The 270,482-nt window shown below is 33.1% G+C and overlaps 15 protein-coding genes across 17 annotated transcripts; 9 read left to right on the forward strand and 6 right to left on the reverse strand.

The window, feature by feature from the left end:
* Positions 1–2,830: 2,830 nt before the first annotated feature.
* Positions 2,831–13,101, forward strand: LOC132759364 (heat shock 70 kDa protein 12A-like). The gene is made up of 5 exons (XM_060751128.1): positions 2,831–2,893; positions 4,232–4,562; positions 8,446–8,664; positions 10,684–10,837; positions 11,507–13,101. Exons 1-5 carry the CDS (start codon positions 2,862–2,864, stop codon positions 12,553–12,555), a joined length of 1,785 nt encoding a protein of 594 aa, XP_060607111.1. The 5' UTR covers positions 2,831–2,861; the 3' UTR covers positions 12,556–13,101.
* Positions 13,102–14,944: 1,843 nt separating this feature from the next.
* On the forward strand, positions 14,945–26,473 carry LOC132759366 (heat shock 70 kDa protein 12B-like). 2 transcript variants are annotated; one of them, XM_060751129.1, is made up of 6 exons: positions 14,945–15,181; positions 22,011–22,057; positions 23,014–23,363; positions 24,257–24,475; positions 25,294–25,447; positions 26,191–26,473. In XM_060751129.1, the coding sequence occupies exons 3-6, from the start codon at positions 23,202–23,204 to the stop codon at positions 26,205–26,207; spliced, it is 552 nt and encodes a 183-aa protein (XP_060607112.1). In that variant the 5' UTR covers positions 14,945–15,181; positions 22,011–22,057; positions 23,014–23,201; the 3' UTR covers positions 26,208–26,473. The 2 variants fall into 2 exon arrangements, with proteins under 2 accessions (XP_060607112.1, XP_060607113.1); XM_060751130.1 differs by lacking the exon at positions 14,945–15,181 and adding an exon at positions 18,999–19,108.
* Positions 26,474–26,536: 63 nt separating this feature from the next.
* Positions 26,537–27,220, forward strand: LOC132759358 (heat shock 70 kDa protein 12A-like). Its single transcript, XM_060751122.1, has one exon. It carries the CDS (start codon positions 26,537–26,539, stop codon positions 27,218–27,220), a length of 684 nt encoding a protein of 227 aa, XP_060607105.1.
* A 15,925-nt stretch (positions 27,221–43,145) lies between these two features.
* LOC132759359 (microfibril-associated glycoprotein 4-like) lies at positions 43,146–48,731 on the reverse strand. Its single transcript, XM_060751123.1, has 7 exons — positions 48,585–48,731; positions 48,158–48,245; positions 47,446–47,625; positions 46,124–46,263; positions 45,394–45,490; positions 44,620–44,787; positions 43,146–43,426 (listed from the first exon to the last, which is right to left on the reverse strand). Exons 1-7 carry the CDS (start codon positions 48,729–48,731, stop codon positions 43,146–43,148), a joined length of 1,101 nt encoding a protein of 366 aa, XP_060607106.1.
* Positions 48,732–62,689: 13,958 nt separating this feature from the next.
* LOC132759367 (deleted in malignant brain tumors 1 protein-like) lies at positions 62,690–79,898 on the forward strand. Its single transcript, XM_060751131.1, has 20 exons — positions 62,690–62,829; positions 64,131–64,287; positions 65,290–65,459; positions 66,753–66,885; positions 67,056–67,201; positions 68,071–68,218; positions 69,206–69,363; positions 69,983–70,139; positions 70,734–70,894; positions 71,202–71,249; positions 72,651–72,801; positions 73,016–73,182; positions 73,819–73,881; positions 75,138–75,285; positions 75,800–75,972; positions 76,468–76,524; positions 77,623–77,825; positions 78,161–78,296; positions 78,767–79,034; positions 79,299–79,898. Exons 1-20 carry the CDS (start codon positions 62,766–62,768, stop codon positions 79,783–79,785), a joined length of 3,195 nt encoding a protein of 1,064 aa, XP_060607114.1. The 5' UTR covers positions 62,690–62,765; the 3' UTR covers positions 79,786–79,898.
* A 3,585-nt stretch (positions 79,899–83,483) lies between these two features.
* On the forward strand, positions 83,484–87,352 carry LOC132759360 (MAM and LDL-receptor class A domain-containing protein 1-like). Its single transcript, XM_060751124.1, has 5 exons — positions 83,484–83,635; positions 85,571–85,618; positions 86,156–86,287; positions 86,644–86,921; positions 87,302–87,352. Exons 1-5 carry the CDS (start codon positions 83,569–83,571, stop codon positions 87,350–87,352), a joined length of 576 nt encoding a protein of 191 aa, XP_060607107.1. The 5' UTR covers positions 83,484–83,568.
* Positions 87,353–92,324: 4,972 nt separating this feature from the next.
* LOC132759370 (CUB and zona pellucida-like domain-containing protein 1) lies at positions 92,325–158,335 on the forward strand. The gene is made up of 6 exons (XM_060751135.1): positions 92,325–92,515; positions 154,681–154,794; positions 155,694–155,896; positions 156,413–156,548; positions 156,760–157,021; positions 157,860–158,335. The coding sequence occupies exons 2-6, from the start codon at positions 154,701–154,703 to the stop codon at positions 158,119–158,121; spliced, it is 957 nt and encodes a 318-aa protein (XP_060607118.1). The 5' UTR covers positions 92,325–92,515; positions 154,681–154,700; the 3' UTR covers positions 158,122–158,335.
* Positions 123,323–140,939, forward strand: LOC132759368 (deleted in malignant brain tumors 1 protein-like). Its single transcript, XM_060751133.1, has 19 exons — positions 123,323–123,480; positions 126,555–126,711; positions 127,362–127,531; positions 127,949–128,093; positions 128,285–128,427; positions 129,303–129,450; positions 130,393–130,550; positions 131,061–131,211; positions 131,681–131,841; positions 132,176–132,223; positions 134,125–134,275; positions 134,494–134,660; positions 136,423–136,485; positions 137,211–137,358; positions 137,745–137,921; positions 138,421–138,477; positions 139,583–139,785; positions 140,146–140,281; positions 140,899–140,939. Exons 1-15 carry the CDS (start codon positions 123,417–123,419, stop codon positions 137,803–137,805), a joined length of 1,935 nt encoding a protein of 644 aa, XP_060607116.1. The 5' UTR covers positions 123,323–123,416; the 3' UTR covers positions 137,806–137,921; positions 138,421–138,477; positions 139,583–139,785; positions 140,146–140,281; positions 140,899–140,939.
* On the reverse strand, positions 158,191–172,690 carry LOC132759369 (large neutral amino acids transporter small subunit 1-like). The gene is made up of 10 exons (XM_060751134.1): positions 171,111–172,690; positions 166,464–166,589; positions 165,075–165,174; positions 164,015–164,059; positions 162,951–163,074; positions 162,114–162,217; positions 161,439–161,535; positions 160,733–160,882; positions 159,959–160,136; positions 158,191–159,566 (listed from the first exon to the last, which is right to left on the reverse strand). Exons 1-10 carry the CDS (start codon positions 171,691–171,693, stop codon positions 159,496–159,498), a joined length of 1,578 nt encoding a protein of 525 aa, XP_060607117.1. The 5' UTR covers positions 171,694–172,690; the 3' UTR covers positions 158,191–159,495.
* A 4,141-nt stretch (positions 172,691–176,831) lies between these two features.
* On the reverse strand, positions 176,832–203,632 carry LOC132759371 (large neutral amino acids transporter small subunit 1-like). Of its 2 annotated transcripts, XR_009629701.1 has the most exons (12): positions 203,509–203,632; positions 199,428–199,952; positions 193,985–194,110; positions 193,238–193,337; positions 192,407–192,451; positions 190,760–190,883; positions 189,876–189,979; positions 186,332–186,428; positions 185,806–185,955; positions 184,498–184,675; positions 177,385–183,864; positions 176,832–177,053 (listed from the first exon to the last, which is right to left on the reverse strand). XR_009629701.1 is itself a non-coding variant. In XM_060751136.1 (11 exons), the coding sequence occupies exons 2-11, from the start codon at positions 199,912–199,914 to the stop codon at positions 183,788–183,790; spliced, it is 1,488 nt and encodes a 495-aa protein (XP_060607119.1). In that variant the 5' UTR covers positions 199,915–199,952; positions 203,509–203,632; the 3' UTR covers positions 176,832–183,787. The 2 variants fall into 2 exon arrangements, 1 of the variants encoding a protein (XP_060607119.1); XM_060751136.1 differs by having other exon boundaries at positions 176,832–183,864.
* A 9,258-nt stretch (positions 203,633–212,890) lies between these two features.
* LOC132759373 (peptidyl-prolyl cis-trans isomerase FKBP4-like) lies at positions 212,891–217,908 on the reverse strand. Its single transcript, XM_060751138.1, has 2 exons — positions 217,787–217,908; positions 212,891–214,794 (listed from the first exon to the last, which is right to left on the reverse strand). Exon 2 carries the CDS (start codon positions 214,780–214,782, stop codon positions 213,994–213,996), a length of 789 nt encoding a protein of 262 aa, XP_060607121.1. The 5' UTR covers positions 214,783–214,794; positions 217,787–217,908; the 3' UTR covers positions 212,891–213,993.
* LOC132759372 (golgin subfamily A member 1-like) lies at positions 217,856–239,922 on the forward strand. Its single transcript, XM_060751137.1, has 21 exons — positions 217,856–217,977; positions 220,886–221,032; positions 221,996–222,063; positions 222,600–222,690; positions 222,901–222,975; positions 224,586–224,683; positions 225,198–225,326; positions 225,848–225,963; positions 226,321–226,432; positions 228,379–228,474; positions 229,121–229,249; positions 229,619–229,714; positions 230,189–230,284; positions 230,930–231,025; positions 231,804–231,956; positions 232,632–232,727; positions 233,432–233,624; positions 234,255–234,415; positions 235,210–235,320; positions 235,848–236,375; positions 237,315–239,922. Exons 2-21 carry the CDS (start codon positions 220,912–220,914, stop codon positions 237,477–237,479), a joined length of 2,730 nt encoding a protein of 909 aa, XP_060607120.1. The 5' UTR covers positions 217,856–217,977; positions 220,886–220,911; the 3' UTR covers positions 237,480–239,922.
* A 7,029-nt stretch (positions 239,923–246,951) lies between these two features.
* Positions 246,952–251,383, reverse strand: LOC132759380 (beta-1,3-galactosyl-O-glycosyl-glycoprotein beta-1,6-N-acetylglucosaminyltransferase-like). The gene is made up of 3 exons (XM_060751144.1): positions 249,189–251,383; positions 248,118–248,350; positions 246,952–247,490 (listed from the first exon to the last, which is right to left on the reverse strand). The coding sequence occupies exons 1-3, from the start codon at positions 250,811–250,813 to the stop codon at positions 247,168–247,170; spliced, it is 2,181 nt and encodes a 726-aa protein (XP_060607127.1). The 5' UTR covers positions 250,814–251,383; the 3' UTR covers positions 246,952–247,167.
* Positions 251,384–253,769: 2,386 nt separating this feature from the next.
* On the reverse strand, positions 253,770–258,451 carry LOC132759376 (actin-related protein 2/3 complex subunit 5-A-like). Its single transcript, XM_060751140.1, has 4 exons — positions 258,227–258,451; positions 256,636–256,707; positions 255,563–255,739; positions 253,770–254,917 (listed from the first exon to the last, which is right to left on the reverse strand). The coding sequence occupies exons 1-4, from the start codon at positions 258,362–258,364 to the stop codon at positions 254,855–254,857; spliced, it is 450 nt and encodes a 149-aa protein (XP_060607123.1). The 5' UTR covers positions 258,365–258,451; the 3' UTR covers positions 253,770–254,854.
* A 124-nt stretch (positions 258,452–258,575) lies between these two features.
* LOC132759377 (large ribosomal subunit protein uL29-like) lies at positions 258,576–267,210 on the forward strand. The gene is made up of 4 exons (XM_060751141.1): positions 258,576–258,641; positions 260,732–260,812; positions 261,178–261,239; positions 266,951–267,210. The coding sequence occupies exons 1-4, from the start codon at positions 258,639–258,641 to the stop codon at positions 267,180–267,182; spliced, it is 378 nt and encodes a 125-aa protein (XP_060607124.1). The 5' UTR covers positions 258,576–258,638; the 3' UTR covers positions 267,183–267,210.
* The last annotated feature ends 3,272 nt before the right edge of the window (positions 267,211–270,482 follow it).

Consider the following 270,482-nt stretch of genomic DNA (forward strand, 5'->3'; position numbering starts at 1 on the left):
CTTACCTCACATCCAACAAGTACATCAACACCTCCATCCAGAAGGGAGGAGTGCCTGGGTTCTCAGGTTGTGTAGAGCACACAAGCGCTATTTCACAGCTCATAAGAGAGGCAAAGGCAGGGAAGAAGAACCTCACAGTAGTTTGGCTTGATCTAGCTAACGCATATGGTTCCATCCCACACCAGCTGATCTACACAGCCCTCCGACACTACCATGTCCCAAACCATGTGCAGAAAATCATCACCAGCTACTTGGATGGCATCAAACTCCGGTTCTCTTTTGGTGACCAGCTGACAAAGTGGCAGAAGTTGGAGAAAGGTATTGTAACCGGATGTACAGTTTCCGTGGTACTCTTCATTATGGGAATGAATCTACTCATCAACGCTGCTCTAAGAGAGACTCGTGGACCAAAGACAGATTCAGGGATTTACTTGCCATCCAGTCGAGGTTTCATGGATGACCTCACTCTCACCACAACCACCCATGTACAGGCGAGATGGATGTTAACAGCCCTGACAGATGTCGCTTCATGGGCTAGAATAAAATTCAAGGCCGCAACGTCCAGATCTCTCATTATCAAGAATGGCAAAACCACAGATAGGTTCATTCTCAGAGTACAGAATGAGGATATCCCATCTATCACTAAGAGTCCAATCAAGTGCCTAGGGAAGTGGTTTGATGCAAGCTTGCAAGATGGTGACAATGTCAAGAAGCTAGAAAACCAGGTGGAAGACGGGCTTAAGAAAATTGATAAAAGCAATCTCCCTGGGAAGTTCAAAGCCTGGTTAGACCAGCATGCCTTACTTCCAAGGCTAATCTGGCCTATGGTGCTGTATGAGATACCAAGCTCAAAAATTGAAGACTTAGAGAGGGTTACAAGCAGACACCTCCGCAAGTGGTTAGGAATACCACCCAGTTTCTCCGGTGTAGGACTGTATTGAAAGAGCAATCAGCTTCAACTCCCATTTTCTTCACTGGTAGAGGAATTCAAGACAGCGAAGACAAGATTGGTGCTCACCCTCAGAGATTCCCCAGATGAGCAAATCCGGGAAGCAGGGATTGTAACCCGTACAGGCAGGAAGTGGTCAGCATCAGAGACCGTTAACCAGGCTGAAAGCTCACTTAAGCTCAAGGACATTGTGGGGATGACCGCTGTGGGACGACAGGGAATTGGTGCTACCAAGACACCCCTGTGGAACCAGGCAGACAAGAAGGAGAGACGTGCCATGATTCAGTCAGAAGTCAGGGGGCAGAAGAAAGTGCAATACAGGCTAGAGCAGTAGAGATGGGAGCACAGGGAGCATGGACTACATGGAACACCATAGACAGGAAGCTGACTTGGGAAGACATATGGAAGTATGAACCATTACGGTTATCCTTTCTTATCAGGTCAGTTCATGACCTCTTACCCTCCCCAGCTAATCTCCACCGATGGGGACTTACAACGGATCCAGCCTGTGACCTGTGCGATCGTCCTGGCACTCTGGAGCATGTCCTTTCTTTCTGTTCCACTGCACTAACACAAGAAAGGTACAGATGGCGTCATGACAACGTCCTTAGGGAGGTGGCTGACTGGCTTGAAGGTGAAAGGAAAAAGATACGCAGGAGTAACCCCAAGCTTTGTCACATCAACTTTGTAAAACCGGGTGAAACTGGCAAGACACAGTCGCCACACCAACCATCAATTCTAGATGACGCAACAGGTTGGAACATGGAGGTGGATCTTGGTAAAAAGCTTGTTTTCCCAAGTATTGTCCAGACCAACTTAAGACCAGATATTATACTGTGGTCGGAAAAAGGAAAGAAACTCATCATGACCGAGTTAACAGTACCTTGGGAGACAAGATGTGAAGAGGCCTACGAGAGGAAAAAAGCAAAGTATACAGAGCTACTCAACCAATGTAGACAGAGAGGCTGGCATACATGGCTGTTTCCTTGAAGTAGGTGTGCGACGGTTCTGTTCGCAATCTGTGTGCCGACTGATGACAGCAATAGGAACTACTGGGAGGGATAGACGTAGGACAATCCAGAGACTGAGCCAAGCTGCCGAACGCGCGTCTAGCTGACTGTGGCTGAGGCGAAAGGAGAAGAGCTGGAAGCAATCGACCTCCACACCGTAAGACGGTGGGCCCACTCGCCAGCAGATATACATGGATAAGGGCCGAAATATCAATGACGGCGAGCACCATGCTGATGATGGAGGTCGATCAGCAATCTAGAAGCGCCACATACAGGAGATCTACAGAAGATCTACATTAGGTGCGTTCCAGATTGTATCTTACTCATCATCATTTGTGCATGATTATATAGTGAAACGTTTCATGAATTTGCACTGACGCCTTAACTATATTTGTACATGATTATATAGTGTCAATTCATGAATTTGTGCATGATTATAATATTATATTAACGATAAAAAAATTTGTACGGATGATGTTTCTGTTTGCATATGATCTAATAACGATGTATCTTTTTGTATAAATTATTTTATATAATATCATTTCATGAATTTGTGCATGAGTATATAGTAACGATTCATGATTTTGTACTGACGATTTTCTATTTGTACAGAATTACCTACAATAAACTACATTATATATGGTATTTGTACATAATGTAACGTTTCATGAATCTTATCTATATAGAGTATTGATTCACACTATGCAGTTCAATACAATACGCGATAAACATTACACAAATTGAATGTTTGTTAGAGTAGAAACTATGTATAAAATACGTGTTAGCAGATATATGTTTTCTAAATTTAACGAACTCTTTTTTTATACTATATACATGTTTTATTAAATAGTCTTGCGACGATACTTACAAATTAATGACTATTTCAGTGACCCTTAGAAGAAATGGACAGAAAGTTCATAAGAAGCATTAAAAGGTATTTATTTTTTTTCTGTTGGTCATTTAACTTATGCTCATTGTTTGCAATCTCGGTTCATATATCATCAAAACTATGGAAACTATAAAAGTGTACATGGTACACCTAGCTAGAATGATCTTGAAATTTCCAACGACAGATATACTCTTTTTCAAAAAAAGAGACAACATTATCATATTTGTTTGTTTGTTTGTTTCATTTTACGCCTTTTTCCAAAGTATTTCAGCCATATAGGCGGGTAGTTTCCTAACCATCATTCCTGGAGAGTTACATCAGTACTAGACTACCTTCCTCCGCGCTAAACTACCAAAGCATCTCCCGGGGATCGAACCCACGCCAGAGAGGTAACTGGATTAGAAGTCATCGACTCTAACCCCTCGACCACGGAGGCGGTTCATGGTAACAACTATTTAAACGCTTCCAACATATGAGGCAATTATCCTGTCAGATTTCATATCAAACTCTCCTTTTACCCCTAAAAATATCATTTTGGGTGTTTCATAAACATACTGCTATCAAGTATATATTTGTTTCCCAACGCACACGAAGCTTTTGTAAAGCTAGAATATAAACTGTCGCCAAAAGTTAATTCCCCTGAGGACACGAATCTAAGCATAAATTTAAAAAAATCTGTAAAATTCAAAATTGTGCTTTTATCAGTACTTTAAGTATTTTGTTTCTTGAAGGAAGTCGTCATAACGCTTTAAAGGGGTATTCACGTTCATGTATTTAATTATTATTACCCTTCCAGATTTTTTCCGCCTTTTTGATTGGATATTGATCACCCGAAAGAAATTGATATAACCGAGCCAGACGGGTAATATACACACTAAATTTCCCCGTTGGGTACCCAACGTTGTAAACGACATGCGCTGAGGTGATGCGCGTACGGTTCGATTTTACGCAGTGTAAATTCCGATTTACAAGCACTTTTTAACTGTCAAATGATAAATATTTACCAAAGTAGAGTAATGATACAAATTCCCATCAGTATTGAAAACAAATATGACCTTGTGAAAGCTTGATATAAATTACAAAAAAGTGCTTTCAATAGACTACTCCTTTTCTCTTGTTTACATTCGTTAGGTACGGGAAAAATACGTCATGTATTTATGTGACGTCATGTTGTGATGAAGAGGTACCCTAAAGGGAATCTTATTTCGACGTTTTATTTGAAACAGCAATGATTTTTTTTAAAAATCGTCTAAACTCGGCAGGGGAAGGGTAATAAAATTATTATTTTGGTTTTGGAGTGATATATGTGGATATATATCACTCCAAAACCAACATAACATATATTGTTACTTTGTGGTGTGATTTTTTTTCTTCTTAATTTAGCGCTGGGAGGACAGATGGAAGGCAGTCACGTGGTAGCGAAGAAGTTACAACAAATGGTGGAATTGTTGTTGCAGCTATTGACTTTGGAACAACCAACTCTGGTTACGCGTTTTCGTTTAAACATGAATTCGGAACTGACCCTCTGAGAATTCATGTCGCTCAAGGTCAAATGAATGCGAAGCAGCCAACATGCTTATTGTTGACACCAAAAAAGGCTTTAGATTCTTTCGGCCATGAGGCAAAGGCAAAATATCTAGCACTTTCTAACGAAGGCAAGCACGAAAAATGGTATTTCTTCTGGGAATTCAAAATGACTCTCCATCAACATAAGGTATCTCGAAACATTTAACATTTAAAGTGAATAGGTCTACGATAAAATATATATAATAACAGTAATAATTATGTTCAGAGTATTAATACTATTTAGTATCACACGTGAAAACAAACCATGATTATAAATGGGTGTGTTGGTACGAGCTAAATGCACGATCCGATATGATATATAAATATATATAGCAGATGGAGTAAAATATTATTATTCATCAAAATAATGTTCATACTAAATCACTGAAAAATGTTGATTTCTAGAAATATACCATGAAACTACATGTATCTAATTGATACTTTACTGTTGTTGTCAATATTTGAACTGCTTTTGGAAAATGTGCCTATTGTAGACCAATCCACTTTAAAACATTTGAGCCGTGTCACGACAAAACCAACATAATGGGTTTGCGATCAGCATGGATCCGGTCCAGCCTGCGCATCCGCGCAGTCTGACCAGGATCCTTGCTGTTCGCTATCAGTTTCCCTACTTGTAATAGGGTTGGTAAGCGAACAGCATGGATCCTGATCAGACTGCGCGGATGCGCTGGATAGTCAGGATCCATGCTGGTCGCAAACGCACTATGTTGGTTTTGTCGTGAAGCGGCTCAAATGTAGTACATTAACTGCCATATAGAATATTTAATCACTACAGCTACAACAGAAGCAGAAACAAATTTACCCAAGCAATTACGTTCACAAATGGGTTCAAATGGGGAGTTATTTTTGTCATCTAGGCATATGCATATACACTAACATATGTCACTTAAGTTTACATACATGCTATTTTTTTTTAATTTAAAACAATGCAAATCAAGTCTTATTGTAAGTTTTGAACACAGGAACATTACAGTTATAGAGTAAAATTGGCCCCAGGTACGTCTTTTTGCCATATTTTGGATACGAGTTGGTAGACAAGGTGGTAGAGCCATGTAGGAGCACATTTGTCTCGGAACACATTTGTCTCACGAAGTGTGACCGATGTGTTCGTAAACATTCTTATTTACGACAAATTGGAAATGAGACAGATGTGTTCGACACACAATAGAAAGCACATTTGTCTCACATTTTTCCATAAAATTCTTAAAAGGTAATAATTATGCCCGTCCGTTTACCGGCAACCAGCCATTGTGCTGTGTTTTCTGTATTTATAAAACCGTTTTTAGGTCACTTCCGGTCAGTCAAAAACTTCCTGTCTCAGCATAGGAGTCATAATTATATTAAATTAAAGAATATCCCTGTTCGGCATGTCACGATGAAAATTTCTACAAGTGCAGCATCCAGAACCTAAACACATATGCAGCAAGTCTATTGTTATCGTTATCAATTGTGATACGTTTATTTTCAATGCTTAAAGTTTTATAAATGATTTATGGCACTAGAAATATTCTTAGCAAAAACAAGGTAGTGTCTACGGTGGCATAAAAGGGACATACAATTTTCTTATTTATTACGGGCGCACACGATAGCTTTTACTTGGCCACGCGATACTATTATGTGCGCACGCGATAGCTATGACGTGCGCACGCAGATATGTATTCCGCATTTGGACACTGACCGGGATCCTCGCAAAGTTCGATGAATGGTTCGATGCCCCGTGTATATGTCGAACCTACAGCGGTTAGGGACAAGTATTTTTTTCTTAATCAATCGGCCACGGAGGCCCTTAAATGATCTATGGAAGAAAATAAGAAGACCATTACACACGTATTTTGTTTTCATCAGAAATATATGTATGTAAAAATCGTCATTTGCTTTCAGATCCGCCATTGAAAAAGCACTTACAACATGTATGAGTTCCTAAAATAATCTGGGTAATGCCATAATTATGGATTATCGGACCACTCAGAATCGTGCGAGACGCGACATTCCGATGAGACACGAAGCGATGCACGATATTGTAACACGAGATCTCGCAATGTCGAAGTATCCCGTACCACGAGATTTCAGAAATGAATAAATTTTTACTTCTTTAGATAGAGCAAGTATGAATTTATTAATATTCAAATTATGATTTCTGAGGAAGTTAGATGCTTGTAATCTAATGAAAATCGCGATAAATGTGAAATAATGCGTCATAAAAGTAGCAAAATGTAAACAAAGTAGTATTTTGACTTCAATACAAAATTCTCAATCACTTCAACTGTACAAACTGCAAAAAAGCAGCAGATGAAAAATGATTTAGGTAATTAGCCAATGAGTAACTTTTTGGAGCTATAAAAGTATACCAAAAATACAAAACTTTTAAGGAATACAAATAAAAGCATTTCTCAGGCATAATGGGCCTTTAAATGATTTTATGTAGACTATAAAGGGAATACTACTTAGCGGTATATGACCTGTCGCGTCGACGAACGAGATGCGAAGCGAGACGCGAGATTTCGGCGAGATGCAAAACGAGTCACGATATTGTATCATTCAATATCAACCGATTACGGTGTTCCGTTTGGACATAAGTAACATTTTTGACTCCCTGAACAGCTATGCGCAATGGTACAAAGGTGAAATTGAGATGGTACGATGATTAAAACACGATGACACGATGGTGAAATCACGATGATGCGATGACACGATAGAGAAAATAATATCTCGTTTTCATCATCATACCATCGCAGTTATATCGTACTATCGTATTTTCGCCATCGTAACATCGTCTTTCACCATAGTATCATCACATTTTCATCATCGAACCTTCGTTGTTTCACCATCGTACAATCGTTGTTTCACCATCGTACAATCGTTGTTTCACCATCGCACCATCGCGTTTTCATCAACGTAACATCGTGCCACCGCGCTGTCACCATTGTACCATCGTGAACGGGATTACGTTTGTTTCAGTGTATACGCCTTCAGGTTCAGCCAATCAATTACTTAAATTAGAGATACTATGATTAATAGTTCACTTTAGGTTTTCATAAAGACAGCATAAGCAAACCTATTGATGATTACACTTGACATAAGGTAAAAACGGTGAACCTCGATTCTAAAAAAAATTTCTGCCGTGGGAATAATGTGACAAATAATTCATAAAAAATGACATGAGACAAATGTGCTTTCTTGTCCCTTAAAAACACATGAGACAAATGTGCTTTCTTGTCCCTTAAAAAACTTGATCGGAGCACATTTGTCACACAAATGAGTTTTTTGGGGTAGACATTTGAGGTCCCATTTGTCTCATGTGGGACAAATGCGACCGCATTGGTCTTACGTAAGACAAATGTGCTCCGAGACAAATGTGCTCCTACAGAGCCATCTTACTTCTATAAACGATCACTTCGTAACAGTGACTTTTTTGTCGATTTTTGTATGTCACAACATCACTGTAAAGGTAATATGGCGAATTTCCTGCTTTCCTGGTTAAGAAAGACCTCTGGTGCTCCTCTGTGTTTTATTCCATGCACGGACGGGCATCCTTGCAGGGATTCAAACCATAGCGGCAAGGGGCAAGTGTTTTTTAATTGTATTAAAGTGACATTATGCTCTTTTTACATCATTTCATAAGATTGGCTATTATAATGATGACTAACCAATAACTGATAATAAAAAATGTTTATGGTTCAATATAAAAACTTCCTAAATTATGAAAAAACTGCCCCACTCTTTATAGGAATCGAGCGTTTCCACGATATTTATAGAAATTTCTGTTGGTCTCGTGCATTATTGATTTTTTTTTCAAATTAAAATAAAGAATTGGACACAATTATGTCAAAGCGTCAAGTTACTTTTATTTTTATCTGTTCACGGACCATTTACACTTAGATAGGCATAATGTCACTTTACATGATCCTAACAAAAATCGAACTCTAAGCAGATACGTCGAAAATGAAATAAAAATGGGACTTAAACTACACGACCACTATTTACAATATGTAAAAACCAATACATTTTAGGAAATACATGGTAACTATAAGCTGACTGCCGAAAATGGGCTTAAAATGGACGCACTGACAGTTTTCAGTTTATCCATAAAGTATCTGAAGGACCATTTGCTGGGAATGCTAAAGGGTAGCTTTTCGGGAGTAGAAGAGAAAGATATCACGTGGGTCATTACCGTTCCCGCCATTTGGAACGATTCTGCAAAAAAGTTTATGCGAAAAGCTGCTGAAAAGGTGATAGTGTTTAGTAATGATAAGCAATAATATCTATCTTACATGCGGTGGCACAGAGGTGACATGAGTGTGTGTTTTAGTTAATCTCGTGTGCACGAGATACTTGCGCACGAGTTACTAAGTCGTGCGCACGAGATAATTAAGTGATGATAAAGTAGTGTGCACGAGTTACTATGACGTTGCCTCCAGTTACTCAGTGGTGCGCACGAGAAACTTTAGTCGTGCGCACGATTTACTATGTAGTGCGAACGAGATAATTAAGTCGTGCGCACAAGATAATTAATCAATCAGATTATCCTTTATATATGATTTATTATCTTAGAAAATTCTTGGTTTAAGTTTTACATGTATTAATCTTTGAAACTACTGAAGGTATTCACTTAACCTTTAGAACCATTTTAGGAGGTCACTTTCCTAATTTTGACCAGGTTATTGTCCTTTGTGGAGACCATCGTGTTATAGGGTTGATCAGTATGTACGTACTAACGTTCTGTGAATCTTGCTAATACGATAACCTGAGAAGGAATAAGCCATGGTTTATTTTATTTGGTAGGGATATTGCCCATGGCCAGTAGATTTAATTATCGCGTTTGTACCACATAGTTACTCGTGCCCACGACTTAGTTATCTCGTGCCTACGACTTGGTAAGTCGTGCGCACGACATAGTATCTTGTGCGCAAAAGCAAATCATCTCGTGTGAACGACTTAGGAACTCCTTCGCACGACACAGTATCTCGTGCGCACCACATAATTATCTCGTGCGCATCAATTAATAACTCGTGGCCACGACATAGTAACTCGTGCGCACGACATAGTATCTCGTGCGCACCACTTAATTATCTGGTGCGCACCACTAAGTAACTCGTGGCCACGATACAGTATCCCGTGCGCATCACTTTATTATTTCGTGAGCGCGACTTAGTACCTCGTGGCCAAAACATAGTATCTCGTGCGCACGAGATAAATAAAAACGCACAAATGTCACCTCTGCGCCACCGTATTTACAATATGAATAAGAAATGTTTTTTCTAATTTACATCTCATCGTAAAATGATTAACATAAAAGAAAATCTATGCACTTGTATTTGTGTGAATGAAAGAAAATATTCCCCCTTTGAAACATTTCATTTTTTAAGGAGAATTCCATATTTAAATATGTGTATTATAGTTTTAAATAAATATATATTTATTAGTTATAGAGATTTCTGACAGGTTATACAGCCATATATAAACGATTGTTTGTAAATATAAAGTAGAGAAAATTAAAATCCCCAAAGAAAGTCCAAACGGCAAAATTGAAAATGTTGCAGGCTCGGTTGATTGGGCCTGTTCATAGTGGAAACTATTGTCTACTCCCGCTAGCACCGGCTTAAGCAGAATTCAACATTTAAACATGAAAATGGTGATTTTTTTTTAATTTAGAAACATTTGCAGATGTGTTCATATGGCGGTTATTGGGAACGTTCAATGTGACACTTTCATGCCATTCCATGAAAAGCGGCGTATGGTCCCACATTTGCACTAAACGAGAAAACAATGGGCGAAACTAAACAAAATTGACTTTTGAAAGGGGATCAGATGTTAAAAAGCCTGCATATCACAAATGAGGCGCCAAAAGACAAATTTAAAAGCCAGGCAACATATCCTAAGGGTAATTCAACAATGTTCCATAAGGAATATTGGAACCACCCAACTAGAAAAGGCCAAATAGTAAGAACACAGACAGCCATAGACACAACAAAAATGTCGTGCGCCGTTATATTACAAACAACCGTATATATATGGCATATAAGATGTCAGGGCTTTTACAATGAATTTATAAGACTCTAAACTTCGATCCTTTTTTAGAGAAAGAGAAAAAGAGAAAAAAAGAGATGTCTTTCAAAAATTGGCTGCAGTCGTGCATAAAACTATAATTATAGAAGTCACGATTGTCCAATGAAAAGCAACATTACAAACGTGAAGGTTTGTAATACTTCATATATGTCTTTTCATTGTTTTTTTTGTTATACCAATAGGCTGGTATTGAGAAGAGTTGTATTGAGATAGCTCTGGAACCGGAAGCTGCGTCGATCTACTGTCGTCAACTTCCGATAACACGTGATCCCCAAACAGAAACAGGCATGACAAAGTTTCCAGCAGGAACACGCTATCTTATTCTGGACTGTGGAGGTCAATATCGATTGTTTATTTGTTGTTGTTGTTGTTGTTGTTGTTGTTATTCTTTGTTTATTATTATTATTATTATAATTATTATTGTAATCATTTTTATATGTACGGTATTGTATTGTATTGTATATGTATTGTAATAATATTATTATTATAATTATTATTATTATTATTATTAATATTAATATTATTTTTATTATTATTATTATTATTATTATTGTCAAATATAACAGCAACAGCAATGTGTTTCTTATAGTTTACATTTAATAACAGGCACACTCTTTGATATATCTATTTTGAAAAACAACCATATGAATTTGAAAAGAACACTAAAACACAGAGTATGATATCTATTTAGTATAATTCGCCAAATATAGCTGCATACCTTTTAGAAAAAGCAAATTTCATAAGGTTACACAGTAGTATATTATAGTTACGTGAAATGACCCAAAACTCGCTCTAGACATTATTATTTCAAACTTATATTTTGGCAGATATAGATGAAAGTATCAATAGCAATCATATGACTTTGTCTGGCATTGTATGTGTGATAGTTGTAATAGACAAAAGGTATATTACTCTTGGTATCTGATAAAAATGTAATATAATGATATTAAAACAATTCAAGGGATATAGCATAATATCAGTAAATGTTTGTTGGTTCTGTTCAAGGTGGTACAGTTGATGTGACAGTACACGAAGTACTTGAAGGCAACAGTTTGAAGGAACTTCACAGTGCAACTGGCGGAAATTGGGGAGGAACAGTTGTGAACAAAGCCTTTGTTAGCTTTGTATCTCATCTTGTAGGACCTGTAGTTTTCCAAGAATTCTCCAGTAAATTCAAGTCTGACTATCTGGAAATGCTCGACGAATTTGAGAACAAGAAAAAAATGACCAAACCTGATTCCATGGAAACCGTCACGATAAGGATTCCAATCCAGTTACAGGATATGTTTTATAAGTCTGCAAACACATCGTTGAATGACCAAGCGTTAAAAACAAAGTACAAAAGTAAAATTAAGATCGTTGGGGATAAGATAAGAATTGATGCTGCAGTGTTTAAATCGTTCTTCGACGGTGCTGTTGCAGATATAATTGCACATGTTCGAGATTTAGTTGATTCTCTTCCACGACCGGTAAAGGCCATCTTAATGGTTGGTGGATTTTCAGAGTCCCCAGTTCTTCAGAGGGCTGTTAAAGATGCCTTCCAGAGAAAAGTTGATGTGATTACACCGGTTGACGCAAGTCTCTGTATTATGAAAGGCGCTGTTTTGTTTGGCCACCAACCTTCTAAAATCACAGAAAGAATATGTCGCTTTACTTACGGCGTAGCAATGGTGGTACCCTTTGTAAATGGAAAACATCCCGAAAGTAAAAAGATAACGGTAGATGGGCAGAATCTGTGTAATGATGTCTTCGATAAGCATGTCCAGGCTGGACAAACCGTTGTCACTGGTGAGACCCAGAAGACATGCACATATTTTCCATTGTCTGAAAAAGATCAAGTCTATGCAGTTGTGGTATTTAAGTCAACAAAACCAGATCCCATGTTTGTTGATGAGCCTGGATGCGAGTGTGTTGGATTTTACATGGTGGAGAGAGAATCTGGTAGAAGAAATGACTCTGTCGATGTTCGGATCAGTTTTGGCAGTTCAGATATCGTTGTTGAAACAATTAAACGTGACGGAAGTGTACATAAAGCTGACTTCAGTATGGATTAAATTATGTTTATAAATTGAACATGTTTGTATGTATCATTGTATGTGCGTGCGCGTGCGTGCTTTTGTGCATGTTTGCGCATGCATTCGTGTATGTATGTATGTGATCTTTACTATTACTTGTAATGGCTTAACAATGTTTATCTAAAGGTCACTGACCTCACTTCGAAAATTCTACAGTGTAATGATTTTTTCTGTTTGCAATTTTCTGTGCCCTATCATTTGTCTCAAAGTATGAAAGATCAAATACATTAGTGTTCTTGACTGAAAATGCATATCAAGTAAAAGCAATTAAATTCGCTTTGGGCTGAAAATAATTATCAAAAATGACACATCTTGTTTAACTGAAAATGACAACCAAATGAAAAGGATCAAATATGTTTTTGTATGAAAAGTGAGTATCACGAGTCCAAAGATCGAATGCGTTTTTGTCTAAAAATCACGTGTATACAATCATGATGTTATTTTGGATTAAAGTTGCTGTTACTAGTTGTCATGCTTAAAGGATTCGACTGACTATGTGTTTGTCAAGTGTTAAGGATAATATGTGCTTTTATTTGAAAGTTATGATCACACCAAAAGATCATATATGTGCTTTTATCTGATATTTAACGATTTTATGTACTTTTATCTGAAAGCTGTAGTGACTAATTTAGGATAAATGAACTATTTATACATTGTAACATATTAAGGGTAAAATGTACCTTTTGTTGTTGTCGGGTTAAACACGTCGCACCAACACAGTAGAGGTTATATGGCTATTTTCCAGCTGTTTTTTGTGGTAGAGGAAAACCTCTACTGCCCTATGTGCATTATTTCAGGCTGGAGCGGGCACCAGAGTAGAAGCGCTGGGTAGCTTTCTCACATGAAAGAATCCAAAGTCCCCGTAGGGGTGTATGTTTACCTTCATTGTTGTAAAATATCAAATATAATTTGTCGAAAATTTACTGTCACACAGAAATGGCCAATTTCCCCTTTTGATTGATATCTTAACAGTTGCCTATGGAATATTATTCATACAAAAATTGTATTATTCTTTCTGATAAATGTGTCATGTTATATCACAAGTCTTTTGGTAGCACTCCACACTAAATTTCAAGTTTCTGCCGTCAATGTCCTACAAGCAATATGTCTGATAAATCTGATCCCAAACTACACAACCTGGAAAAAGAAAACACATTTTGTTAAGAACATATATGTCCTACCATTGCAAATCTGTAATGAAATCATCCCATATGCAACAGTCAGGCAGTTAAAAGAATTCCAATTCATTCCGTAAAAGCCAAAAATCTATAGTGGTCCGAGACCCAAAATAACATTTTTCGTCCCTTCGGCAAAAAATACCTGCAAATATACGGTCTACAAAAACTCTGTCACTACTTTAGCAACTCCCTATGCATGCAAAATATCACAAAGAAATAGGTGCTTGGCCTTGTAGATTTTTTGCTATTGCTGAAAGTTTGTACCCCCCTGTAAAATTACTTGTTTTCACCGAGCATGCTGTTTAAAAGCAATGTTTACAAACAATGGCGACCTTGACATCAATAATTATCAGCATGTGATTTCTAACCATGTTTTCGAATTTGCCAATGATCATATTACATGTCACAAAAACAAATTTCATACTGAAAATGCATTTTAAAGACAACCAGTCATTTAAATCCACAATAGTCACTATATCAATGAAATCCTCCCTGGCCATTCGAAGCTGCGGCTTCATTTAGTGTGGTGTGCTGCCTTTGCGTTTTATAAGAAATGTTCTCTTTGTGACTGCTAAATGCCTGTTGGTTGTTTGCTAATGCCTTATGTATCAAAGTACATGTATTTGTATAAACACATTCACGTTAATGTAAGTTTTTTTTTTTTTTTTTTTTTTTTTTTTTTTTTTTATTCAAAAATCAATCGTCAAGTGATAAATTTCATTTCGGCAATGATTACTTCTTTACATTGAAATTTCTTTTTGTAAAATAGAAATAGTGCCTGTCATTTAGTCTTACCTTAAGTTAACGCTGCAGAATTTATCTTGTTTCGTCTTCATATAGTTGTTGAACAATAACTCACAAAGACTGGTCCCCATGTTGTGTAACACACGATTTACGTAAGTTTAAACGTAAGCGTAAAGTTTCGAAAAAACTTACGAAAAATTTACGAAATGTTAGTAAAACGGGCCCAGCATGTGAAAGTGTAATTAGGTTAATTGCAGGGAAATAAGTATTTTGAGTTAATATTTTACCGGGGTATCATAACTGCGATCCTGTGTGTCTGGATAATGTCGTTGGCTTCATTTTGTGAACGTCGCCTTGTACTGTTTCTTATATTTCATCTTTTCGATGTACATTGCATATTATATATATTTCATTAAAAGCTTCTTTTTTTCTTCTTTTTTTTTACCTCTTCTAGTTCTCTTATGACTTGTTTTTCTTTCACGCTCCTTTCACCTGAACAATTTGATTTAAATGTCAAGTCAAAACACTGTCAATGTTGATCGAATATGTAATATGATCAGTGTGATTTCCTATAAATTGAAAATTTTTAATCGTTAAATAACTTCCCCTTTCTGTTTGCAAAATTTTAAGGCTAAAATCATAGAGCAGGAGGTCGTTCTTATTCTAGAGTTTAAAATTTTAATGTAAGTGTTTAACTTAATGTTTTGTTTGTTAAATTATATTGCATGTAAAATCTTAAAATTTAAATAGATTTTTGCTATACTTAAACTTTTTTCAGATTTTACATTTTCAGATTTTTGATCAGGCACTTGTTCTTGAGCAAAAAGCAAAACAAGAACATATATTAAGCTCATTTGGGACAGGTCAAAACACTGAGGGGAAATATTTGCCAGGGTATTACCAGAAATACTGTATATCGCTATTGTATACATATCAAGGTTTTTGGTAGATCACCTTACATGTATTTTTTGTTGTTATTTGATATGGGTTGCCTTCGGTCCCGGCAAAATTTAAATTATACTTTATTATATGTGTCCGTGTGTGCAAGTCTGTTTCTTTTTTTTTTTCTTCTTTTTCTGAGGGTGGGGGATTGGAAGCATTTATTGTTTGTATTATTAAATTTGTATTACATAAATAGGAAACTATCGTGTATACTCATTACGCTAAATTCAAGCCTGTCAGCAGGTTTCGTTTATGGTCATCTTGAAAAAAACGTTTTGAACACAACTAATGATTTATAGTACTTTCATGCTGATATTTGTGTAAAGAATTTACTTATGATATATACATATGCGTATAGCTTTCAGATTAGTAATATATACTGTATTAGTAATATATATTGTTTACTAACTCATAATGTATAAAAAATTTGGATAATTCTGAAGAGTAGTTATTTCAGTGAGAAAATCGAGTTTACATTGAGCAATCTGGAAGCATTTTTCATCATTATCAGTATGCGCCAGGGTATTTTGTGACAAAAGAAAATAAGGTTTAAACCATTTATGAAATGAAACAAGTTATATTTAGAACATAAACTCATTGTGTCATACATTTTCTTAAAGTGGTTAAATCACAAAATCGTTACAATATGCCCTATGGAATGACATGACAAAACTGTTTACTCTATCAGTTGGACAGCGCACTCGAGTATCATTAATAAGTATTGATAGTTAAACAAGACTAGCTCTTTGGTTAAACATGTGTTAAATGATAAAGAAAAAAAGACAGTTATTAATCTCGAACATTGTCAAAAATAGTAATTTCATTTGTAATCCATGCCAGAGCTATGGGTCTTGAAAATGAATTGAGTAAAAATTCCAAATATACGAATCACGTTTCTTCAAGTAAATACAATTGGTAGATTATTTGAAAGATTAATGATACAAGTAAAACTAAAAATCTACATTTTTCTTAATTCTCAAAAGCCTGCCAAAATCATTGTCGGAGTTAGGGGCCGTGTGAAAAGTGACAGTCAATTATGATCCCAAAGACATGTAATAAGTAATTACCTCCAGTAAGTTGACGTTTCTGCAGAACTTGAACTAAGTATCAATTAAGTTTAAAAAGACAATTCAAATCATAATTAAGGGCCTTGTTTGGTGGCTTCTAATTATGGCCTTTAAGACGTCCATTAAAATTCGACTGATTGCCTTCAGTATGCTTGAAGGAGACTTTATATTGTAGTTCAAAAGGGGCCATAATTCTGTCATTTACTTGTCAGTAATGCCATGGACAGTTATCCCCATTATGATATCAAAAAACTGTGTGAAGAAACAGTCGAATATCATTAGTGGATCATAAGATATATTGTCATACAAGACATTGTACGTAAAATTTGACCAAAGTGCTGGCCGAGAAAGAAAGATATAACACATTGACAAGTATGGTGAATAGACAATACACATAATATAGATCGAAAACAGCAGCAACAACAATTAAGAAAACAAATACTTTCACCATTACTACCATTTTCATCAAAATTACTATTTTACTAACGCCATCACTTAAATAACCATTACAAAATACTTTTTTATACTTTAATATGAATAAGCTGTAGAATACATAACTATCTTATTCTTGTACATGTACTAACTTTTGACAAAGATATGTTTTTTTTTATAAAACTGTATTTCCTCGGACAAAAGAAATAATGAGACAGACAGACATACATACAAGTTAAATGCAATTTGACCAATATGGCAATGTACTATGCCTTCAACGGCTTCAGTGAGGGATGTCACACTTTTATTATTATCTCTCCTGCAGAAATTTTGCAATTTTCATGTAATTATGCTGTTTTTAATGCTTCCGAGGGATAACTTTTTTCCAGATATTCATTTCGTTCCCATAAAACTAACTAATTTAGTAACCCAACTTGTAATACTTGTTACAAATATGATATAGGTGTAAAACAGCACTTTTTACTCCATTTTGCATACTGAAATTGACCTGTTACGAATGTGATACTTTTGACCATTGACCATACCATTGACTTTTCATAACAACCCCTGACCAATATTGCAACCATTGGATTTCTATAACAACTATTGACTTCAATAGTAACCATTGACTTCAATATTAACCATTGACTCCTATAGAAACAATTGATTTATCATACCATACAGTGTTTAAGAAAATAGCAGTAACTGTATTTAAAAGTTTAATACAAATATGTAATACAGTAAATAACAAAGATTGTGGTACTACGTGATAATGACAAAATGCATTGCATGCCCGTTTTTAAAATAAAAAAATACATGATTGTCAAATAACATTGTACTATTGAGCTAAATAACAATGAAACTATTTTAACATTTGCAAATAAGATTGAACATTGAAAAACAGATTTGACGATCAATCATTTTCATTATTGCCAACAAGCAAGTAATTTCACCCGAGAACAAATTGAATTTCTTTTACTGATTGACTTCATGGTTCGTGGGCAGAAAAAGCGACATGACAATAATTGTTTTTTTTAAGACGGAATTAGTGTTGTGTAATAAATTCGTTTGTAAGGAAGATTTTATCTATAATTAAAAGAGAGAATAATTAAGAATAAAATGTATAAGGCATCTGGTCGTAATTATAGTAAAGCCTGATTCATAAATTAATTATTTTCTAGTATTTTATAATTGTTTAAAGCGGCCTTTAGTTTGTATTTTTCTGTTGGATAAACAATTTTGTGCTGTTTCAAACTAAGTATTTCAGTAATTCTATCTTGAAAAAGTGCATCATATCATTGTTAAAACAGTGTCTCGAGAGCTATTTATGATGCGTCAGTAAACTTCGTTTCTAAAATTAGAATATCGGGAAACTAATTGTCCACTTTATTGTACTTTATCTTAGAGAACAGGCCTTAATGTTCATGTATTTTATTGTCGGCAAATTTCTTTTTCCACCTTTTTCTTAAATCTAACTGTTATGTGAAACAATGTATCTAAAAATAACATATTTAATATTTAGGCTTTAGATGCTTGGTAAAGTAAAGATCATATGCAAAACTGGCTCCTAAACATACAAAAGAAAATAAATAGGGTTTTTTTTCGTGTTTTTACGACCTTGTATCCTTTTCTGAAGTTTTGTTGGTCTTTTCTGAGCCCACAATTAATGGCGGCCAAATATAATCTTTCCGTCCGAATGATCAGTATGGGTTGCGAACAAAGCAATTCTAACCTTACAAAATCACTTTTGCATATACATAAATGAACAAGAATGTCAATAGCGTGGGTAATGGTCATGTCAGTTGTTCGGTCCCTTGCTGGGTATCAATCATTGTGGTCCTGTATGACTTCATCATATCGTTGGCTGCTTTCTATTAACGTGAAATTGTAGGTACTTTTATATTCTATTTTTTATTTTTTACCACTATACTTTCTCTTTCTCTTATATCCTGTTTTTCATTCACGTTTCGCATGAACAATGTTATTTAATGTAAACGGTTAACGTTGATCAATTATGTAATATGATCAGTGTGATTTCCTATAAATTGAAAATTCGGAATCGATAAATAACTTCCTCTTTCTGTTTGCAAAATTTTAAAGGCTAAAATTGTCTATCCTTACATAAAGAGCAAGCAGTCAGTCGTTCTGATTTGAGAGTTAAATATAGATGTAAGTATTTTACTTACTTAAGGTTTTGTGTTATATTTGTTATAGGAATAAGACAATCTTCTCAAAATTCATAAAGATCAGGCACATGTTTTTAAAATAATATTAAACATGAAGGAAAACAACAACATGTATTTAGCACATCTAGGACAAGTTAAAAACAATGGTGTGGAATAATTGCTAGGGTATTATTGTTGGCAATATTAACCTGAGACTGTTCCGTTTTCGGAAGCTTTTAATGCTCCCGGGCATATTGAAATTGAACCATCCGTCTGTCCGCCCGTCTGTTTGTCCATCCATTATTTCGTCTGTCCGTACATTGTTAACCTCAAACGTCCTGGAGGAATATCAGAAGTTCTACCTACACCAATGGCTTCATAATTTACACACTTACTAATCAACACAAAGTACATGATCTGGGCAAGTTACATAACAACGGATATCCTTGTACAAAGTTATTGCCCTTTTCAGCACTTAGGAAGAATTGGTTAACCTAAAGCGGCAAGTTGGATACATCTTAAGTTCTATCTATACTAATGGCTTCATAATTACCACACTTACTTTCCAATACAAAGTACACGGTATTGCCAAGTTATAAAACTGTGTCATCCATTTTTCCTAGTTATTTCCCTTTTATCGCTTTGAAAATAGGGCCTTTTATGGTTAATCTTTTCCGGCAAGTTGAATTTATCTTAAATTTCTCCTAATTACTTCATTTATTTAATGATATCTTTCATATTTGGTAGGTTGATACTTTAAATGGTCCTCTAATTTCTTATGGAGTAAGGGGTCTCTAGGGTCAAGGTCAAAGTCACTGGTGTAAATAAAATTTTAAAATTTTTTGCTCATATAGCTATTATTTTTAAGTTGATGTCATTCATGTTAAATACAAACTGCTAAGGGAGGTTCTTTTCCTTTGGGGTTAGTTAGGGGTCATTTGCAAGGTCAAGGTCACCAATCTAAAAATATATTTATACACTTTTACGGGTGTTTTAACCTTATTCAATTGACAGATGCCTCTTTTATTTGGTAGAATTAAAAAAAATCTTGGGATGGAGTTAAAGGTCAAGTGGGTCATGGTCAACAGTGCTAAAAACAAATTTTTACACTTTTGCTCATACAGCCTTTATTTATTGACATATGTTTTCATATTTGGTAGGAAGCATGGTATTCTTATTTTGATTAAGGTAGGGATCATTGGGTCAAGGTTATCATTGCAAAAATAGATTTTTTTTACACTTTTGCCCATACAGCCTTTATTTATTAACAGAAGTATTACATTTATGGTAAGAAGATAACTTACATGATTTTTTCCTTTCGATTGAAGTAAAGTAGGGTTGAGTGGGTCAAGGTCAAGGATGCCAAAAAGATATTTCTACTTATTTGCTTATACGGCCCTTTTTATATTTGGTTGGATGATAACTTGCATGACATTCTTCCTTTGGACTGAGTTAGAGGTCTAACGGGTTCAGGTCATCAGTGCTTATTTTTTTTTCTCTTTTGCTCATAAAGCCTTTATAAATGGACATATGTTATTCTTCCTTTCAATTGGGTCAGTGGGCCAAGGTCAAGGAGGTCAATAAAAGATTTCTACACATTTGCTGAAACAACTTTTATTTTTTGACTGATATTGTTTATATTTGAAAGGATTATAACTTGCAGTTTTGGATTGAGTTAGGAGCAATTTGGGTCAAGGTCACCAAAGCTAAAAATAGATAGCATTTATTTATAGACTGAAGTTTTTCATATTTGAAAGAAACATATTTTTGATGGTCACTGGGAGTCACAAAGTCACAAAGTCAATGTCACCTGTGACAACAATAGATTTTTATACTTTTTATACAGCCTTTTTTTACTTATGTCTCATATTTACAAGGAGCATACCTTAGGTGGTACTTTAAGTTCGGATGGAGTTTAGTGTCGCTACATATATTTGATAAAGTTGAATATTTTTCAACTTCATCACAAGTCATAGCAATGACTTGCCAACTTATAGTATTCACAATTAACAAACGCCATGACACTGTCAAGTTATATAACTGTGTTTAAAATTTGTTGGCAATTTTCCGTTCTGAAGTAAGTCAATGGGTAACTATTTGAAATATTGTGACTGACAAGAATCTTAGCCGTGGGCATTTGTGTTTAACAACAGGTTCTTGTTTTCGTTAGCTGTCGTAATTTATTTATTTCCCACTAATTTTTAATGATAGTTATGTTCTTGATACTTTTATGTGCATAATTAACTATATTTTTAAACCATATGCAGCATTATGGGAGAAGTAATTTGATTATTTCCTGGTGTTATTCATTTATCTATTAATTTTTTATTTATTTCTGACGGCATACTTAAAGCATTTATTGTACATATATTACTGATCGCGAAACATAAACACGGAATTAGGATGGAAGTAATGATTCATGAATTTGTTATGACGATGTTTCTATTCGCACATGTTTATTTAGTATCTATCTATTAATTTGTACATGGTTATGCAGTAACGATTCATAAATTTTTACAAACGATGTTTCTATTCGTACTCGTACATTATTGTGTAATATCTATTCATAAATATGTACATGATTTTAATAGTTACGAGTCATGAATTTGTACTGACAATGTTTTTATTTCTACAGAATTACCCACAATAACCTACATTTTATGGTATTTGTACATAAATACACATACTGTACAATACAAAACAATACAATGCAATAAAATACATTATAAATGATCTTTTCAATATTTGGCACGTTTTCAGTTCAAATGTAAGGCTTATATGAATTTCCCCACGAGATTATGAACATAAAACAATGTCATTATGCAAAAAGCACGGCCTTTATGAGAAAACTGATATGATACTTACAAATTACTTACGAATTACAATGAGTAAAATAATTATTTCAGTTCCTCTCAGCAGAAATGGACAGAAAGTTTAAAAGAAGAATTGAAAGGTATTTGTTTTTTGTGTTAGCCATTTAGTTTATGCAAAATTGTTTGCAAATCTCGGTTCATATATTATCAAGGCGATCGCTTGTATGATATTGTATAGATCTTCAGCGCCCCAAAAGTCTAAGATACGAAAACATGAAACAGCAGAAATCAGCATCATAAGGTACAGCTAGTTTTAAGTGATCTTGAAATTCTATTTTCCAACGATAAATATAGTTTATTTCTATCATAATAACAGTTATTTACATACTTTATAGAACTCATGAATTGTTTGATGATGTAGTATAAAACAGGGGGCGGGAGAGAGTTTAGCACGTAGGTTGTTTTAGCTCTTTAAGTGTTTTTGGGTTACTGCGCATGCGTGAAGCGGGAGATAACGAGAGAAATGTGTTCATTGTAGTACGTAGGGTGCCCAGTGGTCAAAATGTCATATTGTCCATTGGGAAAAAACTGACAGTTCAAAGAGTTCCATTTTTAACATGTAGGAAACTTTCTGGGTCCATTCTCTGGGCTTTGTGAGTTTCAGAACTGTCAGGCATTTTTGTGACAATGGACATTATGACATTTTGCCTTCTGTACACCTTCCCCTGTCAAATGAACACATTCTTCTCGTTATCTCCCCTTTCGCGTATGCACAGTAGCCCAAAACACATAAGAAGCAAACAAAAACTTTCTACGTTGTTAATTCTCACTCCACCCCACACCCACCTCGTTTTATACTACTTCCATATGAGAAAGTTATCCTGTCAGTTTTCAAAACAAACATTTTTCATAAAAAACATGTTGTTGTATAAGTTATATTTATTGCCAACCCTTACAAATTCTTTGTACAATTAGAATATAAACTGTCGCCATTGATTAATTTTCTTGAGGACATGATTATTCAAGTAATATCTACTTAAAACTACGAACATTTTCAAAATTCTGCTTTCATTAATAAGTATTATTTTTCTTGAAGGAAGGGGTATTCTGATACGAGCGCTAGATCCGATCATGGAAAGGACTCACTTGCTAACGAGGAAGTAACAACAAAAAGTGGAATTGTTGTCGCAGCTATTGACTTTGGAACAACCAACTCTAGTTACGTTTTCGTTTAAGCATGATTTCCTTACAAATCCTCTGAAAATTCATGTTGCTCAAGGCCAAATGAATGCGAAGCAGCCAACATGCTTATTGTTGACACCAGAAAAGGCTTTCCACTCGTTTGGCTATGAGGCAAAGTCAAAATATTTGGCACTATCTAACGAAGACAAGCACGGAAATTGGTTTTTCTTCTGGGAATTCAAAATGACTCTTCACCAACATAAGGTATCTCGTAACATTTAACATTTAAAGTGAATTTGTCTATGATGGAAGATATACAATACGAGAAATAATAACGTTAATAGTATTTAGTATCATGCGTGAAACCACGAAAGATTTATTTCTGGATATTGTTTGGAAGTGCTACACGCATGATCCGATATGGTTTATAAATTTATATAGCAGATAGATAATAAATGTCTTGAACGAATTATCATCATTGATCATAATAATGTTCATAATAAATCACTTAAAAACTTTTATCAACATTTAAATTTCCTGAAATATGTCATGAAACCACATTATCTAAATGATATATTACTAATGTTAACAATATTTGAACTACTTTTGGAAAATGTGCCCATTGTAGACTAAAAGCCGCTTTTTAAATATTTCTTTCTTTCGTCCGATGCGGAATTGTCACAGTATAAAAAAGGGTACGCTGAAGACCTAAAGCTAGCAAGGGACAAGTTATTTAAGTTAGTTAAATATTTTTAGGATTGGCTATTATTATGGTGACTGGCCAATAAATGATAACGAAAAATGTTCATGATTCAATATACAAACTTCCTAAATTATAAAAAAAAGGCCACCCGTTTCTTTTTAAGAATTTAGCGTTGCCGATACTTTCAGAATGAGTTTTATAGTACTTTCCGTTGGTACCGTGCACCATTGATTAATTTTATTGTAAAATATTAAATTGAACTCTATGTTGGCAAAATGTCAAGTCATTTTTGTTTTAACCTATTCACTGACCATTTAAACTTGGAAGGCCATAATGTCACTTTAAATGAGCTTGACAGAATTTGCACTCTAAGCGGAAAGGACCAAAATAAGGGGCTTAAACAACACAATAACTGATGTACTAGTTTGATAATGTTAAAATCAATACATTTTAGGAAATTCAAGGTAACTATGAGCTGACTGCAGAAAATGGGCAGAAAATGGACGCACTGACAGTTTTCAGTTTATCAATAGAGTATCTGAAGAACCACTTACTGGGAATGCTAAATTGTAGCTCTTTGGGAGTAGAGGAGCATGATATCACGTGGGTCATTACCGTTCCTGCCATTTGGAACGATTCTGCAAAAAAGTTTATGCGAAAAGCTGCTGAGAAGGTGATACTGTTTAGTAAAAATGATAATCAATAATGGTTGTTTTACAATATAAACTGGAAATGTGTGTATAATTTACATATTGTCGTTAAGTGATCAACTAAAAAAATCTATGCACTTGAAGTGTGGGTGAATCAAATTAATATATATTTCCACTTAGAAACATCTCATTTCTGAAAAAAAAATCAATATTTTAATATATCTATTCTAGTTTTGGATATTGTATACAGAGCTGTATGGTATTAATTAGCCTGGGATTCAGGCGTTGATAGTTTTTGCTTATTTATAACATTTTTTATTCATAACATATGCGCTATTCCGTATTCGTTCGTCGTCTTGATAGTATGTCGATTTGCCAAACAGAAACATAACAAAAAATCGACAGACTGGAACCCAGGCTAGGTATTAATGTATGATGTATTTCATTTGCGTTCATTTCAATCTGGACAAATATAAGTTAACATTACAGTTAAAAGCTTGACCAACCGACATTGCATATATGTATCGAAGAATATAGTTTTAAATATTTCATAAGTTTTAAAGATTTTTGACATGCTATATGGCCCTTTATAAACGACTGTTTGTAAATATAATCCCTAGCCATTATTAACCGCTATTGCAAATCACCGTTTATATACGGCTATATAACCTGTTAAGAATCTTCATTACAAATTTATAATACTGCAAACTTTATGTATAGAGAAATAATAAAATAATTTCATAAATCGACTGCAGTCGTGTACATAAATTTTATAAACGTCACGAATATCGAGAAAAAAACGAATGTATAGTATAATATGTCTTTTTTTTTTTAACAATAGGCTAGGATTGCGAAGAGTAGTATTGAGATAGCTCTAGAACCGGAAGCTGCGTCGATCTACTGTCGTCAACTTCCGATAACACGTGACCCCCAAACAGAAACAGGCATGACAAAGTTTCCAGCTGGAACACGCTATCTTATTCTGGTCTGTGGAGGTTAATATCGACACTCATTGCGATTGTGTATTTGTTGTTGTTTTTTTTACTTGGGGGCAATTGTTGTTGTTTACTGTTATGGCTGCTGCTGCTGCTGTTGTTGTTGTTGTTGTTAGATGGTTGTATATTATTATTATTATTATTATTATTATTATTATTATTATTATTATTACAATTATTATTATTATTAAAGAATACAGAGATTAGATTGTAAGTTAATTTGCGTCATTTAAATGGTGTCATTTCCATACGGCTTTTTATTAATGAATTGCGTTCTTATAATGGCGTAATTTTGCCGTTATGAATGAAGTTGTAAATTCATACACTACTATGAGTAAAAAGTGCTTAACAAAAATATTAGTTTCCGTAATTTCTATCCGAAATATGATTTATAAGCTTTCTGCGAGACAAAGAATAAAACACCGGATGCCGTAACAGACCGGAATATCTAGCTCTCGGGTTACTGTTTAGCAGAAACTCGAAAGAGCCTCATTAATCCGTAAACAGTTACCCTCGTGATGATATTCCGGTTTGTACCAGCAGCAGGTGTATGATCCTTATAAGCTACCATATGACTTTGTCTGACATCATTCAATTATCGGACATAGACTTCGTTATCATAGCATCGCACTTGTTCATGAAAACATTATATACGTGTTATTAGTAGTAGACGAGACTTATATAATGATATCAAAACAATCTAAGGGTTATAATGTCAGTAAATATTAATGGTCTTGTTCAAGGTGGTACAGTTGATTAGACAGTACACGAAGTACTTGAAGGCAACAGTTTGAAGGAACTTCACAGTGCAACTGGTGGAAATTGGGGAGGAACAGCTGTTAACAAAGCCTTTGTTAGCTTTGTTTCCAATCTTGTAGGACCTGAAGTTTTCGAAGAATTTTCCAGTACCCACAAGGCTGACTATATGGAAATGCTCGACGAATTTGAGAACAAGAAAAAAATGACCAAACCTGATTCTTTGGAAACTGTCACGATAAGGATGCCAATCCAGTTACAGGATATGTTTCAAAAAGTCTTAAAGTGTTAAACACAGAGTACGAAAGTAAAATAAAGATCGTTAGGGATAAGATGAGAATTGAAGCTGAAGTGTTTAAATCATTCTTCAACGTTGCTGTTACAGATATTATTACACATGTTCGGGATTTAATTAATTCTCTCCAAAGACCGGTAGAGGCCATCTTAATGGTTGGTGGATTTTCAGAGTCCCCAATTCTTCAGAGGGCCGTTAAAGATGCCTTCCAGAGAGAAGTTGATGTGATTACACCAGTTGACACAAGTCTCTGTATTATGAAAGGCGCCGTCTTGTTTGGCCACCAACCTTCTAAAATCACAGAAAGAATATCTCGCTTTACTTACGGAGTTGCAATGACGGTACCTTTTGTAAAGGGACAACATCCCGAAAGAAAGAAGATAAAGATAGAAATGCAGGAGATGTGTGATGATGTCTTCGACAAGCATGTTCAGGTTGGACAAACCGTTGTCACTGGTGAGACTCAGATTACACGCACATACTTTCCATCCTCTGAAAAAGACCAGGGCTATTCAATCGTATTATATAAGTCGACAAATCCAGATCCCATGTTTGTTGATGAGCCTGGATGCGAGTTTGTTGGGCTTTATTTTGTGGAGCGAGACTCTGATAGAAGAAATGACTCTATCGATGTTCGGCTCATTTTTGGTAGTTCAGATATCGTTGTTGAAACAACTAAATGTGACGGAAGTGTACATAAAATGGAGTTCAGAATGGATTAAACTAAACGGATTTTGGATTTTGACTAAAATAATATGTTTGTATGTATTATTCTGGGTGCGTGTTTGCAGAAAAGTTTACATTCGCTATGGGCTGAAAGTGAATATCAAAAAGGAAAAATCTTCATTTACTGAAAATGACAACCGAGTGAAAAGGATCAAATATGCTTTTGGATTAAAATTGAGTTTCACGAGTCAAAGGTCGGATGCGCTTTTGTCATGAAATGGTTATCACGTGTATATAATTTTAATGTTGTTTTGGATTAAAGTTGTTGTTACTTTAAAACAGAATCTGTTAGTAGCTGTCATGCTTACAATTGACTGGTTGTGTGTTTGTCAAGTGTAAAGGATAATATGTGCTTTTACTTGAAAGTTATGATCACATCAAAAGAACATATGTGCTTTAATCTTATCTTTTATGAAAGCGGTTGTGACTAATATAGGAAGCATGTACAATTTAAGTGGAGGTAGTTGTAACATAAGTTTTGTTATTGTTGTTACTGGTTTTAATTTGGACCAACACAGTCGAGGTCTTATAGGAATTTCAACCTTAGGAATACCTCAGATGCCCCTCCGTGAAAAATTATTTCAGGCACGAGCGGTCATCTTAGTAGAACCACCGACATAACGTAAGCTAGCTGGATAGGTTTATGAAATGTAAAAATCTAAAGTCACTGGTAGGGGGGGAGCCTACGGTGGTTAGGGAGCAAGTGGTTTGAAGTTAACGACCTCAACCACTCGGCTTCGGAAAATCCTGATTAAAATGTATGTTTATATTCATTGTTATAAAAATCAAAGGTGATATGTCGAAAAATTACTTTCCTACAGAAATCGCCAATTTTTTCTTTTTGATAAATAGCTTAGCTGTTATTCATATAAAATTGTATTATATCTTTCATTGTTTAATGTATCATGCTAAATAACATTTTTGCGTTATTAGAAAAAATTATCTTTGTAAATGCTTAATACTTGTTGAATTGTGTCTTATGTATCATCATTAAAAGTAATGCAGCTTGTTTACTGCTTTGGGTTCTTTTACAAGAATAATTAATTTATAAGAAAACAAATTTGTTCTTTGTTTTTTATGGTTTTTTTATTATTTTTTATTTATTTATTTATTTATTTATTTATTTTCCTAAAGTGTAAAGTGATGAATTTCATTTTGGCAATGATCTTTCTTCACGTTTGAAATTTTTTATATAAATAAAATTAACTGCCTGTCATTTAGTCTTTTCTTAACCCTTTCACTGCCATAGGGACGGCTTAAGCCGTCCCTGATATTTTCGGCGTATTTGCCATATGGACGGCTTTAGCCGTTTCTATAATAATAATAGTAATAATAATAAATTAATAATAATAATAATAAAAATAATAATAAATATAAAGAAAATTATACCGTCGACAATTATTATTATTATACTAACAGATTTGGAAACATATACGGAATATTATGTTGTAGTAGCTTTCTGAGGCTTTGTATTTTTCTACGAGCAGCGGTGGAAAATTGATATCTCGCGAGACCAAAGGTCGAGCGAGATATCAATTTTCCAACGTTGCGAGTAGAAAAATACATAGTCTCAGAAAGCTACTATAACATAATTTTCCTTTTATTATATTCCTTTTCGTTTTATTCAGAAAATGAAATGTAGTTGTCAAGAAATAAATTCATGACTGACGGATGAATACGTAATTCTTGCAAACCGGCCACGCCTTTAATAATTTTGGTTCCCGTTTTCAAATGCAACGTTATACAAAGCTAAGATCGGAACCAACGTCAAAAATAGTCCGGCACTTCCATATATGGTACCGTATTTGTCACTAACATAATACGGAAATTTCTATCCGTTGAAGCGTATTTGCGCTTCAATATTTGCGTGTATTTTAGGGAGAAAATTTATAGGTATATAATAAATATAATTATTATAATACAAATAACAAATAATTATAATTATATTAAATAATAATATAGTAATTTCTTAGAAAATCCTCTGGCAAATAGGTGAACAATAAAACAATAACCCTCTGGCAGCGAAAGGGTTAAATCAACACTACAGAATAGGGTTTGATCTTCATATAGTTGAACGATTACTCACAAAGTTCATATTTTAACGTATTTTTGCCAGGGAAACACTCTTTCTGCTCATTTAAAACAGTCTACATTAAAGTGACATTATGCTCATTTTATCATTGTCAAGTTGAGCCGTATTGACTGTATATTTCAAAAGATTGACTGTTATAATGGTACTTGGCCAAATATTGATATTTCGAAAATATTTAGGATAGAATACAAATTTGCGTAAAATATAAAAAGACTGCCCCACTCTTTTTATAAATTTAATGTAACAAGTACATTCTGATATATATTTAATATAATTTCCTTTGGCCACATGAGTTAACCACAATTCACGTGAATTGGATTATAAAATTGAAAGGAATTGTAGCAGATTGTAAACTTATTTTTACTACTTACTGTTTATTTGCTATATAACCTTGGATGGGCAGAATGTCAGTTAAACGTAAGAAAACAAGTTGTAAGCAAGTGGTGAATAACCTGTTTGTATATTGATGTTGAAACTCGGACTCAGCAATACAAAGGTTAAATATTTCATATATAATTGGTTTTTTAACGTAACTATAGTAATTATTTAAAATAGCAACCATGTTTTACTAAGTGTTAAGAATGTCCTTTGTCTTTAGATCTTTGGATTTTAGTAAACTACGCAGATACTCAGATTGTCAATGAAAAATGTTTATTTTATTTCATGTGTCAAACGGACTCGATAAATAATGACTTTTTTAATATAGATTTTAATCTTAATAATGAAAAGTATATAATGGCCCGTACAGCAACTTCAATAATTCATCATTGTTTTCTGTCACAACATACACAAATTATTTCATTCTAAGACAATAGGAATGTCCAAATTAAGTTTAATGCAACAGAAAAAATACAGGGCACTTTTCATATCCATGTGCTTAAAGATGTCCGTGAAGTACGCGGGCTAACGGACTAGCAGTCTAGTGGGCTAACAGTGTGAACTGAGCGGGATAGCAGTCTAGCGGGCTAACAGTGTGAACTGGGCGGGCTAGCAGTCTAGCGGAATAACAGTGTGAACTGATCGGACTAACAGTCTAGTGGGTTAACAGTGTGAACTGGGCGGGCTAGCAGTCTAGCGGGCTAGCAATATGAACTGGGCGGACTGGCAGTCTAGCGGACTAACAGTGTGACCTGAACGGGCTGGCGGGCCAGCGGGATAAACTCTAAAACTTAACTGATGATTAAACAAGAAAACGTTATGATACATTTCCTAGCAGTTGGAAGTGGGCGGGCTAACAGTGTAGCGGGATAGCAGTGTGAAATGGGCAGGCTGGCGGGCCAGCGGGCTAAACTTTAAAACTTAATTGAATGAACATGACAACCTCATGATACATTCCTAGTGGTGTGTTAATTGAATCCACATTAAAACTTCATGATACATTTTCTAGCAGTGTGAAGAGGGCATGCTGACAGTGAAGCGGGCTAGCAGAGTGAACTGGGCGGGCTGGCGTGTGTGTGTGTGTATTTGCGTTTATTTATACTCGCCACCGGTTGCCCATACGGGCGAGTCCTCCGGAAAAGTATTAGTAATTTTATTTTTTTGGAGGATAGTGCAATTACAGATACAGAGAGATGCCCCAATTTCAGAAGCTTCTCCTGGTTCTTTAGCGTGCCAATCGTTTAAGCACCCATACACGGGACCTCGATTTAAAGTCTCATCCGAAAGACTGATTAGTAATTTTAATTGGCCAGCCCGGGAATTGAACCCACAATGTCGAGATTACAAGTCCCGCACTCTAACCGATTAAGCTATGCGGGCTGGCTTAGCGGACTGGCGGGCCAGCGGGATAAACTTTAAAACTTAACTGATTAAACATGAAAACGTTATGATACATTACCTGGCAATGTGAAGTAGGCGGGCTAACAGTGTAGCGAGCTACCAGTGTGAACTGGGCAGGCCAGCGGGCCAGCGGACTAAACTCTAAAACTTAACTGATTGATCATGAAAACGTTATGATACATTAACTGGCAGTGTGAAGTGGGCGGGCTAACAGTGTAGCGGGCTAGCAGTGTGAACTGGGCAGGCTGGCAGGGCAGCGGGATAAACTTTAATACTTAATTGAATCAACATTAAAACATCATGATACATTTTCTAGCAGTGTGAAGTGGGCGGGCTAACAGTGTTGCGGGCTAGCAGTGTTTAGTGGGCGGGCTGGCGGGCCAGCGGGCTAAACTTTAAAATTTAACTGATTGAAAATGAAAACGTTATGATACATTACCTGGCGGTGTGAAGTGGGCGGGCTAACAGTGTAGCGGGCTAGCAATGTGAACTGGGCGGGCTGTCGGGCCAGCGGGATAAACCCTAAAACTTTACTGATTGAACATTAAAACGTAATGATACATTACCTGACAGTGTGGCGTGGGCGGGCTTACAGTGTAGAGGGCTAGCGGTACAAATTCAGCGTGCTAGCAGTCTTGTGGTCTAAATTTTTTACTTAATTATTTTAACACTTAATTATTTTAACAATCAAATGTAGAACCTCATGTAGTGAAGCAGAAGATGCACCAGAGGTACATACATAGCTGTATATACCGTACAATGACAGAAGCTTGTCTATAAATATTAGGACATCTAGGAATCTAGCGATTTATTTAGGAGCGGATCTGTGGTCAGGCGGTTAATACATATATATAATCCAGGAGTCTTAAGTTCGATCCACCGCTCCTCCCTAACATTACCAACAGTCTTTCGGATGGGACTTTAAAGCGAGATCCCGTGTATCGGTGCTTTACACCTGACACATAAAAGATCCAGGTATGCTTATGAAATGGGCCATCTTCTGTACTTCCTGCACATGCATACAATATTTTCATTCAAGGAATATAAATCTATATGCATGGCAAATTTGAACAAGTTATCTTGATTTGACTGTGTTATTGATTTTTTGTTTTAAATATGTTGTTTTTTTCTCGAAAATCTAAAAACATTTTAAGGCCCACACCTAAGAACAACAAAGAAATACGACAGCATCAAACGCTAAATTACTGTCAGTAACATATAAATTGACAATGTGTGGCAATGTTTGGTCGGACTTTCAAAGAGAAAATTTATTCAACAATTGTCATTCATTTTTATATTTTTGAAAATTATCTAACGTTTTATCATGTATTGATTTTTATGTTTGTTCATTCGTTTGAACTAATGTATTATGCACATCCACGATACATAAACTTTGTTGGCTGGTGTAAGTATTCAGAAATATTTTTATGTTGCATGTTGTCGGTAAGAATGCATAAGCTTGTGAAAAATTTCGAAATTTTCAAAAGTTTTAGGAGCCAAAAATACTGTTCCTTGACATTACTTAATATTTTTTGAAAAATAACTTTTGCATAATATTTGAGATCGTTATAAGTATAGGTTTTTGTTATTTTTTTTACTTTTATGGAACTTACTGCAAGCCACGCGAAGCAGAGCAATAAGTTCTATCAAATTGAAAATATACTACGATAACAAACTTGAATTTTTTCGTACGCTTTTAATACTATTACATGTATATTCATGCAATTGATCACGTACGCATTCTCCTCTTGTATTTTCTTGTCAACGCTAGTATTGAAAAATGAAAATCAGAATTTTGATCATAGGGAAGCAACTGTTGCCATCGGCGCAGAAACTTTTTTTATAAAAAGGCGCGAAACTCTTATGCTTGATATTTTATTTTTAACCCTTAAAGTGCTGATTTTTTCAGGCTTTTGCGACAAATAAGGACACATATCAATAGGCGCCAACAAACGCAGGTTGATCAGGGTCCACAATTTTCGGTGCCTGGACACTAGAATCATACTCAGTGGTTGGGCAGTAAACAGTGTAGATTCTTGGCAGACGGCGCGATTGCACACCGACTGATGCAGATCTACGATGTTCGCAAAGGCTGAGTATACTCGGTCAAAGAACTTAAATTAAGTGTTAATGTCCGTAGTTTGTTTCAGTCTGTCGGGATTAGGAGTTTTAAAAATGTCTAGATTTTGCTAATAAAACAGAAGATGCCAGTTCCATAATCATCCCTTGTTGATTGAGACCATGGTTTTAAGTTTCATACGGAATATTTGACAGGAGTGACCCCAGAAAAATCTTGGCCCCTGGACTGAGAGTCCAGTATATTAACCAGTTAGCCACAATGTGGCTCGAGTACAAATGTTTTGGTTTTAAACCTTTTGTAAATCCATGATTGTGCCTGTTTCTTTGTCATGATGAAAAGAACGCTGCCTTCAGTTAATGAATAATGAACCCGTCAGCCCTACCAGTCCACACTTCTAAGAAATGTATCATGAGGTTTTCATGTTACTTTATACAATAAAGTATAAAGATTTAGCCCGCTGACCTGCCACGTCCAGTTCTCACTGCTAGCCCGCTACACTGTTAGCCTGCCCACTTCACACTGCCAGGTAATGTATCATGACGTTTTTATGTTCAATCAGTTAAGTTTTATAGTTTAGCCCGCTGACCCGCCAACCCGCCCATTTCACACTTCTATCCCGCTACACTGTTAGCCCGCCCACTTCTTACTGCCTAGGAAATGTATCATGAGGTTTTAATGTTGATTCAATTGAGTATTAAAGTTTAGCCCGCTGGTCCGCCAGCCCGCCCACTTCACACTGTTAGCCCGCTATACTGTTAGCCCGCCCACTTCACACTGCCAGGTAATGTATCATAACGTTTTCATGTTGAATCAATTAAGTTTGAGAATTTAGCCCGCTGTCCCGCAAGCCCGCTCAGTTTACACTGCTAGCCCGCTCACTTCACACTGCCTGGTAATGTATCATGACGTTTTCATGTTCAATCAGTTAAGTTTTATAGTTTAGCCCGCTGACCCGCCACCTCGCCCATTTCACACTACTTGCCCGCTACACTGTTAGCCCGCCCACTTCTTACTGATAGGAAATGTATCATGAGGTTTTAATGTTGATTCAATTAAGTATTAAAGTTTAGCCCGCTGGCCCGCCAGGCCGCCCACTTCACACTGTTAGCCCCGTTACACTGTTAGCCTGCCCACTTCACACTGCCAGGTAATGTATCATTACGTTTTCATGTTGAATCAATTAAGTTTGAGAGTTTAGCCCGCTGTCCCGCCAGCCCGCCCAGTTCACACTGCTAGCCCGCTACACTGTCAGCCCGCCCACTTCACACTCTTAGTTAATGTATCATGAGGTTTTAATGTTGATTCAATTAAGTATTAAAGTTTAGCCGATGGCCCGCCAGCCCGCCCTTTTCACACTGCTATCCCGCTACACTGTTAGCCCGCCCACTTCACACTGCTAGGAAATGTATCATGAGGTTATAACGTTGATTCAATTAAGTTCTAAAGTTTAATCCCCCGCCCTGTTCCGCCAGCCCGCTCAGTTCACACTGATAGGAAATGTATCATGAGGTTTTAATGTTGATTCAATAAAGTATGAAAGTTTAGCCCGCTGGCCCGCTGGCCCGCTAGCCCGCCCATTTCACACTGCTATCCCGCTACAGTGTTAGCCCGCCCACTTTACACTGCCAGGAAATGTATCGTAACGTTTTCATAATCAGTTAAGGAAATGTATCATGAGGTTTTAATGTGGATTCAATTTAGTATTAAAGTTTATCCCGCTTGCCCGCCAGCCCGCTCAGTTCACACTGCTAACCCGCTACACTGTTAGCCCGCCCACTTCACACTGCTAGGAAATGTATCATAACGTTTCATGTTTAATCAGTTAAGTTTAAGAGTTTATCCCGCTGGCCCGCCAGTCTGCCCAGTTCACACTTCTAGACCGCTAGACTGCTAGCCCGCCCAGTTCACACTGTAATCCCGCTTGACTGTTAGCCCGCTCAGTTCACACTGCTAGCCCGCTTGACTGTTATCCCGCCAAGTTCACACTAATAGCCCACTAGACTGCTAGCCCGCTCAGTTAACACTGTTAGCCCGCTTGACTGCTAGCCCGTTAGCCCGCGTACTTCACGTCCATCAAAATGCGTAGGTATTTCTCCAACGTTACATACATAAAGCTGGAAGGTTTTCCTCTCAAAATAACTACTTTATCCGGTTTAAATTTACAGGGGAGAATAAACCATATCCACCTTTAACTACTTCTAAGTATTGTTATCTCTCTTTTCAAGCAAACGCTTTTTGAAAGTCAAAGAACATGATTATTTCATTCAGTTTTAATAATGTTCCGCTAAACAAATCATTCTCCTACATAACAATTAAATACTACTAAATAAGGCAACACGGTATATGCATGCAATAACGTCTTGTGTTCCTATTATTACTTTTTTACACAATTTGTTAATAGGCACATTATGTCTTGAAAAGATTCGATAGGGCAACCATTAGTTGTAAAACGTTTATGTAATTGTTTTAGAGCATTTTTACTGCTCATCACATGAAGAATGAGTTTGAAAGTGAAAAATTTGTTATAAGAAAAAAAAAGAGAAAAAAATGTTTTGACTTCATAAAAATAGTATTTTAAATAATTGAAAAAAAAGAAAAGAAGGGGAAAAAAGGAGTTTAGATTTTGGTAATGGAAAAATTTTGGGAAAAATTTAAGGACAGAAAACAGTTATTAAAATGAAAATAAAAGGATTCCTGAGAAATAATGTGCCTTTAATTAAGTGCATTGCTATTTATTTATGTATATAGAAAGATGTGAAAATTATATTTATATAATTGAAATCAATTGAAAACGTGATGCATTCTTATTTTATTATGAATTTTATCAAGTTTATTTTTTTTGTAATTAGTTGACTGTATTTTTCTTATTTGTTAATTTATAATTTAGTAATTTAAGGGAAAGCAAACAATACAAATTGTTGCTATTATTATTGCTACAGTTAGCTCCCTTATGTTTTTACAACATTACCAATTAATAAGAACTTGGTGTCCTTTTTCGAGTCTATACGAAAATTCAGAATGATCTTCATTCAAAAGTGTACTGTTATGTTGGATTCAATTGGTTATAAAAGGCAGATTTTCTCTTCGAACTATAATTTGACAATGAGATGTTGGTATCAGTTTTTAACTCAGAATTTATTAATATTACTCACATTTTTATATACTTTATCTCATTTATGAAAGCATTTCAAAACTATTCAAAGATACCAACCGCTAAGCTTCAGTAAGTCATAAGTGCACAAATCAGATGCTATTTTAACAAAAATCGTGTTTCTCGTGAGGGTTTCGCTATGCATAATTGTCAGGTAAATGTACTTGTTTTAAATTCTGTTTCAAGTCATTGATATAATAAGGGCAAAGGTAAGATAATCATTTTGTAATATGTATACATAAAAATAATAATAATGATTATAATAATAATGATAAATAAAATATTGAGGCTGACACGTGTAGACAAAATTGTACTTAGACATTAAACAGTTCTCTAATCCAAAAAAATGAATACTTTATTTGTATACATATTAATGATTAATTTCATGGTAAAAAGATGATCAGGCTATTTCTAAGAAAGAATATACGATTATTTGCAAAGGAAAGTAAGTGACAGGCTTCTATGAATAAACACTTGTACGTATGAGATAAAGTGTCTAATAACTCTGTTTTTTTATGTTGGCGTTTTATAGACAGCTGATTTTGAATATGCTTGGAAATTCATTCATGTTCGGAATTTTCTTCCGGTGTATTCTTAATTAGCATCATTCCTTCTTCATAAGAACGATAAGACTGCATGTACGCACACAGTCTATTGCAAGCAAATCATGCGAGTACTGGTATACATAATCCAAATTGTAAAATAAATAGCTGGAACAATTTTGAAGGAAAAACGGCCTTATACTTATCAAACTATATCCTCACTGAAAGTAATTTTTTGGACAAGAAAGATGCAGAAGTTGACTTTGATTCGATATGCACCAATTATATAAGCGTCGTTTATATCCCATGATACAATATTGTTAAACATAACATATGCCGGATTGTGCAAAAGAACATGGCAACAAGAAAAATATAAATAAACATGCGCAGTAGCCCTCGAAACTGCAATCTTGAGATTACCGCCAACACCGTTTAACTAAATCTATAGCAAACTGTTGTGAACATGTTACACAATTTAAACACTATTCTGGACTACCAATGTTTTCATTGACCATGATTAGTAACTTATAAAAATATGTATAACGTCTATTATACGATGCATTTTATTCCCGGGGCAAACAACACAAAAACTAAAATGCCAAGTTATATTATACAGTGAAGACAAAAATCTATAATAATTCATTGTATGTAACCATTTCAAACAATTATTAGATAAAAATATAATAAAACTGTAACACATTTTCCAACTGTAACCTGTATTCATGTCCAGATGTCCAGTGGCATGTGGGGCAAGATTCTTCAGGAAGGACTTAATTGATGAAGCGTCATATTCGAAAAAAACACCGAATTCTAGAGGCTACTTTTTTCGAGCAAGAAGTAATAAATGAGATTTTTGTAAATTCGGGTGACGTCAGACCATTTATACTTAATCAACGCCTTCGACTTTCCAATAAAAGGAAACATACAGCGGAAAAAGCAGAGGCAGGCACTATAGTAACTTCAAGGACCGATTGCAAGGACGAGATTATTCGATTCCTAAACGATGGAACCACGACAAGAAAATATTTTAAAGAAACAAAATGCATCTTCTCAGTGGACATAAACAATAGGAAATAAGAAAATAAAATCAACTAGGACAACATTTTTGAAGTAAATGTTATCTTATTAAATTCTGAATATTTGTTTTTAAAAAAAAATGTTTTTAAATGTATTACATTGCTTGGTTTAAAAAGTTTAAAATCATATAATATTTGTAAACTTTGTTACAAGGACGACGGAATGTGGCAGAATTTGATTATTTCTAAAACCATTATGTTTATTTTTTATTCTTTAAAGTTTTAAACAAAAATTCTGTTTACAGTAAAGAAATGCAGATCCACTTTAATACATTACTTGTCAGTGTAAAATTGGTCCTCTTTTTTGTTTTTGGTCATTTCAAGGATAAAATTAAATGTTAAGCCTACTTGTTTTTTCTTATTTATTGATAATTCATTCTTAAGTAATTGATTAATTTGAAACTACCCCTATTTTTAATATATTCTAGCATGAGATTTGTGTAAGTTCATTTTTAGACAGATTATATAAGGAATATTATTTTACCATTCTATTTGCTTGTATTCACGGACAATAAGGTAACTTTTACATGGCAATGGGCTAAGTCACTGTCATATAAATTTAAGAGATTTGTTGTCTTATTACCAAGATTCTAAGTATTACATAAAATAAAATTACATTTTCTTTGGTATATATATGACACAATAATTTCTTAGTAAAACTCCTTGCAAATAAAACATGATTGAACTTGACTAATGAGGTGTTTATTAATGTAGCTTGTATAAAAGCTAAAACAGTATTTATATAGAAGTATTGGACCATGTAAAACGGTTACCATATCGCAGTCTTAATTAGATTGTTTGATATTTTAAGAGAATATCACTGTCTTTATTCGATTGTTTCATATCTTAAACTGATATTACGTCCAAATAAGATTGTTTGATATCTGAAGATGATACCACAGTCTTAGTTCAATTGTTTGATATCTTAAAATAATTTCACAGTCTTGATTACAGCGTTTGATAGTTTAAGAAAAAAGCACAGTCTTAGTTAAATCTTAAGCTGATATTACGTCTAAATAAAATCGTTTGAGATCTGAAGATGAAACCACAGTCTTAGTTAAATTGTTTGATATCTTAAGCTGATATTACGTCTAAATAAAATCGTTTGATATTTGAAGATGATATCACAGTCTAAGTTTAATTGTTTGTATGATATCTGAATATGATTTCACAACTCTGCTTAGAGCGTTCAGTATTTATGATAATATCACAGACTTAAAGACATCAGTAGCAAACTGTATAATATATAAACAAGTTCCAAATATGCTAAGGCATTCCTATCCCACCGCTATATAATTGCTTAACCTAGACTTTTTATTTGCCGAAGACTGAAAAAAGAACTATATGTATAATTGTTTTATCAAGTAGTTCATTCTCGTTTGTAGTTTCAAAAGCTAACAAATGGTCAAGAATAACTTGTAGGGCTTATTATAATTCTCTAACTGGTAAATAGACGCTATTTAAAGAAAAAGGAACGTTTTCATTTTTCAAATGATATTGGCCCAATACTGTTTGCCGAGTTACGTAGCATACACTACTGATAATCTGTTTGAATATATACATGTATAAAGGTGAGAATATGTAAAATAATTAATTTGCCAGTTGAAGGCTGCTATCTCTGGGAGAAATGAATGAAGGTTGAATTTTCAGTGGTTAACTAAAATCCGGGTATCTCATTGTCCATTATAAGATAAGTAAAATAATGTAGAAGAGTTATTTTATGATAACATGGAACGTAAACAAATAAACACATACATACAAAAATAAAGCAAAAAAAATCCGCTTACTTTGTGCAGACGAAAAAGGTGCTACATACTGTAAATTATCATTTACCACGTCAAAATTAGTTAATGTGAAATTGCAATGCCAAGTTTGACAATAACGTTTGGCAATACGTTACGACGTAAACACAGTCAATACGTTTTCAACAGTTTTATTTTCTAGGAGTCATAGATAATGTTTATTGGTTCCCACACACAAATCATGCTAAGTAAGTATATTTTTCTAGATGTTTAATGAAGAAGCATACAATATACACTTGATTTACAGTTTTTAAACAGTAACTGTTGTACACCATGAACATTTGTCAAAACATTTGATATAGAACCATACAAAATACAATTGTTTTACAATGTACACATACTAACCATAGACTTTGAAAGTATATATTTTTCTATGCATATAATACAGAATCATATATTGAGATGCAATTGTTTTACATTTTTCACACACCATTTATTCGACATGAAAGTATATATGTGTCTAGGCATTCAATGTAGAAGCATAAAATATAGTTGCAATTGTTTTACGGTTTGTTTTAAACAATATTTATACATGATGAACAATGAAAGTTTATAAATATCAGCACATTTGATGTAAAACCATGCATAACACAATTATTCAACATGAAAGTATTATATTTGTCAGCACATATGATGTAGAAACATTTATACAAGAGCTGTCGGTAGGACAGCAACGCTCGACTATTATAAGTGCTTGATAGCAAAAGAGCCTTGATAATGAAAAATATTCTAAGTTCACAAAATAGCTAATGTTTTACAAATCCATGTTATAGGCCTTGGAGACAGTCCTATTATGCTCACAAAGAAGTGTATAAAATTTCGATTTATTTCAAAGCAAGATGTCAATTGAATATGAAAATATCTGAGGTAATACGCAAACTTAATGTAAATTCTTAATTGCAAAAGGGAATAATTATGTCAAAATGCTTGATATAGTTACCTCCTCCTGTCTACAGCTTTGGGCCATGATGGTGAACAGGTGTAATAAGTTTCAAAGCCATATGGTAATGGACTTTGAAAATATTTGAGGTATTACAAAAACTTTAACGTAAGTGGTTACGCCGACGCCGAAACCGACACCGACGCCGACGCTCGGGTGACTACAATATCTCTACTTATTTTTATCAAATAGTCGTGCTAATAGTAAAATTGTTATTCATTTTTTACAGAACAACCATTCACTTTGAAAGAATAAACATGTATTGATATATGCAATTAACGTAGAACCATACAATATACAATTGTTTTTGCCATTTTCACATACCAATCATATACAATGAATTATATATATATGATATAAACGATATAACCATACAAAATTCAATATAAATATTTGAAAACATGCAACAAGATCAGTGTAATGGACTGATGCATAATAATGCATAATATCAAAACTGCTTGTATCACTGATTGGACAACTATTTGTCAAATGTCTTATGTCAAATGGATAAACTTATATTTCTGCATTTCAGGTCTCCCTCAAAGTGATAAGACGCTTTGATCTGATATTCAGTGGTTATTGCTGCCGATATCCGGTCATATTCCCTATTGACTATAGTATATCATTTTCCTAATCCACAGGAAAGAAATCCCACTTGAAAGTTACAAAATAAAAGATATTTAATACGAAATTTTTAAATTTTTAAAAATAAGGGGTTCTTCAATGTTACGGCGCTTAAATGTTTAAAAATACCACCATAGACAGTAATTGCTTTTATTTATTTAAACAATCCAGAAGTCATGCATTTTTTCCCAATTTTTAACAAAACATCGAAGAAGTTCCCAATTCTATGTGTATGGGTCATGCTCCCAAAAATCCTGGGAAAAACGCTGAATATTATGCCCTACCACTACCCTTGAATAACTAATTGTAATTGAAATTGACTTTAATTATTTTCTTTATAATTTTTTCGGGTGGGGATGGGTTGTAACAGGGACTGAAGGGAGGAAGGGGGGGGGCAGTAACGGATACTATCAGATCCAAGCGTCTTATCCTTGTGGTTTCTCTACTTAACATTTAGTCTATCTTCGACACTATTTTAATGGACTGTATGCTAAGAAACTGCATGTAAAACTGTTTTGACCTAGCACCTTTTTGGTCTGGCCCCTTGTTCACAAACAAAAGATCGGACAGGATATTATGATCATGATTTTATTTTCAACTTTTTTATGAAACTAAAACTGATCGTACGTATTATGCTAGAATTAAATGGTACATATTCGAAATGGAAATAGTTGTTTATTTGCAAAGACACCAACCTATTTTGGGATAAAATCAACAAATAACAAAACAAATACAAAAATGATCGGACCAAAAAGAGGATCAATTTTAGGATCAAAATATGCATCAACTGTAAAATGCCCGTATATTGTAAAAATAACAATAAATTTATTTTAAAAATCATGAACATGCTATTTCAAGTCCAGTTTTATCAAGTTAATATTGAATATTTAATCTATGAGGATAAATAATGGAAAATATCTGAGTTTTTAATTTGATCCTGATCTTGATCCTGATTCTTAAATCTTTGTGAACACGGTCTGATGATCAGTTAATTTATATCCCCTATAGAAGCGAACACAATATCACGTTGTTAGAACATTATAAAGAATACAATTGCTACACATGCAGTTTAGATACTTGGCGCATTGGTTATATTTTGCGCTATTAATAATTAACATCATCGGTTAATTAGGATGACAACGTTAACACTATAAGAATTTATTGATTTCAATATTTAGACATTTATATATATTATTGTTTTTTATTTGGTTGTTTATTTGTTGTTGTTGCTTTTTTTTCTTCTTTTTTGTGGCTTTTTTAAATTTCTTCACACGTACAGTAGCTTTATTTATTGATAAAACACATTAATTGTAGGAAATACAAGGAAAATTGTGTCGAATATAAAAGATGATAATGCCTTCAGCTTTTCTTTGACAACTATTTTGATTATAAAAAATGCTAACAAAACAAAAAATACATTTAAACAAACACAAAAAGTTGGATTAAAAAAAGAAGTTTTTTTTTCATTTTGTTTTGTAACGTAATTACCTGCTGAACAAGGATTAAATATTGTCTGATGAGGATAATATTTCAACTGATTATATGATGTAACATAGATATATTCGGTGACGTGATTTAATGTTGAAACGTGATAATATGCTGTCACGTGATAATATGCTGTCAGTGGTAATATTCTATCAGTGATACTAAGTCACCAATCTGGTAACTGAAAATAATTGAAAATGTAAATGTTCTACAGCATACGTCAATCATACAATAAAACTTTTATTAAACCATGTCTGATACAAAAATAAAACTGATAATTATAAAAATGTTCTTTTGAGTACGATCATTCAATTCTCTGAATTTATGAAATCTTCTTTTGATTACTTATCTTATTTTCTTCTTATCATCATTGATGACGATCTCAATGACAAATATCTATCAAACCCATAATGGAAGTGTCCACAATAATTTATGTAGGCACCGGAAAATTCACATTCCATGCCTGGCGTCCCATAGTATCCATTTAGATTGACACAACTATCATAGCTATCCCACCAGGCTCCATGACTTATCTCGGCCCAGTTCTCGTAATCATAATCACGACGATCAAGATAAAGATCGTAAGTTGAAAATGGATTATGATTTTCACAAGCTAATCCATATTCTTCATCTAGGAATAAAAAAGACACATTTAATTAGTTCTAGCACTATCGTTGTGACACTACGTCCAGGTAGTTTGCATGTTGACCAAATTTCATGAACATCAAGTTACTATCCCCACAATCATTCCAAACACCTCACATTCGGTTCATCACGGATATTATACAATTATAAAAATACGTATTTACATTATGACAAAGCATGTCCAATATCAGGTCAGTAGAACCACAAGTATTTGCCATTGAGTTTGTTGGTTTTCTAAACTGGTCAGTGGGAAGTTTTGCTGCATCAGAAACCAAGTTAATTAGTCATCAACTGAATGTAGAGAAAACCCCACAAACACATCGATAGAGAGCTCCGCAAGGATGTCATGGGGGGAAGCCAAGGCTTAGGCCATGGACCGTTGCATAAAGCACGATTGGGTGCATGTCACAACTACATTAGAAGTATCATAATATAATGTTTAAACAAACACTCAAATACTATCTCTATACTGGCAATATATCAAACTTTGATATTTATATCAGGCAAAATATAGCAACATTAAAATGTCAGACATGAATTTGTTCTACTATAAATAAAACAGGAATTGCCAATCTGTTTATTATAATTTTCTTCAGTTATTGTAATATGTCATTTCTTTTTTAAAAAACATGTATAATTAAAAAACGGTAAGCCAAAGAAACGAACAGATAAAAAAAGAATAATGGTTTCGAAACATTATAAATTATTGTAACCTGACGAAATGGGTGATAAATGTGAAATTATTTGTCATACACGTAGACACAAAATGTAAACGAGAAATATTCTGACTTCAATACAAAATTATAAACCACTATCTTTATAGTATTAATTGCCAAAACCAGCAGATAAACAGATGGTTCAGGTGATCAGCAAACGACTCGTGTTTTGGAAACAAAAAATAAAAGCTTTTGAGAAGCAAAAATAAAAACATTTTTGATGTATAAATTATCTTCAAAAACCTACGTAATATCGCAACAAATCAAACATTGAGTCAAATAGGCGTGAGAGATTCTGTTTACTAGACTAGTCTAAGATTTTGTATGAAAATTTGAATTTGTTTTTGCTTCATACTGTAACTGCTGTCAACCGCTTAGTATTTATTGGTTTAAAAGCTGTTTATAAATAGTAAATGAACAGAATATAATAGAATAGAAGGCAAAAACTGTCAACATAAATTACCTAACACTCCAAAACCTATGCATGACCCAATGTTTAGTGTATAATTTTTTCCTTCTGTTAACATAAAATCTGGACAAGTTTCATGTCCTGTTCTATTCTCACTACTTGTCATATCAAGACGAATCTTTGTAGAACCTTGTTCAGCTAGTTCTTTTATATACTTTAATCCTGCGAAAATATATCAAATGCAAATATAAAATATAGAAATTTACAAAGATATTCAGTCTTCAACATTTCATTTTACAAATTACAAACCTTAACAATCATAATAAGATTGCGTTTTATCTATAGACATTTAAACCTTCGTGGTTGCTTTATGAATTAAACTTCATCAACTTCAATGTTTATCAATACACTTTAACAACTAAAATATGTTTATCAATACACTTAAACAACTAAAATATGTTTATCAATACACTTCAACTACTTATGTTTTAAATTATCAATACACGTCAACAAATTAACATGTGTTCTTGTGTGTTATCTATACACTTCAAGAACTTAATATGTTTATCAAATGAATACACTTCAAAAACTTATGTTTATCAAAATACTTCAACGACATATGTTTATCAATATACTTCAACAACTTAATATGTTTATCAAAACACTTCAACAACTTATATAAGCAATGCATTACGGTCAGCAAGAAATTTTCTAAGTGTATTAGTTAATTGTACTATTTGTTTACTTTAAGCGAAATATTTATTCTATCGTAACGAAACCTATCTTCATGTTACGCCTGCAATAAAGGAATAACATATTTTTTCATACCTAGCCACAACTCTCCATCAACGTTCCCAAAACCATTCTCATACTCTGTCAAGTTGCGATAAAAGTCCACTGACCCATCCATTCGCCTGTGAAATATCTAGAAGAAACGCAAACATGCTCAAGCGCTTACGAATTATGTTTATAATTAGTACTTAAAATTACACTAAGTGTGTGTCTGTTTAACGTCAGTTTTATATAGCTACTGTTAAGGTTATATTTCATTTTAAATGGAAAGATGGACATAAGTCCTTTCTCTTTAATTTGCTGTGAGGAACAGACCGTCTGTCCTTCTAATCATTTATCTGCCCTATTACAATTGACTCATTGATTTCAATACGTGGTTGTACACTTATTACATGCTTTTATTTATATACTGGAACCATTTTTCACAGTGAAATGATAAAATATAAATTACCAAGCAGCCAGGCTATAATTAAATGCGGATGAAAGGAATTCATCTATGTTAACTAGTGTGGAAATATCCTTATTTATACGAGTATTAATTAAAACCAACAAATATACTCTGTGGAATTTTACAGCGAAAAAATGTCTGAAAATCGGAATAAAATGCAATTTGATATTGACGTCTATTTGGCACTATTTGACTGTTTATTCGTACTGAACAACAAAAAAAACACGATTATGGGTTAAATGAATGTTACCATGTGAGTATGTGAATCAGGCAAAAACAGTTTGCTTATCAAACATTGGAATAAAAGAATCTACATACCGTCCAACCTCCGCCGTCGGTTTCCATGTCACAATTCACAGTCAGAATTTTCCCAGATGTCCAAAGTTCTATCTCATATTGTCCACTTTTCGCTTCAGGAAACTTATCAAGGACTTTTTTACAATCACTTGGTAGATCTACTAGGCAAAGATCAAAACAGTATTTGTAACAAGAATGAATGATTCATGCATTAGCAAGTGTTTTCACAATAAATTACATAAATTGTGTAAATAAAAACACCAAAAGTGACATTTATCTATTATATACTTTTGTCATAATGTTTATACATACCTAAGATCTTTTATATGACGTAATAATATATGAAGTAAAGTCGTAATAATATACGTATAAAATGTCTTTATGACGTAATAAGACAGTTCTTGTAACATCGATCGCAGCACAAATATGAATAGAGGTAATGTAACAGTGAAATAGTTCTTATTTTCTATGACAAGTATTGCGACATTGCCATTTTTTCTAAAGCCATGTTCCTTTCCACTGTATAAAACTTTTTAGTAGCTAAATGTCTAATGCATGATGCAAAATTGCTTCCAAACTTTACATGATAGTTATAAAAAATGAAGGTAGGATAATGGAGTGGATCTAGGCAAAATCAGAAATTTTATTTAAAATTGAAGCAATGGAGATGTAATTAAAGATTTCCTTAAACTCACCTCTGAATAGATTCATCTGTCATCAAAGACTATCATTTCATTTCGAAACGATAATAAAAATAGAAATCTAATGTCAGTAGAAATTATGCTTAAATAGGCTAAAAAAGGGAAGACAGTTAACATCTAATATTGTTAGATCTATTTTATTTTTTATAAAAGATCTAATTATAATATTTTAAAGAATAATATACCATTTGTAAGATCCTGTATTAATTCTAAAGTAATCATAGTGGCAATGTACCTGCCGGTTTTTCCTTCAAATATTCGGGAAAAAACAAAATCAAAAGCTTGATTAAACAAAAAATTAAGAAAGACATAAAAAATACGATTTTCAATTTATTTCAAAGTATATATTTTAACTATCTTTGCATATAGTTTAAAGTGCCCCAGCTCATTTATGTAAGAAATTCAAATGTTATGTTTTTAGGCTTTTAAACCTCAGTAGAGTCCCTTTAACTGTCTAAAAGACATCATCCAATATATCCTCTATTTTTGCTATTTATATATAAGAACATTAAGATAATAAAATATTAATTTATTTGCATAAGCATTTTAAGTGCAAAAGTAAATGTTTTGAAAGACGATCCCGCAAGTATGACAACTTTTATTCTGTCAAGAAATGAACAGCAATTTATTTAAATACGTTACATTTTATCTCTTTCGTACACGTGGCAGGCTGCCATTGTCCCGAAGCCTCACATTTCACCTCTTGTTGACTAGGAACATATCCATTGTCACATTTTACTTGAGCTACGTCGAGGAACTTATTTTCGCCAGGCGTGTTAATCTGTATTTTACCTTTTTCAATTTTCTGATCAAAAGCACAGGCTGAAAATAATAATAATATCCTATGCTATATCTATGTGAACATATGGTTTCTTTCAGGCAAAAGTGTCAATTGTAAAATGCGTTTTATTTTTTATTATTTTGTCTTTGCTTCGTTTGTTAATCTTATTTGTTATTTGTTATACTGAAAAGCGTTGCAATGCTTTGCCAAGAAAAGCAAAACAATACGAGTTTTGCTTAATTACTGAGTATTATTGTTAATTATCATTTGTATGTCTTTCTGTTTTAAGTGTTCCAGTTGATCTCAATAACAAATTCAATTTTTATGGGTTTTTTTAGACTTTTTGGACATCAGTGAAGTTCCTTCAATTCGCAAACATATCAGTAGGGCGGATTTAAGAAGTATCCTCTATCTTCTATATAGCATCCTTTTGCAAAAAGCTTCAAGGACTATACTTTTAAAGACATGGCATCTATCAAACAAAAATGATTGCTGTAAATATTTTTTGAAAAATAATACAACATTTAACTTAATTACAAATACAAAAATGTAAAAATAAAAGTTTATACGTACTTATGTCGTTGCAAACATGTGAAGCACCATTTTGGTAACACCTTTGGTTCGCTTTACACGGCCTAGAGCCACAACTTCCAACCATTCTCTATAAATACAAGGAAAATATAAGAAACATTCATTAAAAGTTTTGTTGAATTACAAGAACTATTAAAATGTGTATTTCTGAATGCGACACGATTAGGTAAGCTCTACCTATAAGATTTTATATTATTGACAATGAGTGAAAAAAAACTTCTGAGATGATCTTTCGAAACATTATTATTTGCACAATAAAATGTAAGTCATGAAAATATCATTCACGTTACAATATGAAAAAAAACATATGTTACTATAAACTTCAAATGTAAGAAAGGCATAAAGATTGTTTCATTTCCGTTTCAAAAAGTTGTGCATATCGTATCAATTAATAAATTGAGATACTTACGCTAGGCCATTCGCTGATATCAGAGAATATAGCGCCTAGCTTTGTTACAAACTCAAATGGATGAACGGACGACCGGTCAACATCGTTTAATTTACACACGTGCTCGTTTCTGTCAAAGTCGATAGATTTACAGACGGACAAAGCCATACAGGTTCGCGCACAATCGTGATGGTTTTTATCATTTACTTCTAGCACAGAATGACCGATCAAGGCTGTGTTGATATTTTTTTCGTGTTTATTTCAAAAGAACTACATTTGTTTGAGTAAACTGTTCCGAATAAGACAGCATTGACTATTATAATTCCAGCAGTCAGAGCCATTGTATTAAAATTAAAATAATATTTGTTATTAGCCAACAGATATATAAAAATGAAACGGCGACCGTATCTAAAAACACAGAAAAGTCACGTCTCTATGGTATGTTAAATGTGCGCTATATATACGATTAAGACAGCTTCGCATAAAATGTATAAGACACGCCCTTGTTATTGATCATTGGTGAATTGTCCAATCTAATACTAGTCCTTTATTATGCATCAAATACTTAACAACTAAGTTTGGTTTTGTTTTCAAATCCAGAACTGTTGCAAACAAACCTATTTTGATGTATTGATATTTGGCTGTAAATCAAAGCTAAAGATCGGTGTAACGAAGTAGCATGACTGATTGACACCCATATGATTATGACAGACGGTCATTATTTTTCAAACAATGTTGACTTCTCGCTCATTATATTATAAGTAACATTCTTAAATATTATGACCTCTCCACACGAAGAATGACCCCCATGGTAGCCAGTATGTACAAGAACGATATGCCAATTTAGATATGTTTTGGATGAAACATATTTATTTCAGCTCGATTGCTAACAAATACTTGCAGTTTATATTAATTACTTTCGAGTCCGCTTCCTGAAACCAACAAGTTCTGGTGTCATATGAAGAAACATAGGCGTGACCCAATTAGGGCTCGTACCCATGATCTCTAGGTTGAGAGTAGACACCTTTACCACTAGACCAGCAATACCCTCTATTTGTTTTAAAAAATGAATCGGCGATAATAGCTTAAAATTTATCAAATCGTAAATGTAATTTTGAAAAGGAACCAAAATGATACAAGAAACCAGAAAACATACGAAAGACTGGTGGGAACATTTCAAGTTCATGAATCACCTTCAGTTGTTAAATATCAACATACTCTTAATCCTTTATTAAAACATTATTAAACGCATGTTTGACATTTCTCAACAATGACAAAAATATGGATTTCTGAAGTATGATGTGCTTTTTAAACAGAAAGATATACTGAAGATAAAAAAGAAATATACCTAGAAAAAATGAAAATCGGATTTTTATGCCAGTCCAGTTTGAGTAAAAAGCTTTTTTGGATCATTCTTACCTTACGTCAATAAGAATACTTATTCAGGAATGTAGTTCTTTCCAACTATAGAAAATGGAGAAAAACAGAAAAACTTTATGACGGAGCATTTTTTAATTGGTCAACATAACGAAAGAAAACACAACTATTGTTGATCACTCATTAGGTTCCGTAAACCTTACAATATAACACAACAATTGAAAATTACTTTTAACACAATTTTCGCAGTCGAGTAACCCATTTCATTTATAGAGCCTTTGCAAAGTATCATAAAATTGCTTTAAAGCACATTATGCCTGTTTTTAATAATTAAAAATGTAAAACATATGTTAAATAATGATTAAATGGATTTAAAGTATTTTTTATGTTAAACAAACGAGAAAAGTACCACTGAATGTGCACTATTAGAAAAAATGTCTCGTAATAGAAGAAAAATGTTAACAAAGAATTTTTTTACCATCATACAAAAATATTTATTCCCTTTTATTCAACCAATTGCTAACGGAGGATGAAAAGCAAAAGACGTTTCATATATATGGCAAATGAGTATTTTTGGAAGCCGTTAGAAAAAAACATAAAATAAAAGAATTTGGGAAATAAAACTGAAAGTATTTCTTCTTTCAAGAATAATTCAGTAACTCATTTATCTCCCCATGAACACTTTCAAATAGTATCACATTCAGTTATAAGTGATCATGCCTGTTCGTCTGTCTTTCTGTCCGTCCGTCTGCCGGCAATAAGCTTTCACTGATCAAATTTCTGGTGAGAGTTCAATAAAACTTTACAGGAGTGATCAGTGCCATATCTAGTTGTGCATATCGTACGTTCTGCTTCGCTGTCCAAAATGGCCACCAGAGCTATAAATAGAAAAATCACAGATCAAACTGTTGACAGGATTTTGCCGAAACTTCACAGAAATGATCAGTACCATCCTTAGTTGTGCAGATCGCAAATTCCCTCCGATATGCACAAATGGTCATATGATCTAAATTTCCTGTTGTCAAATTACACATGTGGTTTCGACCAAACTTCGCAGGAATGATCAGTGCTATGCCTGTCTTTGGGAGACATATGTTTTTGTAACAAAAATCCTTCAAGTTTAAAAATATAATAATCATATACATGTTCATATTCTGTCTTAATTCAATGTACATATCACATGAATATTAAATAAATACAATCCACAGGATTAACAATTTGTACGAGTATCACACTTGAAGCAAGTGGAAAATGACGTTGCTTTGGGTAAAATCAATTCGGCTTTTTTAAATTTTGTTTTTCGATCTATGAGCTGTTTAGCTCGAAAATTAATTCAATCTCCAAATTCGGGTTTTAAAAATTTTAAATTTCATTCTACGACCTGGCTTGAAATTGAACTCTAACTTTTGGTAAATTTTAAATTTTAATCATCGATCTAGCTCGAAATTCCGTTCCAGTTCGAAATTCTGGTTTTGATTATTTTGAATTTTGATCTTCGAGCTGGCTCAAAATTCAACTCCAGCTCGAAATTCGGCTTTTTCAAATTTCATTTTCGATCTCCGTGCTGACTCGAATTTCAAATCCACCTCGAGATTCGTGTTTTAAAAATTTTGAATTTTGATCTTCGAGCTGGATTGAAAATCCTCTCCAGCTCGAAATTCATCTATGATTTACTTTAAATTTCGATCTTCTAGCTAGTTTGAAGTTCAAAGACCTGATAAACAACTCATTGCTATTCATAGCAATTAGTTATCTTTAATAATAAATTGTATATGGATTTTATATAACAATTTTCCACATATAATTGCATTTGAGGTGGAGAACCGTTATCGCTGAATTCCTAAAGCACGGTCCCATTTGTTACACAAAGACTATTATTCATTGATTATTCATTTTGTTGATTGCTTAATTACGTGCCTTTTAAGCATTGCCTTTTCCAAAATATAAATTATTAATATATAAATAAAACTGTTAAACATTTTGACTGTCATACTTTTAATTGGTGTTTTGATAGCCTATGAAATAAAATTAATAAGAAAATTGTTGGGAATCGTTCGTGTATTTATTATTCAAGTGTCTACATAAACAACAACATGTATTTAGGCCCAGGTAATAGCTACAAATTTGTTGTTAATGCGTATTCCTAATTGCTCATAAACGATTACTGATTGGTAAATGATATTAACAGTCTAAAATGGGATATTTTTAATAAGCATTGGAAAGCATTTTTAATCTTAATTAATTAATTAATTAATTAATATACACTACATTTTTCCAAAATTAAAATCTTTATCAATATTAAACAATGATTTCACGAACTTGAAACATTTATTATCCCAATTACTAACATATCTTTTAAACCATTTTATTTTTAAAGAATGAACATAGCTACCAATATCTACTATGTAAAGACTACCTTCTTTTTTATGTTTTAATGACTACAGATTGTTTAATTTTTGCCTAACCTTCCAATATAAAATCATAAAAATAAATCATTAAGTGTTTTTAAAAAGCAGTAGATTCTATTTGGTGTAGGTAGGCTTGAAAAACAATCAGTAAATAAAAGAAGCAATATTGACTTAACAATAGTTACTTTCCCAAGTGGAATTAAACATTTTTTTCCAATGACTAATACTAATCTTTACTTTCTGCAGCTTTTCATCAAAATTTAGATCAATGCGTTTTTTTCTAAATTAACATCAAAAGTTAATCCTAACAGTTTAAACTGTGCCTAACAGTTTAAACTGTGCTTCACCCCATGTTAGTTTCAACTTTGTCTTAATTGGTCTAGTACTATATTTCATTTGCAAGGAAGCCGGAGTAGTCAACATGGTAAGGGGAGTTTTTGGAAGTTTGTATCAAGGATGCTCTATATTTGCTCGATACAGCGGCATGTAATGTACTGCTATTGCACTTATTGTTTTAGCTGCATTACATTGTATTTTCTTTAGAAAAAGTCCCACATCGTTCCTATTCATCTTCACAAATTGATGATATTTTGTTTAATGGCAACCGTCTGTATTCTCGGATTGTTGAAAACATTGGACACGTCATGCAGATTGCCAGATGAAATAAATTTTCAGGGAACAAATTTTCAGGTCCAATACATGCGAAATATGTATTACGGGAGAATAAATTCACAAGCAAATGTTGAGCTGGGACATGTATATTTTATTGATGCAATATCGCAAACTAGCTTTCTGACACCATTTCATATTTTAACAGTTAATGATTTGACTGTTGCAGTATACATATCATCTTCTACTAATCAGTACAGTATTTTTGAGTCCCATTCGAGAAACAATATTTGTAAAACAATATTTGTTTGCCTTCTGAAAATTGTACAGCTGTACTTTTGCAATTTGAAGGGATTAATGGGTTAGCAGATTATATATTGTAGCATTATTCAGGGTTTTTTTATATGAATTAACACCACTTTTTATAACTATCCAAAGTGTTCAAAGTCAAAGATGTGAAAGTGAAAATTCAACTAATCGGGTATCATTTCTAAAAAATATGCCAAATGAAAAAAAAATTAGCTTACAGTAATTTATCAGAATAGAATAATTATGAAACATTTTCTTTGAAGCTGAACCATTGTTATGCATCACAAAATAAAGAAAAGAAAAAGTAAAAAAAGGAAAAATGTTAAACAAGTTGAAGTCATGTATAATGTTAATGACATATCATGCAGTTTGCCTTCTGCACTTAACACACAAAATGAATCCTTATGTATTGATATGACTAGTGTTGGGAATGTATGTGAGGTGGAAAATTCAGGCAACATATTATTTCAGAATTATTCACTACAGACAAATCATGTGAAAGCTTATGAAGACTTTTTACATTTAAGACCTTTTTTTATTGTGATGCGTTGTCATAGATTCTTATTTAAAAATCAGGTCTATAAAAATTAAGAAGAGTACCAATGTGACTTTACAACTACATTACAATTGCCATGTGATGCTAGTGCAATATGTTATTTGGCTATCAATAAAGATAAAGTACCAAGTACAGCATACATGAAAAACTTGATACATCCTGGCAAAACACCTGACTAAGTGCCAGGTTTGTCTAGTCTGGAAAAGACATTAATTGCAAAACCAACAAAAATTTCGAGCTTTTTCGTCAAATAGCATGAAATTTTCACCATGTGAAATCTGTTTGCTTGTTGTTGTTGTTTGTTTGTTTGTTTGTTTGTTTGTTTGTTTGTTTGTTTGTTCGTACAAAATAATTTTTAAACATTAGAAAAGTTATTATTATTGTAATAGGTAGGGCAAATTCATTTTAGAAGAACAATAAAGTTATATTTCATTAAAGTCACAAATGACTATTTTAAGCTTTGATTCCTATAATAATAACAATATTAGCAGCAAAGTCAAGCTTGTTTTCTAAAAGTTATGTTATGTTATTTTACACGGGATGATTTTTCTTTGAATATTTCTCATCTAGGACAGCTACAGAAGAGGCATTATATCAGTCAGGCGTTTCATACAAGTTAAAACCTTAGTAATGAACTAACAAACATTTAATTAACTCAAATATATGATGAACTAACTGCAATTAAAAGGACATACAAAAAGTACATTCTTGAATTATTGATGCCTTAATGAACCATAATTGACATTTAACGTTATCATGCGCAGTAGAACAAACGTGAGAAGGAGCCGCAACAAATGCCCGAGTGATAGATGAACCGTCGAAAACTGAGTCTGCGCATGCGCTGGGACAATATGTAACGAAATGCGTTTTCTGATATAACTAACGCGGACTTCTATACGTTTAAACATGTCGATCATGGGCAACATGGCGTCAACTAATATCCTTTTCGTATTTGCCCTGGGCATTTGGGTTTGCCTACTTTACTCTGTTGAATTCTTGAATTCGTCTATTTCAGGTGAGAAATTGGGCGGGTGAACTTGCCCTGAGGACGACACTGTTTTCGGTGTACTTAGTGTACTAAGCAGTTTTCAATGCACTCTTCAGTGTTCGCGTTATGGCACATGCGTTGTTGTATTCTACAAACCCTCGGAAAAGAAATGAGTTGAATGTATGACGTCATCAAAGGAAGATATTGTGACGGAAGATAGGTATATTGGCTATGTCTTAGGTAAATGTAACATTTAATATCAACTAAAGAAATACGCATTTATTGGGGCCACCATTGCATTTTTGCGGTTTAAGCATTGTATCCCGAGTCACGCATACTAGTATTAAAAACATGAAACAACTGCGCGTTGTCGAGTGAATCGTTTTGTAAATGCATGTTTTCTTCTCGTTAATATATATCAGCTTGCGATACTTTTACATAAGTATAGAGGGTTGCACCTTTTTCTGCAGAAGCACGATAACGCATTTAAAGCCTGAGATCTTATGGGGATGACTTAACTTAGTCCTTAGAGTCTGGAGATGTTTATGAACAACATTAGCACTATTTTTAAATGAACAGGGCTGGGATTCAGAGCTACGTCGCATTACAACTGCGAGACAAACGCCGCCATTTTTGAATGAAAAATGTATACTTTTGTTTCTAACACTTTTTGTTTGTAATGATTGAAAGCCAGACATAAACATTGAAACGCTCCACAGTTTTTTCGCTTCATTTGGTCTATGTTGCTAGCAGAACTATTTGGTAGAACAAAAAATAATAGCGAACTTGCAACTCGATGCATTTTGCTTTATCCGTCGTTTTTTCTTACAAATCAATAATATACTCGTTTCAGAGTTTATCATAACTTTCAAATCATAATTTTGCAACATATACTAAAATAGCTCTCAAAAGAGATGCTTATTTTTGATGAAAATAATGATTTATACGAAGCACTTGTATTTTTTTTAAATCTTTTCAGTAGCGATTGTTTTGGCAATATAAGTTTAATTTACCAATTTTACGGAATGATAACTGCGCTTGATAAATACAAGAGCATTTGCAGTTTATGAATGATCTTGTTGCTGTGAAATATTTAGAATACGTTGTTTCATTTGAAATATAATATTTTTTTCTTTGAAAGTTTACTTTACTGAAGCTACTTTTTAGATATACATGAACAGGCTAGATAATTTAGTATATTATCTTCAGAAATTAAACAGAGGCTTTATTTCACAGAATGATCTGCATCTGGTCGGTTTTTGTATACATTGCTTGTAATGTATACAAAGTTATATCTGCTTTTCCACAACATGCACTTCCGGATAAAACCTCGATAAAAGTAGTTTCTCATTTTACAGTATTGTATCATTAAGAATAACTCATCATTAAAATGATGTTTGCATAGTTGTAAAAAGGTTTTGAAAGTTCGAAACTATGCATTTTCAGTTTAAAAAAATCTAAACATAAAAGGAAAACATATGAAAACTAAAAGTTCATTGATTAAAGCATTGTGTATACCTACGCATCAAACTAATGCGCGTGCAAGGATGAATGAATTGCGAATAGACATCGTAAATATAGAAAAGTTGTCACACTCTGTAAATTTGCAAGCATCCAAAATAGATATTAAATTAAGTAAGTTGACCTTATTCACATTTGCATATTTTTTTATTTTCAAACTGTTTTACAAAATGAGCTAGCATATATAATATATACAAGCTCATTATGTATATGGAGCTCCGTAACAGAAATAAAGGTGCGTATCAAGGCTTTGATTGTATCTGATGTAAATCAGTATGACTTTAATACATTTAATTTATGAACAAAAATTTTTTATCAGCTAATATCAATTTATGTATTTCAGATAACAATAAAAGTAAAAATAAGAGATCTACATTTTTGCTTGATTGTTGAACAGCAAAATACCAGTCTACATATGGTGAACATTTTCGGATCATTCCTGTATTTAAATATTGTTTTCAAATTCTGAATAGTGTTGTTAAAATAATACTGATTGTATGATATAAAAATTTCCAGAGAATTATACTAGTCTGCATATATGCAGACCGTCACTTCCAATTCTATTCTTATTAACAAATTAATATTGAAATGTCTCAAAATGTAAGGGACTCGAACACCTAGCTGACCATTAGATTACTGTTCTTCCGAGTGATATACCCGGTTGGTTACACATGATAATCTCCCCTAAATAGTGAACAGATCTATAAAATTGTAACATATACTTCTCCGCTACATTAAAATTCGTCTTCATGGTTACATTGCAATTTGAATTAAACTCTTGGCTACATTCAGCCACAGAAAAATGTGCAGGCTGACCAGGACTTGAACCCAGGATCATGACCCTCAGACTTTTGACTAAGACTTAAGATTGATATAAAAGATATATTTTCATGTTTATATACAGTATCATATTTTCTGTTAATATAATTAATTATCTATGAGATTGTGTCATGTTGTATAATATTATATGTGTTGTGTAGCAAGAAACGTCATTTTTACGTTACCAAATAAAATATTTTGAATCTTGAATCTATAAACAGTTATGTTAAAATACCACAATTAAAGGTTTTGTTTATTTTTTTATAAAATGCTACAGGGCCAATTAGAAGGTAGTGGCGATAATTTTGGGTCAAAAATAAATCAAATGTTCAAACGATCTCATTTTCAAGGGATTCTTTTGAAATGATTTGCTTTTAAAACTGCATCATTATCAATGAATGTTTCTTTGATTTCTATGCCCTTTCATGTCATATTTTACATAGATTTATGACATGCCAGCTAGATAGCTCAGTCAGTACATGTACATACATGTATAATATTCTGAGGATCCCAGGTTTGATTCTGGTCAAACGATATATTTTTATTATCTTGTGATATTTGGCGCAAAATGTTACACTCATGAAATGTATTGTGGCAAAATTCCAATATGGTAGGGATGTCACAGTATAAACTGTTTAATAATAAGGGACGAAGATGTGTAATTAAGAAACCTTATATGTCAGTAAATAGAGTTGTGGAATGGTATTCAAGGCAAACCAGGTTGGAGCTTCATGTCAATTTTGTTAGTGCTGAGGTATGGTACATTTATTCTTAGGTTATCTGGTTAGAATCTTAGTCAAGGTGCATTTGTTTCTCACCCTAGTTGTGATATTAAGAAATATTTCCTGCATATATTCATGATTTATAATGTTTTAAGTTAATATTGTTAAATATTAAATTAATTAGTGTCTATAATGTGACTTTATTTTCAAAAAGACATTGTAAAAGTACAACTTCTTAATTTTCCAATTTCAATTAAACTTGGTAGGATTGTTCCATGGGTGAAGGGTTTCCAAAGTTGTTCAAAGAATACCACAAGGCCTAGATCATAGATATTTTGCATAAGGCATTATCTGGTAGACCTTCACCAAAAGTGTTCACATTTTACCCATGGGATCAAAATTGGTCCCGCCTAGGTTTTTCTTATATGTATGTAGTATAAACTTGAAAATTTTCGCTTCTGAATTGACAATGGCTAGAGGTTTTACATTTATCATGAAACATTGTATAGCGAAACTCTACCAAGATTGTTCAATTTATAGCCCTAGAGTCAAAATTAGCATCTCGCCCCTGGGGTCATTTATATAGGTTTTCGTTATATGTATATACATGTAGTAAAATCTTTTTAAAAACTATACTTGTCTGAAGATTTAAGGCTAAGAGCTTAGGTACTTGATATATAATATCACCTTAAGGTCCTCTACCAAAGTTGTTAAAAAGTTGCCTAAAGTAAATTGGCGCCATGGTGTCATATGTTTTCCTTATATACATATATAGTAAAAACTTAAAAACCCTCTCCTCTTAATATACAAAGGCTACACGTTAGATATTTGGCATGAAACCTTCACTTGTGTAGTAGACCTCTACCAAGATTGTTCAAATTATAGCACTGGGGTCTAAATTGGCTCCGCCACGGGGTCATAGGTTTTCCTTATATGTATATAGTAGAAACTATGGCGTGCATTTTTTTCAAGTGTGTGTGTTTGGCATGTAAACGGAAATGTTTACGTAACGTTTAATCTTGTTCGATGATTCAATTCCACATTTTCATAGACAACAAGTCTGCATGTTGGTAATAGAAAATAGCACTGAAGACACAATTTTACTATTTCAATATTGTATAATGCAGATAATAAACAGGTGTTTCGCAAACTGATTTCTGTTTTGCTCTTCAGTTTTGCAAACCATAAAGTCTAGCATCTTGCTGGGCAAAACACAGTCCCAAGTCTGTAGGAACGAAACCTCCTCATTGTCCCATTAATAATTTGAAAAGAAATAAGCCTAGGTTCGTGTAACTTCTGAGGGACATTGACCGTAGCCAGGAGATGACCATTATTGTTTTCAGGTCAGTATAATAATTAGCAGATAATTCTATTACATTCTATAATTCTGTATGTTCAATAACCATTAAATGACTGTGCGAAACACTTACCTACTCTGCAAAATAATATTGTAGCTTAACCATTTATAATATAATTCTTGAAATTGAAAATTAATTTTAGAGAGGAATAATATTTCATTTCAAATACCGAATTTAAGTTTAAATAATAAGCTCATCTGTTCCCACCGATTATTAAGAAAATGAATACAATAAAATCAGCGCAGTAACAGACACAAGAACATGTACTTTTATAGACTGATTGAAACCGCAATTTTTATCCAAAAAAAAAACATCCAAGTAATTACCAAATCATTTTTAGGACGAAGTCCGTCTGTTATCAGTTTGACTTCCTGTAAAATAAACAGGGAAGGACTGAATGTGAAAATACTTTTCATTGGTCAGTTAAGAATTACAAACTGAAATCTGTGAATTTCATTGCTCATTTTTAAAATAATTGTTAAGAATAGTTCTTACCCTTGTAAGATACAATTTTAAGGATATCTCTAAAATGATGTCAGGAATAGGTTTTGTCACTATAAAATAAAATGTAAATGAGAGTTCTAAAATATTTTTGTATTTTTGTATAGAAACGAGGATAGTTCTTAACGTTTTGGTTAATTTATAAATAATTTATTACAAAATTTAAAAGTCAAACCTAAAACAAGTTAAAGGGATATCTTAAATACAAGTTGTCCTTCTTTGAAAAATCATCAATATCAATTTGCTATAATTTAATTTCAATGTTTACAAAATGGGTATTTTCTTAGCTACAAGAAATAATAATTTTGTAATTGCTATGCAGGCATTGCTAACATTTCTTTTTTATATTGGAAACTTAGAAAAAGCATAATTTTGCATGTTAACCAGGTTTACTTCGACAGAGTATCTTTTAAAAGATACTTCTTGTTTTGTATTGCAGCCACATTACCCTTCTAAAAACTGAATATCCAATAATATAACGAGCAGCAAAATTGTTTTCATTCAAGTTAAAAATAACTCACCCTCACTATGTCTAGCACTTGGAACAAAGACTGAATGCACTTAATTAGTATTTTCACTTAAATGCCAGTTCTGAACGTCTTTATTAAAGTCCATACCAGATGGTGAATTCTTCCCAGTTTTTTTTCCACCATGACTGAGCACTTTGGCTTTTGCCCACCTAGGATTACCAGGCAATTGGAATTTTATTTTGTCACCAACATTTTTGGAATACTCTTCTTTGGTCGTATTTATGTGATGTCTTTCTTCAACTATCAAATTGTTCAACTGGGACAATGTTAACATTATCTTGTTGTTGTCTCACACCTTCATCTACCAGCAGGTCTATGTCCTCATCTGATTTCTGGGATGTTTGTCTATCATCTAGTTCTGCCAGCAAATCTCGCGTATTTTCGTCATCAATAAGACTGTCATATTGCTTCTCACTTTCATTTTGTGATTTTTAATAATTTCCGCTTGACCCTCTAATCCACATCTTATCAAACGACAAGGATGCACTCTGACATATACACCTCAATGTCGAATAAAGACAATTTGTCATCCTGACCTATGACTGTGTCCTATATCCTGTGGACCTATATGCTGGCCCCTGCCATTTGTTGTCATCATCACGCTTGTAGTACACCCGGTCTCCATGCTGATAGCATTCTCCAGATGCCCTGATTTTGTACCTCCGTGCCTTTCAGATTCTTTCAGAAGATTTGGTTTGAATTAATGCACGCCTTCCTGAGTGAAGTGCATTTAAATGTTCAGCAAACTTTCGACTTATGGTAGTCTAAAGAGCTGGTGGCTTGTTTGTAAGAACTGCAGAAAAATTTGGATTAGCACCAAACACAAGTCGATACGCTGGTGTAGTTTGCCTCTTCTGTAGAGATATATGCAGACTCCACTTTGATTCCTGAGACACTTTCCATCTCACGACCCCACGCAACTCGTTGCCCAGAAAACTTTTGAGATAAGTAGACATCTGTTTGAAAATGTCATAAACACCAGTTGGCATAGTTTACACCTGTCAACACAAGTTGTCTTTCCTTCATTTCTAACTCAGAGCACCCAAGAAGTTTGAACGCTAATACAGACTGAGGCAGTTCCATGTGAAATTTCTTAGTCTTATTTTAATGTTTCTCCAAATCAGTCACATTAATTTCCATTGATGACACTTTACGTTGTCGAAAACGATCAAATTCATGGTGTACTTCATACGCTTTACTTGGTTCATCATTTTAGAATAGTTTGTCAATGAACGCAGTAAGTTTGACTACACCATCAACACATCAACTGTCAGTTCACTTAACTCTTTGTCCCTGATAGAATTCTGTCCTTCTTCGGGCAATGATAACGCTATACCTATTCCCCTCTTTTTAGCTTCGAGGACAGTCAGCACTTCCCATGCTTTCACTTCATCAACCCATCGACTGTAAAGTTTATTCACTGTGAAAACTGGTCAGGAACTTTGTAACTAACGCTATTCTTATACACTGATTTCAATACACTGGACTCTACGCTAATAATGTTAGTTACCGCATACTTCAACACACTACACTTGTCATTACATATATCACTGTCACATTAGTCACTGGATGGATGAATACAGGATATTCATAGATATACTCTGTTGCCATATAAAACTGAATAACACTTAGAGTTCACTACACTTTATTGAAGACTCCAGCACCTATGGAATACATATAACAAAACATTAAACAAAGGTTATAACAGTGATACAATACTTAACAAAAAACCTGTTTGTATACTGATGTAAAAATTCTGCATTGTCGGAATCAACATAGAAAAAGGTTAAATATTTTTATATATAATTGTAAATTTACAGTAATTAAAGTCATGTTTTAGTCTAACAGTAAACTAACTGCTACGAATGTCCTTTCAATTTGATTTTTAGATTTTTGGATTTCAGAAAACTATTCAGATACTCAAAAAGTCAGTAAAAAATTTTCATCAACAGCATAGTTTTCAAAATTTTATGTGTCAAACGGACACGATAAAACTATTGATTTTTTTTATAATTTTAGATTGATTTAATAAAGATTTTAATATAGATATAAATGAAAAGTATATCGTTAAGAGTATATGAGAGCCAGTATAGCCACATCAATAATTCATCATTTTTTTTATGTCACAACATACACAAATCAGTTCATTTTACTACAATAGGAATGTCCCAATAAAGTTTTATGCTATCATCTTAGAAAAGAACAAGGCACTTTTTATATCCATGTGCTTAAAGCTGAATCGTCGCTAAATTGAACAGTAAAGTAAATAAATGATTGCGAGTATATTTGTTACATGTATATGTATATATATATACACATATATATGTAGGAAATGTGGTGTATGTAAATTATGTATAGATTTAATCTTAAAATGATAAACACTCCGGTTATCATGTATTACATACATGACTCAAATTTATTATCGAGATTACAGCAACGTTTTATCTTATTTCCGTTTTGTCAAAAAGGGGGAGGATGCAACGCACGTAGTTCTCCTATAAAAAATGAAGTATACAATCGTTCTGGTTGGCGTCATTGGTGTTTGTTACATATCATTTTGTTCTGCAGGTAAGTAAATTTTATGTTTTCTAAATTGAACAATGTTTTTTGTTTTTTTTTCAATGTGAACATTATCAGTGACACCGAACCATTAAGTATTTGTCACTGTATAGCTATAGACCCAAATCTCGCAAAGTTTCTCCAAATATATTATCAATAATCGGAAAAGAAACTTTGTATTAAACATTCTTCAGTATATATAACTTCACTAATTATCATTGATTATCAATATTTCTGTAGTATGTACTACCACTCTTAATCATACTTTCATACTTCAAAATGATGTTTTACGAGACAGTGAACTGTTAGTGGTTGATTGTAAACACATATCTAGATCAAATCCTTTTTTCTAGACATTATGCAAAGGATTTATCCTAGCATTTAATGGCATTATATTCATTTCATCTTAAAGACATTTATCAGGATTGATTTGTGAATTGGCTTTATATTTGTTAAAGGTCATTTCTATATCTCTATTATTCGTAAGGAAAAAAGTAGACAGTTCTTGTTTCTGTGGCGGAAGTATTTTGCATATGATGATTTTGTGGCACCAATATAATTTTGTGAGTTATACGAATACAATAAAGTTTCATGTAAATCGTCTTGTAATTACAAGACAGAACACATTTAGAGTTATGAAATTTTGTTCTTGATTTAAAGGGAATTACCAATCAAAACAGACACTTGTGAGCGCTGTTCTTGATAATGTGCTACAAGTGGCAACAGGGCTGAAATTGATAGTCTCATCCGAATCATGATCTCATAAAACAATGTACCTCATACAAAATTATATAAGATTAAATTATATGTTGTACAAGCTGCTATAAGAACATTATTATAAAATCATTCCAAACACTTACTCTAATTGATTGAACTGGACACAATATGTTCCATTTCTGGTGGAATGCGTGTATCAATTTGGCATTGATTTTGTACCAGGTGAAATATAAGATGTAACACGCCTTAATTAAATAGCATCCTAAATATGTTCAAATGAGATAAGATAATGGCCTTAAAAGGTATTGTTTAAACGTTCAAATATTTGTCTAAAGAATGTATTGAATATATTTGGCCTTTCCTTCAGGTGCACAAAAATGCATTTCATACTGAGATATTTTGCTGTGTTACTGATACTTGTGAAATTTGTTGTGGATTGGGTGGTTAAATAACATGTTTTTAAGTAGATGATGTGGCCACTGAACGAGCAGGACATAGCACTGGCAGCACATAGTTTTGAATGCAATTTTGCCTTCCCTTTTTAACTTGTATAACATAATATTATTATATTTTAATGTCATCAATGTTTACAGTGACCCCTGTAAGGTTAGTTGATGGCCCGCATCGTCACGCCGGGAGACTAGAGGTGTACTATAAAGGTGAATGGGGAAGTGTATGTGGTTCTGGCTTTGACCAAGATGACGCAGACGTCGTTTGTGGAATGATTCGGAACACAACAATAAGACTATTGTAAGAACAGATTTATTTTCTTTTTTAAAAGCGGTTGAAGTATTAATAATCGCGTGTGCCTTTCCAGTACATTTGTTGTCTAATCAGTGCCCTTCGTAACTGTTCTCGTCGCAACACGGTTGATATGTAATGAATAAGTTCCACATTATATCATGTTTTGACGTACAGGACTAACATTTATTTAGTTTATTACTTATACCTAGCTTCATGTTATTATGTGTATGTATGTTAGCTGTTCAAATACCGCCTCCGTGGTCGAGGGGTTAGAGTCTATGACTTCTAATTCAGGTACCTCTCTGGCGTGGGTTCGATCCCCGGGAGATGCTTTGGTAGTTTAGCGCGGAGGAAGGTAGTATAGTACTGGTGTAACTCTCCAGGAACGATGGTTAGGAAACAACCCGCCTATATGACTGAAATACTGTTGGAAAAAGGCGTAAAATAAACAAACAAACAAACAAGCTGTTCAAATATAGAGTTTTTTAGAGTATATATTTGAAACCATAAGTTACAAACATTTGATATATTTAGGGTTATTACGCAGTTTCGCATTTGTCATGTTAAAGGAATATTCTTGATGGCTCGGCTTATTTGATACATTTAGCACGTTTAAGTATGTTTGTTTGTTTGTTTGTTTGGTTGGGTTTCACGTCACACCGACACCGTATATGTCATGTGGCGACGTTCTAGCTTTACTAGTGGAGGAGGCCCTCATGTTTCCTTCCTACATTATTTCAGGCACGAACGGGCACCTGAGTAGAATCACCGACGTTCCGTAAGCTAGCTGGATACCTTCCTCACATGAAAGAATCCAAAGTCCCTGTCGGTATTCGAAACCACAGCGGTGAGGGGCGAGTGGTCATATAAGTTTGTAATGAGTAATTGAATAAGTTATTCATGTTATATTTACGTGTAACCGAAAACCGAAACTTTCAAAGAAATACAATCAATAATACTTTTTAAAATAATTGTTGGAACCAAAGTAATTATTTTTATCATTTTCAGCTACGCTATATGGCATGGCAATAATTACTACGGACGGAGTCAAGGACCTCTCATTATCACACACCTCCAATGTAACGGTACAGAAAATGACATATTTTTCTGCAAGTCTGAAAAATGGAAAAGTGGTCAATCTTGTAATTATAATTATCAAAATGTCGGTGTAAGCTGCAGTAAGTAATCACTTATTTATCTAATTTCTATTCATTAATATTAAATTGATGGTAATTGTTTTACCTTCATTGTTCCAATATCCGAACAAAAGTACAGTTAAGAAACAATGATACATCTAAATACATGTCATTAGTCGGGCCTTTTGAATCTTGCCTTAAAATATCAAAATATATTATTTGTAAAAGTAGTGCATTTTTCAAACGCTCTTATTTGTATAACTCCGACTATTGTTTAAAGATATTAGGGGGCTAGATGAAAATGATAAAAAAAAACTGTTGCAGAGGATATTTGTGAGAAATAAAGATTTTCATTCGTTCATTGTATGAATAAAATTAGAATTAAACAATTTTTGCACACAAAAAACAAACAAAAAACAAAATAGAGAGAAAAAAGAGAAATAATTCGTCAAAAACTGCCGACTACCGAACCCCTGAAGCGTTGATAAATTGTTGTAAACAAATAATCAAGAATGAGGACATTAATAGTTTGAAAGTTAACTTACTTACAATTTGGAATTTGTTTAAAAAGTCCCTATTAGCATTTGAATTAAGTAATAAGAAATACATTGCATAAGAAGTACCGGAATGAATATGATATTAACTTTAACTTTATAGGAAGAGCTGTTGCTAATATCATTATTACTAGCGCGACCAATTTCAAGTATATTTTGTGAATATTTGTTTTTTTTGTTTTTATTTGTTAAATTAATAAAATGTGATTTTAAATGTTTTGTTTTGTAAATGGTATCAAATAAAAGGCTACATTCTTCCCCCAACCCCAACCTCGACACCACCACCTCCCCCGGCGTCATAGCCGCACACAAACCATATGTCAATAAAACAATTAGTAAGATATATGAGTGAATTGTTGTTATAAAAAGATATATTAGCAAAGCATTCAAATTTTATATGACATTGGACTAGCATATCAACTGCAAATGTTCCTTCTGTACTAAAAAATCAATGTAAAATATTCAAAACCAAGCGATGAAAGAACAACAACTTGACAGAAAATCGTCTTTAAAATGAAAAGGTTAGTTATTGTTTGAGGATGTTTAAAAATTAAATCTGATTTACTACTTTGTTTCTGACCTTTCAAACCTTTGTTCTTATATTTCAATTAACTTTTTGACAGGTTCGGCAATTGGTTATGCTTACTTTAGTGTTGAGCGTTCATTATCGATGCCAATAGTGACCTCATGATTATGTTTCATTTTATAATAGCTTCATTGTATCAATGCTAATGTAACAAAAAATCCCTTACATTTCTTTACAATGTATGATTTTTTTCAGGCACATCAGTATTCCTAGATAATAGGGGGCTTGTTCAAATATTTTATAACGGCAGATGGGAATATGTTTGTAATAACAACTTTGATACTAATGAAGCAGACGTTATCTGTAGAACATTGGGATTAAGTTCCAGGTATATAATGAGAACAAAACATGCATTAGCCTCATTCGTTATCATATGAAAAATGACTTTTTATTAAATATACATTCGAATTATTTATAATCTTCGAAAGACGGCTTTATGTTCTGTTCTGTCTGATATGAAATACAGATTTTGTTTTCTTTTTATTCTGGATGTTTCAGAAACGCTTCATATGACAGACACAGATACCAAATAAGAGTCCCCAGTTTAATAGTTAACTGCGGGGGAGAAGAAGAAGATCTCAGTCAGTGTAACATATATGAAGGTTACTGCAGTACATATTATCACGTCCAGGTGGAATGCGGTGGTAATATAACTTTTGTAATCCATATTTGATTTGGTTGTACTGTTGATTGATATTGCACGCTTCGAATTGTCAGGAATAAAGACATACCTCTAATTTCGAAACACCTGATCAATAAAGTACATCATAATAGTAGTAAAGTAATATCTATTTCAATTTCTATATACTTGTTTAAAAAATAAGCAATGAAAGTTTGTGAACTATGTTTAACTTGTAAATATTTATGCCTTAATTTTCTTTACGTTATCTGATGGGATGTATTCAAGTCTGACATCATCTGAAGAGTCAATGTTCATTGTTCATCAACTTCTACAACTATTGTCAATAGGGTTATAATTTGAACTGTGTGGTAGGGTGGCAAGTCCAGGTGATATTTTGTTATAAAGCGTGTGTATCTGTGTTTTTGTATTTTATCATTTTTGCATTTATTGTTAAGTGCAACATTCATGTGATTCCCTACCGAACCGCGTGACGCTTTTTCTTCTCAACTAGGTCTACTGTGTTTGATATAAGTACCGTCAAGCCTACAATGTAGATAGACTGATATAAACAACATTCAGAAAACAAACACTAAAGTACATTATAAAAGAAAATAGTTTATTAAAACATATTTCAAAAGTGTTTAAAGTGATGACCGCCAAATGAATACATCTGCGAATGTTTCAGAATTCAAAATGTTAACTAGTTCGTGTTGAATTCTAATAAAGCCGGTGCTATGGGGCGCGGACGGTAGCTTGCAATTACCTCTTCTGTCACTGAACAGGCTCAAACCGAACCTGCAAAATTTCAATTTTGTCGTGTTGGGCTTTCTTTAGCGATTCTGTCTTTATCTTAACACAAAGGTGGTTTAGCTCAAGATGAATTGTTTTCAGATACAGACATTCGGTTTATCAATGGACCGAATTCACAGCATGGTCAACTTCAAGTGGACTATCATAGAATATGGACGGATATTTGTTACGACGGATTCGGTCCAAATGAAGCTCGTGTTGCCTGTAAAATGATTAATGGTACAGATGTGTAAGTTGATGATTTAAAGCATAATTTAACTTGCCAAATTAACAAATCTTGTTTTAAAAAAAATATTTGACTGTTGAAATAAAAAATAATAAGACTTTGACATTAAATTGCTTCTTACCATTTTATTGCAATCTGATTTATACACAAAATCATGCCAAAGCATAGAAGATAATGAAAAAAGAAGAGAATGACAAAGAACAACTTATCAAGGTCTGTCCGGATAGTATTAACAATCAGATTTATAGTGGAAAAAGCCGTGGAGAAAGAGCCTGTGTACTATTGGATTTGGATGTTCACATTTTGTGATAAGCTGAACAAACCTGTTAATGACTGTACTCGTACATGCATATATGTAATAGAAAGAGCATCGAAATACGAGCAACGATTTGTACGATGGAGCGATGTCCCCGAGTATTAATCAGATTGCGGAGTGTTTTGATGTTCTTTCTCTTTTGTATCATAGTCAAACATAAAAACACGTTCCCTGTTGTCACAATATAAAACCCGAGAAAAAAAGTTACCAATGGACGAGCATCTGAATACGATATTTCTATCGCTTTCCTTTCTCTGCCGTCACAATAAGTTAACCCCAGCAAAAAAGAGCCAATCAATGGGCATGCTCAGGGGTGCGGGTAACTAATACCTGCACTCAAGTTAACGTATTGTGCATGTATATGTATACGATTTAACTCTGCCACATTTTCAACAGAAAGATCCCCAAACCATGATACAAGAATTGCATAAACTTTATAAATTGAATGCGACCAATGAAGTCTATGTTTCAAGACTGGCGGTTTGACGTCTAGGGGCTAAGGTAATAAAAAGAACACATTAAAACACAATGTAGTTTTTTTGAATTTATGCTAGCTGAATCATTATAGTTTAAAGTTGAGGTAATGCAGGCGTACGTAATTGGTGAAATAAAACAAAGTTCTTAGCAAAAGCCATTGCACAACACAGTGAGCAAGTTATATACATGTATTTCAGAGCTGGTACTATAACACGAAGGTATCATAGCGGATACTCTTACAACGTAAGGGATTTATCATGCACAGGAAAAGAGGATGATCTGTCACAATGTTTGTCTGGTAGATGGGGAGGATATTCTAGATGTCCGTCTTCATATATCGTCGACCTAGACTGCAGTAAGATACTTTATATGTATATATACATAAAAACATGCACTATAAAGACTTTTGACCAGTCATATGGCAGATGCAGTTTGTGTAAAAGAGCTTCTTTCTGCCAGACAGGGCAGTTAACAGAATAGTTAACAACCGTTTATAAACTTCCCAACAGCCTTTATAACAAATTCAGAATATCGCTAAGTTGGTTTCTATGACGGACGAAAATAAATATGAATTAATAGATTTGCAAAGGCCGTGCTTATAGGTAATATAAATGTATATATCGCTATTGTACAATGAAAATCATCGTTCATCCAATTGTTCTTCGCTGATTAGAATGATTGAAAAATAACCATGAGGATGAAAAAAAGATATTTTCGTTTTTATCTGCAGAGTTGTGTTAATGTATCTAATGTATCGGTCCTAGTTTATGCCAAAAAATATGTTAACATGATCAACAAGGAAAGGCGGCGTTCAATGAACGCACAGGAATAAAATCCATCGGAATAAAATACCATTGACAACTTTCTTTTATAAAGCAAAACTGTTGCATCTAACATTGTGTTAATCGCTATCTACCATTTTTCTTAAGAGATATGTAATGTTATATATTTGTATTACTATATGACTGGTATAGACACAGTTCGGCTGATGGACGCAGGCAACAATGTATATCAAGCTGGACGTCTAGAGGTATACACTAATGAAACCATGGGATGGCAAACTGTTTGTGCCGACTACTTTTATACAAGTGATGCCAGGACTGTTTGTAGAATGCTTGGATATAATAATGGGTAAGTTATTTAGGAGCCTTATAGTTTGAATATTATAACTCGCACAATTAGCTGACAAAGATGTACATTTCTCCCCGTGACAAAATTGGGTGATATGTATACTCCGTGTACATGATGGACGAAAATATATTCTGAATGTTATTCGTTCGATTCGCCTTCTACCGCGCTGTTTGGTTATGCTTGTTTGTTGTTTTTTGTTTGTTTGTTTTATGGTTTTTTTTTCGGGGGGGGGGGGTTGTATTTTTGCTGTTTTTTACGTAATTATATTATATGAAGACACTGTAAACAGTTTTATAGTGTAAGAACCTTAACTGCTTTTTAAGATGAGCACAATATGCATTATTACGCACGACAAAAACATTCTTTTAACTATAATTGATACCTTTCATGACATTACTATAGGAGAAGATTTATCCTTTTAAATATGTATCAAGTATTGTCTAACATACTGTACATTTTGATTACTTTTGTGAAACTCCTACGTCCCTTTAAGGTCTTACGAGTATGTTTATATCTTTAATTTGATTGATTGATTGATTGATTGATTGATTGATTGATTGATTGATTGATCTTTCACAAGGTATTATTTTCAAGGTATTATACATATGTGTACAACAAGTATCCAAGAGGTCATGCTGATATGATGTCACAAGTGTTTAATTGTCGTGGATACGAGAATGACATCTCGGAATGTCCGTCATACAGGACCTATTCATATTGCAGTTCTGGACGTGAAGCAGGAGTTGATTGTTCGTGTAAGTTTTTAAAAATCTAAATACTCAACCATGTAAGTCGTCTGCAATTTTAAAAGATAAGACTCATTAGACCTGATGAAGTCTGTCTTATTTTTGTATATTTTTTATTTCTGTTCCGCCTTTAAATTTCGTCTGCCAGGTAACCTAAGCAAATTCTATTCCATAAAATAGCCACAAAATATTGACAAATAAATGCATAGTAAAACATGTTCTTATGTTTACAATTTATATACAATTTATATAAAACATATACCAAACAAACAAAATAATACAATATTTAGTCAAGAGTTTCGTGCTTTTTTTTCAGACAGCGGATCCTACACACAGTCATATTTTCTCTCGACTCTACAAACAGGTACATCCTTATTTTGTCAATGAATGTCCGAAATGAGACATATCTATTTGAAATTTCCATAATTATATTGAACAAACAAGAAACTCCCTATTTTTCTATATATTTTAATATAATTTAAAAAAAATCAACATGTCCAATGCCTTACGTATGTCCGGGCAAACGATTATGTGTCAAATAAAATTACTTAAAACTCAGTTGTCCGATTAACACAACAACAAAACGTTAAACGATTTTCTTGTGTGAATACGAACCAATATAGTATCAAACCTTTCAGTCTGGTTTTATAGAAATTGTTGTCAATAAGAAAAAGACGATAAAAACATCCAAATTTTCATGAACCAGCTACTGGAATGCTTAATGATGGTATAGCAACGAATCAGGTTCCTAGGGTTGTATGTAGTTCTAATTGCAACATTGAATGCAACAGGGAATACAGTAGATTTACCACGTTGTGAACGTTTGTGTGTCGTGAACAAACAACCACGCAATCGTTTTCAAATTGTTAATAACTGAATATCTGCCCAAACTGCAAGCACATGTCTGCGCGAGGAAAGTCTACGTCGATGTCATTCTTACGTTGACAATGTATTGACGCGACGTCACCGCGCCAATCGTGTTAATTGGGCACGAACACACCATCGCAGATGTTCGTGTTAACCGTTGAAGAAATGAACGTTATGTCGACTGTTGTGTAATGAACAAGACCGTTTTTATAGCGGAGGTCTCGTTTTGGTCTTGGTCGTTGTGATCGATGGGAGTTTGAATGCTCAACGCTACCGAGATGTGATTCTTGCAAGGCACGCCACAATATTAAAATACTGCTAATATTACTGTGTTTCAAAAGAATCATGCAACAAGTCAAACAGCAAGATATAATGTTAATTTTCACAGACATATAATTTTGCAATCATTAATGATTGGCCCGCGAATAGTCCAGATCTGATCACACTGAACACATGTGGGATAATTTGGACCAGCGTGTTAAACGTCGCCATATTCCACCGTCGCTCATCAATAAACTTAAAAAGTCCTAATCCATGAGTGGAATAACATTCCACAGTCCGAAATCAACACATTTGTCGGTTCTATGTACGAACGATGTCCGGCAGTATCCCATGCTCAAGGTGGCATAACCAGTAATTGATGTTTGACATTTAAATTCACCGTCTCGTCAGTTTTCAATGAATGTAGAGCAATAACATTTTACAAACACAACACAAACACATTGAAATACTTAGGAATGCAAGTAAAAATAGTTTAACCCTTTTTTTTCCATGTATATCGTCACTTAAACTGAGGGAGTTTCTTTTTTTATATATATCTTTGTTAATGTTGAATAAAGCCTACTATTAAACAAACTTGCCCAGTAAACAGATTAGCTTTATTTGTTACTTTTTGAAGAATCCAGTATCAGACTGGTGAATGGAAATGGTCATTCAGGACGCGTAGAGGTCAATTATAAAGGTGAATGGGGGACGATCTGTGACTCGAGTTTCGATCACGATGATGTACAAGTCATTTGTCGAAGTCTTGGCCTGTACCAGGGAAGCAGGTAAACAAATGTATAAACAATAAATTTTTATAATGTACAGTTAGCGGTTCTGTTAATTGAATCAAAATAGCTATTTTCTAAGTAGTAAGGTTCATAGAACAAAATTAATATCATTTCAAGGACCTACACCACTCAGGTTTCAAACAAAGGAAGGTCTTGTATATTACATTCCTAGCGTTATAAAAAAACTCAAGTCTATGAATATTTTTGACAGCTATGGCGTTGCATATTATGGGGCACATTTTGGTGACGGTGAAGGGAATGTGGTTATTGAAGATTTACAATGCAATGGTTATGAAAATCATATTTCTAAGTGTGCGTCTAAAACCTGGCTTTCAAATGGATGTGACCACAGCAGAGATGTAGGGGTGGATTGTTACGGTAGGTGGGACTTATTCAAGAAATAATACAGATACTGTTTTATATGTTGCTTTGGTAATCTAATCAACATGATATCAGCGTTTTTCTTCACATTTCTGCATTCTTTACGCGATATTTCATTTCAAAGAAAGTGTTGTTGTTGTTTTTTGTTTTGTGTGTGCGTGGGTGCGTGTGTGCGTGTGTGTGTTTTGTTGTTGTTTTTGTTTTCGAAGAACTAAAGGAACGATTTACAAGTTCGTTCAGAATACTTCTTTAGTGATAGAAAGATTAAAATAGTTTCATTCTGCCATAAAAATATCTTTTCATGTAAATATAGCAATTACAACAAATCTGTCCAAGAGATACCTCCTTTTTAGGCATGAATGAGTATCTGACTTGAGAGCAACCGACAACGTCATTTCCAATAAGAAATGATGAATTATTTCTTGCGAGATTCGGACTGTAAGGCAAACTTTAATCGGCTATGGGCATCTAATCCTCATGTTTTCGCATTTTAATGTGTTGGTATCAGACATCTAAAATATAATTTCTGCAAATATGTTAAAGCGAAAAATACCAGAATGCATCGTAATCTGAATATTGATAGTACATTGTATTCTAATATTGTAATTATTTAACATTGGTTTTATATTTCAGCATATAGATATGATCTATACACCACTGGAAGTTATAACGTAATGGTGAGCAGCGGTAATTACGGTAGGTCACATATATCCATCACGGTGTTTTGATTGTTCTTTGTGACTGTAACATTTTTACAAATGATAATGAATCGCACGACAAAGATATTTAAATAATGAGATGATCATTTTTTTCGTTAAAAAAACTTTTTTTAATGACCGTCTATTGTTAATATTGTTGTGGGATTCAAACGAAGGTGTCGTGGGATTAAACTTTAAAGCATTATGGTGCAAATGTGTTTCATCTTAACCTCTCGCCAACTAAGCCCCCATTGCGTTAAAAGCACATTATGCCATAGAAATCAATATTTTTTTCAATTCTTTAGAAATGTCAAACTTGTGTTTAATAATGTTTTTATAATAGTTTTAGAACATACTAGATGTTATACAACTGCAGAAAGTTGCGCTGACTATGCAGTTATGTGTCGAAAAGGTAGCAAAATATAAACTAAGTAGTATTTTGACTTACGTACAAAATACTCCTGCACCATGATTATAATACTCATTGCCAACAGAACAAAAGATGTTAAAGATGGTTAATCTATGTGACAAATTGGTATTTATTTGAAACTATAACAAGATACAAAAATGTTGTTGTTTTGTTTTTTAATGAAAAATGAATACTAATTCTGAGGCAGAGTGTGCCTTTAACATAGAATTAAGCTTATATGAACAAGAAAACCGTCAAAATTATAGGTCCCTGCTAAATAAAAGAATACAATCAATCTTCCCAAAACCACAAGGCGACATAGGCTGAGACAGGAATTACAAGTAGAAACTTTCTGAACTGATACAGAAGACATTCGTTTGTCGAAATAGGACGAGTTTATATAGTTTTAATGAATATAATTACACTTACATAGACACATTTCTTCCTTTGCTTCTTCAATTCAAGAAATGTGTCTTGTCTTTTTTTAAGAAATTTGTCATTCGATATAAAAATATTTTTAACAAGAATGTTTAGATTCAGTTGTATCTTTTAATGTATTACAAAAATGTATGTAGTTAATTATTGTGTTTCTAACATATTAAACTTATACCGCCTACTTTTATGTATCTTAGAATTTAGAAACTCTACACTTACTATGTTACTATTAAACCAAAAAGATAGACCTTTAGGGGAGGATCCTAGATAATTTTGGTATAACATTTGGTCCAACCCTTTGTATTTATTTTGTATTTATGCTTAAGATAATGATGTTAGATAAGTACAAAAATATGCATAAAATATTATATAACCTAACTTATTGTGTTAAAAATATTCTATTTTGTCAGAGGGGGCAATACGTCTTGTAAATGGATATGACAGATATTCCGGACGTGTGGAGGTTTTTTATAATGGACGCTGGGGTACTATCTGCGACGACAATTTCAATAATAATGACGCCAGGGTTGTTTGCCGTGTTCTTGGCATGAATTATGGGTAGAATGATTTAAATACAATAATATAACTTTAATACATTTAAAATAAAATTGCATTAAAATCGAAACAATTCATAAGTACATTATATATTTTATAAATAAAGTAAACGGTTTTTTTAGTCTTTTCCGCCTGGGCTCCTTGCCACTGGTTCTTGTTGCTGGTTCATATGGGGGTTGCGTTCATTGAACGCTGCCTTTTCTTGTTGATCTTGTTTATCATATTTTAGAAAGTGTTTACTCTCAACGTTGTCGTAAATAATACCTGTTCTTCCATATCATGTCGTGAAAGCTTATTTACACTACCAGCATGATATAACAAATCACTTACATAAAGGAAACCGCACAAATTAGTTCAAACAAGAGAATTCGAAGTTGTTTTTTGTTTTGTTTTTGTTTTTGTTTTTTCAGGAAGCAATTCATTGCACATAACAAATTAAAGTTATCGCAAAATCACCCTTAAATATTATCACTTTTTCAAAAATGCTGCTATATCAAATCTTTAATCTATTTTTCAGACACTACACTGTATATAATTCGGCACATTTCGGTGCTGGAAATGGGCCTATAACAATTGATAATCTCGATTGTACCGGCTATGAATGGGGCTTGTCACAGTGTAACTCCCAACCATGGTACTCCCATGATTGTTCACATAGTGAAGATGTCGGTGTCAATTGCTATGGCTATTGTATGTTTATCTCAGTTTAAACTTGAATGGTGTTGACACACAATGTTTTCATACAATACATAATTTTTATGCTATTACTCTCATTGTGATTTCACATCACTGGAATATTTTCATTCAAATATGATCAACGTATGAATATGGAACATGCACCTAAAATTACATGTATAATAAATATAGATTTTTCTTGTGATCTTGATAAAACTTAAATATCTTTATAGATGTTCAGATTTTAGATTTTCATTTCCAAATACATACCACATATACGAAGTAATATGTTTCCTTTCAATCAGTGTTAAATGAATACCTTCTTAAATAGGTTTATAATCTCTCCACATAATTCTACTCGAGACAAGAGATATATGAATGAATGAATAAATGAACGAACGAACGAACGAACCAATTAATTAAATAAATAATGAATTAATCAAGGAATTAATCAATGAATGAATATTTTTCATTTATTAAACATTTGTTATTGTTAATATTTCAATACAGATACAACAAATCTACCCTGGTGGTACCACCAAACAACGGAAAGAACAATAATGCGGTGTAAGATACTTGATCTTTTATACATGTAGTTGACATTTCGAACGATTGTGAATACTTTTTTATAACTTACTAGTTAACTGATCGCTTTAAAGTTCATTTTCATTACTGATAATAAGACTTTGATTGTACAAAAAGAGTGCCATTAAGCTCTGATGAACACACAAATAATATCAATAACAAAAAGGGCGTCAATCAGCACTGAAGAACACACAAAGAGTGTCAATATAAGCACTAATGAGCAAACAAAGTTGCAATATAAGTACTAATGAACACAAAGAGTGTCAATATAAGTACTAATGACCACAAAGAGTGACAATACAAGCACTAATGAACACAAAGATTGTCAATAAGCATAGGTAAGTCGCACATTATCAATAAGCAATGCAGAACACACAGGGGTATTCGACACAGAAAGAGTGTTGATAACACTGGTGGACACTCAGAGTGTTAATAAGCACTTAGTCTAATGAACAAACAAAAAGTGTTACATGTAATGTCACTTAGCACTGGTGAACACAAAAAGTGTCAATTAGCAATGGATGAACACACAAGGAGTGTTTTTTTAAGCATGGATAAGTCACAGAGTAGCAATAAGCAATGTTGATCACACTAGGGTGTCATTTGGCACTGGCTGGTGGTCACACAAATAGTGTCGATAAGTACTGGATAATTCATAAAGAGTGTCACTTGTGAACACACAACGAGTGTCAGTAACAGGGAGAGTGTCAATAAGAACTTTTGAACACAAGAAAGTGTCAGCAAACGAATGTTCCCAAATACTGCTCAGAATTAGATTTATCACTTTGAACAATGAATAAAGACATAAGCAATGGAACAAGTCAGATGGTTTGTTACCAATGGTAGAAGTCCGAAGAGATTGATGGAATTTTATTAAATGTCGTCACGTCTGTGTGGTGGACTTTCTTATGTCCAGTTTTTGACATTAGAATGTTTATGCATGCAACCATAAATTCTTGATAATTCCAATGTGAGAAAAGTATAATAGATATGAATAAATTTATAAAAATATAATATAGTGTCGTGCCATGTACCATATGATTTATGTATGAATATATGAATATATTCAATACTATATAGCACCGACTATGGACGAGATAATTCACGTGGATTGTGACGAGAATGGCTGGAATATCAGAGTGGACATGTACCGTCTCCGTGAGTTGTATCCCAATGCCAGGGCGTCAGATATTTACCTTGGAGAGAACTCGTGTACTGGCAGTCAAAGCTGGAGTAGTGTAACATTCAGGCAGGGTCTCCGGGAATGTCTTACATCTGAAACAGTTTGTACCTATTCCAAACACGCTGTCACGTGTGTTTTGTCCAAAACACAACGTTATGAATGGGTCTAAATATATAAATATTTCTATCAAAAACCAGCTATTTCACATACAGTGTATATTTTATGATCTTATTCAAAAATGACATCAAGTGTATTATTAAAATATTATTTAAAACACGCACATTTGTATATACATTTTGGATATTTTAATTCCAAACATGCCGTCACATGTTCCTATATTTTTATTTCAAACATGTCGTTCAATATGTTCTTGATATGTACTTGATATGATAATTATATTCATTTTAATAGATATTTATTTGGGTATTGTTTCAGATAAGAGGTAACGTTTTGGTATACAGTAATGAGTTGGTGTATGCTGAAAGGGATCCTAACTATCAGTTTATTATACGGCACTATAACTGGACAGTTGGTATTGAATGTGATGTTGACAGGAATGAAAGCTCGTCAGGTACCTCTTTCTTAATAACGTTTACTTTTACCCTTATTTTCCATAATTAAATGGATATGTTCTGTTTAGAATTTTAAACAATGTTTTGATTGTTTGAAGGATTTCGATAGTGGTGTACCAAATATATAGCAGTAAAACTTTCAAGGTTTTTCCAAGTGTTTAATAAAACGGCTCATATACTGAAGGAGATCCAATATCCTGTTCCCCAAAGATTCCATATTTCCGTTTCGAATCGAGCAATATATGTCTCGGAAATGATGCCAAAAATCACATTACGGTCACGTGATATTGCTACAATGAGTTAATAGTATAAAGGATATTTTCGCAAGTCTTGCTTTGCTATATGCTGTAGGCGAAGGAACGTATGTCTTAAAATGTATGTCTTTTTTCTAAACCTGGTGAAGTTCATACGGCCTACTAAGCCACTTGTCAGTTACATTGAATATTCACATATATTGCCATATTTTTAGCTCACATACACCATGATAACAACCATTTAGCGTTACCTGAAGTGACCGGAAGTAGTCATTTCTCAGTGAACATGTCATTTTACTCGGATCCTAACTTTATGCGACAAATCTATGGTAATCCACTGCGTGTTTCGGTTGGCGATAAAGTATACGTGAAGGTTTATACAACAACACCGGACTGGAGTGTGAAGATGCGTGTTCACACGTGTTACACGAAACCATCACAGAATGCTGGAGACTATATGAAATTCTTCCTTATACGAAATGGGTAAGTCCTGTTACATTTCATTTTAAAACGGTATTTTCTAAAAAAATCCAATTTGTCACTCAAATGCACAGCAAGACCATTATTTTACGGATTTTGATAACTTCCTTTTATCAAAAGTTCTTAATGATTCCATCTAGATAATACTCCCGAGCAATCAAGACTGACTAAAATTGAATTACATTATGCTATCGTTTTTATTTGACCTTTTCTTGCTGTTAAATATATTGATAAACATTTCTCATGGACGTGTCTGTCTTTTTCCAGTTGTGAGGTTGATTCAAACACGCACCTTATAACACAGTCTTCTCACGAGACAAAGTTTGTGTTCGAGGATTTCGAGTACGCTAGCAACCATGAAGGTATACACGTGTTTTGTGACGCTGTGTTCTGTTCATCACATGATTATTCGGGACAGTGTCAGCAGACCTGCCATCCAGTTTTCCGTAGAAAACTTAATGTTGCAAAAGTCGAGACAGAACACATAACTGTAGCGAGTACGGAGACAGAGGGTGATGATGAAACCACAATGGCTAATGTAGGGTTCAATAATGTCGACGTAACAATGGCGAATGTAGAGGTTAATAATGGTGACGCTACAATGGCGAATGTAGAGGTGAATAATGGCGACGCAACAATTGCACACGGACCGGTAGATATTGGTGACGTAACAGTGGCGAATAGGGATGAGGGTAATGAAGACATAACACTATCAAACGCAGTTGATGATATTGAAAACACGACTGTGGTGTAAGGAAAAGTACAAGAATCACACCAGTTTGCAAGACAATCTTTTGGAACTTCTTGATTTCATTATAACTTTGATTAAATCAATAAGACATAAATTGTATTAAAAACTTTTTGTTATACCTGTATTTGCTTTTTTACACCTATGCCAACAATTATTAGCAGATTTTCCCCAAAAAGTTATATTACCACCTCTTTTATTTGACTTACATATTCTGTAATGTCATGAAGACTGAAAACGTAATAATCGCCTTTGGGTAATTTGAGTCTGACTGGCCATCACGTGTCTTCTGTCCGTCCAAATGCTGCAATCTGCTTATTTTTATATATTATCATCAAATCCCCCCTGCTGGGTGAGGGGTTGCCTTTTAATGATTGAGGCATAAGAAATGCAGCCACCGGTTACCCCTGCGTGATCATAAGAAGCGATTAAATTGTTTGAAAAACTGAAGTCTTTGCATCTCTTTGCTCCAGCAGGTGAGGTGATTTTGACCCATGGTGTTGTTTTGAAGATTGTTACACACGAGGTTAGCAAAAATCATCTTTCCGGTTTCGGCGCCATATGACCTCAAACAAACAAACAAACAACCAAATCTCCAGATATAAAATATAAAGTCACTAGTACATTATATCATACGATATACGTATACGATATAAACCCCCATCAAATAATGTATTTCAGAAAGCACGATATTGTCTCCATATCGGTTGCATTTAATGTTACCATGTACCTGTTAAGTCGATGGTTGTAACATTTGAAACAATGAACGGTATATCACAGCGTTTGGACAGTGTTTGAAAAACAACTCAGTCGTGGTAAACTTGGTTTAACCGTTTCTGGGTAATTTCTGAATCTTTTATTCATGCAGAAATCAATGCTTAGTAATAACACAGTATCTTGGTAACCAACCTGTTCGGTTTGCTTATTTGTTGTGGATCGTTTATCTTCCTGGAGAGGGTGATTATTCACGTAATGCCCATAGTTTGAACTTATTTTTTCATGTTAGGTGACCGAAAATAACAAATAGAACTAGCTATAGGGAATAAAGTACAAAAAAACTTAATATATTCTAAAGGAATATAAATGCACCCATTTAATTGGTTGTCAAAGCGCTATGTATACATACTTACGTATATTATAATAAAAAATCATAAGATATATAAATGCAAAATATTTAAAATAACGATAATATTAGTGTTACGAAGGCCCAATAAATATTTCGCGGACAACAAAACATTGTACATGCAACAAAGTGAAGGTAACAATATATGCTGATTTGAAATAAATCACGATCTCAGATAACAAACTAATGATGTCAAAAACGTCAGTCCATTAACATTTCTGGTATAACTAATAAGTTCATTTGCCTATGACTAATGGAACTCTTGTCCGTGATAAGACACCAATGTGACATTTGACTTATGACCTCAAAATCAATGAAATGCCATCGTTTATCCACACCCATTTCAGGAATGAAGGCCACGGACGTCTCTAGTTATTTGTCAAACAAACTTTCAGTGTACAAGGTCACAGTGACTTAAACATTTGACCAACTGACCTCAAATTCAAAAAGAATCTTTTTTTTTGACATGACAAACTCCTAACCAGATCTTAGGACTGTATGTTATAGTATTGTTTAGTTTTGTTGGTCGGACAAGCTTTCAGTTCCGCGATGACGTTTGACTTAATAACCATTAAATCAATAGGATTTTTTTCTAGCCATGACCAACCTCCACACCAAATCTTAGGACTATAAATCAAAGAATTCTCTTGTGGGTGATTTAGCAAATTACAAGCAAAAGAATTCTCGAGGTATTAGCCAAACAAGAATTTAGTTGTCAAGGTCACCTTGACCATGACATTTAACATACTGACCTCGAAATCAAAAGGAGTCATCTACTAATTATGACATATATTCGCACCAAATCATAGAAATGTAAGTCAAAGCGTTCTCTAGAAATTAGTGAAGCAATCTATTAGTTTTCAATGCAACAGCGAGCTTGACCTTTGACCTAAAATCTTCAAAATCACTATTTGACAAATACTGGTCATAGAAAAAACATGTATATCTTTTAAGTAATATTTGCAAACGCTTATTTATTCTCAAGTTATTGATTGGACAAAGAAGAGTTGGCGCACGGACGTTCAGACGGTCGGACGGACATTCATCATGACAGAATGTTCCTACTTTTTACACGGGGTATTACAAGTCACTAATTTATTATATTTATGTTACTTTGCTGTGACAAAGCATACGGATTACCTATTCAAAAGGCTTGCTGATAACGAATTGCATACGGCCGAATATGTTCAATCCTGCTTAACGACAATATCCTTGTGTGGATGAGGCAGAAAAATTACCCATTTTTATCACAATCAACCTCACCTTTTATTTGAATAAAATCAGTGAAACAATCCAGCTTATCTTAAAGTGTCCTGATAAAAGTCCGATTAAAGGAATTATATTAAATGTGGCCTTGTTATTATCTGTAAGTACTGTATAAAGATTGCACTTAAAACTACTGTTTGTTTAGAAACACTGAAGAGATTTGGATGTAGATTTCCTAAAGATAATGTAACAATCATAAGCGACATAAACTAGTAGTCTCATATCTAAACGTAATAAGTTTACTATTACTTTTTCCTTTAGTTCAAACCAGTACAAAATGTAAACTATAAACATTCATTAAAACTTGGCAAAAATGAAAAAGCTGCGGCCTTTGTGTGGTTAAACAGATCACGTATTGTATCACGAGGGTTTATTAGTATCATATTCTTGCTAATTTTTTGTTTGAGCAAAATTTACGGGGTTTTTGCGGCAACATGCATACAAGAATGCTATTTTTTGACCCTCTTGCCTTGATTTTTGCAAAACTCAGATTTGATTAAATTTTGGGTAAAATGAATTTTCAAACGAACAAAAGCTGTAGTCATATGAGACAATACAAAGCATATCTAAAATAGTGGGTGGTACTTTAACTGAATAATACACAGCTGTAAATAGATATATACCAAGGAAAGATATATTGTCCTAGGATCAAACAATGTCGAAACAATAATACTCAAATTGAAAAAAAATAAAGTTAAAAGAAACTAAATATTATTCCAAAAATAAAAAGATAAAATAGTAAATCAATAAACACTTAAATGTTGTAATGATGTACCAGACTTTTAAGGCAACAAATATAAGGAGTGGTCATACGAGTCCAGATAATAACCCTGCTTTAGGAATTTTAATAAATAACAATTTCAACTCGATCCATGCGCAAGACTATAATTGTGAACTTGAAACCCTAAAGGTTGCGCTGTCGACGAAATTGAAGAGGGTACAAGTTCGAGTTTACTTAAATTGTCAATGGGCCACAAGTAGAGATCTTAAAGGTTGCCCAAGAGAGCCATATTGATTGTGAATTTGGACATTGTCTATTGTATTATAAACTGTTCATGCAGCAGCCCGAAATATGTGCTTATTCTTTTTTTAGAGTAGAAAACACGTAGTTGCATACAGGAGGATGGATGATTAAGTATTGCTCAGGCATAGACCCGTTCCTGAAATACGAATAGGACACAAGAGGACCCATGGATTGTAAGATTCGTTGTCCTCATATGACCTTGAAAGTGGCTGTTCCGCATCAAAATCAACAAAATAAGCAAACATCATCTTCAAATTGATGACGTTAATGTCTATAAATAGATGGGTTTTCATACAGATATGATTATGATGATTTAGTTTGATAAAGATTGCGGGTATTATCAGCTTGTTTTTCATTTTATCGTCTAACATTTAACATGAAGGGTCGTGTATTTTGTTTGTTCCTGATAGGAAGCTTGTGTGGGTTTGCTGAACTGAGATATAGTAAGTGATCTTATTTTTTTCACCTCAGAGAAATAACGCTCAAACTGTTTATTATTCTTTATTTTTGTTTGTTCGTTTGTTTCATTTTACGCCTTTAGATAAGCTGTAGTTGTATGCATTTATAATAACGAGCCGGTGTACATTTAATCATATTCATATGATTTCTCAAGCTCGTAAATAATTCAGCGTTTAGATGGAAAAAGAAATAGAAAAAAAAAGTTCCGCGCTCAAATCCTGAAAGTGTTTAGATATGAATGCATTTAGAACGTTATGTTGTTCAATATTGCGAAAACAACACAAGGAAATGAAAGTTATCGGGTTGATATACATGTTAGGTTTATATTAATATCACAATCATTAAAATCCGTTCAATTTAGTTTAACATTTTTACTCATAAGATCAGAGTATGCCATTGAAATACGGTCTTATATTATAGAGTGTGAAGACATTTCTGATGAGATCTGTTATGTATATGGACAAAATAAAATGTATTTTGCATCAGTTATTCATATATGGGTATAAATTCATATATAGGTTAATCTTCACTGAAGATGCACCCGAAGCCCGTTGATCTAAAACAGTAAATTCTGTTAAGACGGTTGCTTAAGTGAAAGAAGCAAATGCCGATGCATGATACACTAATAGACAAATAGCTTGTTTATTTTGCATCTCAATTAGAAGCAGCTCATATCATTCTCAAAAGTGATTTGAAAATGAAAAAGATCTGTGCTAGATGGATTCCCCATTTGTTGACAGATGAGCAGAAAACAGGCTTGGGGCGTGTAATGAGCTAAGTTGTTGCTTAAACAGTATCTAAATATCAATGCACCGTCTTTTCCAAATGTCGTCACTGGTGACAAACCATGGGTTCATTTTTTAACCAAAAAGAAAACACCAAAGCAATTTGGATTACAAGTTTCAATATACCATGCATTCTAAAAGGACCATCAGAATAAAAAAGAGTTATGTATCACTATGCCATTTTCTTTAGAACTCAGGTTCCCGTCACTTTGGTGCCTGTTCCTATAGAAAATATGTCCATGCCAAATTTTACAAAAGACAAAAAGTTCTTCGAAAACTTAACAAAAAAAAGACCCGCAACAGGTTTTGCAAAAGTCAGATTGTTGCATGACAACGCGTTATCGCTCAATGTGTATATAGTACAAGACTTTCAGATGCAGAAGAAAAGTCGATGTGCCCTCCAATCCTCCGTATTCATCGAATTTGCCCCCATTGTGTCTTGCTGAACATACCTTTCATGTGGAAAATTTGTTCTGCAATATTCAAATGTCTTCATACTGTATCATAAAAGACTGAAAATGCCTTCAAAGATTGGATCTTTTGATGAATTTGAATGAAACTTTATTTATATGTTTGAGGTGAATGTATTGAGGGAATAAAATAAAAAAGTATTCCGTGAAACCTATAATCATTTGACGTGCTTAGAGATCAATCATATTCTTAGGCCCGACGATCATTATTATGTAGTATGCGATATTTATGCAAGAGTTATATATATGTATGTATATAAAGGCATATCTTGACCTATCAGGAGTTGATTCAACAATAAAATTATGATATATATGCGTTTGTCCAAGTTTAGAAATGTTTCATCTCGAACGCCTCGCATTTTGCACAACTCATCGTGACATGGCTTGTTATCGGACAGATGGTGTAATTACTTCTTGCGACCTTATCGAGTTGTTTCAGAAAGTCATATAAAATTAAATTTATTCTCACGCAATGAAAATGACGAAAAGCTGCAAAGCAAATGTTTAAAACGATTGAATTTGTCCGGTCTCACAATCATTTTGGACATTATAGGAAAATGTACGAAATAAACTCCATTTTAGCGAAATTTACTTGCATTTACGAAGTGGACACATGCTATTATGATATTTACACAAAAGAATAATGAATTTTATTCAATTTTAGCCACGGACTCATACGAGACAGCGTCATATGGATCGTCGTCTGGTTCGGGTAAAATTATTTTATATATAACGCTTTTTAAGCTGTAATTTTTATTTTTTCTGAGAATTTTATATATTAACTTTGCTAAAAGACATTTGTTTTTGTTGTTGTTGTTGTTTTTGTTTGTTTGTGTTTTTGTTGTTTGTTTTTTAATTGAATAAAATATATTGATCTAACTATTCTTTGAAAGTGTTATTAAACGTTAATATGTTACATTCTTTACATCACATAATATAGTACAAGTCGAAAAACACAGAAAACAAAACTACAAAACACATTAAAATGCCATTTTATATGTAAAATTTAACTTAAACATTATATGAAATATTTAATATGTAATATTTGTATTACATTAATTACAAGCGGAGCCATGTGCTAAAAATAAAATATATAATTTTTACTTCACATTGATGCAAAAACGTATTCAAATTGTTTTAATTTTATTTAATATTACTCATTTTCTTTCTTTATGAATATACAAATATAATTTATAAACTTAAATAAAAGTGTAAATGGTTTACTTGTTTTTATTTTTGATTTGTATAGACTACAACTGTACATTTAGTCACGGGTTTTGTGGTTGGAGACAGGGAACCGGTGATGACTTTGACTGGTCGTTAGGTTCACGTAACACACCATCAACGGGGACAGGTCCGGATGGGGATCACACTAGCTATTGTAATTTTTAAACATTATTTTATTCATTTATGTATAACAAAATCATTATCATATGAGAGAATATGTTTATAAAACGAAACAACGATTGCGTTTAATGACTTAATTTTGTAATTATTGTCCATGTTATGTGGCGATGTACCAGCTAATTGGAAAAGTAACACATAAGAAAGCAAGGAACGGACCGATTTTAATAGAAGTTAGTGATTCCATGTAAATGGCCTGTATCATTCGGTACGGACTACCAAATATTAGTGTATAATTAACATTTCTACAGTTTTAAGCTATTTTGGATTTCATTTGTTTGAATCAATGACCAGAATCACAGTTTTGTGAATAAAATTGTACATTTGTTGTAGACGGACAGTATGTTTACATAGAAGCGTCAAGTCCTCGACAAGTTAATGACAGTGCCGATCTAGAAGGGCCGTATTTTAACATATACCAATGGGAAACTAAATGTTTCTCTTTTTGGTATAACATGAACGGAGTGTCGGTTGGCAGACTAAATGTTTATACCGTCAGCAGTGAATATCGTAATACGGCTTGGCGCAACCTAGTTTGGACGATGGATCATAATCGAGGACCAGATTGGCATCATGGTTTAGTCAATATTACAGGAAGTGGACAAATCAAAGTAATATTTCATTTTTTAATGATGATTTAGTTTAAACATTATTATATTTTAGCTGGAATGTGAAATAATTTCTTGCAATTCATAGTGATAGCATTGGCGTTCGCTTCGTAGGATTAATTCGAACTGCTATCGAATGATGAAATATGGTGTTCTAATCCGAATTGAGCTTAAAACCCATGATTCCTAGGTTGAATGACTTAACCACAACTAAATCGACAATGATACTAATTAATTGCTTATGACAACATTGACGCACATACAAGGTCAAACATATGGTATAGGAAAAATATATACGCGGTAGTCCTAATACAAAAATTAATGCTGTTACAAATGCATTCGTGTTTATTTAATTAAAATCTTGTCTGCTTTTATTTATGAAGATAGCGATAAGAGCTGAGAGGTGCAGGTTATCAAGGGGATATTGCCATTGAGACACAAATTTAACGGTGGTAATGCACAGGTATTCTATATCTCCAATTTTTTCCATTTTAAATTTAAAGCATACGGTATTCGTTTGGACAATCGTGATTTTTTTATTTCGTCCTTAGCCGCGATAAAACGATGTACGATGGAAAAAAAACGCAATAGTACGATGGCACGATGATGAAACACCGATGGTACGATGGGTGAAGTTCGATGTTACAATGAGTTTCATCATCGACCATCGTGTTTCAAATCGTACTATCATGCATCGCGGGTAAGGACGAAATAAAAAATCACTATTGTTCAAAAAGAACGACCGTAAAAGCACAAGTACATTACATCAATTGTGTGACCTGCCTTACTTGTATAGGTATTTCTCACCAGTTCTTATTGTATGACTTCTTGACTTAACATAAACTATTTGTCACGCCAAGATATAGATAACCATGAGCACACACATTGTTATTGACTGAACAGCTTCAGAATGACCAGAGCTCTTTCTCACAGCAATTGCACTGATTATTGTAGCGTTAATATTTTTAGATATGCATTTATTACAACATTTTACAATACATACATGAGTCACAGGACACAGGAAATATACTCTAATATGCCTTATTTCATAATTGTGACCGGGTTAATACAGTACAAAATCACTAATATATATAATAAAGAATAGTCACAAGAATATTGATTGGTCGTAAGATTGCAAACGGTCGTGGTATGAATTTATCACGACACAAAATCGTAAATGTAAAGCATGCTTTTGCTTAAGATTACTAATTTGATCTATTTTCTTTGTATTTAATAGAGGATTCGATGACGCCGGAGTATTTTCAATCGGTGACATCAGATACATTGTTTGGAAGGCAGACGACAGTCTATCCATATGGACAACAAACAAGTGACTATAGTCATGGTAATGCAGTTATAGATATAGAAACAAAGTTTACCAGAACACATAAGTCTCGTTTTACCACGGAAGCTTAGCGGTGATACCGTGCCTATTATCTGCATGGAGTACAATAGACGGAACAGAATTTATTTTATTCCGTAACTTTTCAAATGTATCATTTTTTGATTAGATAACGAATATAACTCTATCATTCTTGTAACACATACATGGAATGTTTTACCGTATTTCTACGGAAGGAGTCACAAAACGAAACAAAAAAATCAGGAAATATTTTATATGGTTTTCTCACTATGAGCGGGCTCTACATTCTCCGCATCTCAAAACATAAATGAAACATTAAAGATGTTTTGGCAAAAATATACCCTGGACCATCTTTTGTATTGGCTTTTGCCCTACGCAGATCATAAAATGTCACGTGGTCTAGGTACCACCGTGTCACCGCACAGCTTCCGTAGTAAAGCGAGACTGATGTTTTCTGGTTTTCGAGGATGACATGCAGAACTACTTACTTCAGTATCTCTTGGCCACGAGTTAACCATTTTTATCATCTCGTGGTCACGATTTGACTTTTGTTGCTGTTTGTCCGTTTATTTTTTTATTTCGCGGCCACCAGAATATAAGAACACTCCCTCCGCATGTAACACCTATGATTCCATAAGTTACTTTGCCTGCAGCCAGCAATTGTTTTGAATTTCACTAGTCTATTTTGTATTTGGAACTACAGAAACTTTAAATCAAAGAATGAAAATTGAACAACCAACAATATAGTATGGTCAAACTGTAAGAATGATCTAAGCCTTGGTCTAAAAGTGGGTGACAAAAATTTTTTGTTATGTAGAATTTATTTTGACAATTTTTGGTAAAAAAAGAAAAATTTACAGAATGAGAAGAGAGGGTAACTTTTAAAAGCCAATATTAAAATTTAATTTTAGGGGATAATTTTTGTGTTACACGATTAATATTGGATTACGATTTAAATTAATTACAAAGACGGTCAGAAAAAGGGAAAGATTTATACCTAATTTTTACGCAAAAATTTCCATAAGTATCGTCGTTATCAAAATGAACGCACTGTGAATGTCGTGGAAAAAAAAGTTTTAAAAAATTTCTTTCTGTCACGTGATATTCCACGCAAAAAAATTTTCTTTTTTTCAAATGTAATTTTGCATTTTTTTTATTTTCATTCAGGCCAGGAGTCCGCCTTGTGAATGGGGCCCAATTTCCATTTTTGGTCGTGGGAAAAAAGTTTTCAAAAATGGTCAGTGGGGGAACAGTTTGTGAAATGACCTTTGACCACCTTGAATCGATGGTCGTCTGCAAAATGCTTAATCTTTACCGAGGCAGCGGGTAGGTGACCAAAACGCACTATGTTGGTTTTGTCATGGCGCGACTCATTTATTTTATCTCGTTTATTAGTAATTTTAGAACTCTGTGGGGAGATCATTTTAATGGCAATCAAAATGTCTATAATAAAAATCCATATATAATGAGTATTATATATAAAAGAATCATTGTATAGGATCAAATCAGTTTTTACAGAAAAAGTTTCCTTTTCCAATGTTTATGATACTGTAATATATTTTAAAATTGTTAGTCCAACCGAATAATATTGATACATAACTAATAAACCCAACAACAAATGTTTAGGAAATGGGGTCTACATGGCAATGCTATTACGGGAACAAGGCGTTGGGCCCAATAAATGTTTTGGATAACCGGCAATTTAACGGGTATGAGTTCAAAATATTGGCTTCTTTGCTCTTCAAATGGTGTTGGGTATCAGCTGATTGTACCCACACAGAAGATGTCGGCGTTGATTGTTATGGTAAGTAAGGCCTATTTTACGCCAGATACTATTTTGTTTTTGTTTTTATTTTATTTCACATAAGCTTTTTATTTTTGGTGTCCATGAATTGTCCCAAAAAATGATTCATTTGCCAATTATCTTAACCATCAATTGATTTTGTGGCTTTTTGCAATGAGTACGGTTAAAATGATTTAGTATTTTGTATGGAAGTCAAACACACATGTACTATTTTGTTTACATTTTACTACTTTTATGACAAATAATTCCGTGTTCAACTTTACTTTCTTCAAGTGAGATTTAACAGGCTGTAAGCCATTATATAAACATTATAAAACCTCATGTTCGCGCTTTGTGATAATGAAAAGATTTATTTTGTTTCTGAGGAATAATGTAACCTTTTGTATCCTTGAGCTCAGAATTTATATCTTTCTTTTGAATATTGAATATCTGTAATCTTTTAGTAGCAAGTTTATTTTCAAAAAAATGTATTACCCAATTCTTGTTTTAACAATCAATATAGTTATAAAATTTTTGTCATTCAGTTTAGAACAAACACAAATTATTTAACTGTATGTTTTTGCTGCATTTCTTAACACGTTTCTGCTATCTTGATCTGCCCCGAACCGCCTTTAAAATGATTCACATTTATATTTATGTTCTTGGATTTAAGCACATACAACTTATGAGCAGAACGACAACTTATCCATGGTGGATAAATCAACGTTCTTGGACGCTTCAGGGTATTATGAAATTTTCACCTGAATTGACTTATAGGCTCACTTATTGGTTTTGGGTTTACCCCTTTGGGTATTTTGAAAGGGGTTTTATAGATGCGATTTTTAAAACAATGATTTTTGTCATTTATTATATTTTTTCCCTTTAACATTTTGGACTATGTTTGATAAATTATGTTCATGGACAGCATTTGTTATTTCAACAACAAAGGTCCCTAGCACCGGTATGTTGAATTCAATATTAACAAGAAATATCTTTAAAAAGGATACTTGGCAGTTCTGCTATTACTTGCAAACAAAAACATATTGTTTTTTTTTTCTTTTTGTATTCATAAAGAAATCTTTATTTCAAAGTTAAATATTTGAATTCAACTAGAAAGTGAAAAACTTTAAAGTCTGAGAAACGTAAGAGGAAAGTTTATGTGGTGACATCTTATACAACCTTTAGGTTAAATAAAAATTAGGCACGTAAACCATGTCAGAAATCCTTAGATAATTATTTTACTTGTTTTAGAATGGCTAATGTGATTCCCAGATTAAAATTTGTAATATTAAAATAATTTTAAAATGACCAATGGAAATTCTACTTATATTCAATTCTTCCCTGCTATAAATTCTATAGGAAGTCACACTAATTTTAGACGTCCTTCGGTAGAATGTGGTAAACGTGTAGTTATATGAATAAAGTTTAAGATATACGTTTTCGTTATCGTTTTATCAATCAACCTTTTACTGTAGTTTTTGATCATCGGAACACCTCGGCGATCTCCGAACTTGACGGAAGATTGCCCGAGTTGTTACGATTGGGTAAATTTATGTATAACTATATTAGTGACAAAGCGTGAGACTTGTTTGGTGGAAATGGCAAATACCCGGAAGAGTTTGAGGTATATAGTAATGGACAATGGGGGAAGTAATAATGTGACGATGACTTCGATCCACCAACGATGTCAAGGTCATCGTAGAATGTTGGGAAGATTATTTAGGAGATAAGTAAGATATTTGAGCCGTGTCACGGCAAAACCCCAACATAATATGTTTGCGACCGCAGGGATCCAGTCCAAACCTGCACATTCGCTCAGTCTGAATCAGGATCCATGCTGTTCGTTACAGATACGCCTATTAACAAGTATGAACCTGATAACGAACAGCATGGATCCATGCTGGTCGCAAACCCACTATGTTGGTATTGTCGTGATTTGGCTCTTATTTGTTTGGTTTAAATTGAGATGATAGATTATTGTTGGTATCAGTAGATTCTTTTTCTATTGGTCGGTTTCTTAAGCTATTATTTGAAGCCGATTTAATTTGATGTTGTTTGTTTTTTGTATAATGCGGTTTTCTATGATGAAAGTTTTTGATTTAGACAGTTTCTTTTAGTACTTGTAAGTGATTGCCAATGAACTAGTCGGTTTTCTGTTTAAAGAAGATAATTCAGAAAACATTTTGAAATGATGATTAATTAAGATTTATTTGAAGAAAAGCCTTCTTTTTCCCTTACTTGTTTTATGAGTGAGTTTAGAACTAGTCTTTAATATTATTATCAGCTATGGCGTGGCATATTCAAATGCATATTATGGTCAAGGAAGCGGTCCAATCATAGTTGATGAGCTGGGATGTTATGGGTACGAGTCTGATATCAGACACTGTATTTCGAGAACATGGCACCAGCATGACTGTGGTCACTCTGAAGATGCAGGCGTTGATTGTTCCGGTAAATGTCATAAAAACATGATTATACCTAGAATAATTGAGACGTGTCATGACAAAATAACAGAGTGCGTTTGCGACCAGCATGGATCCAGACCAGCTTGCGCATCCGCGCAGTCTGATCAGGATTCATGCTGTTCGCTTACAAACCCTGTCACAAGTATAGATTCTGATAGCCCTGATCAGACTGCGCGGATGCGTCGCAAACGCACTGTGTTGGTTTTGTTATGATACGGTTTATTTAGTTTTTAAAGCAACATGCCTCTAGATTCATGCTAATTTTCATGAAAATTTTGAAAATGTATTTAAAAGTTAGATATTGTGAAGTGAACAAAAAAAGTAATTTACTTTTTACAAACGGCGCTTTTAATCCACGAGAATATTACCAAAAAGAGATCAAAATATGTAAAATAAGCCCTTACTGTGTTAGGCACACAATAGAAAAATGAAGATAAATACTGCAAAATCAATCATTTATCGCACAGAACATGTAAATTATTATTCAAATCTTGAATCTTTTTACTTTTTTAAAAATATCAGTACATTTTTCTAAAGTTTGATTTTCTTGAAATATTTACGTTCATCTAGAGGCAATGCGGCTTTAACCCCAACCCAATTGATAATGATACCATATATTTTAACATGTGCTTTAAAAACCGTATGATAATAAATTGGTATCAATAATCAAGATAAAAGACAAGATAAAAGACAAGTACATAGTAATCAATAATAATTTACCATCTGATATGATTATATACTGACAATAAATTATTTTATTTTCTTTCAGTGAAATATTTTCAATATCTTTCACTCTAAATGTTACTACTTTCAGCGTATTATTTCGGACATGAAATGACGACAATGTCACAATACACGTACAGAACGACCTTTCCCTGGGGGATGAGAACTACCTCATATCACTGGTGGACACATTACACCACATATAGTAAATATTTGTTTCACCACCTCATAACCCTAACTTTTTGTGTTAATATTTATTATTTGTCAAACATTATTTTTCATATCATTTTACAGATATATTCTGACAAACCTGAAATACAATTTGCTAGTTCAAATAAGATTATTTTAATATGGTACGAACGGCACTGTTTTGTTTTGCGGTGGTTTTTGGTGATTTTTTCTTCGTGGGGGGTATGTTTTTTGTTTGTTTGTTTTTTTGTTGTTGTGTTGTTTGCTGTTGTTGCTGTTGGTGTTGCTTTGTTTCGTTTGTTTGTTTGTTTATTATGGGGAGGGGGTCATTGTTTTTGTTTTATTTTTAAATATAAAAGGTATAAAGCTACAGATGCCATCGATAACCTTCAGAATAATGATCTATACTGTAAGGAAAAAATACATATGTACCTTAATTAGAAGAATAGTCATGGATGTGCTCGTAAAAATAAAAATTAAGTAAATCTTTGATCAAACTGACGACCATATTTAGTATGAAAATAACATGTTTAACAGTGTTTGTTTGTTTGTTGTTTGTTTGTTTTTTTGTTTTTATTATTATAATTATTATCATCATCATCATCATTATTTATTTATTTATTTATTTATTTATTTATTTATCATTATTTATTTATTTATTTATTTATTTATTTATTTATTCTCTCGCAAACTATACCTTTACATCTTTTATTCAGTCTTAATTTTATTAATTTCATTATATATTGTTAGATATATCATTCAAAATCTCACGACAACATTACCAACTATTGCAGGTCTATATTTTCAAAATGCCATAAACGTGGATTGTAATGAATTCACGTGGAACATACTGGTTGACATGAATAAACTAAGACAGATATTTCCCAACGCTAAAGGGTCAGATATTTATCTTGGAGAAAATAAATGCACTGGGATAGAGAAGAATGGTCACCTGACATTTCAACAGGGTTTAGACGAGTGCCTCACAAGCGGGAGGGTACGTTGTTCTGTTGTTAAAGGGACTCCACTGAGGTTGTTTGACATTACAGGACTTATAAGAATTTTTCGAGATTAATGTTCCATTTGATTTAGGTCTTGACCAATAACATGTGTGCAAAATTTCAGATCATTCACTAACTCCGTCTTTTTTCAAAAATAATCTAATTGTGAAAAATGACTAAAATTTTAAAAGTGTTTAAATCAAATTGCGCTAAAAATATAACAACAATGCCATTTTTAATTTATTTCTGATATATAATTTGTCTTTATCTTTTGTCTATTTTGTCTATTTTTCTGGGACTTTTTTGCCCTTGCTAAACTATGCAAGAATTTTTTATGTTTTAAGGCTTTTGGGCCTCCTTTAATATTTCAAAAACATGAAGAAAATGTTTTATGTATTCACTGACACATTTAGAATGAAAATAACCCGCTTTAGACTCAATGAAAAACTTATCAATTTTAGAAAAGCGAAAAAAATATATCTTTTTCATTTTCAAATTTCATTATATAGTTGCAACATGGACGAAATACATACAACAACGAATTGATATATGCAGAGCATGATCCTGTTTACACGTTCATCATACGCCATTACAACTGGACTGTTAACGTAGAGTGTGACGTCACTAGTGACGGAAATGGTTATGGTATGTTTTCATATTTTCATTCCTATTTCTATATTAGAATAAAAAATCTCATTATGAAAGCACATTTTCTGTCCTTCCATATTCAGAGACAAATAGTTGATTATGATTTAGTTGTCCCAAATTCTGCTCTGTTGACGATTTATATTCATATGAAATTTTGATAAGTGAATAGATGATGGAAATTCTTTCATTTTATGGTGGTTTGACTTCAGGGTATGTTGCCAGCGGAACAAGCTCGCCCTCTCCGAGTCTCTCAAGCCCACAGTACCCGGTCAACATTTCGTACTATGCAGACCCAAACTATATGAAAGAGGTGTCAGCAAGTCCATTACACGTGGCTGTAGGGGCACAAGTATACGTCAAGGTCTTTACAGAGACATACGACTGGAACGCTAGAATGAGAGTCGTTTCCTGTTACACTAAACCAACCTACAATGCGCCTGATCATACAAAATACTACCTTCTCAAGAACGGGTAAATTTTTATACTATTTATCTTATCGTTATATTAAAACTAGATGAAGATTTTTCTATCAAGGTTACCTTCTTGTCTTTCCTGTTCTATGTTCATATATTTCTTGTACTATGTCCAATTTTATTATTCCATGGGAAGTAACTAGAGCGTTTTTGTCGTAACCGCCAATAAAACCTTCCATAGTTCGTTATGTATACAAAGTGTTATACTGGTATATCCATATTTCAAAATCGTTTTTATTAATTGTTTTAGATTCTACATTTTGAAAATATGAACACTTGAGAATTGTGTTTCAACATCAAATGTTTTTGTTGTTTTATATTTTTTGTGTACGTACGTTTGGTTTATTTATCCTCGCCGCCAAAATGAGCCATATGGGCTTTAATGTTCTTTTTTAAGTATTTTTATAAAGGCCTTCAATATACATATAATTTCTTCAGGTGTGAAGTTGACACAAACACGCATATAATTTCACAATCCTCCCACGAGACTAAATTTGTCTTCGACAATTTTGAGTACACAAGCAACCATGAGGGCATCTACATGTTTTGCGACACCATCTTCTGCAACACGCATGATTACTCGGCAAAATGTAGGCAGTCTTGCAACCCGGTAATTCGGAGGAAAATTTCTGTGGAAAATGTACCGTCTGATGATAATGAAGCTGATAAGTCATCGGATGTTACTAATCAGGATTCTTAAAGAAAGCAGGCGACGCTAGTGATAACCAAAAAAAAAGATTGAAATAGAAACTTAATTGAGTTTTCTTGATTTGATTTATCAACGGGAAAATTTTTATTTTCTTGAGACTACTTGACAGTTACAATGAACATTAATGGAGTTTATCAGATTTATTTCTTCTTCTTCACAACATGTTTAATATTATTCATTGAAATTGCACAAGTATCCCTATTTCGAGGCCATGTAGTCTTAGTTTTTTATGTTCTTTCTAAGAATAGCCATCTAGTCTTATCATTGCACTTAAAGGTATTTTGTATAAATATTTTTGATGGTCCACCCTAGCTGATAAAGGGTATTTATGTATTTTACGGTTGTCAATATTTAGAGAAGAAAATGTCTATTCTAGGACACATATATGCCGTGTTAACTGTCCATTTGGTGCAAGATGTATATATGACATTGGCAAGTTAAATATGATTAATCTTTGTATGGACATTTTAAAATTCGACACTGTACCTTTCTTGGGAACCTATATATTTCAATCTTTCTTGCGATAACAGTAAGTAGACTTGTACTGTGTATTTGTCTATAATATATAGTATAAAGTATATTTACGCAAAACAAGGTAGATGCCTATGAACATATAGGGAGCCTTTGTTGGAAAATTCCTGATGTTGTTATCTGTAATTGTGCTAGCAAACCTAAACTATTGATTATGGGGAAAATCGAAATCACCTCATCTCCAAGTTTGGGGCACATTTTTTTATTTCTTTATATCATTTTTGTCAAATGAAAAGTTGTGTGATAAAATTAGATCTTAGACAAAACTAAATAGCATGTACGAAATAAACTCTTTTTAGTGTAGATGTTTGGAATTGCCGTAGCTAACTACTCCTAGATTTAAAAGTTAATGCCTCCATCGACTTATATTCTTTTAGTATCGAGAAATTCCTCGAAGATCGAAGATCGAAATTCAGTTTATAGTGAATATTGAGCTAGCTTTGAATTTCGAGCTAGCTTGAAGATCGAAATTCAAAGTAAACCAAAGCTGAATTTTGAGCTGAAGTTGAATTTCGAGCCAGCTCAAAGATCAAAATTCAAAATTTTCAAAAGCCGAATTTCCAGCTGGAGTTGAATTTCGAGCCAGCTCGAAGATCGAAATTAAAAATAAAATAAAAAATAAACCGAATTTCGAGCTGGATTTGAATTTCGAGCCAGCTTGAAGATCGAAATTCAAATATTTTCTAAACCTGAATTTCGAGCTGGGGTTGAATTTCGAGCCACCTCGAAGATCGAAATTCAAAATTTTCAAAACCCGAATTTCGAGCTAGAGTTGAATTTCGAGCCAGCTCGAAGATAGAAATTCAAAATTTTAAAAAGAAGAATTTCAATTTGATTGACCTTTTTTTAAGAATCAACTTATTGCAACCAATCTTTTCAAAACTGTCATGTTTTTCAACGTTCAATTTTCTTTGAACAATTGACACTGACGTGTACGTGTACGTTACGTTACGTTATATTACACTGCAAATGCATTTCCGTAAGTGTTTACCTTTTTCCCTATTGTCAGATTTGTTCTTGTTTTACATTTATATGCCTCATTGTTGCCTTTAAAAGAAAACATTCTGAAATTGTAGTGAATAACCAAAAATCTTTTAAGATACACATTTGACACATGTTCTTTAAATATTGTCTTTTACATCAAGTTTAGTTGGTTTCTTTCACTGCAGGACAGTTCCATTTGGGGAAAATTTAGGAAATTTGAGTAGGTTCTTTTGTCTGTACATGCTACGGACACTGTCGAGGATCTTTTGATGTTTATATGTTCTGTTCACTGACCATATAATCAGTACACAATTGATATGTTAATAAAACCGGGAAGTTTTACATTTATTTAAAGCTTTACTTTTTTATGTGTTCTGACTAATGTCAGATCAGAATTTTTCTTGAATGGTAATTCAGGATAACATCTTGGTTCTTTTTTTATGTAAAAAGAATCCGCATTTGCAAGAATACGAAATTGCGTATTTTAGGAATTTACGGACTTTTGATAAAAAAGATCCATATTTAAGTAAAGTAAGGACTTCGTACAACAAAGTTGCCGTATATTTCGAATGTACGAATAACGGAATATTAGTCATGTACGTATTGTATGATATAAGAATCTTACACTTGCTCCCGGTACAGACCGTAATCACACTGGCAATAGCTTTCGCAGAAGCGGTGGGTCTACCGGTGCGGCGATGGAGATTTCGTCGCAGAAGCGGTGGAAAAACATGGCTGTCGGATAGTATTTTGCTGGTGTTAATAAGTTTATGACTTATTTGTAACTTATGTTTTTATGTTTTACTGATAACACCTAGTGAGACTGGAGCCCACATATGTACTCTTCCAACTTATTACACGCATGGGGTGCAAATCATAACGAAGTATGCAAACACTTCTGTACAGTTTGACGAGGGGACGCCACTTTTGCCTAATTTTGTCTACAACATTACAAATGTACTCAAAACTACCCCTAGATACACTGGCATCGCATCGTATGAATGATAATTACACAAAACAAACATATTTTGGAATTTATGGAAATTGATATAACCATTTTCATATAAGAATTGACTAAAATTGATTACAACGCAGACGGCGGTGGATTCGATTGCAACGCAGTGCGGTGGGCCCGATCTCAATAATTCATGTTTTTTTTAACGTTAAAGTAACAGACACTTAGGAGTTGAGCTCTAAACGCCTAAAAACACAAATGAAATATATATTTGTTAATCCTAATACAAATGGTCGTTAAATATACCAATGGAAGTAAAAATACGCTTTTTTGAAAACAAAATGACCTTCAGATATGCTGTATATAAATGCGCTTTGAGCCGGCCTTGCTATAATCGGAGTCATCCGGGATAATGCAAGTTCTCACAAGATGAAGTTTGATATTGTTGAAAAAGAAAAATATAATGAAAATATATAATAAGTACCGGTAATATATGTTTAATAGATGACTCGTGTCGCCTGTTGACAAAAGGAAAATGAGAAAATATTGGAAATAGAATTAATTGCAAGGTGATTTGAAGGATTTGCGATTTTTTTTTCTAACACATTTTTTATCTTGTGTATATTTTTGACGTACAAATATTTACTTTTTCTTCAAAACAGCATATATGTAAGTTTTATTGAAATATATGATAAGTATATTTGCTTGAATTAATAAATATACAATTATTTGGATTTTAAAGCAGCACGCCTCAATATTCGTGTTTATTTTCATGAAAAGTTTGGAAATGTATTTATGTTTTACTTTTACCACGGTTCACGTTCCTCCTTGTTAATTTGTGTCACCCTCAGTAGAGTTAAAATATAAACATAGAAATTTGATTGATAATGTCTGGCAGAGCCAGACGTCTTTATTGTCTAAGAATAGATTTTGATATAATCAAAAGATTAACCAGAAACTTCAAATACGCTTTCATATAGAAAACAATTGTAGCAAACGTTAGAATAGATGACACAAAGTTGGACAACAAAAACCACCAAACTGTGCAACCAAAGGAGGAACGACAGACCGTGAAAAGCAACGAAAACGAAAGAGCGACAATTTAAATTGTGACTTACAGATACAAACAAAAATATACGATAATTTGAACGCGTGCATGTCCAATTCGCTCATAGGCCAATAAACAACATTTTCGTCTACTTTTTTTTGTCAGGTATTTTTTAATACTTTATTTCAAAATGCATTCTATAATTTTCTTTATTACATGCACCCTTTTTTTTTTTTTTTTTTTTTTTTTTTTTTTTTTTTAGCAGAAACATCCCTCGTTGGTCACGTGATTAATGGCGGTACAGTTGTTTTTTTGTCGCTCCGCAAATTTTAATGTTTTGATGCAATAATCTGATAGTTTTTGGAATTTTTTTGTGGATATTTATGTGAGTGTGTGTGCGGATATGAAACGATTTAAGTGGCAATAGATTTTGTTATGGGTAATAAGCATAAAAGGAAAAAAGGCAGTAGTGATAGTGACTATGAAAAGGGACAAAACAGAAAGAAGATAAATACGGTAGGAGGCCCGTCGGGGAATGTTTCGGTGAGTGAAATATTAAGTCAGACCAACAGTATATTATATGACGAGAGTGAATCTGAGAATTTGACTATTAATAACGATAGTGTTTTCATACCGACTTCGCCTGATAGAGTCAGTGAATCCAATATGGCGGCAGAGAGTGATAAGACGCCCTCATTGTCAGATGTTATGTCTTGTTTGAAAAAATATTGAAGGTAAATTATGCAACATGGACAAGAGACTGGATGCTTTGGAGGTAGTAAAGCAAAAAGTTGATAGATTTGACAATGAAATTAAGAAGCTATGGGTTACATTAGAAGACAAGAATCGGAAAGTGTCAGATAGAGTATCAGTGGTAGAAGACAAGGTAGAGAGTTCTGACTTTGCACTGGGTATGTTGAGTGATAAGGTGGTTACATTAGAAAAGGAAAGAGATATTTTAAGACAGGAAGTTACTTACTTACAATCTCAATCAATGAGGAGTAATTTGTTATTTTCAAATATACCAGAGGTTCCGGCTGGGGTACACGAGGATGCTGAGGCGACTGTTAGGGAGTTTATCTGTGACAAGATGAGGGTAGCGAAGGATGCGGTTGATAAAATGGTGCTAGAAAGGGTGCACAGAATGGGGTCCAAACAAGATGGTAAGTGCAGAACAATTGTGGCTAAATTCCTTGAATACAAGGACAAGGAATTTGTGAGAAAACAATGGAAGACTTTGGAAGGCAGTACTTACTACGTCAGTGAACAGTTTCCGAGAGAGGTGGTTGAAAAGAGAAAAAAGCTCGTTCCTAGGATGAAAGCTGCGAGGAAAGAAGACAAGAGAGCTTGGATCGCGTATGACACTTTGTATATAGATGGGAAAGCAGTTAAAGACTAGGGGATTGCGGAGGGGGAAGTAAAGGTATTGTCATGGAACGTAAATGGACTTTCGAGGGCCAAAATGGAATGCAGTGAGTTTATAAGTATCATAGCTGAAAATGACATTATATTTTTATTTGAGTCATGGACGTGTTCTTATAGTAAAATTGAGTTGGCTGGTTATTCATGTCACAATTTTAACAGAAAATTTCAACATAGACAGGCAAGGAGAAATAGTGGTGGTGTTGTGCTATACTATAAGGACTCGGTTAAAGATGGCATTGAAATTTTGAAAAATAGGCATGATTCTATGATTTGGTTAAAACTTGACCATACGTTTTTTAAAACGAATAATGACATGTACATTTGTGGAATCTATTTATGGCCTGAAGGTTCGCCAGCATATAATGTTGTAAATATAGATTTTTTTTGAATTTTTGGAGACTGATATAAGTTATTATAGTGAGTTTGGCGATGTATATGTGTGCGGCGATTTAAATAGTAGAGTTGGTTTAAAGCCGGATTTAATTAGACATGATAATGTTAATGAATTATTTGATGATCAAGATTATATTCCAGATGTTTATAGTGACAGGGCCTCTTTTGATACAAAGTGTAATAGTTTTGGGTTAAGACTTCTCGATGTTTGCAAATCCTCCTGCGTGAGAATTGTTAACGGTAGAATTGGCAATGATCAAGGTTTATTTACATATGTGTCCCGTAACGGTGCGTCGGTGGTGGATTATCTATTATGTAAAGAATGTAACTTTTCTAATATCACGTGTTTTACCGTTAAATCTATGAATGAATGGAGTGACCATGCACCAATTACATTTTCACTCAGTTGTAATAATGTTATCGACTATGATGATGATATATATGTTTCTAAATATAAGTGGTCACAGGTACATAGGGATTCATTTAGAGCCAGTCTTATTGGCCAATTGCCACTATTAAATCATTTAGTACATGGTATTGAACCAACAGAAAATTGTATAAATGAAGTTGTATCAGGGTTTACGAATATTGTTAAAGATGCTGCTGACAAATATTTTTTGAAAACTTATAAAGAATCAAAAACAACATGTTTTATAGATTCGCCTTCTGTTAGTAACGCTGAGTGGTTTGATGGAGAATGTGTTAGCGCTAGAAACTGTTATCTAGAGGCTTTAAGGGTTTTTAACAATTGTAAATCAAATATTAGTAGAATTCATTATTGTGATTGTAAACAAAAGTATAAGAAGTTGATACAAAAAAAGAAAACTCAGTATAAGATTAGAAAATTAGAAGAAATTGAAAAGCTTAGACTTTGTAAACCAAAAGCTTTTTGGAAGTATTTTAAAAAGAAGAACTTTAAGTCAGCAAATTCAATTACGCAAGATGATTTTTTTCATTTTTTTTCAAAACTTGAAGATGACATTTTTTCATGTCAAAATGAAGAAGCTGAACAGTTTAGTGGTACTCATGATTTTGACAGTTGCTCTGTTAATGTCGAATTTGACCGCCCCATATGTTCTGACGAAATTATGAAAGATGTTAGAAAATTAAAAACAAATAAAGCATATGGAAATGATTGTCTTTTAAATGAATATTTTATAGAAACTATTGATATTTTGATGCCGTATATATGTGATATTTTTAACGTTATTTTAGAGTCTGGAGTATTTCCAGAAAAATGGAAAGAAGGAATTATTATACCCATTTACAAGAAAGGTGATAAAAATGACGTCAACAATTATAGAGGTGTCACACTGTTAAGTTGTTTATCAAAGTTATTTACATCAGTATTGAACCTTTTTGTGAATGGAATCAGGGAATAACGGATGCACAATTTGGTTTTAGAAATGGTAGTTCAACTATAGATGCAATATTTTCTTTATACACTTTAATTGAGCATTATCTTAATCATAATAAAAGGTTGTACGTAGGTTTTATCGACTTAAAGAAATGTTTTGATTCTATATACAGAAACGCACTATGGCTTAAGCTTTTTAAATCCGGAGTCCAAGGTAAAGTTCTTAGAATAATTAAAGATATGTATGATGTTGTAAAGTCATGTGTTAAACACTGCAATTCTTTTTCTGAGTTTTTTGAATACTCTATTGGATTAAGACAAGGGGAGATAATGTCACCAGTTTTAGTATCATTATTCCTCGACGATATAGAATTATTTTTACAGGATAGTATAAACAGCGGTTTGTTAATAGATGACATAGTTATTATTTTATTGTTATTTGCTGATGATATGGCTATTTTTGGAAAAACACCTGAAGAATTGCAGCACAATCTTGATTTACTATATAGCTATTGTACTAAATGGAGCATTGAAGTTAATGTGTCAAAAACAAAAATTATGGTATTTAGAAAAAGAGGAAGATTAAAAAGAGATGAAAAATGGACATATAATGGCGCAGACATTGAAGTTGTAGACAGTTTTAATTATTTAGGAACGTTATTTTCATACAATGGTAATTTTGACCTTAATAATGAATATTTATCTGGCAAAGCATTAAAAGCTTTAAATGTGTTATTATATAATTGTAAAAAATTACCGCTACGATTAAAAGTACTCTGTCAATTGTTTGACTCTTTTGTAGGTTCGATATTATTGTATGGCAGTGAAGTATGTGGTTTTAGCAAGTCTAAAGAAATCGAACGGTTACATTTAAAGTTTTGTAAACGTATACTTAAAGTATCTATTAATTCGAGCAATAATGCTGTATATGGTGAGCTTGAGCGATATCCTTTGTATATTTTACGTTATTGTAAGATTATTAGATTTTGGTGTAAAATTGTTAATTCTGAAAATATTATTGTTAATAAATTGTATAATTTAGCGGTGCAAGATAGTTTAGAAGGTCATACGAATTGGATAAGTCGAGTAAAAAAGATTCTAGACGATTATGGATTTTCTAATATTTTTGTAAATAGTTATGATAGTTTATCTTTAAAACATTTCCAAGTTGTATTTAAAACTAGAATGATTGATTGTTTTAAACAAGAATGGTTTGGAGCAGTTAGCAGAAATGGTATCCTTGATGAATACACACATTTTAAAAGATCCTTTACATATGAAAACTATTTAGACATAGTACCCTTTAATTTAAGATTTTTCATTACCAGGTCACGTATTTCTGCTCACTCTCTTCGCATTCATACCGGAAGATTCGGGGAAAATAGAATACCTAGACATGAACGAATTTGTTTAAACTGTAACTTACATGACATAGAAGATATTTACCACTTTGTATGTATATGTCCTTGCTATCGAAATCTTAGAGTAAAGTATGTCAATGATATTATATATAAAAGACCATCTGTATTCAAATTTTATGAATTGTTAAACAGCAATGACAAAAAAGAACTATGTAATTTAGCAATGTACCTAAAAGAAGCTTTTAAACATAGAAATAATATAAATATGGTAGTACAATAATGTCACATGCAAATTGTATTTTATGGAGACCGTTTCACCATGTTTATTAACTATGATAAGTTGTATTGTAATATACTTTCACTCTCCTGTTATTTGTAGATCAGTTTATATGAAAACAAAAATTAAAATTGTATTGATTTGTAACGCTTTAATCATGTGCAGAATATTTAGTTGTTAAATATATATGTGTTGAAGATGATGTACTATGTACAAGTCTGAATAAAGATATGTTCTGTTCTGTTCTGTGCAACCAAAGGAGGAACGACAGACCGTGAAAAGCAACGAAAACGAAAGAGCGACAATTTAAATTGTGACTTACAGATACAAACAAAAATATACGATAATTTGAACGCGTGCATGTCCAATTCGCTCATAGGCCAATAAACAACATTTTCGTCTACCTTTTTTTGTCAGGTATTTTTTAATACTTTATTTCAAAATGCATTCTATAATTTTCTTTATTACATGCAGCCTATTTATAGCTTTGTACACGTTAAATAAAAATTTGATATAATTTAATTTTAACATGTTAAGTAAATTTAAAAAAAAATGAAATAAATAAAATAAATAATACATAAAGCAATCAAGCTTAAATTAGTGTAATCATCAACAGATCTTATCTCACCTCATCTCATCAATGTATTAGAATTATATCACAAACGGTTCATAAGTATACAATGTAAATAAAGTTCAAAATAAATTTATGATCAATGTGTTAGTGGTACATAGTTAATGATGACTCTTGTGTGTTAAACTACAAAAACATTTTGATTTGTTAAATCGATAAATTAAATTCAATATACGAGTATAAGCTATAATTAACATTTAAGCGATACAGAGTTATAAACATAATTATACATCAATATGTTGAACTAGTGTCCAAACTGGGATTCAATTTATCAAGACATTTTATTAGTTATATTAATGCATAGTTTGTAAAAAAATACAAACTCTAAGTATTTTTTAAATAAATTTATTAGTTAAAATTACCATTTAAGCACTACATAGTTAACATACACCCCAATATGTTAAACTAAAGTCTAAAACAGGGATTGTTTTATAAAAAGTAGCATGTACATGATGCATAGATTGAAAATAGAATACAAGATAATTTTATAATAAATGTATACATTATAATAAATTTTTAAACAACCCATACATGTAGTTAACATTCACCCTAATATGTTAAACAAGTATCTGAAACAGGGATTGTTAAAAAAAAACTTTTTTATAAGGTACATGATGCAAAAAAAAGCGTATAGATCTACATGTATTTACTTTCATTGATATATATAACAACTATATGTGTTAGGATTAAAAAATACATATTTCATTTGTATTTTTAGGTGTTTGGAGCTCAACTCCTAAGTTTCTGTGACTTTAACGTTAAAGGAATAGGAATGGATGGATTGATGTCTGTCTAATATAAATATTCATCATTTAAAAAGAGGTACCATGACAGTTTTTCTGTTGACATCAACCCTATAAGTGAGAAATTCGTGTTTTAAGTCACTATTTTTTACTTGAGAAATAAGTTCATGGGCGCCGCCATTTTGGCCTTCTGTCATTCTCGCGAGACAGACGAGACCGAGATTGTGACGTGTTACACCCACTTCCGGTATAGGTATACACGCTGGTACAACTGAAATATATCTTGATGAAGAACTTATTAATCTTATTGCGTACATTATACATTATTTATGAAAACATCATATGGAACTGAATTGCTTTAATTAATTAATTAAAGACGCCGCGACATTAATTATCATTTGTCCGATTTTCAAGCTTGCTGATGATCCCACCACATGATTTAAGCAATGACTGCTTAATTTTCAAAGATAAGCCATCAATTTAATTTGGGTACTAATAACTTGGATACTATGAGAAACTTCTTCAAATTAACGATATTATATCATTTTATTTTGTACTTAATTTTCGCTAGACAAGCTGTCCGAATAGAGTAGATCGCCGGTCATGTATCTTTTTTTTCAGCGTAAAATATCAACTAAATCCAATATGCAGAGATCTGCTGAGGACGCGATTTTCCGCCATTGACGCTAAAAATGAGAATGGCGCAGGAAAATCGGCAGCTAGACTTATATCGTATGAAAACAAAACTGTCCGTTAGGTTATTTAGGCACCCAGTTAACTGGCACCAACAGCAACAAGTTGCCCATTCTCCTGTAATTACGCATATTCTCGAGTTTATCCAGTTCCATATAGCTTTTTTCCACGTTATCTACTTACCCAATCCCTTTCCCACACAGATACGCATTTCTACTACCGTAAATTTAATCCAATAAAATAAAAAATCAGAATTCTACTTAATATTTAAAATGATTATTGGTGACTGAAAAAAAATGTGTTGTTATTTTATGAAATGCTGTAATTTACAGTATAACTTGACAGGTGCGGAACTTAATTTCCCCTAAGGTCATTCAGTTCACTGATGAAGCGTAAAAAAAATAGATGTCTATTTCGTCATTAGAATATTTGACAAGGGTGATTAACCAATCAGGGCAACATTGTGCATGATCAAAAGGTCTGTCGGCACAGAGGCATACAAGGAGCAATAAAAATCGTCAGTACACAGTGTGACAGGAACATTTGGTGCAAATTAGGAACAATTAAAATGGATAATGCACAGTATTAGACATAAGTAGTAAGAACCAGCAATTGTGTGAATAAATTATGCAAATTAGATTTTTGAGCAGCCAATAAAAATGTTTTGCCTGCAGTTAATATTAGGCTACGATTACAAAGTAAATAAATACCACGCAGCATCATACGTTGACAGACATGTTAACAATTTACTTTTCAAAATAGTTGCTTATATTTTTGAAATGTGTACATCAATTATAACATATGTTCACACCTTTTAATTTGAAGGTCAGAATCAAACTGCAAAAATTTAATTACATGTACTATTAAGAACACGTTTTAGTAGGATTTTTATAATAATGATAATTATCGCCGTTCAATAATTAAGAGCCAATTATTCGTTGGTGCGTTAAATAATAACATGTGTATTTATTAAATCTGTGAAATATTGTTTAATTACATTAAGATGAGACTTTAATGAACATAGCATTGTTTGGAGTAACGGGCATCACTGGCCTGAAGTGGTGCGACCGGTAGACGTTGATTTTTTATTTGTTTCTTTATTATTATTTTTTTTGATATTGTTACGTATTTTGAACCATAAAAAAAATCTCCTCTACACCTCCTGTGAAAATTGTCTGGTCAATACTTTATTATATTAATATTTCTCTACGATTCAACTAGATTTATCATAAATCTAAAGATGTGGGGAAATGACATCACGCGCACCTGTTTTTATACGGCCAATACACAAACATGGACGCGCCTACTGATTTGTAGAAATCGGTGATTTAGCGATTTAAATTTTGTTATCATTCGTTAAATATTATTATTTGGCGGCAGAAAATTTGCAGATTTATTATTTATAGTATTCTTTTTCTGAAATCAAGTTTTTATTCTAACCTTGTCTTTCCCTTTAAAAAAAGACATAAATGATATCGGGCCCACCGCACTGCGTTGCAATCGAATCCACCACCGTCTGCGTTGTAATCAATTTTTGTCAATTCTTTTCTGAAAATGGTAATATCAATTTCCAAAAGTTCCAAAATATGGTTGTTTTGTGTAATTATCATTCATACGATGCGATGCCAGTGTATCTAGGGGTAGTTTTGAGTACATTTGTAATGTTGTAGACAAAATTAGGCAAAAGTGGCGTCCCCTCGTCATACTGTACATAAGTGTTTGCATACTTCGTCATGATTTGCACCCCATGCGTGTAATAAGTTTGAAGAGTACATATGTGGGCTCCAGTCTCACTAGGTGTTATCAGTAAAACATAAAAACATAAGTTACAAATAAGTCATAAACTTACCGACACCAGCAAAAAACCATCCGACAGCCATGTTTTTCCACCGCTTCTGCGACGAATTCTCCATCGCCGCACCTGTAGACCCACCGCTTCTGCGAAAGCTATGGCCAGAGTGGTAATATCTAGCTCGAGGGTAACTGTTTACGGCAGTAACGAGGCTCTGCTGAGTTTCCGCATAAACAGTTACCCGAGAGCTAGATATTCCCGTCTGTACCGGCAGCCGGTGTTTGATTCTTTTTCTTGCATATTACATACCAATTATTTTCAGAACAGAAAATACGAAACCTGATATTTTCATTATGCACTTTTTTCTTATAGCAGTGTATGAACTTACAACTTCATTCATAACGGTTAAGTGACGTCATCCTAAAAACGAAATTCATTTATAAAAGGCAGTAATGACGTCATTTAAAGCACGCGACTTGTCCTACATGGGGGTGTATAGCACCGGTGTAAACGGTAGATAATCCTGTCTGACATGCAAGAATATACGGCCCTGCACATCTCCGTATTTTAAATTTCAGACCTATTTCTAATAATTTATATAGAATTCCGTACACTTTGGTATATCTGCAGTGGTTATAATATCATTTATAGCGGAATTTTAACACACAAATTTATATCAGCATAAAGAAAAATAAAACAATTTCCGTCGAATACAGTAGTATTTTAGAGAATGTGTCTACTTTAAATACAGGCGGTGATGCGGCAATGAAAAAACTGTTTTGTCGGGAGAATGATAATGGTACCATTAAAATAATATTAAACATGATAAAACTAGGCTAAAAAGGATTATTCGAATATATAGTTGATGTTGGGTATCGGAGGTTTGTCCTGGTCGTTACGGAAGTGACAATTGACTCGACAATCATATATTCCATAAATCTCTACCTAAAGCATCTGAAATAGATCTTTTCTTTACGTGTATCTCGTATGTTTACAAATTATTTTAATTACTCTCCTACATTTGAAAATAAGTACTCGTACAATTGTAATATAAAATTAGGAGCTACCTATGACGCGGAAAGCCCTTGATTTGATAACAAGCATAAAATGTTCAATATGTACACAAGATCTGTCAAATAATGAGTAAATTTTAAGATATGAATGAATAGGTGATGTTCAGCCTATCATGGAAGTATTCCGAGTATTTCCGAATATCTCATCCGCCATTTTTATTTTAATCTCTAATTAAAGTATTTTTTTATATACTAGTATTCAAACGTGATGATTTATCAAAATGGATATTAAAAAATAATTTCTTAATAGCATCATCGTTACTTCATTTCTTCTAAATGATTAATATTTATTTACTGATTTTCTATATCACACTTCTACCGGAAAAGACTGCCACTAGCAACAGTCTGAATTTTGTTGGCGCTTTAAAACATGTTGTTTTTTTTTTCAAAATCGTCTTGAAATCTTATTATAACTCAAATATAGCACCAGACTGGCGGCGTCCAGCTAACTAAGGCTTTTCTCTAACATGTTAGAATTAGACATTATATTTTTTACTTGATTTAAATGTGATTTCAATTTAACTTATACAAGTCAAACAAGTTATGTAAGACCGCGTGTAATTTATGTAGATACTATTTTTTATTCGGTTTTCCCCCAAAGGTGAATGAAAGCAACTTCTGAGTAAGTGCGCTAAATTTCACTCTATCCCTGCTGGTATTAATAGGTTAGAGTAATTCGTGAAATACAAGAAGTGTTGAAAAACGTGGTTTTCATCGAGCTAACTCTGTATTTTGTAAGGCATTCAAACAAGAAGGAAGTGTTCATGTATATTTTAGGACATAAAAATAACCAACGAGTCATGTTTAAACGCGCTGGAAGCTCCGGAATATTCCGGAAAATAACATTTAGTGTGGTGCTCCAATACTGTAAATAGTCTCACTCCGTGCGAATGCTTCCGAACAAAAATAGTCCAAGTATATATAGTTATCATTGCGATGAAACTTTCTTCTATATCAGTGAAGTTAATAATTTGACATAAAAATAACAAAACGCAATTATCTAGTTTTGTTAACAGTCAATAATGTATGAAGCCATGTTATTTGTGCGCGTTTCCGTTCTCCACTGTATATAGGGTTTGCCTAAAATACGAAAGTGAGATTTTTGACGAAAGTGAGCGAAAGTGACTTTTAAAATATTAATTGTAACGTTTTAATAGACTTTTACAATAAAATTGCAGTTTGTAGACGTATATTATTAGAAATTACTTATATTTATTATAAAAAATAATCATAATAATGATTTATTCGGTTTTTATTTGCATAATTTATATACACAAATTCTTATATCTTCCTTTCGCTTACATTGAAAAATACGAAAGTGACTTATAAAATATACCGTTTAAATTGAAATTATTTTTACTATTATTGCACAAATTGGACGTATAATATCAGAAAATGATAATATTTACTTTCAAAGATTATCATTATGATGATTAAATCGCCATTTATTTTGCATAATCTCTATACACAAGTTATATACAGAGATCTTCCTTTCGCTCGCATTGAAAAATACGAAAGTGGCATACAAAATATCAAATATACTTTCATAGACACTGAAACTGTGATTACTTATTCATTTAAATATTTACTATTTTTTGGACTGTATTAGGACATTTTATGACATTGTAATCTGAACTTTATTATCATATTTTATTGATATACATTAAGGTTTGAACAGTCGTAACGGTTTTTCTATATATCTTTGATAATCCCTTATTTATCACAGTAACATGTATGTTAGAGTTATTATCGACTTAGTAATAGTATAGCATGATTTTTATGAACTATAAGATATAATGCATTAAAGGGACGTGGTCAGTTATCTTTAGATTACAATTTAAGCTAAGCCATCAGTGAACTTTGAATAATGTTAAATTTTCGTTTTCGTTTTAGTATTGTTTAAAGTTAAGTACTCGGAACTTAAAATCATAACCACGTTAACATAATCAGAACTTTTCAATAAACGTGTTTAATTTGCACATTATGTTACATCCATATTAAGATATTAAGATAAACCATACTTAAAGGTTCTATAAACAGGTGATACATATATTTTATGAAAAATCTGTCATAATAATTCAAGGTATTCATGTGATAACAAATCTTGAATGTAACTTGTAAATTTTGGGCATTCGATTCTTATTTGTCAAATATATTTACGGACAACATTGAATTTCTTATACAGTACTTTCTTGGGTTAAACTATTTAGAATAAATTAGTATTTCTTTTGAGCTAGAAGATAAATAAGAGCTTTCTTCTTTTTCTTATTTTTTTTTATCTAAACATACCTTTTATGTTGTTCACGTGTTTTCAGATTTATTGTCTTCATGTTGTTTGTGTCTTAAAAATATTAACAAATTCTTTTGGATTATAAAGTTCAGGACAATTCCACACCTCAGAAAAACCAAATTCATCTAAAATTCCTTTTACTTTATATGCCCAGTTTTTTACTCCTTTTTTACACTGATTTAATGTATTTATATACACACATTTAACAATGATATTGCTTGAATGTATCACTTTAAACCAATATTTTATTATGTGAACATATCTATTAACATAAAGTGGGTATCTTCCTAGCTCACCATAAATTGCTGCATTACAAGAGCTTATTTTCACACCAAGAATTAACTTGCAAAATTTCAAGTGTAATCTCTCTATATCTTTAGATTTTGTACATCCCCAGACTGGACAAGCATAATTTATAATAGAGCCGACAAAAGCATCAAATAATTGTAAGGAAACAGAAGGGGATATTTCAAACTTGTTAATATTACATATTAAAACATTCATTGCTTTCAAAGCTTTACCTATAAGATATTGATTGTGAAGTACAAAGGACCCAGTGTAATTAAATACTACACCTAAATAATTAAAATCGTCAACAATTTCCAAAGCTTCATTATTATAAAACCAACGTTCATGAGGAAATACTGGTCCTCTATTCCGAAAAACAACTATTTTAGTTTTGGCGGTATTTACCTCTAGGCCCCATAGATTACAGTATTCAAATAAAGAGTTTAATCTTTGCTGTAAATCCTCTTGCGAGTTACCAATTATTACCATATCGTCGATATGACAACACGTGTTTGCATGTAAACATATTCATACTTTATTTTGTCTCATTCGTATACATGCATTTTTAAACATATATACAACTATTCACATAAAACCTACATAAGACCATTCCATTTAATAATTTCAAGAGACATTATAATAATGAGAAACACATTCAAGACCTATTACTGTTAGATTAGAATCAAACAATATAATTACAATATAATATATAAACAGAATATTAAATGTTAGGTAACACCATCTTTAATCAAAAATTAAAAACTGCCCGAAAAAGACGATGTAAGAAATAGAGAACTGTAAATCGGGACCCTAACGCATAAATTGTATAATTCATGTTTTTGCCAATTATAGTTTACATAATAAATTTCATTTTTCATCTTAACATATTTAGTTTTATAAAAATGATAGTTACTATAGCTTATAACATACGTCTACAAACTGCAATATTATCATGAAATTCTATTTCAACGCTATATTTGATATTCTGTAAGTCACTTGAAAATCGTCAGGCTCACAGTAAGTGAAAGGAAGATCAATGTCTTAGCCTGTGTATAAATATTATGCTAATAAATGAAAATCAAATCATATTGATTAAAGATACTAGTTTTGATAATATACGTCTACAAACTGCATTATTAATATTAAATGCAATTTAAACGCTATATTTGATATTTTTAAAATCACTTTCGCTTCCTCTCCCTAACATTGAAAATACGAAAGTGAGCGAAAGTAAGATCTCTGATATTGCTATATAGAAATAATGAAAATGCATGAATATTAAAACCTCATAATGATTTTTAAGTATTTTTATTCATTTCTGAAACTATGCGTCTACAAACTGTTATATTAATATAAATTCAAAATAAACGGTATATTGAATGTTTTATAAGTCACTATGTAGTAAGATCTATGTAGTTGTGTATAGAAATTATGCAAATAAATAGCGATTAAATCATCATATATAATGATTATTTTTGAAAATGAATATTATCAATTTCTGATAATATACGTCTTCTTAGAGCAATTTTAGTAAAAAATCAACTTAACCAGTATATTTAATATTTTATATGTCACTTAAGTATTTTTCAATGTGAGCGAAAGGAAGAATTTCTGAACTTGTGTATAGAAATTATGCAAATAAATGGCGATTAAAATCATCATAATGATAATTTTAAAAAATAGATATTATCAAATTCCAAAGCTATACGTCTACAATCTGTTATATTAATATAGATTTAAATTAATCGCTATATTTGATATTTTTAAGTCACTTTCGTATTTTTTCAATCTGAGCGAAGGAAGATATCTGAACTTGGGCCTGTCTAAAACGCGGACGCCTTAAGCGGACAATATAAACATATAGGGAAAACGTTGACAATATAGACAAAGAGGAAAAAAGCGGACGATATAGATATATAGTGTAGACTAATTGGTGATGATTTGGGCATTGATGAAGTTTATAAAAATTATGTGTAATTGGATTTATACTTTAATATATAAAAAAAATAATAAATTAGCAAATTGGGAGAAATATTAAAGTAATTTATGATTGAATGTCAATGAATTTTATATAATATTTATATGACACATTTTCGGAATTTCTAAATATTGAAAACTAATATATGAACAAATGGATCAAATGAATGTCTTTAGAATTACAATGATGGTACTAAATTGGCAACAGCTGATATGTAATTAGGATATGTATTTCATTTTGCATTGTTTTTGTCTGTCTTTATGTGCAGTAGGCGGACAAAATTTTTGTTCGCAAAATAAAAAAGCCTTGATTTTTCAAAATCAAAAGTTTGTAAGAGTAATTTTTAATTTTAAATTATTGATATAAATAAGTAATGACAGGCTGTTGTTTTTTATTGATACAATATAAGCAGAACCGTGCTGCAAATTAACGGTAATTATATAAGTGTGAACAACACGCTACTGATTAATCGTGTCGGCACTTAGCTAGAGATAACATAATACGCATTTGCGGACAATATAGATATATAGGGAAACGCTGACGATATAGATATAGAGGAAAAAAGCGGACGATATAGAAATTTAGAGTAGACTTAAATATGATGAGGTGGAATCGATGAAACTTTATTGAAAATGCTGTATAATAGAATAATATATTCATATACGTAAAACTTAATGGCAAATAAGATAATTTTTTTTTTTTCAAATTACGAATGAATACTAAATTGACCACATTAAAAAAAATAAGGATAAAAACTTTCATTCACATTTGTACAATGATTTTTGGACAAAAACACGCTTATTTATAAATTCATTTTTTAAGGTAAATTTTAAAAGTTTAATGGTCGTTGATAAAAAGAAAAAGGCATGCACGTATACTCTTTGGGACGGACAGTGTTGCAAATTAACGACAATTAAGGTTGTCAACAACATGCTACCTGATTGACCCTGTCCGCTCTTTGCCCTATTTTTGCAGACAATATAAATATATAGAGAAAAAGCGGACGATATAGATATAGAGGAAAAAAGCGGCGCTATAGATATAGTGTAGAATGATGTGTGAGATAAAAATTATAATAAAATAGATAATGATAGTGTAAAGTGATATTGTGCAGTAAAAACGAAGATAAAGAATGAACTTCATTTGCAATTTTATTTAAGCAATATAACACATTCGGTACAAACACATTCGGTACATGAATTATTTTACACATACAAATAATAATATCAATGTAACAACTTATATATGTATATAGCTATAAAGAATATAACAATCACATATTTTAACAAAATTACATAGACAATAATTATAAATATTAAATAATTTTATCACTATATTGTTTCCTTTTTACTTAAAGTTTTCTTAGTTTGGATAAAGAAAAATTCCGTCATTCTTTCGTTCAAAACCCAAATTTAACAAATTTCCACGGATTTTATTGGAATCGTAAATAAAGATCTGTACAAAGACGTTACGTAACAAAAAAGAAGTAATAAAAGCAATTGCATACAAATCCACATCTACACTATTATTTTGTTTGATAACATTTGGTTCGTGACTGTGCAGTTCGAGTTGAAATTACAACACCATCTTTTCTAGTTCATTAAAAGCGGCCCACTTTTCTCGGTTAGCTGCAACCACCATTTCGCCCAAGTTTGTTGTCGCAACATTATATTTACATATGGTTTGAATTCCAGTTTCTTATTATTAAGTCAATTATGTCATTTTCCGTGGGGGGGGGGGGTGAGGCCCAATCTCTGTCGCCAGTAAATTAATTATTGCATGGTAGAAGCCAGATATTTTTTTATCTATAACAGTTTTCTTATCTCCCGTTCTATACATTTATTTCGTCAGCGTTTTTCCTTCTATATCTATATCGTCCGCTTTTTCACTATATGTCTATATTGTCCGCATTTTCTGTAGCCACTTTATTAATTGTACAAGGGTGAGATGTATAAATTCAAAATAAACGGTATATTGAATGTTTTATAAGTCACTATGTAGTTAGATCTATGTAGTTGTGTATAAAAATAATGCAAATAAATAGCGATTAAATCATCATAATGATTATTTTAAAAAATTGTATCATTAAGTTTATAATTTTTTACATCTAAAAAAATTGTAATTTTTTGTAAAATTTTAATTAAAAAAAATATTTAATTTTTTAAGTCCCCTTTTGTTTTTTTAATTTTGAGCGGGAAAAGGGAAAATATAAAAATTTTTTGTAAAAAAATTTTGCAAATTGGGGTTTTTTAAAAATTTATTTTATTTTTTTTTTTTAATTTTAAAAATTTTAAAATTTTTTCTTTTAATAACGTCTACAAACTGCAAGTTTGTTTTAAAAACTATTTTAAAAATTTTTAAATTTTAAATTTTAAAAATTTTTCTTCGGTCACTTTCCTCACTTTCGTCAAAAATCTCACTTTCGTATTTTAGGCATACCGCTGTATATACGGCTCACAGCCTGAGAAATTTCTATGTTCGTGAAGTTGGCAGCCTAACAGCCTAGCTAGGCTGTTAGGCTGCCAGGCTGTTAGGCTCACAAATTTCGAAGCGTCAAAGTAAAAAAAAATAACAAAACTCAATATAATATTTTAAAAAATAAAGATCGCGATACTGAAATTAGACGTGGAACGGTCTAAGTATGTGCTACCGATTCATTTACGACGGTTTTCATGTTTGTACTACCCTTAGTTTTCTTTAGGCTGCTAGGCTGCAAGGCTGCTAGGCTGCTCACCGTCAGAATGAAAAAATATGTTAACATAAAGTTCAACATCTTAAAAAATAAAGATCACGATATTGAAAAAAGGCGTGGAATGATATAAGGAAGTGCTACTGATGTATTTCCAACTGTTTTCATGTTTGTACTATTCTTAGTTTTCTTTAGGCTGTTAGGCTGCCAGACTGCTAGGCTGCCAACTTCAGGCTGCTAGGCTGCCAACTTCAGGCTGCTAGGCTGCTTGACAGGTTTTCTTTCTATTTCATTATAGGCTTTGAAAATAGAATATTTTAATAAAAGTAAAGTCACATGACTTTTTTTAAACATACCAAATGAGTTTATATAACCCTTGCTTTATGATAAACGAAAGAAGGTTTGTTTTAATTCCCGAATCTTTTATTTCCTGATATTTTTGGATCTTGTAAAAAAAAGATTTTTAAAGATATTTTCTGAATATATGATTTGCATCCGATCTGGTAACACGTACTTGACTTTACCGGCACGGGACATCAGAATCGTTTCTATTCACATATATTTTGTTGATGAGTGAAAATAGCACCGAAAGATACAAAATGCCTAGTTTATAAAAAGAAGGAAGATTAACAGTTTACAGCAATGATGGAAGCGGTCTTATATATCGTGTCATTGGCAGTTGAACTTGTCAAAATCGTGCTTTAGTTTAAACAAGTTTTATTACATTAAAAACATGTTTACAAACATATTATACAAAAAATGAGTATATATCAAAATGAAAATGGGTTGGAGACAAGTTATAACAACAGTAGATTAAGCCCTTCTCTTCGTGCTTGATGCAGATTGGTGCTGCACTATACGTAATTTGCACGGAAGTTATATGGGAACGGTATTGCTCTCGTGATAAGTGCTACATGGGTATCATATCTTATTGTATCGTTCAATACGTTATTCTTAAATTGAGCAGCACAGGTGCAAATATGTTTGTTAGTTTTATAGAATTCTCATTTCCTGACTACTGTATTATTTTGAAACTGTCTGTGAATATCAGATTTCTCTGAAATGTAAAATGTAAAAAGTATTTGAACACATACTTGTAAGGTATGTGAACGGGCATAAAACAGTGATTAGATACAGAGCAAAATAAAAATGATATACAATTTAAACAGCTTTTTAGCACATTATGCATCAGAAATATATATTAAAATATTTAATTCTTTAGAAATGGCAAATATGTGTTTAATACTGTTTTAATAATAGATTTAGAGTATATGAAATGTTTAACAACGTATGAAATTTGCGCTGAATGTGCAGTAATGGTTCGTAAAAGGTAGCCAACATGTAAACAAAGTTGTATTTTTGACTTCCATACAAAATGCTCATTTACTATGATTATACCCATTGCAACAGAGACAAAGAGCAAAAGAAAGTTCATATTTGAGGCAAATGAGTATTTCATATGTAAGTGTAGCATGATAGCAAATGTTTTTTAGAAATAGAAACGATAGCATTTCTAAGCCATAGTCCTTTAAGGGAGAGAGAGACGTAGGGATGGTCAAATACTGAGTTTATTTAATTTGCGTCATGTATTATACATGTACTCATGTGGTACTTTTCAAGTGTAACAAGCTTAGAATACACCAAATTCATGAATGGTATAGCAATACTAAATAGACTGACAATATCAGCTCTGTGTTCAAGGATCTACAGATTTGTCTGTTGTGGTCTTTATGTAAAAGAACTGCTGAATAAAAAGGAAATGCTGTATGATTCTACATTCAAGGGAAAGTATTCCCATACTAAAAATGGTAGATCTTAACTTCAAATAGTATTCTTCTCAAGGTATTATTATATTGTGTTGCTATGACGTATGTACTTATGTATTTTGTCTTTGTACATGTACATTGTAGTACATGTATATTGTACAAAACTAGAAGATTTAACAATACAGTACGACATTTTTTCAGGTTTTGTAATTTATGACTTTGATATTGATTATCATGTTCGTTCTAAGCTTTGACTGTGACATACTTAAAATATTAATTTAGCTAGGCAAAACTTAACATTAGCTTCCAGTTCAAAATTACACTGCTCAGTGGATGCGCTTCGTTTAAATAACAACAACAAAAAACTGCTTTACAAGTGAAATGAAATTTGATAGAAAATATCGATACGAATCAAAATGAGAGTGCGCCGCCCGGGAATGGAACCCGGGTCACCGGATTTGAAATCCAAAGCTCTACCTACCGATCTTCGGACTGGCTCGAAATTGAACACCAGCTCGAAATTCGGGTTTTGAAAATTTTGAATTTCAATCTTCGGGCTCGCTCGAAATTCAACTCCAGCTCGAAATTTGGGTTTTAAAAATTTTGAATTTCGATCTTCGAGCTGGCTCGAAATTCAACTCCAGCTCGAAATTCGGGTTGTGAAAATTTTGAATTTCGACCTTTGGACTGGCTCGAAATTCAACTCCAGCTCGAAATTCGGGTTTTGCAATTTTGAATTTTAATCATCGAGGTGGCTCGAAATTCAACTCCAGCTCGAAATTCGGGTTTTGAAAATTTTGATTTCGATCTTCGAGCTGGCTCGAAATTCAACTCCAGCTCGAAATTAGCGCTTTAAAAATCATGAATTTCGATCTTCGAGCTGGCTCGAAATTCAACCCCAGCTCGATATTCGGCTTTTGAAAAATTTGAATTTCGATTTTCGAGCTAACTCGAAATTCAACTCAAGCTCGAAATTCGGCTTTGGTTTTAGCTAGCTCGAAATTCAAAGCTAGCTCGGTATTCACTATCAACTGAATTTCGATCTTCGATGTCAGTGATAACTTCTCGATCATAATATGTTTGGTCTTGCTCAAGGTTGTACAGTTGATGTGAAAGTACACTAAGTGCTTGAAGGCAACAGTTTGAAGGAACTTCACAGTGCCACTGGTGTAAATTGAGGAGGAACAGCTGTAAACAAAACCTTTGTTAGCTTTGTCTCCAATCTTGTAGGACCTGAAGTTTTCGAAGAATTTTCCAGTACCCACAAGGCTGACTATATGGAAATGCTCGACGAATTTGAGAACAAGAAAAAAATGACCAAACCTGATTCCATGGAAACTGTCACGATAAGGATGCCAATCCAGTTACAGGATATGTTTCAAAAGTCTGCAGACACATCGTTGAATAACAAGTGTTAAACACAGAGTACAAAAGTAAAATAAAGATCGTTAGGGATAAGATTAGAATTGACGCTGAAGTGTTTATCTCATTCTTCAACGTTGCTGTTACAGATATTATTACACATGTTCGGGATTTAATTAACTCTCTTCAAAGACCGGTAGAGGCCACCTAAATGGTTGGTGGATTTTCAGAGTCCACAGTTCTTCAGAGGGCTGTTGAAGATGCCTTCCAGAGAGAAGTTGTGGTGATTACACCAGTTGACGCAAGTCTCTGTATTATGAAAGGCGCTGTCTTGTTTGGCCATCAACCTTCTAAAATCACAGAAATAATATCTAGCTTTACTTACAGGGTGTCAATGACGGTACATTTTGTAAAGGGAAAACATCCCGAAAGAAAAAAGATAAAGATAGAAGGGCAGAAGATGTGTGATGATGTCTTCGACAAGCATGTTCAGGTTGGACAAACTGTTGTCACTGGTGAGACTCAGATTACACGCACATATTTTCCATCCTCTGAAAAAGACCAAGGATATTCGATCGTGTTATATAAGTCGACAAATCCAGATCCCATGTTTGTTGATGAGTCCGGATGCGAGTTTGTTGGGCTTTATTTTGTGGAGCGAGAATCTGATAGAAGAAACGACTCTATCGATGTTCGGCTCATTTTTGGTAGTTCAGATATCGTTGTTGAAACAATTAAATGTGACGGAAGTGTACATAAAATGGATTTCAGAATGGATTAAACTAAATGGATTTTGGATTTTGACTAAAATAATATGTTTGTATGTATCATTCTGTGTGCATGTTTGCTTAAGTGCAGAAAAGTTTACATTCGCTATGGGCTGAAAGTGAGTATGAAAAAGGAAAAATCTTCTTTTACTGAAAATGACAACCAAGTGAAAAGGATTGAATATGTTTTTGGATGAAAATTGAGTATAACTAGTCAAAGGTCGAATTCGCTATTGTCCGAAAATGGTTACCACGTGTTGTTTTGGATTAAAGTTGTTGTTGCTATGACAGAATCTGTTAGTAGTTGTCATGCTTAAACTTGACTGGTTGTGTGTTTGTCAAGTGTAAAGGATAATATGTGTTTTTACTTGAAAGTTATGATCACATTTAAAGATCATATGTGCTTTAATCTGATCTTTTTTGAATTTATGTACTTTTATCTGAAAGCGGTTGCGACAAATATAGAAACTATATATATATGTACTATTTAAGTGGAGGTAGTTGTAACTTGTAAAATAAGTTTTGTTATTGTTGTTATTGTCGGATTTTAATTCCGACCAACACAGTGATATAGGGATTTCCATCTGGGGAAATCTCAGATGCTCCTCCGGGAACCGACGGTGGTGAGGGCGCAAGTGGTTTGAAGTCAACGACCTAAACCAGTCGGCTTCGGACAACGCTGAGTAAAATGAATGTTTATATTCATTGTTATTAAAATCAAATGTGATATGTCGAAAAGTTACTTTCCTTCAGAAATCGACAATTTTCTCTTTTTGATAAATAGCTTAGCTGTTATTCACATAAAAATTATATTATATCTTTTATTGTTTAATGTATCATGCTAAATAACATTTTTGCGTTATTAGAAAAATTATCTTTGTAAATGCTGAATGCTTGTTGATTTATGTCATATTTGAATAAAAGTAATGCAGCTTGTTTACTGCTTTGGGTTCTTTTATAAGAATAATACAAATTGGTTTTTTGTTTTTAGGGTTTTTTATTATTTTTTATTTATTTATTTATTTATTTTTTTATTTTCCAAAACTGAAAGTGATGAATTTCATTTTGGCAATGATCTTTCTTTACGTTGAAAATTCTTTATATAAAACAAATTAACTGCCTGTCATTTAGTCTTTTCTTAAATCAACACTACAGAATAGGGTTTGATCCATCTTCATATAGTTGTTGAACGATTACTCACAAAGTTCATATTTTAACGTATTTTTGCTAGGGAACACTCTTTGTGTTCATTTAAAACAGTCTACATAAACGTAAAAAAACAATTTTAAGCAAGTGGTGAATAACATGTTTGTATACTGATGTTGAAACTTGGACTCAGCAATACAAAAGTCAAATATTTTATATATAATTGGTTTTTAACGTAACTACAGTAATTATTTAAAATAGCAACCATGTTTTAAAATATACTAAGTGCTAAGAATGTCCTTTGTATTTGTCTTTAGATCTTTGGATTTTAGTAAACTACACAGATACTCAGATTGTCAATGAAAAATGTTTATTTTATTTCATGTGTCAAACGGACTCGATAAATAATGATTTTTTTATATAGATTTTAATTTTATAAATGAAAAGTATATAATAGCCCGGACAGCCACATCAATAATTCATTATTGTTTTCTGTAACAACATACACAAATCAATTCAATTTACTACAATAGGAATGTCACAATTAATGTTTTTGCAACATCAGAAAAAATGAAGGGCACTTTTTATTTGTTTGGGTCGTCAGACCAAACAAATAATGGTAGCAAAAACTTCAGACGCTGATGTTTTTATTTGCAAATACCGAAAGTAGTCCAAACTCCTCGGAGCCGTAACTTCCCTTCATATGTACATTAACGCCGAAAAATTTATGGGGGTTCACTGCGTAAATATTGTCAAATGACAGGCGCATTAATTTTCGTTACGAAGAAATAGTTCCCGATTGGTTGAAGATTTCTAATACTGTGTTGTTCTTATAGATATACTTGCTTATATTCAGCTCCATGATTATTTACTTCAGTGTTAAACAACGTTAAACAACAGGTTTACCGTGAACAAAATATATCGAAATTCATATGGGTTACAAACTCTAATTTAGAATAATATGGTATTATTCAGCATGTCATCTTATAACTCCCCATGGCAGAGGGGTTTCCACGCTCGCTTCAGAAGCGAGAGGTCTGAGGTTCAAATCCCAGTTCAGGCAATTCATGTTGTTTTGTTTTTGTTTTTTTTCTCTGTTTTTTTTTCTCTTTTTTTGTTGTTCTTTTGTTGTTGTTTTTTTTTTGTTTTTTTTTTTAATTGTTTAAGCAAATAAACATTGAATTGAATATCAGTGTTGCAATTAGTGTTATAGCCAATTTACTATAATAATAACACTGGAAATAGCATTGGTGACACTATACAAACAAATTGGTGTAGTATCCCACAAATTCAGCGCCTTCTGTGTTTTGATTTATATCCTTGTTCTGAAATTTTAATCTCGCTAAATTGAACTATAAGGAAAACAACTGATTGCGGGTATATTTGGTACATCAATATGTATATATATGTATATATGTAGGAAACGGACGTATATAAATAATGTATAGATTAAATCTTAAAATGATAATCACTCGAGTTTTCATGTATTACATACATAACTAAACTTTTATTCAAGATTATAGCTACGTTTTATCTTATTTCCGTGTTGTCAAAAAGGGGGAGGATGCGACGCACATAGTTCTCCTATAAACAAAATGAAGTTTACAATCGTTTTGGTTGGCGTCATGGGTGTTTTTTACATATCATTTTGTTCTGCAGGTAAGTAAATTTTATATTTTCCAAAATGATGTTTTATTTCCAATCTGAACAATATAAGTGATATCGAACCATTTAGTATTTGTCACTGTATAGTTATAGACTCAAATCTCTCAAAGTTTTTCTAAGTAGATTATAAATGATCGGGGGAAGAAACATTGTGTAAAACATTCTCATCAGTATATAGGACTTCACTATCATTGATTATCAATATGTTCATGTATTATTTACTGCAACTTTAAATGATACTACAAAAGGTTTATTTTACGAGACTGTGAACTGTTAGTGGCTGATTGTAAACACATATCTAGATCAAATCATACATGCAAAGGATTTATCCTGACATTTAACGATATTACATCCATTTCATCTTTGAATTAATCAGGATCGATTTGATTTATTGGCTTTATACTTTTAAATGGACATTTCTATATCTCTATTTTACAAGGCAGAAAGTAAAGCAACAGTTCTTGTTTCTATGGCGGTAGTATGTTAGCAGAGGCTATCTGAATTCGGGGCACTAATATGATAAATTTTGTGAGCTTTACGAATACAAAAAAGGTTAATGTAAATTCTCTACAATTACATGACGAAACACAATTAGTGCTATAAAAATTTCGTTCTTGGTTTGAAGGCAATTATAAATCGAAAAAGACTTGAGAGCGCTGTCCTTGACCATGTGCTACTAACTTTTTTAAGTGGCAACAAGACTGAAAGTCATAGTCTCAAACGAATCATGTACTCTCAAAACAATGTCCCTTGTATAAAATCATATTAAATTGAATTATATGATGAACGAGCTGCTATAACAACATTATCGTAAAATCATTCCAAATACTTATTCTAATTGATTGAACTGGAGGCTAACATTTTGTTGATTCCACAATATGTTCCATTTCTGTAGGAATGTTTGTATCAATTTGGCAATTATTGATCCAGGTCAAATACAAGATGTAAAACGCCTAAAGGGAGACACAGGCAAAATTTTCATTTCTTCTTTTTTGAATTTGTCATTCATTAATATGTAAATGTTCTCAAAGAGAATACACTTGGCAATCACAGGAACAAAACTTTTCTTCTTTAGGAATAAAATGTTGGTTTCTTAACTTGACCCACGTGGGTCAGGTTAGAGCGTAAAGATTTCACATAAGTTGTCACGGTGAAAACGTCAAAGAACACGTCAAATGAATGCATTAGCTTTTTTTTTTCAATCATACAATATCTACAATATCTGTTATTGTAACTTCCATGGTTTGTTCAAGTCACATGACTAGTTTTAAAACTGATCGATGATTCTGTCGGCAACGATATTTCGGTCAACATATATAGATACATTGTATATATAAATAAAATGTATACAAAAGTTCATGTTGGGACTTTAACAAATGTTATTTTTGCATGATTAGAGTACATAAGATAATTTTTTAATATTTTTGTGCCCCATCTTTAGTTGCGGGCATTTAGATTTACCCTTGTTTGTCTGTCCGTCTGTCCGTCTGTCCGTGCGTCCTTCCGTCCGTCCGTCCGTTCACTTTTTTGTCGCACTTAACTCAAAAAGTATTTGACCTAGAGTCATGAAACTTTACAGGAATGTTAATAAGCATGTGAAGTTGTGCACCTTGGTAATTTCGTCTGGATATTTTTAGTATTTTTAGAGTTATTGCCCTTGACTTAGTAAAATTTTGCAATTTTCAACTTGTGTCGCATGTAACTCAAAAAGGATTTGACATAGAGTCATGAAACTTTACAGGAATGTTGATCAGCATATGTTGTTGTGCACCTGGGTATTTTCGTCTGGATAGTTTTAGTATTTTTAGAGTTATTGCCCTTGACTTAGATTTTTTTGCAATTTTCAAACTATGTCGCATTTAACTCAAAAAGGATTTGACATAGAGTCATTAAACCTTACGGGAAAGTTGCTCAGCATATAAAGTTTTGCACCTGGGGTATCGCTTGTGAATTTATCCAGTTATTTCCCTTGACTTAGTAAAACCCGTTTCATTATGTTGTTATTTGTTCCTTGAGTGCTTGAGTTAGAATCAATCAACTTTACAGGAATAATGATCAACATCACTAAAATACAGGAATAAATATTCACATCACTGTGTAGCTATGCATCTGGGACTTTGCATGTGGATTTTTTTTCAGTTTTGTTATAGCCCTTGACTTACACTAGTATAATTTTGCAATTTTCAACTTGTTCATGCATAGCTCAAAAAGTATTTCACTTGTAGGCCTGAAAGTTTACAAGAATGTTGGTCAGCATGTGTACTTATGCACCTTGGGGTTTGCTTGTGGATTTATTCAGTATTTGTAAAGTTCTTGCCCTTTACTTAGTATAAGATTTTTAGTTTTCAAAAAATATTTGACTTAGAGTCATAAGATTGACAGAACAGTGGCGCGGTGGGGGCACCCATGTCCTATGGACACATTTCTAGTTGTCATTCATTTGCCTTAGTATCCTTAATATTTTTAATTGGGATAAGATAATGGGATTGAAAAGGGATTGTTTAAACGGTCAAATATGTGTCTAAAGCATTTAATAAAAATGATTCACCTTTTCTACAGGTACACAAAAATGCATTACATACGAAAACATTTTTCGGTGCTATTGATACCAGTGGAATTTGTTGAAGAATGGATTTTTAAATTACATATTTTAAGTTAAATTATGTCGTCAGTGAACACATAGTTCTAAATGCAAATTTTGTCTTCCTTAATTAGCTTTAATAACATGACAATGAAATATGCTTAGCATGGTGTCGGGTTTTTAGAATTGATATTTTATTTGTACACATTCACCTTTATTACTTTCGTGAAATTCGTATTTCATGGTTTCGATGTAAATTTAAAATGACTCAACTAAGGTTATTTGACAAAACAGAATTTAAAATATTTTAATGATTTGTGTACCAATTAATTTAGTATTAGCCAATAACATGTTTGCAAATTTTCAGCTCATTCTTTCATCCTGTTTTTCCAGAATAATCATTTTTTATAGTGAATAATAGATCTAAAATGATAAGCGTTGCACAGTGATGTTGCGATATTCATTTTAATGTCATCAATGTTTACAGTGACCCCTGTAAGGTTAGTTGATGGTCCGCATCGTTACGCCGGGAGACTAGAGGTTTACTATAAAGGTGAATGGGGAAGTGTATGCGAATCATACTTTGACCAAGATGACGCAGACGTCGTTTGTGGCATGATTCGGAACACAACAATTGGACTGATGTAAGTACAGATTTATTTTCTTTTTGAAAATCGGTTGAAGTATTAATAATCGCTGGTGCCCTTCCAGTTTATTTGTTGTATAATCAGTGCCTTTCATAACTGTTCTCGTAGCAACACAGTTGATATGTAATGAATAAGTTCCACATTGTATCATATTTTGACGTACAGGACTAACAATTATTTAGTTTATTACATATACCTAGCTTCATGTTATTATGTATATGTATGTTAGCTGTTCAAATATAGAGCTTTTACCATGAGTATATATTTGATACCATAAGTTACAAATATTTGATATGCGCAGTTTCGCATATTCCATATTAAAGGAATATTCTGGATGGCTCGACTTCTTTGATACATTTAGTACATTTAAGTATGTTTGTTTGTTTGTTTGTTTGTTTGATTGGGTTTCATGTCACACCGACACCGTATATGTCATATGGCGACGTTCCAGCTTTACTAGTGGAGGGGGCCCTCAGGTTTCCTTCCTGCATTATTTCAGGCACGAACGGGCACCTGAGTAGAATCACCGACGTTCCGTAAGCTAGCTGGATAGCTTCCTCACATGAAAGACTCCAAAGTCTCTGTCGGTATTCGAACCCACAGCGGTGAGGGGCAAGTACCGAATTTAATATATTTATCATTTTCAGCAACGCTACAATACATGGAAATAATTACTACGGACAAAGCCAAGGACCTGTTATTATAACAGACCTTCAATGTAACGGTACAGAAGATGAAATCTTTTTCTGCAAGTCTGATAAATGGAAAAGTGGCCACTATTGTAATTATTATTATCAAAATGTCGGTGTAGACTGCAGTAAGTAATTTCTAATTTCTCTAATTTCTATTCATTAATATTTAGTTAATGGTGATTGTTTTGCCTTCATTGTTCCAATATCCGAACAATAATGCAGTTAAGATGACCTCTCCAATGAATGATTAAAATGATGGTAAAAAAGATATCTTAGCCTAGAATTAAACTTTAAAATGACCTTGGATTTTACGGCATAAGGACTGCAAATGTTCTTTCTGTTTTCAAACTTAAATGTTAAATATTCAAAACCAAGCAATGAAAGAACAATAACTTGATGACAGAAACTCATTTTTAAAATGCAAGTTATTGATTACAGGTGTTTCAAAATTAAAAGTGTAATCTACTTCTTTGTTTCTGACCTATCAAACCTATGATCTTGTATTTCAACTAACTCTTAAAACGGGTTCGGCAATTGATAAGACACACAAGTAAAGCTATATAATGGCGGTTATGGAATGGGAGGGGTTGAAATATTATATAACGGCAGGTGGGCAACTATTTGTACTACCAACTTTGATACTAATGCAGCAGGCGTCATCTGTAGAACAATGGGATTAAGTTCAAGGTATAATGATCTCAGAACTTGTATGAGTTTTATTCAATATCATATTGGTATTTTTCTTTCTTAAAAATGACTTTTGATTACATCTACGTTTATGTCATTCTAATTATTCATACTGTTAGAGAGACGGCATTATGTGAATTTCTTTCTGATATGAAACATTGATTCTTTTCTTTTTATTCTGGATGTTTCAGAAACACTTCATATGACTCATATTACGGATCAAGTCGCCCCGGCTATATAGTTACCTGCGGGGGAGAAGAAGAAGATCTCAGTCAGTGTTACATATATGAAAGTTACTGCAGTTCATATTATCACGTCCAGGTGGAATGCGGTGGTAATACAACTTTTTGTAATCCATATTTGATTTGGTTGCACGGTTCAAATTTTCGTGAATGAAGGCATACACCTAATTTCGAAACACCTGATAGATAAAGTACTTGATAATGATAGTAAAATACTCTCTTATTTAATTTCTATATTCTTGTTTAAAAAAAGAAGCAATGGAAGTTTGTTGAACTATGTTTTACTTCTTCATATTTATGCCTTAATTTCCTTTAGATTATCTGATGGCATGTATTCAAGTCTGATATGATATGAAGAGTCAATGTTCATTGTTTAACAACTTCTACAACTATTGTCAATAGGAGAATAGTTTGAACTGTGTGTTAGGGTTGCAAGTCCGCGTGATATTTTTTTATTATACGTGTGTATCTGTGTTTTTGTATTTTATTATTTATTGTGATTCATGTGATTCCCTACCGCACCGCGTGGCGTCTTTTCTTTTCAACTAGCTCTACTGTGTTTGATATAAGTAACGTCAGGCCTACAGTGTTAATTGATCGAAATAAACAAAATTCAGAAAACAAAACACAAAAGTACAATATCTACAAGAAAATAGTTTATTAAGACATATTTTAAAGTGTTTAAAGTGATGACCGCCAAATGAACACATCTGCGGATGTTTCAGAATTCAAAGTTTTACTAGTTCATGTTTAATGTTGAATTCTGCCGGTGGTAAGGGACGTGGACGGTAGCTTGCAATTACCATTTCTGTCACTGAACAGACTCAATCAAACCGAGCCTGCAACATTTTCAATTTTGACGTTGGGCTTCGTTAGAAATTCTGTTGCTGTTTGGGGTTTTTTTCGTTATTTTATGAATCTGGTCTTAACACGAAGGTGAATTAGCTCAAGATGAAACTTTTTTCAGATACAGACATTCGGTTTATCAATGGACCGAATTCAAAGCATGGTCAACTTCAAGTGGAGTATCAGGGAAGATGGACGGATATTTGCTACGACGGGTTCGGTCCAAATGAAGCTCGTGTTGCCTGTAAAATGATTAATGGTACAGATGTGTAAGTTGATGAATTGATACATTAGAATCATTTTCTTATATGAAAATATATTTGATAAAGATTCAATTTCAAAATTAAAATTTTATTTTCATTAAAATCTTAATTTTGACGTGCATTATTGCTCTGAGGAACATGCATGTTTCAAACATTTAACTAGCGAGACATTAAAGAAAAAATAGTTGACTGTTTAAATGAAAAATATGAAGACATTGGTCTTACCTGATATATTCCGTTTGCTTTTTACCATTTTCTTACATCCTGATATATACACGAAAGCTTGACAAAGAAAAAAGTAGAGAATGACAAAGAGAAACTTATCGCGGTCTGTCCGGATAGTATCAACAATCAGATTTACAGTGGAAAATGCCATGGATAAAAAGCCTGTGTACTCTTGGGCTTGGTTGTTTACATTTTGTGATAAGTTAAAGATCATGATGTGGTTTTATCGACAGCTAAATCTTGTACAAATCTAAATTTTCCACACCTCTCGCCCATTATAGTTTAAAGATCCTGTAACACATTTTATTTTGGTTTTATGCTCAAATTAAGATTGATCAATATTGTAAGTTCCAAAAAGCATCATTTATAAAGATATTACCGAATTTAACATTTCATGTAAATAAAGGAAGGTAATTATATTCTATAAAGTCTAAGTCAATTTTTTCAATACGAAATGAATGCATATATTTTAATGATTACATATAATGTGCACAAATATTTGCAGTACATATTTTACATATTCTTCGATGTTTGAAAATTATTTTAAAAGCATAACTATATACATATATAAAATATATACACGTGTGTTATACAACCTCAATTATAACATACACGATCTTTAAAGTTGAGATAATGTAGGCGTACTTAATTGGTGAAATAAAACAAGGTTTCTAGCAAAAGTCATCGCACAACACCAAACAGTGAACCAGTTATATATTTCAGAGCTGGTACTATAACACGAAGGTATCATAGCGGATATTCCTACAATGTTAGGGATTTATCATGCACAGGGAAGGAGGATGATCTATCACAATGTTTGTCTGGAAGATGGGGAACATATTCCAGATGTCCGTCTTTATATATCGTCGACCTAGACTGCAGTAAGATACTTTATATGTATATATATACTTAAAAACATGCACTATAAAGACTTATGACCAGTGATATGGCATATGCAGTTTGTGTAACCGAGCTTCTATCTACCAGACGAAGGCAGTAAACAGAACAGTTAACAGCCGTTTATACACAACCATATACCCTGCCAAAAGACTTTGTAACATATTTATATTATCGCTCAGTTGCTTCCTATGACGAAAATAAATATGAATTAATAGCTTTGCAAAAGTCGTGCTTATAGGTAATATAAATGCATGTATCGCTATTGTGCAATGAAAATCATTTGAAATCAATTGTTCTTCGTTGATTTCTGCAAAGTTGTGTTTATGTATCGGTCATAGTTTATGTTAATCCATCGGAATAAAATACCATTGACATCGTTTTTATAGAGCAAAATCGTTGCATCTGATATCATGTTAATCTGATATCATGTTCTACGTCTCTGTCGAAATCTAGCATTTTTCTACAGAAATATGTCTATATTCCTGGTATAGATACAGTACGACTGATGGACGCAGGCAACAGTATTAATCAAGCTGGGCGTCTAGAGATATACTCTAATGAAACAGGTTGGCAAACTGTTTGTGCCGACCATTTCTATTCAAGAACTGCTAGGACTGTTTGCAGAATGCTGGGGTATAATAGGTAAGGTATTAAGGAGCTCGACAGTTCGCATACGAAGATGCAAACTCTCTAGGTGGCAAAATGGAAGTTGTGTATTGTTACTCCATGTACATGATGTACAGAAATTTAGTCATGTGATTCGTTTGATTTGCCTTCTACCGCACGCTGTTTTTTGTGGCGTTTTTTTTGGGGGGAGGGGGGTGTTTTGTTTTTTGTTGTTTTTTGTGGGTGGGGTTTGGGGGTTGTTGTTGGTTTTTTTGTTTGATTTGTTTGTTGTTACAACGGCAAAAGATTTATCTTTTTAAATATGTACCAAGTCTCTAACATACTTTACATTTTTGTAAACATCCTAGTACTTCCTATTTAGGTTTGACGAGAATTTTTATATCTCTAATTTGAAAAACTGATTGATATAGCTACAGAATCAGTAAATGTTACGACATACTTAAAACAAATGTACACACTATATCTTCAAACTTGTTTATTCAAGGTACTTTACATATGTGCACAACCAGTATCCAAGGGGTCATGGTAATATGACGTTACAATGGTTTTCTTGCCAGGGATACGAGAGTGATATCTGGGAATGTCCTTCATTCAGCACCTATTCATACTGCAGTTCTGGGCTTGAAGCAGGAGTTGACTGTTCATGTATGTTAACATTTTGAAAAAATCTAAATAGACAAGCATGTTCTGCATCTTCTGCAATCTTAAAAGATATGACTCATAAAGTCTGCTGGAGTCCACATCTCTTATTTTTGTATGTTTGTTTCTACTTTTTAATATTTCTATTCCGTCTTTACATTTCGTCTGCCAAGTAACCTAAGCATATGCTATTTCATAAATAGACTCAAAATATTGAAAACTTCTTTCAATCAAAATAAAATTTATATTCTAAAATTAGTTTATGCGTATGATTTGTGTAAATCATATACAAAAACATATATTACAATATTAAGACAAGAGTTTCGTGCTTTTTTTTCAGACAGCGGATACTATACAAATTCATATTTGCTCTCGACTGTACAAACAGGTACATCCTTATTGTTGTCTTTGAATGCCCGAAATATGTAAAATACACAAAGGTATACTGGGGTCCTAGATATTACCAGACAAAATATGAAGTTTTTTATCTGTAACTTTTATTTAAAATAATAAAAAAGAATGGAATTTTACCCAAATAATGCACGTAAATGTTCCTTTATCAAACAGGAAATTAAACATTTGACCGTAGAAATGTATCTTTAAAATAAGGTATTATAAGAGGGGAAAATCGTGTAAACAACTCAATTTACCGGACATTGTATTTCAAAACTTTTTGAAGTCGTGAATTGAAATTAATCTTTAAATAACTAGCAAGGAAGCTACCACTATCGAATGGCAAGGTTAAGATAATTGAAAAACCCAGTATGTCACTAGAAATAGACACGGCAGCCATGCCTGTTATGAAGAGGCCAATAAATAGGGTGTAATTGAAATTAAAACTATTAACTCAATTAACGTATTGATCCTTCATGATGCTTAAACATATGAAACATTTTAATAATCAAATGGAATTCTGTTCTTCTGTTTTTTGTCATACAGTTTCCTTTTTGTCATCATGTAGCATGTTACATAAGCCATAAAATCAGTTTTATTTACATTTCATGTAGAGTTTCGTCCCATGGGCGTAACCCGTTTCCTTATATGTCTTTCAATTTGCACTTCTTTGTAAAAGACAACAACGAGATACTGTTTAGACTAAATTTAAGATTACTTTTATCATTAAAATATGTTACGAGTGTCTCTTGCGGTATCGTTGAAAAGAATTAAAAGTAAAACCTATCTAGAATAACATATTTAGGGCCTCCGTATTCGGGCCTCCGTAGAACAGATTATTCCCCCGCATGACCAGGTCATGAAATAACTAGTAAACAAAAAGGGCATGTTAGTTGATACAGAATTGAATCAACAATATTTACCCGAGACTGGTTTTGTTGTAATTTACTTTGAAAAAGAAAGTGTGCGTACAATATAGAATGTATGATTTTTGAATCATAGCAAAAATAAAGCACTATTCAGCAGTAATAGCTTTTGTCCGGTAAATTGATTGTCCGGTAAATATGTATGACCCCAGTATCTATTTAAAATTTCCAAAATAGTACAGAATAAAAACGAAACTTACAATGGTAGGATACTACGCCATCGCGCACCTGCAAAATTGCCCCCAATCAGACTGGGTTGTTGTTGTTGTCGTTGTCGTCGTTGTTGCTGCTGCTGCTGCTGCTGCTGCTGCTATTTTTTTATAAACGTCCCGTCGGCTCGAAGATAAAATAAGAAATCGTAAGAATATCAAAAAATAATGTAGCGCACCAAAGATTGGCTTTTGTACTTTATATAATTTTAAGTTTTACAATCCAGTTTAGTCCTGAAAACGGGATAAAGTTTTTTTTCCTAAATGGTCCAAACGAAATTTATTCCGTTTTCAGGCTAAACCAGATAGTAAAACTTAAACTTTTTTACAGTTGTTTCAAGTTCTAAAGTCAATCTTTGGTGCTTGTTAAAGACGTCGTCCTACTCCTACGTCGACCATCAATGAACTAACGAAAGTCCTAATCCATGAGTGGCATTTGTCGGTTCTATGCGCGAACGATGCTCTAAAGGTGGCATAACCCATAATAAATGTATGATTTTTGGTGGCGATCTCACCATATTTAAATTAACCATCTTATCAGTTTTCCGTACGTAGAGCAATATCATTTTACAAACACAACATAAACACATTGAAATACTTTGGAATGCTAATAAAAATAAATTAACCCTTTTTCCATGTATATCGTCACTTAAAGAAAGCGGAAGTTTCGTTTTTGTTCGGTATATATAAATGTTGAATAAAGCCTACTATTAAACTAATTTTCACAGCAAACATATTTGCTTTTTTGTCACATTTTGAAGAATCCAGTATTAGATTGGTGAATGGAAATGGTCATTCAGGACGCGTAGAGGTCAATTATAAAGGTCAATGGGGGACGATCTGTGACTCGAGTTTCGACCACGATGATGTACAGGTCATTTGTCGAAGTCTTGGCCTCTACCAAGGAAGCAGGTAAGCACATTGTATGAACAATACAGTTGTATAACGTACAGTTAACGGTTGTATTAATTGAATCAAAAACAGCTATTTTCTAAGTAGCTTAGAAAAGTTCATAGAATAATAATAATACCATTTCAAGAACCAACACCCTTCAGGTTTCAAACATAGGAAGGTCTTGTATATTACATTCTTAGCGTTATATCTCTCAATTCTATAAATAATTTTGACAGCTATGGCGTTGCATATTATGGGGCACATTTCGGTGAAGGAGAAGGAAATGTGGTTATTGAAGATCTACAATGTAATGGATATGAAAATCATATTTCTAAGTGTGCGTCTAAAACCTGGCTTTCAAACGGATGTGACCACAGCAGAGATGTAGGTGTCGATTGTTACGGTAGGTGGGATTTAATCAACATATAATACAGATACTGTTTTATATGTTGCTTTGATAATATAATCAACATGATATCAGCATTTTATTTTATGCTTTTCAGTGGATTGCTGATTTTTCCGTGAAAATTATATTTGACAATTTCACAGTGAAAATTATCAAAATATAATTTCACACTTTTCAATGACGAAACTACTTTTCTAAGATTTTCCCCATGCGGTACCTCAATTTTATTTTTGCTGACAATTTTGACAATGTCAGGCTGTTTAAAGAAAAAGCAAAGCTTAAATTGATAAATAACTTAAATGTCAAACGTAATAAAAAGAAGAAAACTTACTTCTATTCATTCAAATTCCAATCACCAAATTTCGTCTCTATTTTTTTTTTTTTTTTTTCATGTTTTACAGTCTGAAAAATACATTCCTTCCACATGCAAAACTGCTCTTGGTGACATTTGGGCATATTAAAGTATCTTACGAGCAATAACTGCCGTATGCGTTATGAAAAATTGGAAAGCAATGACAGCCAAGAGCACTTAGAATAAGTAAACTACCCAGCGTTCCTGAGCCAGCTTCCAAGTTTTCCATTTTCCTATCTGCTTTTTTGAATGTTTACACATCTGTCAACACTTATTTTTTTGTCTGTTACAATCCTCAAATAAGTTTTCTTTCTTTTGAAAAGGTGTATGACTAACAAATCCAAATGATATCCCTCTGAATCAAAGACAATTATTTTCGTCCCGTGAAATACACAACTTTAAAAATGGCTGCCGCTTACATTTAACAAAGCCAGGTCTATTATAAATTCGCAATAAGTAACAGAAATTTGGATGGATGGTTGGACTTTATCTCCTACAAGAAATGTTTGATTTTATTATTATTTAAAACAAACGAACGTTCATTTTTTTTTAATAAAATGAATAATATCACCGTCATTTAATGTTGATTGCCGAACTTATTTTTCAGCTCAAGACTTCTTGTATTTAATGAGAAATTCCGACTAAATGGGGCTCTCAATGGGGAAAACAGATTTTAATATTATGGAAATTTCTTTTTAACTTGTTTTAAGCATAAAATAAAAAGAAAATTTATTGTTTGTTGTGTAAGATGTAATTTTATTTCATCTTGTGAACTTTAAAAACAGTATGCTCACTCGTGGCTACGCTACTCGTGAGAATACTGTTTTTAAAGCCCACTCGATGAAATAAAATTACATCTTACACACAAAAAAAAACAAATATCCTCTATATCTTTACATTTCTCTATTCTTTAAGCGATAGTTCACTTTAAAGAAAGTGTTGTTGTTTTCTCGTTATCATGCCATTGGTTTTTAATTGAACAACTTATGGAACGATTTACAAGTGTTTTTTTTTCAGAATACCACTTTAGTGAAAAGGAAAGATTAGAATAGTTTCTGTTATTAAAATATATTTTATGTAAAGATAGCAATAGCAACAAATATTTCCAACAGATAACTGCTTTTTAGGCATAAGTATCTGACTTGAAAACAACACGCAACATCATACCCCATTAGAAATAATGAAATATTCCTTGCGATACTCGGCTATGGACATCTTATACCCAAGTTTTAGCATTTTAATCTGTTTTGGTATCAGACGGTTTGCTCAATAATCTAAAATTTAATTACTGCAAATATGTTAAAGCGAAAAATGCCAGAATGCATGGTAATCTTAACATTGCTATTAATTATATTTTGTAATCATTTAACATTGGTTTATATTCTAGCATATAGATTTTTATTCTAGCTTATAGATATGATCTGTATACCACTAAAAGTTATAACGTTATGGCGAGCAGCGGCAATTACGGTGTGTATCTTAATTTCTTCTCGATATATTGATTGTTCTTTCTGACTACAACATTTTTAAGAATAGGCTTGGATCGTACGACAAAGATATTCAATACATAATGACAAGATCGTTTCGTACGTTAAATCATTTCCCTATTTCAATAAACATGAACAATGTACATGTCGTTGAGGAATTCGAATCAAAGGCATTGTGGGTTCAACCTCACACCATTAAAGTGCAATGCTTCTTATCTTAACCACTCGCCCCTTACGCTGAGGCACATTGTGCCACAGAAATCCATTTTTTTAATTCTTTAGAAATGTCAAACACGTGTTTAATAATGTTTTAATACTAGTTTTAGAGCATTTGAAATGTTTGACAGCTGAAGAAAGTTGCGCTGAACGTGCAGTTATAAGTCGTAAAGGTAGCAAAATGTAAACTAAGTAGTATTTTGACTTCTATTCAAAATACTCGTTTACTATGATTATAGTCCATTACCAACAGAGCAAAAGATGTACAAGATAGTTTATCTATGTTGTAAATGGGTAATTTTTTGGAAACTGTAACAAGGAATAACATATATAAATGCGTACAATAACACTTGCGTAGAAATTTTTTTTCTTAAATCCGTTTTTTATAGAAATGTGTCTTCTCTGCAGAAAATATTTTGACAAAGTTAAGATTCAGTTATATCTTTTCATGTATTGCGTACAAATTGCGTTACGAATATTCCATTTTGTCAGAGGGTGCAATACGTCTTGTAAACGGATTCAGCAGATATTCCGGACGTGTGGAGGTTTTTTATAATGGACGATGGGGCACTATCTGCGACGACAGTTTTGATAGTCGTGACGCCAGGGTTGTTTGCCGTGTTCTTGGCATGAATTATGGGTAGAATGATTTAAATACAATAATATAACTATTCATAATTACATTTAGGTTATTTGTTAATAAAGTATCTCATATAGTATTTACTCTCAAACGTATCGGAAGTTGTCGTAAATTGTCGTAAATTATATATAGTCATCCTTATCATGTCCTGTTGTCATATAAGCTTATTTACATGAACTCTGTGTTAAAAATGAATTATTTTACTACTGAACGAACAATTTTAACAACCGCACAAATTTAAAAGTTCAAAACGGTAGAAACTGAATTTTGAATTTTTGTACGGCGACATAATAAATTACAATTAATATATTATCTCAAAATCACCTCAATATATTATTACTATTTCAACAAAGATGCTATATCAAGTCTTGAACCTATTTTTTCAGATACAACACCGTATATGATTCGGCACGTTTTCGGTGCTGGAAGTGGGCCTATAACAATTGATGATCTCGATTGTAACGGCGATGAATGGGGTTTTGTCACAGTGTAACTCCCAACCATGGTACTCCCATGATTGTTCACATAGTGAAGATGTCGGTGTGTCAATTGCTATGGCTATTGTATGTTTTATCTCAGTTTAAACTTGAATGGTGTTGACACACAATGTTTTCATACAATACATAATTTTTATGCTATTACTCTCATTGTGATTTCACATCACTGGAATATTTTCATTCAAATATGATCAACGTATGAATATGGAACATGCACCTAAAATTACATGTATAATAAATATAGATTTTTTTTGTGATCTTGATAAAACTTAAATATCTTTATAGATGTTCAGATTTTAGATTTTCATTTCCAAATACATACCACATATACGAAGTAATATGTTTCCTTTCAATCAGTGTTAAATGAATACCTTCTTAAATAGGTTTATAATCTCTCCACATAATTCTACTCGAGACAAGAGATATATGAATGAATGAATAAATGAACGAACGAAACGAACGAACCAATTAATTAAATAAATAATGAATTAATCAAGGAATTAATCAATGAATGAATATTTTTCATTTATTAAAAACATTTGTTATTGTTAATATTTCAATACAGATACAACAAATCTACCCTGGTGGTACCACCAAACAACGGAAAGAACAATAATGCGGTGTAAGATACTTGATCTTTTATACATGTAGTTGACATTTCGAACGATTGTGAATACTTTTTTATAACTTACTAGTTAACTGATCGCTTTAAAGTTCATTTTCATTACTGATAATAAGACTTTGATTGCACAAAAAGAGTGCCATTAAGTTCTGGTAAACACACAAATAATATCAATAACAAAAGGGGCGTCAAACAGCACTGAAGAACACACAAAGAGTGTCAATATAAGCACTAATGAACAAACAAAGTTGCAATATAAGTACTAATGAACAAAAGGAGTGTCAATATAAGTACTAATGAACACAAAGAGCGTCAATATAAGCACTAATGAACACAAAATGTGTCAATAAGCATGGGTAAGTCGCACATTATCAATAAGCAATGCTGAACACAGACGGGTATTCGACACAGAAAGTGTGTTGATAACACTGGTGGACACTCAGAGTGTTAATAAGCACTAATGAACAAACAAAAAGTGTTACATGTAGTGACACTTAGCACTGGTGAACACAAAAAGTACCAATTAGCGCTGGATGAACGCACAAAGAGTGTTTATAAGCATGGATTAGTCACAGAGTAGCAATAAGCAATGTTGATCACACAAGGGTGTCATTTGGCACTGGCCGGTGTTCACATAAATAGTGTCGATAAGTACTTGATAACTCATAAAGAGTGTCACTTGTGAACACATAACGAGTGTCAGTTACAGAGAGAGTGTCAATTAGAACGTTTGAACACAAAAAAGTGTCAGCAAATGAATGTTCCCAAATACTGCCCAGAATTAGATTGATCACTTTGAACAATAAATAAAGACATAAGCAATGGAACAAGTCAGATGGTTTGGTTACCAATGGTAGAAGTCCGAGGAGATTTATGGAATTTTATTAAATGTCGTCACGTCTATGTGGTTGAATTTCTTATGTCCAGTTTTTGAAATTAGAATGTTTATGCATGCATCTATAAATTCTTGATAATTTCATTGTAAGAAAAGTAATATTGTTCAGTTTATATCATAAATATGAATAAAATAAAGATTTAATATAGTGTCGTTCCATGTACCATATGATTTATGTATGAATATATGAATGTATTAAATACTATATAGCACCGACTATGGACGAGATAATTCACGTTGATTGTGACGAGAATGGCTGGAATATCAGAGTGGACATGTACCGTCTCCGTGAGTTGTATCCCAATGCCAGGGCGTCAGATATTTACCTTGGAGAGAACTCGTGTACTGGCAGTCAAAGCTGGAGTAGTGTAACATTCAGGCAGGGTCTCCGGGAATGTCTTACATCTGAAACAGTGAGTAACAGTCATATATTTATATTCCAAACACGCTGTCACATGTGTTTTATTCAAAACACAACATTACAAATGGGTAAAATATATAAATTTTACTATCAAAATTTAGCTATTTCACATACAATGTATATTTTATATTCTTATTCAAAAAAGATATCGAGTATATTATTAAAATATTATTTATAACACGCACATTTGTATATACATTTTGGATACTTTTATTCCAAACATGCCGTCACATGTTCCTATATGTTTATTTCAAACATGTCGTTAAATATGTTCTTGATATGTACTTGATATGATAATTATATTCTTTTTAATAACAACGTTTTAGAGATATATATTTGGGAATTGTTTCAGATAAGAGGTAACGTTTTGGTATACAGTAATGAGTTGGTGTATGCTGAAAGGGATCCTAACTATCAGTTTATTATACGGCACTATAACTGGACAGTTGGTATAGAATGTGATGTTGATAGGAATGAAAGCTCGTCAGGTACCTCTTTCTAAATAATGTTATTTTAACCCTTCTGTTTCATTATTAATTTGGTATCGATAGTTTGAAGGATTTCGATCATGTCGATATTGGAATAACAACAAGGTTTAATAAAACGGCTCATTAACTAAAGGAGATCCAATATTCTGTGGCAAGCTTGTGTTTTCCCCTTAACCTGGCGCATATCCAAAAGAAATTGGAACAGAAATAAAATACTTACGGCCATTTCATTTTTTCGAATCGAGCAACATTTGTCTTGGAAATGATGCCAAAAATAACATTACGGCCACGTGGTATTGCTACACTGGGTTATTTTCGCACTATGCGGAGTTTAGGTCTTGCTTTGCTATATGCTGTAGGCGTAGGAACGCCGTTATCATGATGCTACTAGCAATTAAATAGTAAAAAAATTGATTAAAAACAAATCAAACATGTATATTTAGATGCGTTACAAATAATTCAGTTGCTATAGTATACTTGTTTTTGGTCTCAAACGTATTATTATCTAGCTGTTCTTTAAATTTATGTCTTTTTTTCTAAAACTGATGCAGTTCATACGGCCTACTAAGCCACTTGTCAGTTACATTGAATATTCACATATATTGCCATATTTTTAGCTCACATACACCATGATAACAACCATTTAGCGTTACCCTGAAGTTGACCGGGAAGTAGTTTCATTTCTCGGAAAAAAATGTCATTTTAAAAATCGGGATCCCTAACTTTAAATGCGAACAATTATGGTAAATCCACTGCGTGTTTTCGGTTTGGCGATAAAGTAATAACGTGAAGGGTTTATCAACGACACCGGGACTTGGAGTGGTTAAGATTGGTTGTTTACCCGTTTACACCAAAACCCATCAAGAATGCTGAAGACCATATGAAATTCTTTCTTATACGAAATGGGTTAGTCCTGTTACATTTCATTTTAAGAGGGTATTCTTAAAAATAGCCAATATGTCACACAACACTATAGCAAGACCACGTGGCATATTTTACGGATTTCGATAACTTTGGTATATGTAAAGTTCATAATGATTTCATCTAAATGATACTCCTGAGCAATCAAGACTGACTATAATTGTATAACATTATGTTATTGTTTTTATTGAACCTTTTCTTGCTATTAAATATATTAATAAACTCTTCTCATGGACGTGTCTGTCTTTTTCCAGTTGTGAAGTTGATTCAAACACGCACCTTATAACACAGTCTTCTCACGAGACAAAGTTTGTGTTCGAGGATTTCGAGTACGCTAGCAACCATGAAGGTATACACGTGTTCTGTGACGCCTGTTTTCTGTTCATCACACTGATTATTCGGGACAGTGTCAGCAGACCTGCCATCCAGTTTTCCGTAGAAAACTTAATGTTGCTAAAGTAGAGACAGAACACATAACTGTAGCGCGTACGGAGGCAGAGGGTATGATAAACCACAATGGCTAAATGGAGGGGATTGATATGTCGACGTAACAATGGCGAATGTAGAGGTGAATAATGGGTGACGCCACAATTGCACACGGACTGGTAGATCTTGGTGACGTAACAGTGGCGAATAGGGATGAGGGTCAATGACGAACATAACACTATCAAAACGCAGATGATGACTATTAAAAACACGACTGTGATGTAAGGAAATGTACAAGAAATCACACACCAGTTAGCAAGACAATCTTTTGGGGAACTTCTTGATTTTATTATAACTTTGATTTAATCAATAAACAAAAATTTGTATTAAAAATTTTGTTAAAACCTGTTTTTGGGCTTTTTTTCCCCTAGTTTACAATTTTGAACAGTTTTTCCCCAAAAAGTTATTTTTTACCTCCCCCTTTTTTTTTTCTTACAAAACTTTTTAATGTCATGAAGACTGAAAAGGGAATAATCCCCTTTGGGGAAAATTTTGAGTCTGACTGGCCATCACGTGTCTTCTGTCCTTTCCAAAATGCTGCAATCGGGTTTAATTTTTCATAATTTCATCAAACCCCCCCTGCTGGTTGGGGGGTTGGGCCTTTTTAATGTTTGGGGGGATAAAGAAATGAAAGCCACCTTTTCCCCCTTTTCGTTGTTTCGTAAGAAGCGTTTAAAATTTGTTTTAAAAAATTTGGGAAGTTTTTTTGGGGCTTTCTTCGAGCTCCTGCAGGTGAGGTGATTTTTGACCCATTGGTGTTGTTTTGAAGATTGTAACACACGAGGTTAGCAAAAAGGCATATTTCGCGGGGTTTCGGCGCCATATGACCTATTATGCGATGGTGGCGCCGTTAAATCAAAAAAAACAAACAAAAACCAAATCCCCAGTTATACAATAAAAAGTCAATAGTACATTATACCATACAATATTAAGTTGGAAACCCCCATCAAATAATGTTTTCAGAAAGGAAAAGGATATTGTCTCCATATCGGTTTTGCATTTAATGTTACCATGTACCTGTTAAGTCGATGGTTGTAACATTTGAAAAATGAACGGTATATCACAGGCGTTTGGACAGTGTTTGAAAAACAACTCAGTTGTGGTAAACTTGGTTTAACCGTTTCTGGGTAATTTCTGAATCTTTTATTCATGCAGAAATCAATGCTTAGTAATAACACAGTATCTGGGTTTAACCAACCTGTTCGGTTTGCTTATTTGTTGTGGAACGTTGATCTTTCCTGAAGAGGGTGATTATTCACGTAATGCCCATTGTTTGAACTTATTGTTTTCATGTTAGGTGACCGGGAAAAATAAAAATAGAACTAGCTCTATAGGGAATAAAGTACAAAAAAAACTTAATATCATTATAAAGGAATATAAATGCCCCATTTATTTGGCTGTCAAAGCGGTATGTATAACATACTTACGTATATTCTTAAAAAATCATTAAGATATATTAATTGCAAAATAATTTAAAAATAACGATAATATTATTGTTATGAGGCCCAATAAATATTTCGCGGACAACAAAACATTTTACATGCAACAAAGTGCAGGTAACAATTTATGCTGATTTTGAAAAATATTCCGATCTCAGATAACATTATAATGATGTCAAAAGCGTCATTCCATTAACATTTCTAATAAGTGGCATATTTGTCTATGACTAATGGAACTCTTGTCCGTGATAAAACACCAAATGTGACCTTTGACTTATGACCTCAAAATCAATTGAAAGGCCATCTTTTATCCCAACTCCTTTCAGGAATGACGGCCACAGACTTCTTCTAGTTATTTGTCAAACAAACATTCAGTGTACAAAGTCACATTGACGTTAACCTTTGACCCACTGACCTCAATTCAAGACTAATCATGTTTTGACATGACAAACTCCTAATAGATCTTAGGACTGTTTGTTATAGTATTATTTAGTTGTTGGTCGGACAAGCTTTCAGTTCCACGGTGACGTTTGACTTAATAACCATTAAATCAATAGGATTCTTTTTCTAGCAATGACCAACCTCCACACCAAATCTTAGGGCTATAAATCAAAGTATTCTCTTGTAGGTGATTTAGCAAAATTACAAGCAAAAAGAATTCTCGAGGTTTTTAAAAGCCAAACAAGGGAAAAATTTAAAAATTGTCAAAAAAAAAGTCAACCCCCTTGAACCATGACCCATTTAAAAAAACATACTGACCTCGAAATCAAAAGGAGTCATCTACTAATTTTGACATATATTTGTTTCGCACCAAATCATAGAAATGTAAGCCAAACGTTCCCTAAAATTAGTGAAGCAATCTTATTAGTTTTCAATGCAACAGCGGGCTTGACCTTTGACCTAAAATCTTCAAAATCACTATTTGACAAATACTGGTCATAGAAAAAACATGTATAACTTTTAAGAAATATTTACAAACGCTTATTTATTCTCAAGTAATTGATTGGTCAAGGAAGATTTGGCGCACGGACTTCAGACGGGGGGACGGACTTCATCATGAAAGAATGTTTCCCACTTTTTTTCACGGGATATTACAAAAGTCACTAATTTTTTAAAATTTTTTGTTACTTTTTCTGGTGACCCAAAGGGATACGGGTTAAACCCATTCAAAAGACTTGGGTTTATAACTAATTGACCGAAAATGTTTAATCCCGCTTTACACAATATCCCTTGTGTGGATGAGGGAAAAATATTACCCCTTTTTTTCAAAAATTAACCCCCAACCCTTTTTTTTGAAAAAAATCAGTGAAACAATTCAGGTTATCTTAAAGTGTCATGATAAAATCCGATTAAAGGAATAATATTAAATATGGCTTTGTTATTATCTATAAGTACTGTATAAAGATTGCACTTAAAACTAATGTTTGTTTCGAAACACTGAAGAGATTTGGATGTAGATTTCCTAAAGATAATGTAACAATCATAAGCGACATGAACTAGTAGTCTCAAATATAAACGTAATAAGTTTACTATTACTTTTTTCTTTAGTTCAAACCAGTACAAAATGTAAACTATAAACATTCATTAAAACTGGACAAAAATGAAAATGCTTAATTTGAAAAAAAAAATAAAGTTAAAAGAAACTAAATATTATTCCAAAAATAAGAAGATAGAATAGTAAATCAATAAACACTTAAATGTTGTAATGATGTACCAGACTTTTAAGGCAACAAATATGAGGAGTGGTCATACGAGTCCAGATAATAACCCTGCTTTAGGGATTTAAATAAATATCAATTTCAACTCGATCCATGCGCAAGACTATAATTGTGAACTTGAAACCGAAGAGCGTACAAGTTCGAGTTTACTTAAATTGACAATGGGTCACAAGTAGAGATCTTAAAGGTTGCCCAAGAGAGCCGTATTGATTGTGAATTTGGACATTGTCTATTGTATTATAAACTGTTCATGGAGCAGCCCGAAATATGTGTTATTCTTTTTTTAGAGTAGAAAACACGTAGTTGCATACAGGAGGATGGATGATTAAGTATTGCTCAGGCATAGACCCGTTTCCTGAAATACGAATAGGACACAAGAGGAACCCATGGATTGTAAGATTCGTTGTCCTCATATGACCTTGAAAGTGGCTGTTCCCGCATCAAAAATCAACAAAATAAGCAAACAACGTCTTCAAATTGATGACGTTAATGTCTATGAATAGATGGTTTTCATACAGATATGATATCATGATTTAGTTTGACTAAGATTGCGGGTATTATCAACTTGTATTTCATTTTATCGTCTCTAACATTTAACATGAAGGGTCGTGTATTTTGTTTGTTCCTGATAGGAAGGGCCTTGTGTGGGTTTGCTGAACTGAAAGATATAGTAAGTGATCTTATTTTTTTCACCTCAGAAATAACGCTCAAACTGTTTATTATTCTTTATTTTTTGTTTGTTTGTTTAATTTTAAAGCCTTTTTAGATAGGCTGTAGATGTATGCATTTGTAAATTCGAGGCCGGTGTACATTTAATCATATTCATATGATTTTTCAAGCTCGTAGATAAATTCAGCGTTATATGGGAAAAAAAGGAAAAAAATGTTCCTCGCACAAATCCTGAAAAGCGTTCAAATATGAATGGCATTTTAAAACGTTATGTTGTTTAATATTCGCATAATAAAACGAGAAATGAAGGTTATCGGGTTGACATACATATTAGGGGGTTTAGGCAATGACATCAAACATTCATTTAAAATCCGGTTCAATTTTTAGTATAAATTTTTACTCCCATTTGGATCACCAGAGTTATGGGGCCATTGAAAATTACGGTCTTATATTAATTAGAGGGTAAGACATTTCGGTTGAGATTTTGTTATGTAAATTGGACAAAATAAAATGTATTTTGGCATTCAGTTATTCATATTATGGGTTAAAAATTCATAATATAGGGGTTTTAATTTGTCAAACTTGTGAAAGATGCACCCGAAAGGGCCCGTGGATCTTTAAAACAGTAAATTCTGGGGTTAAGACGGATTGCTTAAGTAAAGAAGCAAATGCCGATGGCATGATACAACTAATAGACAAATAGCTTGTTTTACTTTGCATCTAATTTAGGAGCAGCTCATATCATTCTCAAAAATTTGATTTAAAATGAAAAAGAAATCTGTTTGCTAGATGGATTCCCCATTTTGTTTGACAGATAGCAGAAAAAGGCTTGGGGCATGTAATACGCTAAGTTGTTGCTTAAACAGTATCCAAATATCAATGCACCGTCTTTTCCAAATGTCGTCACTGGTGACAAACCATGGGTTTCATTTTTTTAACCAAAAAGAAAACACCAAAGGCAATTTGGATTACAAGTTTCAATATACCATGCATTCTAAAAGGACCATCAGAATAAAAAAGAGTTTATGTATCACTATGCCATTTTTTTTTAGAACTCAGGTTCCCGTTCACTTTGGTGCCTGTTCCTATAGAAAATATGTCCATGCCAAATTTACAAAAGACAAAAAGTTCTTCTTCGAAAACTTAACAAAAAAAAGACCCCGCAACAGGTTTTGCAAAAAGTCAGATTGTTGCATGACAACGCCGTTATCGCTCAGGGTGTCTATAGTGCAATAGATAAATACAGAATCCCTAAAGAAAGCCCAACACGGCAATATTTAAAATGTTGCAGGCTCGGTTTGATTGAGCCTGTTCATGGACGGTACTGGAAAGTGCAAGTTACCGTCCACGCCCCCTTATATTTACGAAATGAACACTTGCTATTATGTAACTTAGATATGTACACAAAAGAATAATGAACTTTATTTAATTTTAGCCACGGACTCATACGAGACAGCGTCATATGGATCGTCGTCTGGTTCGGGTAAAATTATTTTATATATAACGCTTTTTAAGCTGTAATTTTTATTCTGAGAATTTTACATATTAACTTTGCTAAAAGACATTTGTTTTTGTTGTTGTTGTTGTTTTTGTTTGTTTGTGTTTTTGTTGTTTGTTTTTTAATTGAATAAAATATATTGATCTAACTATTCTTTGAAATTGTTATTAAACGTTCATATGTTTTGTTGGGTTTTTTTCATCACATAGTTTAGTACAAGTAGAAAACACAGAAAACGAACGAACAAAACACGTTAAAAATGCCATTTTATATGTAAAATTTAACTTTAACATTATATTTTTATTAAATTAATTACAAGCGGAGCCTTGTGCTAAAGATAAAAGTATATAATTTTTACTTCACATTGATGCAAAAACGTATTTAAATTGTTTTAGTTTTATTTAATATTACTCATTTTCTTTCTTTATGAATATACAAATATAATTTAAACTTAAATAAAAGTGTAGAAAAAAAATAATAATGGTTAATTTTGTTTTTATTTTTTATTTGTATAGAATACAAGTGTACATTTTTTCCACGGGGGTTTTGTGGTTGGAGACAGGGAACCGGTTGATGACTTTGCTGGTCGTTAGGGTTCACTAGGTGTAAACACCATCAACGGGGACAGGTCCGGATGGGGATCACACCTAGCTATTGTTTAATTTTTAAACCCATTATTTTATTCATTTATGTATATAGCAAAAATCATTTCATATGAGGAATTAGTGTTTATAAAACGAAACAACGGGAATCGCGTTTAAGTTGGGACTTAATATTGTAAATTATTGTCCATGTTATGGTTGGGCGATGGTACCGCTAATTTGAAAGGTTTTAATAGGAAAGGGCAAAGTACAAAAGGACGCGTTTTTTTGATTAGAAGTTAATGGATTCGCCATGTAAAAATTTCCTGTACCCTTCCCGGGACGGACTACCAAATTTAGTGTAAATTAAATTTCCTTTAGTTTTTAAGGGTTTTTTTGGATTTCATTTTTTTTTGAATTTAATGACCGAAACACAGTTTTCTGAAGTTAATTTTACATTTGTTTTTAGACGGAAAAGTAGCCCTTTTATAGAAACCAAATCCTCGGGCGCAACCCGTGACAGGCCGATCTTGGGGAAAACCCGTTTTTTAACATATACCAATGGGAAACTAAATGTTTCTCTTTTTGGTATAACATGAACGGAGTGTCGGTTGGCAGCCTAAATGTTTACACCGTCAGTAGCTTACGGCTTGGCGCACGTTGGTTTGGACGATGGATCATAATCGAGGACCAGATTGGCATCATGGTTTAGTCAATATTACAGGAAGTGGACAAATCAAAGTAATATTTCATTTTTTAATGATGATTTAGTTTAAACATAATTATATTTTAGCTGGAATGTGAATAATTTTTCAATTTTTTGTGATGGGCTTTGGCGTCCCGCCTAGGATTAATTCCCCAACTGTACCCAATAAAGAAAATGGGTTCTAATCCCAATTGAAACTTAAAACCCAGATTTCCTGGTTTTAATGACTTAACCACAACTAAATCGACAATGATACTAATTAATTGCTTATGACAACATTGACGCACATACAAGGTCAAACATATGGTATAGGAAAAAAATATATACCGGTAGTCCTAATACAAAAATTAATGCTGTTACAAATGCATTCGTGTTTATTTAATTAAAATCTTGTCTGCTTCTTATTTATGAAGATAGCGATAAGAGCCGTGAGAGGTGCGGGTTATCAAGGGGATATTGCCATTGACGACACAACTTTAACCGATGGTGAATGCACAGGTATTCATATATCTCCAATTTTTATTTTTAAAGTAAAGCATACGGTATTCGTTTGGACAATCGTGATTTTTTTATTTCGTCCTTACCCGCGATAAACGATGGTACGATGGTGAAAACGCAATGGTACGATGGCACGATGATGAAACACGATGGTACGATGGTGAAGTTGCGATGTTACATTGAGTTTCATCATCGTACCATCGTGTTTTCACCGTCGTACTATCATGCATCGCGGGTAAGGACAAAATAAAAAAAATCACTATTGTCAAAACGGAACACCGTAAAAGCACAAGTACATTAAATCAATTGTGTTACCTGCCTTACTTGTATAGGTATGTCTCACCAGTTCTTATTGTATGACTTCTTGACTTAACATAAACTATTTGTATATCACACAAGGATATAGATTTTCATGAGCATATTTATTGTTATTGACTAACAGCTTCAGAATGACCAGAGCTCTTTGGTCACAGCAATTGCACTGATTATTTGTAGCGTTAATATTTTTAGATATGCATTTATTACAGACATTTTACAATACATTACATGAGTCACAGGACACAGGGAATATACTCTAATATGCCTTATTTCATAAATTGTGACCGGGTTAATACAGTACAAAATCACTAATATATATAATAAAGAATAGTCACAAAATATTGATTGGTCGTTTAAGATTGCAACGGTCGTGGTATGAATTTATCACGACACAAAATCGTAAATGTAAAGCATGCTTTTGCTTAAAGACTACTAATTTGATCTATTTTCTTTGTATTAATAATAAGGATTCGATTACGGCCGGAGTATTTTTCAATCGGTGACATCAGATACATTTTGGAAGGCAGACGACAGTCTATCCAATGGACAACAAAACAAGTGACTATAGTCATGGTAATGCAGTTTTATAGATATAAAACAAAGTTTACCAGAACACATAAGTCTCTTTTTACACGGAAGCTTAGCGGTGTATACCGTGCCTATTATCTGCATGGAGTACAAATAGCACGGGAACCAGAATTATTTATTCCCTCAACTTTTCAAATATATCATTTTTTGATTAATAACGAATATAAAATTATCATTCTTGCTTAACACATACATGGAATGTTTTACCGTATTTTTACGGAAGGATCCCATGTATAACAATCAGATATTCAACGGGGTTTCACAAAAGAAAATAAAAAAAAATCAGGAAATATTTTATATGGTTTCTCAATATGAGCGGGCTCTACATTCTCAATGCATCTCAAAACATCAAAATGAAACATTAAAGATGTTTGGGCAAAAAAATATACCCTGGACCATCCCTTTTGTATTGGCTTTTGCAGATCATAAAAATGTCACGTGGTCTAGGTACCACCCGTGTCCACCGCACAGGCTTCCGCTAGTAAAGCGAGACTGATTTTTCTGGGTGTTTTCGAGAGGATGAACATGCAGAACTACTTACTTCAGTTAATCTTGGCCACGATTTACCATTTTTATCATCTTGTGGTCACTGATTTGACTTTTGTTGGCTGTTTGTCCGTTTATTTTTTTATTTCGCGGCCACCAGAATATAAGAACACTCCCTCCGCATGTAACACCTATGATTCCATAAGTTTACTTTGCCTGCAGCCAGCAATTGTTTTTGAATTTCACTAGTCTATTTTGTATTTGGAACTACAGAAACTTTAAATCAAAGAATGAAAATTGAACAACCAACAATATAGTATGGTCAAACTGTAAGAATGATCTAAGCCTTGGTCAAGAGGGGGTGAAAAAAATTTGCATTATTTTTAGACAGTTATTCTACTTTTTAAAAAATAAAAAATTTACATAAAAGGGGAGAGGGGGTAACTTTAATACAGATATCAGTAAAAATGTCCAATATGTAAAATATTGAATTTACTGTGTTACACGATTAATATTGGATATCTACTGTACTAAAATTAAATTTACAGTACGGTCAGAACAAAGGAATGATGTCATACCTGTAATTTAAGTTTATGTTTTTTACGTACAAATTTCGCATAAAGTATCGTCGTTATCAAAATGAGACGCACTGTGAATGTCGTGAAACAGTAAATTACTTTCTGTCACGTGATATCTCCACGCAAAGCAATTTGCTTTTTTTTTCAGATGTAATCTAGAGCATTTTCTTTATTATCATCTCAGGCCAAGGAATCCGCCTTGTGAATGGGCCAAATTACCATTCTGGTCGTGTAGAAGTGTTTCATAATGGTCAGTGGGGAACAGTTTGTGATGACCTATTCGACCACCGTGAAGTCATGGTCGTCTGCAAAATGCTTAATCTTTACCGAGGCAGCGGGTAGGTGACCAAAACGCACTATGTTGGTTTTGTCATGGCGCGACTCATTTATTTTATCTCGTTTATTTGTAATTTTAGAACTCTTTGGGGAGGAATTTTTAATGAGTAATGTCTATATAAAAATATAAAGTAATCATTGTTTAGGTCAAATCAGTTTGACAGAAAGTTTCCTTTTCCTGTTATGATACATGTATATATTTTGTCAATACGTAAGTCCATAACGAAATAATAATGATACATTACTAAAAAACAACAACAACGAACATTGTCTTAGGTATGGGGTCGTACGTGGCAATAGCTATTACGGAACAGGCGTTGGGCCAATAATGTTGGATAACCTGCAATGTAACGGGTATGAGTACAATATTGGCTCGTGCTCTTCAAATGGTTGGTATCAGTCTGACTGTAGTCACTCAGAAGATGTCGGCGTTGATTGTTATGGTAAGTAAGGCCTTTTTTACGCCAGAAACTATTTTGTTTTTGTTTCTTTATTTCAACATAAGATTTTTATTTTTTGTGTCCATGAATTGTCCCAAAAAATGATTCATTTGCCAATTATCTTAACCATCAATTGATTTTGTGGCTTTTTGCAATGAGTACGGTTAAAATGATTTAGTATTTTGTATGGAAGTCAAACACACATGTACTTTTTGTTTACATTTTACTACTTTTATGACAAATAATTCCACATTCAACTTTACTTTCCTCAAGTGAGAAACATTTAACAGGCTGTAAAACCATTATTTAAAAAAACAAAAAACATTATAAAACTCACGTTCGCCCTTTGTGATAAAGGAAAGATTTATTTGTTTCTGAGGAATAATGTACCTTTTAATATTGAGCTCAGACTTCTATCTTCCATCTAATACTGACATCTGTGACTCTAGTACAGTTTCTTTTCAACAAAAATGTATTACCCAACTTGTATAACAACTTTATATTATGAAATGTTTTAGTCATTCAGTTTAGAATCAACACAAATTATTTAACTGTATGTACTTGCTGCATTTCTAACCCGTTTCTGCTAACCTGATCTGCCCAGAACTGCCTTAAAATGATTCACATTTATATTATGTTCTTGATTTAAGCATACAACTATGAGCAGACGACAACTTATCCATGGTGGATACATCAAAGTTCTGACGCTCCAGGTATTATGAAATTTTCACCTGAAATGACTTATAGCTCCCTTATTAGTTTGGTTATCATTGGTATTTGTTGTGGTTATGAGATGCGATGTAACTATGTCATATTCATGGACAGCACAATTTATGTTATTTCAACCTAACACCCCTAGCACCGGTATGTGAAATTCAATATCAACAAGAAATATCTTTAAAAAAAATACTCGGCAGATCTACTATTACTTGCAAACAAAAACTTTTTTTTGTTTTTGCATTCATGAAGAAATCTTTAATTCAAAGTTAAATATCTGAAAAAATTTAACTAGAAAGTGAAAATCTTGAAAGTCTGAGAAACTTAAGAGGAAAGTTCGTTTCAATCGGTGACATCTGATACAACCTTTAGGTTGAATAAAAACTAGGTACGTGAACCATGTCAGAAATCCTTTATAATATTATTTTACTTGTTTTAGAATGAGATTCCCAGATTACAGTTTGTAATTTTTAAAATGACCAATGGAAATTCTACTTATATTCAGTTCTTCTGCTGTAAATTTTACAGGAAGTCAAACTGATTTTAGACGTCCTTCGGCCGAAAAACAAAATAGAATTATGGTAAACGTGTTATTATAAGTATAAAGTTTAAAATATGTTTTCGTTATCGTTTTATTAACCAACCTTTTACTGTAATTTGATTAATCGGAACACCTCGGTCGATCTCCGAACTTGACGGAGATTGCCGAGTTGTTACGATTGTAATTTGATAACAATCTTACATTTATAACTATATTAGTGACAAGCGTGAGACTTGTTGGTGGAAATGGCAACTATGGAAGAGTTGAGGTATATAGTAATGGACAATGGGGTACTGTATGTGACGATAACTTCGATCACAACGATGTCAAGGTCATCTGTAGAATGTTGGGAAGATATTACGGGGATAAGTAAGATATTTATAGATCTATTTCTATAAGAATAACTAAAAATAATCAAATGGGAATGAGTAAAATTGGATATGTTTGTTTGGTTTTATATTGATATGACAGATTATTGTTGGTATTGGCAGATTTCTTTTTCTATTGGTCGTTTCTTAAGCTATGATTCAAAGCAGATTTTATTTAATGTTTTTTTTTTGTTTGTATTATGCGGTTTTCTTTGATTAAAGTAAGAACATTTTGATTTTAAAAATGTTTCTTTAGGTGAGTGTCAATGAACTAGTCTGTTTCCCGTTTAAAGAAGATAATTCAGAAAATATTTTGGAATGATGATTTATTGTGTCATTCCCTGTTTTTGTTTCTGGTCCGCCTGGGCCCCCCTGCCACTGGTTCTTGTTGCTGGGTCGTATGGGGGTTGCGTTCATTGAACGCCGCCTTTCCTTATTGATCTTGTTTATCATATTTTAAGATTCATATGACGAAAAGCCTTCTTTTCTTGTTTGTTGAGTGAATTTAGAACTACTCTTTAATACTATTATCAGCTATGGCGTGGCACATTCAAATGCATACTATGGTCGAGAGCGGTCCAATAATATTTTATACCTGAGCTATGGGGGCGGTCTATATTTAGACCTGTAGTTGACTCATCCCCCAGCATGACTTGAACTCTAAACCTGGGGTTGAATTGTTCGGGTAAATGTCATAAAAAAACATGATTATACCTAGAATAATTGAGCCGTGTCATGACAAAATCAACATAGAGCGTTTGCGACCAGCATGGATCCAGCATGGATCCGCGCAGTCTGATCAGGATCAATGTTGTTCGCTTACAAACCCTATTACAAGTACAGAAACTGATAGCGAAAAGCATGGATCCTGATCAGACTGCGCGGATGCGCAGGCTGGTCTGAATCCATGCTTGTCGCAAACGCACTATGTTGGTTTTGTCATGACACGGTTCAATTAGTATTTAAAGCGGCATACCTCCAGATTCATGCTAATTTTCATGAAAATTTTGAAAATATATTTAAAAGTAAAGTATTGTGAAGTAAACAAAAAAAGGAATTTACTTTTTGCAAACGGGGCTTACTTTCCACGTGAATTACCAAAAAGAGGTCAAAATATGCAAAATTAGCCCTAAGAGTGTTAGTCACGCAATAGAAAAATGGGGATAAATACTGCAAAATCAATCATTAATCGCACAGAACATGTAAATCATTACTTAAATCTTTTTATTTTTTAGAAATATAAGCACATTTTTCTCAAGTTTGATTTTCTTGAAATATTTAGGTTCATCTTGAGGCCCAAACCAATGATTATGATACCATACATTTTAACATGTGCTTTAAAAACGCTATGATAATAAATTGGTTTTAAATAACTATCAAGATAAAAGACAAGTACATTGTATCAATAATAATTTACCAACTAATATAATTATATACTGACAACGAATTATTTTATTTTCTTTCAGTGAAATATTTTCAATATCTTTCACTCTAAATGTTACTACTTTCAGCGTATTATTACGGACATGAAATGACGACAATGCCACAATACGCGAACGGAACGACCTTTCCCTGGGTGATGAGAACTACCTCATATCACTGGTGGACACATTACACCACATATAGTAAATATTTGCTTTACCTCATATCATTGGTGGACACATTACACCACATATAGTAAATATTTGTTTCACCACCTCATATCATTGGTGGACACATTACACCACATATAGTAAATATTTGTTTCAGCACCTCATAACCCGAACTTTTTGTGTCAATATTTATTATTTGTCAAACATTACTTTTCATATCATTTTACAGATCTATTCTGACAAACCTGAAATACAATTTGCTAGTTCAAATAAGATTGTTTTAATATGGTACGAACGACACTGTTTTGTTTTGCGGTGGTTTTTAACTTTTTTTGTGATTTTTTTTTTTTTTTTTTTTTTGGGGGGGGTATCCTTTTGGTTCTTTCTTTTTGTTGTTGTGTTGTTGTTGCTGATGCTGCTGTTGTTGTTGTTGTTTATTATTGGGGGGTCATAACATTTGTTTTTGTTTTGTTTCTAAATATAAAAGGTATAAAGCTACAGATGCCACCGATAACCTTCAGAATAATGATCTATACTGTAAGGAAAAAATACATATGTACCTTAATTTGAAGAATAGTCATAAATGTGCTCGTAAAAATAAAAATAAAGTAAGTCTTTGATCAAACTGACGACCATATTTAGTATGAAAATAACATGTTTAATAGTGTTTGTTTGTTTTTATTATTATAATTATCATCATCATCATCATTATTTATTTATTTATTTATTTATTTATTTATTTATTTATTTATTTATTTTATTTATTTATTTATTTATTTATTTATTTATTTATTTATTTATTTATTTCATCCTCTCGCAAACTATACCTATATACATTCTTTTATTTATGTTTTAATTTTATTAATTTCATTATATATTGTTAGATATATCATTCAAAATCTCACGACAATTAACATTACCAACTATTGCAGGCCTATATTTTCAAAATGCCATAAACGTGGATTGTAATGAATTCACGTGGAACATACTGGTTGACATGAATAAACTAAGACAGATATTTCCCAACGCTAAAGGGTCAGATATTTATCTTGGAGAAAATAAATGCACTGGGATAGAGAAGAATGGTCACCTGACATTTCAACAGGGTTTAGACGAGTGCCTCACAAGCGGGAGGGTACGTTGTTCTCTTGTTAAAGGGACTCCACTGAGGTTGTTTGACATAACAGGACTTATAAGAATTTTCCAGATTAATGTTCCATTTGATTTAGGTCTTGACCAATAACATGTGTGCAAAATTTCAGATCATTCACTTACTCCGTCTTTTTTCAAAAATAATCTAATTGTGAAAAATGACTAAAATTTTAAAAGTGTTTAAATCAAATTGCGCTAAAAATATAACAACAATGACATTTTTAATTTATTTCTAATATATAATTTGTCTTCATCTTTTGTCTTCATCTTTTGTCTATTTTTCTGGGGTTTTTTTGCCATTGCTAAACTATGCAAGAATTTTTTATGTTTCAAGGCTTTTGGGCCTCATTTAATATTTCAACACACATGAAGAAAATGTTTTATGTATTCACTGACACATTTAGAAAGAAAATAACCCGCTTGAGCCTCAATTAAAATCTTATCAATTTTAGAGAAGCGAAATAATATATCTTTTTCATTTCCAAATTTCATTATATAGTTGCAACATGGACGAAATACATACAACAACGAATTGATATATGCAGAGCATGATCCTGTTTACACGTTCATCATACGCCATTACAACTGGACTGTTAACGTAGAGTGTGACGTCACTAGTGACGGAAATGGTTATGGTATGTTTTTATATTTTCATTCCTATTTCTATATTAGAATAAAAAATCTCATTTTGAAAGCACATTTTCTGTCCTTCCATATTCAGAGACAAATAGTTGATTATGATTTAGTTGTCCCCAATTCTGCTCTGTTGACGATTTATATTCATATGAAATTTTGATAAGTGAATAGATGATGGAAATTCTTTCATTTATGGTGGTTTGACTTCAGGGTATGTTGCCAGCGGGACAAGCTCGCCCTCTCCGAGTCTCTCAAGCCCACAGTACCCGGTCAACATTTCGTACTATGCAGACCCAAACTATATGAAAGAGGTGTCAGCAAGTCCATTACATGTGGCTGTAGGGGCACAAGTTTATGTCAAGGTCTTTACAGAGACATACGACTGGAACGCTAGAATGAGAGTCGTTTCCTGTTACACTAAACCCACCTACAATGCGCCTGATCATACAAAATACTACCTTCTCGAGAACGGGTAAATTTTTATACTATTATCTTATCGTAACTAGATGAAGATTTTGCTATTAAGGTTACCTTCTTGCCTGCTCTTTTGTCTTTCCTGTTCTGTGTTCATATATTTCCTGTTCTGTGTCCAAAGTGACTAATATGTACTTGACACAATGGAAGCAGACGCCTTAAAAAGTAGGTCACCGCTTCAGTGTATAAAGCAGACGGCAATTTCATAACAATTTCAAGATGTCTTGGTAGTATTAAAAAGGGTAATATTGTAGGCAGAAAACCACGTGATTCTAAATTAGAGCTTGTAACCCTTATTAATGTTTACGGTAAACCTGTTGTTTAACACTGATGTGAATAATCATAGAGCTTAATATAAGCATGTATATCGATATCTGTAAAGAATTACACAATATTCTTCGACCATTCAGAAACTATTTTTTCTTCCCGGAGAAGGCTTGAAAATGAATGCGCCTGTCAATTGACAATCTTTACGAAGTTATCTCCCTTTAATTTTTCGGCGTTAGTGTACTTATAAAGGGAGGTAACCGCTTAGAGGAGTTCGCACTACTTTCGGATTTTGCAAATTAGCATATCAGAGTCTGAAATTTCACAACCATTATTTGTATGGTCTGACGACCCAACCAATTGAAAAAGTGATCATTATTCCACGGCGTGTTTATCGTAATTGTTTTACATGTTGAAAATATGAAAATGTGCATGAGATTTGTGTTTGAGCATCAAATGTTTTGTTTTTTTATATTTTTTGTGTATGTAAAGTTTATTTATCTTTGCCGCCAAAATGAGCCATATGGGCTTTTATGTTCTTTATTGTAATATTCATATAATATCTTTAGATGTGAAGTTGACACGAACACGCATATAATTTCACAGTCCTCACACGAGACTAAATTTGTCTTCGACAATTTTGAGTACACAAGCAACCACGAGGGCATCTACATGTTTTGCGACACCATCTTCTGCAACACGCATGATTACTCGGCAAAATGTAGGCAGTCTTGCAACCCGGTAATTCGGAGGAAAATTTCTGTGGAAAATGTACCGTCTGATGATAAGGAAGCTGATAAGTCATCGGATGTTACTAATCAGGATTCTTAAAGAAAGCAGACGACTCTAGTGATGACCCAAAAATGATTGAAATAGAAACATAATTGATTTTTCTTGATATGATTTATCGACGGGAAAATTTTGATTTTCTTGAGACTACTTGACAGTTACAATGAACATTTATGGAATTTATCAGATTTAGTTATTCTTCTGCACAGAATTTTGAATATGATTTATTCAAATTACACTTGTATCCCTATTTCGACGCCATATTGTCTTAGTTTTTCTTTCTGTTATTTGTAAGAATAGCCGCCCAGTCTTAATTGCAGTTTAGGTATTTATAGATAAATAGTTTGATGGTTCACCCTAACTGATAAAGGGTATATATATTACGGTTGTCAATATTTAGAGATCAAGAACACGTATATGCTGTGTTAACTGTCCATTTGGTGCAAGATCTACACGTAGATCTATAAATGGCAGTGGCAAGTTAAATATGATTAATCATTGTATGACATTTGAAAATTCGACACTGTACCTTTCTTTGGAGCCTATATATTGCCATCTTTCTTGCGATAACAAGAATTAGACTTGTTAATATACTGAGTATTTGTCCTATTTGAACCTATAGGGACTCCTTGTTGAAAAGTTTCAGATGTTGCTACCCGTAAGTGTGCTAGCAAACCTAAACTAGATATTGTAGGGAATGTCGAAAATTCATACGCATTTCCAAGTTAGGGCCACATTTTTTTATTTCTTTATATAATTTTTGTCAAATAAAAAGTTGTGTGATAAAATTAAATCTTAGACAAAACTAAATAACAAACATGTACGAAATAAACTCTTTATAGTGTAGATGTTTAGAGTTGCCGTAGCTAACAACTCCTAGATTTACAAGTAAATCCCTCCACCGACTTATATTCTATTTGAGCCGCGTCATGACAAAACCAACATAATGGGTTTGCGACCAGCATGGATCCAGACCAGCCTGCGCCTCCGCGCAGTCTGATCAGGATCCATGCTGTTCGCTATCAGTTTCTCTACTTGTAACAGGGTTGGTAAGCGAATAGCATGGATCCTGATCAGACTGCGCGGATGCGCAGGCTGGTCTGGATCCATTCTGGTCGCAAACCCATTATGTTGGTTTTGTCATGACACGGCTGATTTAGTTTTATATTATCTGATAAAGGTATTCAATATTTGCAAAACTAAAATAAACACAAATATCTTTTCAACATTTTTACAACTTATATTTTTTCATACATTGATAAACAAAATAATTCGTTTTGTGATTGCTGCATGCACAGTTGTAGAGTCCTAGGCTTAGATAAATAAAATGTACGTAAATACACGAATTAATTTCCCTAAAGCTTTTCTGTTGTTGTTGTTGTAGTTGTAACGATTTCTGCTGATCACTAGCGGAAGTTAAAGAGCCGTCTTGTCAGTGTCACTGGCGCATGCGTACATTATCTTCTGGATAAGATTTGTCAGCTTAACTGAATATAAAGAAATATGAAAGAAATATGAAGATAATAGAGTCATTTATTATAAATTTTCTTAAATGTACATTAATTTGGTTAATATAAATATGGGAGATGATTGCGTCATTAATAATGAATTATGTAAATTTACATTAATACACTGAGTAAAGTACAAGTATGGGAAATCAATATGCAACACATTTCATAAATTTCTTAATGTCGTACAAAATATGAGTTATTAATAAGTCACTATTAAAAACTTTCTAACTAACATTTTTTCACCGAATATTTATAAACAAATATGTGAAACTAATAATATTCTAACAAAATTTAAAGACACGGAACAAAATATGATTACATATTTAAAAATCCATGAAAAAAACTGAATACAAAACTATGAAACTTACATATCCAGTTTTGTATAGATTTAGGTTTATTTCCCCAGAAAATGAAAACAAAATATAATGGCGCTCCCAGCGCTATCAACAACAACCCCAGTCCACTTTCGCTAGGTTTCTGGTACACTGTCAACACCAGTATAACTATACTGACTAACAATAGAAAAATTGGCAGTCCAAGTGGTAGCTGTATGAAATAGAAACAATTACATTACAGATATGTAATATATAGCGAACTTTGTTCAGCATACTTGATCACACTTTAATACGGTTCATCAATTTGAAAGTAATAACGGTCACTATTTTAACAGTCATCCGGGTCACCATTTTGATAGTCAATCGAGTCACAATTTTGGTCATCATTTTTGAGTAATACAGGTAAACATTTTGAGAGTCATACAGGTCATCTTTTGGGAGTCATACGGTCACCATTTTGAGAATCATACAGGTCAGCCTTTTTGATAGTCATACGGGTCACCATTTTGAGAGTCGTACGGGTCACCATTTTGAGTCTCATACGGGTCACCATTACCAAAATAATATACAATGTATAATGAAATATTATTGGAAAGTAACTTTAGGTATTGCCATTTGTTTTATTCGCGGTTATCTTTTTTCATAACATTTTCTTTTAATTGCAATATAGCAAATCCTCGAGAAATGTTCATGTCATAATTAACCCTAAGAAAGCAATATCTTTTTGGAGCTATATTAAACTACATTAAGAAAAGAGTAAAGAATAGAACCAAACAAAAACAAGCATGAACAAAACATATCAAATACCTTGATGGGTCGGTGTAGATTTGGTTCCTTATACCTGAGATATATTTGCCCAGCAAAAACACAACAAAGAACCACAGAAAATCCGAACCCCATCAACTCAATGAGATAAAATATCTCCTCAAAACTCTGCATTATAACTGTCAATACCATCTGTAAAACAAAAATATGTTTCATCAATATAATGATCTGTCTTGTACCAAACAAACTAAGACATAACATTTTATTTTTATTTCAGTTTCTTTTGTTTAAAGAAACTTTAACCTTTAGGTCGCTGGAGATGATCACCATATCGTCACTCAAGTACAGTAACGGGTTAACTCTTATTAAAACACAATAGGAGTTAACCCATTACTGCACTAAGGTGGATTATGTTAGTTTACATTTCACAATGGATATTTGTTTATTAAGCTGTGCGGAAGCTATCAGTTAGTCTGCGATTGTACAGAAGCTATCAGCTACTTTGTAGTTTTACAGAAGCTATCAGTTGGTTTGCGGTTGTAGAGAAGCTTTCAGCTAGTTTGAAGTTATAAATACAGAGGCTCTAATCTTTTTTGCGGTTGTACAGAAGCTCTCACCTAGTTCGCGGTAGGTCAATACGCGGGTGACATATCTTTTGTCTTAAACCGTTGAAACGGTCGCTGGATATCTGACTCGAGCAAATTACTATGGTACTAAATTTATTAAGAATACATCACAGTGTACTTACAATGACTAGTAGTGATGGGGCTGGTGTGAGATATTTGATGTTGATCATAGATATAAAATGTGGAAGATGTTTGTACTCTGCTCCCGTCATAAATAATCTAAAATATACGAATAAAATAATTAGGTTATTAAATTCTTATTTTCTAAAAACGTTCAATTTAATTATAAGAAGTGTAAGGGTGTTTAAAGTAAAACTTATCTCGACAACAGTTGCTGATTTTTAAAAAAAAAATATTTTTCTATCATTTATATAATTGTTTTGAATACAAGCTTGAATTACTTGCCAACAGATTAAAGTTTTATAATACATGAAATGCACATTTGTTCCGTCAGTATAACTTAAGGTAGAACTAGATCTGATTGTAAAAGATATGAAACCCACACTGCTCGTGATACCATATATATTTCTACAAAAGTTGCAAAATTTTGCAATAGGCATTTTCTTAAATATCTGTTAGAAATTTGCATTTTTAGAATTAAATCACCTGGCCATACATAGAAAATGTCCAAATGACGTCATAGTTCTTTGCGCGTGATAGTAATTTTACCAGGAACCTAATAATCGCTTACAACACACGCGTTGAAGATGCGGAAATTAGTGGGTTTTTTTCACTCTACAGAGTGCAACTGTATATAGCCAAAAGTCTGGTTCAAAAGCAAAAAAACATTTTCTAACCTAGACATTGAGAGAGAGTTTCCATTAATACTTCCCATTACAGAGATTGCTATAAGTATTGGTGTTATCCAAGATGCTGCTGGAATTGTTACCTGGGAAAATGTCTGAAAAAAGAACGTGATAAATAGATATATGACACTATATAAAATGGTTAACAAAAGCAATTTCCAGTTGTAAGGCCGATATCAGATCCATAAGCGCTGCCCACTGATTACAAACCCATGCAATTTCTAAGATTTTGATTAAGACTTTCGATAAATTTAGCGACAGATATGGCGGCAGAGTGACCCGCCAGTATAGATACGACAATGCAAACAAGTTGTCAGGTGTTCAGACCTAAGGCTTGTAAGTTGCAGACATAATTTATTTTCGTTAGATTTTGTAGGAAGGTACTAGCTTATAAGCACACTCGGACTCTTCAACCAGTACTAAAAACGAGTGTCAAGGAAACAACTGCTTGCCTCAGAAGGTGTTGAATAAACGTGGATAGCGATCCTAAGATTTCTGATTCAAAAGGGGAATAAAGTGGCCATATCACTACCTTAAATGACGGTTTAGTAGTTAAGAAAGACATATTCTTTACAAATGAATGTGGAGGTGTACTTAATTTGCATTTTGCTTCATTCTTTGGCCTCGAAACGATATTCAGAGCAACTTCGTACCAAAGACCACCTCTATACACTAAATGTGAACATAGTTTCAAAGTCCATGTGTTTTGTATAGTATACTTACACCGTTTTAGGACTTAAGTGGAGAAAAAAATTACATCTGATTCAATTTATGGTTTCCCAACCGACCTGAAAATTTGTGCAATTCTAATATTTTATTCAAACTTACCACGGCTACTGCAGAGGATGCCAGCATCTCTGACGGTGTGAGGACAGCAAAGTATGCAATATTGGCTATCAAATATACCACTGTTACTATGGAAATAGATATAACAATAGCCCGTGGGAGATTCCTAGAAAATATAATACGTAATATTGAAACATATTGGTAAATATAAACAATAGTAGTGAAGAACATGCAATATTACTAAATTAATCTAATTGTTACGGACTATTCTCACGATTGATGTTTCAAATTAACCCTAATCCTGCTAAATTTGTGAAATGGACTTGTCCAGTTTTGAATTTGGAACAGTTCACTTGAAGTTTAAGGAATTTCAATATCAAAAGGTTGAACTACTAACAGTACTGAGGTGGTCAGATGACACCCTGGCCTGACTATATACTGATGGCATCTCTTTCTGTGCCAGCAGGTTAAATATTGAATCAGGATAGCCACTGGGAACTCACACAATTACTATAAGATATGAAAGTACAAAATGCTTATCACCGCTAGCATATGCCCACGGTGTTATTTCATCTTGTATATAAAAGATGGCTATAAAAAGCCTCTTCCCAATTGAGGCTAAGGCCTCTTCCCAATCAAGTGAGTAAAACCAAAATGCCTAAAATGCTGTTTAGCTTGCAAATAATTCAAACAAATCTGTTTAAATTCTGTATAATTATCTGCATAGTTGCAGAAAATGCTGTAAAAAGACTCTTATGAGTAGTCGAAATTTCATTTTTGTCAAATACACAACTTGTATTGGTTGGTTGGTTGGTTGGTTGGTTGGTTGGTTGGTTGTGCTCTGAAGTCAAATAGACTCCTTTTGTATCAGAAGTCTGCATGAAAAAGAGTTCTGCATGGAATTAAATTCTTTGAACAATTTTCAAAGTTGACCAGCAAAGGAACATTCCTGTGAAATTTGGATGAAACTGGCTTAACGGTTTATGAGATGTATATAATAGTTTACAGACGGACGGACGCCGGATGAATTGCGATCACAAAATCTTATCTTGTCACTTTGTGACAGGTGAGCTAAATTTAGAAAACTGAAATACAATTTAACTTACTTATGCGGTTCAATCAGTTCATCTGTTAGAAAGTTCAGATAGCTCCTGTAAATAAAAGTAAAACTATAGTATGAAATTATATAAATGGTAAAGTTTATTTTCAGTATTCGTATTGAGTTTTATGTATGTTTTATATGCTTAGAATGATTGCCAAGTAAGCTGATTGAGGTAAATTTTAGATCTAGAATCTATCGGTATTTGGTTCGGAGTCCGAATCCGGGTCGTGAAGCATATATTGCGTTATGTTGGTTTGATAAATGCCACAGGGTATTGTTTTAGTGATCTCAAAAATTATCTTTGATTAGAATTATCCACGTACAGTGATTCATGTACAGAAGTTACACAAAGTACTTGCAAGGTAAAAGTTAATCTATGTACGGACAGAGGAGAATATATCTGATATTATGCAGCTTTGCCACTTTAATACATTCGTACACATATACGAGGGCTGTCCCATAAGACCATGGACAACGATGTTTAAATACTAAACAGACTTCTGAAGAAAACCTCAGGCCTGTATGAGTGATCTTATATGTAATGTATGTTTACCTTCCTGAAGTAATGTTTCCTATTTTATTTCCAATTGATGGAAATACACTTATGTCTCGGGAGTTAAATATTTGTTTTACAGCCATTGTCCACGATTTTGTGGGACAGCCCTCGTAGATGAGACGAAGCTTTCAGGAATTGATTCACCAAACGACATCAGACATGCTTATCAAAATCTCTAACGAAAACATACTTTCTCATTATTCAATCACGTATCGATTTGCCTTGACATTTTGGAAAAGAGTGACATTTGAGCCGCGTCATGACAAAACCAACATAATGGGTTTGCGACCGGCATGGATCCAGACCAGCCTGCGCATCAGCGCAGTCTGATCAGGATCCTCTATAACAAGTAGAGAAACTAATAGCGAACAGCATGGATCCTGATCAGACTGCGTGGATGCGCAGTCTGGTCAGGATCCATGCTGATCGCAAAACCATTATGTTGGTTTTGTAATGGCGCGGCTCATTTTATTCGTCAGATATTCTGGAATAAAGAATCTAAACTAACCATCCACCGAATGCCCAGAAACCGGAGTAGAAGGCAATGGCGATGGAGCCCGCGCTGAAATCACTGTCTTCAAAGGAATCTTTAAAATTTTCAACATCCCCTAGAAAAGTACATCATATTCTAAAAACTAAATTGTATACAGAATGTTGGAATAATATGTAAAAATATACAACTGTAAACTAATTATTATATTTCATATTGTATTTAGAATCAGCAAAAAGCCGTTTGAATCGAAACCGATTTCAAAAACGTTGTTTTTTTTTAATTATTTTTTTTCTTTGCAAATACATGTGACACTGTTTGTGCTTGTATGTTGTACTTGCAGCTAAAATTCTTTACTGCATTCCTTGGTAAGTCTTAGATAAAAGAATAAACATAAATATACAAATAACAACATGTGTTTTCACATTAAAGTTTCACAACAGGTTTTCAAGCAGCTTTTTCAGGATATGAATAGAAACAACAAACCGGATGTGATGTCATATAAAATAGAAAAAGGAAACATTCCTTATATTAACAATGATTTGAAAACTATTGCATCTACTTGACTAGAACATTTTATTTCAAACAAGTACGTTTTATAGAACTAAATACAGCTTTAAAAACAGACAGGATTCGTTACGTATGTTATTCATTAAACATTTATCCGTCTTCGATTTCTTTCGTTGTGCTAATCCGGTCATAAAATTCTCCTTTTGTCTTTTCTCTCATTTGTGATGGGACATTTTCATTATATTGTTCTTTATCAGTGGACGATGGCATCTTTAAATTTACATAAATAACGGAATTGTAAGACAAGAGGGCTCTTAAATTGACATGTTTTAATTCGATTTTATACCAAATCAATACACCACAGTCTCCTCCTAATCTAACGTTTAACCATGTTTTGTTGCTATCTTTTTTACTGCCAACATTTATTGCTATGCTTTAATGTTGTTATTTTACCAAATTAGTTTATTTTACCGAAAAAGATTTTATTTACGACTATCAGGCATCACCGTTTCGCTTTTTGTCATCAAATACAATGTTTACGGAGAAAGATCGCGAGTAACTGCATTGCAAAAGAACAAGTATTAGCATTACCAAAAAATGCCATGAATCGCCGTACGTTCAGCCGGGTATTCGAACAAAATATCAATTCGTGAAATAGACTCCTTCCTGATATGTTTTTGTTGTTTTTTTTTTTGTCTTTTTTTAAGAAGATTTTCCATATATTGTTTACCACGAAGAAGACCACTTATTGGTTCGAGCGTCGTATATGATCATAGTTTCTCAAAATTTCAAATCAGTATATAGGTAACCCAGTAGCTATTCTATTTATTTATCTTCAACATTATCTAGCAATAATTTCATGATTTTTTTTATTATTATTATTTAAGAAAGACAAACCTTTTCCAATGTATATAAAACCAATCACAATTATCATGATCAGAGCTCCTAATTTGCTGGTGGTGATCACAACTTGCAACTTTGTTGACCATTTTACATTTACACAGTTAAGGCTCACTATAAATGCTGAAAATACAATAAAAACGTCATTCTTTTTTCCCCTTTTTGTAAAAAAATGATCATACTACATGTACATATATACATGTATTTGAAACAGGTCTCTTTAATTCCATACATGATTTTCACAGTCTCAAAGAATAATATATTTCTTTCTTTTCAAATTGTTTATAATGAACTCGCATAACTTGGATAACCATTGAACAACTACTGGTCTGGCCTAATGCATGACCGAGGTCCTTATCCCGAAGACTGACGGAAAAGGCCGAAAAGTTCCGATTGGTATAAACGTCGCTGCTTAAATGTTTGGGTTTTTTTTTATTTAAAACAGAAATTCGGACAAAAATGTAAACTATTGAGACGTTTATTGATACTAGTACATTTATTATTGCTGTAATTTGTGTTATATTTCTGCCAATCACAAAGGTTATTCCATGCAGTACAATAATGATTAAGGGTTTTGGTTTTCATGTGCACTGAATATTTCTTTATGTTAGACTTATACAAAAAGACAACAAGAAAAAAACTTTATATCAAGTGTATTTAAATGATATGTGCTTGAAACAAGTTTGACTTGATATTCAATGAATTATTACATTGTGAAGACATGGGAAGAGTTTTGTTGCACAGACGTTAAAATTTATAAATCAAGACCATGGCATATTTATAACTGGTAATAATAAGATTAATATACATGTTTGGTAAACAGTCTTATTTTTTATCTTTCTTTAAACGCTAAATTATAAACACATATTTTAAAATCGGTTCCACTGATCAAACATTTTAGGTCATTAGTATGCCCCTCTTAAAAAGTGGGAAAGCATACCGTGATGGGGGATCTGGTATGGTGGCTAATTTGGTATGATTTTGTGCGTCACGTTGGCGCTAGCGACAACACGACAAAGCGCCAAACGGCGCGTTGTCGCGCTGTCGTCTTGTCGTCCTGTCTCTAGCGCGGCACGCTAAACGGCATGTTGTCGTGCGGCGAAAGACACATTGTCGCCAAGTTCAAATTGAAGGATTGGCTTAAAAGCCAAGCGACAGGGCGACATCGCAACAACGCGCGCCGTTTTGCGTGCCGCGCTAGAGACAGGCCACGTTTATGACGTCACCCACTGCCATTATATGGGCCCCTATTGAGTTTTAGGTCATTCGATTAAATGTCATTCGATCAATCTCTTGTGAAGAATTAAGATTTAGGTTGTTAAACTTGGTAGGGGGACATTGTCCATAGTCAGTTGACGGTCTGTATTGATTTTGACGTGATTAAGTAAAGGGTTTAACTGACAGTTAATTTTAAGCCTTACATGACTTGAGAAGTAATAAGCTTTTTGAAAGTATATGTAGACACATTATTCATAGCTAGTAGGTGACATTTTATTTGATTTTGAGGTCATTGTGTCATAGGACATGGTCACAATGAAAGTCATAGAAAAATATAGTTTCCAATTAATTGAGAAAAATACAACTAAGTTGTGTTGACCATGGTAGGCACGTTGCCCTAGACAAGGTAACCCCTATTGATTTTGGGGCAATTTGGTCAAGGTCACAGTGGCACTTGATGAGAGATCCTAGTCAATAGTTAGAGTTTCTTCCTACAAGGTTTGTGAAATTACTTGTAAAACAAAGCTTACCAATGATGAAATGTATGAAATATGCCTTAGATTGTAAATATGCCAATGTAGTGGGGGTATAAGCGTCCGATGAACACATTTGAGCCGCGTCATGACAAAACAACACAATGGGTTTGCGACCAGCATGGATCCAGACCAGCCTGCGCACCCGCGCAGTCTGATCAGGATCCATGCTGTTCGCTTACAAATATTACAAGTAGAGAAACTGATAGCGAACAGCATGGATCCTGCATGATCAGATTGCGCGGATGCTAATACCCGCACTCCAGTTAACGCACTGTGCATGTATATGTATACGATTTAACCCTGACACTTTTTCAACAGAAAGGTCTCCAAACTATGATACAACAGAAACTTCATTAACAATTTTAATAGTATTAAGTAATACACATATAAATTATTTAACAAAAGCGGCAAAAATATTATTATCACCTGGTTAACTAAACAGGATTTAATTTTTTGCTAATTTTGCCATTGTTTATTTTTCCGGTTTGATAAGTTTTGTTTTTGTTGCGTGTATATTAGTGTCGCGTGATATGAAGTATGACACTTTTCTTTTCTTTATCGTGAGAACCACTAACCTAGTTAAAGTCATTACCTACTGCCCTGATTTCATGACAGAAAATTGTAAGTTTTTTTGTGCATATCTTGTCAGACTATTCAGACTATAAAATGGCCTTGTGGTGTTTTCAAGTGCAAATATCATGACATGAAGATAAAATGGTGTCATGGCTGAAATTTAATTAGTACATGTGTTCTTTATGGTGGCTGATTTGGTACGATTTTGTGCGTCTCGTTGGCGCTAGCGACAACACGACAAAGCGCCAAACGGCGCGCTGTCGTCTTGTCGTCCTGACTAGCGCGGCACGCCAAAGCGCGCGTTGTTGTGCGGCGTTTTGTCGCGATGCCACATTGTCGCTCGGTTCAAATTGAAGAATTGGCTTATAAGCCAAGCGAAGGGCCGATATCACGACAACGCGCCGCACGAAAACGCGCCGTTTGGCGTGCCGCGCTGGAGACAGGACGACAGTGCCACAACGCGCCATACGGCGCTTTGTCGTGTTGTCGCTAGCGCCGACTAGACGCACAAAAGCGTACCAAATCAGCCGCCATAGTTCTCTTTAACCCATTACTTCATATACACGCCTTTTAACGCCTTTTTCACCCCCCCCCCCCTTTTTGTTGTCTCAAGTGGTGTAAAAAAGCATTATTTAGGCCCTTAACACTTGTTTTTGTTTGAGAAATGTTGTTAAAAAAGTGACCACTTTTTCGGCGCGGCCCCCCAACCAAAAGATACATCAGGGGGTTGCCAGAAGGGGGATGTGCCCCCTTCTGTTTGGGGGGTTTGAAGGGGGCGGAGTCCCCCTCATCGCCAAGAAAATTTTGGACTTGTGAGAGGCTATAAATGACCCCAGATTGATCATAAGGTAACGTGTAACCAACGCTGAAAAGCATTTGACTCTATCTCAATCCATTGAGAAGTTGCAGCACTTTGAAATCAATTATAATGGAAAAAATCAACGCAAAATAGTGATTTTTGGCAATTTTGAGATGTCCCCTCGTTGCCATGGTAACAGAAAATTTGAGCCTGAGCATGTTGTTGCAAGGGCAATGGTCCAGTCAACATTTGTGCCAAGTTTGATTAGTGTTGAAGCAGTTTTTATAGTATTATAGCAATTTAAACTTGTAACGGGAGACTTTTCAATGAAAACAGCCATTTTTCACAAAATGCTCATGAAGTAATGGGTTAAGATTATTTTTTATTTAACACGACCTAGATAATGATAAAATAATCTTTTATTTATTTATTTAAAGAAGCTAGTAAAATTCATAAATGGCACCAAAACTGATTTTCAAACAATCTCACTTTGGTAAAACACTGTCGAGAAAAATAAAGCTACATTCTATAATTTGACTGAAAATCATAAATATGACTTGTTTATACCATCTATTCATTATAGAAAATATAAACGATATTTTCAGTCATAAAATGTAGGCTGATTAAAAGGTAATGGCATCCAGAACTATTATGATACTAATATCTAATTTTATTTGCTAAAACCCTTTATTTGCTGGTTTGAATTCGGAACCTTTTGTCTGAGATTTCCCTATCAAAAACCAACAGCATAAATTCTGACAAGCCTGCTTAGGTGCGTGCAAGATGACCATTCTCTATGCTGGTTGCATAGGTCACAAAAACACAAATGATGAAATAAAAGTGGTCAAAAAGAGAAATTTTGAAAAGTGCACACTGCAACGTTCTCGAAGTTATCGTGACCTAGTAGTTAAATATTATGTAGTGTTATTTTTATCAGTTGAACCCCAATTTATTATGAAACAATATCACGAATCCAAATATCAGCCAGCATGTGTTCTTAAATAGATGTTCTCACGGCCTTTAAAACAAGCAACAGAACAATAAATGTCTGACATCATGCCGTCAACTAATGATGAAATATTTTAAACAAATAAAGAGAACGTATCTACTATATAGTGATGTAGTTTACGTTCCGGTTTGAATAACGTCGCTATGCAAAGAAAATCTAATTTATGGACAGATACCTCCAAAAAACAAGATCGGCATACACCATTTTTTTCTTTTTCATAAAAAATAGAACAATTTATATGCAACAATTTTCATTCTGTTTTATGTCTATTCTTTATTATATTAAAAGACACAGTACGTCTGTATATATGCACAGATATATAATAAAGTATTCAATAAATAAATATCAAAATGAATTACTTTTAAAATATCATTTGAAATGGAATAATCAATTATTAATATATCCTTAATATCTATTTTGCCTTTCTAAATATATGTATCTTTCGGTATAATGATTAAGTGCTTGTTTAACGTTGATTATAAACTTATGGTAGATCTAAAGCTACTTACTGACTACAACAGCCGCTAGAAGTCGTAAAGCTGTAACCGGCGGGTCGCAGTCTGGAAAGATGGGCTTTAACACATACGTTGCAAAAATTAACGATGACGCGGCAATGCCGACCGGACAAATAATAATGAAGTTAATCCACAGACACAAAAATGCAGGAAAATCTCCAAATGCGCGTTTAATGTAGATATATTCACCGCCAGACTGAGGAATGCACGCGCCAAGTTCGGCGTAACACAATGCACAGAGCCCAGAGAAAACCCCGCATATTGTCCACATAACACAAGACATGCCGACGGATTTTACATTAGTCAAAATTCCGACGGGAGACACAAATATTCCAGATCCTATAATAATACCTACAATAATAGCGACAGATTGAGTTAAACTAATTTGTTTCTTTAAAGATACAACAGTTTGTATTTTATCCATGATATCGTCTGCATTTGTTTGTCCGTTCATAGCACGTGAAAATCCGTTTGTATCCGAATGTTTCAAATTTCCATTTGTTGCATCATTTTCAGAGACCGTCGTTTCCTTTTCCATGGTCGGTATAACTTCTCCGTTACTATTTTGTAGAGACATTTCTTTATTTCAAATTTCCAAAACTTTAATCAACAGACAAAAATATATATATAATCTATACGCACAATAAATTTATTAGCGAAATTTATAGACACTTGTTTTATAATGTCATTTTTGACAAATATTTAAGTGTCGTATAAAACCATTCTTTCTTCGCGTGATTTCAATTTAATTCAATACCAATTGACCTTGAAAATTGCATGTTACTGTAACGATGACACCCACATTTTTAAACCGCAGTTATCAATTGAAGTATTGTACAATGCACACTGCAAATGTTTTGTTAATGCTTATCGCATCTCACTTTTCTTTCAACTCGAAATAACAACAAAAAAAGATTTAATTTTCCACCTCTAGATATGAAGATCTATAACGTCCAAGCCAGTGACAATTTATCCTCTTGTACGAAGGGAATAAAGGCTGGAATAAATAGAACATCAGAGATAAAACCTTTCTCTATTAGTATGCAACGATTTTTGTCTCGTTCTATCATTATTTTACATTCTCTATTTGCATCTTAATTGAACAACACAGCAAAAGAATACGCGTATGTGTATTCGACGGACAGATAAATAAATCCACTGCTGCTTTGGTGAAGTTCAATTATTTTTTTAATTTAACAGTTCATAAAAGTTGATAACATTGATGTCATCACACGAGCTTCCACGGGTCTGTCAGTGTTAGAAACACCGTAAGTTGAATGTATTGCCTATCTGTTTAAAATAGAAAGAAAACTGAGCTTGCCGTTTAAGACTGTAAGATTCGTGTACTTTTGATTTATTTAATTAAGAAGTTCACAACCAAAGACTATCAGTTTCAATGATTCATTAACTATTCTCGTTTGTCAAATTTATTATCCGCATACTTAAAATTTGTAAAACAATACAACACAAATGTGTGTACAAATTTATAATTTCCGCACTTTAAACGATTACCGGCACATTACAAAGTTGATGAGTGATATTTAATATGTTTATTTTGATATTTGGATATTTTTGTAATTGGTTAAATGTCAAACAAACTTAAATATCCATGACGAATGTGTAATGTTGTTTTTTTTATTTCTGTAGTCCTTTAAGAATCACGAGCATTAATTACAAGATTTGCACCGATTTATGTTTAAATAATGCATTATAACCATGTAATTATATATTATAGCTATCCATTGAAAACAGAGCAGGACTTTATATACGACTATACAATGAACAAATATATTCAATTATTAATTGTGAAATTGTAAAGAAAACTGACGCAATACCTGTATGTTCTATTTTTATCCAAATGCAAGTGTTTTAAATATTTGAACGTTTTGTTTTCGTATGGACTTTTAATATACAGGCGTGGTTATAAGACAAATTCAATAGTTAATACATATATGGTGACACCAGTTTGGAAGACGAGAGTGTCTTCTTGTATCAGTGAGCACAATGTCTATAGTACTAAAATGGACGCTCAGCCTATCTGTCTCCTGGCTTACTAGCCACAATGCCAAGCTCTACATAGCACGTGATGATGGTGGTGTTTGTAGTTTTCACTCCGTATATCGCACAGTTCAGACACCACATTGTTCCTGGGCAGGCTGTCAAACAGTTTACAAGTAATAGCTAGTTAACTGAAACTTCTGTACATATGCAGTACGAATGACCGTAGAAAAGATTTCATGATCAATCACAATAAAAGTGACCTGCGCCGTCCAGAAATCGAACCCGGGTCGTCCGATTCAATGTCCGACGTTCTACCTATTGAGCTAACCGGACGGTTCACATATTATGTCATCAGAAGATCGGAAATAACATCTCAAACTAGGTGTCGCTTTGCAACGCTTTATCCAATGTTAGATACAATACTATTTATTCTATCTACAACGTACATGTATATCAATATTTTCATTCTGTATATATGATGCGACTTGTATGCAGTTAATTACTATGTTCAAGTTTTGTTTGATTTGGGTTTACGTCACATCGACACAGTATATAGGTCATATCGCAACGTTCCAGCTTTACTTGTGGAGGAAGACCTCAGGTGCCCTTCCGTGCATTATTTCAGGCACGAACGGGCACCCGAGTAGAACCACCGACGTTCTGTAAGCTAGCTGGATAGCTTCCTCACATAAAAGAATCCAAAGTCCCTGTCGGGATTCGAACCCACAGCGGTGAGGGGCAAGTGGTTTGAAGTGAACGAGCTTAACCACTCGGCCACTATGCTCAAGTATTGTATTTAAAATAATTGTACATGTATTGAAGTTTCGCTCTGTTCTGTACATTTCAAACTACGGATATATATACTAGTATCTAGTAATTAATCTAGCCTTGGTAATAACATCAAAAAATCCTGAGAAAACTTTTGGATTTTATTTTTATTTCACACAATTTATTTAAGAGCAATATGACATGATATGTTGAAAAAATAAAATACATGGGTGAAATTGTATACTACATTTTTACATAATTTTTACAATGGTTAATACAATACACCAGTAAGCAGGCTCTTTTAAATAGAATTTCTATTTGAAAGGCCCTGCAGTAAGTAACCTTTATGAAATGAATCCTACCTTGTTTTAAGTACAAACTGTACAGCAAGACACAAGCAATCGAATAACTAGTGGTTGCATTTCTTAAATATTCTATAATGTAGATTTGAATCTACATGTATTAATACAATGAACATAGAATGAATTAAAAAGAAATGACAATGAAAATAAATGGACATTTTATGGATGTTTCTATACTTTTTATGGGTGTTTCTATACTTTTTATGGGTGTTTCCATACTTTTTATGGATGTTTCTATACTTTTTATGGGTGTTTCAATAGTTTTTATGGGTGTTTCCATACTTTATGAACAAATATTTAAAATCATTTTTTAATGAGCATTGAAAAAGAGATTTATATGTACCTCCGTGTTTTTAATAGTACCAAAAATGTCAATGTCTTATTTATTCATTGTACCTTTATAATCATTAATCTTTAATTACACTAAATTTTCATTTGTGTCTTTTAGTTTAAACAATATATTTTATGTTTTCATTTACATAATAAATTACAGAAGAATAATTTTTACAGAATGAGTAAGACACTGAATAAGTTTTTTTAAAACACTCGAGAGCTCTTTATGTCTTTGGTTACCACATTCTGTAAGTTGTTGGTTTATTTACCTGTATTAATATACAATACATTTAGCAGAGACAAAAACTGTGACACATAACAAAGATACTGTGACACATGACAAAACTACTGTGACACACGGCAAAAGTGTGACACATGACAAAAGTGTGACACATGACAAAACTGTGACACATAAGGACTAAAGCATATCACAGTAATACCACATATTGGGCCAGTAAATATCATACTGTATTATATTATATATCTTCATGTATCTATATTAAAGTGGGCAATATTATTAGTTATAAAGATTGTTAACAGGTTATATGACCCTTTATAATACCGCATGTTTGTAACACCGCTTTTCATTGGATAATCGTGACGTTTATATAGTTTTATATACACGGCTGATGTGGATTCATGAAAAAATCTTTCTTTTTTCTCTTAAAATGATGCTTGCTGTATTATAAATTCGTTATAAAGATTGTTGATAGGTTATATTGCCGTATATAAACAGCTGTTTGCAATATGACCCTCGCCTAGCGGCTCGGGTTATATTTACAAACAGCCGTTTATATAGGGCCATATAACCTATCAACAATCTTTATAACTAATATTATAATACTTAACGCACGTTTATAACATCGCTTTTCATTGGATAATCATGTTTATACAGTTTTATATACACAGCTGCTGTCAATTTATGAAGAAATCTTACTTTTCCTCCAAAAAAATAAGTTTAAGTATTCCTGACAGGTTATATGGCCATATATAAACTGTTGTTTGTCATATAACTTGAGCCGCTATTTACAAACAACCTTTTATATATAGCCATATAACCTGTCGAATATCTTTATAACTAATAATATAAATGATTGTATATATAACCATTGCAAACAACTGTTAATATATGGATATATGACCTATCAAGAATCTTTATATTTAATTAATAACAGAAAACTTGTTTTATTTGCAAACAAAAAATGAAATTAACTAATAAAATGACAGCAGCTGTGTAAATACATGATTATCCAATGAAAAGTGACGATACAAACAAGCAGTATTATAAGGCCATATATACTGATATAGCAACATTATTAACCTGACCTATGAGAACATAATGATGTATATGTTACTATTCACAAAGCTGAATCCATTTACCTCTAACAAACGTAAAAAATAACAGTTATTGAACATGATTAAACACACACAATTTAAACTTCAAAAATCAAATTAAACACCATAAATAAAGACATATACTCAAATACTGTGAAATAAAATACATTACTTTAAATACAATAATGTAATGTATAAAGTTGGAAGTCAAAAAAGCAATGAGTACATATATATAATGATTAGATTATGGGAACTATATGTATATAAACATAGTCATATGAAATTGTACTAAACTGCATTGGTTTTCATAGCTTTGTAATATATATATACACACATATATATACATATTATATATAGAATAGAATACATATATAAGTGGATGACACTTATATCATTAAAAACAAACATATTTCATGATGTACTATCATGCTTTAAAATCAGTTTAACACACAACAATATTAAAAATTCAGTTAAATGACAAATCAAAGGGTTTAAACATTACCGGGCAAGTTTAGCTAACAGTAAATATGAAAATAAACTGACCTAACATATGAAAACACACAACAAATAATAAAACATAACTACAAACAGTATATGTGTGATACATATCCACCTTGTGTTTCTTACTGTATGGTCATTAACTAATTAGATAGATACAATATATTTCAACAGGAATAGGAATTTAGACCTTAATGTTTTGGATGGTTTAACACAATACAAGAGGGCCATGATGGCCCTGAGGTCGCCCACCTGTATATAGGCCCCCAGAGCGGGGCCAGTTTAAACCCCAGGGCTTTTATTTGAACAAACTTGGAAGACACTCATTAGAAGATGTTTCACACTGTTAAGTTTTTACTACACACATGTAAGGAAAAACAATGATTTCACCTGCTCCGCCCCCCATCCCCCCCCCCCCCCCCCCCCCCCCCCCCGCAAGGCCAATTTTCACCCAAGGGCTTTTATTTGAACAAACTTGGTAGATATCCATAAGAAGATATTTCATGCTAAACATCTAAGCTCTAGCTCATTGGGTTTTTTAAAAGAAGATTTTTAAGTTTTTACTACACACATATAGTTAAAAACAATGACACCCCTGGGGTGGGGCCAGTTTTGACCCCAGGGCTTTTATTTGAACAAACTTTGTAGACATTTACTAGAAGATGTTTCATGCTGAATATCTAAACTCTAGCTATTTGGGTTTTTTCAAAGAAGATTTTTTAAGTTTTTACTATATGCTAAAGGGAAAATCAATGACCCCCCGGGGCGTGGCCAATTTTGACCCCAGGGCTATTATTTGAACAAACTTTGTAGACACTCACTATAAGATGTTTCATGCTTAATATCTAAACTCTAGCTATTTGGGTTTTTTCAAAGAAGATTATTTAAGTTTTTGCTATACACATATAAGGAAAATCAATGACCCCCGGGGCGGGGCCAATTTTGACGCCAGGGCTTTTATTTGAACAAACTTGGTAGACACCCATTAGAAGATGTTTCATGCTGAATATCTTAGCTCTAGCTCTTTGAGTTCTTTCAAAGAAGATTTTGTAAGTTTTTACTATATGCATATAGGGAAAATCAATGACCCCCTGGGACGGGGCCAATTTTGACCCCAGGGCTTTTATTTGAACAAACTTGGTACATACTCATTAGAAGATGTTTCATGCTGAATATCTTAGCTCTAGCTCTTTGGGTTCTTTAAAAGAAGAATTTTTAAGTTTTTACTATATGCATATAGGGAAAATCAATGACCCCCTGGGGCAGACCAATTTTGACCCCAGGGATTTTATTTGAACAAACTTGGTAGACACTCACTAGAAGATGTTTCATGCCAAATATCTAAGCTCTAGCTCTTATGGTTTTTTAAAAGAAGATATTTAAAGTTTTTTTCTTTCAGTTGCCATGGCAACCAGAGTTCTGCATGGAATTAAATTCTTTGAACAATTTTTAAAGGTGACCACCAAAGGAACATTCCTGTGAAGTTTGGATGAAATTGGCTTAGTGGTTTATGAGGAGATGTCATTTAAAGTAAAAGTTTACGGACGGACGACGGAAGGACGAAAAGCGATCACAAAAGCTCACCCTGTCACTTTGTGACAGGTGAGCTAATAAGGGAAATTTAGGGAAATTAAAAAATTACAATAGTTGAATACAAACCATGACGGCTTGCTAGCACAGAAAAGGTGATCATGAAATGTTTTAAGTTGTACACATATTTGATATCAACAATAAAAACACAAGATAACCTATAATTATGTATACTGTTGCCTTACCCAGAATGTTAGTTTTAATATTTCAGTGATGATAAAATCGTAACAAAGCTTTAGCCTGTCTGCATACAGCTAGATCAGTCTGTATATACACACACATTTGCCAGAATCAATACTGCCAAAGCGTAGTTTAACAAGAGCTGTGCGTGAGACAGCATGCTCCACTATTATCCGTCTGTGCTTGACAGTAAGGAAAGGAACATAACTCTGTGAAAAGTTATCTTAAGAGTTATGGGACCTGTGCCAATCATGATAGATAATCACAGAGAACAAGTGTGGGAAATTGTAGTAGTTTTGGAGATACCAACTTGCATGCAAAAACTTTAACCATAGTGGAACACAGACACCAGGGTGAGTACAATAGCTCTCCCTATTATATCCAAATTCAAAGCAGGCCATGTCCATTACACAAAATAAAGCAGGGCAGAATGGTATCATTCATTTCATTAACTGATGATTACTAATGGATGAGAAAAATATAGAAACATGCTTTTACTTACATGCTATGTTAAAAGTTGTTTTGTAATAGTCAAAAGAGTACAAATAAAAATCAAAATTGATTTAACAATACAAGCAAAGGTGACATTGTCAGATAAAAACAGTAAATATAAATTATATCATAAAGAAATTCAGCAGTTTTCAAAATTCAAGTAATGTACTCAATCAATTCATTATTCAAAACTAAAGCACAAAACTAAACAAGTTGTATAAAACTAAACAATGATTGTACACATCTCAATGCTTTTTCTCATAGACTAAATGCATTTTTTTTCATCAATATTTCATAAATGAAAAAGGTATAAATTAAAGAAATATGTGAAGTTATACCTACCCTGACAAGTAAATACCACATATTGTGACCTTAGAGCAGTGACAGGTTTACTCCCTATATAATTTATTAAGAGTTAACCCGTTACTGCACTTAGGTGATGATTTTGCAAAAATTCTAATGAATTATATTGGTTGGTAAAAAAACTTTCAGACTCACTACTTTTTGGTTGTTACTATAAAAGAATAGAGAAACAATATAAAGATTCTACAACCATTTAGCAATTTAGTACTTAATATGCTTATATTGTAGTTGATAATCAAAGTAAAAACAGTAAAATTTAACTAATACTTAAGTCTTGTATCTATTTGGTTGCCTGAGTTTGTTAAGATTAAACCTTTAAAAAAGTTTAAGAATGCCTTACTTGCAATATAAAATGTGACACATATCATTATACAATGAAACACATACTAATTAAACAAAGTAATGCTAAAATTATCTCACCAACAGTGACACTTACTCAATCAGACTTTCATCATGATTTACCTCCCTTGTACTCACTAACACAGGCTAACAAGTCAATTACATTTCGTTATGATTTACCTCCCTTGTACTCACTAATAAAGGCTGATAAGTCAATTATATTTCAATAAGATTTACCTCCCTTGTACTCACTAACACAGGCTGACAAGTCAATTACATTTCGTTATGATTTACCTCCCTTGTACTCACTAATACAGGTTTATAGTCAATTAAATTTCATTACGATTTACCGCCCTTGTACTCCCAAATACAGGCTGACAAATCAATTACATTTCATTACGATTTACTGCCCTTGTACTCCCAAATACAGGCTGACAAATCAATTACATTTAATTAAGATTTCACGCCCTTGTACTCACTAATAAAGGCTGATAAGTCAATAACATTTAGATAAATAGCTGCCAAAAGGATAAACAAAAGTTAAATAAAACAGGTACACAAACATACTAGTATACAGACAGCAACAAAATCAATCCCAGTTCAAAACAATTTCATTGACATAAATTCTGAACCCTAATAGCCTAAATAATGATCTGCTTTTGCAGCCAGTACAGCATTGCGCCAGTCAAAATTTTCCTGTCTAGTGTTACGGGCTCAATTTGATATTCCTGTGATGCAGATACCTAAACAAATGATGGCTTAAAACAAAAACTGGGTCAAGATCTTACTTAAATTAACATTGACAGTGTAACATTGACAGTGTTAAAAAAACATACATTTTAACTAATTTCCCTAAAAAAAACTTAGTACAAACAGGAAAATCATAATACACAAATAATTCATAATGCATTTTGAATCAATATTTCATGTTAAGCATTCATCAACAACAACAATCTTAAAATGTCAAACAGAATAGTCATATGTGCTAACTAAAGTCTAACAATCAATAAAAGATACTACAGTCTATACTAGATTAAGGTTCTTAAACAACTCCTGTTATATGGGGAGGACATAACCAAATGAGTGAGACTAAAAAAAGGATTGGAGCACCACATTAAATAACGTATTCTGGTATATACCGGACAAGGCGCTTGAATGATTAAATGCTATTATCTTGCCAAACAGAATGAACTTTATAATATCTTTATTAACAACTTAAACCATGATTTTTAACAAAGTCAGATCTTTTCCCCACAAGTAACTGCCAACTCCTTTACAATTATTAATGATAATCAGTGATAGAGAAATAATTGCAGGAAATGTAAACCTTCAGAAAAGACATGTTTAAAACATGCAACATACATATGAATCAAATTAAAATCTTACGCTCCTTGAAAAGCAGTTATAACCGCAATTTATTTTTATTTTTTTTTTTTTGGAATGGAAAGAATGTATTTTTTTCTACACTTACTACAAGACATATATATAATGAAACATTTTTTTTTCTTATTTCTTCAGTTCAATAGCCTATAACTTATTTTTTGGTTGGGTTTTACGTCACATCGACACAGTATAGGTCATATGGCAACTTTCCAGCTTATACTTATAGAGGAAGACCTCAGGTGCTCCTCCGTGCATTTTTCAAGGCACAAACAGGCACCTGAGTAGAACCACCATTCGTAAGATAGCTGGATAGCTTTCTAAATGTACAATCCGATGAGGCACGCAAAGCTTGAAACCTATAGCGGCAAAAGGCAAGCGTTTTGAAGTCAACAATCTTCACCACTCGACCACAGGCCCCTATGAATAAATTAAATAAACTATTGTTTTAGGTATTCAATTTAATTTTCCCAATGAATAAATTGAATTGAATACCATAAAAATAGTTTATTATAATCAAGAATAAATTAAATAAGTTACCCAGAAACATAACTTTTTAAACAACAATGGAGAGTTCCAAATAAAAGCATGGTAAATGCCCATCATAATATGACAGGTCAAAGAAAATATTAACTAGTAACAGTTTTGTACAACTAACGGGGCAAAAATTCAACTTTAATAAACAATGTAACATGGTATATAACAACAAACCCTGTCTTAAGAGTAAAATATACAACAATAAATCTAAAACAAGTTCCATAAATCATTAAATTTATGTTACATGTCAGTAACAACCTTAACTCTTAAATAATTACCCTAATTTGATATTGTGAGTCTTAAAATCATTTTAACCAAAATAAAGCACATTTTTTTCAATTCAGGATTTTTGATACTTATGTGATGTATTTATAGACTAGAAAGCTGTCAATCAAGTCAAATTTTCATAAATTAATGTTGGAAGCACCGTTTAACTCTATCATATCCTTTATTTTCAATGATTATTCCAATTATTAACAACACTTTATAAATGCGACATCCATAAATCTATTTGGCACTTGATGCAATTCATGAAAATCACACACACACACAACTTTTTTTTATATGCCCATGAAAGATCTATAATTACGACTAATTCCATTAAAGAATAGAAAAAAGACAATAAAAACTAACTTATATAAAAGGCAAAGCACCATTTTGTTTACCAAGCACAACAGACCATCATTTTTTCATAAATTGATGTCAGTGTAAAAACACAAGATTTTCTCTTACCCTGTATATTCATTCTTAACACTGTATACACAGTACATGTATTTGCATTGATTCCTTTGCAATGCTTTACCATCAGTTAAATAACAATGAAAATATTACACCATTTCTAATATTTACCTTCAATTTTCAACAATAAGTCTGTACTTAATAATTCTCATCAAAAATCTAGTAAAATAGTCTAAACTATTGAATGGATATCTCAAGGGCTTAGTGCAAGACAGTTGTAACTTCTACATTTCATACCAGATACAAAAGTTTCACACTTAGCTCTCGATTTCTTCTTAGCTATTTGGTATCTCTTAATCGTTGATAAATATTTCTCCCTGAAAAATCTTAATATATCCATTTCTGGTATTAAAGTGGTGTATGTTAAACTAAGACTGTCTTAAACTATCACTGTCATATTTTGTCATCGTTTTCCTTTTTTTTTTTTTTTTTTTTTTTTTCATTTTATATCTTAATTCTGTCAAGTTTGCACAGATGTTAGAACTTGCAACAGCAATATTGCTGAGGCAATAAAGCACCCTTCGATCCAACAGCAGGAAAAAAATACTGCGATGCAAGTATACTCTAACTCTGTGTTATCCGGTGCAACTCTAAACATACTCCAACATACTCTCAGTATTTTGTCATGTGCGGTCATGTATAGGGCGAAGTTAAAAATCTTTGACCTCATTCAACAAAAAATGTAATGATTAGTTGAATTGATTCTGCTTCACATAAAATATTAAATTCATCAATGAAATTCAATGCCTGCATATAGGAAACGTTAATTACGCTGATAATACAGAGTCCCATACTACATCATGTTGCACGGTCTAGCAAGATTTTATATCTGAGATTCAATTAAGAGATCATAGCACTGATTGCAAAAAATACAAAATAAAAATCTACCCTATACAAAATGTAAAACATCCTATATTACAAGAAAGATAAACTCAAAATTTAAAAATTATTTGTAGACAAGGCAATGCGCTATTACCCTAACAATCTGATCGTAAAAATTTGTAATTTCAAAACCTTCATTACCACAAATAGTCTGTTACTTCATTTAATAGTACCATTAACACTTATATCATCAATAAATCATAAATATACATGTAGCTTTATGTCTATTAATCTATAAAACAGACATAAAAATTAATCAAATAACTATTACATAGTGTCATGTAGGGTAAATATTGTCATAACAAATCAGATCTCTACTAAAAAGAACTATGCTTTGACTGTAAAATATCGATCATTTATACTAAAATATAATAAATTTTTATGCTATTCAGAACAAAACTCACTGGTCTAAAGTTGTCTCTACAGTTCAGACCTTACTTTATCATATCCCTATGACATTAAGAGACGATTTCAGACTCAATACATTAACAACTCGAGGAAAAAAACACAACAAAATGACCTACTGATCAGCATTAATTTGTCTTTGGTAATGCTTTGGGAATATCTCAAGCCATCAGACATCTTCACCACTTTGTTTAACTTGGGAATCTTGATTCCTTACCACAAATGAAAACCATACTTCATTCCAAAACATAAAACTTCGACTATTGTCAAATCATAGAATTTTTCCTGGTGGCTAAAAACTATGATTGGCCAATTTCCTTATGTTTTATGCTTGACTGTGCTATCCATATTCCTGTCTTCATATTTAAACCTTTCAGCAATGATTTTAAAACATTAAGCCAACAGCATTCTATAAGCTCCACAAACAACAAGTTTTTACAATGATCAAGTATGGTGTCAGATTGTGTATTACTCGAACTGTAAATCTTCTGGCTTCGCAGGGGGGACAACAAGTAACAGCTTCTGAATAAAGTTGTTGAGCCAGTCTGAAAATTAATCAGCATATTATAATAGTTATAAGAACAGGTGGGCAAAGTAAAAGTGAAACTAAATGCAAGCAGTTTTTTCCGTATACATGCAATCTTTTGCAATACCAGGGATTGAAAATTCCATTTGTCCACTCGTATTTACGAGTAGAAATCATGGTAGGACGTGTGCATTATTAAATTCACTGTTGCAATAGAAAGTTAGAATTCTCATTATTAGTTTGTTTACATTAATGATGGAAAACCGGAAAAAAACTTGTATTTTAGGTTATGTATAAATCTTGCATGTTATATAATCTCTGAACGCATTGTTTATTGGATACAGGTGTGACTGGAATGTGGCTGACAACGCTCTAAAAAGTTATTTTTTCTATCCCAGAATACTAAAATGAAATAATCATTGTTTCCATAGAAAAATGTTGCAATATTCATCTTGTTAGAAAGCACAATAAGATTTCAGTTGTTTTTACAAACCTGTAATTTTATACATTTCTTGTCACAATTATCTATTCAAGGGAGGAAACCACACACGTCAAAAAATTTGCACTTTCAACAGTTGCTTCCCTTGCAAAACATTATATTCAAACTACGTGAAGATACTCAAATAAAAACATAATAAACATAATAATTTACCAATCTTATCTTGTATACTCTTTGGCTTATTCTGCCATTTTCCACCTATACAATACAGGACAATACCCCCAGCTACAAGACCTAAGGCGAGGAAACTTTCATGAGGTTTCTGATAGAATGTCAATATCACAATAGCAAAACTGATGAAACACAATACTGCAGGTAATGCTATGGGCACCTGAAACAAATCACAGGTAAATCATGTATAAATAATTATTTCATATATATACCAACACTGTGACAATGTCAGTTACTGCAGAAATGTTTTCAAGTAGAAAACTCATCTTAAATGATCTTACATACAGAATAGATTTACAAATACTTACAAGTATTACTCTTTGAATATTTGAATGCAAGAATATTGATTGAAGCTTTTCTTGATTTGTATCAAGAAATTTCTCACCTCTCCAAAATATTTTACAACAGAGGAAAAACTTTTACATGAATGGCAAAAAGTTAATAAGTACAGAGGAAAAACTTACAAATCATTTAATTTGTTTGTTTATCTGTCTTTCACTGCAATTTTAACACATTTTTGGTCATATGTTGTCAGTCCAGTTAACCGCCTTTTCTGGATAACTAACCAGTAATTACCAATTCCTTCTTAAGAAACCACCTACTTATCCCACATGATTTATGAATCACAGGTAAGAGACAATTGACCATTATACTCCATGTTGTAGATCAATTGTAATAAATTGTGGAAAGGAATTTACATAAGTCACATTTGACTTGTTTTCCAATCCACGAAATATATCAGTGTGTTTATATATGCTTACTGTACATATATATGTTGTAAAAATGGAAATAAAATATTGTTTAAACTAATTGTAATAAAGAAATGTTCCCCTCTCCCAAGGATCAAACAAGTGACCCCTGGATTACAAAGACAAGCTCATCCTATTCAGCTAAGCGGGTGGACACAAACATTCAATGATATAACTTAATATGTACTTTATGAAAAATGAGCAGTAGATTGTCTGGCTGTTTCACCTACCTGGCCACTTCAGACGATTGAAAAACCACAGGAGGCATTTTAGGTGAACGTTGACCGCGAGAGCAAGTGACCACTGAACAGATCAGGCCAATCAGGTCAGGTGGCCACCAAAAAGAGGTGACTGTTAGTACAGGTTTGACTGTACATGATAACTCCTTTTATTAAGTTCCTGAAGTAAGTTTATTTGTAAAATCCAATTAAGAGCTTTTCTGACAAAAAATAATTCCCACTTGTCATTTATTTTATTGAAATTGTTTCCTTTTTTTTTTAAATAAACGTTCAAATTTTTAAATATTGTTTATAAAACATACCTTGATAGGTCGTTCCAAGTTTGGTTCCTTATACCTGAGGTACACTTGACTGGCAAACGTCATCACAAGAATTGAAGCAAAACCAAACCCTTCCATTTCAATCAGATAGAAAATGTCTCCACTGTTTTGGAAAATCAAAGTTAACGCGAGCTGAAATGGAAATAATATATAATTGTTTCATTATTTGAGAAACAGGATAAAGTCTTGAAGTCCAGTTGAGGCTGCTATGTTGTTTTTTTTCACATTAATAAATGAGCTGTGTCATGACAAAACCAACATAGCTGTTCGCTTACAGACCCTATAACAAGTAGAGAAACTGATAGCGAACAGCATGGATCCTGATCACACGGCTCATGACACGGCTCAAATGTAAAAGAATTTTACAAGTCACTTGTTGTATCACATATTCTCTTTGCTTATTTTCATTGGTCAATTGTTATAATGAATAATAAAATAATGACCACTCTAAAATGACTGCAATTTAGATCAAGGGAGGTAAATATTGAAGTGATTTAAATACACTTACTATGATAAGCAATGAAGGCATTGGTGTAAGTCTCTTGTAATTTATCATGGATACAAACTTTGGTAGATGATTATTTCCAGCTCCAATAAAGAACAATCTGAAATACATAAATTATGTTTCACTTTATACATTCTCAACTTCAACTTTTATTTCTAAAAGGTATGGTTGTATATAATTGTGATTGGGCAAACAATATCTTTTTAACTTTAACAAACATAATAGATTAAAAAGTAATATAATAATCGTTTCAAAATGGACATTTTTTTTAATTTCTTCTTAGAATTACTTTTTATTTTTTACTATTTAGAAATTAAATGAAATAGTATATTTTTCCAATTAGAAACAAGTTAATAAGTCGATAAATAGTATTATTTTTTTCCATTGGTAAAAAGTAAGTCACTTTATACATTGTCAATCGTAACTTTATTACTAAAAGGTATGGTTTTATTCTATTATTGATTAAGTAAACAATAAAACAAGCATTTGATAGTATTGCGGGCAATACAGTAGTCCCCTACCGGTCCCTCAAAAAGTTCTTTAATTGTCATACACTCCTGTGTTGCCATTTATAATGAATTTGAGGATGAAGTCTGTATTTGAAAATATCGACCACAAAACATAATAAAATAAGTTTGTCTATATCACAGTAATGTGTTAAGTTTCCATGCTTAGTAAGGAAATTATGTTTATACAACCTTGTCATATTATTACGATGTGGGATTTTAAAGTAAATCCTATAAGGAATGAAGAAGTTGGAGTGAAAATACCAGTTTCTCGAAAAAAATCTAAGTTCAAGGGGGACATAATTCTGGAAATAGTCTTGCTAGAGTATTTAACCTTCTCAAAAATGTCGAGTGTTAATAAGAAACATATATATGAAGTTTGAAGTAGATACATTAGGAAATAAAGAAGTTATTTAAAAAAGACAACATTTTTTCCCCTAAAAAATCTAAGTTCAAGGGAGGTAATACTGATATTTTTTGTGCTAGAGTTATAAACCTTGTCACATATGATGTGGTTGATGACCAGAAACTTATATTTAAAGTTTGAAGTAAACACCTTAAGAAATAAAGAACATATAGTGAAAAAGCTGAAAAATTTAAATCAGAAATCTTGAAATTCAGGCTATTTGTTGCCATAGCAACCAGAATTTTCAACATAAGAAGAAAAGAAAAAGATGTGCATAATCTCCAGACTGCCATCTACTCATATTTCAAGTTTCATAAAAATATTTTCAGTACTTTTTGAGTTTTCACTGGATCCAGTTTATGTGTTAAATTTGCCATATTTTCAGACTATTTGTTGCCATAGCAACCAGAATTTTCAACATAGGAAGAAAAAAAAAAGACGTGCATAATCTCCATACTGCCATCTATATATATATCAAGTTTCATAAAAATATTTTCAGTACTTTTTGCATTATCGCGGGATCCAGTTTTGTGGACGGACGGACTGACGGACGGACAGACAGACGGACAGACGGACGGAGGGTAAACCTAAAGTCCCCTCCGGTTAAACCGGTAGGGGACTAAAAATCATAGATTGAAATGCAATATAATAATCACTTCTTATCTGAAGAAAAATTATTTTTATATTTCTTCTTAAAATCACTTTTCATTTTTCACTATTTAGAAATAATGAAGTAGTATTTTTTTTTTCAATTGGAAACAAGTTAATAAGTCAGTAAATAGTATTTTTTTTCCATTAGAAACAAGTTAGTCAGTATAGTAAAGTACCCTTCATGCTGTTATCAAATTATTACTTCACCAAACTTTCTATAGATTATAAATATAAACATTATACAATATGATGATACAAAACTAATCAGCTTGACTGAGAAACACATTCCTTAATAATTATTTTTATCTCCCTTTTTTTGATTAGATCAGTACTGGTAACTTATGAGGAAAAACCATTTAGACCCTACTCCCCTCCCAGTTCTGTATTGAACAAATGACTCCTGGTTATGTAGGGACACATCTTAACCACTGGGCCACTACTTCCCTCCTGTACATATACATGCATAAATAATATAATGAAAAAATCTTTATTAAAGTTTCATTCACACATAACAACATATAAAATTGTTGTTTGTGAAAGGCCATTCTTCATACTGCAAGGATTTCCAATATACATTGCAGAGTTACCTCTCATCCAATATTATTTAAACATAATCATGATAATTAATTGTCATTTAGTCATCTTTCAACAAAATCAACTCCATTTTGTACTTTATAAATTAAGAAAAAAAAGAAAATTGCTGAGTTTTTAAAACTTTTTGTTCCCAACCTGTTTTTTTGACATTTTTTATTAAAGGGAAAAACCCCCAAAATTAAAAATTTTCAGCTAAAAAATCAAAAGGGGGACAAAAAAATTTAATTAATTGGCACATTCAATAAAATAAATCTTTACCCTTGAAAAGAAGTGGTTTAGCCTTTTGTGCAAAATTAAAAAAAATTAAAGTGGGTAGGCTTGTTATCTTTTAACAAAATAACATCTAATTTAGGTTTTCATACAATAAATTTTCTTAGACCGTCTTTTTTTCCCCCAATTTGTTTATACTTTTTTTTTAAAAATATAAATCAAAATGTATGCTTTATAAATGGCCATTTAGAATAACATAAAAGTTTTGGGGTTTTTTAAATAAATTTAACCTTAACCTGCAATTACAGTTACGCAGAATATCACATGACTTCAGATGACTTCACACAATTGTCAAGATAAAAAGACTTTGATAACCTATCTTTAAATATTTTGCAGAGCTATGCAAACATGTCACATGGCATTTGAATTTTTTTCTCCAAAAAACCTGATTATTAGTATCATAATTACACTGTACATGGTTTATCTATAGTTAATATATCACAGCAACAGTCAACATCTATATTTATGACACACAAAAAACAACAATATTATCTGTTTATTCATTATGATTTACAAGTTTTTAAGTAGAATTATCCATTAATACATATTTATTGTTGCATTGTCTTTGCATTCATTACAATTATTCAAGTATGATGTGCAATCTTTTTAAACAAAAAATTATTTCGCATACAGTTGAGAGTAATTCAACCGCAAAACAGCTACAATTAAGTTTAATTAAGTATTATCTATTTAAAGGAAGCTTCTAGCCTATTTCAACCATTCTTAAGCCAGCTTTTTATAAAGCTTCTAGAAAAACAAATACAATCAAACCTGCAAACAAAGGTCATCCAAACGGGAGACCATACAAGGTCTTTATTGACAAGTGGTCTTTATTTGGAGTTTACTCTATTGTATTTTTATCATTAAAAGTTTGTCAAAGAGTGGTGGGGTGGTCTTTAATCAGAGTTGATTTTTAACACAGGTTTGACTGTACTTGTATTGTATACCGCTACATGGTCGTGATTCTCATGACCCTTGTAGGGTTCAAACCAACAAAACCCTGCATTTACAGACAGATACTTAAACCTGCAGGAGACCTCTCTTCTTACAATTTATGCAAATGCAAGCAAGATTTTCAATCTTGATAAAGAATGACCTAGATTAGAGATCTGTGCCTAACCTTGACATAGATAGAGCTGTTCCATTCATTGTTCCGCTGACAGAAATAGCTATCAAGATAGGCATCACCCACTTTAATGGTCCCAACGTCTGGCTTGCAAATGTCTGTGAAATAACACAAAAGAATTTTAAATAAAATATACACCAGACTTCCAGTGTCAAACATTTTGCAGTCTGACCTCCAAATTTTGTATACATGATCAAATATCCAAACAACCTTAACATTTATACATATCATGTATTGTATATATAAATAAACAAAATGTTTTGGCCGTTTATACATTCATATGACAATAATATTTTGAATAGTTAACGTAACTGTTATTGGTAAAAGGCTGCACTTCTAGCAGTAACATTTCTAGAAAAGTATAACATTTAAGTCGTAGATATATTATATTGACCAAGTGAATTGAAATTCTTGCGTAACAAACTTATCATTTAATTCTACAGAAAGAATTATTTTATTTCTATAATTCTGAATTTATCAGTATTTTATTCATATATATCTTACACTTTGAGACCTAAGTTACTATAAAAACTTGAAGGCTACATGGTAACTTTCAATGTCTTTGTTATAGTTTATACAATTATATTTAAGCTTGAGGACTGTGAAACTATTTCTTGCTAATTTTATCTTTCATTTCTTAATCAGTTTCCTGATGTTTGTTTATTTTTACTTCATTTTATTTATGCCAATTACAATACATTTTTAGTCACATCTGGCAATCTTTGCACATAGCTTGCTTTTCTGGATAACTAACCAGTAAACTAACCAGTGATTACCAATTCCTGGAACTAGCCAGTACCAATGTGAGGGACATTATTCCTTACATCTGTAGTCACGTCTTCATAAATAATAAGACAATAAGACAATTAAAGACTTACGACAGCTACAGCGGGTGACGAGAGCATCTGTAAGGGTGATAGAACACCAAGGTACGCCACGTTAGCCAGCAGGTATACGATAATTACCAAGGTCATCGATATGAATATAGCAAGTGGCAAATTTCTGGAAACGTAAAAAAAATAACATTATAATTATAACAAATTACTTTACTGCAACACTGTTAAAACATAAGTTCATAATTTCTTCTTAAAATCATAATGACTAATACAGAAATAAGCTTGTCCCACTTCCCATTTGGAACTTCCAGGTGCAGATCCAGGAATTTTTACCAGAGGGGGTCATGAAATGTCTACAAAGGCTAATACACATTCCAGAGGGATTTGGCATTTTACTCGATTCTAGTTGTGGTAACGACTAAGATTTTTGTGTGTGTGATTTTCATTAAATTTTGCTTAATTTTCGCTAAAGAACCCATTCTCAGTTGGGTTTAAAATAATAGCCAAATCCCCGGGGAAGGGGGCCGTCATCCATCATAGTCGTAATTTCCAGAAGTCAAGTGGATCTTTTTTATTGCTGTATACATGCCAATAGACTATTATTATCACTAAACATTTTTTTATTTTCATTAGAAACTATTTATCTATTCCCATATATTTTCTATGACTTAATGTAAGACAGCATATCCCATATTTAACATCTGCAGGTTAATTATCTTATTATTTAATTTATCATATCAGATAATATAAATTCTTTCTTTATTAGTCCTATATATGTGGCATGTGACATAAAATACACATTAACAGTGCTGATAAATTAATTAAAAGGAAACATAACCTATCTCAACAGATTATAAATACAAGTTGTCCCCGAAGAAATAAACTGCACTACTTGAACTAAGTCAAGAAATTATTTTCTTTAACTTGTGTTTTATAAAATGAAAGAAAGTTGGGTTTTTTAGTTACTTTGTCTTTTTTTTTTTCATGGTTCATAAATAAACCCAAAACATGCTTTAAATGAGCTATTTATTACAAAAAAGTTTGAATAAGGTAATTAAAATGCATATCATGATGTTTATCATTAATATTATTTTTTCATGTGTAAAAATTCCATCGTAAAATCTCATTCAAGTTTTTTTTCAAATGTCCCCATAATGTAAGATATAAAATGAAGAATGAGCACTTTCAAACAAGTATATGTCGAAATGGATACATTATTACATATTTCTATGATACAATCTCACAATGTTAAAAGGGAAAATGTCATGTGAATTTTACAAGTAAATTGTCAAATAATTTTCAATACTATTATATGCAAGATATCAGGTGGGAAAGGACAATAACTATGTCAAATCAGACCAGACAGTTTTAGCTTAGATTACATTTTATGTATCTGGTTCCTCTGACAATCAATACTTTTGTAACCACTGGTCACAAATTTTTCAGGAAACATCAAGGTAAAACAAAACAGAACATTTCCATAAACTATAGGCGCAGTTTGACAAGACTCTATACTGTGGAAGGACCAACTTTCATAATTTCATCAAGATAAAGTAAAAGTGGACAATGAACCTTATTTGTTCTCAACAACTGAAACTGTACAACTTTATTCATGATATTCAGCAAGTAAGTTTTAAGAAATATGTGTACAAACGATATCTTTATTCAATATAGGTAATAGGAACCTACCTGACAGGATTGACAAGTTCATCAACAAGGAAATTCAGGTAACTCCTACAAGTCAAATAAAGCAAATCAAATAACTTCACTAAACAAACATTAAATAATTGAATAAAATACCAAATATACAAATATAAAAACCTTTTTACTGCATATTTGCATAAAGCATAATACATTTTTATTAAATGCTTATAACAAATATAAAGAAGATAAAAACTTAAAGCTACTATTCTAAACCTGATGTTGGCGAACCAATTAATTAAGAACAAAGCCTTGTACTAATAAAAGATGTCATTTCAGTCATGATGTGAAACTAAAAATATACATGTACAGGAATCTATTTGGGAGTAGCCACACAAGAAGAGGCACTTGAATGAATAAACTAACTGGGTAACTTCCTCACATGAAACTATCCAAAGTTCCTGTCAGAACTAATAATAATATACACAGAGGCTACAAGTAATAGAAAGAGCATTGAAACACAAGGCTATCTGATTTGTATGAGGGGGCATAGCCCTTAAATCTAAATCAGATTACCTAGTGTTTTGATGTTTATTCTCTTTTGTATAATTTGCAAAAATAAAAACATGTTCCAATATTGTTACAATATTGTTATATTAATACCCCAAAACAGTAACCAATGAACGAGCATCAGAAAACAAATGACTTTTCCACTGTTACCTCTTTCCCTGGGTAACTAATACCTGCAGTCCAGTTAACGCACTATGCATGTATTGGTATACGATTTACGGTAACTCTGACATGTTTTCAATAGTAAAGTCTCCAAACTATGACACAACTATCAAAACATCATATATGTGTATGTTATAGTAATATTACCATCCGCTGTATGCCCAGAAACCTGAGTAGAAAGCCAAGGCTATAGCACCAGCACTGGTATCACTGTCTTCAAAACTGTTCTGAAAACTTTCAGTCTCACCTAGAATAAATCAAACACACCTACAATAAATCAAACTACAATATCAAGTACACCTAGAATAAATTTCTAATTTTCTAAACCAAATTTGACCAAAAATGTGCTTGTCAGAATTTCCCAAAATATTAAAGGCTAGGACCTTTTTCAATTTCTGGGAAAGAGCCCTCAGGTTAAAGACACTACAACAGTTTGCTAGGATATACCGGTATACAGAGGAAAGAAACAACAGAAATTGTTGTATTTCATATGACAGTCATACAAAGAAAATGGAATGAAAGTGGAGAAATATACTTTGGTAAAATGAATGCCCAGATTTTCATTTAACATACATTGCAATTTGAGAGTTCTATTCCAGGCTGACAGGGTTAAATAACACTCATATAATCAAAATTATATAACAGATATTAAATTATACATGCTAACATATTGCATTTAATTACCTGAAGCGTTATTAAAAATTTTTTTATCAAAACTAGGAGATAGAACATTAAACTGTTGTAAAATGTTACACACAATTGCCCATATGAGAATACATTCTGTGGTTTAGATATATTTTCAACAAAATCAAGCTATTCTAATTTGGGAATTGGGCGTTACTTCTGCCCCTTGTTCCAGATGAAAATACCGTAAATAGCACATGTGTTGCTTACCTTTGCCAATGAAATAAAACCCAATCACAATGATGCTAGCCAGGGCAACCAGTTTACTGATGGTGATCACAACTTGAACTCGTGTAGCCCATTTCACATTGACACAGTTTACAGCAATCAATAATGCTGAAATAAACAATCGGTTATATTACCATACCTATAAGTAGTATTTTGCTATAATCATAAATGATTTATTATAATTTTGATGCATGCATTATACATGTTAACAATGTATAACATGACACTTTTACAGAACACTATGCACTATTTATAGCAAAGAAAAATAACATTATCTTTTACCACTAACCAGGCATCAAAAAATATTTTCAAAGTCATCGCTCTGCAGGACAAATAGCTTTTAAATCCAATGTTCAAGCAACATTTTTCATGAAGGCATCGATGATAATAGGTTTCAAGTGAAAATACACAGGTATGGCCAAATAATAGATAAATTCATAACAAATTTAGCCATTTCTATTCAGTTGGTTGCTAAACACATTTTTTAAAAACTCTTATAAGTGAAACCCTTTCTTTTATAATGGACTATTCCGAAGTCATAGCCGGGAGAGTTCATTTAGCAAAGTTATGGTTACATGTAATTTCAAACAGTAAATGCAGGGAATCAGGTTTATTCAATATAATCACAAACCATTTAAACTTACAAGGTATTGTAATCTGTATTTGGAACAAACTCAAGGCTTTTCAACTTAACCATGTTATCTCCACAGGGAATTTCTTTCAGACAATTGTTCTATGTACATGACTTAAATGTTTTCAAACATAAAGAAATGGGTCAAAGTTATTGACTTTAGTTTCAATGAACTTCCTTTGACCGATCTTGACATAATAAATCTATAAAAATAACTTACACTTGATTATAATAAAGTTTTTAGAGAAATATAACCCTAATTTGTATAGTAGTATCCAACCAGATTTGTGTTAATTCTTATATACATGTCAGCAAAAAAAATTGTTTTAATGGGTACAAATAAAGTAATTTGACCTGACTTAGGCACTTACTATATACACTGAAATCTTTGTCAAAATAAACAGAAATTTCTCCTACCCTTAAGTTACCAGATAGAATTATAGTGATATCAAAAGTAAAATAGTAAATTCAGTCATTTTCATATTTAAAACACCACAAGTTTCACCTAAATTTGAATATTTATTCATATCTTAAGCTAGAAATACTTTTTTCTTAAGTTTCATTTTCTAAAGTTTTATTTCATAAACATCTAGAGGAATGCCGCTTTAATCTGAACTTTAAAACTACGGTAACATTTAACATGCATGTCATTCTGCAAAAACATTATGCAGTTTGTTGTATTCTTCAAATTAAATAAAATTGCCTCACAAAAATGATAATGAATGAAGATAGACTGTTTAAGGAAATGCAGTTAAAATGTTTTTGCCTTGATTGTTAGTCTGTTTACATTTCACAAATTTTAACACACTTTTGGTTATATCTTCGCAGTCGGTCCACCTAACCAACTCTCTTGGATAACTAACCAGTAATTACCATTTACCAACTACTAATCTCACATAATTTCTGAATCAGAGAGATATATGAATATTACATTGAATATCCATGATCAATTGTCACAAAGTAATTTGCATAACAATAGGATCAAACCTGCAACCTTCCTACTGAGCAAAGCAGGGAAAACTGTTTTAAAAGCACAACTGTCAATGGACTAAATGTTAAAGTTACTGCAGTATTGCTTTCACCCATGATATAAGAGCTTACTGAATGAAGAGCATCAAAGAAATTTACTGTTAACCCCCACTAAGTATCTATATTTTTGTACGGACGGACAGACAGAAGGACAAAGCGGCGACTATATGCTCAGTGCCTCACACTTCGGGGAGCATAAAAATCTATGATGTCAACAAATAAAGGTGCTATGAATAACTATAAGTAATAAATAAAAACTTATTTACTGTATTTACATACACATATTTCATTGCATTAGAAACAATTTCTGGGTCATTAATTACAAGCACATGTCCACCCCTGTTATGTTAATCCATTATCACACTTGGTTTAAGATTTAAGTGTCAAATTCCATACTGTGACCATATGTATGGTCAGTGGGTGGTAACTTAAGTTCAGCAGGGTACATCTGATTACAGGACCACACACAGATATCCTATAGAATTGAACACATTCTTATGGAGCATTCTTATGGACAGTTAAATCCCTAACTAGATGCTTATCAAAGTCCTGATAAAAAAATGATCATAGCTTTAGATCACTATCTGGGGTTCATACTCTCAGTGCCAGAAAGGGCTGATGGACCCTCATTAAGCCTAGACTACACAGATCACTATCTATAACAAAGTGGTGTCTAAGTAAATTCAAGGCAATAGTTAAACTTAGTTTGATTTCCTTTCATTCTTTGAAAACCTTTAACAGCAAAGTTATATGTTGTTAACAGTTAATGCTGCAAGGGTCTAACCTATGGAACAGGTGTTTAATATACATCATTTATGTGCAATACAGCTATATAATATAAACAGTATTGCATAATATAGGAACATAATTATTATGTGATGTAATACAACATTATTTTCATGTTTTTGATTGATGAAAAATGTCAAATAACTTTGCTCTACTTAATTCACTCCTGACAAAGTAAATCTATTACATGCCAGACACTGTAGCTACTTGTGGAAATTAATGTTGTGTTGTTTTTTTTTATAAAATGTGATATCTCATATTAATGTGAGCAGTCATGTAAATAAAATGGCATTATTTATGCATTTTCATAGATGAACTGTCAAGCTAAACACAATATTTGTTACAAGATATATCAGTACAACTTAGGGCCCATCTACACCTATCCAAGTCTTGAATGCAAGTATCATATTCTCTTGTATTGCATAGTGTAGACACCCTACTTGAATGAGTTTTAAAGAGAAATTATGTGACATCCAAGAAGATAATTCCTTGCAACATGTTCTATTTTTCTACAAGTTTTTGCCAGTCAAGACACTGATAACACCGGTTTGACACAAAACATGTGCCCGGAAGGTGTGATAGTGTTGTTTTTTCATTATTTTCTGACTTTATTTGTTACTGATTCAGTGTTCATGATCTGTAAATTTTAGTAAATGTATACAATGTCTTGGTCAGAGGAACAGATCAAAACATAGGAGAGCAAAAAAAAAAAAAAAAAAAATCAGTTTTTCAAGTAGTCAAAATGGATTTTAAATGATCTTGTTCATTTAGTGAATAACTTTCATCAAATAAAGAATTTGCATCAATTTATCAGCTCAAAAAATATTTTTCTCACATTTTCCATTATTTTAAAAGAATGTACACATTTCAATTTCATTTACTCCATTGTTTTTAGCTAATTGCATCATTTTCCCGCTTTTTTTATTCACATATTTTACAGAAACATGATAGTATTGCAAAGACAAAGGTATAAATCCTGGGCAATCTTAATTAGACATTTCAGTAAAAATTGTGCCTGATTAAATATTGAAAGGACCATTTATTTATCTTATCTAAATGTGACATGTAAGAAACTTGAATAGGTGTAGACGGGGCCTTATTTCATAGCAGTGCCATAAAAGAATACAAAGTAGTTAAGTACAAAAACATCTATATTTATTACCAGGCGTTATTTCTAATGTGGCACTGCGAGAGAAAAGATATCCTTTTCTGCAAGGTTTATAAAAAATATATATAATAAAATAAATCAGTCATTCAAACAAACCAAAAATAAAACACAAGCTAAAACATTGATTATTATCTTGATTTTTCCCCGTCTTTTCGAGATTAGGATTATAACATTATAATCTGCAACAAAGTTTAGACATAAAATATTTGTTCTGAAATCCTTCCCCACTGATCTGAATAATAAATATTCTAACGTTATTCTTATAATAGATAGAATAGGTACTGATCTTAACTAATAAGTCAAGTTTTTTTTTTCTGTTCTTGTTTATAAACAATAGCTATAACCTGGTCACATGTAACGGTATAGTATAGTCGTACCTAACGTATAAATAGCCTAAAAATCTGGCAGGTATGAATGAAATGAAGACAAAACTTGTCAGCAATTACGAGGCATGTTTCTTTTACCGAGATTTACACGGTGAAGACCTAGATTCAGGACAAGGTTGTTTAGGTTATTCTTTGTTTACAAAACCAACTCTAATACGATTTCAAAATACTGCAGCAAATATTATTTCTGCTGAACATTTTTTTATAAAACAAAAAGATATCTATATTTCTGGCCACATCTGGAACTGGTTCAAAAAGCAGGTGTCAGACAATATTAAGCATACTGTGTCAAATCATGGGAGAAACATATCTTATATACATTGTAGAATAATAATAGTCAAAACGAAGTGTGACCTTCACATGATTCCATCTGGAAATAACTAAATTTTTATTGTATAAACATATGTACCCTTCTATAATGTGGTAAACAATGTTAAACTTGAAAAGAATATAATTATAGTGAAAGTATGGGTTTTTTTTCCTGCCAATTTATTTGTACAATGTACTTTGCAGTCAACTTAATATTTTATTGATAATTCAGTGTTTACTTTCCTTGTGTAAATATGGTTTCATTTCAGGGCTTTTTTTCCTTCTATAGCAGGGGCCGTTATAGGGCTGCTTCCCCAAAGAAAAATTCTTTAAAATCATGCAGTTTTCCCCCAAAAAGTGAATTTACATCAAGTTTTTTCTTCCCCTGATGCAAATATACCGAGTATTATTTTCCCCAAAATTAAGGGAGGGGCTGCTTCCCCAACCTGTGTAAAAAAAAGCTCTGCTGATTTATTTTATATGGAAAATACAACACTGAAATTTTTTTTTTCAAATTAGATGTACAGTTTGTATGCAAGTTTTTTTAGCTTTTAATTAGTGGTGACTTTTGTTGATCAAGATGTGAATACAAATAAATGAAACATAATGCTGCATGCATTTGATTGAGAGATATGTGTACATATACTCTAACATATTTAACTGATAGAAATTGAAGTGTTTATCCTAAATGTGCCATGTAAAATGTACTAACTAGAGTTTAATGTGGCCTACATGATTGTACTTCAATTTTTGAACCCAAAACATTGGAAAAATTACATGACAAATATCACTAACTTATTAAGTGTTCTTTTTTAATAAACACATGATAAAGAAACACCCAATGATCTACAGATATCATATGTAATGGAAAAGTAAGCAGAATGAACGAATGAAAGAATGAATAAAGATATGTAATGGAAAAGTAAACAGAATAAATGAATGAATGAATGAATTTATGGTACAAATAATGTTAGATGCAAGGTTCATGACCTTTCAATATTGTAAAATAATGTATTTCTAATTTCATAGCAAATGATGAAATAACCTGTGCTGGTATTTAATAAAATATAGCCACTCAATTATCGGAAATAATTTTGAGACAAAATGAATACTTACTAGTGATTAATGCAGCTAGAAGTCTCTGTGGTGTCTCTGGGATGTCACAGTCAGGGTATATTGGTTTCAGCAGATATACCGCAAACATCAAGCCCATAGCCGCTATACCCACGGGGCAAATGAGGAGAAAGTCAATCCATAGACACACAAACGATGCCATATCTCCAAATGCTCTACGTATGTACACATATTCTCCGCCTGACTGCGGTATCGATGTTCCGAGTTCGGCGTAACACACTGCTCCGAGAGCATTATATATGCCGCACACAATCCACAGCACAAAAGACATGCCAACCGATCTGACGTTCTGTAGGATACCGACCGGCGATACAAAGATTCCGGAGCCTATAATTATACCCACAATAATGGCAACACCTTGAAACAAGCTTATTTGCTTCTTCATCTTAACACACTTGCTATCATCCATCAGGTCTTCTGGCCTCACCTCAGTAATTTCAGCTTTCTCTGCTCTCTTGCACAGACCCATGATTGTTTTGTTTTCAGGCTATAGAGTACCAAATGAAGCTGGAATAAAAACATTTAATGAAAATTACACATGTCAGACTAAAATAAAGATCAGCATCTGATGACTGATATTTAAAAATTGTGAGTTTGGGGTGAGGGTGGGTGGGGGTCATTCCTACACCTTATTATGAGCCCTAGACTTGTAGCATCCAAATTTTATTTTTTGTTGAAGTATGACCATTTCTTGTCAAAATATTAAATTAAGACTTTTACTTTTTATGTTCTAAAATTTCATGTTATTTTTTCCTCTCAAACTTTTGTACCAATTTTCAAACTCAAAACCCTTAAAATCACTTAAAACTGACATGAATCTCCTATTAAATTCTATTAAAGCCCCAGAGAGGCTTATGTACAGAACTGGAACAAGAGGAAGAAGAAACGTATATTTATATACATATAGATTTTTTTTTTTAATCTGATAAAAGGAATGGCATAACATAGCAAAGCAATGCAGAATTCAGTACTAGTACATACAGGTCAAACAAGACTTGTCTTAAGTGCAAGTTCTACATTTGATCATCTCTGGGTCAAATGTAGCATTCATTGCAGGTCAATGCCCTACAAAGGGAAATGACCTATATGAATTAGTATGATAAATTTCCATCAATTTTCTATGACTACCAAACTGTGCATGATAAAAACTGCCTAAGGTTATCAGTTTTACTTTGACAGCTAAAATTAACTGACAATAAGATCTTATAATAATTTATCATGCCAATTTTTCACACTGCAGTACATGCCAAAATGAAGTCTAAATATTTGTGACCTGAATCTGACCTACAGTAGTCAAACTTTAAAAATATTGCTTAAAAACAGTATTCTTACTAGTACATACAATTAATACTATAGAAAAATTTTGGTTCTGTTATTTTAAGTAAGATATACTTTAATCTTTTCCTAAAATGCATACCACTTCAAATCCAGTTTGATGATCATAGTTTTTTAATTTTATTTCAAATGTTTTAATTGACACATAGTGACATACAAGACTTACAAGTAAGCTTTAAACTTTTGCTTCCGCACCAACTTTCTGGCACATTTTTTTCTTTTGCTGAAATCAGCTGTTGAGCACTTAGTAATGTTTACCTCTTAACCTTCTAACAACAACATATTCTAAACATGTGACCAGTGCAGACCAAGATCAGTCAGCACATCTATGATCAATGCTACATTGTATAGATCTGATCAGTCTGCCCAATATGGGTGCAAGTTAAAAATATTAGACAATATTTTTACTTAACTTAGTATACAGCATGTTGTATGTAACTATGTTGGTATAATTGTGTTGACTTGAAAAAGGCGACATATAGGGGTTACTTTTGTCGGTGCCATCGATGTTGGCGTCGTTGTCGGCGTCCCCTTCAGCTTGTTCGGAGCATTGCTCAGTCACTATAAGTCTGATTGACTCCAAACTTGGTATGCATGCTTCTATCAATGACTCAAAGTGCAGATCGTTACTCTGAACTTCTTAATTTTTGAGTTATTGCCTTTGTTGATTTTAAGTTTTCATATTTGTCTGGGCCATTTCTCCTAAACTATAAAAGCTATGGAAATGAAACTTCAAAGGATGATAGATCTCAATGAGATGAAATGCAGTGCACAAAAACTGTACTCCATGATTTTTGAGTTATTGCCCTTGGTTAATTTTGTTACTTTATTTTTGTCCCGGCCATTTTACCTAAACTATAAAAGTTTGTTTGTTTGTTTCATTTTACGCCTTTTCCCAACAGTATTTCAGTCATATAGGCAGGTAGTTTCCTAACCATCGTTCCTGGAGAGTTACACCAGTACTAGACAACCTTCCTCCGCGCTAAACTACCAAAGCATCTCCTGGGGATCGAACCCACGACAGAGAGGTAACTGGATTAGAAGTCATTGACTCTAACCCCTCTACCACGGAGGTGGTAAACTATAAAAGCTAGGGACTTTAGTCTTGAAGCTTCATAGGATGATAGATCTCATTGAGAAGACGTGCAGTGCACAAGAACCGTTACTCTGTACTTCATGATTTTAGAGTTATTGCCCTGTGTTTATTATAATACTTTATTTTTGTCTGGGCCGATTCTCCTACACTTTTAAAGCTATTGACTTGAAACTTCATAGGATGATAGATCATTGAGAAGAAGTGCAGTGCACAGGAACTTGTTCTCTGCACTTCTGACTTCATGATTTTTGAGTTATTGCCCTGTGTTAATTTTCGTACTTAATAGGCTTGTCCATAGCATGATCACAATAAGTTTGATTGACTCTAAATTTGGTATTTAAGCTCTTTTTATTGACCTAACAGACTTCCCGAAAGTTGAAAAAAACTGTCAGACATTCGGTCTGACAAACCATGAAAATCTGTCGGACCGAAACGAAATCTGTCGGACCAAATAAAATTGATCAAAATCAAAGAATAACGTGTGTTTGCATTTCAAAGACACTTTTTGTTTTTAATTTTTTCGCCGTAAAAATCGGCACATTCCTAGCAGCGCATTTTCATCTCCTCCCTATCATACACCAACGATTCATTGTCTTACTTCTAATTTTCATTAAATTTTGTCTCAGGTCCTTCTTTTTATCCTTTTACAATTGTTCTGCGCGTTCCTCTGACGTAGATTTTTTATTTTTCCAAGGTTTGGCACCTTTACCGACGCCATTTTGTATACATGCGGCTTGGATAAAAGCCGGACAGTCGGACCGATCCGGAATAAAAATTCGTCGGACCTGATCAAAATTTATCGGACATGTCCGTCGGACCGACGTATTTCGGGAAGTCTGACCTAAGTGCAGTGCTCGAGAATCCATAACCGTGAGAGTCCTCAATTTGATCTGTCAGTGTAAAACTTTTCCATAGTATTTTTAATTTTGACTCCTGATGTAACATTGTTACAATCAGTTCAAATGCCACTTAAGTTCAGGGTACATGTACATTGTAAGAGCGGTGTTTATAAACAACCTATATTAAAAAGAAAATGCCTAAATGACAGCTACGCAGTTCTAAAGGTGACACATCCCACCCGCAGGCTTTTTTTACAGGAGAGTTCAGAATTAAATGTTCACTAATTGTTAAACAAAAATTTCGGGCACATTTAAGACTTTCAAAAATTTGTAACACATCTAGCAGACCCCGGAAGATAAACAATTTCAGTACACTTGCTTATTGAGAGGCTGCAGCCCCACATCCCAGCCTTTTTACTTGTTTATCATGTTTATTCAAAACTCTTACTGTAACAAAATTGAAAATAACAATTATAAACAGCATAGTAACCAAACAAAAAAGCTTGCACACTTATTTAATTTGGCGGTGGGGGCTTATGCTAAACTAGATTCTGTTCTTCGTGAAAAATCGTACATTCTGGCACCAAGTTCCATGTCAGGTCCATACTAGTGAACCAGCCTTATACCAGGTGATGATGCAACAACAAATTTCTAAAGCTACACACCTACAGCTAAACAGAGAGACAGCATTTAACACCACAATTGGTATTAAAAAAATAATTTTAAAATTAGCCGAGGTTTTCACTGATATAATTATTAAGAGAGAAATTTAAAAAATATAAGTGGAACTTACTTTTTCAGAGATAATATTCCCGCTCCGACTGTACACGCCGTCGTATGTTTTGGTAGAGTAACTTGTGATAGCGTATTTTCTACACGCCGTAACAATGAGTATCTACCTATGCTATACCCAGCGCGGGAAAATTCTAAATATTTTCTATCATTTTGTAACCATTTCCACAGATATCCATGTCTATTAAACTCCATGCCATTTCAAGGACAAAATACAAGTAAATATCTCATCAAAATACAAATGTGATAAATAAGATAGGCCCTAACCAGTGGCGTAGCTACTATTAGGCCATGTAGGCACGGGCCTACAAGTTGGTCAAGAAATTAACATAATTTTTCAAAAGTCCCAAAAATACCATAAAACAGGCGAGAATGGAGTAGGTAGTGAGTTCAAGCCGTATAGTCAAATCAAGTCTGTGCGCATGATTTACCACCCTCAAAAAAGTATGCATCTAATCAAATTCATAGTTTAAAATTATTGTTTTGATAATTTTCCTTGAACATACTTTGGAACGTGCATTTTGTTCTTTTTAATCTGAACTTGTTTTTGACTTCCGGGGGCTAAGCCCCCAGACCCCCTTTTATGTGCCTACAAGTTGAAAAAAGCTGGCTACGCCCCTGCTAACCGTGTACTACTGTATGAAGCCCCAACTTGACCAACGAAATATGTCAAAGCGTATTTATAAGGGTTGATATTTTTTAAAATTGAGATTGCTGCTTAAATTTAAAGGCATACAGTATGCATGTCATTTAATTTCTTTATTATTTCACTTTTTTAAATTTTTAATAGATTTACTAAATTTTACAACTCTATCAGCGGTACAATTACAGAGTCTGCCCTTTTACACGTAAAAATCTTATTTTAAAATTGCAAGACTTATTAGAATTCTATTAAGACGATCTGAGTTTATTTATGAACTTTAAACCAGTTAGATCTACTCCTTCATAGAATTTGTTATCAATATGTAATTAGTAAACACATTTTCCTCCGTTTTCCATTTACATTTTACTCCACCTTTTGTCAAACATAAAAATCTGGGATGTACTATATGTACGTATCGTATGTTCCAGATAAAAATGGAGTCCCATAAAAATGTTCGCCGTACCAAAGAATGTTTATAAATATTCATATCCTTGCTGATTCCCAAACAATTTTGACTAGATAAATATTCTGTTCTAATAATTTTATGATTTTATTGCATTATGAAATAATATGAGAACACCAAGAACCTTTCTGCAAAGTCTCATAATACTCGTACACCATGCAAGACTTATTGAAGACGATCAGTGATTGGACCATAAATCGATTTCAAAGATTTGCATTATAATGATATGCTTTTTTTCTGAAGTGACATCTGTGAATGAGAAAAGAGATATATTAAGATAGATCTAAATGTTTGAGTAAGAGTAAATATTTGGTTTAATTTCTTAATACTGCCAGAGATATAGATAACATGGAGATCTACATCTCTGATACAACTTTCATTTAAACACTACTGTATGAAAAAAATGTTCAGATTTTCAGTTTCGTCAGAGATAATTAAGAGAATTAGATTCGATTTTAAATATGTTTCTTTTATGATCAGTTTCGAAAATATCAATGTTCAGATCTTCAAATACTGGAGGAAATAACAGCATATATCAATTTCCTTGTCCTTTTTTTCATTTGCAGATTTCTACGGAGTTTTTTCTTTTCTTTTTATATGGAAAATTGAATATTTCAATAACTTTATATAATTAGATGTATATCTAATTGCTTTACTCCATGTTTCAAAAATTTGGATTTTTTCTTCTTTCTATCTTTCGGTTAAAATATTTCCTATTTCCTTAATTTTCTGAAGCAATTTTATACTGTTTTTACCCTGTGTGGTATAAGATAAACGTATGTCTTATCTGTCTGTCTTATATCTGAAGAAAAAAAAACGGGAAAAAAAACCGAACAAGAAGTCTATTTTGACCTTAAATCGCTCTTCTGTGCGCCATTGCTTGATAATATCATAATAATGCAAAAAGAGGAATGTTAAAGGTTTGATTAAAAAAAAAAGTAATGTGATAAAGTTTTGAGAAATGAAGCTTGAAATGAATAAAAGCTAGGTCAATGAGGGACAATAGTGGATTATCTTCCCTTGATAAAAACCGAGGTTAACCTAAATGTAAGTAGGTCCAAATATTTGGAATCCTTTGCTTTTATCGTTGAGTTTTATGTAAGACAGGTTGATATGTTTTTATCAATTATTTCCACATGCATCAACAAATATGTAAACAATAAGAAAAAAATGTTTCATTTATGTAAACAGATTCTACATCTTATCGCAATATTTAATCTGAATATTACAAATGATAATAATTAGCCCTAATTAATTCAGTTTGCTACAAAGAAATAGGCGATAAAGTCCGAGTAATCCAATTGCTTAGGACCTATCTATTTATAGGGAGTACTCAGGGGAGGTTATTCACTAATGTCCCCCATTTAGTCGCAATGCAGGTAATCCAGGTCAATATTTACGGACTAAATGTGGTGGCCATAGCTTAAAATTGCAAAAGAAAAAAAAAGATTTATGGTCAGTCAGTAATTATTATTACGCATAACTCACATAAAGGATCAACCTTATATGGGACACCGACATGTTCTTAAGTTAAATAATGTGTGCGTTTCTGGTATTTTATGAGGTTTAAACATTCATATGTGAAGTGTACAATTGAGACATTGCAGGTCTTCTTTTAAATTTTTTTTGTTAAAATTATAGCAACACCGAAAAGACGTTCTACAAGAACCTTATATATTTTTTCATCAGCTGTGATTTGATGCAGTCAGAATATTATCTTCGTTGGAGTGGAATATTGAATGCGGTGATGAGGAAAAGGTCCTATGCATTTAATAAATTGGAGTAGCGGGGCTCGAAATTGTGACCCCTTGATGTACATTTCTTTAGCTCAATAATAGTTTTATATCTTTAGTAAAAGAAGGTAAGACATGAAGATACATCGTAGAACACAAATAACATACCTTAATTTTAAATGTGGCTTTCTAAACTAAAAATAAGTCAAAGAGAGGAACCAAAAGAGTTATTTAATGTTTAGCTTATTCATAAAATAATGATAATAATTTAATCGGTTATTTGTTAGATAATATAATATAATAAACAAATATTATATACTATTATGCATTTATTTATTAGATTTCCCCCAAGTGACAAGCCGAATACTTGTCTAAAGACCAGAACAAACTTAATGGCTTGCAATCATCATTTTACACTTTTTTGTTAAAATTATATCAACACCCCGAAAAAGAACACCTTATAACTTACAATTCCCTAGGAACACAAATACACTGCTTTGAATAGCCATAAAATAATGAGAATAATTTAACCGGTTATTTGTTAGATAATATAATATAATAAACAAATATTATACTATTATGCATTTATTTATTAGATTTCCCCCAAGTGACAAGCCGAATACTTGTCTAAAGACCAGAACAAAATTAATGGCTTGCAATTAACAGTACTTACACGGTTATTCCCCTTACACTGCTTTGAATAGCCTACGCTCCATAATAATCAGTAAGCTCACACTCGTGTCATTATTTTCATCATATTCATTTTAAGGCACATTATGCAGCAGAAACATATATTTTATAACCTTCTCTGTAACATTTAAAAATGACTAGAGAATGTTAAATGTTTATCACATGAGCAAAGTAGTGCTGAAATTAAACTTATTTGTCATAAAAGTAGCAAATTGTAAAATAAAGTCAATCACTGTAATTGTATTAATTGCCGAAGGTAACAGAGAAAAAAAGCTGGCCAATCAGTAACTTTCCGCAAAAGGAAACCAAAAATAGAAAGCTTGTCATACCAGCTCGCATAGCTCAATCGGTCAGAGCGCGATACTTCTAATCTCGACATTGTGGTTTCGATTCCGGGCTGGCCAACTAAAATTTACTAATCAGTCTTTCGAATGAGACTTTAAGTCGGTCCCGTGTATGAGTGCTTTAACACTTGGCACGTGAAAGAACCAGGAGAAGCTTCTGGAATTGGGGCATCTTTCTGTACCTGTATCTTGCACTATCCTCCAAAATCTAAAATGACTATACTCTTTTGGAGGACTCGCCCATATGGGCAACCGGTGGCGAGTATACATTATTAAAATTAACTCAAATACACACACAAAAGCTTGTCAGTTCGGGGTCCGTACTTTCAGTGCCTAACCAGCGGAAATGTAGATCTTAATAATGTGACATTATGTCCATCCAAGGGTATATTGTGAGTTAACAGGAGAAAATCAAAATAAGTTTTTCATTTTGCCATAATTCCTTTCAATTTTATAATAAACTCGACAGGAACGATAAATAACTGTAGTGAAGTGGCTTAAGGAAATTTCTGTAAATAATTGTAACGTTCAATTAATAGAGAGTGTGGCAGTCAATTTTTATTTTTTCGGCAAATTTATATTTTATCCTAGACATATTCCAATATCAACTGTTTGTCAAACACCATTTTAACAGTCAATCTTTTTAAATATAAAGTCAATTCAGAATAATGAGCATAATGTCACATCGACAACAACAAATTGACAATAAACTTTGGATACTTACAGAAAAAGGCAGGAATCATACTAGAAGGCAAACAATCCGATGATCCAATTTTCTGCCGTTATCCTCCGTAACCAAGGAATAATTTAGATTCTCTCCTGGTGCTCTTTTGCGGACTTGTTCATGCACGCTTTTTAACATTCTTTAAAAAATATTTTCAGTTGTAAAGTTTATGTTTTATTAATAACAATTATGAAATACATTTGAGGGAATCTTCCGTAATTCGCTTAATTATAAAATCTCACATCATATACATGCAGGCGTGCGTTTTCATAGTATGTTAGTATATTTCAAGCTGATAAATACAAAATATAATGACAAATGCACCAATCAGTCGTTTTCCCATTAGAGACTTATAATATAAAACACTCGACAAAGGTCTATCCTGCTTCAATAGCCCGGTAAGAAAACGTCCTAGCTGAAAGGTATTAAAGCCACGTGCGCGCATCTGTCTACTACCGTCGATATGTCTATGTTGTTAAGAAGTAAACTCAGGCTATCGGCAGAAGCTACGCCGAACTTTGCTTCACCGAAAGCACTGCTAACCGTTTAAGTTGCAAGTATTGTTTCTGTACATGGTAAACAGATCTATGCTATAGAGGTCAAACTATCAAGTTGGAGTTAAGTCTATTGATATCCCAATTCTACGATTCAGTCGCCGACGTAAAGAAAATGCTCCCAACTGAGTAGGAAGGGTAGAAGGGTGTGTGTGTTCTTAGTAGGGAATGACGGCTTGGAAGGTAGGTCATTTGCTTGGTACCATGGCTATCTCCTTTATTGTCACAGGTTACTGTACGTTTAGATGCTCATTGCCCGCTGTTCAGCGACTTGAATTGCCTTTCGCTCAAACTTTATATCTGTGGAAATTGCAGAAGGTTATTCATAAAATTTTTGCTACATGTCAAATATCTTAGCTCTTGGCACTGTGGTTTCAAAATAGAAGACATAAAGCCACATGCCTCCAGATGAACCAAAATGTTTCAAGAAAATTAAAAATTAAATTTGAGAAAAATGTACTAAGGTTTTAAAAAAAGTAAAACGATTTAAGATTCCAGTAATAAATGAAATGTTATGTGCAATTAATGACTGATGTTGTAGTATTTATTACCATAGTTCTTCTGCGTTACTAACGTTACTAACGCAGTAAGGTCTATGTTTGCATAAATTGACCTCTTTTCGGTAATTTATGTTGATTTAAAGTGCCGTTTGCAATGTGTTAATTATTTTCTTTGTTCACTCGGCACTATTTTTAATTTCTATATACATTTTCATGAAAATTAGCATAAATCTGGAGGCGTGCTGCTTTCAATGTATTTTCCTATATAAGCCTATGTTAACTAAGTGACCACTAGGGCAGAGCTATTTCTCGCCCCCAGGAGCCAAACATGATGCTACATGCCAAATATCTAAATTCTCGGCATAAGATTTTAAAGACGTCTGTATTATACAAGATCTATGTAAACTAAGTGAGATTAGGGGCAGGGCCATTTTTGACCCCAGGGACATGATTTAAACAAATTTTGCAAAGGTCCACTTGACAATGCTACCTGCCAGATATCTTATTAATGTATTTCCTAAATATACCTACGGTATGTTAACTAAATGACCCCTAGGACAGGGCCATTTTTAGCCCCACAGGCATGATTGATAGTGTTTTTGTAGAGGACAATAAGGTGAAAGTACGTGTTCTGGGCATTTTAGTTTTAGGGAATACGATTCTTAAAGATTTCATCTTTAGAGTACGTTGTATATTGTTGTAGCTCTAGTAGCATCAGACTTGAACAATTTATATAACTTTTGTAGGGGACAACCTAAGGTTCATTCCTGTGTAGTTTGGTCAAAATTGCAACGAGCGGTTTAAATTATTAGATGTTTATGGAAATTGAGGATAACAACAGATGACTGACCACTGCCATCAGTAAGCTCACCTTTGAGCAATTTGTGCTCAGGTGAGTTAAAAATTCAGCAAGGTAGAAGTATGATTTTTGTCATCAATGATGAAGTTTAAATTAAATTCCATTAATATTAAATTTGAAGTTAATTACCTGACAAACATTATCAAAGTTTTAAAGGAGGTAATTAAAAAGTAACTAATGCAGAGTTATGGTTCTTCCTTGATTGACAGTTTTAGAAGTTATACTCTTAACTAGCATTATTTAAGGGAGATAATTTAAAAATCAAGCAAGGTAAAATTATGGTTCTTTGACAATGCACTTTCTCTCACTGATGTCTATTACTATGAAGTTATTCTTTAATACTTTGACTTATTCTCCAAAGTATTTTTAAGGGAGATAATTAAAAAATAATGATCTTAAAATTTACATTTAAGGGAGATAATTAAAAAACAAAGTTACTTAGAGTTACAATTTCTTTCAAACTGACTATCCTCTACAACTGTTTGAGGATTCAACAACATATCAGCACTGAAAAAGAAATTATATTATACTGGGGACAAGGTTTAATGCTTATAAACATTTTTATGTATCTTAAAGGGAGATAATTTAAAAATTAAGCAAGATATAATTAGGATTCTTTGCCTTACTAATCTCTATTACTGTGTGAAGGTTTAATTAAATTCCTTTCATACTTTACAAGTTATTTTCTGGACAAGCATTATTAAAAAGGGAGATAATAACAAGAGCTGTCAGTAAGATAGCACACTTGACTATCATGAGTACTTACCTTTAAATTATAAGCTGAACAAGGGCAACATTGTCGCAAAAGCTTTTGTCGGAGATGTGGGCATTATAAATATGCATATAGGAGCTAGCTCTGGGCAATATCTGGATATTTTATCATCTCTAGTGACCTTGACCTCGAAAATATTAACCTGAATTACAGTCATGTGTCACACTTGTAGTTATGATAGTTATCATTTGTGTTACAATCCATCAATAAATGATGACTAAATGGTCCCTGTACACAAACTTTGATCTCTCTATGTGACCTTGACTTTGGTAGTAGGGATATGGTTTATGTGGCAATACTTAGGTTCACAATGGTAGTCATGATAATGACCATTTGTGTTTCAATCCCTCAATAAATGATGACTATATGGTCCGAAAACACATCTTCATATTTTTATCTGAACTTTGACCTTGGGCAGAGGCATTTGAAATTTGTAAGCGACACTACGCCACACAATGGTGAACATTTGTGCTAAGTTTTATTAAAATCCCTCTATGCACGCAGAAGTTTTGCTCTGGACAAGCATTTTTCAATGACCTCTGTGACCTTGACCTTTGACCTTGATACCAGATTCATGTGCATGACACTGCTTCTCAAAGTGGTGAACATTTCTATGAAGTTTCATTAGGATCCCTCTATATGTGTAAGAAATATGGTCTGGACAAATTTCTTTATTTTATCATCTATAGTGACCTTGACCTTGCATATATTAACCTAAATTACATGTTTCACACCTGTAGTCATGCTAATGACCTGTCACCATTTGTGTTTCAATCCCTCAATAAATGATGACTAATAAATAATGGTCCGAATACACATTTTCATATTTTTATCTGATCTTTCACCTATGTGTGACCTTGACCACAGGGACCTAAATTTTGCAAGATATGGGGAAGTAGGGATGTTGGTCACTAATAAGTTAACAATGTTTCAAAGCAATAGCCCAAAGAGTATAGGAAATAAAAGAGGTGGTACATAAACATTACCAAAATTCCAAGTTGAAAAAGGTGCATAATTTTGTCATTTTCCTTTACAGAGTTATATTTTTTTGCCTGGAAGTAGGGATGATGGTCATTTACAACTATATAAAGTTTCAAAGCAATATTTCAAAGGGTATAGGAAATTAGTGAGGTGGTTCAAAAAACTTGACCAAAATTCTAAGCCGACATAGGGGCATAATTTTGTCAAAATCCATGACAGAGTTGTATTCTGTTGTCTGGAAGTGGGGATAATGGTCAGTGACAAGTGTACAAAGTTTCAAATCAATATCTCAAATGGAATAGGAAATAATTTGGGTGGTATGAAAAACTTAGCAAAATTGTGACACAGATGCAGACGACCGAGTGAATGTGGTAGCTCTCCCTATTGTAGCTAAAATCGGGTTTTGAGTTATGTTACTTTTACACTTAACATCCTCTTTCTGACGTATCATTGATAGCACAGACAATATACTCTGGACAAAAATTTTTAACTTTAAATATGGTTGACTGGTATCTATCACTGTGTGAAGTTTAAATTTAATTCTTTCACTATTTTTCAAATGATTTCTCTCTGGACAGGCAATAATAAGTAATTTAAAGGGAGATTATTAAAAAAAAATCATGTAGGGTTATGATTCTTTCACACTGACTTTCCTCTCGCTTGTCTCTACAACTGATAGAAGATTCAATGAGATATCAAAAATTAATTAGAATTTATACTCCGGACAAACATTATCATATCATCAAGGGAGAAAATAAAAAAAATTAAGCAAGGTTTAATTCAATCTCCCATGCAGTGATCTCCCCTTACAGGAGTAGATCTCTGCCATCACAACATTTTCATCAAGATTTTTGACGATATGATCTTTTTCTTTAGAATCCAGAAGACCATCATCACATGATTTGTGTGAAGGCAGTGGTTACTGGCCGTAGCTTAACTGGTACCAGGAGTTTTGGTTTAATCATGATTCTTTGACACTGCACTTTCACTAAATAACCTCTCTTACTGTTTGAAGTTACTCTCTGGACACGTGTATATCAGAAGGACGGACAGATGAACAAGGAAGCCACTATATGCTCTCCCTTCTGGGAGCAAAAAAGTCTTGTATGAAACAACAAAGGAAATTTAATTCTTTATACATGTACTTCACAACACATTTATTAATGTAAAGTGCAAATATTTAAAGCGTCCTTCAGCTGTTCTAAAGGATAAATATGTTATTTTTACATAAATCATTTCATTTAACTGTCAAATCAAAAGAATAAAATTGGAAAATGAATTTTGTTGACAATAAAATACATACACAATAAGGAAACCCCTTGATACCTCCACTATCTATATTAGTAAAGCTGACAATTTGTTCCCCTAATTTTAGAACTGAATGTCACTGTTAGTTTATACAATCTTAAGTTTAGTTTGACTGTATTGGAAGCTATAAGCTTATTGAAACATTCTTGAATCAGTTCCTGGAACCAACCAGTACTAAGCAATGAGTGTAAAGTTTCTTGCTTATGGAAACAATGGCTTGCCCCTGTTGGGGTTTGAACCCTTGCAGTCAGCAATCCTTAGATTACCAGTCTGTTTTGTTAACCACTCTGTGTTATAAATAGCTCTTAGTATGCTGTTTTGAAGCCTTAACAGTGATAATATATGATGCACTTTCCCAAGACAAAATACCTGAAATATTAAAATTTAAACAGCATAGAATTGATTTTCCAACAGAAAATAGAAGCTAAAGGCCACTTAAATAATTTAGTAAAACGCTTTGAACAATAACTTTACACAATAAAATCTGCTAATTAAGAAATTAAAAGCTGAACACAATAACAAGTACATGCATACATTTGTAAATCAATATTGGTTGCTTGCTTGTCCCTTAAAATCTTAGACGATGCAATATTCGCTGGTGATGATACAAAAACAAAACATGCTTTTCATCGTTATTGCAATATTTTGTAAATATATTTCATTTTTCATCTCCAATTGATTGAAAAACCCGTAATATTAAAAATTCCTGACAAAAATGTACCAGTTCCATTCATTTGGGTTGCCATGACAACCCTCAGAAGACTCAAACCTAAAATCCTTGGTAGTGCTCGAGGTGCATACTCATTTAAAACCAACAGTGGAGGTATTTAGTGTAAAGAGATAGAGTCATTGCAGTTACATGTGTTGAATAATTACCACAGAGATTCTATAATATTCCTTCCACATTTCAATGATCTATGCTACCTTCAATTCATGCAAACTTTTATTCAAATCACAAAGAGTTTTGCTCTTTGGTTCAATTTTCAAGCCTCTAATAACATCATTTTTACACAATTCATACTTTTTCAGACAAAAATATGCCTTGGCCCTCCTATAAATACATTTAACGTTATTGGGATCAATACCTAAAACCTTTGAACAGTTAGCTACTACAAAATCAAAACTTTCTTCTTTCAGTTGACAAGCTGCCATGTTAGAGTAACACTGAGCTCTCAACGTGTCATAATCGCCAGAAATCGTTTCCGGTAATTTATCCCTGGGAAGCATGGAAATCAGCAATTTCAGTGCACTACAAAACCTTCTAAATGCATATTCATTCTTTCCATTCTTGAACAGCTCAACACCCTTTTCTTTATAGTATTTAGCCCTTTCGAATTTATCTTCATTTGTTAATTGGTAGGCTGGAATACAGTTTTCAAACCGACAAAGTGTTACTGTAAGCTTCAAAATCCTGTCTTCTTTACCCTCCGTCACAGCAATTCTTTCTTTCTGCCCTACTTTAAGAGAGAGGAGTATATCCTCTATTTTGTCACTTAATAAAGATTCACTTTCACCAATACAAAATTCAAATTCCTTTCCAACAGGATATTCAATCTGGGTCGGGTTATCAGTGTCGAGAATTATTTTACACCTAGCGCCATCTTGTGGCCTAATATGGAAGGTGCTGTATGGCTGATCTTGGAAACTACTCAGTGAAACACTGTCTTGTTCTGAGGAATCTTGGATACTTGGACAAGATGACATGCTGGTGAGAACCTGAAAGTAGAAATATTTAATAGAATACTTATCTAATAGAATACTTATTTAATAGAATACTTATTTTATGATCTTAAATGGTTATTTTCTCCTAGCCAAGAGGGCCATGATGGCCCTGAAACCGCTCACCTGTATATAGGCCCCTGGACCAAAGGCCAATTTTAAACCAGGGGCTTTTATTTGAACTAACTTGGTAAACACCCATTAGAAGATGTTTCATGATAAATATCTAAGCTCTAGCTCTTAGGGTTTTTTACAAGTTTTTTAAAGCTTTTACTATACACATATAAGGAAAAACGATTACACCCCCCCCCCCTCCTAGGGGCCAATTTTGACCCCAGGGCTGTTATTTGAACAAACTTGGTAGACACTCACTAGAAGATATTTCATGCTTAGTATCTAAACTCTAGCTAATTGGGTTTTTTGTATGAAGATTTTTATAAGTTTTTATACTATACACATATAAGGAAAATCAATGACGGTGACAGACCCCCAGGGTTGGGCCAATTTTAACCCAAGGGCCTTTACTTACACAAACTTGGCAGACACCCATTAGAAGCTGTTCATGCTAAATATCTTCACTCTAGCTCTTTGGGGTTTTTAAAAGAAGATTTTTTAAACATTTTACTATATACATAAAGGGAAAAACATTGACCCCCTGGGGCCGGACCATTTTGACCCCAGGGATTTTATTTGAACAAACTTGGTAAACACCCACTAGAAGATGTTTCATGCTTAATATCTAAGCTCTAGCTATTTGGGTTTTTTAAAAGAAGACTTCTTAATTTTATACTATATACAAATAAGGAAAATCAATGACCCCCTGGGGCGGGGCCAATTTTTTCACCCCAGGGCTTTTATTTGAACAAACTTGGTAGACACACACTAGAGGATGTTTCATGCTTAATATCTAAGCTCTAGCTATTTGGGGTTTTTTTTTAAAAGAAGACTTCTTAAATTTTTACTACATGTATATACAAATAAGGAAACTCAATGACCACGTAGGGGGTGCAATTTTGACCCTAGGGCATTTATTTGAACAAACTTGGTACACACTGACTGGATGCCAAATATTTAAGCTCTAGCTCTTTCAGTTTTCTAAAAGAAGCTATCTTAAGTTTTTTCTTTCGGTTGCCATGGCAACCAGAGTTCAGCCTGGAAGTAAATTCTTTGAACATTTTTTAAAGTTGACTACCAAAGAAACATTCCTGTGAGGTTTGGATGAAATTGGCTAAACGGTTTATGAGGAGATGTCGTTTAAAGTAAATGTTTACAGGCAGACAACGGGCAGACGGACACCAGACGAAAAGCGATTGCAAAAGCTCACCATGTCACTTTGTGACAGGTGAGCTAAAAATACAAAGCAAAATTATCATTTAACTGACAGTTACATTTTAAAAAGTTCTAAAATTAACTTAAAGGCCCATTATGCCTCAGACAACAAATTTCTCAAAAAGTTTTTCGTTTGGTATCTTATTACAGTTTCCAGAAAAATACTCATTTGCCACATAAATTGACCATCTTCTTTGCTCTGCTGGCAATGGGTAAAATCATAGTGAACGAGTATTTGCTTTTGAATTCAAACCGGCCATGCCTCCAGTCATGCCCTTAAGGATTAATTTGGTGATAATTTACCGCCATGCAATTTCCACAGATGTGAATTTTGAGCCAAAAGTAGTTAACTGTATGGCAGCTAAGTATTATATAGTCCAATTAATTGTACTACACAATGCCATATTGTGCTATTTTGTGTACGGGCAATATCTCCTCTCTACAAACAAACATATCTCAGAATCTAGCTTTGGCACACCAATATATTTTGACTATTTAATTAGAAAGTGGCTAGCCATATGGGCTGGTACTGCCACCCAAAAGTTCTAGTCACATACGTCTACACATGGTTGAAACTAGCCATACAGCATTTTTTTTCAACTATAAATAAATGCAATGATGAAGTCAATAACTAGCATGCCTTATTACATTTTCACAAAGAATGAACATACATGAACATGTATATTTTTCTAAAAAAATTTATAGATGATCTTCCCCCATTTATACTATGACAATATATCAGATATATCTATCACAAATAAATTCACCTTTACTTAAAGAGTGTTCATGAGTCAATGTAAATTCTGTGTTACTTTACAAGTTAAAAATACTTTGTCATAATCTAACTACCACTGGAAATTGACCCAAAGTCTGTGATGGACCTGATATTATTCTTATGCAATCATTAAAAACAGGTGCACTGCATCTTTTAATGGTGAACAAACAACCAGCTTGAAATTTTCAATGCCCACTAAAAGTTTTTGAGATGAAATATTTATTACAAATGTATTGTTCATATAGAAATGATTTAATACTGTTTCAGGTTTTTTTCTCTGTATATTCACAAGGACTATAATAATTAAAGTCTGTGATTTCAGAAGAAGAAAAAAACTTCTGATCATCAAACACTAAAAATTAATATCTTACTGTAATTGATAAAGTTTTTCATGATATTCAATAAAATCTTCTTTCCTTCAAAACACAAGTTTGCATATTCATGCTATTTACGGCTATTTACTTTAAAAATTCAACAGTGCCTACAGGCTGGTCGTATGTGACTCAGCTAGAACTTTTGGCTAGCAATACAGGTTCGCACAGCTAGCCACTGCAGTAGGCACAGATAATGTTTAAATATAATAAATATCTTAAACAAACTAAATATTTCCAAAAATCATAATAGAAAATTTGCATTCATCTGATTTTTAACACAAAGAATAATAGTGGTATAATATTGTTTATAACTTGGAAAATTGGGTCGAAACGTCTTAGTAGTGAAACGTTCAACTGGCGGAAAAGTAGTGGGACGAAACATCTTGCATTTCTTTCGACTATTTTGAAGAAGAAGTACTAAAAGATTGGATGTACTGAAGAAGCACTAAGAAATATAGACGTGTCAACTTAAGGTTTACATGTAGACAGATATAAATTTCAGTATACTTACGTATTTTTATTAGTTAATTAAATATGTCTTAACATGTACCATTTGACACCTGCGCGGGTTCATGACGTCATTCAGTGCTTGACTGGTGTACAATAATTTTCTAATCTGGTGTAATTGACAGCAAATACGTGATGTCTCGTCATTTCGTTTACTTCCGGTAACTCCAATGTGTTGGCAAATAATAAATAAATGTAAGTTTTTACTTGCCAGGACAATTTAGAATCAATACTGATCACTGTATTCTGGTTTTTGTCATGTTTTTATGTGTTATGAGTCATATCATATTTCATTCCTTACTTTCCCCTTATATAACGAGCTTATTTGAGGTCAACTGGTGTCACTTTTTTGACAATTTTTTGTCCAGAACGGAAATATTTTTGAAGAGGTCCACAAAGCACTGCTACAAGCCGAATATCTTAGCTCTGGGCGTTGTGGTTTCACTCAATAAGACTTGCAAGTTTTCTCAAGTAATAAAGTCTGTCAAATAAAGTGACCCCTGTGGTAGGGCATATTCTGATTTGAGGAAGCCAAAACCTTGGTTCAACACACCCTCTCAATATTAGTTGCATTTTTCTACTAATGAATTTAATTTCTTTCTGTCTGTTCAAAAGATACAGAGCCATCGCTAAAAATGACATTCATACATAGTAATAAGACAATGTAACCATAACTGACATCAGTGGAATGATAGTCTGAATACTATGGCATTAGGAATTAATGAAGATGGTCAAACCTGCGCTCTGCACATCGTCTCATTATGGTTAACATTTCTGCCAAGTTTCAATTGCCTGCTTGCCAAGTTTCAATTGCCTTCCTTCTGTTCAAAAGATATAGAACGGACATGAATGGCTTAACAGATCATATGTCATAAGTCAACAACTGAAAAGTATAAAAAGTTTTCAATTGATTTTCATTACTGAAATCATTTTTAGATACAGGAACCCCTTAGAAAATTCAGTAGACTCACAAAATCTCATAATTCAGGGCCGGCAAAATCAATTGTCCGAGTTGCCCGAGTCGTAAAATTGTAGGTCCGGGCAAGAAAAATTCTGCAGTTTACTTGTCCGTGGACAAGTAAATTTCGGCGGCTAAAAGAGGAATTCTGAAGAAAAAATCTAGTTCTTTTCTAATAGATCTAAATCAGAAGGAAAATCACACATTTAATACGATAACTAGTGTGTGAAGTGTGGTGTCATTCATGAGGGCATTCCGTGCATATTAGGGTGTTACTATTTTAAGTGTTTACATAAATAGCGACCAACCAGGCTTGGGGTTTTCCTTACGTCATGCAGTTACTGCATGCGCGCGGCAATTAACTAATTATTGAGGGTACATGTTTGTTTTGGTTTATGACTGCCGACTTAGCCTCTGCAATCAAATATTTTCGGTAGCAACGGGGTTCTGCCATAAAATTGAATTGGAAACTGTGGTCTTTTCAAGCGCATTTATTGTTTAGATAGCAGACACAGCATCAATCCCGCAACAATTATCTTTGAAATACTGCTGTGTTATTTATGAAAATTAAATACATTGTATAGCTTTTCCAGGTCATTCGGGAATATTTACGCTCATATCGGCAATTTGACTGCTTGAATTTATGTGGACAAAGTCATTTTATAATTTATTTCATGTAAAGATTTCTTGTGAAAATGCCTTTGTTTTTGAATGTCTAATACTGGTGTTAATGTATACATGTCAGTTTCATCGTCGCCGATGGTAATGATGTCAAAATTTTCACCATTCATCTGCTGCAACCAAGCGTATATACATATATGATATTACATTCTGTGGCAATCATAATTATATCGTTAAAAAAAGCCAGATGTCATCAATTTGACAAATCTAACTCAAGAGTACATATGATTTTTAACAGGATTAAATGAATATTATATAGATGAATAGAATAAGGAGTGAATAAATAAGAAATGGTACCAGAGTGCAAAAAAATGAAGACAATATTTTAGAGCAATTTGGGTGCAAGGAAAACTGAAAAAGTGCTGGCAAAAGACCAATGCTCCTTCCAGTAAAATATACACAATTTGTCCATCACTGTCGTTCTACTTTAATCTACTGCCGTTAACATTTTATAAATATATTATATTATAATCATAATATATTATATTATTAAACATATGGCATAGAATGTTTAAAGCTACACTAAATGAATTTCTTAAAAACAGAAATAGCGACATTTCATTAGTAAATTTGGTTTTATATCGACTCCAGATTTTATTATGGTGTCAAGGCAACCAAAATGAGTTTTATAAGCATAAACATCTGCGACCTCATTGTGGCGAAATCGGAATTTGCATGAGAAACTCCGCCTTCGGGTCATCCGTACATCAATATTAAATCAACAAACATGGTTTTAAGTAGCACTTCTAATATAACGGTATATTTACGCTTTGTAACGGTTGTTTTCATACAAATTTAATATTTTTCTGAGATGATTACTCTTTCCTGAACGCCATGGCAAGTGCACCGTGAAGCTAAAACGGTTAAAGTGTGTATGCACATGAAAATCACGTATTTGCTGTGTTCTGTATAGCAACTATAACACTGTGACGTAGCACATACATGAAATGATTATAGTCTTCATTTGCATGTTAAAATTCGTATACGAACTTTAGTGTTACCGTGGGGTTTTCCGTTTAAAATCGTAATTTATGAACAATATTTGATGAAATTTACAACGATACTGTTAAAAAGGTTAATAAAACAGTAGAATGCTTGGTTATTAGACCGACGGCAAAATATTTTTACATATTTATTTAATGTAACTTTAATAAAATTGAAAGAAAGTTCATAATCATATTGCTCTTCTTTATTGACATTTGCAGTAAATATTAAATATAAATACGGACAAGTGAACATTGAGTACGGACAAGTAAATTTCTTAGGTTACTTGTCCGTGGACAAGTACAATTTTCTGAGATTTTGCCGGCCCTGCTCATATGAACTGAAAATCCTACAAAAAATTCCAATTATGATTTTAGTATTTTTCAGTACAAATATAATTTCTAGCAAAATGTCTTTGTTTTCGGAAAGGAAAACACTGTAAAGGATCATTTGAAGTAACCAGTTAAACTTTGATTTCAGCGTAAGACTTTTCTAGCAGTCTAAGAATGTTTGCTAAGCTGAAGGAGAAGATACAGAAAGAGGGAGGTAATGTTAGTGAAGGGGAGAAAACTCTGGCACCTTTACCTGGCCATGCAAGCCCTCGTCGTGTCAGTCTTGCAACAAATGGTATAGTTTTTAATTTTCCCTTAATGAAATGATTTGAATTCAGACTAATTTCTAAGATTTTCTCATATCCTGATTTTCGTATTTTTGCATTATTACAATAAAACTTACAAGTTAACAAAATGATTTACAAAATGTCCAGGAAAGTGTCCACAGTCCATATATGAATTATTTAATAGCTGAAACTATTGTTAAATTCATTGTTTTATGCCCACACTTAAAAACTGGGAGCATACTGTAATGGGGTTGGTCCATACCTCACCTCTTCCTGGTTTGACCAATAACTAAAGAAAACTTTGGCCTACAATCCTTAGTGTTGGTGTGGAGGTTGGTATTGACAAGTAGATGACCTTTACTGGTTTTAAGGTCAAATGGCTTAGGTCACTATGACCTTGGTCACTGAAAATTCGTCCAACCAGTAACTAGAGAATGCTTTATCCATTTGGTCTAGAAGTTAGTCATGAGTCAGTAGTAGATTTTGAGATCAAAAGGTCAAAGTTCAAGGTTACCTTGACTTCAGTGTTCGAAATGAGCAGTAGTCTGATAGCCTCTCTCCTCGGGCTACCAACTTTTCACAGTAACAAGTGGGACCAGGCTACTGTATTTTCAGAGGCAATATAAACAACTGTTTTGAACAAATGAAACATACTGGTGAAATGTCTTTTGGGCTAGTGAATATTCAAATCTGGTAGTCCAACCAGCCTAGTGGATTCAAATTCGAATTTCTTACACTTTGACTAGCTACATGTAGCTCATGCCTGAAATTATGCACAGAGGGGCCAATCAGATAATCATACTCTAGTTAAGCTTTAAAGGCAGGGTATGATTTTTACAGTGCCAGTGTGACCTAAAACTCAAAACGAAAAGAAAAATAGTAATAAAATCTTTGATGATAAGAGATGATTTTTTCTGAACACACTAAATATTATAAGGAAAAGATTTTCATGCTCTGCTTTAATTATACAGGTAGTCCAGCTCAGAGCCCAATGACCAGAAATGATAGCTTTTCCTATTCCTCATCAACGGATGATTTGGTTTGTATTTTTATAAAGTTTACATTTATATGTTGTTAATAGCTTGCATAAGATAGATCTGTATATTTAAAGATGGTACATCATTCATGAATTTAATGTTCTTTTATTATAATGTACATAATGGTAGATAGGCCAGACTAACTCTACCACCTGAGATAAAAAAAAGAAGAAGATTGTCAACAAAGAAGTAGAACTGTCATTGATTCAGTGCAAAGCATATTGACGAAACATTGTATCCGATGACAAATGCATTATATAAGTTATAACCTTGTTATAATGCAGTGTTGACACCTTGGACCCCTCCATGAGCGTTATAACAGAGTTGCAGTGTATCAGCGATATACTCATATATCATTGACATTCAATACTCCTATTTTCTTATATAATTCCATTTCATACTTTAAATGATTTTAGTAAAATACATGTTCTGTTCATATAAATATGTTGTGTCCTATTTTTAAATGTCCTTTGCGTGATTTTTTTTCTGACCATTTATGTCATCACTGCTATGAAATGTGTCGATTTTTATGTTTTAGACTAAAGTTGATCTAAGCAGTAAAGAAGATGTGTTAGTAGCTCTTCAAAAGAGAACTGATCAGTGTAAAAAGCTGGAAGCTAGGAATTCAGGTAACTTAGAAGGCTTAGATACAGATGTAATTAACATTAGATTGTTTGCAAATAATGTTAAGTGAAAGGAAACTGTTGTAAAAGATGAGCAGTGATTTAATAATTTGAAGGGATTGTCCCTGTATATATTATGTTTTTAGCATTTTCTGATCCCATATCAGTAAAATATCTCTGAAAGTGTTTTGCTATAACCTTTGTTTTATTTTGTAGAGTATGTAAGTGCCATGAAAGACAATGCCAAAAAGATTGAAAAATTAGAGGCCTACATAGAGAAACAGCAAGATGGTATGTATAAGTTATTCATGTCTGCTTAAGTTACATACATAAATACCATACCATAACATACCATAATCCCACGTCATTACCATACTATTACCCTACCTTACCAATACCTTACCAATCAATGTCTCTTTATGTCTACATGGCTTATTTTCAGTGTTATTGGCAAAGTGTTATTGTCAGCTTCAAAGAACTGTCTTCAACATCTTCTTTACCATCTGTCACAACAACTCTGTCTTTCTGTTCTACTATAAGAGAGAGGAGTTTATCCTCTATTTTTGTGTCACCTCTACGGAGTAGTGGCGACATATAGGGATCACTTCTCCGTCGTCCGTCCGTCTGTCCGTCCGTCACAAAACTTGTCCGGACTACTCCTACTGGTGCAATTTCATCCAAACTTTACAGGAATGATCAGTACCAAGTCTAGTTGTGCATATTATCAGCATTTTCCGGTTCAATGATTTTTGTCAGAGTTATGGCCCTTTAATAATTTTTAATTTTAAAGTTTGTCCGGACTACTTTTCTTATACCACTAATGCAATTTCAATGAAACTTTATAGGATTGATCTGTAGCTCAAGTCCTTGCGCATATTGCAAGGGTTTTCTGGTTGAATGATTTTTGGCCGAGTTATGGCCCTTTGATAAAAAGGTGTTTTTTCCGGTGTGTTGCCAGATACACAAAAGCTTGTCCGGACTACTCCTCATAAACTACTGGTGCAATTTCATCCAAACTTTACAGGAATGATTAGTACCAAGTCTAGTTGTGCATATTTTGTCAGCATTTACCGGTTCAATGATTTTTGTCAGAGTTATGGACCTTTAATAATTTTTATATTTTAAGTTTGTCCGGACTATTTCTCTTATACCACTAAAGCAATTTCAATGAAACTTTACAGGATTGATCTGTAGCTCAAGTCCTTGCGCATATTGCACGGGTTTTCCAGTTGAATGATTTTTGGCAGAGTTATGGCCCTTTGATAAAAAGGTGTTTTTTTCTGTGTGTTGCCAGATATGCAAAAGCTTGTCCGGACTACTCCTCATAAACTACTGGTGCAATTTTATCCAAACTTTACACGAATGATCAGTACCAAGTCTAGATGTGCACTGTCCGTCTGTCACAAACTTTGTCCCAACATGAAATTGGCCATCATGAGGCGACACATGTGATTACTGATCGCTCTTGTGTTACCTAATAAAGAGTTACTGCAGTTTTGCAGTCAACCCTCGATATGTGAGTTTCATAATAAACAACAAGAAGGTGTTTCTTATTTTATTTCTAACATGCTGGCTAAAATGGAAAACAAATAAAATCATGTTGATCTGCTATCTGCAGTTTTGTTTATGATTTGTTATCTCATGAGACAAATTCTATTTCTCTAAATCATGGCATTTCCCTGATCTATCTATTAAATTGTGTAGTTTGATGTAGAATCATACATGATTGATTTTCCTTTTTTTTTTGTCTCCCACATGATAAAATTATGCAGACACTGTAAAAACCTCGTAATAACTTTGTTAGTTATTGATTTGGTTCACTTGTATTGATTATTTCACTGCAAAACATAATTTTTATATTCCGATAAGTCATATCTATTAGTAACTGTTGTACGTTTTAGTATTAGCTAAGAGGACACAAGAGTTGAATGAACAGTATCAGGCTAGTAGGATAAAGTTATCAGACACCTACAAGCAAGAGCTCGAACAAAAAGAAAAGGTATTTATTGTTTAAGCCCAGTGCATTTCATTATGGCCTTTCTTTAAGGTTTGTTGTATATAACATTAAACATTGTTCCATGACCAACTTTTGTGTCTGTTAAGCTTGGAAAGACTGAGGCATGAGTTGGATATTAGGTAGCATTGGTTCAACAGATGTAGATTACTGAATGCCTAAAATGATGATGAATTGGTGACAAACTGAATATAATTGATGATGAACTTATTTGAATTGATGATGAATTTAATAGAATAGATGATAAACCAATAAGAATTGATGATGACCTAAATAGAATTAATGATGAACTAACTATAATTGATGATAAATAAAATTGATGACAAATTTGATATAATTGATAATAAACATAATTGATGATGAACTGAATAGAATTGATAATGAACTAAATTTATGACAATGAACTTAATTTATGATAAGACGACTTACATGTAATAGAATTGATGAAGAACTTATGAGAATTGCAAGCAATGTCCAAATACTGTTATTATACTTTCAGGAGAAACAAGAATTAGAGTTGAAATTAAAGGAAACAGAGTCAATGACAAAACAGTATTATAAGAAAGAAGAAGAAAAAGAAGAAATGCAACAATTTACTACACAAGAAATGGGCAAACTTAAACACATGGTAAGTTTGTTATATAATAAGTTGGAAATTCTGAACCTGGTTTGGAACTTAGTATGATATGCAGAATATTTTTGACGTAATGGCTAAATCTAAACTGAACAAAAGTTGATTATTAATTAACCCTGAGTATGAGAATCCTCTTTGATTGAATGCAATAGAAAAAGCTTAAAACACAAAAAAAATAAAGTGCCTTTCTAGAACAGACTATAGAAAATTATAAATTTTAAGGGATTTTTCATAATGAATACTCTGGACATCCATGTGAAGTTATCGCCAGAGAGTTCCCCAGATGCTTTAACGCATTGTCCCCTCCGGCACCCATTCCATGGCGTATCACAAGTGTTGCCGCTAGCGTTTAAATAAAATCACTGGGAACTGCCTGTATGCCTAAATGTTTTTATCCAATGGAAATGTTGTCAATCGACTAAAAGGTATACCAGGAATGTAAGATAGGAATATATATTAAAAGACATGATACTCCCTGAAAAAAAATTACATGACATATTTATTTTGTATTTCAGCTTATATTAAAAGAAGAAGAATTAGCTAAATGTCAAAATGAGTTACAAGAGCTGCAGACGAATAACAAGGAATTAGTATCTTTAGAAGAGAAAGTGAAATCCCTGCAATCAGAAAAGTAAGACCATACATGTTCTTCTTTACTTTATGTCCCATGTTTTGCAAATGTATATAGTTTTATTTTCAATATATATCTCAAATATTCTGTCTAATATCGTAAAGAGTTAAATTGCAGGACTGCTTTATTGTTTGTTTTAACAAAAACCTGTTGTTATGTTAAACATAAAATATTCGCAAATTAAATATTGGAAGTTTGTATAAATACAGTTCATTCAGGATTTCTAAGACTTTGGGGAAAATGACAATAGTTTTAAAAATTAACTATTTTTCACAATAAAAGGTTGCTATGTGAACAAAAAAGATTTTTTTCACAATTTAATAGAGATGCAATAATAAAGTATGTTTTGTATTGCAGACGTAATTTAGAAGAAGAAATTGCTGGCCATGGAAAAATTGTGAGTGCTTTAACAAAAGAAAGAATTACACTGGAGGAATCTCTGAATGATGTCAAATCACAGTTATCAGAGGTATTGGCTATTTTTTAGTCATTTAATGTATGGATGAACATATACCTTAATTATGTTTTAGGTAGGACATATGCGATCATACTTTGTTGTGAACTTGTTATGTTTTAAAGAACCTCACTGAGGTAAAAACCCTAAAAATATATAATTTGAAATTCTTACATAGATCAAGTGAGGCCCTGAAAATAGTAAAAATTGCAAAGAATAATAAGGAAAATTTCTCAGAAATGATTTGAATATCAATTATTGTGTGATTCTAAGCCCTTATTGAGCAAAAAAGCATTGCAACGCTTTTCATTTTTGGGTCATTTTGTACAATAGGAATGATTATTCTGGAAAAAATGAGTGAGGGAATGATCTGAAAATTTGCACATAAGTTATTGGTCCAGACCTACATCAAATGGTACACAAATCTCGGGGAAATATTTCTTATTCCTTTATGTCAACAAACCTGAGTGGAGTCCCTTTAAGATAATTGTTTATCAGATTTAAATTTGCACTGTTGAGGCATGCAAGTTTTTAGTAATTTTTAAAGACTAAAAATATTTCTTGTATCTTTGAATGTCATGTTATAGAGCATTAAATGGCTTCTGTTACAAATTTGCCAAAAGAATATAGATTCTTAAACATAAAATAATTAGGAATTTGATTGAAGAAAAATTGAGCGTAAATTTCCAAGTCTACAAATAAGTAATTCAAAGTCTTCTTATAGGTCAGACACTTTTTGTTATTATTTGATGGTTATATTAATATTGCACTTATTATCCGCCGCCGATGGAATCAGGAGGGGGATATAGTTTTGGCGTTGTCTGTCCGTCCTTCCGTCCGTCCGTCCGAATTTCGTTTCCGGAGTTGTTCTCTGCAACTACTGGCTGGAATTCAACGAAACTTTATGGGAATCATCAATATCAAGAGGAGATGCGCATCTGACCGTCCGTTCGTCCGTCCGAATTTCGTTTCCGGAGTAGTTCTCTGCAACTACTGGCTGGAATTCAACGAAACTTTATGGGAATCATCAATATCAAGAGGAGATGCGCATATCGTCGGCTTGTTCCGGTCAGACACTTTAACTCAGAGTTATTGCCCTTGATTAGTTATGTAGTATGCATATAGAGTAAAAATCGTTTCCGCGCTACTTCTCTGCAACTACTGGCTGGAATTCAACGAAACTTTATGGGAATCATCAATACCAAGAGGAGATGCGCATATCATCGGCTTGTTCCGGGCAGACACTTTAACTCAGAGTTATGGCCCTTGATTAGTTATGCAGTATGCATATGGAGTAAAAATCGTTTCCGCGCTACTTCTCTGCAACTACTGGGAACCTTCAATACCAAGAGGAGATGCGCATGTCATCGGCTTGTTCGGGTCAGACACTTTAACTCAGAGTTATGGCCCTTGATTAGTTTTGCAATATGCATATGGAGTAAAAATCATTTCCGGAGTAGTTCTCTGCAACTACTGGCTGGAATTCAACGAAACTTTATGGGAATCATCAATATCAAGAGGAGATGCGCATATCGTCGGCTTGTTCCGGTCAGACACGTTAACTCAGAGTTATGGCCCTTGATTAGTCATGCAGTATCCATATAGAAAAATATTTGTTATCTCGCTACTTCTCTGCTACCACCGGCTGGAATTCAATGAAACTTTATGGGATACTAAGAGGAGATGTGCATATAGTCGCCTTGTTCCAGTCAGATACTTAGATTTATGGCCCTTGATTAGTTATGTAGTATGCATACATCTCATTGGCATTTCCAGATTTTACTATTTAACACAAAGTTATGGCTCTGTTATTTCCCTGAATATTTATCAAGTTCAAAGAATATTACTGTTTATGCCATGATTAATATATAAATAAAGCCTTATGTCTTCAGTTGTTGTGTTAATAATAACCAGTACTCGGCGGGGGATATAAATTCAACGAATTTGCTTGTTTATTGTAGAAATCATCAGCATACTCTAGTCTACAGAGCAAGTTTACAGAACTAGAGAGCGCCCATCAGACATTGATACACACTTCAGATCAACAAAAACACAAGGTATGCAAAGACAGGTTACTGCTACATCTTCATGCCAAAATGATTAATGTAGTATAAAATTCAACCTTAACTGTGCATATTGTTTCTTTTCACTGTATCTTGCCTTAAAGTTTTGAACAAAGCTAGTCTAAGATTTTTTTGCATATCAGACAGGATTATCTACTGTTAACCTCTATGTTTGAAAAACCTGTCTTGCACCCAGGTGTAAAACAAATCGCATGTATTAAATGACATCATTCCCATGCACCTTTTATGAATGACTTTTTAGGATGACATCATTTTGCCATTGTGAATGAATTTGTAAATCCATATGCTACTAGTAAGAAAAAAATGCTACATGAAAATATTAGTTTATGTTATTTCTTTCCAAAATATGTTATACATTTATTATGCAAGAAAAAGAATTAAACATGGTTTTCGTTACAGACAGGAAAATCTAGCTCTCGAATAACTGTTTTTGCAGAAACTCGGCAGAGCCTCGTTACCACCGTAAACAGTTACGCTCGAGCATCTTTTATACTCTCTTTATATAAGCTTAAAATCAATTTAGAATGGATCCAGTTTAGACAATAAATATTAATTTAGATACATTACTGTGAAAAGATGATAGGAATAAGAGTAATAAATCTAAAACATTTTTTTTTAGCTTAATCAACAAATTCAAGAACAAAAGGATGAAATAGAACAGCTAGCTGATAGGTTATCATTGTTACAACAGAGGGAACAAGACAACACACTATCTGGTGATGACAGGCTTGTAGCTATTGAGAAAGAGGTACATTTTTTGACAGTGACATTTTGATGAGTGTAGATAGATATGCACACACATTTTATTTTCTTTTATTTGAAAGGATATTATATCCTACTTATTTTATGCTATGACAACTGACCAATCTGTCTATGTTAAAATGTATATCTTTAATTGATTATTAAATATAATTTTTCAACTTTTAACAATAATGATCAACTTTTTTCAAGCTAAGATGCCATGTAACTTTGGTAAATACACAATTATATTGACTTTGTGTTGGATATTTTATGATTGATTGATTAATTAATTGAAATGTTTACAAGATTCTTTGTTGTTTTATAATAATTGATTGATTAATTGAAAGTTGTTATATGATTCCTCATTGTTTTACAGAGAGATGGATTGGAAAGGAAATTAACAGAGACTAGGGAGCAGCTTTCACAGATCAAATCATCATGGAGTGAAAAGATATCTCACTTGGAAGACCAGGTACTCATCATTTTCATTTTATTGCTAATTTTAAGATGGATGACAAAAATATCATTTAAATTGATATCAAAATGTAAAATAATTATAACCTTTACTTGGCACTCATTATACTTGGATGAGCATATTGCCACTTTATTAATGAATTATAGCACTTGATATTATTTAAACCAAAATGTTACTTGGTACAAAGACATGAAAGTTACAACTGACAGTGATATGCCCGTTTTCTTACTGTCAGGACATGAGGTTTTTTTCGAACACCCTGTTTTCCGACAGCTCTTGCTCTAAATAAGAATTACATATACATGTATAATTTTAAAATTAAATTGTCAAAGAGAAGCTGCTGCAGAAGTTAATGTATTAATTAGTGAGACATGTTTTCTCTTTACCTAGATATCTCTACCTGAATGGTACATGCAAGAGTGTGGTAATTTAAGAATAATTATTTATTATTATATTTTCATTTCTATATAGATATCACATCTGAATGGTAAGATTGTGGAGGACAGTGAGGAGTTGGCCGAGGCCAAACGGTATACAGAAACTGTACGAGAGAACATGCAGACAGAGGTACAATTGCTTGATGTCTTTATTTTGTTTTAATTGACTAACTGAAATATAATAGCATTCTGAAATAGTGACCAATCTATACTATATTTTGTCTTATTCAAATTCAATCGATCTTTGTTTTTGTCCAGGAAATAGTTTATGATAGAGTGTTCCATTCATTTCATATTGAAACTCAGTCATTAACGTAACTAATATTATTAGGCTAATAATAGTCATTAATATATAATGATGATAATCACTGATATTTTTATGATAAAGAGGATTTTAGAATAACAGGTTAATGCAGCTTTTTTGTGCATTAACATCTGGAAAAGCATGGAGACACTTTTAAAAGCTTGAGCTCGCCTGGGCAAGGGATTTATTAAGTCTGAGGGCAATCACTGCATTAAGCTGTTAAACAAAAAACTAGCTCTAAAGGTTTGTGGTCACAAGAATCTATCCATTAATGCATATTTTCTTCTCCATTCATGCTAAGCTGCATGCATGTTTTTTATGAATGCCTTTGATTGCATGAAAAACTTGCAAAGAATATAGTAAGGTGGTTCAGAATTATATGTTGTCATGCAAATATTTTGTTAAAACATGTACCTTGACAAAAAGTGAGTGTATAAAAAAATGTTTTGAAATGTAATTTGAATTTTTTAGATCGAAAATTTAAAGAAGAAACTGAAGGATGCAGAAAAAGAGGTACAACAACAAGTAGATCTGTTATCTAGAAAAGAAGCAAGATTTAAAAAGGAGGTTAGTTCAAATCAATAGCAGTGTTCAGTTTAGAAAAATGAGTTTTATTGTCTTGTAAAAGGTATAGAAAAGATTTAATAGCACAGAATAGCCTGTATGTGTAGGATTAAAACTTAATCATACATGAGATACTGTATAACGGGTTTTATTTTAAACATGTGTATTTTAGCTCGGTTGGGAAACAAGTTCTTTATTTTATCACCCAAGATTAGGGTTAGGTTATAGGTTAGTGTTGGGGGTTCTAACCAGTACTAGTGTTGTAAGAGGAAACATGGTCATGGTTTGAATAGGGCTCGAACCCATAATCCCTGGGTGTTGAGGCAGACACCTTAACCATTAGGCCACTGCTTCCCTTTTGTTCTGGGGGATATTCCTCCTCTGGATGTTTGTTTCAGTGTAATTCTGAAGAAAAAAGTTTATTTGTTGCCAAGGTGAAATGTATAAAAAATATGTTAGAACTTTAAAAACAGTTTTATAAGATATGGCCCAGTTTTTAGTTCAGATATGCAGTTATTTATGTACATATAAAACAAGCCTGATTGGTCAGTTATAAAGATGTAAATTGCATTTAAAAAAGGGAATTGATTCTTTGTTGGGTAAGTATTGAAAATTTATTTAGATGGCAAGTCGTATTTGTATCATTGAAATCATAAATTTGTACCAACATGTCTTTCTTTGAATCATGGTTTGTTATATTAAAGATGAATGAGCTTATTTTCTATTACCAGGAAGGGAAAGTATTGTATACTAGTCTAATAAAATCATATTGTTATTGAAGAGATTAGAACTGGAGACAGAAGTGTCGAAGATGAAGTTAGAGAAGGTTGATTTAGACACCCATCTGCGGGCCAAGTTAACGTCAGTGGAATCAGAACTGATGGGACTGGAGTTGAGTAAAGCTCAGGAGAAGTCGCAACTTCAAGACACGGTTGTAAGTTCAAAACTCACCTAATTCTGAAGTATATACAATGCTTTATGTATTTTGAAGATTATTTGTTTAAGCTTGCTTGTGAAAAAAGTATGCAGTGACTATTTTAAGAACAACACCATGTATTAAGTTTACTAGAATTGAAAAAAAAACATCAGAACGAAACGGTAGTGCATATGTTTTGGCGTGATGTCATTTGCGTTATGCAGATGTGCTAAATGTTAGCGTTACACATTTGGCGCACCTATTGAAACATTATTCTTTTTCACTTTAAACAGTCTTTATTTTAGGTATGTGATTAATAGAATATTATATCAATTTTGTGTAAGTTCATTACTGAATTTCTTTAACGGAGACTTGCATAAAATATATCTTTATTCAGCTTGTTCAATAAATTCTTTATTGAACTTACTACACTCCTTCAATATCTTCTATATATGAGTAACAATATAATTTAATAATAGTTTTTGTCTAATTTGGATACTACTTGTACATTGAGATTTTATCACTAATATAGCTAAATTACATATTGTATATGTAAAGGTTGTTACATGATGAAAAATGTGCTATTTCTAAGTACTGTCCATAATATTTTGCATTCTTATTTAGTTTAAAATGTTTTTGCTAATAAAATAAACAAAATGACAAAAATAAATTGTGAATATTTTTTTTCATCAGCACAAACAGGAGCAGGCTATAGCTGATCTTGAACACAAACTTGGCAATTCAGAAGAACAAGTCAAATCTCTGGAAGAAAATTTATCAAAACTTCAGGTATTCTTGTTTTAGAAATATTAATGTAAAAAATGTTGTTTTTATTCTTTTCATGCATGTACTAACTATACTAGTGGAATTGCAAATGTTAGCCCTGTTTCTATTTGAACAACTGTTTTGTAAGATACTTGTTTGGATTACCAAGGTAATAACAGTTGTTTATTTAAATAAGCATCTGAATCTTTTCACGAAACAAAGGCAGACCAAAATCTGCCAGGACATCTGTGCCATCTAATCATGATCTTCACTGTTCACTATTCAGTATTTTTAAATTTTCCCCAAAAATGATGAATGTTTTCATCCAGATTGAAAGATATTATAGGTGGTAAGGTTTAAATAAAGAGAAACATGTCAATATATGATGGTGGTGGTGTTGGTAGTTTTCAGTCCAGATCATGGCAGTAAGCCACATTGAATTTACCAGAGCACAGTTCTGCCACAGCATAGTTTCTGGGCATGCTGTCATGCAGTTTACCAGTACTAGTTACCTTTACTTTTGTAAGGAATTTATAACTTCTGTACATACCAGAACAGAGGTACAGTACAAATGATAGTAGAAAGAATTTCATATTCAATCACGATGAAAGTGACCTGTACTGTACGGAAATCAAACCCAGGTTGCCTGATTCACAGTCCAACTCTCTACCTATTGAGCTAACCGATGGCTTTGTAATTGTATGATAAATGTTTGTTCTTATTTATAGGCTGAGATGAAAGGTCTACAAACAAAATGTAAGTCACTGGAGGAAGATGTAAAAGATAAAGAGAAGAAGTTGCATGAAGCAAAAACTCACGCCCAGTCTTTACAAGAGGAGGTAATTCTGACCCAGGAGAAGCTCGACAAAGCTGTACATAGCTCCAAATCTAAAATCTCAGAACTCCAGGAGAGCAATAAAGGTATTGTACAAGACTCTTTTCTTTACTCTGATACCAACACTTGAACTTGAGCAGTGATAAAGATGTGGTTCAAAATTATAAACCAACTGGCTAAAGCTCGCCAAGATACACTTTCTCGTTGACGGGATAAACCTTCTCCATTCTGACATCAACCATGTATTCCCTATTAGGTTCATAATTATACTGGATGCAGTGTCAGCTGATATTTCCTGTAGTGTGAGGATTCCAAAAACATCAGTCCTTTGATGCATTGAGGTTCAAAACAGAATGCAGAATTTTCCAAGAGTAATGTTCTATTTGATGTAGATCTAGACCAGTTTTACTTGTGTGAAAAATTTCAGATCATTTCCTCACTAAGTTTTTCCAGACTATATTTTCTAATTATGAAATATGATCCAAAATTGAAAAGCATTGCAACACTTTTCACTCAAATCGGGCTAAGAAATAAAAAAAAAAAAAAAAAAAAAAAAACAATTTTCCATCTATTTCTGAGTATATTTCTTATTTATTTCTGTTTTAAGTGCCTAGTTCATCTACATGAGAAATTACAATTTTATGTTTCTAGGCTTTTGGACCTCAGTGGAGTTCCATAAGTAAGCCCACATTGATGGTTATGTATTATTTTTTTAGATAAAGATGATTTTATGTTACGGAATGCGGAACTCTCGCAACAATTGACCACATTACAGCAGACATTACAAGACGAGAAACACACCCTAGAGGCGGAGCTTGAATCTCACAAAGAGAACGAGAAACAACTGCGTGATAAATGTCAAGAATTGGAAATAAAGGTTAGTACTTTTAAAAGTAGGATTCAATTTGAATTATTGTTTAGCTTGTCTGATTCAACAAAAAAGTTGAACTTTTATGATTTCTTCGTTGTCTTTGTCATGCAAAAACTTATTAAGCTGATTAAATACTTGCTTACCAAAGGTGCAGTTGTTTTACAAGGTTCATATTTCTGAAAGCTATATTTTTAGAGTTATTTCCCATTTAAAATTAGAATTGTCGTCAAAATTGGTTATTGATACTGGTTACACCTACCAGATGAGCCTTAACACGGCATGCATTGCTGTAATTTAAAATTAAAGATGAAAACAAACAAGTCATTTTGTTAAATTTTCAAGATTTTTTGTTGTAAAATGATGTCATTGCTGTGCCCCTTTTATGATTGAATTGCATTCTTAGGATGACATCATTTTACAGTTATGAATAAAGTTGTAAGTTCATACGCTACTATAAGAAAAAAGTGCGTAATGAGAATATCTGTTTTCGTAATTTCCTTTTTTGAAAATTATTGATATGTAATATGCAAGAAAAAGAATCAAACACTGGCTGACGGTACAGGCCTGAATATCTAGCTCTCGGGGAACTGTTTAGCAGAAACTCGGCAGAGCCTCGTAACCGCCATAAACAGTTACCCTCAAGCTAGATATTCCGGTCTGTACCGACAGCCAGTGTAAGATTCTTATATGTTTTAACAAGATTTATTATCAATGCCTTGATAAAGCTGTGGTACTAAGATACTATAGATTTGTTTGTATTTAAGCTATTATTGAAATCATTATATATATTATGTAAACAGATAGGGGAGTTGACAGATTTCCAGTCAGGTCATCTTGCCAGTAATGAACAGGTTATACAATTAGAAGATACAGTAACATCATTAGAGGAACAGCTAGCTGAGAAGAATAAGGTAACATTTTGGTTTAAACATATATATTTTAGCTCAATTGCGAAACAAGTAGTAAACGAGTAGGGCTCGAACCCATGATCTTTGGGTTGAGAGGCAGACACCTTAACCATTAGGCCACCGCTCCCCATTTTATATTTTGATAAACTTTTTACACTGATTATCAGAAAAAGTTTTATGTTAATTCATATGTTATGCGATTTACAGATGGAAGTATATGAATTTTAGCTTAAATTTTAACGGTAAGAGAAAAAAGTATGACTTTTTTGTCCTTCAAAATGTACCTTCAGTAAAAGCATCTGTTACCAGATGTCACCATTTAATGTATTGACATATAAAAATTAACATTCAAAATAGAAAGAAAAGTGAAACATCTTATATCTTACCCTACATGTTTCACTTTGATTTTGCTTTGATTTCATTGACTTTTAAGGATTAATTTCTTTTATTTCAGCTCTTGATCAATAATGTGGGATAAGATAGATTCATGTCTGGTTACATTTAAGATATCATTAATGACTTTATTTCAGGCATTAAAGAAACAGGAACAAAGGCTAAATGACTTGAAAAAGACATTACAACGAGAGCTTAAAGTTCAGTCTTTGCCTAATGACGAACCAATTGACCCTAAAGTGTCGGCATTGACTCCGCCTTTGCCTCGTAAAAATTCCCTTACACAAAAAACACATCATAGTGATCATTCCACTCGGACACGTAGGATTAGTTCTCATGACCGTAGTCCTGTTCCTACAGATCCCGTGATGGATACGGTTGATGGAATAAATAATTCTATAGGAACTCAAGATTTCTTTCTCGGTGACAATTCTCCACATAATCAACATAAATCTAGTTCAGAAAGGATATCCTTTGGTGTTCCGAATTCTCATGCAACAATATCAGTGACAGATACACGAGGCCCCGCTGGCCTCACAGGTGCCTTTGCTTCTCATGCACAGTTTAGAAATCGCGAGTTCGAGACTCGGCATCTAGAAAAAGACATCAATTTCCAGTATTTAAAACATGTTGTGATGAAATTCATGCTGAGTAGAGAACATGAGGTAAGTCCAATCTATAAATCTGTTCCTATGAATCAGTTGATTATGTACTGTTTATATAATCATTGTGTACATTTACCTTTAGTAGGAGTTGAGATGTTTTTTTGTGTCCCCCATTCTAATGCATCCGTCCACACTACTGAATAAGGGGCCATATTATTGTGAAGAGAACAATAATGTTCATTCCATAACAATAAAGGAAGGGGACAATGGCCCTCTATTAAACAAAAGTAAAATAACAATAGAAATGGCCCTTTATCCTAATTCGGTTGCATGTCCTTGTGTACATCTGTCCGTTCTCATGTTGTGCCACATGTACCTCTAAAAAAGCTTGAGCTAGAGTCAACAAACTTTACTGGAACGTGAATCCGCATGTTAAGTTGTGCACAGGGGTTCCACATACGGATTATTCTAGTTTTGTCAGAGTTATTGCCCTTGTCTCAGTAAAAAATTTACTATTTTCAACTTGTGTCGCATATAGCCCAAAATGTATTTTACTTGTAGTCATGAAACTTTACAGAAATATTGGTCAGCATGTGTAATTTTGCACCTGGAGGTTTGCGTGCAGATTTATTCAGTATTTGTAGAGTTATTGCGCTTGCCTTAGTGAAAATTTGCATTTTTCAACTACCGCCTCCGTGGTCGAGGGGTTAGAGTTGATGACTTTTAATCCAGTTACCTCTCTGGCGTGGGTTCGATCCCCGGGAGATGCTTTGGTAGTTTAGCGCGGAGGAAGGTAGTCTAGTACTGATGTATCTCTCCAGGAACGATGGTTAGGAAACTACCCGCCTATATGACTGAAATACTGTTGGGAAAAGGCGTAAAATGAAACAAACAAACATTTTTCAACTTGAATAAATATAAACCTATACAATCATGTATATAACCATGATCTGATAAGTTGTCAAATGTTTATAAATAAATAATCTCTTTATATTTCAGGCAATACAACTGATAAAGGCAGTATCTCTGCTCCTACGATTTACTCCTGAAGAACAAAAGTTAATACGAGACACTTTACAGTGGAAAATGTCATGGTTTGGTGGTTCTCAACCTCCAGCTGTGTTAAAAGGACAAACTAATAAAATTATACCTCCATCTTGGTGATATAACACAAATTTATGGATTAATGGTAATAAGAGTAATTGTGTCATAGTGTGTGTGTGCGTGGCCCTCATTTATTCATTCATAGGTGAAGATGAGTAGCTCTTTAAACACTTATATGCATGATTTTTAGCAGTCAATTAAGAGTTACCTCCCCCTTAAGCTCAAGAGATTGGATTCTGTTTTTTGGAATGACAATTAAATTGGCAGTCTGCTGTCAAGAGTGAACATGCAAGCTTGAGTCTGTCTGACTGGATGGGACTTGTTGTCATGGTTATAAATTTGTATTGGACTTACAAATACGTATATCATGTGAGAAGTGTACCTGTGTATGTGAAGTGTAATAAACATGGAAGTATCATGCCATCACTGTGTTCAATGGTGCTTTCATTTCTAGCTGATAGAAATACTGAAAATGCTTTGAAAGTATGAATAAATGGTGTAGCTAGGAACAGCTACAATAACTTCAGTGGCTGTTAAACATTTTACGAAAACTGTAGCTTATGTTATTTTCATTAGAATATGCATTTTAAAAATACGTCTGCTGGGTAGGCATTTACATGTATATCAAAATATAGCAGCCTTATATTGTGTAATTGTGCTTTGAGAAGAAATAGGCAATGGTTTATGTGACATGGTTTGGACATTTCCCATAGCCAATAGATGATCCTTATTGATTTTAGGTCAAAGGTCGAGGTCACAAAGGCACTGTTTGAAATCTTAAAATGTCAATACAAATGTATGCCATTGTGAAAAGTAATGGAGAAGCCAGGGTATGTGGGGTATGGGTGGAAAAGCCGGGGTAGGTGGGGGTGACATATGTGTCTTATGGACACTTCTTTAAGTGTTATCAATGATCTGATTAATAAAAAATGATTGATAGCATTTTTACCTTAATGATTCTGTAGGAATGCTATAAATTCTGCTATTTTATCATTGGTCACAACAACTTCAAGCTGTTTTTGGAGGTTTTATTTTTAGCCATTCATTTTTTTACCATATCTTTATTAATTGATGATTACATATGAAAGAATTGCATTACTTCATTAAAACCATCTTGTATCTTTTTGTTTCTAAGATTGTTCATAAATACTTTGGTATAAACCAAGAACTGTGTTAAGGAAAACAATATTGTGGATGACTCTAAAATGTCTTATTTGCTATGCATTTATAATGTCATTTATTATGTAATATTGGACAAATGTGTATTCATTTTGTTGTTTGGAAATTCATTATCATAACTAGGTCATTTGAGTAAATGTTTCTTAAAATACTTTGTTAAGCTTTAGGTAAATTAAAGTTGTAAAAAAAACTTTATTTTTAATAGCACAAAGTTGGGGGAAGAGTTAACAGTTGAAAATTTATCATCAAATGTTGTCATTGTAACAGACCTTTTACTTACTATTATTTTTGGAAATTAGAATCTTGTTGTGTATTATAAAACCATGAATTTTAATTAATTTGAAATAATGTTTCAGCAGAATGCCTCCACATTTGTGTTTTAATGAAAATTTAAAATTTGTTCTTTGTGTTGGGATAAGTGTTTTTTAGTGACTGTATACATAATAAATGATTTGATATAGCCAAAGTCACCAACTTTCCACTGAAATTACATTTAACTTGACAAAATATCTAGAAATTTCTTTTACTCCTTTCTTATTGGATTAGAAGTTTGGTGATGAAACAAGAAAAAAATTGTCATATCTTGCACTCAAATTTTCACCTGGATTATGAATATTTGTCAGTATGTATATTTTTATGCCCTGCCCCCATCTCTTTTAAGGGTGGGGTCATATAGATTTACTCTTATACCTCTGTCATGCTGTCTCACTGTCTGTCCCTTGACTGATAAATCAGTTGAATTGGCACATTTCTAGTTTGTTTTATATATTAAATAATATTGTCTTAATTTTTGTATTATTTTGAAGATTTATTTTACAAATCTAGATGCTTTAAATTCAGAAGATAAAAATGCACCTACATATCAGTGCTAGGGTACTAAATATATTGACTGTTGTTTTTTCAGTGAGAAATTGCTGTACTTAACATAATAGTGTAACTGCATATGTACATGTCAAATTGTTTTCTATTAGGCAACTCTATTAAGACTCTCAGACAGTTATATTACAGAATATACATGTTTGTTAACTTAAATTTCTGTGAAATTACTCTATTTTTCAACAAAGCACCCGTAATCAGTATATGTGTAAACTTTGTTCAACTGAGTTGGCATCTTCATTTTTAGCCTTTATTATGTGGTCAAAACTTTATTATAGGGAAAATTAAGATTTTAGTGCTTGATACTTAACATGTGTTATCAAATGTCAATGTTTTGGCCTTTTAATTTATCAGATTTAGTGCCAATGTTTATCAAAATATTATGTTGATAAAGTGCTATCACTTCTTTATTTGTTTACTTTACTGAACTGATTTATATTCCCCCCCCCCCCCCCCCCCCCCCTCCACTCCACACACACATTAATTTAAATAGAAAATGACCTGTGGGTAGGAATTTTGTAAGGTATCTGTAATGAGCGCATTTTTTTTTTGCACTGAGCTCCAGCAACATTTGTACATGTTGACTAGTCATACTTCAATTTAATTTGTAGACTTGTCTTTTATAAACCTTTAAAAATCACAAAAAACAACAACAACAAAACCAAGCAGGTAACATATTAAAACTTTACTTTACTTGCAAACTGCAGGAATTTGATTAGCCTAGCTCTGTGTTGTTACAATAGGACTGCTTGGGATGGGTGGGGGAGGGGTTTCTTCAATATTTGAAAATAACTGTTATTGTTTTGATAAGGGAGAAGTGCAACATAACATTACAGTTTTGTGATATTGTTGATATTTTATTGTCTAGAGAATTGTATTCAATTTCTTTATTTATACATGAAAATACATAATGATTTATTAAAATTTATTTATATTATATTATTTAACTTCATACAGTTATGAGAAAGCTTCATTTTCTGAAAGATGGTGTTAACATTTTTCAATATAGGATTTATTGCCTGCTTTTTATGTCTGTTTATGTTGTTAAAATCAGGAACTTGTTACTGCTTAAATGGCATATAAAGAGTTGATAGTATATTATAGTAAAATATTTGAAACACATGTCTTCTGAAACCTTACACTGGTAAATGGACATGTCCTGATTTTTGTCCCCCGCCTTTTCGAAGAAAAAAGGGGGATATAGAAATAGGCTCCGTCCGTCTGTCCGTCCGTCCGTCTGTCCGTCCGTCACACTTTCGTGTCCGGTCCATAACTTTGTCATTTATAAAAGGAATTTGAAATAACTTGGCACAAATGTTTATTATAATAAGACAATGTGTCATGCGCAACAACCAGACCCCTACCTCCAGGGTCAAGGTCACACTTGCTCATTCAAGGTCAAAATTGCCTATTTGAGGGTATATGTCGTGTCCGGTCCATAACTTTCTTATCTATGAAGGGATTTTGTAAATACTTGCCATAATTGTTCACAATAATCAGACGATGTGTCATGCGCAAAAACCAGTCACCTACCTTCAAGGTCAAGGTCACACTTGGAGGTCAAATATTAACAAAGTCTGTTACAGGGTATATTTCGTGTCCGGTCCATAACTTTCTTATCTATGAAGGGTTTTTGTAAATACTTGCCATAATTGTTCACAATTATCAGACGATGTGTCATGCGGAAAAAGCAGACACCTACCTTCAAGGTCAAGGTCACACTTGGAGGTCAAATATTAACATGGTATATTTCGTGTCCGGTCCATAACTTTCTTATCTATGAAGGGTTTTTGTAAATACTTGCCATAATTGTTCATAATAATCAGACGATGTGTCATGCGCAAAAAAACAGTTGCCTACCTTCAAGGTCAAGGTCACACTTGGAGGTCAAATATTAACATAGTCTGTTACAGGGTATATTTCGTGTCCGGTCCATAACTTTCTTATCATTGAAGGGATTTTGTTAATACTTGCCATAATTGTTCACAATTATCAGACGATGTGTCATGCGGAAAAAGCAGTCACCTACCTTCAAGGTCAAGGTCACACTTGGAGGTCAAATATTAACATAGTCTAATATAGGGTATATTTCGTGTCCGGTCCATAACTTTCTTATCTATGAAGGGATTTTGTAAATACTTGCCATAATTGTTCACAATTATCAGACGATGTGTCATGCGGAAAAAGCAGACACCTACCTTCAAAGTCAATGTCACACTTGGAGGTCAAATATTAACATGGTATATTTCGTGTCCGGTCCATAACTTTCTTATCTATGAAGGGTTTTTGTAAATACTTGCCATAATTGTTCATAATAATCAGACGATGTGTCATGCGCAAAAAACAGTTGCTTACCTTCAAGGTCAAGGTCACACTTGGAGGTCAAATATTAACATAGTCTGTTACAGGGTATATTTCGTGTCCGGTCCATAACTTTCTTATCTATGAAGGGATTTTGTTAATACTTGCCATAATTGTTCACAATTATCAGACAATGTGTCATGCGGAAAAAGCAGTCACCTACCTTCAAGGTCAAGGTCACACTTGGAGGTCAAATATTAACATAGTCTGTTAAAGGGTATATTTCGTGTCCGGTCCATAACTTTCTTATCTATGAAGGGTTTTTGTAAATACTTGCCATAATTGTTCATAATAATCAGACGATGTGTCATGCGCAAAAAACCAGTTTGCCTACCTTCAAAGTCAAGGTCACACTTGGAGGTCAAATATTTAACATAGTCTGTTACAGGGTATATTTCGTGTCGGGTCCATAACTTTGTCATTTATCAAAGGAATTTGAGATAACTTGGCACTAATGTTTGTTATAATAAGACGATGTGTCATGCCCAACAACCAGACCCGTACCTTCAGGGTCAAGGTCGTACTTGTTCATTCAAGGTCAACATTGTCTATTTGAGGGTATATGTATATATATACATAACTTTCTTATCTATGAAGGACTTTTGTAAATACTTGCCATAATTGTTAACAATAATCAGATGATGTGTCATGTGCAACAACCGGTCACCTACCTCCAAGGTCAAGGTCACACTTGGAGGTCAAATACTTACATAGTCTGTTACAGGGTATATTTTGTGTCAGGTCTATAATTTTTTCATAGATCAAAGGATTGTGAAAATACTTCGCACAAATAGTCACTATAATAAGAGGATGTGTCATGCGCAACACCTGCATCCCTACCTCCAAGGTCAAGGTCACACTTAGAGGTCAAAAATTAACATAGTCTGTTATAGGGTATATTTTGTGTTGAATCTAGAACTTCTTCATAGTTCAAGGGATTTTGAAATAACTTGGCACAAATAGTCATAATAATAAGACGTTATGTCATGCACAACACCTGCTCCCCTACCTCCAAGGTCAAGTTCACACTTAGAGGTCAAAGCTTAACATGATAGATTTTTAAATTCAGTGTTTCATTTTATTTTTTTAACAAATTTATTGTTACATTTGCAGATCTAGCATTGATCATAATTTTGGACTGAATGTCCTGAGATCCATACCTCAATCTTTTGAAATAGCACAATTTTATGCTTCATATAAAACTCCCGGGGCGGGGGACGTTGGTAACTCTGTTACAAATTCTTGTTATTTTTGAGTCGCTTGTAAACTCTAAACCTGCTTGAAACTTAAGTATGAAAGCATCGTCCGCCATTATACTAGTATTGTTTGAGATGACTAATTTTGATGAAGTCTTTAAAAAGGACATAACTTCACAATGCTTACTTACATGTGCGCTTACCAGCCAAGAGTATATTTAGATACATGCCAAGTTTTTTTTCAATCAAAAGTTACAAACTAACTCTCATTCATTTTTCCGATGACCATTGAATGAACCACTGCCATCATTATAGAACCAGGCCAGCCTGCACATCTGTGCACTCTGATCAAGCTCTATACCATAAGCCAACTAAAGTTTTCATCATGATACCAACAAAACTGATAATGGTCAATATAAAAATTGAAGCCGGACAAGTTCATTTAAGAAATACAGCAGTTACAGGGTGAATGTGATATAGATATTGATATCAAAATATTGAAATTATGCATCAAACATTATAACAGCTGGATGTACAGCATTGCTTGGAATACCTGTTTAAATTGCACAGCCATACAGCATTGCTTGGTATGGTCAGTAAGACTTCCCAGCTGTAAAGCATTGCTTGGTATGACTGGTATAGCATTGCTTGGTATGGTCAGTAAGACTTCCCAGCTGTACAGGATTGCTTGGTATGGTCAGTAAGACTTCCCAGCTGTAAAGCATTGCTTGGTATGACTGGTACAGCATTGCTTGGTATGGTCAGTAAGACTTCCCAGCTGTACAGTATTGCTTGGTAAGGTAAGACCGGTTACACCAAACAGTTACTTGGTTATGTACTTATAGTATTGTATTATCTCTAGTAGTAAGTAAATTGTTACAAGCTTTAAACAAATTAAATGTGTTTGTATTCTGTAACTGATTTTTGCTATTGGAGATTTTATTGTAAATTTAAATACATATTTTTGCTAGTTTTGTCAAAATTATGTGTCTAAAAAATGTCCTTCTTCCAAAGTTGTTTTCAGAAAATACTTTGATTTGTCTTGGATCAAACATAATTTTCTTTTTATTATGCACATACTTATATCTTTACAATGGACAACAATATACATTCCATGCTATAAGAATAAGATGGATGCTTGCAATATTATATTAACATATAAAAACATGTTGATAAACTGGATAGAAAATATGAGTGTTGAATATTTAACTGCTTAATGTATCATCTGTTTACAAATGTGCGGTGTCATGACAAAACCAACATAGTGCGTTTGCGACCAGCATGGATTCAGACCAGCCTGCGCCTCCGCGCAGTCTGATCAGGATCCAAGCTGTACGCTTACCAAATCTATTAAAAGTAGAGAAACTGATAGCGAACAGCATGGATCCTGATCAGACTGCGCAGATGTGCAGGCTGGTCTGGATCCATGCTGGTCGCAAACGCATTATGTTGGTTTTGTCATGACGCGGCTCAAATGTGTTATACTATACTATGTATATTTATTAAAGATGATAAATGAATCAGGGAGTTTTTCTTATTTTTTATCAGCCTTTGTCATTACATGTACAATGTATATCATATTAACTTGTGGACTTTAAGGATAGAACATATATTATAATACAATATTAAGCAGACATTGATGTGGCCAACGGACAGACAGACGGACAAGCACCACACTAAAATGACTTTTGGTTAAAAACTTGTTTAAAATCCATATCAGTGTTAACTATTCTAGAAAGACTTCATATCAATATTAATCCATATTTCTTGCCATTCTGCATTAAAATTTGCAGCATCTTTTATTTTCTGAAATAGGAGTGTCTATTTTTTTACAAATTTGCCAAAGAAGGTTAAAGTATCAAAAATCATTCATGCTTTGTAGTAGTGTTTTTATATAGTAGCCTGCTGATAAGAGAGCCCCCAGGATAAATAACATGAGATTGATTATAAGTAGGCAATGTAAATTCTGTATGTGCTATATATTTCATTACAAGTAGAATGTAGTATATAAAAAGAAAAAAGAAAACTAAAATATTTTTGCATTTTATTATAAACTTATAAAAAATAATCTTATTGCATCGGTTACAATGCAATGCATGAAAAATGAAAGAAAAAAGACTGTTGTCATCTCAAAAAATGGAATTGAAAGAGTTTCTACTTTTTGTAATATTCGTATCAATTTAAGTATTCAAGTGCCCCTAAGACTATTTATCAAGACTTAATCCACATTTCAAACATACCACCAATATATATATAAATATTTATTTTCAGAATAAAATATATCTCATTTATAAACATATTAATTCTTTAATGTATTAAAGGCTATTCATGTTTTAAATTCATTACCTTCAACTAAAACAACCAGTTAAGATCAAAACTAACTACCGTAATTGGTATAATTTGCCCCCCCCCCCCCCCCACAAAAAAAAAAGAAGAAAAAAGACTGACCAGAGTATTATACAATAAAATCATATTAAATATCAATAAATTGTTTATTTATGCACTTATCAACATTAAAGTTATAAAAATTTATATTCACTTACTAAAATAACAATTAAGTTTTAAAGTAGCCAATCAGAACTATATATTGATGATATTGAATTTGTTCTAATATTTTACACCATATTTTACAAAATTCAATATTCACAACTTCAAATTTATAATGAAAACCTGTTATACATTTATCTTTTTTTTTGTGTGTAAAAGTCTAATTGTTATTTATTGAAATAAGTAACTGCATAATACATACTAGAACTCCGCGAGTCGGATGTGTCGCCTTGTGAACAATATAGTTTAGGAGAAATGGCCAGGACAAAAATGAAATTTGTAAATCATCAAAGGGCAATAACTCAAAAAAATAAGAAATGCAGAGCAGCAGTTTCTGTGCACTGCACTTCTTATCAATAAGATCTATCATCCTATTTAGTTTTAGGAGAAATGGCCTGGACAAAAATAAAGTATGAAAATTAACAATGGGCAATAACTCAAAAAATAAGAAATGCAGAGTACCAGTTCTTGTGCACTGCACTTCTTCTTAATGAGATCTATCATCCTGTGAAGTTTCAAGTCCATAGATTTTATACTTTAGGAGAAATGGCCCGGACAAAAATAAAGTATGAAAATTACAAAGGGCAATAACTCAAAAAAATAAGAAATGCAGAGTATCAGTTCTTGTGCACTGCACTTCTTCTTAATGAGATCTATCAACCTATGAAGTTTCAAGTCCATAGATTTTATACTTTAGGAGAAATGGCCCGGACAAAAATAAAGTATGAAAATTAACAAAGGGCAATAACTCCAAAAATAAGAAGTACAGAGTACCGGTTCTTGTGCACTGCACTTCGGGTCATTATAAGAAGCATGCATAGCAAGTTTGAAGTCAATTCGACTTATAATGACTGACTTATGCTCCGGACAAGCTTAAGGGGACAACGACGCCGACACCGACAACGACGCCGACAACGACAACGACGCCGACACCTTATCATCCTATGAAGTTCAAGTCCATAGATTTTATACTTTAGGAGAAATGGCCCGGACAAAAATAAAGTATGAAAATTACAAAGGGCAATAACTCAAAAAATAAGAAATGCAGAGTACCAGTTCTTGTGCACTGCACTTCTTCTTAATGAGATCTATCATCCTATGAAGTTTCAAGTCCATAGATTTTATACTTTAGGAGAAATGGCCCGGACAAAAATAAAGTTTGAAAATTAACAAAGGGCAATAACTCAGAAAATAAGAAGTGCAGAGTACCGGTTCTTGTGCACTGCACTTCGGGTCATTATAAGAAGCATGCATAGCAAGTTTGAAGTCAATCCGACTTATAATGACTGACTTATGCTCCGGACAAGCTTAATGGGACGCCGACAAAGACAACGACACCGACAACGACGACGACACCGCCGACAAAAGCCTTTTTCAAGGCGACACAATAAAAGGTCTTGTGCACTAGAAGTGCACATCTAGTGCACTCCCAGTGCACTTTGTGTAACCTTTAGTGTGAACTCAACTGTAATTCCTTGTCAAAATGTCAGAAAAATGGTGGTATGCTAGTGCATCGTTCAATATGGGCTTGACAGCTTTGACCTCGTCCAATATTGTACTCAACAATGTATAATAATAACATTATATTATTAAACATGTCTCTTAACAAAACCAAGGGTTGAATACCAACTCGCATTAAACGTTCTTGTCCCTTGAAATTCGTCACGTGTGCGGTTAAATATCAATTCCTCCATGCACGCGTATGGTAAAGGATTATCATAAAGATGAAATTTATTAGCAAACAGTTCTTTACGTGTCGACAGTGTATGCAGATCCTTGAAGTTAAAGATGCACATGCTCCTAACCCATTTTCCATGGCACGGCCATCGATGGATCCGGGAATTTAGCCGGTTTTTGAAACGAGCTAAATATGGTTTCTTCGTGTTTGACATTGGACTAGTTTCTGGATAACCTGAAGGGAGAAAACATACAGTAGATGATTATAAATTCGAAATATAATGTATATAATATAACAAATATTGAAGAATCATTTATGTACAAAACAATCCATGCCCAAAGTGGTTCAGATATTGTTTTACTTTGTTTGTTGTTTTGACATGATGGGACTGAAAATATTTCCCCCAGATAAATATACCATTTGATGAAGGTTTAGAACACTAATCTTTGTGCAAAAATTTTAGATCAATCGCGCTCTTCGTTTTTCCAGAATGATTATGCAAATTGGTAAAATATTACCCAAAATGAAAAGCGTTTAAACACTTTTCACTCAAATCGGGCTAAGAAAAGCATAAAAATAAGATTTTCAAGTTATTTCAAAGTATATTTCTTAACTATCTTTGCATATATTTCTGTTTAAAGTATCCCCAGCTTATTTATGTAAAACATAAGCCTTTTTAACCTCAGTGGAGTCCCTATAATTTCATGTATCTGTCTAATTTGAGTGAAAACAATATTTTTTTATAGGTAGCTTTCATCGTAGTGTGAGGAGAAGTGAAATTGTATATGAAAATATGTTTAGAACACATACATTTATCATCTTTTAATACTTCTATAAAATAATATTTGCGAATATTTCTACCTTTATAAGATCCAGGCACGTGTAAATGTGGATTATGATTGAGCGTTGTAAAGAACGCTTCGTCTGGTATGTAACATGAGTAACTCATCCATTTTAAAATATCACGAGCTCTACGGTCATGTAAAACATAATCAACGTATCCCCGGGTAACGGCTACATGGACCGCACCCTTAGTTACTCGAATACCGTGAGGGGGACGGGTTCTGCTTATTCCTCTACATCTTCCAAGGTTTCTGCAAACAAATAATATTAATACATTATTATAAATATTCATAAACAATTTGACAATATATAGGCATTTTCTGAGGTCTGTTACGCCTCATATATGGTTGTGATGTTGGTAGTTTACACTACGGATCACGACACTAAGTCACAATGAGAAATTACAAGCGCATAGTTCAGCCACCGCATCGTTCCTGGGCAGACTGTCAAGCAGTTTACCAATACTAGGTGCCTTGTACTAGTTGCCCTCTCTTTCGCAAGGAACTGATAACTTATGTACATGCGAACGCAGAGGTACAGTGCGAACGCACGTAGAAAGGCTTTCATGATCAATCACAACGAAAGTGACCTGCATCGTCCGCGAATCGAACTCAGGTCGCCCAATTCACAGTCCAACGCTCTACCTATTGAGCTAACCGGACGGTTCTACGTCTCAAATATTGCTTTGAAAGAGCATAAATATATAGTACCTCTTATAGAGCTATATGCGTTATTAAAGCGCAACGGATATAAAGTTACTGGTGCGCTTTATTCGTCGAGAGCTATATATAAGGCGAAAAAATCGTTTCCTTCAATTTTGTGAAAATGCTAGGCATGGACTGTAAACATGTATATTTGTCTGTTTTTTTTTATCTTAATAAAGTAAACCACTTGATTATTCCACTCCTTAAATAATATTGATACTATTAATAAAATACATGTACTTGATTGAATCCTATTTTTCGTCAACATAAACTGTTATCAAAATTTTTGACATGCATGTATATACGCAATGGAAAATTGGCAAACAAATTATCAATAGATCTCTATGTCATTGTTTTACATGAATGTTTTAAAGATATTACTTACTGTTTAACAGTGGCTTCTACGTCATTAGCACCATTATAGGCCTGTAAAATTTTCACTAGTTCATAATTTGTCTTCAGCGGGAATTCTTGCCCTGTTAGATTAATAAAATATTTCCACGTTTTATGTCTTTTCCAAAGTTCCTCCATGCATAAAAGTTCTGGTGTCAGTACGGACATCTTACCCCATATGACATTTATTCTTTTGCGTAAAACGAAAACATTCTCAAAACACTGTGAAATCCCTGACAACGCTCCATATATTTCAATATTAGTTTTTGAATCCACATGTATACAGTAAATATTTTGTGGCCTATATATTGCACGTAAAAGACGTTCAACTTGTTCGACATTTTTATACATTAAAATGCTAAACGCGATGGGAAACTGTTGTTCTTCTGTTGTCAAAGGATGTGTTATATACCCTCTTTCATCGATAAAAGATGAACAATTTTTAGTCTTTTCTTCATATTTTTGGGGTGTCCAAGATGGTAAACCCTGAGTGACAATTTTTCGAACTCTGTTTGCTCCCGACATTTCTCTTTTGAAAAGTTCCTTGCAGCCAATTATTTTCCGATTTGTGTTTTCTCCAAAGTATCTTTCGTTTATTATTCGCTCCTCTTCGTTTAACGCGTAAACGTTTTTATTCAACATTTTGTCTTCTTTCATTTTACTGTTTTTATTTTCGTTTATTTTATTATCCTCTGCATTTACCATGCGACTATCTTGGTACAAAGGGTTATCTTTTTCGTTCACCATGCGATCTTTTTCGTTTTCTATTTGATCCTTTTCGTTTATCGCGTGATCCTTTTCGTTTTGCAAGCGATTCTCTTTATTTATCACGTGTTTCTCTTCGTTTTTCATATAGTTATCTTCGTTTATCACGCGATCTTCGTTTTCCATATAGTCATCTCCGCTTATTACGTGATTTTCGTGGTTTGGCAAGTGATTCTCCTTGTTTATCACGTGATTCTCTTCGCTTTTCATATGATCATCTTCGTTTATCACATGATTATCTACGTTTTCCATATATTTATTTCCATTTATCACGCGATTTTCTTCGTTTGCCACGTGATTCTTTTTGTTTATCACGTGATTCTCTTCGTTTTTCATAGGGTCATCTTCGTATATCACGTGTTCCTCTTCGTTTTCAAAATGGTCATCTTCGCTTATCACGTGATTTTCTTTGTTTGGCAAGCGATTCTCCTTGTTTATCACGTGATTATCGTAGTTTCCCATACGGTCATCTTCTTTTATCACGTTATCTTCTTCGTTTGGCACATTATCCTCATTGTTTATGAAGTGATTCTTTTTGTTTTCCATATGGTCTTCGTTTTTCATGTGTTCCTTTTCGTTTATCATGCGATCATCTTCGATTATCGTACGACTTTTGCTGCTGTAAGAAATTGCTGAAGTACTTACTGATATAGAAGTTTTCAAATTAGTTGCATATGTACTTGTTTGTATATTTATACGTTTATTATAAGATCTTGTACGTTCAGTGTTGTTTAGTACAACGGGCAAGCGTTTATCTGGCGCAATAGATATGTATGACAGAAAATACAACAACAAAACCAAACAAATTAGTACTCCTTTGTGTATACCATTTACTATCTTACAACGGTTCATTTTTTAAGAGATCATACTATTTGAAATTATATGTACACTACTCTAATCACACGACCATGCAAGTGACCAGTTAAAACTCCAGATATTATGGTTAAAACTTTATTAGCCAATTTATATAATTCAACAAGACGTCACTTCGTAGCTTAACATACCCTAGAGAATTAGTTTATCTAATAAATACAACAAAGTTTGTTCGACTTTCAAAATAACTATACCATCTTCAGACACGTTTAAAAAAACAATATTTATGTAAAGATTATTATCGCAATAACATAAATTAGGTCCTTAGGTTATAAAACCAATTTATTGATAATAAAGAAGCGACATTTGTATACTAGTTTGAGTTAATTTATGAAAGAAGAAAGGAGGGCGTTGAAAAATAGCAAAACATGGTTTGGTGTAAAGTCTTTTCAATAAACAGAAATATCAGTTATTGCGTTTTAGACAATCTTGAAAATGTATTGTCTTTACACAAAAACATATTTACCGCAAGTCATTGTACATAAGCAATCAAGAAAAAGAAACATATCAAAAATATTCTTCTTCGCAAGTCATTGTTCATTAGCAATCAAGAAAACAAAACATATTGAAAAAAGATTCATCTTCAATATTGTTACAGAATTGGCATTTTCCGATACCGTTTGGTCTTTGTAGCATATCCAGTTTCTTTGCATAAAAGAGCGACACTACAGACGAAATTTGAACATTATGCCTCAGAAATGAATGATTTTTCACTCTGCAGAAAGACATAAATTTATTAATAATGAATTTAGAACTTGCAAAATGCGTATCACTTAAAGAAAATGGTACTGGATGAGAAATAATTTGTCATAAAGGTAGCAAAATGTAAACAAAGTAGTATTTTGATATCCATACACAATATAATAAATCAATTTAACTGTACTCATTGAAAAAACGAGAAAGAAACAAATTTAATGATGTCTCATTGATAAAACGAGAAAGAAACAAATTTAAAGATGTTTCAGCTATAAAGCAAATGTGTAACCTTTTTTGAAACTAAAATAGGACACCAAAAGTAAAAAAGTTTTTGAAAATTAAAAAAAATGATAGCATTTCTGAGGCTTTATGGGCCTTTAAAGCAACACGATGACGTGGCGGCATGATAAGCTGCAATACATTTTTGTCACATCTTTGAAAATCCCGCAAAATATTGCCACCCGACCAGATGGACCTGTGACACTGTATCAAGAGCTATTAAGAAACATGTTTTCCTTGGTTTGAGACAATATTTCTTTGGTTACGTACGAGTATAAAGTAATTGCATGACTTCGTTTAAACCATCTTGTACATTTTTTTGTTTCTTAGTATGTTTTCATAGATGTTTCGGTATAAACCGAAACTGTAAAATAAAGCAATGTTATTGATGCTCATAATGCTGTTGTATTTGATATGCATTTATAATGTCATTTATTGTGTATTGTCTAATTTTGAACCCGTTGTACCATTTTTCGACGGTGAGAAAGAGCCATTTGGTCATTTTTTTCAACGTTGAAAACAGAAAATGGGCCATTTTTCAACGCTAAGAACGGAGCCTTGGTCGTTTTTTCAACCTTGTGAACAGAAATAGGGTCATTGTTTTGACGTTGAGAACATAATTGGGTCATTTTCAATGTTGAGTACAGAAATTCGGTCATTTTTTTCATCAGCCTATTTTTTAAAAAAAAAATTTGTATTTAATGAAAATGAAATATTACTCTGTCTAAATTTACAGCCTCTGTGCATATTGAACATATTCATATATACATTACGATTATCCATTGAATAGCAATATATTTGCTTTTTCTCGGATAACTTGTATCTTTCTGTCCTAGCGGTAGTGTAATTGCTAAAGGCTCATTCAGCCAATTACATGTGCTATTTCGCTGCTGTTGAAATTGTTTAAAACGTGCCCTTTCTTTTCAGTCAATAGTGCTATTTTTTCAGTAGACATAAGTGTAATTGTTAAAGGCTCATTAAGCCGATTGTGCTTTTTCTCTTTGTTAATAAAAAATGTTTTTATTGCAGTTTAAGAGTTATAGATGCACGGTTAAATTAGTTGTGACGTAGTATAATACGATTATTTCGATAGCCATTGTTGTAGTTAGTTACATCAAGATAAGCCAAATGTTAGAATATAATTGGCCTTCATCCTATTTCAGTGTTGTTGTTTATTCTGTCCCAGACTAAAGGTCTTATAACTCTTATTAGGTGATAAATTATGTATTTTCGTTTAAGCGAAGCGAATCTTATATTGTCAATTGTGCTATTTTTTTTTTAACTGTAATTGCTATTCAGTTACCTATTATAATATTGAAAGGTTTATTCAGTCAGTTGGGCTATTTCTCAGTAGTGTAATCGTGACAGGCTGTCAAGAGTACCATTTCTCAGTTGTGTTCTTTTTAAAGGCCCATTCAGTCAATTTGTTGTTTGTTTTCCTCCACATTTTAATAAAATAGATAGGTTCATTCAGTAAGTTGTGCTGGTATTTTCTTCATTATTAAGTGTGCTAACATGTTTGACTGGGTTTCTAGACAATTTCTATCAATTTTAAATTTATTTTTAATTCCGACACTTAATTCCCCTCCATGTTTTTTTTAATGTGCTGAAAAATTGTGGATGTCTGGGCTTGCTGCCATTCCTATAAAATACTTTATGCTGTAAATAGTTGTAATAATGCTGGCTTCATTTACCTATCTAAATAGTTTATTTTGTTAAAAGCACAAATGCTAATGTCCCAGATCTGTAAATCAATACTAAAGGCAAGGAAAAATTTCCAGAATATTGAAAATTTGACCTTGAACTTCAATTAGGGGTCAAGGTTCATTTTCAATATGACAATACATGTCAAAACGTGATATTTATGTTGACCTTATGCATACATCATGAATATGCAAATGAGAAAGGTTCATGCAAATGAGCAAAGGTCAGTGATAATAAAAACAAAGATTGTATCAGAATATATGTATTATTTATTATTGCATATTGTCTTAATAACTGGTCAATATTTTACATCAACAAAACAGAAATAATATAATATGTATCAAAATGACATGGTATGGAAACATTGTATGAAAATTGTTTTAATAACAAAGGGTTCTTTGATATGCAAAGCAAGTTATAGGTTAAGGGCAATTAGCACAATTAAGCACTTTAGAGAACATATCTTGGGAAATTAATTTATTTAAATCCAGAGCTAGTCATTTTAAAGCATATTTTCATTAACAAAAAGTTTCAATTGGATACATGTACTTAAATTCTGAATTTTAAAAAAAATCTATATATTGTCTATCATTGAAAATTGTTCATTATGGCATGATAGATTATGTATGATAAAAAATATTAAAGGCATGATGTAAAAAGACAGTATCTCTCTTATTTCAAATGTCACCTTGTTCACACATGATCCACAAATCCATACATTTTTTGTATTATGTAAAAATAGCACTTTTTATCTTAAAAAGCGATGGAATGGTAAAAGCCTCAACACTTATACTACTTCTTCTATAAAAGATGTTTTCCTTTTATGAAAAATATTATATATGGCATAGTTTGCTTGACAAAATTATGACTGATTGTCTTCCTATTGAAGCCAAATATGACAATTAACCCCAAAACCAATATTATCATGCACAAAACAAACAATAAATGCATTAGCAATGAATGGACGAAAAATAATGTATGTTCATCAATTATTGACAAATTTTCTAATAAATTTCAGTGCATTTATTGTAAATAAAGACCTAAGTCTCTATATTTTACACTGTAATTTCACTCAGACACAAAATTATTTTTGTTCTTTAACTAACCAGCCATTGAGGATATATAGATTAATTTTTCTGGTCACTTTGCATAAAAATGTTTTAAAGAAATCCAATTTACTAATATCAAAAGTTAAATAATTTCCAAAAGATGCCACATTTTAATAGTTAACCATAACTTATTTCCATGCAAAAAGATTGCTTTACTGCATGATAACACTCTTGAAAAACAATAATATCAAGCAGTGAGACCTAATAGATTAGTAGTGATGACCTAAAATGTTTAAACTCTTTTCCTGTCAGTTAGAACTCGAACAATTGAACCTGCTCCACCCACATTGTATGCCTGAAACAAAAGAAACAACAACATATGACTAACATTTAACTAATAGTTACATTTATTTTAACGCAAAATCACACTATTCTAAAACATGAAAATGATAAATAGTGGCAGCGTGGCCAAGTGGTTAACATGTCGGACTAGTAATCTGAGGATTGCTGACCGCGCGAGTTCAAACCCTTTCAGGGGCAAGAGCAAGAATCTTTACACTCATTGCTTAGTATTGCTTGGTTCCTGGAATGGATTTGAGAGTGTTTCAATGCAAATGGTTGATTTTTCATGCGTCAGTAATATATGAGTCACTAATTCACATATCACAGCTTCACATGTAACAGCTTTTATTATATGAGCCCTGTCAAAACAAAACCAACATAATCCGCGCAGTCTGATCAGGATCCATGCTGTTCGCTTACCAACTCTATTACAAGTAGAGAAACTGATAGGGAACAGCATGGATCAAGACCAGCCTGCGCATCCGCGCAGTCTGATCAGGATCCATGCTGGTCGCAAACCAATTATGTTGTTTTTGTCGTGACACGGCTCATATATCTCTGTACCTGTATGTATAATGTGAATACTTTATGTCTCACAACCTAATGTAAAGGTACATGTTTCTATAAAGTAGACCCCATAATTTATATATCAAGTTACCTTTTCATGCCAGGTTAGAAGAGAGGCACTGCTTCCCTCTGTCGGAAATTCAAACCCTCTGTAGATATATTTCATAAGAACGTCTAGAAGTTTACTGTCTAATGATTTCACTGCACCGTCTATTTCTGATGTTTTAAAAGACGTAAGAACTCTAATAGCCAAATTTACAGCTTTGTCCTGTAACAGATACAAAATACACAAATTTACAGCTTTGTAATTCATACACAATGCACAAATTTACAGCTTTATCCTGTGATACATACAGAATGCACAAATTTACAGCTTTGTCCTGTAATACATTCAAAATGCACAAATTTACAGCTTTGTAATTCATACACAATGCACAAATTTACAGCTTTGTCCTGTGATACATACAGAATGCACAAATTTACAGCTTTATCCTGTGATACATACATAATGCATTAATTATAACCCTTAGCTTGCTGGAGGCAACTGAAGATATCTATGCGACCAGTGCAGACCAAGACAAATTATCCATTTCTCAAATTGAGCAGGTTATTGGTAAAGAATTTTCAGATCTACATTGAAACTACCTAACTAATCTATTAAAGGACAGTTCCAAAGTCCAATCAGGGAAAGTCATGAATTCAGAAGCCTAGCAGATTTATTGTAAATCTATTGGGTATATCTTTTTGTGTTTGATAGATCTTGTTAAATGAGCATTAACATAAACATAAGATAGATCTTGTTAAATGAGCATTAACATAAACATAAGACAGTACGCTTGACTATTTTCAGTGTGCGTCAGTAGGAAAGGGGCATAACTCTGTAAAAAAAGTGAACTCAGAGTTATGGGACCTGTGTACAATTATCATGTTAGATAATCACAGAGAACAATTGTGTGAAGTTTACACCCATTCCCAGTAGGTACTTACTTACGCGTGAAAACTTAACCAAAGAGTGACAGCAATGCCAACATTGATGCATGGGTGAGTACAATAGCCCTTCCTATTCTTAGAAAAGTAGGGTTAAACACTGAAGTATATTTTTATTCCTCTTATGCATTTTTACATTGATAAAAAAGACTAAAACAGCAATGCTAAAATTCTTACCTTCACTGCTTGACTTTTAGCTCCAAGAGGAGGGTGTCTTAAAATAACTTCCAGTGCATCTACATTTTTTCCTGTTCTTAAAGTCAAGGATCACAATATGTTTTCTATAAAATGTTTTAATTTAAGCAAATATAAAAGACCTTGTTTTAATTTAAGCAAATTTAAAAGAACTAACAAGAAATACAGTATCAATACACTAGCTCATTCACAGAAGAATAAATAAACCATTTAAACATTTATTGTTTTAAAGGTGTTGCAATAGTTACATACAGAGAGACAGTGAAAATAAAACATCATGATAGAATTTGTACTTGCTTAATATGACGCATCATCTCACATTGTACATAATTATGTAGTCTATGTTTGGTGAGGGTCAATCCTTACTTATTTGTCTGGCAAGATTTGACATCACTTTCAAGACATAATGATCGTATGATCATGATGTACATTGCCAAGTTTGATGTATTCAGCAACTTCTAATCTGTGTATCAATTCTGAATCTGAAATTGCTTTGAATTTAAAATCGATTTTTGCAAGATCAATACAATTCCACTTCTGACCTGATTACCTCCATCCTTTATCACTGATCAGTGTTATAACCACACCAAACCACACCTAACCTGACTTGCTAACTAGTGCCATACTGTGAAACAAACCTACATTGCAGCATCAAGAACTGCAATATACTACCATTTACGATAGTGAAATAAATCAAATTACTTAATTATACAAGAAATATGCAATTATTGTTGATAAAAAGGTGACTGATAGATCGAAAACCGCTGAACAAAGAAAAAGGATTTAGCTTAATACAGGATTGGAGCAGTACCTCTAGACGCTTGCAGAAATCATGATCACAAAATAGACAAATATCGTTTTTTTCGCCGAATTTTACATTTTTCCTTGATTATCGTACTTGATTCGGAGTGAAAAGATGAATTAGACCTGTTAAAGTTCATTCCGTTGGGTAAAAAGACAAGATTTTAGCATTTTATCATTCAAGCGCCTTGTCCGGTATATACCGGAATACGGTATTTAGTGTGGTGCTCCAATCAATTTTTTTTAGTCACAGCCAAAGAAAAAAGGTTAAACTAAATCTTAAAGCATTTTCGAGGCATTCAAGGTTTGGTGGCTGTCCGGTTTTAGTGGTCCCACACCAGAAGACATCTGTGATTGATGTTTTGCAGTATGATATGCAATGGTATAGACAGACTTAAAATAATTCAGAGAGTCTAGAACGATGCTGAAATGATATTTTAATCGGATAATGAGCATGAATATTTGTAAATTTAAACAAGATGTCACTTACATGTATTATCCAGGTAAGGTTTCATAACGGGTCTGATTCAAAACTTAAATGCTGCATCAGGCGAAAGAAAAAATGTAAAAAAAAGTGGCTTATAAAGTTTTGGAAGCCAGGACTCCCTGTGATTTTGCTTCCTGTTAATTTAAAAAAATAAACATAATTTACATTTATTTCTTTTAGCACCACTGAGGCTTTATAGTTTAGTTCATTCATGCTTACAATTTAAAACAATCATGTATCTTTCATAACATTTTCTTACACGAATTTTATTTTTAAGAAAGGATATTGTGTTAGAAAACTGTTCACTTCAGATTCATTAGGACCTTGTTCTTCTCCCTCTACGGTGTCATCTTTGAAGTTTTCGGGGTCAAAATCATCAACATTAACCTTCCTAAATTTGTTCGATGCAGTATTCTTGGACATGTTGCCTTGTATAAAATTCCAAGTTCTTGCTTCACACCCCGGAAGTAAAGTTTCACTTCCTTACTTTGATGATAGCTCTACCAGCCGTGTTTTCGGAAAAATATTTATCATTATAGATTATCTCGAAATAAATCATATGAAGAATTCTTTTTCAATAATAATAAAAAACGGTCAATAAAATAAAATAAATTAACATATGGATATTTTACATTCGAATATTTCACCATGTTGACTTTGCTAAAGTCTTTCTACTTCCGGTATTTTTCCCATAAACATGGTAAATAAAACACTTGGTTTTTATCTGGTTGAATCTGTATGTTTTAATCTATTTTAAAAGAGGATTTATACAATTTGCAATAGAATGATATGTTGTTTTATATTGTAAATGCTAATTTTAGCAATTTGAAATTGGCAAAATGTTCTACCGAAGCGTTTTCTTCAGCTATAATGTTTCTATAATATTTGAGAATTCCAATAGAAATCAAAGAGATTTTGAATTAAAATTGATAAAAAATGACATTTGGTATCAATCCTTATTTTAAAGGCATGTGTACATAACTTTTGCATGACCATATGTTTACCAAATGATGCAAATCAATAATTTGAACTGTCAGTAAAAAAAATTGTCACAATTTTTGACGTTGCAATCTCCAGGATTAGACATCTATTTATATTTGAATGAATTTGAAAAGTAAAACTTGTATATAACATGTATAATACACTGAAGAAAGAAGAATGAACCTTGTATGTAGTTTGTCATCCTGGTTGACACATTTGGCCTATTCTGTCTTGTTGGAATATGTACTCAAAAACTGGGAGGGGGGGGGGGGGAAGGGGGTGTGGTGGTTTAATCCTGTAGACTGCTAATTCTTTTCTAATACATGTGTTTCATAATGTAGTGTTCCTAATTATTCAATCAGACAACTAACATGCTAGTCACATTGAGCAATCTCCTGGAGTAGACCTCTTATAAATGTATTTCTAAAGTCGAACTTGCATATATATATGTATAAAACTAGTAAACGGAACCAATTAATATATAGTGTATAGATTTTGCTGTGGACAGATTCTAGAAGTGCTCCAAATATGATAAAACAGTTGTTCTAAAACCGCATTTAATAATGTCACTCAGAATCAACTGAATCCAGGAGATTACCCATATTCAGCTATGAAAACAAAATGAACCTTGTAATAGATATCAGCTTATTTAGGCTGTTGTGGCTCTTGTTGACAAGTGTACTGCTTTAGTACTTATATACCCCTATGGGTATCTTTTTGTTACATTAAGAAGTAACTAAGCTAAAATTGAAGTACATGTAATCTGACTTATTGCAGGATAAATATTTAATACCTTTCCAAAGTAAAAGGTTGAAATGTATAAACACAATCTTGACTAGTCCTAAATATAAGACCTATACGTAACCTATTTCATATTCATCATTCATTAATCTGATATTTTACTTTTTTCATTTTCCATGTTACGTTAGGTCTTAACAGATCTTTGCAAAATCGTGTAGCAAAAAAATTGACATTAGACATCGATTTAGATCTAATGAATTTAAACAATTAAAACAGCCTGTATTTACATTAATTTTGACCTATTTATAAACAAAACTAAAAAATAAATACCTTTTGACAAAATAATTTAACTGTCACATCCGAAAAGTCATGATTAAATCCTCTCATTTAATTAAATTCCTTGTACAGCCGATATACAAATGGCCGCCATAAAGTGCGCGAAATCTGATTGGCTAATACAAATGCAAGCGTTTAAATGAGTCCAGATGTTTCTAACGGAATATTTTTTTAACGAAATAATTGCCCATGCACCGTCAGTGTGTTCGAATATTTTTTTCCGGTCAAAAAATTGGAATCAATCTGTAAAATGCTTTACTTAACCAGTATGGCCGATGAGCGAAACAGACTGATAATTCTATTTTATTTTTAATTGATAAGTACATTGTTTGAAAGTTTTTGTTAATAATAGACCATGCAATTGAAAGAACAGAAGATAAGCTTTTGAATAAAGCTTGAAAGGCAAGCCAACAGACATTTTTTTAATTTTTCAAAATGCTACGCGTTTATGAGCAATAACTATTAGACGTCAGGCTTGACCAAGATAAAACTATAACAAGCCTGTAACGTCTAATCTATTGGACTAAATCTTGACCTGAATGTTTAGATGTTTGTGTAATTTTGATTTATAGAATCATTTAATTGCAGTATATTTAGTGTATATCTCAGTGATTATGTCTATGCTAAAGTTTCAAGTGATAAGTAAATTTGTCGGTAAAAGACAACTATTTCTAAACTATAAAAAGTTTTCTGCAGGTTTTTATCATTGCGACTATATATATATTTATTCAGGCGACAGTCAAAGTGAAGGCTAAGGAGCTCCGTGGCAAAAGAAAGGAAGATCTTCAGAAGCAGCTCCTGGAACTAAAAACAGTAAGTTGTGATGCATGTTTTAGGAAAATGCCTCACTTAATAAATTCCATAATCGTTATTTTGAACCAGTAATGAGGATCAAAACATTTTATAAAAGCCAATGTATATGGTTATTGAAAATAGAATGGGAATTTTTATTTTTGGATATTTTTAGATGGATTTTCTAAATGTTTTTTTTTGTATTTATAATTTATATGATGCACATGATTACTGAGTTTCTTTAAAAATAAACGTTTCCTTTAAAATTTTGTAATTACATATTTCATTAAAAAAAAACGAATTTGAATCTAGATGTTTTAAATATTTTCAGAGCAGTTGATCTTTGTAATGAAAATTAATATAAATATAATATATCTTTATTCCAGGAATTACAGAGTCTTCGTGTTGCCAAGGTAACTGGTGGAGCTGCCTCTAAACTAGCAAAAATGTAAGTACAAAAATAATGGCAAAATCCTTAACACTTACATTGAAATATTATTATTTTAAGATATGATCAGGTCTAGGATTTCATGATATTTATGGACTGTCCGTGGATTTGTGGACGGTCTAGAAATTTAGATTTTTCAATCCATAAATTTACAGATATTCAATGTGAAATTTGCTGTTTTTAGTATTACAATAAAATCCGCAGCTAAAGACAAGTTGTTTTATTGATTGTTTATATTTACAAAGGTAATGGGGTGAGTTTCATCTTTGTATGATGATTTTGAAATTTTTGTTAAAAGTGAAAATTGAAAGTCATCAAACTGTTCTGAATCTTAGCAAACTGTTACATTTAATCATATAATACCTAACCTTATTCATTTTAACCTGCGGTTTTAAATTTCATTGCAACTTTTACTATTTTCTTAATGTCTGTAAATTTGCAGGAAACTCTGTGAAATTATGGATTGTCCGGGGATTTGCGGACTGTCCATAAATATAATGAAATCCTAGACCCGATGATGCTAACCCACATATTTGTACTGAAGTGAAGTGTTTTCATTGTATGCTAAAACTTTCAACAGTATGCATTCATATTTTTAACTTCCTTAATGCCCAATTTGATACAATGTCGTTGATGTCAATCATGTTAACTAAATGATATTCAGCCAGGGTTGCTTTTAAACTGCACTATTATCAGAATTTTTATCTTTAAACACATGAAATTTTTATGGATTTTGTAAATTCAAAACTTGACAGGTCTGCAATAGAAATTAGCTTGATAAATTAAAATATTAAGGAAAAGGTAACTTAACCAATAAAAGCCACAAATGATGATTCTAGTTTCAGATATACGATGAAGATTTTATTTTGGATCGATAGGACTGATGTGGCTTTTACAGTAAATCTGAATTTATCAACCATATAATCTATTGTTTATTTGCTTAAATATAATTTAGGTCATTTCCTTAACAGGACATAAGACTTGTTGTTCAGATTTGGTTTAGTACAATTTGCTAAGAATCTATATGATTCTACAAGGTAATTCATAAGAGGGTAAAGAAATAGTAAGTCAGCAACATTTAGGACTGTCAATGCTGGAATTTAGATCTATTGCACCTAAAATAAAATTTTGTTTGTTTCCCCTCCCTTTACCTACCTATAAAAAGCACAGCTACCCCAAATTTATTGCCAAGCACAAAATTTTTTTTTTTACTAAACCTGGAAGTGTGTGTCAATGAGAATCACATCTTTATATCTGTCACATGTTTTTGAATTGTGAATATATAAGCTGGGATAAATGTTGGATAAAACTGAAAAAATGGTTCTAAACTTCAAACAGATGCTTGTTTTGAACTCCATATTCTCAATTATTTACTGACCTACCTACCCTTCCCAAACTAGCACGAGTCGTGGAAACAAAGATGCTTGCCTTAGTTAAGATTTAACTAACTGGTTTTCAGCTGAATGTCGTACAAACATGCACTGAATTATAACTGTCAAGAAATGATATGGCCACAAGTGATGATCATTGATACAGATTAAAACAATGAAGATTTATGTAATATGGATCGATAGGACTGATGTGGCCTGCATATTTTATATAAGCATTTATAAGTAAAAAAAACACCTTGTGTTGGCTAGCTTTATTGCTCAGATGTGTCAGTGTCTTATTTGGCAAGCTTTCAAAACAGGGAGGGCATATTATTTGTCTTTCCTGTTCTTTGTCTCTTATTTTTTGCATTAAAACTACATGTACTGCATAGAATATTATGAACATTGTTTTAATGCTGCCTAAGCCTTTAAACAGAACTACTGCAACAAATTTGTTTCAAGTACAAGCAAACCTTTACTACAATTTACAATTCAGTATGGTAGGAACTAATGTTCATATTTTTGTCAAGTCTTGACGTTCTAGTTGGTCTCCCCATAAGGGAATAGGTTGAAACTTCACACTGTTATTTGAGAGCATATTAGGTCAATTTCCAAGGACAATTACTCTAAAATAGTTTTTGACAGAATTATTGCCCCTTTTTGGACTTTGGAATTTTTACATTATCTTGCTTCAAGTATCGCGCATTGATCGAGAATATTGAAGCACACTTTCCTACCAACATTTTTTTTCCTGGGTATTATTTTGATTATTAAGGTGAAGCCACAAGTGATGATTATTGTCTCAGATATGAGAATGAAGATTTTATAATGGATCGATAGGACTGATGTGGCTTCCATCATACTCATAGTTATTGCTGTTAACTTTAGTAAATTGTTGAAACAAATTAACTACATGTATTTTATGGGGGTAACATAATTGTAGGGTAGTTGTGATGACAATGTCTTGTCTATACCACAATTGTGCAGTGTGACTAGGGCAATGTCTTGTCTATACCACAATTGTGCAGTGTGACTAGGGCAATGTCTTGTCTATACCACAATTGTGCAGTGTGACTAGGGCAATGTCTTGTCTATACCACAATTGTGCAGTGTGACTATGGCAATGTTTTGTCTATACCACAATTGTACAGTGTGACTAGGGCAATGTCTTGTCTATACCACAATTGTGCAGTGTGACTAGGGCAATGTCTTGTCTATACCACAATTGTGCAGTGTGACTAGGGCAATGTCTTGTCTATACCACAACTGTGCAGTGTGACTAGGGCAATGTCTTGTCTATACCACAATTGTGCAGTGTGACTAGGGCAATGTTCTTGTCTATACCACAATTGTGCAGTGTGACTAGGGCAATGTCTTGTCTATACCACAATTGTGCAGTGTGACTAGGGCAATGTCTTGTCTATACCACAATTGTGCAGTGTGACTAGGGGCAATGTCTTGTCTATACCACAATTGTGCAGTGTGACTATGGCAATGTCTTGTCTATACCACAATTGTGCAGTGTGACTAGGGCAATGTCTTGTCTATACCACAACTGTGCAGTGTGACTAGGGCAATGTCTTGTCTATACCACAATTGTGCAGTGTGACTATGGCAATGTTTTGTCTATACCACAACTGTGCAGTGTGACTAGGGCAATGTCTTGTCTATACCACAATTGTGCAGTGTGACTATGGCAATGTCTTGTCTATACCACAACTGTGCAGTGTGACTAGGGCAATGTCTTGTCTATACCACAATTGTGCAGTGTGACTATGGCAATGTCTTGTCTATACCACAACTGTGCAGTGTGACTAGGGCAATGTCTTGTCTATACCACAACTGTGCAGTGTGACTAGGGCAATGTCTTGTCTATACCAAAAACTGTACAGTGTGACTAGGACAATGTCTTGTCTATACGACAACTGTGCAGTGTGACTAGGGCAATGTCTTGTCTATACGACAACTGCAGTGTGACTAGGGCAATGTCTTGTCAATACCACAGCTGTGCAGTGTAACTAGGGCAATGTCTTGTCTATACCACAACTGTGCAGTGCGACTAGGACAATGTCTTGTCTATACCACAATTGTGCAGTGTGACTAGGGCAATGTTTTGTCTATACCACAATTGTGCAGTGTGACTAGGGCAATGTCTTGTCTATACCACAATTGTGCAGTGTGACTAGGGCAATGTCTTGTCTATACCACAATTGTGCAGTGTGACTATGGCAATGTCTTGTCTATACCACAATTGTGCAGTGTGACTAGGGCAATGTCTTGTCTATACCACAACTGTGTAGTGTGACTAGGGCAATGTCTTGTCTATACCACAATTGTGCAGTGTGACTATGGCAATGTCTTGTCTATACCACAATTGTGCAGTGTGACTAGGGCAATGTCTTGTCTATACCACAACTGTGCAGTGTGACTAGGGCAATGTCTTGTCTATACCCACAATTGTGCAGTGTGACTAGGGCAATGTCTTGTCTATACCACAATTGTGCAGTGTGACTATGGCAATGTCTTGTCTATACCACAATTGTGCAGTGTGACTAGGGCAATGTCTTGTCTATACCACAGCTGTGCAGTGTGACTAGGGCAATGTCTTGTCTATACCACAATTGTGCAGTGTGACTATGGCAATGTTTTGTCTATACCACAACTGTGCAGTGTGACTAGGGCAATGTCTTGTCTATACCACAATTGTGCAGTGTGACTAGGGCAATGTCTTGTCTATACCACAACTGTGCAGTGTGACTAGGGCAATGTCTTGTCTATACCACAATTGTGCAGTGTGACTAGGGCAATGTCTTGTCTATACCACAACTGTGCAGTGTGACTAGGGCAATGTCTTGTCTATACCACAACTGTGCAGTGTGACTAGGGCAATGTCTTGTCTATACCAAAACTGTACAGTGTGACTAGGACAATGTCTTGTCTATACGACAACTGTGCAGTGTGACTAGGGCAATGTCTTGTCTATACGACAACTGCAGTGTGACTAGGGCAATGTCTTGTCAATACCACAGCTGTGCAGTGTAACTAGGGCAATGTCTTGTCTATACCACAACTGTGCAGTGCGACTAGGACAATGTCTTGTCAATACCATAGCTGTGCAGTGTGACAAGGGCAATGTCTTGTCTATACCACAGCTGTGCAGTGTGACTAGGGCAATGTCTTGTCAATACCACAGCTGTGCAGTGTAACTAGGGCAATGTCTTGTCTATACCACAACTGTGCAGTGTGACTATGGCAATGTCTTGTCTATACCACAACTGTGCAGTGTGACTAGGGCAATGTCTTGTCTATACCACAATTGTGCAGTGTGACTAGGGCAATGTTTTGTCTATACCAAAACTGTACAGTGTGACTAGGACAATGCCTTGTCTATACCACAACTGTGCAGTGTGACTAGGGCAATGTCTTGTCTATACCACAATTGTGCAGTGTGACTATGCAATGTTTTGTCTATACCAAAACTGTACAGTGTGACTAGGACAATGTCTTGTCTATACGACAACTGTGCAGTGTGACTAGGGCAATGTCTTGTCTATACGACAACTGCAGTGTGACTAGGGCAATGTCTTGTCAATACCACAGCTGTGCAGTGTAACTAGGGCAATGTCTTGTCTATACCACAACTGTGCAGTGCGACTAGGACAATGTCTTGTCAATACCATAGCTGTGCAGTGTGACAAGGGCAATGTCTTGTCTATACCACAGCTGTGCAGTGTGACTAGGGCAATGTCTTGTCTATACCACAGCTGTGCAATTTGACTAGGGCAATGTCTTGTCTATACCACAGCTGTGCAGTGTGACTAGTGCAATGTCTTGTCTATACCACAACTGCAGTGTGACTAGGACAATGTCTTGTCTATACCACAACTGCAGTGTGACTTGGACAATGTCTTGTCTATACCACAGCTGCAGTGTGACTAGGACTGTAGGACAATGTCTTGTCTATACTACAACTGTACAGTGTGACTTGGACAATGTCTTGTCTATACCACAACTGCAGTGTGACTAGGACAATGTCTTGTCCTATACCACAACTGCAGTGTGACTTGGACAATGTCTTGTCTATACCACAGCTGCAGTGTGACTAGGACTGTAGGACAATGTCTTGTCTATACTACAACTGTACAGTGTGACTTGGACAATGTCTTGTTTATACCACAACTGTGCAGTGTGACTAGGGCAATGTCTTGTCTATACCACAACTAGACTGTTCACTTATCTACTCACTATAATTATTCTGATATTGAAATCCCTGAAATTTAGTGACAATTTAGAATTTCAAGCAGGACAAGTGCATTACACTCTATGGTTTTATCGTTTCAGCCATGTTGTGAGGAAATCAATTGCTCGAGTTTTGACAGTCATTCACCAGACACAAAAAGACAACTTGAGGAAATTCTACCGTAACAAACGTTACATGCCGAAGGACTTGCGGCCAAAAAAGACACGTGCTATAAGACGTTTACTCACCCCACGTGAAAAGTCTCTGAAAACAAAGAAGCAACAGAGGAAAGAACGTCTGTACCCAATGAGAAAATATGCTGTTAAAGCTTAAATGTGTCTAATAAATTAAAAAAAGAGAATTTTTGTGTTGTAGTTAATGAAGTTACAAAAATAATCATAATCTAAAAGAAGATAGCTGTGAAAGTTGCATCATGTTTCATAGTGTTGGTATAACCAGGTATACAGTACTAGTATATGTGATTTCACTTTTCTTGGTTTGCATTGTAACAGACATTTTATATTACAAGGGGCTGCAACACTGGAAATATTTTTTTGAGATTTGTACCATTTAATTTTAGTTCTAGACAAATAACATTCATGCAAATTTTCAGCTCATGTGCTTGCCACATTTGTGTTGGACAGTGAAAAGTGATGCAATGATTTAAATTTCCACTCAAAAGGTCTATATGACTTGGACAAAAAAAACAACATTTGCATCAATGGTCAAAAGGCTCAAAACCTAAAATTTGAAATTCTTTCATAGATCAAGCGAAACACTTAGTGAATTTAAACAGAAAAATCTGCAAAGGAAAATGAAGAAATAAGCTCAGATTTAAATTAAGAAATCAATTTTTGTGCCATTCTTAGCCTGATTGAAGTGAAAAGCTTTGGCAATGCTTTTCATTTTGGAGTTAATTTGCACAATAAAAATGATGATTTTGGAAAAGCTGGGTGAGGGAATGATCTGAAATTTTGCACTCAAGCAACTGGTCCAAACCTACATCAAATGGTACACAGATAATGGAAAAACATTTGTAGTCCCCTTTTGACGAAAAAAACCTTAATCCCTTTAAGAGTTTCAAATTTTAGGCTTTTGACCTTGGTGGCGTTCTTTTAAAAGCATTGTGTAGATGGAAACTAAGTCTTCACCAGTTACCTGATGCTCTCATTGAGTCCTTACATTATATTGCCTCCGTGGTCGAGGGGTTAGTCAATGACTTCTAATCCAGTTACCTCTGGCGTGGGTTCGATCCCCGGGAGATGCTTTGGTAGTTTATCACTGAGGAAGGAAGTCTAGTACTGGTGTAACTCTCCAGGAAGGATGGTTAGGAAACCACCTGTATGACTGAAATACTATTGGGAAAAGGCGTAAAATGAAACAAACAATCCTTACATTATCCAAGACCGAGCAATTTTACTGACTAAACGGTTATCAAATTTAAGTTTAAATTTGCTGGATAAACATTAAGGCTTGTAATGTACAGATTGAATATGTAGCAAACTGCAGGTGTAATGTCATTTGAAAGTTTGAGAACGGCAAATGATTATTCAGTCCAAGGGTTTCCAACATTCATTTTACTTTAAATATTAAGCTTGTTCTTCAAGACTTAAATTGAAAACAGGACAGTGGCCTAGTGGTTAAGGTGTCTCCCTCAAGCTTTGGATTATCATTGTTTTGGTGACAACAATGTTTCTTTATATGATACCAGTACTGGTTATTTCAAGGCTTGAGAGAGGATGGTAGAAGCATCAAATCTTAAATAGAAATCAATTTAAGAAATTTTATGTTTAATTTATTAAATCTGGATTTTTTTGTCTTAATTTCAACAACTCTGTTGATACCACTTTACAAGATTTTGTCTTGCAAGAAGACCAAATTACAACTATTTTAATCATTAGGCAGGCTGGTCAAAAGGACTAAGTCCTTAAATTTATAAGCCACACATTTCTGTATGAATCTTGGACAAATGAAAATAACCATTAGTTAATAGGTTCATTGTGATGTATGATAAACAATATTTTTTATATAACAGAAGAACTTGGTTCCATATTGATTACTTTATTGCACATGACCAACAAAATAAGCCAATTATAATGATACATATCCCTAGTTTTGACATAACCCTTTGTTGACTGTCTAGTGATAACAGTTCTTAACATTGACAACTTTCAACATTTCCCATCTCTGTGGGGTTCAAACTAAGTTTATGGTATATACTGTTTAACATTGAAAACAAAATTCATTCTGAAAATACAAAGGTCAATTCTTTGTATGAAAACTTGGGTCTCACATCTACATGCAAATTAAAATAACAATAAATTATTTGGCAACATGGAATTACGGATACCAGCATCTTGCTATTAAGATACGCTTTATAATCACTAATATTACCTGAAATCATTTGAACAATTATAGCTTCATAGGAGATAGGTTTAAAGTTTTAAAGTATCATGTTAAATTGTGACAACATAGATCTCTATTAATTCAGTTTTGAGTATACTGAGTACTTGGAGCAATGGTTTCTGAACTTAGCATCTATAGCATTAGTCATGTCAAATTGCAATGCGATGCTGACATGGTGAGTACTTCATAAATTAAGGTGGAGAACGGCAATTGTCCTACACTCAAATAAACGACATAAGACATATTAGTAATGTCTGTCATATATTGTAGTTCAGATTGGAATATCCGTCCCAAGGGATGGATATTCCAATCTGAATCACAAACATGTTCGGATATTTTTTCTTGCATATTCTACCATATTCCATCTTATTTTAAATTCTTTACTTTAGAAAAAAAAAAAATTCCATGGAAATATATGTCTTTATGCCCATAACTATTTTCTTACAACAATGTATAAAATTACAACATCATTTATAATGGCGAAATTACGTCATCCTAAGCATGCTATTGTATAGCATGCATCTTACCCCCCCCCCCCCCCCCTGCAAATCAAATTTCTGGCATAGGTAAAACTAACAGAAACGCCAGTCTGATATGCAAGAAAAGTTTCTCCTATCTTGTCAATTGAAGGACTGCCTCGCTTCTAAAATATATGTCGCAATTATACTGCCATGTATTAGATACAAATGTGAACAATTAACAACATCACAGATTTTAATTAAATGGAGTGGGAACTTGTTGCTGTGCTAAATACTTTTAATATGTAAGTAAGAACACATCAAATGTTTCATTAATGAATTTAAGATGGCAGTTTTGAAAAGGCAAAAATGGGTAATTTTTGCAGTGTCTATATTAGGAGGGTGGGATGGGGGATTCACTCATATTTTTTGAGAATTCCCCCATATTTTTTCAGAAGCAGGGAAAGAAAGAAAAAGATCAACAAATGTAATAAATATTCACTTTACGATAAAAATCCCCCGTTTTCCAAATCCTAGAATAGACACTGATTTTGTTTCTGATTGTAACGTTATAGGTGGTTATTTTCAGTTTATATGCAAATTAATTCTCATATTAATGATATGAGCCATTAAAGTACATGTATTTCTTTCTAAAAATATGTCTGAAGAAAAAGGCCACAGCATCAAGTTATATAAAAATAGTCAATTTCATGAAAATGGTGCATGATTTTGGAAAAACTATACATGTATTTAGACCCAATTTACATCA

Source organism: Ruditapes philippinarum, unplaced genomic scaffold, assembly GCF_026571515.1.
Source record: "Ruditapes philippinarum isolate M1 unplaced genomic scaffold, ASM2657151v2 ctg374_1_1_1_1, whole genome shotgun sequence".
NCBI lineage: Eukaryota > Metazoa > Mollusca > Bivalvia > Venerida > Veneridae > Ruditapes > Ruditapes philippinarum.

Coding starts and splice junctions, on each gene's coding strand:
- LOC132759359 (XM_060751123.1), bottom strand. CDS start 48,731: ATGGCTTTGTCCGTCTGTAAATCTATCGACTTTGACAGAAACGAGCAC. Junction 45,491..46,123: donor CCGACGGCGGAGGTTGGACG/GTATGTAGATTC, acceptor CGTTTCTTCTAG/ATATTTCACAGGCGAATGGA. Junction 43,427..44,619: donor CATAGGTTTTGGAGTGTTAG/GTAATTTATGTT, acceptor TTTTATTCCTAG/ATGAAGAATATGGATTAGCT.
- LOC132759358 (XM_060751122.1), top strand. CDS start 26,537: ATGAGAATTGAAGCTGAAGTGTTTAAATCATTCTTCAACGTTGCTGTT.
- LOC132759364 (XM_060751128.1), top strand. CDS start 2,862: ATGGACAGAAAGTTCATAAGAAGCATTAAAAG. Junction 4,563..8,445: donor TGACTCTCCATCAACATAAG/GTATCTCGAAAC, acceptor AATACATTTTAG/GAAATACATGGTAACTATAA. Junction 10,838..11,506: donor TCTTATTCTGGACTGTGGAG/GTCAATATCGAT, acceptor GTTCTGTTCAAG/GTGGTACAGTTGATGTGACA.
- LOC132759370 (XM_060751135.1), top strand. CDS start 154,701: ATGACGACAATGCCACAATACGCGAACGGAACGACCTTTCCCTGGGTG. Junction 154,795..155,693: donor GACACATTACACCACATATA/GTAAATATTTGC, acceptor CAACTATTGCAG/GCCTATATTTTCAAAATGCC. Junction 157,022..157,859: donor TACTACCTTCTCGAGAACGG/GTAAATTTTTAT, acceptor TAATATCTTTAG/ATGTGAAGTTGACACGAACA.
- LOC132759377 (XM_060751141.1), top strand. Junction 260,813..261,177: donor AGCTCCTGGAACTAAAAACA/GTAAGTTGTGAT, acceptor TCTTTATTCCAG/GAATTACAGAGTCTTCGTGT. Junction 261,240..266,950: donor GCCTCTAAACTAGCAAAAAT/GTAAGTACAAAA, acceptor TTATCGTTTCAG/CCATGTTGTGAGGAAATCAA.
- LOC132759372 (XM_060751137.1), top strand. CDS start 220,912: ATGTTTGCTAAGCTGAAGGAGAAGATACAGAAAGAGGGAGGTAATGTT. Junction 222,976..224,585: donor CATAGAGAAACAGCAAGATG/GTATGTATAAGT, acceptor TGTACGTTTTAG/TATTAGCTAAGAGGACACAA. Junction 231,026..231,803: donor AAGCAAGATTTAAAAAGGAG/GTTAGTTCAAAT, acceptor TTGTTATTGAAG/AGATTAGAACTGGAGACAGA.
- LOC132759373 (XM_060751138.1), bottom strand. CDS start 214,782: ATGTCATCTTGTCCAAGTATCCAAGATTCCTCAGAACAAGACAGTGTT.
- LOC132759360 (XM_060751124.1), top strand. CDS start 83,569: ATGAAGGGTCGTGTATTTTGTTTGTTCCTGATAGGAAGCTTGTGTGGG. Junction 85,619..86,155: donor TGGATCGTCGTCTGGTTCGG/GTAAAATTATTT, acceptor TGATTTGTATAG/ACTACAACTGTACATTTAGT. Junction 86,288..86,643: donor TGGGGATCACACTAGCTATT/GTAATTTTTAAA, acceptor CATTTGTTGTAG/ACGGACAGTATGTTTACATA.
- LOC132759371 (XM_060751136.1), bottom strand. CDS start 199,914: ATGGGTCTGTGCAAGAGAGCAGAGAAAGCTGAAATTACTGAGGTGAGG. Junction 193,338..193,984: donor GTTTTATTTCATTGGCAAAG/GTAAGCAACACA, acceptor GATTTATTCTAG/GTGAGACTGAAAGTTTTCAG. Junction 185,956..186,331: donor TGCCTTCATTGCTTATCATA/GTAAGTGTATTT, acceptor TTTCCATTTCAG/CTCGCGTTAACTTTGATTTT.
- LOC132759366 (XM_060751129.1), top strand. CDS start 23,202: ATGAATGCGAAGCAGCCAACATGCTTATTGTTGACACCAGAAAAGGCT. Junction 23,364..24,256: donor TGACTCTTCACCAACATAAG/GTATCTCGTAAC, acceptor AATACATTTTAG/GAAATTCAAGGTAACTATGA. Junction 24,476..25,293: donor TGCGAAAAGCTGCTGAGAAG/GTGATACTGTTT, acceptor TTTTAACAATAG/GCTAGGATTGCGAAGAGTAG.
- LOC132759380 (XM_060751144.1), bottom strand. CDS start 250,813: ATGAACCGTTGTAAGATAGTAAATGGTATACACAAAGGAGTACTAATT. Junction 248,351..249,188: donor GTAGAAGCCACTGTTAAACA/GTAAGTAATATC, acceptor ATTTGTTTGCAG/AAACCTTGGAAGATGTAGAG. Junction 247,491..248,117: donor CGTGCCTGGATCTTATAAAG/GTAGAAATATTC, acceptor TTCTCCCTTCAG/GTTATCCAGAAACTAGTCCA.
- LOC132759368 (XM_060751133.1), top strand. CDS start 123,417: ATGAAGTTTACAATCGTTTTGGTTGGCGTCATGGGTGTTTTTTACATA. Junction 126,712..127,361: donor AACACAACAATTGGACTGAT/GTAAGTACAGAT, acceptor TATCATTTTCAG/CAACGCTACAATACATGGAA. Junction 128,428..129,302: donor CGTCCAGGTGGAATGCGGTG/GTAATACAACTT, acceptor AACTTTTTTCAG/ATACAGACATTCGGTTTATC.
- LOC132759369 (XM_060751134.1), bottom strand. CDS start 171,693: ATGTCTCTACAAAATAGTAACGGAGAAGTTATACCGACCATGGAAAAG. Junction 165,175..166,463: donor TTTTATATACATTGGAAAAG/GTTTGTCTTTCT, acceptor GTACTTTTCTAG/GGGATGTTGAAAATTTTAAA. Junction 160,137..160,732: donor ATCTACACCGACCCATCAAG/GTATTTGATATG, acceptor TATTTCATACAG/CTACCACTTGGACTGCCAAT.
- LOC132759367 (XM_060751131.1), top strand. CDS start 62,766: ATGAAGTATACAATCGTTCTGGTTGGCGTCATTGGTGTTTGTTACATA. Junction 70,140..70,733: donor ATGCTTGGATATAATAATGG/GTAAGTTATTTA, acceptor ATTATTTTCAAG/GTATTATACATATGTGTACA. Junction 76,525..77,622: donor GGAAAGAACAATAATGCGGT/GTAAGATACTTG, acceptor AATACTATATAG/CACCGACTATGGACGAGATA.
- LOC132759376 (XM_060751140.1), bottom strand. CDS start 258,364: ATGTCCAAGAATACTGCATCGAACAAATTTAGGAAGGTTAATGTTGAT. Junction 256,708..258,226: donor TGAACAGTTTTCTAACACAA/TATCCTTTCTTA, acceptor ACTTTAAGAACA/GGAAAAAATGTAGATGCACT. Junction 254,918..255,562: donor TTCTAACCTGGCATGAAAAG/GTAACTTGATAT, acceptor CTTTTGTTTCAG/GCATACAATGTGGGTGGAGC.